This window comes from Anomaloglossus baeobatrachus, chromosome 1, assembly GCF_048569485.1.
Source record: "Anomaloglossus baeobatrachus isolate aAnoBae1 chromosome 1, aAnoBae1.hap1, whole genome shotgun sequence".
In the NCBI taxonomy this organism is placed as follows: domain Eukaryota; kingdom Metazoa; phylum Chordata; class Amphibia; order Anura; family Aromobatidae; genus Anomaloglossus; species Anomaloglossus baeobatrachus.
The window spans coordinates 811,184,760-811,473,117 of NC_134353.1; the positions used below are offsets into that span (position 1 = coordinate 811,184,760).

Sequence of the window (288,358 nt, forward strand, 5' to 3'; positions counted from 1 at the left end):
GCTATAGAAGGTCACAGCGTTTGTACACGCAAACTGCTCCCTGACCATCTATTATTCTTGCTTGGTGTATTTGGGTCCTATGTATCTCCTCTGCTTGTTCTCATCCTATCAGCTGTTTTTCATCAGCACTTCCCTTCGTATCTTTATATACCCTTATTTCCCCCTACTCTTAGTGCTGGTGATAGGTCTAATACCATTAACAAGTCTTCAGTGCAAGCAGTCAGCTTGTATACATCTGGAGAAACTTTGTTGCTGTTGCAGTTCATCTCCCTAAGTCATCTGGAGATAATTTCTTGACTTTTTCAGTTTGTTATCCCTGTGATTTCCTTAGAGTTTGATGGGGTTGACTAAGTGTTCATACCATCCACTCCATACCTAGTGTCTACATCAGCATCAACCAGGGTCAGGTATTCAGGTATCTAGGGTGGTGAGAGAAGCCAGGGCCCAGTGGTAGGCTTGGTCAGGGGTCATCATATCCTCCTTCCTAAAACAGGTATTACAAATTTTAAGAGATAACAAATTGTATGTCAAACTGGAGAAATGTGTTTTCACTGTCAGAGAGGTACAGTTTTTGGGATACCTGTTGTTGTTTTCGGGGTTTCGGATGGATCCAGAAAAGGTCCATGTGGTACTTGACTGGGATAATCCAGGAAACCTGATAGCATTGCAGTGCTTTCAAGGGCTTACCAACTTCTACCAGAAATTTATTAAGAATTATTAGTTAGCTGTGAAACCTCTCAGTGACATCACAAAAATAGGGATCAGATTTCTTTAAATGGTCGGACTCCGAAAATGAGATGGTTATCCATAGCACCTTTACTCATCCAGCCTGATGTTTCACAGCCTTTTATTGTGAATTGATGCATTGGAGGTGGGGTTTGAGGCAGTGTTCTCACAAGGTACATCTCCTGGTAAATGGCATCCATGTGCTTTCTTTTCCAAAAAAAATATTGATTAAGTTGGCTTTTGGCGATTAAGATGGCCTTCGATGAATGGCATCATTGGTTGTAGGCGGCCGTCTATCCCATTACCGTAATCACAGACCATAAAAACCTGTCATACCTCAAGTCTGCCAAACATCTCAATCCTATGCAGGCTAGATGGTGTTTATTTGTTACTAGGTTTAATTTTACTGCCAATTATCATTTAGGAGTTAAAAACATCAAGGCAGATGCTTTGTCCCAGAGCTCCCCTGGTGTTATTGATCATGCAAACCCTGTCCCCATTTTGCAGGAGGAGGTGGTCATCTCGGTGTTGTGCCCAGACCTGGAGGGGGAGGTGTTGGAGGCTCAGGGGGATGCCCCGACATCTTGCCTTACAGGGAGGTTGTTTGGGCCACCTAATTTGAACAGTAAAAAAATTGGAGAACATTACAATACTGTACTTGCAGGTCGTAATAAAACATTCTTGGACCTCCTTTCTCGTTGCTTTTGGTGGCCAGAGTTGCATCAGGATGTGGCTGACTATATGTCTGCTTGCAGTATTTGCTCACGTTCCAAGGTTACGCATACTCGGCCGTCTAGTTCTCTGCTGCCATTGGTTATCCCTAGTAGACCGTGGATGCATTTATCCATGGATTTCATTACTGCATGACTGCAGTTAAAATTGTGGTCTTAGTGGTTGTGGATAGGTTCAGTAAGATGGTACATTTCATCCCTTTACAGGCACTTCTGAATGCCAAGACTAGCTCAGATGTTCCTCAATGAGATTGTGAAGCTTCAAGGGGTTCCTTCTGATGTGGTCTCAGATTAGGGAACCCAGTTTGCGTCAAAGTTTTGGAAAACGTTTTGTGCTTGATTTGTACTACAGTTGTCTTTTTCTTCTGCCTTCCATGCTCAGTCGAATGGTCAGACCAAGCGCACAAATCAAAATTTGCAAACTTACTTCAGGTGTTTTGTCTCTGAGATCCAGGAGGATTGGACATCTTACTTACTGTTGACTAAATTTGCTATAAACAATCATCATCAGGAGTTTACTGGCAAGACATGTTTCTTTGGTGCATGCTGTTTTCATCCGCAATTAGGTACCTTTAGTGGTAGAGGAGCTTTGAGAGTTTATGCGAAGGAACATTTTGCCTTATCGCTCTCTTCTGTAAGGCAAGGTGTTCAGAGTAATTGGAAGCTGATGCGAAACAGATACAAATGTATAGCTGACAAAAAAAAAATGCTTACCAGGTCCAGACCTATATGTTAATGACTGTGTGGTTGTTTACCAGGAAAAGTTGAAGGTTCCTTCCTGGAACCAGTTTTATTGGTCCCTATAAGGTAATCACTGTCATTAACCCAGTAGTGTTTCGTCTGAAGTTACCTCAGGCTCTGAGGATCCACAAGTGTTAGGGGCACTTTGCACACTATGACATCGCAAGCCAATGCTGCGATGCCGTGCGCGATAGTCCCCGCCCCCGTCGCAGCAGCGATATCATGGTGATAGCTGCCGTAGCGAACATTATCGCTACGGCAGCTTCACATGCACTCACCTGCCCTGCGACATCGCTCTGGACGGCGAACCGCCTCCTTATTAAGGGGGCGGGTCATGCTGCATCATAGCGACGTCACACGGCAGGCGGCCAATAGAAGCGGAGGGGCGGAGATGAGCGGGATGTAAACATCCCGCCCACCTCCTTCCTTCCGCATAGCCGGCCGGGACGCAGGTAGGAGATGTTCCTTGCTCCTGCAGCTTCACACACAGCGATGTGTGCTGCCGCAGGAACGATGAACAACATCGTAACATCGGTCTTTCCCAAATCATGGAAATGACCGACGCTACACCGATGATACGATTACGACGCTTTTGCGCTCGTTAATCGTATCATAAAGGATTTACACACTACGATGTCGACAGCGACGCCGGATGTGCGTCACTTTCAATTTGACCCCCACCGACATCGCACTTGCGATGTCATAGTGTGCCCCTTACACAGGTCTCTGTTCAAGAAGTATGTCGTACCTTGGAGCCGTCTCTCTTGCCACCGGCCCCAATAGTAGTTGATGGCAATTTAGAGTTTCAAATAGCTAAGATTGTTGTTTATCATTTTCAACATTGTTCCCATCAATACTAGGTGCACTGCAGGGGTTATGGACCGGAGGAGAGGATGTGGGTTCCAGCATCGGATGTGAATGCTATGAGTTTGGTTCCATCAATTCTTGTTGCCCATCCAGATAAGCTTGAACTTGAGTGTCCAGAGGCCACTCGTACCTGTCTGTCACTGGTGTGTCACGGGTGACAGACAGTTCTGTGGTTTCTGGCTATAGGTCACAGCGTTTGGCTGCGCAAACTGCTCCCTGACCTTCTATTATTCCTGCTTGGTGTATTTGGTATCCTATTTATCGCTGATGCTTGGTTTTCATCACTTTACCTTTAGGACCCTGTGGAGTTTCTCACCCTTTCAGCTGATTTACATCAGCACTTCCCTTGGTGTCTTTAAATACCCTAATTTCCCCCTCTTTGTGCTGGTGACAGGTCTAATACTCTTAATAAGTCTTCAGTGCAAGCAGTAGGCTTATGTACATCTGGAGAAACTTTGCTGTTGTTGCAGTTCCCCTCCATGAGTCATCTGGAGATAAGACATTTGTTCACTTTCCTTCGGTTTGTTATCCCGGTGTCTTCTTTAGAGCTCAGTGGGGTTGGCTACGTGTTCATCCCATCTGCTCCCTACCTAGGGCCTACTTCAGGATCAGCCAGGGTCAGGTGTCTGGCTCATCACATAGGTGCGGATCCTATTAAGGGTGGTGAGAGAAGCCAGGGGCCAGTGGCAGGCTTGGTCAGGGATCACCATCTCCCTCTTCCCTAGACACAGGGTTTCTATTCCCTTTCGCCATTGGTACTTCCTCTTACCTAGTGTGACATGTAATGGCTGTGTCTCACAGTACAGGGATGTGGTCTGATCATACTACAAGAAACAGTATACAAACAGTACATCATGGGATAAAAGCTCGTTCTTTCTATGGTAAAACATTGCTTAAAGACAGGCAGGGGAATGCGTTACCTCACAAAAAGTGAGCTGTGATCCCATGTTGTCTTGTCTGGATACTCTGTTTTGCGTCCTCCCCTGCCCAGGAGATGTGGTATGATCAGACCATGTCCCTGTATGGTCAGACACGGCCATTACACAGTACATAGCAGGGACACATTTATAAGATTTTCTCAGCACAGGAACATTTTTTTTTTATCATATCCAATTGTGGAAATTATTATTATTCGAAGATGTACTGATTAAAATTAACTTTGTTCGTGGGAAAACCCCTTTAAGTAATTTTCACACATCTGTCACAAGCCTCATAGACATAATCAAGGCTGTTGAAGATTCTCACCTTCCATATGGACAACATGGTCCATACTCAGACTGAGAATGAATGTCGATTATTTGAAACTGGCCTAATAGAGTAAGACCTTTACTACTGTTCCACTACAGTTGAAATATATATATATATATATATATATATATATATATATATATATATATATATATATATATATATATATATATATATATACTGTATATATGAGAATAGTAATTTTTTGTGTTCATATTATAATTCTGGAATTTTTGCTAAACTGCTGTTTTGAATTAGGGCATATATTTTGTTAGGTGTGCAATATGTAAAGATATGTGGCATTATTTATGTATCAGGACATATGGGGAGACAGCAGGGCCTGTCATTGCCATTACCTCAGGGGCATACAAGAATAAAGGGCTGACACAAAACTGTCATTTATACAGCAGGGACCCAGGAAATGCCCTTCAACCAGGCACTGTGATACTCTGATAGAAAGTACATTTCTCTTTCTATTTATCTCTGTCAGCGTTATACTGTATTATATTGTATCAGAACCAGAGATAAACAATCTCCCATTGGAGTGTTTAAAAAGTTATATAGACTTGTCCAAAAGTTGTGTTCTCAAGGAATCAATCACTTGAAAGAAAGACTTTTATTACTGAGCACTGAAGCAACACTGCTTGGAAAAGTCACATCTTTACAAGACACAGAGTTTTATGCTATGTGCTTGTTCCTGATAGCCTCAAGGCCATGATACACAGCTTAATATGTCTTTATGGCAAGAGATCTATTCGGATCACCAAATACCAATGACTTCTGTGCTTGGATGTCGCATGTAGAGATGTTCTATGCTTGTTAAATGGTTCTCCACTTTTAAAAACAAGTAATTATAATAGGCCCATGGTGGTATAGAAAATGAAAAAAGCAATGCCCAACTCCTGGACTGGCACTGCTCATTTGTACTACTACTCAGTACTGTTTTCCCAAATAGCCTCCACTGGTTGTCTGCAGAAATCATGAAACACCTTCGTCACATGTGAATCCCAGGAAATTGGCAAAAGACATAGTAAGGCTAATCTCACATGTTCAGTAATCAAAATGATTTCAGCTTGATCCATTTTTTTTATATATTGAAGATCAATGAGTTTCTGAGGTGAGTTCACTGAGTTCAGTGAGTTCACATCTGGAGTTCCGTGGGAACCCGAGATGTGACCTGACGTGAACTCATTGAACTCAATGCCGGATTAATGGAATAGGCTATGTGTGCATGCTGATTATTTGGTTGCAGACAATTCTGCACCAAATCTGCATCTCCTTGCAGAAAAAACAATGCTATATTGGTGCATTTTGGTGCATTTTTCTGCCAAGAGATGCAGCTTTGGTGCAGAAATTTCTGCAACCAAATACTTAACGTGTGCACATAACCTAATCTGTTAATCCGGAATTGAGTTCAGTGAGTTCACCTCAGGTGAATTCACCTAAGGCTGGGGTACCATGGGATAGTCAGCTGTGACCTCAGGTGAACTCACTGATGTTACCGCTCTCACAGCTGCAGCTACATCAGTGTGTCCCGCCGGCTACTATGATAGGTCAGGCTTTCTAATGTGACCATGCACTGCGACCCCAAAATGTAGAAGAGCCGGAGTCGTCATGGGATGTCGTGGTGTGGATTATGTCGGACCTGCAGGAGTGTTTTGGGGGTTAATAAATTGGAAAAATAACCCTGGGCCTTCCAAACCTGAGAATACCAGTTCCAGGTTGTCTGCTTTATCTTGGCTGTGTATCAAAATTGAGGGGGTGCAGTCTGACTGCAACCAATCACAGATGCTGTCCCAGAGGATGGATGAGGGAAGGGTGAATATTCATAAGGCTTAATAAGTGGACCCGGAAGCAGTATGACAGCTTCAAGAAAACTCAGTAAGTATAATTGTCTTGCTTTAATCCTCATTTTTTTTATTTTTGTAAATCCAGGTGGCTGAACCCAGAGAGTAATTTGGGCTTCCCTGAGACATCCGTGTTCGGGGTCCATGCACGGACACTAGCTGTTCAATATGGACCCCGAACTTGTTTGGGTTTGCCCAACACTAGTTAGTACAAATCTGCTCCTGGTTTTGTGTCTGTCAAAATGCTCAGAAAACAAGTTCAAGCAGGTAAAGCATTGGACAATAGCAGGATCAATGCATGAGAAGTAAGGGGGTAGAAATTTCCAGCACCGCACAGGCTTGCAGAATGCTGACAAAAATTAACCGCACACTGAACAAGATGGGATGGCAAGTTACAAAGCATGACAATTTCTGAACATAGTAGACTGACATGTACACTAAGGGGATAAGGCCATAAAGCCCATGACTTTCAGCAACGTTTGTGTGAAAGAACAGGTACGCTTTAACCCCATAACGCATAATTACATACATGTACAGTATGTGACTTCTGGGTGACAATGCAGAAAAAAGAGAGAAGACATGTTCACTCTGCGCTGCTGCTGAAGACTTTCCAAAGAAAGATCCAGGACGCACCAGTGGAGATAAGTGGTTTTTATTTAATGTATTTCAAAGCCATTACAAGCTTCTTCTTCTTCAAGAAAAGAACCACAGTGCCAAGCTCTCTCCGCACCAGGTGATGACAGCCATATTATGAGACTAATGCACCATCTTGTAGTGTGCACAATGACACCGAGTGGCACAAGTCTTTCTTCCACTGCCTTTGACCAGCCATCCTAAGATACGACAGAACAATTGCGCCGATAGATCACTTTCTGAACAATAATGTTCCTTGATTGCTTTTAGATATCAAGGTTAGAATTCTTCTTTAAAAAAACGGTACCGGTCCGGAATCTGGTCCTCGTATAAGTCTATGGGGATTAGAAATCTGAGATGAAAAATGTTGGTAGAAGGGATGGGGGATAGGAGCGGGTGGTGTACTTACCGAAGATCTGTCATGGCAGCAAACTGCTTCCTGGTCACACATTTACTTCCGGAGCAGCTTAATTGAATATGTACTGCTTCCCTCGCGCACCAGTGCCTCTGATTGGTGGCAGTCAGTCGTGCCCCCACACTGAGTAGCAGCGTGTCAGCTGACTGCTTCCATTTATAGGTTCTATGCATGTCTATATTGTAAGCCGGGGTCACACTGGTGTATGGCATCCGATACGAGAGCATCAGATGTGATATGCTAATAACTCTCAGCTGAGGCTCTACTGCAAGCGTAAACCAAGTGTCTTTTCACTGTGACCTGATCCTGTGATTGGATGACAGCTGCGGAGGAGAGGGAGGAATAAATCCCCCATCCCCTCCATTGGCAGTCTGTGCATATATCATAATGCACTTGGATAACATCCAAGTGCAGTCTGATGATTCTCCCGCTCCCATAGACTTGTATGGGTGTGAGTGATCACATCCAATCACAGCATGCTGAGATTTTATTCCTCAGTCCGATTAGGGGTGAGGAAAACTCATAGATGTGAGCTGCAACAAGGGCCGTATTTACCACTAGGCACCCGTGGTCCACTGCCTGGGGCGGCGGGGTGCGGGGAGCAGCACCTTCTGTCAGCAAAAAAATGTTAAATTTTTTTTTAAAACATCCTCTCCCCCTCTGTTAGACAGTCGATTAAATACGCTCTGTTTTCAAGGGGGGGCACACCTCCATTTACTTGTGTCCGCGTCAATTAAGATGCGAATGCAAACAAACTATGGCCGCCGGGCACAGGTAGCTGATTGACCCCGGAACTGCCGGCGCCGGCACTTCCAGGGTCACAGGCACGCGTCAATCAGCTCCTTCCTCTGTGCTGCTTCCAATGCTGTGTGGACAGCACATGCAGAGCTCACAGCAGGACGCCGTGGAGGACAATGTGATGGAAGCCGGTGTCAGAAGAGGACACTCACATGAGCCAGGAAGATGGCGGCAGGCACTGGAGCAAGTAAGTGCTCGCAGAGCTGAAGATTCATAAGGAGCGTGCGTGGGGGTGTCTCTAATGCAGACCGGAGATCTGAGCATGCAGTGGGGGAGGGAGGCTGATACTGGGGGAGGCTTGGGGGAGAGGCTGATACTGGGGGAGGCTGGGGAGAGAGAGGCTGATACTGGGGGAGGCTTGGAGGCAGAGAGGCTACTGGGGGAGGCTTGGGGGGAAGAGAGGCTGATACTGGGGGAGGCTTGGGGGGGAGAGATGCTGATACTGGGGGAGGCTTGGGGGCAGAGAGGCTGATACTGGGGGAGGCTTGGGGGGAGAGAGGCTGATACTGGGGGAGGCATGAGGGGAGAGAGGCTGATACTTGGGGATGCTTGGGGGAGAGAGGCTGATAGTGGGGTAGGCTGGGGAGAGAGAGGCTGATACTGGGGGAGGCTTGGGAGGAGAGAGGCTGATACTGGGGGAGGCTGGGGAGAGAGAGGCTGATACTGGGGGAGGCTGGGGAGAGAGAGGCTGATACTGGGGGGAGGCTGGGGAGAGAGAGGCTGATACTGGGTGGGCTTGGGGAAAGAGAGGCTGATACCGGGGGAGGCTTGGAGAGAGAGAGGCTGATACTGGGGGAGGCTTGGGGGGAGAGAGGCTGATACTGGGGGAGGCTTGGGGAGAGAGAGGCTGATACTGGGGGAGGCTTGGGGGGGAGAGAGGCTGATACTGGGGGAGGCTTGGGGGAGAGAGGCTGATACTGGGGGAGGCTTGGGGAAAGAGAGGCTGATACTGGGGGAGGCATGGGGGGAGAGAGGCTGATACTGGGGAAGGCTTAGGAGAGAGAGGCTGATACTGGCGGAGGCTGAGGAGAGAGAGGCTGATACTGGGGGAGGCTTGGGGAGAGAGAGGCTGATACTGGGGGAGGCTTGGGGAGAGAGAGGCTGATACTGGCGGAGGCTTGGGGAGAGAGAGGCTGATACTGGCGGAGGCTTGGAGAGAGAGAGGCTGATACTGGGGGAGGCTTGGGGGAAGAGAGGCTGATACTGGGGGAGGCTTGGGGAGAGAGAGGCTGATACTGACGGAGGCTTGGGGGAGAGAGGCTGATACTGGGGGAGGCTTGGGGGGAGAGAGGCTGATACTGGGGGAGGCTGAGGGAAGAGAGGCTGATACTGGGGAGGCTGAGGAGAGAGTGGCTGATACTGTGGCAAGCTGGGGGGAAAGAGGCTAATACTGGAGTCTGGGGGAGAGAGAGGCTGATACTGGGGAATTGGGAGGAGAGAGGCTGAGACTGGAGGCTTTGGGAGATTGAGACTGGAGGCTGGGGGAGAGAGGCTTATGCTGGGGGAGGCTGATGCTGGGGGAGACTGGGAGGAGAGAGGCTGATGCTGGGGAGGCTGGGGAGAGAGAGGCTGATACTGGGGGAGGCTGGGGAGAGAGAGGCTGATACTGGGGGAGGCTGGGGAGAGAGAGGTTTATACTGGGGGAGTCTTGGGGAGAGAGAGGCTGATACTGGGGGAGGTTTGAGGGGAGAGAGGCTGATACTGGGGGAGACTTTGGGGAGAGAGGCTGATACTGGGGGAGGCTGGGGGGAGAGAGGCTGATACTGGGGGAGGCTGAGGAGAGAGGCTGATACTGTGGCAGGCTGGGGGGATAGAGGCTGATACTGGAGTCTGGGGGTGAGAGAGGCTGATACTGGGGAATTGGGAGGAGAGAGGCTGAGACTGGAGGCTTTGGGAGATTGAGACTGGAGGCTGGGGGAGAGGCTGAAACTAGGGGAGGCTGGGGGAGAGAGGCTGATGCTGGGGGAGACTGGGAGGAGAGAGGCTGATGCTGGGGGAGGCTTATGCTGGGGGAGGCTGATGCTGGGGGAGGTTTGGAGGAGAGAGGCTGATGCTGGGGGAGGCTGGGAGGAGAGAGGCTGATGCTGAGGGAGGCTTGGAGACAGAGAGGCTGATACTGGGGGAGGCTTTGGGGGAGAGAGGCTAATACTAGGGGAGGCTTGGGGAGAGAAAGGCTGATACTGGGGGAGGCTTGGGGGGAGAGAGGCTGATACTAGGGGAGGCTGAGGAGAGAGAGGCTGATACTGGGGGAGACTTGGGGGAGAGAAGCTGATACTGGGGGAGGCTTGGGGAGAGAGAGGCTGATACTGGGGGAGGCTTGGGGGGAGAGGAGGCTGATATTGGGGGAAGCTGGGGGGAGAGAGGTTGATACTGGGGGAGGCTGGGGAGAGAAAGGCTGATACTGGGGGAGGCTGATGCTGATACTGGGGAACTGGGGGGAAAGAGGGGCTGAGACTAGAGGCTTGGGGAGATTAAGACTAGAGGTTGGGGGAGAGGCTGAGACTGGGGGAGGCTGGGGGAAGAGAGGCTGATGCTGGGGGAGGCTGATGCTGGGGGAGGCTGGGAGAAGAGAGGCTGATGCTGGAGGAGGCTGATGCTGGGGAGGCTGGGAGGAGAGAGGCTGATGCTGGAGGAGGCTGATGCTGGGGGAGGCTGGGAGAAGAGAGGCTGATGCTGGAGGAGGCTGATGCTGGGGAGGCTGGGAGGAGAGAGGCTGATGCTGGAGGAGGCTGATGCTGGGGAGGCTGGGAGGAGATAGGCTGATGCTGGGGGAGACTGGGAGGGGAAAGGCTGATGTTGGGGGAGGCTGGGAGGAGAGAGGCTGATGCTGGGGGAAGCTGATGCTGGAGGAGGCTGGGAGGAGAGAGGCTGATGCTGGGGGAAGCTGATGCTGGGGGAGGTTGGGAGGAGAGAGGCTGATGCTGGGGGAGGCTGGGAGGAGAGAGGCTGATGCTGGGGGAGGCTGATGCTAGGGAAGGCTGGGACGAGAGAGGCTGATGATGAAGGGAAGGGAAAGAGAGGCTGATCCTGAGGGAGGCTGGGGAAAGAGAGGCTGATACTGGGGGAGGCTGGTGAGAGAGAAGCTGATACTGGGAGAGGCTGGGGAGAGAGAGGCAGATACTGGGGGAGGCTGGGGAGAGAGAGGCTGATACTGGGGAAGGCTGGGGGAAAAGAGGCTGATACTGGAGTCTGGGGGAGAGGCTGATACTGGTGGGAGAGAGGCTGATGCTAGGGGAAGCTGGGGGGAGAGAGGCTGATGCTGGGGGAGGCTGGAGGGAGAGGCTGATGCTCGGGGAGGCTGGGGGAGAGAGGCTGATGCTGGGGGAGGCTGGGGGAGAGAAGCTGATGCTGGGGGAGGCTGGGGGGAGAGAGCCTGATGTTGGGGTAGGCTGGGGGGAGAGAGGCTGATGCTGGGGGAGGCTGGGGGGAGAGATGCTACTGCTGGGGGAGTGGGAGAGAGGGGCCAATGCTAGAGACAGGGTACAAGGGTTGAGGGATAGTGCAATAACAAAATCGACGAGGGGGAGTGTAAGGACTCAGAATGAGAGGGTGGCAGCATTTGGAGCTCATTATGGAGAAGGGGCAGCATGTGTGGGCTCTGTATGGAGTGGAGCAATTTAGGGGAGTCAATTTCAAGAGTGGGGTAGTGTGTGTGTGGGGAGGTGTCTCAGCATAAGCGCTAGTGTGGTGGTCTTAGCATGATGAGTGGGGCAGCATGGAGGTGTCATTATGGAAAAGAGGAAGGCAGCATTAGAAGCTCATGGAGAGGGGCAGCATACATGGGACACTGTGAGGAGGGGGCAGCATGCATGGGGCATTGTGAGGAAGGGGCAGTATGCATGGGACATTGTGAGGAGGGGGCAGCATGCATGGGACATTGTGAGAAGGGGGAAGCATGCATGGGACCTTGGGAGGAAGGGGCAGCATACATGGGACATTGTGAGGAGGGAGCAGCATGCATGGGACATTGTGAGGAGGGAGCAGCATACATGGGACATTGTGAGAAGGGAGCAGCATGCATGGGACATTGTGAGGAGGCAGCAGCATGCAGGGGACATTGTGAGGACGGGGTAGCATGCATGGGACATTGTGAGGAATGAGCAGCATGCATGGGACATTGTGAGGAGGGATCAGCATGCATGGGACATTGTGATGAGGGAGCAGCATGCATGGGACATTGTGAGGATGGGGTAGCATGCATGGGACATTGTGAGGATGGGGTAGCATGCATGGGACATTGTGAGGAGAGAGCAGCATGCATGGGACATTGTGAGCAGGGAGCAGCATGCATTGGACATTGTGAGGATGGAGCAGCATGCATGGGACATTATGAGGAGGGGGCAGCATGCATGGGACATTGTGAGGAGGCAGCAGCATGCATGGGACATTGTGAGGACGGGGTAGCATGCATGGGACATTGTGAGGAGGGGGCAGAATGCATGGGACATTGTGAGGAGGGAGCAGCATGCATGGGACATTGTGAGGAGGCAGCAGCATGCATGGGACATTGTGATGAGGGAGCAGCATGCATGGGACATTGTGAGGATGGGGTAGCATGCATGGGACATTGTGAGGACGGGGTAGCATGCATGGGACATTGTGAGGAGGGAGCAGCATGCATGGGACATTGTGATGAGGGAGCAGCATGCATGGGACATTGTGAGGATGGGGTAGCATGCATGGGACATTGTGAGGACGGGGTAGCATGCATGGGACATTGTGAGGAGAGAGCAGCATGCATGGGACATTGTGAGCAGGGAGCAGCATGCATGGGACATAGTGAGGATGGAGCAGCATGCATGGGACATTGTGAGGACGGGGTAGCATGCATGGGACATTGTGAGCAGGGAGCAGCATGCATGGGACATTGTGAGGATGGAGCAGCATGCATGGGACATTGTGAGGAGGGGGCAGCATGCATGGGACATTGTGAGGAGGGGGCAGCATGCATGGGACATTGTGAGGAGGGGGCAGCATGCATGGGACATTGTGAGGAGGGAGCAGCATGCATGGGACATTGTGAGGAGGGAGCAGCATGATGTGAGGACAATGTGCAGATCATATTTCATAATCAAGGAAGGTGTGATGAGTATAATTTATAAGGGAGGGCAGTGTGGTGTTTTAGTTTATTAGGGGCAGTGTGACAGTCACAGTATATAAGTGGGGACGGTGTGGTGGGAATATTTTATACTCATGCTATGTTTTGATGTGCCTGTGGTGATTCCCATTGGGGGGGGTTAGTGCCCTTCATTTCTCATTGATACTTTTTCAAGTGTTTTACAGAGTAGATCTGCCTTAAATAGATGTCATGTGCGAAAACTCAGTTTTACGTTGTCACTAAGGGGCGCGACCACTTAAAGTGCCTAGGGCAGCATGAAGGCAAAATACAGCCCTGGCTGCAGCATTGTCTTACATGGGGCAGAGTGCAATGCGAGAGCTTCTCAATGCACTCGTCTTATATATAGCATGTTAGAATGCCGTATATAAGAGACCACTGGTGATGGCCGCAGTTTATAGGAGACAAATCCGGTGACAGGTTCCCTTTAAAGGGAACCTGTGACCACGTTTTTCCCTTATGAGCTGTGGCCACCACCACTCAGCCCTTTTATATAGTGTGTCGCCCAGTACTTGGTCCCGGGCCTTATATGTATGGGGATGCTGTGTCACGGTTGTGTAATGGCTGATGCCTGGTTCCGTGCCCCTGGGGACGCTTTTCAAAAGGGGATATATACAGGGGAGATGAAAGAGTTCATATTGTAACGCCACTTGCGGGTTGCGGTTATGGTGATGGAACCACCGCTGCACAGTAGGTTACCGCTGGGGCTGATGTTGATTGTTGCCTGGATGGTAGGCCCTCCAAAAGCAGGGCCGGGCCCCAGGGAGTGAATGGTGGGATCTGGCGCAGAAAAAAGGGAGACCACACGTTGGGGTATGCAGTGCAACTTCTGTTTTACTCACAGTGATGTTGAACTGTGGCTCTGAGGACGGCTGGTGCAGACCTCTAGTCCCTTTAGTCCCAGTGCCTGTTTGGTGACCTGGTAGTCTCTTTCCCCGTCACATCTCACTGGTTGGTGGGACCCCGTAGCTTGGAGCGTTTGTGGGTCCCTTACTGTCTGTCGGCAGTCTCTCGTCCGTAAGGTGGGCAGTGCGAACCCAGCAGGGTCGGTGTTCTGTTCCGGTCCCTGGCTTAATCTTTACTGCTAGTGCCCCCGGATTCTTTGCGTCAGTGAGGTCCGTGAAGGTCCCCTTACTATGCAGGTATTTGTCAGGTTGCCTGAAGCTGTCGCCTGACCAAGGGCCCTGTGCCCCGTCGGTGCTCTGGTTTCAGGGGTACCTGGCTGTACCCTCCCTGGCAACCACTCGCCTACGCCACCTAGGTCACTGCTACATGACCCCATCTGAAGACACATCTGTCCCCTTCAACTATCACTACCAAACTCCTCTGTCGCTCTGTCTCTGTCCCCTCCCACCGGGTTGTCAGCTAGTGGACTGGATTGGCTCCACCTCTGGGTGGCCATCCATTGGGTCCCGGACTAGTTAGTCATCCCTAATTGGGAGTGGGCACTGGGGATGTTATGTGTTTTGGTGGTACCGGCAATGGTCTTCCAGGTCCCTGGGGGTAGGCCCTACATCTTTGTCAGGATGAAGTAACTAGTAGTGCCCTGATGAGTTCAGGAGCGCTATAATAGCATTCTAGAATACTGTATATAAGAGCCCAGGTTGCTGCATAAGACCTTTATAATACTCACCTAGTGGGCGGTCCAGTCCGATGGTTGTTGCTGCTATCAGTCCAGCACCTCCTCCATCTTGTTGGATCACCGTCCTCCTTCCCAACCTCATGTGTGTGACACGTCCTGTGTTACTGACAGAGAGTTCTCCATTGAGCTCCTGTGCATTTTGATCTGACTGGCTAAGGGCAGAGCAAAGTACTGTAATGCGCATGTGCGGGAGGTCTTTGCCGTTTTCTCGAGCCTGGGCACTACAGTACTCTGCTCTGCCCTCAGCTAGGCAGATCAAAGTGTGCATGTGCAGGAGCACAATGGAGGACTCTGTGTGAATAACACAGGATGCGCCATGCACACGGGGGCTGGGCAGCAGGACGGAGATCCCCCAAGATGGAGGAGGCATTAGATTGAGAGCAGCAACAGCCATCAGACCGGACCACCCCTAGGTGAGTATTATAAAGGTGATTTTTATGTTCTACAGAGTGGCCTGGGCTCTTTAATACAGTATTCTGGAATGCTGTATATAAGGGCTTACTGGTGGTGCTATAGCTTATGGGGGAAAAACCTGGTGACAGGTTCTCTTTAAGGAAAAGTGTAAGAAAAAGTTTATTAAATGTTCAAAAATAAAAAGAACACTTTGTATCTGCTTCCAAAATGCTTTTGTCATAAAATCTATCACATATACCTAAGATTGTGACATTAATGATTTCAGCACAGTCGGTAGTCCGTGGTCCAGAATACGAAGACACTTTTAGGCTATGTGTGCACGTTGCATTTTAAACTGCACTGTGTCATTGAGAAACTGCATGCTTTTGCTTCCCCCGCAAAGTCTATGAGAAATCAAACTTTCCATGCGCATGTTGCTTTTTTACGCAGCGGGGTTTTTTTTTTCAAATATTTGTCAAAATGATTGCCTAAAAAAAGCAGCATGTTCATTCTTTTTGCATTTTGGTCACATTTTGTCACCCATTGAAATGAATGAGCTGTGTCAAAACGCAACCAAAATGTTAAATGTGCATTTGCAATGCATTTTAGTTTTGCGTTTTAAATGCATTTTTGTCAACAAAAATGCAGGTCATCAATTTTTTTCCATTCTCTCTCTCTTTCTCTCACTCTCTGTCTCTCTCCGCTTCATACTCACTAATCACCGTCTTGGTTCAGCTGTCACACTGTCCTACGGCCTCTCCTGCTTCTGAAAGTACGGGTCGCTCATTAGGCTCATTTCAAATTCACTTCACTCGCTCATTAAGCTCATTTCATATTCACTGCTTCCCCCGCCCACCGGCGCCAATGATTGCTTACAGTCAGACATGCCCCCATGCTGAGTAACAGCTGTCTGCCTGCATCCAATCACAGCTGCCGGTGGGCGGGTCTATATTGTACAGTAAAATAAATAAATAATGAAAAAAACGCCATGAGGTCCCCCTCAATTTTGATACCCAGCTAAGATAAAGCCTCACAGCTGGGGGCTGGTATTTTCATTGGGAGCTCCCCAGCCTAAAAATATCATCCAGCAGCCACCCGGAATTGCTGCATTCATTAGATGCGACAGTCCCAGGACTTTACCCAGCTCATCTCGATTGCCCAGGTGCAGTGGCATTTGGGGTAATAAGGAGTTAATGGCAGCCCATAGCTGCCACTAAGTCCTAGCTTAGTGATGGCAGGCATCTATGAGACTACCCTCATCACTAATCTGTAACTGACAGTAAATCAACACGAACGCCGAAAAATCATTTATTTGAAATAAAAGACAAAAAAACACCCTCTTCCACCACTTTATTAACCCCCCAAACACCCCTCCAGGTCCAACGTAATCTACACGAGATCCCACAACACTTCCCGCACTGCTACATCTGACACTCACAGCGAGCGACACAGAACAAGACTGGCCGCTGTGAGCTCCACGCAGCAACTAAAGTGAGTTACGCTATCAGCGGTGACGTCACTTAGCTTGGCCGCTGCCACAGCTAGAGTCCTCCACCTATGACGGCAAATCACGCAAGTGACTGAAGTGAGCAGCACGACTAGAGGTGCCGTCACTCAGGTAATTTCCGGTCACAGCTGGAGTCCTTCACCTGTGACCGCAAATCAGGCCGCAAAACAGATGTAAATCCACATGTGAGAATAAACTCGGGTGAACCTCTGATGTCACAACTACGGTCCCCGCACTACTGCCTGAGTTAATTCTCATCGTGCAGCTCTGTCTCTTTCTGCTGTCAGTGGGCAGTCATGCTCTATGGTGCTGGCTGTGACAGGACAGGGATGTGGCAGAGCTGAATCGCTGTGGGATCTCGTGTGGATTACTTCTGACCTGCAGGGTTTGTTAAGATTAATAAAATGGTGAAAGAGGGTGTTTTCTGTATTTTATTCCAAATAAAGGATTTTTGGGGTGTATGTTTTTATTTGCATTCACTTACAGATTAGTGATGGGGCGAGGTCTCATAGACGACTGCTATCACTAATCTAGGACTTAGTGGATGCTGTGGGCTGCCATTAACTCCTTATTACCCCGATTGCCACTGCACCAGGGCAACCGGAAAAGCCAGGCCAAGCGCCAGAATTGGATGCGCCACTTCTGGGATAGCTGGAGGCTGCTATTGTTAGGCTGGAAAGGGCCAAATAACGACGGGACTTCCAACCCTAAAAATATTTGCTTCCAGTTGTCTGCTGCATCTCGTCTGGTTTTAGAAAAATGGGGGGACCTCACGTCATTTTTTTTTTTACATACACCAAATAATTAAAAAAAAACAGTATGGGATCCCCTCTATTTTTTATAAAAAGCCAAGGTAAAGCAGACAGCTGAGGGTTGCAGCTGCAGCTGTTTTTGTGCTGGATATGAAAAATGGGGGGGACCTCACGTTTTTTTGACAAAATTTTTTTTAAAAAACAGCTGGCCATTCTGGCTATCCCTCTATCAAGCTATTCTGTTATTTCCTTCTATCTATTCTACATGATCTTTCTAATTATCTTTGTATTTTTTCTATCCATTCTAGCTATCCCTCTATCAAGTTATTCTGTTATTTCTTTCTATCTATGCTATATGATCTTTCTATCCATCTATTCTTTCTATTTGTTCTATCTATTCTAGCTATCTATCAATTATCCTATGCTATCATATTTTATTTCTCCTTTAAAAAAACATACTGACAAAAACGAATCAAAAACGCATAGAAAATGTGTGCGTTTTCACGCGTTTCTTTTTGTCAAACGCAGTGTTTACAGTTGTCAAGTCTGCCAGAGGGTGCATTATTTTGTCAAATCAAGAACACAGCGTGTGGTGATTACTATTCGCACCATCTTCTGCGCCTCTTGTGTTTAGTAGGCTCTATGTCATCACTTTGTTACTAATCTAAGAGGCGCGCTGAGGATGTCTCAGGTAGAAAGGCTCCTCTAGTCCGGCGACCATGGACTAGGGCTATTGACGTTGTCTCTGGTGATTCCTATCGCTCAATTCTACTTAAGACTACTTTCACACATCAGTCTTTTCAAATCCATCAGGTCAGTCATTGCGATGGACCGATGGATCCATTGTTTTGTAGCTGTCAACGGACTTAACGGATTTGTTATTTCAAAGGATTCTGTTCACAGGAATCCTGTGAAATAACTGTTCCGTCGCGTTCGTTACATCCGTTGTGCATTCGTTTTACGACCGATCCGTCATGATCTGTTTGTTTTTCGGACAGCCCAATGGGAGTGCCAGACATTTTGGTGGCCTATTACTGTGTTTTCATAGGCCATCTGTGACAGTTTGTAGAGAAAGGGGCAGAATAAATGTTGTAATAGCTAAAATTGGGTGTGGATTATTCCTATCAAGGCTATCTGGAGCCTTGCAATGTGATTGTGTACATACTGGGCATGCTCAGTAGCAAATGACGGAAAACGGCGGAATCCTGTACCAGTTCCTCTCTCTCTATCCCCACCCCCCCAGGTTTTAAACTGAAATCATTGCACCAACGGAATCCGTTCTTTGTGAAGAATTCCATGCATTTCTTGTCACACGTTGTACAACGCATGAGTCCCATGCGTCAAGCAATGCATGTGACTGATGCAAAACAATGGAAATGTGAACATAGCCTGACTGTGTCAGTTCCTTCCGCCCGACGGTCAGACATTCCAAGGCCATCAGTCGAAATCCGTCGTTAATACAAGTCTATGGGGAAAAACCTGAATCCTGCAAAATATTTTGCAGGATACCGTATTTTGTCAAGTCACCGGATTGTGACTGATGGAAAAAGACTGAAGTGTGAAAGCAGCCTAATGTGACAGATGAATTACACATTTAGGGCACTCAGAACAGTAAGGGAAAAACAACAAAAAATGCACAACAGAATAGGTATTACCACTTGTCTGGGTCCTTTATCCAGCAATAAGCTCTGCTCATGGTGCGAGCACAGGACGCAGCTATTAGGAGATGTACGGTAGCAGGAAGTGAAGCATTTCCCAGTGATCCTCCTGGACTCTGCCTGCTGCCTCCAGCACTCAGGTATTAGCAGACACAGGGCCTGGCCCCGCAGCGAACCCACTTATTGTATTGGCACCCTACCATGCGAGGGCACAGCAAGCCTCAGGGCATTCTGGGAATTGTAGTTATCCCTAGTAGGCTAACATGATAATGTAAACATTGTAGCACTATAAAACATATAGTGCATGTACTATAGAATATAGCATAAATGACATATGTATTACAGTGCTGCAGATGTACTGTATATAGTGTGTAATACAGGGCATGTACTGTATATAGTGTGTATTACAGGACATGTACTATATACAGTATAATGTGTAATACAGGACATGTACTATATACAGTATAATGTGTAATACAGGACATGTACTGTATATAATGTGTAATACAGGATATGTACTGTATATGTGTAATACAAGACATGTACTGTATATAGTGTGTAATACAGGGCATGTACTGTATATAGTGTGTAATACAGGGCATGTACTGTATATAATGTGTAATACAGGGCATGTACTGTATATAGTGTGTAATACAGGGCATGTACTGTATATAATGTGTAATACAGGGCATGCACTGTATATAGTGTGTAATACAGGACATGTACTGTATATAGTGTGTAATACAGGGCATGTACCGTATATAGTGTGTAATACAGGGCATGTACCGTATATAGTGTGTAATACAGGGCATGTACTGTATATAGTGTGTAATACAGGGCATGTACTGTATATAGTGTGTAATACAGGGCATGTACTGTATATAGTGTGTAATACAGGACATGTACTGTATATAGTGTGTAATACAGGGCATGTACTGTATATAATGTGTAATACAGGGCATGCACTGTATATAGTGTGTAATACAGGGCATGTACCGTATATAGTGTGTAATACAGGACATGTAATGTATATAATGTGTAATACAGGACATGTACTGTATATAGTGTGTAATACAGGACATGCACTGTATATAATGTGTAATACAGGGCGTGCACTGTATATAATGTGTAATACAGGGCGTGCACTGTATATAATGTGTAATACAGGGCGTGCACTGTATATAATGTGTAATACAGGGCGTGCACTGTATATAATGTGTAATACAGGGCGTGCACTGTATATAATGTGTAATACAGGGCGTGCACTGTATATAATGTGTAATACAGGGCGTGCACTGTATATAATGTGTAATGCAGGGCGTGCACTGTATATAATGTGTAATGCAGGGCGTGCACTGTATATAATGTGTAATGCAGGGCGTGCACTGTATATAGTGTGTAATGCAGGGCGTGCACTGTATATAGTGTGTAATGCAGGGCGTGCACTGTATATAGTGTGTAATGCAGGGCGTGCACTGTATATAATGTGTAATGCAGGGCGTGCACTGTATATAATGTGTAATGCAGGGCGTGCACTGTATATAATGTGTAATGCAGGGCGTGCACTGTATATAATGTGTAATGCAGGGCGTGCACTGTATATAATGTGTAATGCAGGGCGTGCACTGTATATAATGTGTAATACAGGGCGTGCACTGTATATAATGTGTAATACAGGGCGTGCACTGTATATAATGTGTAATACAGGGCGTGCACTGTATATAATGTGTAATACAGGGCGTGCACTGTATATAATGTGTAATACAGGGCGTGCACTGTATATAATGTGTAATACAGGGCGTGCACTGTATATAATGTGTAATACAGGGCGTGCACTGTATATAATGTGTAATACAGGGCGTGCACTGTATATAATGTGTAATGCAGGACATGTACTATATACAGTATAATGTGTAATACAGGGCATGCACTGTATATAATGTGTAATACAGGGCGTGCACTGTATATAATGTGTAATACAGGACGTGCACTGTATATAATATGTAATACAGGACGTGCACTGTATATAATGTGTAATACAGGACGTGCACTGTATATAATGTGTAATACAGGGCGTGCACTGTATATAATGTGTAATACATGACGTGCACTGTATATAATGTGTAATACAGGGCGTGCACTGTATATAATGTGTAATACAGGGCGTGCACTGTATATAATGTGTAATACAGGGCGTGCACTGTATATAATGTGTAATACAGGGCGTGCACTGTATATAATGTGTAATACAGGGCGTGCACTGTATATAATGTGTAATACAGGGCGTGCACTGTATATAATGTGTAATACAGGGCGTGCACTGTATATAATGTGTAATACAGGGCGTGCACTGTATATAATGTGTAGTACAGGGCGTGCACTGTATTTAATGTGTCGTAGAGGGCGTGCACTGTATATAGTGTGTCGTACAGGGCGTGCACTGTATATAGTGTGTCGTACAGGGCGTGCACTGTATATAGTGTGTCGTACAGGGCGTGCACTGTATATAGTGTGTCGTACAGGGCGTGCACTGTATATAGTGTGTCGTACAGGGCGTGCACTGTATATAGTGTGTCGTACAAGGTGTGCACTGTATATAGTGTGTCGTACAGGGCGTGCACTGTATATAGTGTGTCGCACAGGGCGTGTGTTACGAACCGGCGCCACCATAGCCGCAAGCAGCCTGCTGCGGTTCCTGTTCCGCCCAGGCGCCGGCTGCCGTTTTTGGCCGTGCCTCGGGTCGTCCAGTTGGCTGTTCCTTCCACCACGTCTAAGTGTGGAGAGGCGGCTAGTGCACATGCGTGCGCTGATTTACCCCAGCCAGAGTTTAAGCCTGGTATTTTGCCTAGTGAGCATGCTCAGCCTGATTGTGTTATGTCTGAGACTAAGTGCTCAGTTCAGGCTACTGAGCATGCTCCCACAATTAACCCTAATAGCCTCTTTGCACAGGTACTTGGACTTCGTGCTGTGTCTAAGTTCTGGGATGTGCCTACTGAGCATGCTCAAACTGATAGTCTGCTTTCTAAGCCTGTGGCTCAGGCTACTGAGCATGCTCAGGCACTTAGTGCATCAGAGGCTAGGTCCGGTAAGGACCTCACTGAGCATGTCCGTGAGGTGGCAGGCCCTGATAGGTCAGAGGGTGTCAGGTGTCCTGATGACGTGGCAACTCCGGACTGGCTCGCAGAGGCCCGCCCCTATGATCTGGCACCTCAGTATTGGTCGTCAGACGATGACTGGTGAAGTGTTTGGGGCGTGGCTGCCATGAGGTCATCAATGACGTGGCGGTTCCGGATAGGTCGCATGTGACGTCACTGATGACATGGCACTCTGCTATTGGACCTTGGTGGTTCCACCCTGGGTTTGGGGCGGACCCAGGTTATAAAAGGGGCTGGAGACAACATGGAGGTGCGCAGTCTTCACATTTGCTCAGTCAGAGCACACCTCCATGTTAGAGCCTCATTGCGGCATAAGCCTATGTTGGGAAGCGGTAGGTAGGGTTAGGCGAACGGTGCCTGTCACGCCAAGATTCGTGGCTCGGCACATCAGGGTCAGGCGCCGTGCTTCCCTCCTGCCGTTCCAGTCTTGCTATAGCAGCCCAGTGGCATTAACTGGGTTGCGGCTGCTGTGCTTCCTGTCCGATTGTGCCCCCTACGCACACGGACAACGCACCTGCTGCGCCACCTGTCTGATTGTGCCCCCTACGCACACGGACAACGCATCTGCTGTGCCACCTGTCCGGTTGTGCCCCCTACGCGCACGGACAGTGTACCCCAGGACCCCTGTGGAGTTAACAGGGTGTTCCTTATCCTCCTCGGCTTCCGGGTCAACGCTACTGGTGTACCCATCTGGCCTGACGTGTCCTACACACACGTGGCCAGTCGAGAGGTGGCCAGAAACGCTAATCGGAGGACCGCTCGGCCTGACGTGTCCTACACACGTGGCCGACAGGGCGCTTTCGTGGCGGTCTTCCGGTCAACGCTACCTGGTTACCACCCGGCCTGACGTGTTTCCTGCACACGTGGTTGGTGTAGCGCTAGGTGCACCAAAACGCTAATCGGGTTGTCGTCCGGTCTGACGTGTCCCAACACACGTGACCGTTTCCCAGAGTTCCTGGGTTATCTCAGAGCCATCCAGCTCTATAGTCTCCGCCTAACCCTCAGGTGCCAGCAGCTCCTTTGTCATCTGGAGCACGGTGGGCCCCGACTGGCGATTAGGATATATACCCCCTGGTCCTAATCTGCCGGTCCCCCCGTAACAGCGTGCACTGTATATAGTGTGTCGTACAGGGCGTGCACTGTATATAGTGTGTCGTACAGGGCGTGCACTGTATATAGTGTGTAATTCGTCACAGATTGTGGAAAAACTGATGCGACAGATCCATTGTACTACCGGATCCGGGGAAAAACCGGATTAATCGCCTTAGTTTTTTTCATCCATTTTTCGACAGATCTGTTTTTTAAAAACGCCCAATGGGAGGCTCCAAACGTTATTGGCTACGGAAAACATATGTACAGTGTTTATACAGTACAGTTTTTCATACAGTTTTAATAAATAAGAAAAATGACTTTCGGTCCCCCTCAATTTTGATACCAGCCAAGATAAAGCCTCACAGCTGCTGGCTGGTATTCTCAGGCTGGGGAGACCCACATCATTGGGAACCCCCCTAGCCTAAAAATATCAGCCAGCAGCTGGTCGAGATTGCCGCATCCTTTAGATGCAACAGTCCCGGGACTTTACCCAGCTCATCCCGATGCCCTGGTGTGGTGGCAAACGGGGTAATATATGGGGTTGATACCAGATGTGTAATGTCACCTGGGGTTAGTGATGTCACGGCGTTTATCAGGTACTCGACATCACTAACCCAGTCAGTAACAAAAAAAATAGTCGACAAACAAATTTTTATTTGAAAAAACACTCCCCAACACATTCCCTCTTTAACCAATTTATTGGAAAGAAAAAAACAAATCCGGGTTCGGTGTAATCCAATAACAAGGTCCCACGACGATCCATACTCGCGGCCACAAGTGACTGGGACAGTATGTTGCTGCCGTTCCATAGGAAATGAATGGAGCTGAAACATATTTGTACCAGATTCGGCCCTGCGGCAAAATACCGCTGATGTGAGCGCGGCCTAAAAAAATGTTTCAAAAAAAGTTTTTTAACAAGTAGTTAAACTATAAAAAAAATCTCAAAATAAAGAACAAAATAAAAATATTCCAATAAATATTTATATTTATGTAAAAAAAATAAACTAAACAAAAAACTGCATATGTTTGATGTTTGGTATCGCCACATCCATAACCAATCGATCTATAAAACTGTCACACTAGTTAACCCCTTCAGTGAACACGGTAAAAAAAATAATAAAGTAAAACACTTATCAAAAAGTCACAGATAAATAAAAATGGTACTGCTGAAAACGTCATCTTGTCCTGCAAAAAACAAGCCGCCATCCGGCTCCGTCAGACAAAAACTAAAACTGCTATAGCTCTCAAAAAACAGCAATGCAAAAACTATTTTCCATAAAATTGGTTTTATGCTGTTTTTATGGTATAAAAGCAGCAAAACATAAACACAAAACTATATAAATGTAGTATCGCTGTAATCTTGGTGACCCAAACAATAAAGCTGTCTTATCACTTTTATCAATGTGAAGAAGACTGAAAAGACAAAAGGTGCTAATAGGGTACTAATGTTACAAACATTTGTAGAAAAAATCAGATGTGCATGATACAGTTGTGAAAATAGTCACAACTGCTATTGAAACCGGGTAGCTTACGGTTGCAGCAGGCACCACGAGGAATTAGCATCAAAAATTGAAATAGAAGTGGACTCTCGTGCTGTCGTAAGAAGATGGTCAGCAATAATGGTTAAACGTGATCTCCAATTCATCCCGCAAAACACAAGCCCTCACATGGCTCTGTCGGCAGTAAAATAAAAAAAAACTATAGCCTTCTAGATCTGGTAATGCAAAAAACCTTTAATTTCTAAAAAAAAACGTTCTTAGCGTGATAGTAGCCAAACCTAAAAAACTATATAAATCTAGTGTTGCTGTTATCGTACTGACCTGAAGAATAAATCACTTATACTGCAAGATGAATGGCATAAAAAATAAATAAAGCCAGTTCTTCACCTGATCTTGATTTGTTCATTCTACTTCTAAAAGATCGCAGTATGGTGCAGCTCATATTTATCTGGCACTCTACACTGAGCGCTTACACCAGGGATTACTTTTAAATCTCTGAATAACGTGATTCAGTCAAAATTCCTGGAAAATTCACTGTAATGAGATAGAGAGAGTCACTTTGAACTCCCTTCTGGCCTGTGGTGTGGCAGTGTCCATCTTTTTACGCCTGTTTTCAGACGTGCACAAAAGTGCGGTCATCAACACTTTTGTTCACCATTGAAAAATTGGACACTACTGAACAGAGGCTGAAACACAATCTGGAGTAACTCTGTTGCCTCAATAGCGAATTGATCAGTCAGGGGGTTTCAATTGAATCATGTATTTGTGAGATATCAATGGAAACCGTGATGTACAGTGCCTACAAGTAGTATTCAACCCCCTGCAGATTTAGCAGGTTTGATAAGATGCAAATAAGTTAGAGCCTGCAAACTTCAAACAAGAGCAGGATTTATTAACAGATGCATAAATCTTACAAACCGACAAGTTATGTTGCTCAGTTAAATTTTAATACATTTTCAACATAAAAGTGTGGGTCAATTATTATTCAACCCCTAGGTTTAATATTTTGTGGAATAACCCTTGTTTGCAATTACAGCTAATAATCGTCTTTTATAAGACCTGATCAGGCCGGCACAGGTCTCTGGAGTTATCTTGGCCCACTCCTCCATGCAGATCTTCTCCAAGTTATCTAGGTTCTTTGGGTGTCTCATGTGGACTTTAATCTTGAGCTCCTTCCACAAGTTTTCAATTGGGTTAAGGTCAGGAGACTGACTAGGCCACTGCAACACCTTGATTTTTTCCCTCTTGAACCAGGCCTTGGTTTTCTTGGCTGTGTGCTTTGGGTCGTTGTCTTGTTGGAAGATGAAATGACGACCCATCTTAAGATCCTTGATGGAGGAGCGGATGTTCTTGGCCAAAATCTCCAGGTAGGCCGTGCTATCCATCTTCCCATGGATGCGGACCAGATGGCCAGGCCCCTTGGCTGAGAAACAGCCCCACAGCATGATGCTGCCACCACCATGCTTGACTGTAGGGATGGTATTCTTAGGGTCGTATGCAGTGCCATCTAGTCTCCAAACGTCACGTGTGTGGTTGGCACCAAAGATCTCGATCTTGGTCTCATCAGACCAGAGAACCTTGAACCAGTCTGTCTCAGAGTCCTCCAAGTGATCATGAGCAAACTGTAGACGAGCCTTGACATGACGCTTTGAAAGTAAAGGTACCTTACGGGCTCATCTGGAACGGAGACCATTGCGGTGGAGTACGTTACTTATGGTATTGACTGAAACCAATGTCCCCACTGCCATGAGATCTTCCAGGAGCTCCTTCCTTGTTGTCCTTGGGTTAGCCTTGACTTTTCGGACAAGCCTGGCCTCGGCACAGGTGGAAACTTTCAAAGGCTGTCCAGGCCGTGGAAGGCTAACAGTAGTTCCGTAAGCCTTCCACTTCCGGATGATGCTCCCAACAGTGGAGACAGGTAAGCCCAACTCCTTGGAAAGGGTTTTGTACCCCTTGCCAGCCTTGTGACCCTCCACGATCTTGTCTCTGATGGCCTTGGAATGCTCCTTTGTCTTTCCCATGTTGACCAAGTATGAGTGCTGTTCACAAGTTTGGGGAGGGTCTTAAATAGTCAGAAAATGCTGGAAAAAGAGATAATTAATCCAAACATGTGAAGCTCATTGTTCTTTGTGCCTGAAATACTTCTTAATACTTTAGGGGAACCAAACAGAATTCTGATGGTTTGAGGGGTTGAATAATAAATAACCCTCTGAATAAACTTTTCACAATTTAAAAAAAAAAAAAAATAAGAAATAGCATTCTTTTTTGCTGCAGTGCATTTCACTCTGGCTGATCTACAGTCCAAATGTCACAATGCCAAGTTAATTCCGAATGTGTAAACCTGCTAAATCTGCAGGGGGTTGAATACTACTTGTAAGCACTGTAAGTGCTCAGCATAGAGCATAGGATAATTGTGATCTCGTACAAAATTTTCTGTTTCCAAATTGCCACCGAATAGCATTCAATCCAGCTAACAAAAACACAAGTCCCCACTCATGTCTGTATTCTGTTAATGGAAATAGGAGGCTTCCACGTTACTGGTAACACAAAGGCTTTAGAAAAATGTTATAGTCCCACCCCTCAGAAAAGAAATTCAGTAACTTCTGTGCTCCTAAATCCTAATGCCTCCCTCCCTTCTAAGCCCCACAAAGTGCCTAAACCACAGTTAGCACCCACATTTTTGGCATTGTTGTACTGAAGAGAGCCCTCTTTATTTACGGGGTGTATGTCTCCAGAAACACGAGCTGCGCACAATGTACAGGCACTATAATGTACTAGGCACAACAAGGTCTTATTTGCAATTTTTAATTCTGCAACATTCACTGCGCTTGACACCATGGGTGTTTTCCATAGACTAAATCATCAATACAACCGTAGATGAACTCCTTGAGGGGTGTAATTTCCAAAATGTAGTCACTTAAGGGGGTTTCTGTTGTTCTGGCACTTAGTGGCTTTGCAAATAGAATTTACAAACTATTCTAGGAAAATCGGTGCTCCAAAAATCAAATGATGCTCCTTCCCTCCCGAGCTCAGCAGAGCAGCCAAACAGTACTGAACAATTATGTGTGGAGAATTGCCATGTTCAGGAGAACTTGTGCAACACATTATGGGGCTTTTTACCTATTCCCCTTGTGAAAATTGGAAATCTGGGATTAAAACAACATTTTAGTGGTAAAAATGTAATTATTTTTTCTTCACTGCTCAGTTCTATAACATTGTGTAACACCTGTAGTGTGAATATGCTCACTACACCCCGGGGTGAATTCATTGAGGGGTGCAGTTTGTTTAATGGGGTCACTTGTGGGGAATTTCCGGTGTTCTGGCATTATGATATGGCACCCGCTAACCATTCCATCTAAATCTGCACTGCAATATGGCACTCCTTCCCTTCTTCACTTTGCACTGTGCATCAAAAGTCGTTTTTGACCACATATGGAGTAATGGTGTACTCAGAAGAAATTGCACTCCATTTTCTCCTGTTACCCCAGTGAATTTAAAAAAATAGAGTTAACGTAACTTTTTTTTAGGTTAAAATTTAATTTTTTCTTGGTCACCGCTCATTGTTATAAAATTGTGTGAAGCACCTGGAGGTTCAAGGTGCTCATTAAAGACCTAGATACATTCCTTGAGGGGTCTAAGTTTCCAAAATGGGGTCACTTGTGGACTCCACTGTTTGGGCACATCAGGGGCTTTCCAAATGCGACATGGCATCAGCTAATGATTCCAGCCAATTTTGCAGTCAAATGGCACTTCTTCCCTTCTCAGCCCTGCCATGCACCTAAACAGTTGATTTCCAGCACAAATTGAAGCATCAGTGTAATCAGGAGAAATTGCTCAATAAAATGTATGGTGCATTTTCTTCTGTTTCCCTTGTGAAAAAAAGCTATGTGGTTGAAGTAACAATTTTCTGTTAATAATGTATTTTTTATTTTCATGGCTCAATGTTATAAAATTCTGTGAACACCTTTTTCCAGGTCTTCACCAAACAGCTAGAAACATTCTTTGATGGGTTTAGTTTACAAAATGGGGTCACTTGTGGGGTAGCCCCACTACTTAGGCACATCAGGGGTTCTCCAAACGTGATATGGTGTCCGCTAATCATTGCAGCTATTTTAGCATTCAAAAGGTCAAATGGCGCTCTTTCCTTTCCGAGCCCTGCCGTTTCTCCAAACGGTAGATTTCTAGCACATGTGAGGTATCGGCATACTCAGGAGAAATTGCACAATAAATTGTATGGTGCACTTTCCCATGATACTGTTGTGAAAATGCAAAATTTGGGGCTAAAGTAACATTTTTGTGGGAAAAAAGTAAAATTTAATTTTTTTTCATCCACTTTACTTTCATTCCTGTGATGCACCTGAATAAACCTTAATAAACACCTTAATAAACTTCTTGGATGTGGTTTTCAGCAGTGTGAGGGATGCAGTTTTTAAAATGTTGTCACCTTTAGGTATTTTCTGTCACCTAGGCCCCTCAAAGTCAGTTCACATATGATGTGGTCCCTAAAATAAATGGCTTTGCAAATTTTGTTGTAAAAATTGCTGCTATGCTTTGAACCCTCCTAACTTCCTAACAAAAAAAATATGTTTCAAAATTTGGGCTGATGTAAAGTTGACATGTGGGAAATGTTACATATTAATTAATTTGTGTGACATAACTCTCTGGTTTAAGGACATAAAAATTCAAAGTTTGAAAAATGCAAAATTTTCGCTAAATTTCCAATATTTTAACAAATTAACGCAAAAAATATCATCTTAAATTTACCACTGTCACAAAAAACAGTCTCAGAATCAACAGGATCCGTTGAAGCGTTCCAAAATTATAACTTCATAAAATGACACTAGTCAGAAATGCAAAAAATGTCCTGGTGAACATAGGCTAAGGTAAAGGGGTTAAGAATATAAATCTGAAAATTGTGGCATACATTTTTATTCAGCCCCCATGAGTCAATACTTTGTAGAACCACCTTTTGCTGCGATTACTCCTGCAAGTCTTTTGAGGTAAGTCTCTACCAGCTTTGCACATCTAGAGGCTGACATTTTTGCAGAATATCTCTATCTCAGTGAGATTGAATGGAGAGCAATTTTTAAAGGCCCCGTCACACTAAGCAACATCGCTAGCAACATCGCTGCTAACGAACAACTTTTGTGACGTTGCTAGCGATGTTGCTTAGTGTGACATCCAGCAACAACCTGGCCCCTGCTGTGAGGTCGTTGGTTGTTGCTGAATGTCCTGGGCCATTTTTTAGTTGTTGCTGTCCTGCTGTGAAGCACAGATCGCTGTGTGTGACAGCGAGACAGCAACAACTAAATGTGCAGGCAGCAGGAGCCGGCTTCTGCAGAGGCTGGTAACCAATGTAAACATCGGGTAACCAAGAAGCCCTGTCCTTGGTTACCCGATATTTACCTTTGATACCAGCCTCCGCCGCTCTCACTGCCTGTGCTGCCGGCTCCTGCTCTGTGCACATGTAGCTGCAGCACACATCGGGTTAATTAACCCGATGTGTGCTGTAACTAGGAGAGCAAGGAGCCAGCGCTAAGCATTGTGCGCTGCTCCCTGCTCTGTACACATTTAGCTGCAGCACACATCGGGTAATTAACCCGATGTGTGCTGTAACTAGGAGAGCAGGGAGCCAGCGCTCAGTGTGCGCTGCTGCCTGCTCTCTGCACGGTTGGTTACCCGATATTTACCTTAGTTACCAAGCGCAGCATCTTCCACGCAGCGCTGGGGGCTTGTCACTGGTTGCTGGTGAGCTCACCAGCAACTTGTGTAGCGACGCTCCAGCGATCCCTGCCAGGTCAGGTTGCTGGTGGGATCGCTGGAGCGTTGCAGTGTGACATCTCACCAGCAACCTCCTAGCAACTTACCAGCGATCCCTATCGTTGTTGGGATCGCTGGTAAGTTGCTTAGTGTGACGGTACCTTAAGTCTTGCCAGAGATACTTGAAGATACATGTGAATATACGTTGATCAATACCATTCCATTGTTCCATTGTGTTTTCCAAAAATACTCTCTGCAGGCCTGCCCTACCACCATATGTTTGAATTATTTATTTACCCCTTCTGAACCAGGCTTTGGTTTTGTTTTCTAATTTTTACAATTTCCTTTTTCCTTCCTTTCTTCCAAGAGCCATAACTTTATATTTTTCTGTTGTTGGAGCTGTGTAAGGGCTGTGATTGTTTGCACTATACAGTTATGGCCAAAAGTGTTGGCATCCTTGAATTTCTTCCAGAAAATGCAGTATTTCTCCCTAAAATTATTGCAATTACATATGTTTTGTTATACACATATTTATTTCCTTTGTGTGTAAAAACAAAATGGAGAAAAAAGGCATGATTTCACACAAAACTCCATAAATGAGCCACACTATTGTTGGCACATTTCCAAAATTGTGGGTAAACAACTTTGTTTCAAGCGTGTGATGCTGATTCAAAAGAAAAGTGGAGAACATGACTCAATCTTTGCATTGTGTATCTGTGTGTACCACACTAAGCATGGACAACAGAAAGAGGAGAAGAGAACTGTCTGAGGACTTGAGAACCAAAATTGTTGAAATATATCTACAATTCTAAGGTTATGAGTTTATCTCAAAAGATCTTGATGTTCTTTTGTACATAATGCACAACTTAACCAAGAAGTTTACAACCCATGGCACTGTAGCTAATCTCCTTGGACGTGAACAGCAGAGAAAAATTGATGAAAAAGAGGATAAGGAGCCCAAATCAAGTTACAAAAAAATTCATCAGCATTCATGGGTGCATCAGTGTCAGCGCAAACTATCCGTCCACATTTGAATGAAATGAAAAACTATAGCAGGAGACCCAAGAGGACCCCACTGTTGACACAGGCATAAAAAAGCTAGCAAATAACTGCAGCTTGCAAAAATGTACGTAAGCCAAAATCCTTCCGGGAAAGTGTTTTGTGGACAGCTGAGACAAATATAGAGTTTTTTGGTAAAGCACATTTATTCTTTTGTTTACTGAAAATAGAATGAGGCCTACAAAGAAAAGAACACAGTACCTACAGTAAAATATGGTGGAGGTTGAAAGATATTCTTGGGTGGTTGTTCTGCCTCGGCCCTTAACTGTGTGCAAGGCATCATGAAATCTGAAGTTCACCAAAGGATTCTGTGTCACAATGCAGTGTCCAGTGTCTGAAAGCTGGGTTTGCGTCCTAGGTCATGTTTCATCCAGTAGGATCATGACCCCAAACAGAAGCAAGCCCCCAGAAATGGATAGAAACAAGGTCTAAATCCAATTCCAGTTGAGGAATGTAAGAAGCTTGTTGATGATTTTAGGAAGTGATTGATTGCAGTTATTTATTTCTAAGTGAGTGCAACCAAATATTTAGTTGAGGGTGCCAACAATCTTGTCCGGCCCATTTTTGGAATTTTGTGTGAAATTATGTCCAATTTGCCTTTTGTTATCTATATTTTTGTGTGTTGTTCCATTGCACACAAAGGAAATAAACGTGTATATCAAAACGTGTAATTGCAATAATTTTTCTAGGAGAAAAACTTCATTTTCTGGAACAATTTCAACTGCAGTATCTAGTGAAATTCAGGTACCACTATGAGTCCCAGCCATCAGCTGTTCTTTATACGTTATCCAGAGACTGCAGTAGGCCTTTAGCAGGCTACCAATTGGCATCACACAATCAAATCTAGGATGGGGTTGCGGCCAAGCAACCAGATAACGTAAATGCCACGTCTGTGATAGAGGCATCTAAATTGTGATTGGAGATAACTCTTGATAGCTGCTTTTAGAGGCATATGACGGCATAGCTGGCATCTGCCCTTTATTGAGTGGAAGTACACTCCATACAAGCACACACTGACTGTGATATACGAGGTTGCCCAAAAGAGATGATTACTACTGTTCAGGACATTAGAGCTTCCCCTTTTTATTCTCTACTTACCTGATAAGGGGGCCCCATCTCTGTATATCCATGATTAGTGCCCTTCCCAAAGGCAATCATAGAAATTTATTTCCTGGTAGGGTTTTGGGCAGCATGCTCTGCCCATTTTAGGAGATGTAAAAACACTTCTGTTCTGAACACCACCAGGAAGATGCAACAACTTCGCCATGTTTGTATATACGGTAGATTTGGGATCAAGGGGTAAAATTTCATCTTATGAGAGTGTCAAAGTGGCATAGGCAGATGCAGACTTATAGCCATGCAATGTTTCTTGGGAAATAACGTATTCAAATTACACCTTCACAGAGAAGGAAAAATGGTCAAGTCAATATTGAACCTTCGAGGAACCGTGCCACATACTTAAGATATAAAGCCAAACCAGTATATTCTCCAAAAGGAAAAGACCTTAAAAAGAACCTGTCAGTACAATTTTATACAGTAAAGAAAAGGCTGTAATGCTGATTAAACAGAGAAACCCACTCTTCAGTCTTTCACAGGTCACTGCTAAAATTTCAGACAGGAGGCAAGTCATTCACAGACAGGAGGCAGGCAGAGGGGATAGGGAATCACAGACAGGGAGGAGAAGACTCCGGGGTACTTTGCACACTGCGACATTGCTAGCATCGGCTAGCGATGCCGAGCGCGATAGTACCCGCCCCCATCGCACATGCGATATCTTGTGATAGCTGCCGTAGCGAACATTATCGCTACGGCAGCATCACACGCACTTACCTGCCCTGCGACATCGCTCTGGCCAGCAACCCACCTCCTTCCTAAGGGTGCGGGTCGTGCGACATCACACAGCAGGCGGCCAATAGAAGCGGAGGGGCGGAGATGAGCGGGACGTAAACATACCGCCCACCTCCTTCCTTCCGCATTGGCGGTGGAGGCAGGTAAGGAGATGTTCCTCGCTCTAGCGGCTTCACACACAGTGATGTGTGCTGCCGCAGGAACGAGGAACAACATCTTCTCTCCTATTGGTGCGACATTATGAAAATGTCCGACGCTACACAGATCACCGATTTACGACGCTTTTGCAATCGTTTATCGGCGCATCTAGGCTTTACACGTTGCGACGTTGTTACCGGCACCAGATGTGCGTCACTTTCGATTTGACCCCGACGATATCACAGTAGCGATGTCGCAACGTGCAAAGTACCCCTCAGTGTACAGTCCAGCCTCGGTGCACCAAATGTAATCAGCTAAAAACGTCAAATGTTGATTGAAAAAAAACAACAAAGCAAATATCTTCACCAAAGGTATTAATTTAATCATTATAGCGCCATGCCTGCACAATATATTACAAATTCATGCTGACAGGTTCTCTTTAAGTTGCAGACAACTGTTTCACGATTTTTACCTTTCATTACTGCAGTGTAGGAGACTGGTTGACATCTTGCACACAATTTTTGTGGATGTGTGTCTCCAAGATCAAGAACCCACATCTTTAATGAGAAATGGAGGAGCAATTTACTGGAGCTCTATGTACAACAGTAGGAAGTTTTTATCACACATAGTTACTTATATTGATTGGTATGTATGCCAGATTTACTGATAAGCGTGCTATTAGTCAAAAATAATTTATAATAATCGCTCATCAGGCTGGGACAATTCTTCTTGGTCAACTTGATTTGTGATGTCCCAACTGGCAACGTTATGTGGCTTTTCTCACATTGTGTAGGGGTAATCTGTCCTGCAAACCCAAGGGATAAATTGTGCTGTTTCTGTGTTTCATTGCCTTTCAGAAATGCAAAATCCCAGGAAAGAAATGGTTTCTCAGCTGCACAACTTCTGTGCTCTGGGCGATACTACTAAGCTGTTTGCTCTTCTAAGTCATTCATCCTCCATCATTAATGAAACCGCTGAAAATGGATGGAGTGCTCTTATGTACGCAGCCAGGAATGGCCACTTTGATGTAGTGAAGATGCTTTTGGAGAAAGGGTAATTACACATATCTTTCTTTTATATTTGCTTCATGCCGGCTTCTTAATACAATTATAGAAGAAAATCAGTCTATTCTACTTTTCAACTTGCAGCTCCACAGCCCTAATTTACACTGAATAGTTTACATTAGAAGATCTCAGCATCGGTGCTCCAGGACACCAAGTGTGACATATTTCAATTATATCAGAGTATGAATTTCTCAGCTAAAATGACTAAGCCTTACTTATCTGTGTCCTTTACACAAATGTAGGCAATTTAGAGTCTCGGGACGTAGTTAAAACTGTTATCTGCTTCTCTGTAATAGAAGAGACAGTAAAGCGAATATTGAAAAGTAGGAGAAGATTCTAGAGGAAATGCTCTGTAGACTGATGCTATAGGAAAGTACCATATGTAAAACTGTGAAGGCTCAACTATTGCAAAGACTGCAGGAAAAAAAGGATGCTGGGTATTCTGTTACATTGCTTTAAAAAATGATTCACACCTTGTGAACTTTCCACATTTTGTCACGTTACATACATACACTTACATGTATTTTTGGGGGATTTTATGTGATATACCAGTACTAGCTAGGTAGCAAGTATTTGAGAAGTGTAAAAGAAATGATACATTATTTAAAAAATAAAAATCTGAAAATTGTGATGTGCATTTATATTCAGCTCCCCATAGTCTCATTCACCTAAATAAAATCCTGAGTGACCAATTGCCTCCAGAAGTCGCCTAATTAGTAAATTGAGTACACCTGTATGTAATTCATTTTCTATATAACTACAGCTGTTCTGTGAAGACCTCAGAGGTTTAGTAGAGATCAAACAGCATGAAGAAAACCAAGGAACGCACCAGATAGGTCACACCTACCAAGACACGGCCGTCCACCTACACTGAGATCCCAAGCAAGGTGAGCACTAATTACAGTTGTGCTCAAAAATGTACATACCCTGGCAGAATTTTTGTTTTCTTGGCCTTTTTTCAGAAGATATGAATAGTAACACACAAACTTTTTTCCACTTATGGTTAGTGGTTGGGTGAAGATATTTATTCTCAAACTACTGTATTTTCTCTTTTTAAATCATAATGACAACCAAACACATCCATATGACCCTAATCAAAAGTTCACATACCCTGGTGATTTTGGCCTGATAACTTGCACAGACGTTGACACAAATGGGTTTGAATGGCTAATAAAGGTGACATCCTCACCTGTGACCTGTTTGCTTGTAAGCAGTGTGTGTACATAAAAGCTGAGTGAGTTTCTGGGATCCAGACAGACTCTTGCATCTTTCATCTAGCCACTGACGTTTGTGGATTGTGAGTCACGGGGAAAGCAAAAGAATTGTCAACGGATCTACGGGAAAAGATAGTTGAACTGTATATAACAGGAAAGATATACAAAAAGATATACAAGGAATTGATAATGCCAGTAAGCAGTATTCAAACTGTGATTAACAAATGGAAAATCAGAGGCTCTGTAAAAACCAAACCACAATCAAGTAAACCAACAAAAATTACGGCCACAACTGCCAGGAAAATTGTTCCAGGTGAAAAGAAAAACCCACAAATAACATCAGCTGAAGTACAGGACTCACTGAAAACTAGCGGTGTGGCTGTTTCAAGATGCACAATAAGGAGGCACTTGAAGAAAAATGGGCTGCATAGTCGAGACGCCTGAAGAAAGCCATTACTGCGCAAATGCCACAAAGTATCTCGCCTACAATACGCCAAACAACGTAGAGACAAGCCTCCAAACTTCTCGAACAAGGTAATGTGAAGTGATGAGACCAAAATCAAACTTTTTGGCCACAACCATAAACATTACATTTGACGAGGTGTCAACAAGGCCTATGATGAAAGGAACACCATTCCTACTGTAAATCACAGAGGTGGATCGCTGATGATGTGGACATATGTGACCTATAAAGGCAAAGGAAACGTGGTCAAAGTTGAAGGAAAGATGAATGTAGTACATTATCAGCAAATACTGAAGGCAAATTTGCACTCATCAGCCCAGAGGCTGCGCATGGGACGTTCTTATACATTCCAATATGACAACGATCCAAAACACAAGGCCAAGTCGACCTGTTATTGGCTTCAGCAGAACAAAGTGAAGGTGGTTCTGGAGTAGCCATCTCAGTCTCCTGACCTCAATATCATTGAGCCACTCTGGGGTGAATTCAAGTGCAAGAAAGCCCAGGAATTTAAAGGAACTGGAGGCTTTTTGCCAAGAAGAATGGGCAGCTTTAGCATCTGAGAAAATAAAGAGCCTCATCCACAACTACCACAAAAAACTTCAAGCTGTCATTCATGTTAGAGGGAGCAATACACGGTATTAAGAACTGGGGTATATGAACTTTTGATCAGGGTCATTTGGATGTTTTTGGTTGCTAATTTTGCGCTTTGTTTTTTTTTGTTTCGCATTCCTTCTTCAGAGAGCGGTAACTTTTTATGTTTCAGTCAATCATGTCATGTGATGTCTCATTTTTTGGCGGAACGAGCTGTACCTTTAAATGAAACTATGAGTTTTACCATATAGTGTACTGGAAAACTGATACAAATGTAGCAACAATTCCAAGGTAGCAACTCTCTTGATGCAAAGAAAATTTAAAAATTAACTTTTAATAAATCCACTAAAAGTGGTTAAATAACCCCAGACAAACAACACTAAAAAGTAGGTTTGGCCCCTCCTGTCAATTCAGGGGATATGTATAAACCAAAACTAAAGTTGAATTTCAACCGCAATAATACATTGGACTTATCTCACCAAAATCATAGGTGCCATTTACCATTAAAGTCCACTGGTAATAATAAATCGGATTTGTCTCACCAAACGTGTACAGGTGCCACTCTTCATTAAAGGTAATGGGGTCCAATTCATTCACTAATGGAGCCCTTTAAGAAAGGAATATACCTCCCGACGCGTTTCGTTCAGAAAATACTCTTCAGGGGAGTCATAAATACGGCAAATCCATCTCAGGTCTCATTCAATATGGACCTGTTACCTATATAACATGCCGGAATAAACATGTAAAATAACAATGAATATCAGCATGTCAGCAGACCCGGCTTAAATTCATATCCAGAAAGGCACTCACCAGTCAGCCTAGACTCATCAAGGAGACATAGATACGGCGGACCCAATCCTAGTCCCTTAACACATGGACCAGACGCCTAAATGACACGCTGAAAAAGATGCACAGTATAACAATAGACATCAGCAAGTCAGCGGTCATCATAGATCTCACACATATAAAGGTTGATGGGGAACTTACCACGTGGCAGGAGCGGCCGTGCCTCTCGTTCTCTCAAGGAGCCGCCGCATAATGCTAGATTTTAAACGTTCCCCCTCACCTGGACATGTGACGCTGTTTCCGCCCACTCAATCACATGACAACGGCCGGATGCGCCGCGTCATACTGTTTACACGGTTACTAAGGCAACAAGTGCCGTCCTCTCTCTGCCAGGTCATGTGAACATCACGTCACACAAGCCGAGCAGAGAGAAACATTATCTCAAACCGGAAACAGTGTTCCATTTGGTTTATTAGCGCAAACAGCATAAAGGTAGTCACTCTCTCAATATACAGATGTGACAACCATATTAGACAGGAGGAGATTTCCATGAATAACAGCTAAAAGGAGCATGATGTAACATATTAGATTGTTTGTAGTATGGAATATGCACACCGCTTTAAAAGACGGTTCAACCAACGATTACTACAGACAATTTTGAGGTGACTGCATACTGCATTACAGATTATAGCCATGTCACCAAATTCTCTAGGACATACTACTGGGGAACATATTAGAAGTATGTCACCCATATATATGGCAGTGTCATTCTTAGCTCAAAAATTAATATTTACACTCAAAAAGCCCAATCAAGCAAAGGAACCTTCAGAAGAAGTTGTGTTGTTTGTCTGTGGTTATTTAACCACTTTTAGTGGATTTATTAAAAGTTAATTTTTAAATTTTCTTTGCATCAAGAGAGTTGCTACCTTGGAATTGTTGCTACATTTGTATTGATTTTTGAAATTTACCCAGTGGCTATCTGCGTACTGGAAAACTGCAAAAAAAATCCAAATGCAGAAAAATTGCAAAAAAAAAAGTGAGTGCACTATTGTTTTTGAGATATTTTGTTCACTGTGTTCACTATATGGTAAAACTGATTTGTGGGTGTGATGCCTGAAGTTGATGCGAGTTTGTAGACACCAAACATGAATAGGTTTACTTTTATCTAAGGGGTTAAAAAAAATCAGAAGTTTGTCCAGAAAAAATAGCGTACGTTTTGCGCCATTTCCGTGACCCATAGCATTCTCATTTTTCGAGATCTATGGCTCAGTGATAGCTTATTTTTTGCATCACGGACTGACGTTTTTAATGGTACCATTTCTGCGCAGATGCATCATTTGGATCGCCTGTTATTGCATTTTGCGCAAAATTTGCAGAGACCAAAAAACATAATTTTGGCGTTTAGAATTTTTTTGACGCTACCCTGTTTACCAATCAGATTAATTGATTTTATATTTTGATAGATCGGGCGTTTCTGAACGCGGCGATACCAAATGTGTGTAATATTTTTAATTTTTTTTAAGCCTTAAGTTTCAATGGGGCGAAAAAGGGGTGATTTGAACTTTTTATGTTTTTAGGTTTTTTTTTTAATTTTTAAAAACTTTTTTTAAACTTTTTTTTATTTTACTAGTACCCCTAGGGGGCTATAAGGATCAGCAGTCTGATCGCTCATTCTTTTCTCCCGATCAGAGCAGCACGGCTCAGATCGGGAGAAATTATCATGTCTTGTACCCTGCAGTACTCGGCTGCTAGTTACAGGACCTGAGTCATGTGAGCTACAGAGCTACAGGAGTCATCCCATGATCCTGTGCTACCATGACAACCATCGGATGCATGTGATCACGTCACGTGACTTCCGGTGGTGGCCAGTGAGTATGCGATTACCACGTTCGCCGTTAAAATGGCGCTGTCACATGTTGAAAGCACCATTTAAGGGGTTAACCGGTACGTGTAGATAGCAATTCCACTCGTACCTGTAAGGCGTACATGTCAGCTGTACATATCAGCTGACATGTGCGCGGATCCCCGTCTGCAGCCCACAGCAGCAGGTGGGGATTAACACTATGACCGCAAGGACGTCAGATTACTGCCCGCTGTCATTAAGGAGTTAAAAAGAGAAAACATAGTAGTTTGACAATAAATGGCTTCACCCAACCACTAACCATGAGTAGAAAAAAAGTTTGTATTATCATTCATATTCTGTGAAAAAAGGACAAGAAAGCATAAACTCTGCCGGGGAATGTAAGTTTTTGAGCACAACTGTAGATAAGAAGCCAAAAGGCTCATGGTTACTATGGAGAAGCTGCAGAGATCCACAGCTCATGTGAGGGAATCTGCCCACAGGACAACTGCTGTTGGTCGTATACTGCATAAATCTGGCCTTTGTGGAAGAAACACATTTTTTAAAGCAAACCATAAGAAGTCTTGTTTGCAGTTTGCAAAAAGCCATGTAGGGGACAAAGCTAGTAATGCGTAAGAAGGTGCTCTGGTCAGATGAGATTAAAGTAGAACTTTTTTTGGCTAAATGCAAAATACTATGTGCGGCGGATAACTAACACCCTGAAAACATCATCCCCACGGTAAAACATGGTGGGGGCAGCATCATGCTGTGGAGATGCTTTTCTTCCGCAAGGACAGGGAAGCTGGTCAGAGTTCATGGGAGATGGATGGAGCTAAATACAGCAATACTAGAGGAAGACTTGATAGATGTTGCAAAAGACTTTGGGTTAGGCTCACCTTCCAGCACGATAACGACCCTCTACATACTGACAGAACTACATTGGATTGGTTTGTATCAAAGCATATTAACGTGTGTGAATGGTCCAGTCAGAGTCAAGACTTAAATTCCTTGCGAATCTGTGGCAAAACATGAAAATTGCTGTTCACAGACGTCTCCACCTAATGTAACTGAGCTAAAAGAAAGGTAAAAAAAATCCAGCCTCTAGGTGTGCACAGCTGGTAGAGACATAGCCCAAATGACTTGTAGCAATAATTGCAGAGAAAGGTGGTCCGACAAAGTATGGATTCCGGAGCGCTGAATACAAGTTCAAGTCACAATTTTCAGATTTCTATTTCAAAAATATTTAGAAAACCTTGTACCATTTCCTTTAAACATCACAAATACTTGCTACTTAGTGTTAGTACCGGTATGTTATACTAATAAAATAAATTTAAGTTTGTGGGTGCAATGTGAAGAAATGTGGATAAGTTCACTGGTTATGAATACGTTTTGAAGACACTTTTTAATCAACTTTTTATTACAAAAAGATATTTAGTCTTGCACAATAATGTTGCAGCTGCCCATACCAATAAAGGTCCCAATACATTGTATAGCAGGCCAGTGCAATCCACCAAATGCACTGCAAATGGAGATTTGTGATGTCGCATGTTTGCATGTCGCATATGATTTTGCCCCACCAGAACTCAAAAATGATGTCTCTTATGTTCCTGCTACTATCTTTTCTCCAATTTTCGGCTAGAATCAGTACATGGGCATCTCCATTCCTTCGATAGGGAGCCCCCCCCAATTTTCTAATAATTACAGCTTATTCCTTGTGCTTCCTTAGTAGCCTAGAGACAGTTACAGAAGAGGCCTGCTGCCTTCCCTAGTTGTTACATGAAGGCATGCCTTATCACCAGTGTACCCCCTACTGACAGTAAATTATATATGGTTAGTATACATATTTAAAGGGGTATTCCCATCTCCTAGATCCTATCCCAATATACAATAGGTGTAATAATAAAAATAGTAGCAAATACCTCCAATTAGAAATGTACAGTTCTTCTATCTATGTCCCTTACCTTGTGTGCCGGGCATTCTTAGGTATCCAAGGTTATAGCCATGCTTATAGGGACAGATAGTTGCTAATGGTTGTAACCATGGATTTCTAAGCTACTGCCATGCCTGCACATGAGGTAAGTGACAGCTTATCAGGAGAACTATACAACATTTCTAATTGGAGGTATTTGCTAATATTATTATTACACCTACTACATATTGGGACAGGATCTTGGAGATGGGAATACCCTTTTAACCGTGTTATTACCTCATGTAGCTCCAAATTTCTAAAATCGTCATATAGAATTACCATGTATGTGTTTTATCTACCACAATAATTTCATAGGCGTGTAAGCCTGGAGCATGCTATTTTATTCACAGAACAGGACATACATTTTAATACATTTAAAGGGCTCTTCATATCGAAAGTGATGACAATGCAGGGGTCTAAAACACCCTTTTATTTTTGTAGGCTCTTTTACTAGTACTGTAGGTAAGAGGTCCCACTGGTGGTCCTGCTTTCTATGGTCTAATATATTCCTTGTATGGGGCACATATACTGCCTGTCTCCAGCTCTGCCAAAGATTCAATCAGGGAAAGTCAAAACCTTAAAACCTATTACTCTTCTAAATAAAATATATCATATACCCTCAGGTTAGACCAGTGGCATAACCTGATGACGTTCATGGGCCCCAATGCAAGAGCTCCAATGGGGCCCTCAAGTATTGTAATTTTTTAATATTTTTGGCCTTCTCATATAGGCAAAAGGGACTTTTGAGGCCTCCTACGCTCTGAGGCCCAGTTGTGATTGCAGCCCCTGAACCTATTGCAGTTACACCCCTGTAGGTGACTAATATAAGATTTCTGGAGGCTTGACCACTGGGATCACAAGAATAGAGGTCCTACAGCCCCCTGTGTGGATGGCGATATAGTGAGCTTGTACATGTCACACCGGTAGTACAATCAATGTCCATATAATTATATCTTTCCTTTTGAATAGATAATACATTTTGTTTAATTGACAGCGTACAACTGATGATACCCCTATGATTATGATGAGAATAAAGGTCCCAAAGTTACCTGTGTAAATGAAGCAGTAGTGAGCATGTGCGACCACTGCATTATTCACCGCCTATGGGAGCTGTGGTCACACATGCTCACTACTACTACATTTGGAGTTTGGGATCCTCAATCTCAGTTTCAATGAGACAGAATGATTAAGGCTTTTTTTTAGGTTTTACTAATTTTTCAATTTCCAGAGAAATGGCTCTCTGAGACTTTAAAACTCTGATGAGACTGTATAGTAATGTATAACCGATTGCATATGAAAAACAGGGACAGATGCTCTTCATTGCTAGCATATGTGTTGTTAGCTAAGGTTTGCTCTCTTACGTATTATTGTAAGAATCCATAAAACCTGTATCTATATCTTATAATTTTTTTTATTTTTAGGTGTGACAAGACATTAGTGAACAAATCCCGACAGACTGCTTTAGATATAGCCAAGTTTTGGGGTCACAAACATATTGTTAACTTGCTCTCAAATGCAAAAGGTGGAACGAAGCCTCATTTCTTGTCGGACGCTAAAGAGGAGCATGAGAATTATTTCAGCAGTACATTTCTGGACAGAAGGAGTGATAAACGGACAGACACTAAGTGGTTAAAATCCAAGCATACACATGCCAGTTCGGTGTACATAATTTTCTCCAACCTATGTCCTCTCGTATCGCTAATTGGTACAAAAGATAGTGCACAAGAGCCAGAAATCAAGCTCTGCAGACTTCAGCATGATGATGTGAAGGAATTCTTGTCAAGGCCCGATGAGGTCTCATTAATATTTCTTGGAGTGGAAACCCAATTAAATAATCCATTTTCAGCTCAACAGGAAGACGGACTGGTGGCCTGGTTTGCCCTCAATGTGGAAAATTTATCAACAGATCAGTTTGAGGGAAAATTTGAAGGCTGCTATCTTCTTCAGCCCCCAATGCCGGCCTTGCTGCGGCTAGTCAGCACAGAAGCAGGTACAAAGGAGTTAATACCGTAGCTGTTCATTTTACAGTGTTTCCTCATACTAACAACCACTATGGGCAATGATATTTCATTATTATAGTATCACTGGAACCGCATAGGGTTGATTATCAGAAATTCTAGCTTTAAAAATGAAAAAAACAACATGTTTATATAAATAAATTAGTAAATACCATTAATTAGCAATTTAAACTTGTTTTGTCTAGACAGGTAATCACTGTAAAATATCAAAACGGCCACTGTCTTGTTACACTGATAGAAACCTGTCCTAGAAATTAATTTGACAGGTGCTTGTAAAAAAAAGTTTTAAAAAATAAACCTAAAAGTTCAAACCACTCACCTTTCGCCCCATTGAAAATTAAAGGGTTACAAAAATATACACACATTTGGTATCACTGCATTCAGAAATGCCCAATCTATCAAAATATAAAATCAATTAAACTAATCGGTAAATGGCTTAGCAGCAAAACAATTCCAAACGCCAAAATTAAGTTTTTTGTTTGCCACAAATTTTGCGCTAAATGCAATAACCACCAATCAAAACATAGCATCTGTGCAAAAGTGATGCCATTAAAAACGTCAGCCTGAGACGCAAAAAATAAGCAGTCACTGAGCCATAGATCCCGAAAATTGAGAACGCTACTGGTCATAGAATATGGCGTAAAACGTGCGCCACTCTTTTCGGACAAACTTCTGATTTTTTTTTAACCCCTTAGATAAAAGTAAACCTATTCATGTTTGATGTCTTCGAACTCGCACTGACCTGAGGCATCACACCCACACATCAATTTTACCATATAGTGAACACTGTGAATAAAATATCTCAAAAACAATAGTGCTATCACACTTTTTTTGCAATTTTTCCACATTTGGATTTTTTTTGCCATTGTCCAGTACACCATATGGTAAAACTCATGGTTTCATTTAAAGGTACAGCTTGTTCCGCAAAAAACGAGCCCTTATATGACCATATTGACTGAAAAAATAAAAAAGTTAAGTCTCTCGGAAGAAGAATGACGAAAAAAAAAAAGGAAAGCGCAAAATCAGCCTGTTGTGAAGGGGTTAATCTCGTAGTTTCCAGTGCAGCAATTTTGATATAATGAAATTATTACCTCCATAGACTAAAACAAGTGTGATTTGCTATTTTAACCCCTTGACGACCCATGACGCCGTGGGCAGGCGGCGGCGATTCGCGCACATATCAGCTGTTTTCAACAGCTGACGTGTGCCTGCTAGCCGCAGGTGGAATCGCTTCCACCCGCGGCCATTAACCCCTTACATTTCGCTGCCAAAATCTGGCAGCGATATGTATATGGGTGCCGCCATGGCAGTTACTTACCCCGCCCCCACCGGAAGTCACGTGACATAATCACGTGACTTTCGGTGGTTGCCATCGTAGCACAGGGTCTTGTGATGACGCCTGCTGCTACGAAGTTTCACTTTCGTTTTCACCCGGCTCGGAGTAGGGTGAAACAGGAAGTGACTATATCTGCTGTTTACAGCTGTATAGCTGTGATCAGCAGATAGATAAGAGCGATCGGATTGCTGATCGATATAGCCCCCTAGGGGGACTAGGAAAATAAAAAAAAAGTAAAAAAAAAGTTTTAAAAAATAAATAAATAAACCTAAAAGTTCAAATCACCCCGCTTTCACCCCATTGAAAATTAAAGGGTTAAAAAAAAAATATACACATATTTGGTATCGCCGCGTTCAGAAATGCACGATCTATCAAAATATAAAATCAATTAATCTGATCAGTAAATGGCGTAGCGGCATAAAAAATCCAAACACCAAAATTACGTTTTCTGGTCGCCGCAAATTTTGCGCAAAATGCAATAACAGGCGATCAAAACGTAGCATCTGCGCAAAAATGGTACCGTCAAAAACGTCAGCTCGAGACGCAAAAAATAAGCCGTCACTGAGTCTCAGATCCTGAAAAATTAGAACTCTACGGGTTTTGGAAAATGGCGCAAAACCTGCGCCACTTTTTTTGGACAAGCTTGTGAATTTTTTTTAACCTTTTAGATACAATTAGACCTATACATGTTTCGTGTCTACAAACTCGCACCGACCTCAGGCATCACATAGACACATCGGTTTTACCATATAGTGAACACAGTGAATAAGATATCCCAAAAACTATTGTACGATCACACTTTTTGCAATTTTTCCGCACTTGGAATTTTTTTGCCGTTTTCCAGTACACTATATGGTAAAACTTATGGTTTCATTTAAAAGTACAACTCGTCCCGCAAAAAAAAAGCCCTTATATGGCAAGATTGACGGAAAAATAAAAAAATTGCGGCTCTCGGAAGAAGGGGAGCAAAAACGCAAAAACGGAAAGTGCCAGGGGGCTGAAGGGGTTAAGGTATTTTTTTTTATCAATATTATCCTTTGTATTCAAATTTATACACCTAGAAAAAAAGAAAATTTAGCAGCCTGTAGTTATCTGGCCCAGGGCGGAAAGCATCATCATTAATCTAGAAACCATATAACAAAGTTCACTGCACACGCCACAATTGATGCAAAACATTTAAGAGGTTTATTTATACACCTAATATATCATATAGCTTCGTGAAGGCTTTGAGAAGAACGTACAGTGGTACTATGGCAACAACATATTGATGATTTAACCTACCAAGGTCTTTATACCAATGTCGCTGAAGTGAAGATGAAAAGGAATTGCAGTATGATAACAGCAACATTGATGCAAAAAAGAGATTTTTATATATATATATATATATATATATATATATATATATATATATATATATATATACCGTATTTTTCGCTTTATAAGACGCACTTTTCTTCCCCCAAATTTTGGGGGAAAGTAGGGGGTGCGTCTTATAATCCGAATATACAGGGGGGGGGTTTATATATATATATACACAGAGTCCAGTGGAGGTGCAGGCAGCTCTGGAGCGGTGCTGGGGACTGCTTGGGGCTGGGAGCTGTAGCCGGGCTTTCAGTGCAGCGGCTGGACAGCTTTATGATACAATTAACATGCAGAGTAACCCCATATCTGCAGGTTAATAGCATTTTATGACATGACACACTCCCTTTGAGTAATAGCCAAATATACATTGTTATGGGTAAATAATAACTTATTATTAATTATTATTAATAAAGTAGGGGGTTGGTGTATGTTATTCTAATAGATGTGTTTTTTGCTCCAATTTGGTTCATAAGTGACACGAGCTCCAGAATGCAGCTTTTTTTTAAACACAGTGTGGCACATGAAATAATGGGAGTGCAGTGATGATTGCTCAAATGGAAGTGCATCATCACAGTGGAGGTGGAGTGACGCAACAAAGAGAAGCTGCGAAATCAGTACATGCAGGTCTCAGAAATATGGCAATTACCCTCCTTGGTCTGGAGACTTGTTCAATCACTTGCTTTTTTCGTTGCTAAACAGAGTGTTTATCCTGGTGAATTTGATGGGTAATAGGAAGTCGGGTTTGTCACATCTGATGGTTGATTTGTGGCTTGAAAAAAAAAAGTGCCCGACCATTTGTACCTAAAAACAGATGCTTGAGTATATCTTCAATGTTTCCCTCACCAGATAATCCCTAATATTATGTGGTCTTTCAAGCACATAGTTGCATATTTCTTAAAATCTGTGATACAGGGATAAGCACTCCCAATTAGTGGCTAGTGTTTGAGTATAACATAATATATACTTGGCATGATTAGGTGTGTTAGTGTCAAGGTTAGTATTTGAGCTTTGTCCATGAGTTGTGTTGGGTATCCCTTTCTAGGAATTTAGTGGTTATCTCATTCAATCTTAAAAGATTTTGTGGTTTCATCTAAGGGCCGCTTTACACGCTGCGACATCGCTAGCAATTGTTAGCGATGTCAAGCGAGATAGCACCTGCCCCCGTCGTACGGCCGATATGTGGTGATCGCTGCCGTAGTGAATATTATCGCTACGGCAGCGTCACATGCACATACCTGCTCTGCGACGTCGCTGTGACCGCCGAACAATCCCTCCCTGAAGGGGGAGGTGCGTTCGGCATCATAGCGACGTCACCGTGACGTCTCTAAGCGGCCGGCCAATAGAAGCGGAGGGGCGGAGATGAGCGGGACGTAACATCCTGCCCACTTCCTTCCTTCCTCATTGCCGGCGGACGCAGGTAAGGTGAGTTTCCTCATTCCTGCGGTGTCACACACAGCAATGTGTGCTACCGCAGGAACGACGAACAACATCGTACCTGCAGCTGCAACGATAATTAGGAATGGACCCCAATTAGCGATTTTTGAACGTTTTTGCAACGATTCAAAATTGCTCATAGGTGACACACGCAACGACATCGCTAACGCGGCCGGATGTGCGTCACAAATTCCGTGACCCCAACGAAATCGCTTTAGCGATGTCGTAGCGTGTAAAGCGGCCCTTAGACTATCTTGAAATATGTTGGAATTTGAAACATGTTATGGTGTCCTTAGTGAATTTATGGTGACATCTTTAGTAGTGTAGAAGACTGTTCTTACATGTAGGTTTAGAATAGAGGGTAGTACTGAGGTGTCAATCTATTCTTAACAAACAATATGTCAAGGAAGGCTCTAACATTCACTAAGGATAGACTGTCGCTTAGGTCTAGTGTTTTATAAAGAGCAATCAAAACATTCAAGTGAGCCTTACCGATATCGCTAGTGAGCGTAACCGCCCCCATCGGTTGTGCGACATGCTCAAATCGCTGCCCGTGGCGCACAACATCGCTCAGACCTGTCACACTACTTACCTGCCTAGCGGCGTCGCTGTGACCGGCGATACGCCTCCTTTCTAAGAGGGCGGTTTGTTCGGCATCACAGCAACGTCTCTAAGCTTCCACCCAATAGAAGCGGAGTGGCGGAGATGAGCGGGACGTAACATCCCGCCCACTTCCTTCCGTCTGCATTACCGGCGGCCGCAGGTAAGGTGAGGTTCCTCGTTCCTGCGGTGTCACACATAGCGATGTGTGCTGCCGCAGGAACGAAGAGCTGCATCATACAAGCAGCAGCAACAATAATTGAGAATAGGGGGACATGTCACCGACTAGCGATTTTGCACGTTTTTGCGACGATGCAAAATAGCTCATAGGTCTCACACGCAACGACATCGCTAAAGCGGCCGGATGTGCGTTACAAATTTTGTGACCCCAACAAGATCGCTTGAGCGATGTCGTAGCGTGTAAAGCGGCCTTTAGATTCATTCTATATAAAGAAAACATTATCAACATATTTGTACGGACAGAAGGCATGTTATTTGTAATTTATATATATTTAAAGGTTCACAAAATGGCTTGTATAGCTTTTTGCATAAGGGAATTCTTCATTAGACCCCATGGCAGTCTCAAAAGTCTCAATATAGTAGCCTCTCTAAAGACAGCGAAATTCTCATGCAGAATCATATGTAGTACTTGGAGAAACAAATTGATTGAAACTATGTATTAATTTATGATATTAAGAAATGTCTCTATTTGAGTCGTTTATCATGTTGTATTGATGTATATAAGCTGTTCATTAGAGTACTAGAATACTGTCAGGAGTGACTGCTGCTAGGGGCCGTATAATATTCAGGAAATGACTGGCTTCCAGAAAAATGGACTTGTTAGCTTTGATGAGTGGTGTTAGGTTTTTTCAAAGAATATGGACAAAGTTGAAAGAATGGAATCTGTGGAGGCCACAGTAGAATGTCCAGGAGGTTTATCATAGTATCATAGTTTTTAAGGTTGAAGGGAGACTCTAAGTCCATCTAGTTCAACCTGTAGCCTAACATGTTGATCCAGAGGAAGGCAAAAAAAACCCAATGTGGCAAACAAGTTCCAATGGGGAAAAAATTTCCTTCCTGACTCCACATCCGGCAATCAGACTAGTTCCCTGGATCAATACCCTGTCATAAAATCTAATATACATAACTGGTAATATTACATTTTTCAAGAAAGGCATCCAGGCTCTGCTTAAATGTTAGTAGTGAATCACTCATTACAACATCATGCGGCAGAGAGTTCCATAGTCTCACTGCTCGCACAGTAAAGAATCCTCGTCTGTGATTATGATTAAACCTTCTTTCCTCAAGACATAGCGGATGCCCCCGTGTTCCAGTCGCAGGCCTAGGTGTAAAAAGATCTTTGGAAAGGTCTCTGTACTGTCCCCTCATATATTTATACATTGTGATTAGATCCCCCATAAGCCTTCGTTTTTCCAGACTAAATAACCCCAAGTTTAATAACCTGTCTTGGTATTGCAGCCCACCCATTCCTCTAATAATCTTGGTCGCTCTTCTCTGCACCCTTTCCAGTTCAGTTATGTCCTTCTTATATATCGGTGACCAGAATTGTACACAGTATTCTAAGTGCGGTCGCACTAGTGACTTGTACAGAGGTAGAACTATATTTTTTTCATGAACACTTATACCTCTTTTAATACAGCCCATTATTTTATTAGCCCTGGCAGCAGTTGCCTGACACTGTCCACTAAAGTGAAGTTTAACATCCACCCATACACCCAAGTCTTTTTCTGTGTCTGTTTTACCCAGTGTTCTACAATTAAGTACATAATCATAAATGTTATTTCCTTTACCCAAGTGCATGACCTTACATTTAGCTACATTAAACTTCAATTGCCACTTCTCAGCCCAATCCTCCAATTTACATAAATCTCCCTGTAATATAAAATTATCCTCCTCTGTATTGATTACCCTGCAGAGTTTAGTATCATCTGCAAATATTGAAATTCTACTCCGCATGCCCCCAACAAGGTCATTTATAAATATGTTGAAAAGAAGCGGGCCCAATACTGACCCCTGTGGTACCCCACTATGAACTGAGACCCAGTCCGAGTACGTACCATTAATAACCACCCTTTGTTTCCTATCACTGAGCCAGTTTTTAACCCAGTTACACATATTTTCCCCTATCCCCATTATTCTCATTTTATGTACCAACCTTTTGTGTGGCACCATATCAAAAGCTTTTGAAAAGTCCATATACACAACATCCACTGCATTTCCCTGGTCCAGGCTTGAACTTACCTCTTCATAGAAGCTGATCAAATTAGTTTGACAGGATCGATCCCTCATAAACCCATGTTGATACTCTGTCATAAGGTTATTTTTCTTGAGATACTCCAGTATAGCATCTCTCAAGAAACCCTCAAGGATTTTACCAACCGTAGAGGTTAAACTTACCGGCCTATAATTTCCCGGCTCAGTTTTTGTCCCCTTTTTGAATATTGGCACCACATTTGCTATGCGCCAGTCCTGCGGTACCGACCCTGTTATTAAGGAATCTGAGAAGATTAAAAATAATGGTCTATCTATCACAGAACTCAATTCCTGTAGTACTCTGGGGTTTATGATTTATGGAACTTAGCTAGGATGTTAAATATGCATGTGACAGGGTGTGGATTTGTTAGAAATGTCCTAGAATAGTAGAGTGGGAAGAGATCTCAAGGGCCATCGGGTCCAACCCCCTGCAAATGCGGGTATTCCTAAATCATCCCAGCTATATGTTTATCTAGCTTCCGCTTCAAGACTTCCATTGATGGAGAGCTCACTACCTCCCGTGATCGCCTGTTCCACTCAGTGACTGCCCTCACTGTCAGAAAGTTTTTTCTCATGCTTAATCTGAATCTCCTTCCTTTTAGTTTCATCCCATTGCTTCTTGTTCTTCATTGTGTTAGTGTGGCTGTGTTTCAATCCGTGGTACCCTTGTTATGGACAAGATTATGAATTATTATGAGTATATAAGAGTTACATGGAGATATCCATAAAGAACAGGATTTAAGATGGTGTTTGAACTGTACCACACATATCTCTTGGCATAAGACTCAGACAGACAGTCTGGGCTATTCTTGTGACAAGTGAATCATGCTGACATTGCTTAATATAAATGAGGAACCAAGCACATTACAGTAAATTGTATATCACAGAATAAGCTGTTCTACTTTATCCAATAGGAGACGTGTTACGTATTCTTGGCACCTAACCAATAAGCCCGGTTATATATTTGTACAACTTCCGGAATAAATCAGTCTTACTTTCTATTCATATCTGAGTACGTCTCTAGTGTGAGTGAGAGAGTGGTATGCATGCTACCACGAGTGACTCATAATTTGGACTGCAGACAGTTTAAGAGGGATGCATGACTGAATGGCATCAACCTAAATTAAGGCTTTATTATTTGGCACCCAACGTACCTTAGGCCGGAGCTCTGGATGATCGACGGCCGTGCTGGCCCCTTAATTCGAAATGCAACTACTGGGAGATGGAGATGCGCACTCCAGCTGCAGGTGAGAAAATTTGTCTAATCTCACCTTGCAAACCTCCTGTGTGTACTTGTATTTCGAAGGGGGGGTTGGGCTGTCCCAGTCTAGACACCTAATGACCGCCATCTCGCATGAGATAAGCCGTCCTAAGAGATCCCACACCAAGGTGGTCAGGTTCACCTTAAGCTGTCTGTATAAATATAATTCTAAATCACATGAAATGTAATGTGGTTTGAGGGTTTTTTTGTCTGCTCTAGGAGAAAGCAGAAGTTCTATGTTATTTTTCTCTGACTTAACTGCAGAGGAATATGAGGAAGTTGTCATATACGCTGGATATATATATATATATATATATATATATATATATATATATATATAGTTATATCTGCAGGTGAGATCAGCCACCTGGATGGTATATATAGTGTCCTTATTTTTATGTCATTGTGTTGACCTGTGTCTACCTGTTGAAATGTCTGTCTATTTGCAGCAGGTGGAGTACTTGCTGGTTACGAGAAACGGGAAGTTCTGTGTGCTTTGTTCGTACGGCTGCCAAAAGGAGGAAGTGTCATGATAATGTAGTGAGAGCTGTCTTTGAGTGAAGAAAAAAAAAACTCTGAAGCTGTACTTTGAAGTTAACTGTATGTATACTGTTATGTATACTGTGAGATACACTGGTGTGTGACGTGTCCGGTCGATAGTTGATGTTTGATAAGGCCTTGGACCTGATCTTCGGGAATAGAAGATTTGGAAGGGTTTTCTATGTACAGGTGCAGTGTGTAAAGTGGGGGACGGACCCTGACTGTTACCTGGTACAGTTTTCCTGCTAAGCAGTGAGTTGAACGTGGTATGCGTACTCATTGGTCTTGTTTTAGTGGATGTCAGTGTATTCTTACCTAGGATTGAATACATTGGGGAAAACCCTTGATTTTAGGCTTAATCATTGAGTATTGATGTTCTGGACGGATTTGTTCAAAGAAGGTGTATATAGTGTGAACAGAGGTTACTAGTACTTGAAGTAAGATACAGTGAGGGTGAATCTAGTTTCTATCACCCACGTGGCACTTCTTCCTGTTTGTCAGCTTGTTTGTGTTGTGGTTTTGTGGACTGAGGTAGAAAATTTGTGTATTCTGTGGATGTGTATAGTCTCTGGTCCGAGAGAGAAGGTGTATAACGGCGCAGACCAGACATCCAGGTTGACGTGTTAGTTTAGGTTGTTTACCCTTTTGAATATGGGGTCTAATCAGTCCACACCTGTCAAGTTAACGGCAGAAGAATTAGTAAGCGAGCAAAAAGGTAAAAAGTATGTTAAAGAAATATGAAGTCGCTCCTTCAGTGATCACTGCCAAGAGAGGGAGATTAGAGGAGCAAGAATAGAAAGATGTCTTGTTAAATAAGCGAGGGATTTTGAAAGATTAAGATCTCCTTATGGATGCTGAGGCATGGTATAGAACGTCAAAAGATGTTAGAAAATGGCACCTCAGGAAGTGGCCAAGCCCATTAGGAAACAATGCCCCCCCTCCTCATAAGTCGTCCCCAGAGGGTTGGACTTGTGTAGTTTGTCCCCCTGCCCACCAAACGCCCTCCCTAGCCTCTCCAGACATCATTTCAGGTCAGGCCACACCTAGTTCCCTTTTCTTTAGTAAGTGCCTCAGTTACTGAGTTTCCAGCCATCTTAAGTCCCAAGGCCACTGGCCTATTTGTTGCTGGAGTAACAGAAGCCACCAAGGGGGGGCAGGAGGATGACAATGATTTAATAATGATCCACCCCACCACCAAAACCCAAAACTGTCTCTAGTAGAGATAAACCACAGGTGCTGTCCTTATTTGAGGACGTCAGCCCACACATGGCATCGCACCATTATTCCGATAGTCCCAGATAAGAATGCCCTAAATATGTGACATGGAAGCCTCAGGAGGCTGCAGTCCTTGTGAAGGAACACTGAGATATATACACCTATGAGTGATGTGTCATCAATAATTGATGTTTGATAAGGCCCGAGAGCCTGGTCCTCGACGGAAAGAGGATTTGAAAGGGGGATTTTAAAGGTACTGGTGCAGAGTTAAAAAAAAAAAAGTGGGTGAAAGAGCCCTGACTGTTACCTGGTACTGTTTTCCTGCTAAGCAGTGAGTTGAACGTTGTATGCGTACTCACTGGTCTTGTTTTAGTGGATGTCAATGTATTCTTACCTAGAATTGAATACATTGGGGAAGACCCCTAAACTTTGGCCTTAATCAGAATTGTTGAGTATTGGGTAGACCATCCTCATGGAGGTGTATGTATATTGTGAATTCTCTCCCTGATCCTGATTTGCATCCCAGGCCTTTCTATAGGAAGATGTGCCAAATCCAGAAAACCCACTCTGCCACATATGCTGATTTGTATGGGCTCACCCAGATTAAAGCTGGGGATTCTTTCTGGCCAGTAATGGAGCCAGGTTTGCAGGTTTACAGTGAGGGTGCGTGTTCCTTATCACCCAAGTGACACTGGAAGATGTTTTATGTATAATGTACGCAGTTTTTGGTGTGAAACACCGTAGGAGAGTTGAAATTGGAAGAAAAAAAAAAAATAATAAGAGAAGTGTTATTTCATCTTCAGTGAAAATGAATTGTAAGTGACACACGTATGTCGAAAAGGGAAATGGAGAATTCTCCCAAGGGGGGAGATTAGATGAGAATTGATGAGTAATTCTGAATCTAGCAACTACACTATGTGTATTGTACCTGCCTGTGAAAATGGCTTGTCCAAGCCCATTATTAGAAATATAAGCTGATATATAGGGTGGACTTGTGTGCTGTCTGTGGAGCACTGTGTCCACGAAAGCCCACCCCATTATTTCCTGTTCTGAATGTAGATTTCTTTCTGTCACTCTGTGTTTTGCCCAGCCATGGGAGGGGTATGGTATGGGGATAGTTATCAGGGTCTGACAGAAGATAGGGATACGCTGGAGGCTCGGCCCTGACCACCATTAGGTCTACCGTCGAGATGAGGGCAAGCACAGGGTCCTTAGTTACAGGGTCAGCCCAGGGGTCCCTATATAATCCATATTCCCAGTGACAGATTGAATACCTCCTGAATGTAGATGTCACAACCCATGTCACTCCCTCCCAGGCCTCTTCAGACGCCATTTTTGGCCAACACCTACTTCCTCTTTTAGCGGCTGTTTCTCATCGGTAATCATCTTTAGTGGACGTTTTAACTCAGACACTACATAGTTTATCTTTTGACGCCATTTTAGTCCAGCCGACACCCAGTTCCCCATTTTTGTTTCAGCAGCCAAAGCCACTGCTCTGTTTATTGCTGACATAGCAGGGACTGCAGAGGGGGGAGACAGGGACCTGAGACACACTCCATTTTTGGTCATATATGCAGTTGTGCCCCATTGTGTTCCCACTAATGAACCTTAGCAGAGGTTTTTGCTGATGGTCCTGTGGAAACCTTTTCCCTTCACTTTTGCATGTTTGTTTTTGCTGTATCTAGTATACAATTTAGTAGACCATATAGACTGCTCACTATTAGTCCTGGTGGACAGTGAATATTTTTCTGCCTATGGCAGTTGCTGCTTAGCCTGGTTTTGAGATATTCTCACTTGTATGTTATCCTGCCTGGTATCTTGCACAAGAGTTCCCTGATAGAGAGGGTGGAGGTTCATGTGGTCCCAAGGGGACATTGATCATCAGGAGTTGGCATATATTAGGGTTTTCGTTGGCAGCACCCAGTAATCCTTTGTGTCTTAGTTTGCAGGGTCTGACAGGAGAGAGGGATACGCTGGAGGCCCGACCCTGACCACCATCAGGTCTACCGTCGGGATGAGGCAGAGTGCAGGGCCCCCAGTTACAGGGTCAGCACAGGAGAGGTAGAGTAGATACGCTCCACTGCTTTTTCCTAGTTGTGTATATGTAGTCAGGGGGTGCTGCTTGGTAGTTTCCAAACCCTCTTGTGCTCTTTTCTCTTTCCCCGGGATTTTAGGGGATCTTAGTTTTTAGAATTTCAGTGTTCTCCTGACCCCAAAGTTACACCCATTGCTTTTTCTTACAAACCTGGGTATAGTCCTTTGTATCAGGCCTCCGAGAGCCCACATGCAAACTACAGCTGGTAAGGACCAAGACACCCTCCTTCAAGTGGCAAGATGTCTGGAGATGAATCTAGCAGTTTACAAGATCACCCCACATACAGATGTGCTACAGTCACAGTCACCTGAGCTACAGTCAAAGTCACCTGAAGAGTATCATCTCCAGCCCAGAAGTCATTCTACCTGTTTGCCATGGAGGAAGACAGCAGCCCTTTGAACACTACTCAGCCAGATTGAACACCTACCTAAAGCACCAGTTGAGGATCAGTGCCCGTATGACATCACTGCTCCCTGACAAAATCACCATCGTCGTTAATCCTGCTATACTTCTCCCTCTTCCAAGGGGGGAGTGTCCCACCTCTGACACCTTGGTGGAAGAGGTAGTCGACTCTGGCATAGCTGAGGAAACTCTGGATTCGATACAGTGACGGATACACCTTTGGACTCAGATTTAACCCCTTTGCGGATGGATCAAGATGTGCATCAAGAAGACGGTTCCACATGGATATGGCAGGCCTTAGACACAGAACTGACTCTACACACCCCATACCAGCCACAGAACAGAGGGAAGGTTGGGAGGATGGGGCAGTGTAGAAAGCAAGGGCATGAGAGTCTTCCCCTTTAATTGTTCAGTGTCAGACACACCCCAGCAGGGACCACTAGGTTGAGACCCTATGAAATCCTGTTTAGAAGTACCCCCAGATACTTCAACTAAGCTTGTTGTTTGTTTAACTAAACATTTGCCTAATATACGTTTTGAGTTTTCTCCTCCAGATCCAACCAGATCTAGATTTTTCTCTTTCCTTTTTCTCTCTTTTCTTTTCCTCTCTCTTTTCCTCTCTTTCTCTCTCTTCCTCTCTTCTCAATCTTTCTCTCTCTCCCTCTCTTCTCAATCCGTCTCTCTCTTCCTCTCTTCTCAATCTTTCTCTCTCTTCCTCTCTCTTCTCTCACTCTTTTTCTTTCGGACGAAGATCCATGCATTCCACAACAAAGAGATGTCGGACCTGAGACCAGGAGATGGCTGTCTTCCCTCTTCTACCCGATACTTTGTGCCAGGACGATGATATCTAAGCCTGTGGACCAGAAGACGACTGTACATCCCACCTTTGATGTCCCACCATTACCGCCTGAGGACTGAGGAGCATGAGACTCTGAGTGAAACCAACCCTGATAAATATTAGCCAATTAGAGGACTACTGCCACGTTCCCCCTTCCTGAATAACGTGTGCCAGCGGAACATAGCCATGAGGACAGTCTAGAGAATACGGTCAGGATCTGGCTTCCTATGCATAGTCTGTTGGGTGGGAAGATTCATCCACAAGGGATGGGGTATCTCATATGTGAGTGAGGTAACCATCGGCATTAGGACAGATCAATAGACCTGGGAAAGTAAGGAAAGACTTTTTGGCTATCTCCAAAGGGGGGACTGTCATGGACAAGATTATGAATTATTATGAGTATATAAGAGTTACATGGAGATATCCATAAAGAACAGGATTTAAGATGGTGTTTGAACTGTACCACACATATCTCTTGGCATAAGACTCAGACAGACAGTCTGGGCTATTCTTGTGACAAGTGAATCATGCTGACATTGCTTAATATAAATGAGGAACCAAGCACATTACAGTAAATTGTATATCACAGAATAAGCTGTTCTACTTTATCCAATAGGAGACGTGTTACGTATTCTTGGCACGTAGCCAATAAGCCCGGTTATATATTTGTACAACTTCCGGAATAAATCAGTCTTACTTTCTATTCATATCTGAGTACGTCTCTAGTGTGAGTAAAAGAGAGTGGTATGCATGCTACCACGAGTGACTCATAATTTGGACTGCAGACAGTATAAGAGGGATGCATGACTGAATGGCATCAACCTAAATTAAGGCTTTATCACCCTTGTGTACTTGTGTTTCCTGAATGTAATTAATTCTATTCCTAATGAGAGGGTACGGTCTTGTGGGGTCCTACCTTCTATGTGTCAGCGTCAGCCATTTGTTGGTAGACCTCATCCAGGTAGTATAATGTTGTAGTCGTTCCACTTTTGTCTTCAATTTAACTATAACTTCCATGCTGATCTAAAGGGAATGGATGACAGCTTTCATCATGTCTCAGGTTGTGATGTGTTGGGTAATTACTTAGTGCCAAAAAGAAGTTTCTCTACCAACAGCATCTATCAGTCAGGTCTATGACGATCTCCATGCCATGGTAATTATTGGTTGTTGCTATGATTACAGAGGCCCACATTCATAATAGACAGTTCCGAAACAAGAAGCACTCCGATTTAAGTTATAAAACAGGATAATTATTCATTCACCCTTATGCAGTGTTTCAACTCAATAACCAAAACCAAAAAAATTGAACGCAAATTTCTGGTGGGTGAAATAGAATAAAATCCTGCCATTTTTTGTTTTCTTTTATGGTACCCACCATTTGGTAACAATGAAAATGTTAATTTTTATTCTACAACTCAGTATAAGTATGGTAATACCAAATTTAATTTAGTTTTTGTCGTTTAACTACTTTTAGAGGACAAGTGACTTCAAAATTGGGGGTGTTGTCTCCATTTTGTGAGATCCTTAACCCTTTTATGTTTCTGTCAATGGAGTGGGTAAGACATAGACTAAATATTGGTTTCATGTTGGGGTACATACTTCTGAATATTTTTTTCCTTTTTTTTTAGAGCACAAAGTGATCTATTACTGGCAATTTTATCATTTTATGTTTGTCATGCATCGTGAGTTATCTATGTATTATTTAACAAACTATGAAAGGGATTATTCTTTTATATCTTGTAATTATGAGAGGTTTTTTTATCATCTTAAACCGTTTTAGATGTTTGTTTAGTCAGATTAGGAGGCCTTTAATCTGTGATCATCCCATCATTGGTACAATACACTGAAATACGTATGTATTGCATTTTGTTTTCCTGTCTATTCAGATCCCCAATATACCCTAGAAAGGTGCTCCGTGGAGCCCTATTTTCAATAGGGCAGAGGTGTGCATGCTCGACCTCCACTCCATTAATTGTCTATCAGTCTGCCAGTGCTGTACTCAACTTTTTCCAGCAGTCCCAATGAAATTGAACTGAGTGAAGTCCAACCATGTTGTCCTACGCTCCATTAAGAACGGGCTCTGTAGAGTCAAGTTCTCAGTTCCAGAGCACTATTCTCGTGATCGCTGTTGTACTATGTTTTTTGATCGTCTGCTTTCTCTGTGTAGGGATTTTGGCACAAGCTCGATCTGCCCTTGCTTGGCACAATCGATACAAATTCTGTCCAACCTGTGGTGGTAAGACAATAATTGAGGAAGGCGGATATAAGCGGACATGTGTCACAAAAGGATGCCCCAGTCTAAAAGGAATCCACAATACGTCATACCCAAGAGTCGGTGAGTACTTACAGTAAGAGCAGTAGGTATAGGAGTGCTTGGAAATGTGCTGTATATGTTCTTGGATTAGTTCCAGAAAGTCTCTTGACTAGAGAAAATGGTGTCTTTTGATCGATTTGACATGCTTTGAAAATAGTCATTCATTGATGGAATAGACCCAGATGTCAGATCTGCTATATGCAGCTGTCTTGGCGAAATCATCACTGTAAAGTTTGCTATTTAACACCAAGAAGCTTGCTGAGCTTTAGTCGTGCAATGAAAGCAGCTGCTTAATATTTGTCAGACATCTGATCCTCATATTGAAAAAAAGATGTCTGTCTATTACTTCATATGTTTTTCTTGAAAAAAAAAGTTGTAATAAAGAAGATGTAATGGTAATAAACAAGATATGATAAACATCTGATAGAAATCTGAGCTCAGTTCAACCATACCTTGACCATGGTAAATGTTGTCTTAAAAGTTTCATCCATGGCTATCTCTTGGTTCTGGCCTCCACATAATGTGTGTAAGTCACTAATGAAAACTGTAGTCTACCTCATATTCAAGAGAATTGGTAGAGGTCACATACTTGGGACCCCCACAGACCACCTGTCGTCAACTCCAGAAGCTGCCTTATGGATACAAAGGTCAGAAGCACAGCTCTGTTCAATGTGTAGTGGCCTTTAGTGCAGGAAACTGTAGATTATATCCTCTTCAAGACCTTAGCTTTAGCCTCTTCTCAATGTGTAGTGGGCACTGGCGTTAATTGCAGACTAGCTGCTATTCCAGAGGATTGGTGAGGGTCTGATACCAGGAAGCCTACAGAGCTGAACAGCACATCTGTATTCAATGTGTGATAGATGTTGCCAAGAACTGCAGATCATTTCCGATTTTCAGCAGCTTTATATTCTCTTAAATTCAAGTGGATCTTCAGTTCTCTTCACAGGCTGCTACACATGGAACACAGCTGTGCTGTGCAGATCCATTCTTTACATCCTGGTTGCCACCGGATCTGATGACAGCTGATTGACAGGAATCCTAGGGATTGGATCCCTATCAATTTCATGTTGTTAACCTATCCTAGAGCTATCTCATCTTTATCCTATAACTGGACTGGTAGTATTTAACACCTATCAAACACTTTGGTAGTCTTTTACTTGTTAAACTTTTCATAGTTGACCAATTTTTGTTACAGCGAAGCCAACACAGACCATTTTCGGATTGAGGTTCTTTAAGGAAAAGATACCGTGTATCCACCCTCCACCTAGACAGAAAACATGCATGGCCACTTTCATGGTTTCATTCTCTACTGATCCACACAAACCACATACAAACCAAACCAATACAAATATAAACCACAGCTTCTACAGAGCCTATTTCATAAAACATCTTCAAGTCGATATGGAGGTCATCTTCAAAATGGGGGTCTGCAGCAGCTGTATAATACACATCTTCATATCAGAACATTATAGCGCTGCGTTATATGACTGTTTTATACTGTGCTCATGTAAGGACGAGAAAAGTGAACAGCAAAGAAAAATAGCAAATCTGAGGTTATTGCAGTAAGTGAATGGAACATAAAATATTTATCTACTTTTGTACTTCCAGATCCTGTGGTTATAATGCTTATCGTTCATCCTGATGGAAACCACTGTCTTCTGGGGAGACAGAAGAGATTTCCTCCTGCCATGTTCTCTTGTTTAGCAGGATTCATTGAACCAGGTAAATATATCGTGTACATGTGAACGTTATATGTATATTAATTACATATACTCATGGAAACAGTTTTGATAGCATCAGTTTACGCCCACACACACAAACACTGATATCTAGGGAGACGAGCAAATTTATCCATGAGCCCCACTAGGGAGAGGAACAGATGTCATTGCAATCCCTGCAACTTCAGAAAATATGTCTATTCTTTATCGCTTTTTGCATCCTATATTTAACTGCACCCGTATCAACAGACTTAAAACGTCTGCGTATGACTCTGCCGGGATGTTTCTGAATATCCTTCCAGAGTCTGCAGCTGCAGGAGATGGAGCCAATCTCAGTGAAAGCCATTCTTTACACAGAGGGATGGATTCTCATTGTCTCAGTTCTACATATCATTGTATAGTGCTTAAAGGGAACCTGGCACCATATTTTTCCTCTATAAGCTGCAGAAACCACCAGTAAACTCTTATATACAGTATACTGTATATATGTGTGCCCATGCCACTCTGTCGTTTGGTAGAATGGAAGCCTTTGGGCGCAGGATCCAATAGCCAGCCAGTCGGATCCGCCGAAAAACGGATCCGTCTCATCAGTTTTTCCACAATCCATCGAGCCAACGGAGTGTGACTGACGACAAAAAACTGATGTGCCAAAGGGGCCTTCTACCTGTCAGTGATGCAGTGACAGAAACCTCTTAGACCATGTTCCTGGCATAGAAACATACAGTAAAAAAGGCAACCAACAGTTCAGAAGTTAGAAAGATGTACAAATATGCTTTATTATGGACCAGCAATGAGGACGGGTAGTAAACACATATTAAAAACAAGGCGCACATTCGATGATATAAAAGTCAAATCATGCTATGTATATGTAAAAGGGAGCGACTTATAAATACTAACAAGTGATATTCTCCACACTAAAGTACCAAAAGGTATCGAGCTAATTAAAAGTGCAACACTGCGTGTATCAGTATAATTACTTAATTACTGGTAAGTAAAATTCAAATATCAAGGCGCAATACCTGAAGAACGTACATAAGTAGAGCTGCCAAGGAATTCCCCCCCCTTTTCAGCATGGTCTAACAGGGTCAACCGTAGTCTGCTGACCCAGAGGACATCATTACAAACTCCGGTTACAATGGCAATGATAAGGCCCTTGCGATGATGTCACAGGGGTTCCGATCAGACAGGAGAGGGAGCTTCCTCTCTTTCCTGGCCTCCTAAATGTTGCGATCGATATTGATCACTGCATTTAGGGAGTTAAACAATCTGCTTTCCCTGCTTTTTCATGCTTGGTGATGGTCTGTTTGTACATTTAGGTATCTGGTATGTAGACCAAGGTAATAGGATAGGTGATGGAGAAAAGAGGGTTCCATAGGGAGAGCCACCGTTGAATGGGGGCACCCATTTACAACAAGGTGGTTCTTCTTTGGAAAGGCAGGATATCAAAGATAGGGAAAAGTATAGGGTAAGCATTGATCTATTGTCTTCCTTTTGGATAATAACGGTATTGATTTCTAGTCTGTATTTGTGTATTATGTATTTTGTCTGATTTTTCATGGGTGATTTTATGATTAATAATAAAGAATTATTTTTGGGGTAATTATAGTTTTGGAATTTTTGAGTTAAACAGCCTGCGGCAGGACAGACATCACTCTTGGCTGTCAAAGCCAATTTCTGGCTGTCAGGTAAGCTTAAACTCCCGGCATCGATTGCACTGGCACAGCTCTTGTGCCACACACATTCACCATGACGCACCCATATGTCATCGGTCAGGAACCCCTTCCCAACTATGATGTATACGTCATAGATTGTGAAGGAGTTAAACCTGCAGGCATGGATAAATTATCAAAATCATAGCTGGTCATGAGCAGGAGAAAATGGCCAAGTCGTGCTCTAGTTAAGCCATATAGAACATTTCTAACAAATACTGTAACCAGGCAGATGTTTTTATGACAGCACATCTAAGAGGTGCATGAATTATGTTAATTTAGTGGGTGCAATCTACCGGTGTCCATGATTCACAATGTTGGACTGACACAGCTGTTAGGTTAATACTGACGTCTATGGGAGATGAGAAATATTTCTGAGCATTTGCACTGGGGCCTCACAAAATAGATCCAGTGGGACCCACATCCGACATTCAGGACATATCCTATCGATATTCTATAAATGGCCCAGAGGAGAACACTACAGTGCTGAGTCATTTGCCATCTTTAGGAAAGGCTGGCTGCAATCATTCTCACATTTTCCTGTATATTTCTCTGAAGGACCTCAGTACTGGCAGGTATTTTTTAGAACTTGCTGCTCTGCCTCCATCTGGAAGTAGCTGATTACAGAGAACAATAGTCACAATATAATAACCTTCAGGCTTTTTGTCCCTTTCATTACTTTGCTCCAGGCTGCTACTACTTACCTTGTCATTCTCTCTCTTTCTTCCACAGGGGAAACGATAGAAGACGCTGTCCGCAGAGAAGTGAAAGAGGAGAGTGGCATTAAAGTTGGCCATGTTCAGTACGTGTCATGCCAGCCCTGGCCAATGCCCTCCTCCCTTATGATCGGCTGCTTAGGTGTTGCAATATCTACAGAAATTACAGTTGACAAGATCGAAATAGAAGATGCTCGTTGGTTCACTAGAGAACAGGTAAAGTTCAATTTCATTTCCTTCTTGTATTGATTCTTTTTTGATTACTCTGGTTTTATAAGACATATCGCAGCATTTCTGAGGTACACGGGCAATGTTTAGATTCCATGACTTCACTGAAATGATAAAATGTATGAATGTAAAGGAACGCAGATTCCATCAGGAGCATTCATTCATATACAAGCTCCTGAGACTTGATGGACTGTGTAAAACAATCCTTTTTATTTTTTTTGTGAGCTGAAATATTAGAGCTGGGCTGCAAAGCCGCAGATGTTGTAGTGGTTAGATGAAAGCTTTGCTTTAGGCAATGTTTTGTTCATATGGGGACTTATTCCATGCGTGCTAATGTGTAGCTTTGTATTCTGTGGTCTGCTTCCCAATTTAGGTACTCCCTTGATGATTACATGAATTATTAAATAAGCAGTTCACTTAAAAACAAAGTATTGGCTTATGGGTGTCAATATATTCCATGTTTCTCTCTTGTAACGTGCACCAGTAATGCTCTCTGTCAATATGTAATTAATGTGGAAACCTAATTTGAGGTCCATTTACACTTAAAGGTAATCGTGAGCTCCTAGGAATGCTCATCTTACAATAATGGTGCAAAACGCTTGTTCATCTAGTGAAACAATCTTTTCTCGGTCACTTCATTGGGGGACACAGAACCATGGTATAGTCTGCTGCCATGTGGAGGCTGACACTAGTTTTACATGGACTAAAAATTCGGCTCCTCCCCAGCAGGCTATACCTTACCTGCTAGCCATCAGCCTCCTTTGTTTTTCTTAGTGTTGGAGGAAACGTGGATATCAGACCTGTAGTGATACTAGATTTTAACTTTGTTTCACTTTTTCAGTAGGCTTACTTATCTGCAGTCACTGATCTCTGGGTTAGAGAAGTTGTCTCTTCAGGCTTCAGAATAGAGTTCTCCTCCATTCCAACAGATCATGTTTCAGAACTTGTGCCCCATTTTGCGCATTATAAGATCCAGTTTCAATCTAGCCATATATTCTGTGCTGCAGGGAGGCTTTGGCACTTCTACTGTCCTATAAGGTAGCTTTCGTTATAGCCATCAGGAGAATGTCAGAACTGGAAGCCCTTTCTTGCCGTACTTCCTACCTTGTTCTTTATCAGGATAAGGTAGTGTTGAGGCCGGTTCTGACTTTCCTTCCGAAGGTTGTGTTGGCCTTTCATCTTAATGAAGACATTGTTTTACCTTCCTTTTGTCCTACGCCGTCTCACCCAGTGGAGAATATACTGCACATTCAGGATGTAGTCAGGGACATGCAACACTACTTGTCAGCTATCTCCCCGTTTATACAATCTGTTTCTTTATTTGTCTTGCCAAACTGGCCTCAGAGGTGTCAAGCTGCCTCAAAGAGGACTATTGCTTCCTGGATCTGGCCAGCTGTTATTCAGACTTATAGATGAAAGACTAGGGCTCCCCCGTTTTGCGTCAGGGCGCACTCTACACAGTTGGTGGGAGTTTCCTGGGCGATCCGTCACTGGGCTCCAGTCCTGCAGCTCTGTGAAGTGGCTACCTGGGCATCAGTTTATACATTTTCAAAATGTAACAGGGTTCAAACCTTTGCTTCAGCAGATGCAAACTTGGGCAGGTTTTACAGTCAGCTATGGTACAGGCCTCCCCTTTAACCTTTTTAGTAAGTTCTGTGATGCTATCAGCATATAGCTTATTCTTTTTCCAAACCTAGGGACAGTTTTGGTACTTTCCATGGTTCTGTGTTCCACAATGAAGTGACCAAGAAATGTAGATTTTTGGTACTAACCGTAAAATCTGTTTCTCATTAGTCTTCATTGGGGGACACAGCTCACCCCCTGTTTTGGTTGCCGATTGGGTTTGTATCTACTTTGTTTTCTCTTGATAACCTGTTATGATTCTTTATGCTTTTCGCCGCTTACTTGTTTCTGACAAAACTGAGACCGGTGGCTAGTAGGTAAGATATATTCTGCAAGGGAGGAGCCAATTTTTTATTCTATCTACTACTAGTGTCGGCCTCCAGGTGGCAGCAGACAATCCCAAGGTTCTGTGTCCCCCTATGAAGACTAAAGGGAAACAGATTTTACAGTGAGTAATGTACATTTTCTAAGCACAAAAGATCATTATTCTCAGCAGCACATCATCCTGTGTAAACCGGACTCGCACTGCAGAGGACAATGACAGCCTATGTGCACTAAGCAATCTATTACATATTCTTCAATAAACGTAAACAGCTGGGTCAGCCTGTGTCAATAGGCTGTTAAATGATTGTCAACCAGCAAGCATGCTATTGATATTCTTTCCTTTGGCACTGCCCATTGTGTAGGGTAAATGCACCTTACGGGAGTTCACAAGAAAATAAATTTCATATTGTAAAACTTCAGGAAACCTAATTAACCTCTTCACGACACATAACGTACTGGGTACGTCATGGATTGTGTGAGGTTAATCCCCACTGCAGCCCGCGGCGATCAGCGCACATAGCAGATTTCAACAGCTGAGATGTGTGCCTGCCAGGCGCAAGTGGAATCGCGTTCCACTCTCGCCTATTAACCCCTTACATCTCCCTGTTAAATTATTTACAGCAAGATGTATCAGCGCACTACCAAAAGGATAACTTACCCACTCCCATTGGAAGTCAAGTAACAGGATCACATGACTTCCGGTGGTTGCCATGGTAGCACAGGGTCTTGTGATGACTCCTGTAGCTATCATGAGTCACTTTCTCTCACTGCTGGCAGACTGCCATATGTGAGAAGAAAGCAGCTTTTCTCCAGATCTCAGCTGTTTAGCTGTGATCTGGAGAAATAGAAGAGCGATCAGACTGCTGATCATTATAGTCCCCTAGGAGACCTAGTAAAATAAGAAAAAAGTAAAAAAAAAGTTTTAAAAAATTATAAAAAAAACCGTAAAAATTTAAATCACCCTCCACTCAACCCGTTGAAAATTTAAAGGGTTAAAAAAATAAGAAATATACACATTTAATATCGCCACTTTCAGAAATGCCTGATCTATCAAAATATAAAATCAATTAATCTGATCGGTAAACAGCGTAGCGGCAAAAAAAATTCCAAACGCCAAAATTACTTTTTTTGGTCTCTGCAAATTTTGCGCAAAATGCAATAACATGTGATCAAAACACAGCATCTGCAAAAAAAATGGTACCATTAAAAACCTATTCAAGTTTGGTGTCTACGAACCCGCACCGATCTGAGGCATCACACCAACACATCAGTTTTATCATATAGTGACATGGTGAATAAAATATCTCAAAAACTATTTTTTCAGTTTTTCCGCACTTGAAATTTTTTTTCTGTTTTCCAGTACAACTTATGGTTTCATTTAAACGTACAACTCATCCTGCAAAAAAACAAGCCCTTATATGGCAAAAATTGACAAAAAAATAAAAAAGTTATAGCTCTCGGAAGAAGGGGAGCAAAAGAAAAATGGAAAATCACCCGGGGGTGAAGGGGTTAACCCCTTCACGACATATGATGTACATTTAAATCATTTGTCACGTCTTTAACCTCGCCGAGCCCGCATCTTTCCCAGCAGATAGTGGCTGAATTATTCAACCATCAGCTGCCCCGAAGAGCCGCAGTTGAACTCTACTCACAACTGTTAACCTGTTAGATGCCACTGTCAATCTCTGAGAGTGGCATTCAGTTCACTCCGGCATAGAGGTGCCTCATTCCGAGTACCCATCAGCACTCTCCTGACGTGGTCGTGCGGTGTCGATGGGTTGCCTTAACAACTAAGGCGGGCTTTGCACACTACGACATCGCAGGTGCGATGTCGGTGGGGTCAAATTGAAAGTGACGCAAATCCGGCATCGCATGCGACATCGTAGTGTGTAAAGCCTAGATGATACGATTAACGAGCGCAAAATCGTCGTAATCGTATCATCGGTGCAGCGTCGGCGTAATCCATAATTACGCTGACGCGACGGTCCAATGTTGTTCCTCGCTCCTGCGGCAGCACACATCGCTGTGTGTGAAGTCGCAGGAGCGAGGAACATCTCCTACCGGCGTCACCGCGGCTTCCGTAGGATATGCGGAAGGAAGGAGGTGTTCGGGATGTTTACATCCTGCTCATCTCCGCCCCTCCGCCGCTATTGGCCGCCTGCTGTGTGACGCCGCTGTGACGCTGCACGGCCTGTCCCCTTAGGAAGGAGGCGGATCGCCGGCCAGAGCGACGGTCGCAGGGCAGGTGAGTGCATGTGAAGCTGGCGTAGCGATAATTTTTGCTACGCCAGCTATCACAAGATATCGTACCTGCGACGGGGACGGGGACTATCGCGTGCGACATCGCAGCATCGGCTTGCGATGTCGCAACGTGCAAAGCCCGCCTAAGGGTCTGCTGAAGACTCCTCTGTTTGTCATGACGGTTCTCCTAAGAAAGCCAGTATTTAGCTGGTGCTCATAGGGGACTGTGATTTTCGTCATACATTGATTTTTGCCACAAACGGGAATGCCACAGCATCTTTATTTGCAGAGTTCAGTCAATCAGATGATTGAAGTCCCTAAGGGGACTAAGGAGTACATTAAAAAGTGAGAAAAAAATAAGTATTAAAAAATAAAAGTTTGTATCAACCCTCTTTTTCCCTATTACAAATAAAGAAATAAAAAAAATATATAAAAATATACATTTGGTATCACTACTGTCACAGGGTCCTTCTCTGATATCACACAATAAACAGAGCGATAAGGGTGCTTTACACGCTGCGATATCGCTAGCAATGTCAAGCGCGATAGCACTCGCCCCCATCGCTCGTGTGACATTTGGTGATCGCTGCCGTAGCGAACTTTATCGCTACGGCAGCGTCACACGCACATACCTGTGCAGCGACGTCGCTGTGACCGCCGAACAATCCCTCCTTCAAGGGGGAGGTGTGTTCGGCGTCACCGCGACATCACTAAGCGGCCGGCCAATAGAAGCGGAGGGGCGGAGATGAGCGGGACGTAACATTCCGCCCACCTCCTTCCTCATTGCCCGTGGATGCAGGTAAGGAGATGTTCGTCGTTCCTGCGGTGTCACACATAGCGATGTGTGATGCCGCAGAAACGACGAATAACATCGTACCGGTGGCAGCAGCGATATTAAGTAAATGAACGACGTGTCAACGATCACCGTTTTGGAACGATTTTGCGATCGTTGATCGTCGTTCATTAGTGTTACACGCTGTGATGTCACTACCGGCGCTGGATGTGCGTCACTAACAACGTGACCCCAACGATATATCGGTAGTGATGTTGCAGCGTGTAAAGTACCCCATACATGATTGAACAATCCAAAGAACATTTATTCCAAGCAAGTCAGAAGGTCCATCAATTAATCCACCTCACAGAGGGTAAAGTAGTCCAGTAATGGGATAAATGTCCCAGGGATCAGTCACAATCCTCCAGCAGTCCTTTTCAGGAAAATCAGGGTTTCTCAATGGCTCTCTGGGGTGCTGCAGCTTCTCCCACAGATGATGAATCTTCCTGCTTGTCTCTTGTCCTTCCCAGCCTGACTGTATAATCTCCCACATAAGCAGAGAGTTTGGGTGGATCCCAGTCCACCTCCCCCAGACTTAGGGAAAAAAAACCTGCAAACAGAACAATGTACACACAAGAAATGCACAGAACGGACAGAGCACCACGCCTAAAATACAAAGCTACTCAAAATTATACACAACCCCCATATTCCACCATCACAACTACCTTCAAAAAATGTCTGATCCATGAAAAAATAAAGTAAATTAATAAGATTGGTAAACAGCGTAATGAAGAAAAAATCAAACACCAGAATTTTGTTTTGTGGAAGCAGCATTACTGCAATAAAATGCAATAACAGGCGATCAAAACTATCTATCTAGCCCAAAATAAAATGAAGCCCTCACACGGCCCCATATCCCAAAAATTAAAACGTTAAAGGTCTCGGAAAATGGCAGCACAAGAAATATACGGTATATGTTTTGGTATCTGCATAATTGTACTGACCCGGAGAAGCATGCTGCTAAGTCAGTTTTACAGTATACTGAACATAGTGACTAAAAATACTTTGAAAAACAATTATGATGCTGCACTTTTTTGCAATTAAAAAATTTAGCATAGACAAACAGGGGAAGAAACCATATTGTATTTTCATCCTAGTGGATAAAGTCACAGTCCCCAATCGGATATCTAGAATATACTCCAAGATAAACTATAGAATTCGTGTAAAAACACGTGTAGGAGACTCATTCAAGTTTATAAAATATTAAATTTTATTCAACATCAAAAACAATAAAAATTCATTTTCCATAAGATGTGATTATAATATGAGGTAAGGTGGATTCAAAACCCACCTATCCACCAATAAACCACCCACAATGGCCCATAAACATCTCAAAAATATTATATATCAAGCCAGTGCAAAAAGCCATAAGGAACACCATGTAGTTTGCACAATCGCATTATAAACAGCAATGTTTGGACTTACCCATGGTGTCACAGCAGAGAGCCTAACAGTGGTGGTTCAGAGGTGGGCAGGTGAGTCTCCTTCAACCCGGACGCGCGTGTCGCCAAAGCTTCATCAGCGGGGTGCAGGCTGTTAGGCTCTCTGCTGTGACACCTGATTCTCCTGAATGATCCGTAAACTATTAACCTCATCACACTAAAGTGCAGCAAGCACAGGCAATCACAGTGGAAAAGACCCAGCACTCAGTGAGCACTTCTGCCCCATTGTACTGCAATTGTGTCATATCTTAAATGAGTTGACTTTCTTTTGTTAGTGCAGCTTTCCTCACACCACTTCTGTCCATAAAATGTCCACTGGTGGTGGATGACCATGCGATCAGACCTGTCCATCAGCCTCCTCCAATAGAAAATCAGCTTTCCCATGTGAGGTGTTTTAAATTAGAAGAGGCTGATAAACCAGTCTGGTCACTGCTCCTCCACCAATGGACATTTTATGGACAGAAGTGCTGGTCAGTCTGTACAACTAAAAAGAGAAAGGGGCCAAAGTATAAGGGGTACTTTGCACGTTGCGACATCGCTAGCATCTGCTAGCGATGCCGAGCGCGATAGTACCCGCCCCCGTCGCACATGCGATATCTTGTGATAGCTGCCGTAGCGAACATTATCGCTACGGCAGCTTCACACACATTTACCTGCCCTGCGACGTCGCTCTGGCCGGCGACCCGCCTCCTTCCTAAGGGGGCGGGTCGTGCGGTGTCACAGCGACGTCACACGGCAGGCAGCCAATAGAAGCGGAGGGGCGGAGATGAGCGGGACCTAAACATCCCGCCCACCTTCTTCCTTCCGCATAGCCGGTGGAGGCAGGTAAGGAGATGTTCCTCGCTCCTGCGGCTTCACACACAGCGATGTGTGCTGTCGCAGGAACAAGGAACAACATCGTATCTCCTATTGGTGCGACATTATGAAAATGACCAACGCTACACAGATCACCGATTTTCGACGCTTTTGCGATCGTTTATCGGCGCATCTAGGCTCGTTTATCGGCGCTGGATGTGCGTCACTTTCGATTTCACCCCGACGATATCGCAGTAGCGATGTTGCAGCGTGCAAAGTACCCCTAAGTTCTCTGAAATTATTCTCTGCAGTGCTTAGGACAATTCTTGTTTCTTAAGCCTGCTTTATACCTTACGATCCAGCATACAATATCGTATGCGATCGTAACCGCCCCCATCGTATGTGAGGCACGTTCAGTTTGTTGAATGTGCCGCACAAACGATTAACCCCCGTCACATGTACTTACCCGTCCATATGACCGCGCTGTGGGCGCGAACGTCCACTTCCTCACGGGGCAGCCGGACAATAGAAGCGGAGGGGCGGAGCTGAGCGGGACGTAAACATCCCGCCCACCTCCTTCCTTCCGCATTGCTGGCCGGAAGATGCAGGTAAGATCTGTTCATCGTTCCCGTGGTGTCACACACTGCGATGTGTGCTACCCCGGGTACGATGAGCAATCTGACGTTCAATTCTAGAGAAATAAACGATGTGCGTGCGATGAACGTTTTACCGTTCAATCGCACGTACCTGTCACACACTGCAATGTACCTTACGATGCCGGATGTGCGTCACATACGACGTGACCCCGCCGACACGTTGTAAGATACATTGCAGCGTTTAAAGCGGGCTTTTTAAACACTCCTTAAAAATAAATTAATTGCATAGTGTTCCTTTGCTGGGACCCTTAGTGGTCATCTGTAATCTGTGTGAGCACCTCTTAGCAAGTTTTTGGTTTCTTAATCGAACACCACATGTGGAACTAAATATTACGCAGTGTCTAATCAAAGCAATGGGATTTCTGTGTAATTCATGAGTGGTCCTCCAAAGTGAGAGATACTCTATCTTACCACTCTCTATTCTGGCCAAAAGATGAGTATCCTGAAAAGAGAACCCCCTTTATCAACTCAGAATTCCTTAAAGGGGATCTTCCATACAGAAAAAAACTTTAAGGCATGGATGTTCTTAAAATTAAAATCAGAGGCATACTTATCTACCAGCAGCCCTGTGAATCCAGTGTAGGCTGCTCTGAAGGTGTACACCAGCTTCAGAAGTGATGCCGGCTCCGTTCAGAAATCGCAGGAGCGCTGCTTACTGTGATTGGCTACAGCGGGCAGGTGACTAAAAGAGCACGTCATGAAATGTTTCTCTGATGACATGATCTACTCGCCTGCCTGCTGCAGCCAATAACAAACTTCAGCAGTCATGTGACTTCCGAATGGAGCAGGCATTGCTTCTGGAGCTCGGGTAAACCTACGAAGTGGCCTCTACTGGATCCACGAGGCTTAGGTGAGTGTGCTACCATTTTTAATTTTAAGATCATTCAAGCCTTACATTTTTTTTCTTTAATAAGTTGTATGGAAGAGAGCAGCTTTCTAAACTGCACAACCCCCATGTATCGCCATTGTTCAGGTATTTTCCAGGCTTGTCAGGGATCTTTTGGAAATAAACTTTTAACAATTATGACTGTTCTCAAATACTAGTGCAGTAAAGTGCTCTGTTATATATAAAAATACATGAAAAATTGTAAAACTTTTCTTTTATTTTTCATGTAGGTTATAGAAGCTTTAATCAAAGGAAACCAGCAATTTCTAGTAGTGCCGCCAAGGAACGCCATCGCTCACCAGTTAATAAAGCACTGGATTGGAATGAACGCTAACCTGTAGCATTCTGGAAAAAGGGAGATTCTTATTTGATAGAAATTACAATATAATTATAATGCATGTCAATTTATAAAGCTGAAAAGAAGAAGTTTCTAATTTTATCAAAATGAGGTGTGTGAGAATAGGAACAATAGGACAACAGTAGCCTGCTCACCCTTCCTGTGGTGTTTGTAGTTCGCTCGGGACATCGTTTCGTCCAGATGCCAACATCAAAGTTTCAAGCACATGATCCTTCTCTTGGAGTGTGTGATAAAATCTTGTTTTATTTCACATAATTAAAATACAGGGCAGTAAGAGTTGAGATAAAATATCAATGTGCTTTACACTCAGGCATAATTGGTGATGATATATAAGAATAAGATCCTTGAAGTGGGAAATCATAAGATGTGCTTTCTCAAAATCTCATACGCAAGACTAACATATTGCTGTCTTAAGCTACTCTATACCCTAGTTTGACCCTTCTCATTTAGCTTCATTGGTACTTGACATATACAGGACTTTTCCTATCAACTTTCCTTGATCCAAACTTGCTTTTCCAAACACCAGAAGCAAAATAGTAACAATTTAGTGACATGACAAGAATCTGCATATGCTAAATAGTTGCAAGTCAAATTTATGTATGAGATAGCCAAGATGATTGTCTATAAAATAAAAGTAGTCTCACTTTCAAAGCTGTAGGAAATTATGAGCCTGAAAGTTAAAAGTTGAAAACATTGTTACCCTTTTATTCATCAGTGTATATGTCCTTCATCCTGAGCCCGATCCTGACATATACATCTCCCGTCCTGGTATAAATTTCCCACATTTTTGGCCCATCCTCCTATCTATATCCCTCATCCTGGTATATATTTCCTCAATCCTTGGCCTATCCTGATATATATATATATATATATATATATATATATATATATATATATATATATATATATATATATATATATATATATATATATATATATATATATATATATATGTCCCCCATCCTGATCGCCATCTTGGTATATATGTCCCCCATCCTGGTATATCTGTCCTCCATCATGGGCCCATCCTGGTATATATTCCTCCCATTATGAGGCTTTTTTAACACATTAAAAAAAAATAAAGGATTCTACTCACCTTCTCTCGTTCCCCTGATGCACCGCGTCCTTCTGATGCCATCAGCTGACTTTGCTGTGTAAGCGATGGGCAGCGCATGACGTCAATGCCATTCGCTCCAGCCATAAGCGCGCCAAAGTCAACTACTGGCCAAGTAGATGTTAATCCAAAATTGATATTCACTTCTCACCACACCCATAATCCCGCCCAGCTCTCGGTGTTTGCTTCAGTGATAGTAAAAATCTTCAGTGATTTACCTCAGTTCCAATAGGTGGGCGGAATTATGGGACTGAGTATTCATTTTGGATTAACATCTACTCGTCTAGCCGGCGCACGACACTGAAGCTTACTGCTAGAAAATCCACCGACAGCTTCCTGCAGCGGCGACCCTGCTCTTGACTTCTCTGACCCTGCTTCAGCGCTGCCCACACCCCTCCCTGCCAGCGAACCAGGTAGTATATTCAAACTATAAAATGCATCCACATTTTCCTAACAAATGTTTTTGGGGAAACAGTGTGTATCATAGTCTGAAAAATATGGTACATTAAATTATGGTAACTATAATTTCCACAAACTTCGCATACATTAATAGTAAATATAAGAAACTTTATAATATATCGTATCAGAATAACCTGCCACATTTGAGCCACCTCCTCCCTGCCTCCTGAACTCCTCATCCGTTCTGAAAAAAAGCTCAGCTTCATCTTGTGCACAGTGAGGTGTCAGGTTACATCTCTTATACTCTATTAAGAAAGGTGAGGAATGAGGGATAGAGTGATAAAACATATAGAAGGAGACACAAAAGATTGTGCTGAACCTTGCCAAGTCTTGTACCTCACTTCAGTACTGGATGCACTTGTACACTGCTCAGTACGGCTGTGTACTGTAATTTCCTCCATGCTGCTGCTACTTCTATCATTGTACTAACTAAAAAATGAAGAACAGAAAGTCCTCTTTGTGTTCTTTGCTGTCTATAAAAGACGAAATATTAGCTAGTCTCCTCCTTCCAGCTTAGTCAATTGTGAAGTAAATAGAAAAGAGAGAAAGCGCATATGAGAAGCACCCGTGGAATGAATCTTAAGTTTGAATATAGAACTGCTCACCTGAGGAGGTTGTGTGCCCCCGCACAACCCCAGTATTATGTGTATAAATCCTCCAGGTGAGGGAACTTCCTCCACTTATGTTACCGCTGGTGTGGTTGCTGAGTCCGGGCTTCGTATCGCTCTTAGCTCCTTGATTCCACTGGCATCATGGATCTTGAAGCACCTCTGCGATCTTCCGTCCTCCGGCTAAGGTGTTCTGATTAGACCTGGCAGGTCCTTTACTCTAAGCAGCTCTTCCAAATTTCCCTTTGAGGGAGTAGGCCTATAACAGGATAGGTGCTTCGGACTGATAGAGCGCTATTAAAGTAGCTGCCAGTTTTATAAAAAGATTTACTTTAATATGAGCTCCTGTTATTACACAACGCGTTTCAGCAAATCTACTGTTGCTTTCATCTACTTTAATATGAGCTCCTGTTATTACACAACGCGTTTCAGCAAATCTACTGTTGCTTTCATCTACTTTAATATGAGCTCCTGTTATTACAGAACGCGTTTCAGCAAATCCACTGTTGCTTTCATCAGGTACCTGATGAAAGCAACATTGGATTTGCTGAAGCGCATTGTGTATAACAGGAGCTCATATTAAAGTAAATCTTTTTATAAAACTGGCAGCCACTTTAATAGCTCTCTATCAGATCGAAGCACCTATCCTGTTATAATTGTGAAGTAAAGGGAATCTTTCAGCTGATACACGCTTCCCAAACCATGGGCAGCACTTATTAGCCACTAGCTATATAAACGCAGCCAGGTATGCTTCACTCTGAAATGCTGCAGCGTTTCAGAGAAAATATTTTTAATAGCCTCCAGGGACCAAGTCAAATTGTTCACTAGTTTTACACACGAGTTTCTGGTGGCTTCTTTCCCCAGGCTGACAGTGACTAACAAATCACCCATGCGGCTTGGTCCCTGACGGCTGTTAAAAAGCTTTGGCGTTTCAGATTCAAACAGACAGTGGCTCATACAGCCAGTGGCCGCCAGTTTAGGCACCATGTATCAGCTGATAGGTTACCTTTAAGGGACAAAACCCGCAGAGGAGAATACTGATAAAAATAAAAGATATAAGGATAGGACTGAATGGAAAACGGTCAAACGGAGCGCTAGGAATGATGGAATCTTCAATATTTTAAAAGAACAAATTTTTATTGTCCTCTACAGCCACAGCGCGTTTCAATAGACAAGCTATCATCATTCCACCTAATGAAGATAGCTTGTTTATTGAAATGCGTTGTGGCTGTAGAGGACAATATAGGTTTGTTCTTTTAAAATACCGAAGATTCCATCATTCCTAGTGCTCCGTTTGACCGTTTTCCATTCAGTCCTATCCATCATCTCCGTGAGGGATTAACGGCAAGAGCAGCTCCGGAATCCTTTTCCTTATCCTTATCTAAAGACTGGTTGGTGCCAGGTCACTTGCGATCTGCCATGACCTGCGGTGACGCAATTCCATGTGATTGGTCACATGACCTTCCCTTCATCATGCCCATAGAGTGATTTACGCGGAGGTCATCGGCGCCCATCTCCAGCCAGCTTACCTGTGGATTATCCATCTTATACCAGTGTTGTGCAGGGGTGCGCAACCCCCTCAGGTGAGCACCCATGGCATATTAAGTTTACCCCTCACCATTAAATCCTTCACAGCGCTTCCTTCTTTCTTTCTATGTTTAATAAAAGATATAAGACATAGAATCAACAGAAATAATCTTATTCCATGTAGAAAGAAAGAAAATCCGCATCCTCCTAATAAAATGTAAAACCTTTATTTAATCCATTTAAAATCCATGTTGGACAGAATAAAATTCAAACATTTTTCAGGCAAACACACTTGTTCACTGAATCTACTTCCACATGGTAAGACAAACATTTAAAACCACATCGGACTGCCCACATTGGAAAATAATTAATGATAAATCCGTTCCACATAATTGTTTGCAAAGAAAATCACTGCGTTGAAAATCTCATTTAGGTAACAGAATATACCGTATTTTTTGGACTATAAGACGCACCGGACCATAAGACGCACTCTGATTTTAGAAGAGGAAAATAAAATTTTAAGCAAAAAATGTGGTCATGACACACTGTTATGGGGCGAGGATCTGCTGCTGACACTGTTATGGGGGTAATGTCCCCAAATTCTCTACTAAGGTACCCCATCCTGGTAATGATCCTCCTGCCTTGTATATACAGTATATGTCCCTCATCCTGGTATAGCCCAAATCCTGCTATATACTGTCATCCTGGCATATGGCCTTATCCTGCTATATACTGGCATATAGCCACATCCTGCTTTATACCATCATCCTGGCATATGGCCCCATCCTGCTATATAATCCATCCTGGCATATGGCCTCCTCCTGCTCATATGCCCCCATTCTGCTCATATACCCCCATCCTGCTCATATACTCCCATCCTGCTCATATACTCCCATCCTGCTCATATACCCCCATCCTGCTCATATACCCCCATCCTGCTCATATACCCCCATCCTGCTCTATGCCCTCATCCTGCTATACACCCTCATCCTGCTATATACCCCCATCCTACTATATACCCACATCCTGGTATACTGCCCGCATCCTGTGGAACATAAAAAAAATAAACGTTCATACTCGCCTTACTTCACTCCCTGCAGCATCGCTCCTCCTCCCGTCTGTGTCAGCAGCAGCGCCGCTTACCTGTGTGGAGCCGGCCATGATCCCTGCAGTATCGCGATGTCCTCCGGTCTGTGCCGGCGGCGGCTGCATGTGGACACGTGCGCACAGCGATGACGTCATTGCTGTGCACACCGCTAGTCTCCACACAGCCACCGCCGGCACAGACAGGAGGACATCGCGGTGCTGCAGGTATCATGGACGGTGAGTGTACTGATTCACTGCACCCCGCACTGCTGATGATGCGTGGGGGGCAGTGAATACAGCCCCACATGATCACTCCAGGCTGTAGTTGCCAGGGGTGATCATGCGGGCAGGCTGTTTAATATGCGTGCATTCCCCGCCCATCACCCCACCTACCTGTCAGCGCCGGCTTCAGCGCTGAGAGATGATGGGCGGGAGGATGGGCGTGCATATTAAATAAGCGGGTCCACGTGGTCACGGCAGGCTGCTACAGCCAGCTCGTGGCGCTGATGACCCGCTCCACCGCAGCACCCTTATTCCCCGCAGCCCTACATTCAGACTATAAGACGCACCCCCCACTTTCCCCAATATCTGGGGGGGAAAAATGCGTCTTATAGTCCGAAAAATACGGTACTTAGAGAAACCATGAAACTATAAGGAAAACAGTAACCAATATAAATCAAATATTTGTATGACCTAAAACAAAAATAGAAACAAAGAAAAAAAATATGGATGTATATGAAAAACTCAGGGATTAGAATCAATAATATATTTTACAAAAAAAAATTGAGATTCTTTAAAGAATATATTTTCATATACTATATTATTGAGTTAGATTAATCCTTCTACCACTTCAGTGGCATTTTAGGAATCCCTGAGTTTTTCATATATATCCCTACATTTTTTTTTTATTTTTTTTTTATTCTTTGTTTCTATTTTTGTTTTAGGTCATACAAATATTTGATTTATATTGGTTATTGTTTTCCTTATAATCTCATGGTCAGTATATTCTGTTACCTAAACGAGATTTTCAACTCAGTGATTTTCTTTGCAAACAATCATCTGTAACAGATTTATCATTTAATTGTTTTCCAATGTGGGCAATCCAATGTTTTTTTTTAAAGGTTTGTCTTACCATGTGGAAGTAGATTAAGTTGTACAAGGACGTTCGCCTCAAAAATGTTTGAGTTTTAGTCTGTCAAACATGGATTTTCAATGGATTAAATATAGGATTTGCATTTTATTAAGAGGATCTGGATTTTCTTTCTTTCTACATGAAGTTTTCTTGTTGGTCCACGGCTGTGCAACCGGACTCCGACATTATAGTACCCGGGTGGAAATATTAGAACAATATGGTGAGCATAAACTTTCTTTAGTGTTATTCCATATGTACATACACAACTTATTCTGAAAAGTTACTTGAAGTTACCCTTAAACCTCAATGTCTTAAACTGGGTAATGCTGGGTTCACACTAAGCGACAGCGTCAACGACGTCGCTGTTATGTCACCATTTTCTGTGACGTAACAGCGACCTTGTAAGTCGCTGTTATGATCGCTGCTTAGCTGTCAAACACAGCAGCCGAAGCAGCGATCATAACGACACGCGTCACTGTGCTGCAACATGAGCAGGGAGCCGCGCACACTGAGCGCTGGCTCCCTGCTCTCCTAGCTACAGTACACATCGGGTTAATTACCCGATGTGTACTGCAGCTACATGTGCAGAGAGCAGGGAGCCGCGCACACTGCTTAGCGCTGGCTCCCTGCACTCCTAGCTACAGTACACATTGGGTTAATTACCCGATGTGTACTGCAGCCACATGTGCAGAGAGCAGGGAGCAGGCACTGGCAGCATGAGAGCGGCGGAGGCTGGTAACGAAGGTAAATATCAGGTAACCACCTTGGTTACCCGATGTTTACCTTGGTTACAGCTTACCGCAGGCTGTCAGACGCCGGCTCCTGCTCCCTTCACATTCAGGATTGTTGCTCTCTCGCTGTCACACACAGCGATGTGTGCTTATTAGCGGGAGAGCAACATTAAAAAAACGAACCAGGGCTGTGTGTAACGAGCAGCGATCTCACAGCAAGGGCCAGATCGCTGCTCAGTGTCACACACAGCGAGATCGCTAATGAGGTCACAAAAAACGTGACTCAGTAGCGATCTTGCTGTGTGTGAAGCACCCCTAATGCTGTTTTGTGTAGATGTGTCTAGATAATTTACAGGTCCTGGACAAGTCTGTACACCATTGAAAAGCTGCAAATCCCCAGAATGATATCTGTGCCTCCACCAAACAAGAAGGGAATAAATGAAAGATAAGTCTTGTAAGGTATTTCCATTGAAACCAGAAGTTTACAACTCCTGGTTAAATTCCTACCAACTATTGTGAGAAGGTTGTGGAAGGATATCCAAAACGTTTGACACAAGTCATACAGTTGAAGGGTAATGGTGCCAAATAATAATAATGAAATGTATGTTAACTTTTGACTTTGCAGAAAGTAATAAAAATGCTTTAAATCATTTTCTCTCGCTCATTATTCTGGCATTTGGCAAATATAAATATTTTTTTCTTCCTAATTGACCTAAAACAGGAAAGGTTTATTCTGATTTCATGTCAGATAGTGAGAAAAACATGCAGATGTGTCTTTTTAGATACTGTATGTAAACATCTGGTTTCAACTGTACAGATGGGCATAAGCTCTAAAATATCTTAAAATGAAATGTAATCTTTGCACTTTTCTGACAACTTTTTGTCCAAAATGTATTAAATGAAAAAAAATTGTAGCATTGTGAAATATTACTGCTAATAGAACTTTGTGACTTGTGTTTGCCACCATCTGTGAAAATGTTTTGTTTTTTTGCTGACAAAAAAGGAGAAGCCAAATGACTACTAATGGTTCACCAAAACCCCTCTGTTTAATCTCCTTGACCATCATTGCCAATTTTATTGATCCAGAAAAGTCTAAAAGCATGACACTATTTTCTACACATAGTTCTATGACAATCATGCTATAAGTAGTTGCCTTCATGTATCGTATGACTTTATATAAAACTCAATGGGAGAAAATATTAGCTCAGAATTAATAATCTCACTATTTTTGTTGCATATTTTCTAATCAAGCATTGTCTTTTATACAAACACCTTCAAGTCATATGCCATTTTTCTTGTGTGCATATGTGTATAAATATAAATAATTATATATACAGTGTGCCTATGGCAGAGTCTGGGGATTACAAAATGCTACCAACATTCAGAATTGTGCATAGCAAAAAAAGACATATAAATATTTTGGTTTGACTTATGGCTAGCATTGGGGGAATGGACTAAGTAAGGAATTGCCTAGGGCTTGCATTCTACAAAGAGCCCCAAGCAAGACCCTACACAGCTGCACGTTCAGTGGACTGGTCAGACTAGAGTCACCTGCCTTTACAAACCAGAAGCAGTATTAATAATTCCAGCCATGCATTGTTAGTGCAGTTTCCGAGAATAAAGGGAACCAAACAGCAGGATTTTTATATCTAAAGTAAAGCCAGTGCTATACTGGTGCTAGGATGCTGAATGTAAAGGTACCGTCAAACTAAACAACTTACCAGCGATCCCAACAACGATACAACCTGATAGGGATCGCTGGTAAGTTGCTAGGAGGTCGCTGGTGAGAGGTCACACAGTCAGACGCTCCAGCGATCCCACCAGCAACCTGACCTGGCAGGGATCGCTGGAGCATCGCTACACGGGTTGCTGGTGAGCTGTCACCAGCAACCAGTGACCAGCCCCCAGCCAGCAGCGACGCACTGAAGCGATGCTGCGCTTGGTAACTAAGGTAAATATCGGGTAACCAACCCGATATTTACCTTGGTTACCAGCGCACGCAGCTACACGTGCAGAGAGCAGGGAGCAGCGCACACCGCTTAGCGCTGGCTCCCTGCTCTCCTAGTTACAGCACACATCGGGTTAATTACCCGATGTGTGCTGCAGCTACACGTGCAGAGAGCAGGGAGCAGCGCACACTGCTTAGCGCTGGCTCCCTGCTCTCCTAGCTACAGTACACATTGGGTTAATTACCCGATGTGTACTCTGCTACACGTGCAAGGAGCAGGAGCCGGCACTGACAGTGAGAGCGGTGGAGGCTGGTAACAAAGGTAAATATCGGGTAACCAAGGACAGGGCTTCTTGGTTACCCGATGTTTACCGTGGTTACCAGTGTCCGCAGAAGCCGGCTCCTGCTGCCTGCACATTTAGTTGTTGCTGTCTCGCTGTCACACACAGCGATCTGTGCTGCACAGCGGGACAGCAACAACTAAAAAATGGTCCAGGCCATTCAGCAACAACCAACGACCTCACAGCAGGGGCCAGGTTGTTGCTGGATGTCACACACCGCAACATCACTAGCAACATCGCTGCTACGTCACAAAAGTTGTCCATCAGCAGCGATGTTGCTAGCGATGTTGCTTAGTGTGACGGGGCCTTAAGTATACCTGTTGTTCTGAGATTTCATGTTTTATTTCAGAAATATGTGCAAGTAAAGTTCCAGCAATGCACTGCTATTAGATTGACAGGTGCAGCAGGAAGGGAATATGTGGGTTGGGCCTAACTATCTATTCCCGTCCTTGTCTGCCTGAGTTGGAATTAACGTTCATGACGGCGACGGGGAGGAAGGCCAGACAGGCAGACACGTGCGGGAATAAATAGCAAGACCCCACCCACATATTCCCTTCCTGTTGCACCTGTTTCTTCACGGAGAAAAAACAGTTATTTCTATATAACCAAATACTATATGTCATGTATGTCTTTTAGATATGAAGATTAGGTAGAGCAGGACAACTTTATCTTGCTAAAATGTCCCCAAAATCTAAACGGCTGAAATTTGACCATAGTGACTGGCGCCTATTGTTAGATTGAAGGAAAGTGCCATGCACTCTCAAAAGCCGATCGATGAAATGGCATCTGCGCTTTCATAGTGCCACTTCCGCTTTATTCTAGCAATTGGAACCAGCAGTTACTGGTGGCATATTCTAGCAATATCCTGCCAATTTTAGACACGCTACTCAATCCTCTGCGTGTGCAAATAGCAGCAAGATTGGCCAACAGCCTAATGTGTAAAGGGAGCCTCCTGAATCTTCCCTGACAGATGATGTTTGCGAAATAAGGTTCTGGAGGTTTGAATTTTAATGTCCAACCCTTTTATGCTTCTGGTGATAACCCACTGCCAGAGTTGTCTGGGAGCTTCTTTCTCCTCTCTCCCTTTTTAAAACACAACAATGCTCGGCTGAGAATGAGGGGAGTCTGGAGAGATTGCCGAGATCCCAAAATACCATATTAATCAACTATTGAAGTTTTCAAAATTAAAAAAATATGTTCTTTGCATTGTATATTGTCTTTCATGTTAAGTGTTCCTATTTCAGATGCTTTCATGGCACATACTGCATTGTTCTCTGTGATTGTTACTATTACACCTAATTTATGAATTGTAAAGCTTGAAAATTGTAATAAATCTTATTTTGCTCAGTCTTTTTGTCGGTTTTTAAAGTGTAAATGAGACAGATTTTGCTGCATTTATTCAGGAGAGACTATCTGAGAGTAAACTAGAACCCTGAGACATTAAAGGTTTGGGTTATTGGACAGGGGCCGAATCAGAATACTCTAGTAGGGTAAATGCACTTGGTTCCTGAAAACTGGAATTACTATACACTTTCATTTTCCTTATGTTTTCAATTCTGTAAATTGCTAAAATCCTCCACAAACTTTGAAGTCTTTCTACCCCTTTCAGAGTCTTTAGCTTTATAAAAGCAGTAAATTAAAGGAGATGTATAGAACTAAATATCTAAAAATGGGCTATGTGATCCTGTACATAGTCCACTTACATGATACTACTGTATGCATATGGCTACAAGTTGGCTTTAGTCACACAAAATCAAGTTTTATAAAACTCTGCGACCCAAATATTTGTCCCATTGTTCTGTAACTAGCAGTGGAGCAACTATTATACATCTCAAGAGTAGATATGACGGGGGAACTAGGTGCCATGGTGTGCCACAGAACTGCTCCACATTGTCAGGGATATTTTGACCCAAGGACACCTGTATAGTTTGGAAGAAAGAAAGGAAAGATCGCACAGCACTTTGTCACAAATGTTGCCATCCTTGTTCTGACATCAGGAGACGTGTTGTCTACTGCTTAGGCTACTTTCACACATCCAGCTGTAGCAGTGCGGCACAACCTGGCGCTCTGCTGAAAAAACGAAACCGTTTTTTTTTTTTGCCGCCGGTTTCGTTTTTTCCAGCATTGACTTACATTGGCGCCGCATTGTGCCGCATGGGTTTGCGTTCCATCCGGTTTTTGCCGCATGCGGCAGATTTAGCCGATGCGGCGGCCGGATGAAACATTCCCTAACACGTTTTTTGCTCCGGCAAAAAAAAACGCATCGCACCGCATCCGGCCGCTGCGGCGCATTTTTCAATGCATGCCTATGGACGCCGGATGCGGCGCGATGCGGCAAAAAACGCATCCAGCCGCCGCATACGGTTTCTTCCACTGCGCATGCTCAGTAGTGTGCCGCAACCGGAAAAAAATGGACGGGCTGCATGTAAAAACTTATGCAAAGGATGCGGTGTTTTCGCCGCATCCGTTGCATAGGTTTCACAGCCGGATTGAGCCGCAGTGCTCAAACCGGATGTGTGAAAGTAGCCTTACCATCATCTTTCAGAATCCAGTAGATATGTAACAATAATTTATATTACTTGTTCATGTGTGAATACTATATTTTTTATTTTTTTTTTTACTATCAGCAGATTTAGCTGTATAGTTCAGTCGCTTTGTGAAATAGTGTATGTTTTGTGTACTTTTCAAAACATTTATTTAAATCTTTTTATCTATTGAAATGTAAATGTGAAACCAGACTAAAACTACGTTACATTTTTGTTGCGTTTTTTGCTGCATTTTTATATGCAAATTAAAAGCTGCTTTTTAGAGTACAACAACAGCTATGAGATTTCAGAAATCTCATGTACACACGTGTTATTTTGCCTGACTAATTTGGAAAACTGCAGGGTTTTTTTTTTTTTTTTTTTAAAAACTGCAGCATGTCAATTCTTTTATTGTTTTTACACCCATAGAAAGCAATAAGTGCAAAAACACCACACAAAAAACACTATCAGTTTTTGCAATGTTTTTGGTGAAAAAGACACAAGTAAAGCAGAATGTAAGACCCATTTATTTTTGTGATTTTTGTCACGGTCTTTCCTCTGTTGCAGAGTTTTGTGACAGGTTCTGGGTCAGAATCTTACTTTATCTTGTGTGACTCTGCTGATAGATTCACTTTCCTTTGGGGATGAGAGGGGTAATGTCAGTTAACCTTCCAGCAGCTCCTGACTCCTGGTCAGCTGTTTCCGGTTGGTACCACACCCAGGTTCTATGTATACCCTCTACTTCCACCAGAGGGTGCTTGTTATTTTCATTCATTTGGGATCTTGTCAAGGAGAAGAAAGGAGCTAGATTAGGCTGGTTTCACATCAGTGTTTTTCCGCAGAAAAATGCAAAACGCATGTTGTGGATCCGTTGTCAGCTCAATGCAATGTCAATGGACTTGCGGCAACATGCGTTTGCATGCGGCTATGTCAGGATCCGGTGAGTTGCAGTTTTTTACATTGAAGCAAAAACGCAACATGTTGCATTTTTTGCCTCCGTTCAAAAACTGCATCTCACCGGATCCTGTTCATTGCGGCAGTAGCTGCAATGTATTTCAATGGGCGCCAGATCCGGTTTTCACAGTTGGGGCTGTATGCGGCTGGAAGGATCTGTTTTGCAGTACAAAACATAACCTGAAACACACATATATATATATATATATATATATATATAGATATATCCCTCTATCTATCTATATCTCTCTCTCTCTTCCGTGTGCCTTGTGGTTTTTTTGCCGACCACAAAAAAAGGAAGCAGCAAGAAAGAGAAATAGATGAGTAGATATAGAGATGGATGGATAGATAAAGAGACAGAGAGATAGAGGGATGAATGACTGAATGAATGAATAGAGGGATAGACAGATGAGAAATACATATATAATGTCCCACCCCCCTGCATATTCTAAGCTGGCACCCTTTTGTGACTTTCATTTGGCACAAAAGAGTGCTTAGCCTTGGATTTAGCCAAAAAATAAATCTTTGAAAAAAAAAACCCGTGGGACCCCATATCTCTTCTTGGCAGCTAGGGTAAAACAAACGGCTGCAGCCTGCAAACCACAGCTGGCAGCTTCACCTTGGCTGGTAATCCAAAACAGAGGGCACCCTATGCTGTTATTTAAAATTAATTAAATTAATTTAAAAAAAAAAAATGTGGGGTCCCCCCAAATTGGATAACCAGCCAAGGTAAAGCGGACAGCTGTGGTCTGTTATTCTCAGACTAGGGAGGTCCACTGTTATTGGACACTCCCCAGCCTAAAAATAGCAGGCCACAGCCGCCCCAGAAGTGGCGCATCCATTGGATGTGCCAATCCTGGCGCTTCGCCCCAACTCATTCCGAATTGCCCTGGTGCGGTGGCAATCAAGGTAATAAGGAGTTAATGGCAGCAGCCCATAGCTGCCACTAAGTCCTAGGTTAATCAAGGCAGGCGTCTATGAGACACATTCCATGATTAACCTGTAAGTGAAAATAAATAAACACATACACCCGAAAAAATCCTTTATTTGGAATAAAAGACAAAAAAACACCCTCTTTCACCACTTTAATAAAAGCCCCAAACACCCCTCCAGGTCCGCCGTAATCCACACTAGGTCCCGCGACGCTCTCAGCTCTGCTACATGAATCTGACAGGAGCGGACATAGAACACCGCCGCTCCTGTGAGCTCCACGCAACTGAAGGGAGTCACGCTGTCAGCAGTGACGTCACTGAGGTAATGCCGTTGTGTGTGGTGTGATGGGGACGGTAGTGCTTGTGTGTGTGCGGTGATGTGGGCGGTAGTGTTGGGATGTGTGCGGTGATGATGTGGGCGGTAATGTCGGGATGTGTGCGGTGAAGATGAGGGCAGTAGTGTCGGGGTGTGTGCGGTGATGATGAGGGCGGTAATGTCGGGATGTGTGCGGTGATGATGAGGGCGGTAGTGTCGGGGTGTGTGCGGTGATGATGTGGGCTGTAGAGTCGGGATGTGTGCGGTGATGATAAGGGCTGTAGTGACGGGATGTGTGCGGTGATGATAAGGGCTGTAGTGTCAGGATGTGTGCGGTGAAGATGAGGGCTGTAGTGTCGGGATGTGTGCGGTGATGATGATGATATATATATATACACCAACACACTAAATTGTGTACATATATCTTTTTATATTAGTATATACAACTATAACAGGACAGAACAGTCAAACAATGTATATATCCCTTTGTGGGGGGTGATAAAAAAAAAAACAAACGATCCGTCAAAATTAAGCAAAAAACAGCACACAAACGCATGCAAATGCAAGTGATCCGGTAGACGGATCCTGTAAAAAAATGATCCGTTCACTTGCGGTGGCATGCGTTGTACTCTAAAAAAAAAAAACGGATCCAGCAACATGCGTTTTGCGATTTTCTGCCGCCCGGCAGAAAAACGCTGATGTGAAACCAGCCTTAACCATCTCCCTGTGACTTGCTTTGTGGGCTGCAGCATTGGTGCTTGCTTCAACATTTCTAGGTGTGCTGATTGTATGGTATAGATATTACCCAGTAGTCAGTTGTCCTCCCCCCACCTTTTATGTTGTTTTTCCCTTGAGCAGTTTTAGTGGCCCCTTTGTGTGTGGTTGCCGTGTGTTCGAGTTGTTGTTACCCCCTTTTTTTATCTTAAATTGTCAGCGGGGTTGTAGACTTCTGTTCTTGTCCCTTCCCCCAGGTGGTGGGTTATGGAGGGGGTCTTACCATCAGGGACAAGAACAGGAGATAGTGCCTAGGTTAGGGGCCCAGACCTTCCTACTTTCAAGGGTACCTCCGGGTGTTAGGGTGATCACAGGGGCCCCAGCCTTAGGGGCAGCATAGATTTCCCTGTGTTTCCCTTGTCACCTGTAACAGATTTTCATTAACATAAACCATAATGTCTTGTTTTTTTCACATGACCATGGATGTTATACCTGACTCTACAGTATTACATAAGTGATAATTAAATTAGTGATAGATGATAAAGTAAACCGTAAGGCCCTGTCACATACAGAGATAAATCTGCGGCAGATCTGTGGTTGCAGTGAAATTGTGGACAATCAGTACCAGGTTTGTGGCTGTGTACAAATGGAACAATATGTCCATGATTTCACTGCAACCACAGATCTGCCACAGATTTATCTCTGTGTGTGACGGGGCCTATACTAAAACCTTTTGTAAACGTAAAAAATGCCCTAGTAACTGAATGCCCTGCCAAGGGTGAATAAACAATGTCCTTCCACCTAACTGCCCTCCCATTGTGAAAGTAAACAATGTCCTACCCAATCAAATCTCCCCCGCTGTCTTTCATGGACTCATGTAATGATCAGGTAAGGTAGGATATCCATCAACTGCAATAGAAAAGGACTATAAAAACATTATGTAATACTATTAAAATATCAACAGGGAACAAATAAAAATAAATACACTAAGCTTACACAGTTTGAACACTACAGCTCTTAGTCATAGCCCTATTCTCTATAAAACACCAATATCACAAGAACATCAAGAGCTTGCTTATATACTATAAAACACCAAAAGTACTTTTGGTGTTTTATAGCCCTATTCTCTTCAACATATTTCCCTTAAATATTTTTAGGCGTGTATGACATGGAACATGGACCGTCCATGTAACAATACCTTACTATAACTACACCATCAATAGGGCAGAATAGAAGTAATACACAAAGTATTGGTTATCACTCAGAGGATGTTTTAGGTGTGGCGGTCTATGGTGTGAGTTATGTGAAAATATATCCAAGACCAACAGGGCAGGACTGGGACCAAAAAGCAGCCCGGCCGACAAACCTCACCATCCCACCTGCTTATAACACTAGTCACCCCTGATTAGTGAAATTTGCTTTTACGTTCTCATGCCCTTCACCACTCTCTTAAAGGAATTATTTATAGAGCCACATGTGAATGGTGCGGCAGTGCATATGATCAACCGTAGCTCTATTTACGTGCTGCTGTTCAAAGCTATATTTCTCATGAATGTGGGGGTCCCAGCAGTCAGATCCACAGTGAACGGAAAGTCTTCTGCATCCAGAAGATAAGTGATCATTTCTAAACTTGGGTTAATCAATTTAAATAACATTTAAATATTGAAAATCCCAAAGTATAATACCACCTCTATGACAACAGGACAGGAGAACTGGTACTCTGCAGAGTATACAGAAAAATACAGATACAGAGAGTTACACCCAGTATTCAGGACAGGAGTAGTAGTACTATGCAGTGTATATACAGTATACAGAAACTTAGAATTACACCCAACCAGAAGTATAAAAATAGCTGGTGCTAAGCTTTTTGGACACATACCCATAGGTCCAATGGATTTACAAAAAGAAAATTAGTACACCAATTAAATGTAAAAAAAGGGGACTTTTTATCAGTGTGACGCCCCTGGACTATCAGGTTGTCACAGAGTTCTGCATGGTTCTAGGTCCCTATCTAAATAGTGCTGCGTCCAACAGCAAATCAAACCCTAGATACACCCTGCACCACACCCACAAACACCAGTGGACGGCTTGAGTGGAATTGAGTCGCCCACTTGGGGGGGTCAGAAGGGGGAAGTGAGGAGTGTAGTCAGTCAGTGAGTAGAGGAAGAGTTGGGAAGTAGCCCTCGACCTGTCCACCGCCATTAACTTGAGAACTGCAGCAGCTATAGGCATAGAAGTGGTGTCTATGTCTAGGTATAGTGAAGTAGCCATGCTACTACGCAATGAAACCACCTATTGCGCCACCTGGTGGAAAACAATGGAGTTAGCATTTTCATCTCAAAAACGGAACGAGATAGAGAAAAAAAGTGAATTACAAAGTTGTAGGGCTTCATCAATTCAATACGAATCGACACCTTGCATACAGAAATGTTATGATTTGAACGTGTAAATCTCACAAGGCTGCGGACGTGAAGTGATACCTCATGGAGACCTTCCTACAAGTCATTGGGTATGGTGGCTGCGTGGAGTGGCCTCCACGCTCACCTGACCTGACCCCATTGGACTTCTTTCTGTGAGGTCACATCAAAGAGCAGGTGTATGCGACCCCTCCACCACCATTGCAGGACCTACGATGACGGATCACGGATGCTTGTGCAAAGGTGTCACCTACCATACTGCACAACATGCAGCAAGATTCAGTATGCTGTCCAGAGTCCAGATGTGCATTGTAGCTGATGGTGGCCACTTTGAGCATCAAAGTTAAATGAGCGCCATATGCATGACCAGCAGTCAATGTTTTGGGGGGGGGTCATGGGTTTCATGTCATAGCATTTCTGTATGCAAGGTGTCAATTCATATTGAATTGATGATGGCCTACAAGTTTTTAATTCACTTTTTTTCTCTATCTCGTTCCGTTTTCGAGATAAAAATGCTATCTCCGTTGTTTTTCACCAGGTGGCACAATAGGTGGTTTCATTGCGTAGCGCATGGCTACTTCACTATACCTAAACACCACTTCTATGCCTATATCTGCCGCTGTTCTCAAGTTAATGGCAGTGGACAGGATATGGGTGGACACACTGTATATGCGTGTGTGATAGGGCAACTGCTATATATATATTATATAGATGATACCTTGACTGCTGTATATAAATTATGTAGATGATCCTGGGATTGCTGGGTATGTATACAGCTTCAACTCTACCCATAAGTGTTCGATTGGGATGAGGTTCGAGGAATGTGGGCACCAATTTACCATCTCTACTTCATTGTCATTGAAAGTATTTTTCACCAATCTCGAAGGGGTGTTGTCCTGCTGGAACACTATGTTGTCCTTTTCATCTTAAGTAATTCATCTTGTAGGATACTAACAATAGCTCAGCATTGAGACCACCATTGATCCTGGTCAATTATCCAATTCCTTTGGCTTTGAAACAACCTCATATTAGGCTTCCTCTACTGAACTTGATAATTACTTCAACTTCCTGATCTGTTTGACCCTTTTTCCCTGGTTTCTTCCAGACTCATTTGTACCCCTCAGAGCATAGTCTATTGACTTTGGTCTCATTGCTTCATATCACCTGTTTCCAATCTTCTACTGTCCCTTTTTGTACTTCTTTGCAAACTCAAGCTGACTCTTTTTATAATGATATTGAAGTGGAGGCTTCTTCATCTTTTTTCAGGCCACAATTCCAGATTTTTGTTGTGTGTCGCACTGTGTGCTTGCATGGACATCTGTGATCTCGCTATTAGGAAGCATACAAGCCACCTCCACTGCCGTGTTTGTAGCCCCAGAACTCATAAGGGTGCTTTACATGCTGCGACATTGCTAACGATATATCGACGGGGTCACGGTGTTTGTGACGCACATCCGGCGTCATTAGCGACATTGCAGCGTGTGACAGCTAGGAGCGACAATCAACGATCGCAAAAACGTCAAAAATCGTTGATCGTTGACATGTCACTCCTTTTCATAATATCGGTGGTGCATGCTGCTGGTTGTTCGTCGTTCCTGCGGCGTCACACATCGCTGTGTGGGACACCGCAGGAACGACGAACATCTCCTTACCTGCGTCCACCGGCAACGAGGAAGGAAGGAGGTAGGCAGGATGTTCGTCCCACTTATCTCTGCCCCTCCGCTTCTATTGGACGGCTGCCGTGTGAGGTCGCTGTGACACCGCACGAACCGCCCCCTTAGAAAGGAGGCGGTTCGCCAGTCACAGCAACATCGCAAGGCAGGTAAGTCCGTGTGACGGGGCCTAGCGATGTTGTGCGCCACGGGCAGCGATTTGCCCGTGTTGCACTACAGACGGGGGCGGGTACGCTCGCTAGCAATCTCGCTAGCCGAGATCGCAGCGTGTAAAGTGCCCTATAGACCTTGTGATGAGCCGACTTATTAAGTCCAATATTTTGCCTGGATGGCCTCCTCTTGGCTTTTGAATGAAAGGATGGACTTCGTTTCATATTCTTCCAAATGTCATGGGCCTCACATGATGCACTTTGGCAATTTTCTTGGCCGAGAGATGTCTATCGATGAGCTGGATGATGCAGTTTCTCTTTTCTTGGGAAATCTTCCTTATGGCTTGCTCCTCGATTCGAACCAGTGACCTCTCACTTACCCTTTTGTTAGCCACGTTATATATACTGTATGTATGTACATTATGTAGTTGATACTGTGGCTACTGTGTATACTTTATGTAGGTGGTACGATGACTGCTGTATGTATATTATATAGTTATATAGTTGATACTGCCAGCAGCCACACTATCACCTACATACTGCACATACAGCAGTCGCAGTATCACCTACATAATCTATATATTGCAGTCTATATACATCACCTGTATAATGTATATGGACTTCTGCATATAGATTATGTAGGTGATACTGCGACTGCTGTATGTGCATTATGTAGGTGATAGTGCGGCTGCTGTATGTAGATTACGTAGGCGATACTGGGACTGCAGGCTATATCCCCTACATAATATATATACAGAAGTTGCAGTGTCACAAACCAAGCTGCGGCGTCTTCTCGGATGCCTCCTGGGATGATTTTCCCCTATGCTCGGCCTCGTTCGGTTCGCTTCCTTGAGTCTCAGGTACTGACCCGAACATCTAGGTGTTTTCAGCCTAAGTCCTTGGTTGTGCCTTCTGAGCATGCTCAGCCAGTGGTTCAGGCTTCTGAGCATGCTCAGGCACTTAGTGCATCAGGTGTCCAGATGACGTGGCGCAATCCTCTTGGCCATGGTAACATCACAGATGACGTGGCACAATCTCATTGGCCGTGGTGACATCACAGATGACGTGGCGCGATCCCATTGGCCTAGTGACATCACAGATGATGTGGAACAATCCCATTGGCCACAGTGACGTCATCAGTGACGTGTGGTCACATGGAAGACCGCTCATTGGTTATGGTTTGGGTCCTGGTTATCTAAGCCTTGGGCACCCACATGGCCGCGCTCAGTCGTCTTCATATGTGGTGCAGCGAGCACTTACCACGTTAGTACAGGGCCAGGTGTCGAAATCCTCTGGGACTGATAAATTATTAGGAGGCAGGTGTAGGGCGAGGAGTCGCGGTCACATCAGACCGGTTTAGGGTTAGTTGCTAGTTAGACAGAGCTTCTGGGCTACGCTAGTACTGAGTTCACTGGTGGTTAACTGGTGGAACTCCACAGTAGTCCTTGATAGGAGCTAGTGACCTTATTGACTCCTCTACACACTCTTTGAGTCTCCTCCATTTTGGGATACGGTTAGTGTCCACTAAATACACCCTATTCGTACTGTGTAAGCCACATATATATTTGCTTCTGTGAAGTAACAGAAGTGATAAGTCGTAACCTGACTCTGTGATATAACAGTGCTTGGTAGAGTTTATATTAGAGCATCCGTGTGATCTGTAACACGAGATCTCAGGCCTTGGCGCCCTGTACAGTAACAGAGTTGCTATTACTATAGCTATACCCCATACCTCTCTGTGTTGTAATAGAGTTCATGGTCTTTCCTTTACTTTCCTCCCTGTGGGTTCTTTAACTCAGGGGACTCTGATATTTGGTAGTATTTGCCTAGTTGCAGTTCAGGCACCTATCTACCAGCAGCAGCCATAACATCACTGCACGGTGGACCCTGACTTCTGACAGACTAATAGATAGAGAAATACGCCTATCAGCTAGCCATACCGTAACATGCAGTATCACCTACAGAATGTACTGTATATACCGCAGTCTATATATACTATACAGGTGACAGTGCAGTTGCTGTATGTACATTATGTAGTTTGTACTATGGATACTGTACATTATGTAGGTGATACAGTATCACATATGTTATGTATGTATAGCAGTTGCGTTATAAGCTATATAATGTATATAGACTGGTCAGGGAACTGGGTGAGTACCAAGATGGAAACTTTTTTTAGGTGTATATACAGTAGTAGTAGCAGTATCACCTGTATAATGTACATACAGGAGTCTATAATACAGGTGATAGTACGACTGATATTTAAAAAGTTTCCATCTTGGGACTCGCCCAGATCCCTGAGATGGGGGAACTATGAAGAGCCGCAATGGGTCCAGAATAGGGAGTCTGGTGTCAGGTGTCTGGCTCCGGGCATTGGGTGTGCATAGCAGCAGTGTCCCCGGGATTGGTGAGCAGAGAGCAAACTCCACCCCAAAAAAACACTTTCTGACGCTGGCATTGACCAGCACAAAGAGCCCCGTGGGCTGTTAGTGCAAGCACGCCAATGCGCGCATGCACATTGCCTCTTTGCACTAGTTTTAAAGGCCCAGCAGGCCACTTTGCAAATCAGAATTGCCGGCTGAGCGGGCATTTGTCCCCTGTGCCATTTGCCAGTCTGGGCCTGAAAACCACAGATTTTACATCTTTAGTTACTCATGTAATCACACCCATTAAAATATTTATCAATTACAATACCACACATGGTTTATCTTGCTGCATGTAAATCTTGCAAACCTCAATCTGTTGGTTCTATTGCACATAAAAAAAAGTTTGTACCTCAGAACGTGTTAATGAGGCCAAAGGCGATCCAGATTTATATAAAAATAAACAATCTCTGTCATGGCTGTCACAACATTTTTTGAAAATTCATCATGGTGATATGATTTGTTTAGAGATATTTGGTGTAGAAAAAGTTAATCCCCCTCCTAGAAGAATAGACTGGCCTAGTCTATTGTGAGCTTGTGAGGCATATGGGATTTTGTATGTGGGACTCTGGCACCATTGGGTCTGAATTATAAAACTGATTTACTTTACTATTATTGAGATTATACTACCAGTCTGATTGCAGTTATAGGGCATTAGATAATATTTTTATTATTTATTGTAAAGCTATGTGCCCACGGGAGCTTGTTTGTGCGGATTTTGCCGCGGAAAACCTGCAGATTTTTCTGGATTTTCCAGATAAATCCGCAGGTTTTAGCATGTACAGTCACTCCCCATGTTATCCTATGGGACATGGGGAGTGCTGTGTCCACGCTGCGGAAAGTGCGGCTGCCGAACATGCTGCGGATGTCCGCATCCGCAGGTATAATTGCATGTCAATCATTCATGCGGAATTACCTGCGGATGTCCCGGCCCTCCGCTATGGAGATAGAGGCCGCAGGTAAGCTGCACGAATGTCCGCATGTTTCCCGCAGCCATTCCGCTGTAATCTCGCAGCTAAAAATAGCTGCGGACGCCGGCGGAGAGCTGCGGGAAACATGCGCTCGTACCTGCGGATACATCCGGAGGTACGAGCGACCGTGGGCACATAGCCTTAATATTGCATCATTTTAACCTTTTTTTAATATTACGCCTTATTGATTGTTTGGGTACAGTATGCGATTGTTACATGGCGGTCCATGCTTACGTGTCAACATGCCTATACGTATTTAAGGGAAATATGTTGAAGAGAAATACTGCTATGGTTAAGAGCGCTTGTGCTCAAAACGCGTAGGCCTAGTTTGTTTATTTTTAATTTTGTACCTTTTGATATTTCAATAGTTATTAGTAAATAATGTATTTATAGTCATTTTCCATTGCATTGTGTACGATTATTTTTACCCAGAAGCTGGCCCCTGGTCTCTTTCTTGCACCACGCCCTATTTAGATTGAACGATACCTGGACAGGGTAAGATGATGTGATATTTTTGCTTTGCCTATGAATTCATGTAACCTTAATTCACAGCATTCATGTATACTTCATACATGAATCCAGATTTTTTTGTTCAGAATAGCCATTATTTTTTCATACATAAAAAAAACGTTTTCCCCTTAACAATTTTGATCTAGTTGTTTTTTCTTCCAAAAATATTATATAGTTTTACATATGTCTTGCATTGGTGACCTAACACCTTGTATTGTATGGTGACATGGTGACTCAGTGGTTAGCACTGCAGTCTTGCAGCACTGGGGTGCTGGGTTCAAATCCTACCAAGGACAACACCTGCAAGAAGTTTGTATGTTCTCCTCGTGTTTGCGTGGGTTTCCTCCCACACTCGAAAGACATACTAATAGGGAATATAGATTGTGAGCCCCAATGGGGACAGTGTTACCAATGTATGTAAAGCTCTGTGGATTTAAAGGGAACCTGTCACCACTTTTTTGGCGTATAAGCTGCGGCCACCACCACCAGGCTCTTATATACAGCATTCTAACATGCTGTATATAAGAGCCCAGGCCACTGTGAGAACAAAAAAACACTTTATAATACTTACCTAACGGTTGTCTGGTGGGCCATATGGGCGTCTCCGTTCTCCGGTGCCGGCACCGCCTCTTTCTGCCATCTTCGTCCTCCTTCTGAAGCCTGTGTGCATGACGCGTCTACGTCATACACACTCACCGATCCTGCGCAGGCGCACTACAATACTTTGATCTGCCCTGCTCAGGACCTGAATGACGGCGAGTATGGATGACTTCGGACGCGTCATGCACCGCGGCTAGAGAAGATGGCCGAAAGAGGCGGCGCCGGCCCCGGAGAACGGAGATGTCCATACGGCCCACCGCACGACCGTTAGGTAAGTATTATAAAGTGTTTTTTATGTTCTCACAGCAGCCTGGGCTCTTATATACAGCATGTTAGAATGCTGTATATAAAAGCCCGGTGGTGGTGGCCCCAGCTTATATGCCAAAAAAGTGGTGACAGGTTCCTTTTAATAGCGCTATATAAGTCAATAAATATTATTATATTGTTCATGCTTGTAAGGTGGATGCAAAGCTGACTTTGGGATCCTAAAAAAACACGTAGTAAGAAAAGCAGCAAAAAAGTCAGGAGAACTTGCGTTTTGGCTGCAGCTTTTTACTGCCAAGAGATCTGGTTTTGGCTGCAGCAAAAAAGCAAAGAGTGAACATAGTCTAATACTGTGTCAAATGGAAACTAGATCTGTATTCGCACAGCTTGTAGTACCCAGTTGCTGACAACAGATGGCACAGGTTTCCCAGACAGAACCCTGCACATCCTTCAGTTACTGCTTGTTTGTTCTCATCTTACAGATGTCATGCTGCAAAACATCCTATAATGATTTTTGTGCAATAAAGTTAATTAATTGGGCACTAAACCTTGGCAAAATCATACCCTAGACTGTGCAAACTCCAGATAAAAAAAGACATGCTTATCTATTATAGTTACTCTTTCTAATTGCCTGTAAATGCTTCACTGTGTTAGAATTGTACATCATTGTCCCAATTAAAAATAAAGATTTAGTACATTTCAGCCAAGCACTTGTTTCATTTTCACACTGCATTGGTAACGTGTAAAATGCTTAGCAAATGCAAATAACTGTGATAAGTCCAATTAGTGAATAATGTAAATGGTGATAAAAGCTGGCACGCCAGTGTATAAATATATAATAATGTTCCAAGTTTCATTTACTCGCATTGAGACAGTGCCTTAATAGCTCAGGAACCAGACTGATTCTCTCGAAGCCATTGTATATTTGAGCTTGCGGCTGTAATGCATTAAAACAGATAACTCAATAGCATCTTACGAGTAATTAGTGCTGCTTCCACATTTACAAATTAATTCTGCTGCCAATTGAAGCTGGCACTTACTAAAGCAGCTAAAACAACGGCTGACATGGTGAATAGAGGTAAATATAGGACGTTGTTTACTCAGTCCATTAGTAGCATTTTTGTAGCATTTTTTTTTTTATTCTAAATTAGTCACGTTTCAGTTGGAAAAAAAAAAGTCACCTAAAATATATTTTTTTGCAGCTACTGAGCTGCATTCACTCACAAAATGGATATCTGCAAAGTACTAAAAAAAAAAGTTGCAAAAAAAGTCACAATTTTATTTATGATGCTTTCTTATATCACACCATTAAATTCACCAGTATTTTGCTATTTGCAAGGAGTTTGTATCATACAAATTGTATGTTATCCCCATGTTTGCGTGGGTGTCACACGGTGTTCAGCTCTAAAACTCACCAGGTGTCATGGCACCTTCTGACCCTATTCACACTGCAGAGTGTAACACGCCACCTGGTGCTTTTTAGTTCCTCACTAAGAGTCGGGTTTCGACCTGATATGTGCTTACTAATGATTGGTCTTGTAGAAGTTAATATCTACTGGTCTGTGAATTGCTCATAGGGTTATGAGTTTCTGGAGACCTATCGTGGCTGCTTCCGCACTTTAAAACATGGTGGAATCTTCTCCTCAATGCCGATAATAGCTTTTGCGATTCCGGGCTATATGCATGATTATCCAGCTTCTGGTGAACTGCTGTATGCTATTCTGGTGTGTTGTGGAAATACTCTTATTGTTTGATTATTTCCTTCCTTTTCTTTATTTACTCCTGAGCACACTTTGTCTATACCTTTGTAAGTGATTGCTGTGAGTTTTTGTTTGGCTTTTTCCCAGTCTATCTTTGTGTGGGATTTACCACTCTAATCCCGGCCGTCTCCTGGTTTGAAGCTGAGGGGGTATTAGACCTAGGGCTGATCAGGAGTCAGGGCTACACTGGTGGTTCAGACCTCTTCACCTTCAGAAGTACCTCTGGGATAAGGGACAGTTAGGGCCCTCATGCTTGAGGGTCAGTTTAGGAGACCCTGTTCCCAGTTACTGCGTTAACCTCATGACATTATCAGCCCATTCAAATTTGTCCATGGACCCCTTGGCCTCCCTTGCAAGGCAGATGCAAGCGTTGACACGCCAGATGTCAAAATTAAAAGGGGCGGTTCAGTCTTCTTTGGCGTAGTCCAGGTTGGTTGCTGGATCCCCTGAATCAAAACTGACTATTCTGAAGCAGTTTACTAAGGATCGCAGCCGGTTGGTTTCCTTCTGAGTGGTGTGTAAGTTGTATTTTCATCTGCATCCTCATTCTTCTGGAAGTGATGCACAGCATATGAGTATTGTGGTCTCATTTGTTAGTGATAACCCACAATCTTGGGCATTTTGTTTGCCTCCTGATTCCCTGGTGTTTGGGTCTGTGAACATTTTTTGTCCTGTACTCAGTCTCATCTATGACAATCCTGACAGGGTGATGTTGGCCGAGTCTAAGATCTGTTTGCTTCGACAGGGGAGTCAATGGGATGAAGATTACTGTGCTGAATTCTGGTGTTGGTCAGTGGACACATAGTGGAATGACCTTGGTCTTCAGTTTTTTCAGAGTGTTTCCGAGAGGGTAAAAGAGGCCTTGGTGATGCATTAGACTCCTCCTTCTCTTGAATGTTTCATGGCTCTTGTAATCCGAATAGATGGCTGGTTCTGTCAGAAGTTTCAGTATACTAAATCCATCTGGGAGGAGGCAGCAGCATCCGCTTCACCCCGAAGACCTTGTCTGAGCCCATGCAGCTCGATGGGATGTATCAGGTGAGGAGAGAGGTCCTCATTATTAAAAAGGAAAGTTATGTTTTTTTTGCAGCAAAAAGGAAATTTTATTAGTGCTTGCCCCTTGGTGCCTAAGAGTGGTCGGTTATCAGAAAACTGTTACGCTCAGGGGGATTGGGGATTCCAACCTGGGTATACGTATGAACTCCACCATGGTATCATAATTAGAGATGAGCGAACCGGTCCCGGTTCGGCTCGAGGTCGGTTCGCCGAACGGAGGTCCCGTTCGAGTTCGGTTCGTCGAACGTTCGACGAACCGAACTCGTACCGCATAGGAAACAATGGCAGGCATTCACAAACACATAAAAACACCTAGAAAACACCCTCAAAGGTGTCCATAAGGTGACAAACAACTCACAACACAACACAAACACATGGGAAAGTGACAAGGACATATACTCATGCGAAAACAGAAGAGCTGGACAAGGAAAAAGAGGAGGACACACAGATATATGAGTATATGCAAGGAAACATCGATGCCATTATTGTGCAACTTGAGCCCTGCTCATTTTAGGCTTCCAATCTGGATAAATTGCCTGAGCTCGCCACGTACGCCTTGGGGATCTTGTCGTGTCCTGCAGCCAGCGTTCTCTCGGAACCTGTCTTCAGTGCTGCTGGGGGTCTGCTGGCAGATAAGCACACATGTCTGTCCACTGACAATGTGGACATGGCTCTCAGAGGACTTTTCTTCCCCTGGGTCAGCCAGGGGAGGCGAAAGGCACGCGTATTTTTGAGAGTGCTTCATGCAAAGCATCTTTTTCTTTTTCAAAAGGGAGGTCAACTGATGCCAGTCAAGTGGGGGGGTGTGTGGCCCAATTAGTGGCAACGAGAGAGACTGTGGTTGGAGTCCCCTCGCTGTGTTTCTAAAAGAACCAAGATGAACAAGTCATGGCTCTCAGAGGACTTTTCTTCCCCTGGGTCATCCAGGGGACGGGAAAGGCACGCGTATTTTTGAGAGTGCTTCATGCCAAGCATCTTTTTCTTTTTCAAAAGGGGGGGTCAACTGATGCCAGTCAAGTGGGGGGTGTGTGGCCCAATTAGTGGCAACGAGGGAGACTGTGGTTGGAGTCCCCTCGCTGTGTTTCTAAAAGAACCAAGATGAACAAGTCATGGCTCTCAGAGGACTTTTCTTCCCCTGGGTCATCCAGGGGATGGGAAAGGCACGCGTATTTTTGAGAGTGCTTCATGCCAAGCACCTTTTTCTTTTTCAAAAGGGGGGGTCAACTGATGCCAGTCAAGTGGGGTGTGTGTGGCCCAATTAGTGGCAACGAGGGAGACTGTGGTTGGAGTCCCCTCGCTGTGTTTCTAAAAGAACCAAGATGAACAAGTCATGGCTCTCAGAGGACTTTTCTTCCCCTGGGTCAGCCAGGGAACGGGAAAGGCACGCGTATTTTTGAGAGTGCTTCATGCAAAGCATCTTTTTCTTTTTCAAAAGGGGGGGTCAACTGATGCCAGTCAAGTGGGGTGTGTGTGGCCCAATTAGTGGCAACGAGAGAGACTGTGGTTGGAGTCCCCTCGCTGTGTTTCTAAAAGAACCAAGATGAACAAGTCATGGCTCTCAGAGGACTTTCCTTCCCCTGGGTCATCCAGGGGACGGGAAAGGCACGCGTATTTTTGAGAGTGCTTCATGCCAAGCATCTTTTTCTTTTTCAAAAGGGGGGGTCAACTGATGCCAGTCAAGTGGGGGGTGTGTGGCCCAATTAGTGGCAACGAGGGAGACTGTGGTTGGAGTCCCCTCGCTGTGTTTCTAAAAGAACCAAGATGAACAAGTCATGGCTCTCAGAGGACTTTTCTTCCCCTGGGTCATCCAGGGGACGGGAAAGGCACGCGTATTTTTGAGAGTGCTTCATGCCAAGCATCTTTTTCTTTTTCAAAAGGGGGGGTCAACTGATGCCAGTCAAGTGGGGTGTGTGTGGCCCAATTAGTGGCAACGAGGGAGACTGTGGTTGGAGTCCCCTCGCTGTGTTTCTAAAAGAACCAAGATGAACAAGTCATGGCTCTCAGAGGACTTTTCTAACCCTGGGTCAGCCAGGGGACGGGAAAGGCACGCGTATTTTTGAGAGTGCTTCATGCAAAGCATCTTTTCTTTTTCAAAAGAGGGGGTCAACTGATGCCAGTCAAGTGGGGTGTGTGTGGCCCAATTAGTGGCAATGAGGGAGACTGTGGTTGGAGTCCCCTCGCTATGTTTTACATGATTTTCGAAGGGCATGACATGCCTAAGAGGTTGAGTTTCATCATCTGCAACTTGTTGGCAACAGAAAGGCTGCCTTTACACCCTTTTGAGACCGAGGATTTTCGAGACCTTATGCCCATTGCAGTGCCCCAAGAGCCGATGGCCAGTCGTCACTCCTTCTCCAAGAAAGGCGTGCCCGCGCTACCACAGTAGGTCGCACACAACCTCACCAATTCCTTGAGAAACTCTGTGTGTGACAGGGTGCATTTCAACACAGATACTTGGACCAGTAAGCATGGACAGGGGAGTTACATGTTGCTGACTGGGCACTGGGTAACTATGGTGAGAGATGGAGAAGGGTTTGCTGTACAAGTCTTGCCGTCCCCACGACTTGTGTGTCAATCCTTCCTCTGTATGTACAAGTTCCTCCACTGCTTCTGCCTCCTCAACCTCGTGTGGGTCCTCCACCTCGGCCCAAACCCTGTGTGGTCAGGCCACCCTTCCTTGTAACTGCGCCCAAGGAATCCCACACACCTCCTTACTATGCTGGCAGCAGAGCTCAAGGCCATCAGGCGGTCAAATGTTTACTTTGAAATGTAGGGGAAATGTGAGACACCGCTGAGGAATTGTGGACGGTTAGCTCTGGAGAGTGAGACCGAGTTTCATCAATGGTTGTCTACAGTCAACCAGCAGTCAGGGAAGGTCGGGTGCGACAATGATGCAAACCAGTCTGCGACCCTTCTTCAGGGCAATGTGACACATGTGCCTTGTATGGCTCACGTGTTGAACCTGGTTGTCCAGCAATTTTTAAAATACCATCCCGGCCTACATGGCCTTGTGCAGCGGGCACGCTGCTGTGTGCTCACTTTCATCCTTCGCACCCAGCAGCTCAACAACTGTCATCGCTCCGGAAGTCTTAGGATCTGGCGGTTAAACGCCGGAAATGCGATGTTCCGACACGCAGGAATTGGAATCTGCACATGTTGCAGCGTGTGTGGCAGCACCGCAGAGCCCTGCTGAAATACGGTATGACGTATACCCTGGGCTAACTTGATCCAGAGGTGGTGCAGATCACGCTGCTGGAGTGGTGTCAGATCAAGGACCTATGCACCCTTCTACACAGTTTCCAAATGTCGACGAAGATGTTTAGCACTGGCAATGCCATTCTCAGCGCGACAATTCTGGTCATCTACATGATGGAGCACACTGTAAGCATTATTCGGAGTCAGGTATTGGTCCAAGAGGAAGGTGAGGAAGTACAGGAAGAGTCATATGCAGAAGGGATAATAAGATCTACAAGTTCCATACGGTAAGCGGCACCTAGGCAGCAGTTATGGTGGGGGATAGGGATTAACAAGGGCGCATAGTATCAGCAAAAATTGTTGAGGAAGGTGCAGGAGCCATGAAGAAATGGAGGACGAACTTGCGATGGGCATGGAAGACTCAGCAGATGAGTGAGAGCTTGCTCACATTTCGGTTGTGCGAGGTTGGGGGGAGAGGGCAGAGGAAGGAGGCACGATTCTCACCTCTCTGCCACCAACACACCAAGGACTTGGTCATCCTGGATGCACAAGACACATGAGCGTCTTCTTGCTGCACTACCTACAACATGACCCTCGGATTGTAGGAATTCGAAGTAATGCAAACTACTGGGTTGCCACACTGTTAGATCCCCGGTTCAAGACAAAATTTGGCGAAATAATTCCTGCCATATAAAGGGACGCACGTGTACAGGAGTATCTTCAGAAGGTGTTACGCAATCTTCGATCTGCTTTTCCACTAAACACCAGTGCTGCACACAGTGAATCTCAACGGTTTGTCATGGATAGGAGGAAATGGTCTTTTACTTGTCCACATCTGAGGGACCGAGGGCTGGCTGTTGTGCTGAGATGCCATTGAGTACGGTGTCCCTGCAGAGTTGCACTTTTGGTCATATACAAAATGAGTTGAAAAAGGACAGATGCGGGTGAAAAGGGGAACAGGTGTGTTGGAAAGGGGAAAAAAGTTTTGGTCCGTGGGTTTGGTGGTTAAGCAAAAGTAACATTTGATGAAGAAACACCATCTGTTACGGTGGGACTGGCAGATTTGGATAAGGTGGTATATACTATGTTACCGCTATATAACGAAAATTAATAAGAAAAGAAAGAGAAAGGTATATATCCCCATCAGCAGTCAGTGTCCACCGTGCTTCCAGATGGAAAAGGAGAGGTTGGCAACTGGAAGGTTCGGTGGAGGATACAGAGCTGTGTGGCTATGAAACTAATAGTAGCCTGAACCAAGTTAGACGCCACTCGGATCTTGAGACTGGGAGCCCTGTTAGCGTAACAGGGTCCACACGCCAACCCAGCCCAGGAACTCCCTGTTAACATCACAGGGGCCATTCAGGACGCTGACTGTGTGCATTGGGGCCACACCTGTGAACAGCAGGCGCATCAGCAGCAGCAGGCCTGTTAATGCCACTGAAGAAACCTGTATTGACCTCCATATATAAAAATTATGCTCACTTATGAACAGACAATATTCTAAGATTATGAAAAATTTATTTATATAATACAAGGGGATACAAAAAAGTGCAACACAAAGTGCGATGTGCTTAAAAACAAGTGCTGACAGTCAGGGCAGCATGTCAAAATAAGACAGACCACAATAATCAGGAAACCTTGCAAGGCATGAATATGAACAAGTAGTATATATAGTCAAATTTCATATAATATAATCATGATAATACATATCCAGTTGTATTGACAAAATAAGCAGCCTAGACATACACATACAGTGGTCACAAAGGACCTGACAAAAGGCAGGAGTATATAGAAAATTTAAGTACATACATAGTGAGACAAAATGATGAACGACATGATTAAACTCCACACCTGACCTGAATAGACATGCTTGTCTAGGAGCTACCAATAAATAAAGGTACATACAATGAAAGATACGGTAGCCCTCTACCAGAAACATTCATTTATATAGCCAGCAAGAACATCCATAGTGTAACAGGGGTTAAACCAGGGAGGTATAATAGCCCACCAGGAAAAAACGTAGTCGCCTGCCTGACACGCCGCCCTGCACCTCAGACGCGTTTCGCCACCAGCTTCATCGGTGAGGTGCAGAAGTGACAGTCAGGGCTGCTTATATTGTGAGGGAACATTACTCACCATCCTATCGCGGCGCGCCCTGAAGATCCGATGCCCATCCTCAAGTGTGTCCGGCGTTCAGGAAGCGGGCCTGCGCATGCGCGCATCCCCGCACCCATGTGATCACCGGACACAGAGGGGAGGAGCAATCAGAGCTCCATGCGCGCACAGAATGGCGCCAAATCCACCATATTTGAATGGGGCAAGCAGAAGGGCAGTAGCATATCCGGGATATCAATATCAACCATACATTAAACATCATTTATATGTAGCCGATCCCGATATGCAGACATTATATAGTCCGTTGTTATCCATATGATGTTACGATCATTAGTCCATGAGCCTCCTCTTGTCCCGACATTTCCAATATAGAACGATACACGCAGCCATGACTGAAACAAACAATGAATTAAAAAATATGTTTAAGAAACATTAAAACGACACATGATGAGCAGTCATGAAAAGCCCCCTAAAAACAAATCCAATGCAGACCATGAGCTAAATACCTAATCACACCAAAAATGGTTTAAAGCTAATCATATCATTAAGGCCTTTGGGTTTTATTGTGTCTAAGGTTATGATCCATTTAGCTTCCTTCCTATAGATGGCATTTTTAAAGTCACCCCCTCGCGCACCAAGATAAATTTTATCAATCCCTCTAAATCTAAGTAGGCGCCAATTACAGTTGTGCCGCTCTTTGAAATGTTTGGGGATATTTTTCAGTAACATGATCTCTTCGGGTTTTGTTATTTTAGCCGCATTTCTCACATCCCGGATATGCTCCAGGATGCGGACCCGGAGCTCCCGGGTCGTCAGGCCCACATAGATGAGGCCGCAGGGACAAGTTGCCCAATATATAACGCCAGAGGAACGGCAATTGATATAATGTAAGATCTTATATGTATTTGCATGGGACGAGTCCCAAAATTCCTCTGCTCGATCCATTTGTGGGCAAGCCCCACAATCCCCACAAGAACGTGAGCCCCATCTAGGGCCTCTACTTATCCCAAAAACATTTCCACTTTTCGGGGTATAATGACTTTTGACAATCTGATCTTTTAACGTCTTGGACCTCTTTGGTGTCACCGCAGGTCTGGGGGTAAGTATGTGAGACAAGTCACTATCAGAAAGCAGCACAGACCAATATTTCCCAATGATAGCAGTCATCTCCCTCCACTGTGCGTGGTAGGGCGTGATGAAACGAACTGTATCATCATTTCTTTTCGGGCGGATGTTCAGCAGGGCATCACGTGGGGTATTCCTAGCTCGAATATATCCATCATGTATGATTTTCTCCTTATAGTGCCTCACTCTAAAGCGTCTTTTTAGATCTGCAGATTGTTGCTCAAAGGATTTATCATCAGAACAAACCCGTCGGGCCCGCAAAAATTGCCCAGTTGGTGTAGCGCTAATCACCTTAGTCGGATGTGATGATCTGGCACTTAGAAGTGAATTCACTGCCGTGGTTTTTCGAAAAATATCGGTGCATAGTGTTCCATCCGTCCCCTTTGAAACTCGTACGTCCAGATATTCAATTTTTTCATCGCTGTAAGCATAAGTAAGTTTAATGTTATTTGTGTTGACATTAAGTCCCTGCATGAATTCATCCAGCTGATCGACGTCCCCCTGCCATATCAAAAAAATATCATCGATGAAGCGCAGCCACAAATTGACTTGTAGGACAGGAGCTGGTCTTAACCGTTCTGCGTTACCAACTGTGGTGGCGGCCTGCATCAACGCCCTATCCCTGCCTACCTCTGGCCTAAAGCCGCAATGGGTTCAACACATGGAGGTGTGCTCTTTCGGAGCATAATAGAAGACTGCGCACCTCCTTGTTGTCTCCAGCCCCTTTTATAACCTGGGTCCGCCACAAACCAGGGTGGACCACAATGCGCCTCCTGGAGACAAAAGCAGAGTGATACGTCATGAGTGGCATAACTAGCGTCCTATTTGGAACCGCAACTTCAATGATGACCTCATGGCTGTCATGACCCAAACACCTCACCAGTCATCGTCTGACCATCAATAATGAGGTGACAAGTCATAGGGGCGGGCCTCTGCAAGCCATTTGGGAGTGGCCTGGCCACATCTTCAGGACACCTGATGCCCTGTGGTCTAAATGGGCCCCCCACATCAGGGGCAGGGCCAAAGAGTTCATTACCGGACCTAGTTTCTGATGCAGTAAGTGCCTGACCATAGTCAGTTGCATGAAATACAGTCTCTGAAAAAAGACTATCAGCTTTAGCATGGTGTCTATGCACAACACAGGACTTAGACCCGGCACGGAGTGCAAGTACCTGTGCAAAGAGGCTTTTCGCACTAAGTGTGGGAGCATGCGCTGTAGCCCGAAATGAAGATTTAGCCTCAGGAATGGCACAGTCAGGCTGAGCATACTCACTAGGCAAAACACTGGAGTTAGGCTGCGGCTGGGGTAAATCGGCACACGCATGCGCACTAGCTGCCTCTCCACACTTAGACGTGGAGGAGAAAGCAGCCAGCTGGACAACCCGAGGCACAGGCCTAAATGGCAGCTGATGCCTGGGCGCAACTGAAACCGCAGCAGGCTTCTTGCGTTTAAGACGTCACCGTTTTGTAACAACAAATAACATCAAAAAGAACAGGTGTACTTCTTCCCATGGATAATCTGATATGATCCCTTTTTTCATGGACACGACCATCGCTAACAAATGTAGATGAGGCCAAATCAGCAGCTGCTTCAATGGATCTGAATTGCTCCATAAAGTGGCCTCTCCTCCACCCCAATTTCAAGATCCCAAATACTCCATTCCTCTGTGGTGTCAATCCAATCGCACTTGCTTCCTAACAGCTCTCAAGTATCCACCAGCACTGCTGAGTATGGGGTGACAGAGATGGTTCAGTTTGCATAGCTGTTCAGTCGCACTATAGCCTGGGAATCAGAGGTCTGCTCCAAAGCTGCAATGAGTACAGACAAGGAAGTTATTATTATTTTTATGATTATTGATTTATAGAGCACCATTGATTCCATGGTGCTGTACATGAGAAGGGGGTTACATACAGAATACATATACAAGTAACTATAGACAGACTGGTACAGAGGGAAGAGGGCCCTGCCCTTGCGGGATTACATTCTAAAGGATTTTTGGGAGGAGACAGTAGGAGTTGTTTAGGTTGAGCGTCAAGTACGTATGGTGGTGGTGTCATTTAAGGTTATAGTCATTTCTGAACAGATGAGTTTTCAGATTCAGTTTGAAGCTTGCGTGTGTAGCATATAATCTAACGTGTTGAGGTAGCGAGTTCCATGAGACAGGGGAAATGATCTGCGCAGATAGCCTGAAGCTTTGTGACTGGGATCCAGGCCCCAATGAAGAAGGTGCTGTGCCTAATCTACACCCTCATTTCCAAAAAATAAATCCTCCTGGTGGAGACAATGGGGAACATTATGAGGAGCACAGATACCTGATTGGAAGGACAACTTTACTATTCGGTCAGGGCAGGAAGAGGTTGTCTCGGAGGACTCAGGACGAGGGGAATGAAAACACACAGGGTATTGATGAGGTTGGAGACAACACTTACTGTCAAACCAAACTCAGCCAGTCGATGAGGTCAGCAGAGGAGGTGGAGGAGGATGCTACTGACGACGAGGTTACGTTGTGTCTTCCTGGCCAGAGACAAAGTACTGGAAGCACGTCAACAACTGAATCCTGGACCACAACTTTGACTCTGAGCAGATGTCGTGTTGGCTATGCAGGTCGCATGGGCTGTAAGCCTTTCCTAGCCTGTGAATTTTTAGACATCGCAAAGGATCACCAAAGTCATGTAATCTGTAAGATTTGTCAACAATCTGTAAGTAGAAGGCAAAAACTCACACTTTTGAGTACTTCCTCCATGAAGTATCACATGGATATGAATTGACAGCGTGAAGGTGTATTGCTCAGCTTTAGCAACTGTCAACGCAATATGCTTATTTGCCGTTCATTGCATGCATTGTTGCAGACTACACACAAGGGGCTGCTGTTTTTTTGGATCTGCCTTTGGTCACTATAGCAATATAAAATTGCTCTTCGGGTGTGGACTTGGAGATGCTGTCTATGAATAGAAGGAAAAGCTAAAGGTGTGTGTTACAGCAAGGAGCCACCGCGGAAACACTTCGTTCAATTGTGAGGGGAGTTGTGTTGTACTTTGATGATGAGCACTGTAACGTCAGTGAGCAGCATCCTGTGCCACAGACCAACATTCTTACGGTGCTGTCTATACTGTTTACCGTGAGAGGAGCGTAAAGTCTGTATTTCTGGCAACTGGACATCACAGTACCCGGGTACGGTAGGCTGTGCCCAGACAATAATGCGGGCACGCAACACTTTGTTTTATTAGCAAAACACATATCTGTTCTGGGTAGGCCGACTATATAGACAATAAGACTTGCTGCCTCTGCACTGTCAAATTGTCACGTACAGTTTAAATCATAGAGGGACAGCAACACATGTTTGCATTGACTGTTGCTTTTCAAGATTTCCATGACTGTGTTGCAGAGCTGTGTGGTTTGCATTCACACTGTTATCATCTGCATTATCTGTGAGGCTTTAGCTAACAAGGGTATTCAAGGGGGGTCATGTGTTTTGTCTATGTTTAGGTAGATAACTTGTAAGCTCTTGTGATGCGCCACTGGTAAGTCGTGTTCGCACACACACACACACACACACGCACAAACACAAAATTACTGCTACACAGAGGGATTAGCAGGTAGTAGGCAACAGAATAGATTGTTCAATTATTTAAATTGTATGCATGGTTCTTATTGTTTGTTTTGGTAAAGTTAAACAATCATTTATCAACCCAACTGCCTAGAGTCCTTTTCCTTTTGCCTGGTTTTGCTGCATACTGGGGAGCCCACCCTGTACACGACTTAAAATGAAGCATAAGTCGCAATGTGAATTTCACTGTGCTACAATGCGGCCTAGCGTGCCTGTGCAACCACCGCCTGCCCCATCAAGTGCATCTGCGTGCTGTTCATCCTCTGTGACTGTGGGGACAGCAGTCACACATGGTTTTTCACACTGAACTTCCACTCCTTAACCCGCAACAGGGAGTGTGATTGGCAGGTCATCACTTGTGTTGGAAGTGGAAACAGAACGTATTGTTGAGCTGTCAGACATCGAGAGAACCATCATTGGATGCAGGCTACATTATATCCACGCCTGCACCTTCGTCACAGATTGCCTGGACTACCTGCAGTTAATAATTGCATTCCAGAAATGGAAAGGAGTGTAGAATGCACATGTGTTGTACCTTGCTTGGCAGCAAAGGAACACTAACTTAGTATTCCAGACAATTTTAGGAAGGCACTAATGGAATACAACAGCCAGTTCTATGATGCCACTAAATGGCAGTATTTTTTGCTATCATTATAGCTTATTAAAAACAGAGCAGGAGGGTGTCATGCAGAGGTGCTAGAAATAGCTTGGCACCAGTGGGGCACTAATGGAATACAACAGCCAGTTCTATGATGCCACTAAATGGCAGTATTTTTTGCTATCATTATAGCTTATTAAAAACAGAGCAGGAGGGTGTCATGCAGAGGTGCTAGAAATAGCTTGGCACCAGTGGGGCACTAATGGAATACAACAGCCAGTTCTATGATGCCACTAAATGGCAGTATTTTTTGCTATCATTATAGCTTATTAAAAACAGAGCAGGAGGGTGTCATGCAGAGGTGCTAGAAATAGCTTGGCACCAGTGGGGCACTAATGGAATACAACAGCCAGTTCTATGATGCCACTAAATGGCAGTATTTTTTGCTATCATTATAGCTTATTAAAAACAGAGCAGGAGGGTGTCATGCAGAGGTGCTAGAAATAGCTTGGCACCAGTGGGGCACTAATGGAATACAACAGCCAGTTCTATGATGCCACTAAATGGCAGTATCTTTTGCTATCATTATAGCTTATTAAAAACAGAGCAGGAGGGTGTCATGCAGAGGTGCTAGAAATAGCTTGGCACCAGTGGGGCACTAATGGAGTACAACAGCCACTTCTTGTATGCCACTAGGTACACTGAGTGTTTGCCAGTATAATGGCTTAGTTATAATGAGTTGGAGTGTGCAATGCAGGCAGAAGTGCTGCAAATATCTTTGCACTAGTGGGACTAGACAAAAGTCCAATAGCCACGTTTAGAATGCCACTAGGTACACTGAGTGTTTGCTAGTATAATGGCTTAGTAACAATGAGTTTGAGTGTGCAATGCAGGCAGAGGTGCTGCAAATATCTTTGCACTAGTGGGACTATAGCAAAGTCCAATAGCCACGTTTAGGATGCCACTAGGTACACTGAGTGTTTGCTAGTATAATGGCTTAGTTATAATGAGTTGGAGTGTGCAATGCAGGCAGAGGTGCTGCAAATATCTTTGCACTAGTGGGACTATAGCAAAGTCCAATAGCCACGTTTAGGATGCCACTAGGTACACTGAGTGTTTGCTAGTATAATGGCTTAGTTATAATGAGTTGGAGTGTGCAATGCAGGCAGAGGTGCTGCAAATATCTTTGCACTAGTGAGACTAGACAAAAGTCCAATAGCCACGTTTAGAATGCCACTAGGTGCACTGAGTGTTTGCTAGTATAATGGCTTAGTAACAATGAGTTTGAGTGTGCAATGCAGGCAGACGTGCTGCAAATATCTTTGCACTAGTGGGACTAGACAAAAGTCCAATAGCCACGTTTAGGATGCCACTAGGTACACTGAGTGTTTGCTAGTATAATGGCTTAGTAACAATGAGTTGGAGTGTGCAATGCAGGCAGAGGTGCTGCAAATATCTTTGCACTAGTGGGACTAGACAAATGTCCAATAGCCACGTTTAGAATGCCACTAGGTACACTGAGTGTTTGCTAGTATAATGGCTTAGTAACAATGAGTTGGAGTGTGCAATGCAGGCAGAGGTGCTGCAAATATCTTTGCACTAGTGGGACTATAGCAAAGTCCAATAGCCACGTTTAGGATGCCACTAGGTACACTGAGTGTTTGCTACTATAATGGCTTAGTTATAATGAGTTGGAGTGTGCAATGCAGGCAGAGGTGCTGCAAATATCTTTGCACTAGTGGGACTATAGCAAAGTCCAATAGCCACGTTTAGGATGCCACTAGGTACACTGAGTGTTTGCTAGTATAATGGCTTAGTTATAATGAGTTGGAGTGTGCAGAGGACAGGAGGGTACAGTGCCAGGATTGTGGGGCTCTGGGTAGAGGAATGGAAGCCTGCCTTTCTATTCCCTCCTAATGGGGAAATGCAGCGATGAAATCCCTGACCTTAGCTACACAGACGCTGTCTCTGTTTTCAGGACCTGTCACCTATGGCTCTGACCCTGCCGGTATGAGCCCTTAAAAGGACTGATAGAAAGTGCTCTCCCTAAGCTGTCCAGCGCTGTGGATGGAGCGCATACAGCAGTATCGGCGATAGGATTTAGGACGGAGCTGCGCCAGTGATGTCTGACACCAAGGACGCAGAAGGCAGATAATGGCGTGCTGGAGGAAAATGTCCGGTTTTATAATGCAGGGACATGTGACATGGACATCCTATCACACATGCCGTTGCGTCTCTGGCTAAAAGTCCACTTAGCTGTGTGTGTGTCTGGGATTGGCTGACATAATGGCCCTCCCCACTACACGCGCGCGCTTAGGGAAGGAAGACAAGGAAAAAAGGAAAAAAAAAAAAACGGCGATCGCCATTATACATACAGCAGTGATCTGAAGGCGCTGTTCACACACGTGACTTAAACTATTACAGCGGAAAGCCAGCTAGGAATTAGCTGGTTTTTTGCTGCTAGAACCGTTCTCGAACGTTTCTAGAACTATCGAGCTTTTGCAAAAAGCTCGAGTTCTAGTTCGATCTAGAACTGGCCCCAAAATCACTCGAGCCTATAACTGGAGAACCTCGAACCTCGAACCGCGCTCAACTCTAATCATAATGTCTTTTACCTGCCAGGGTAAAAATAGAGGGGCAATAGGTCCCTATAAAATTGATTCTTGATATTGGTCCCGGGTCTAATATTATCGGTGAACAGCTTGCTCGCTCCTCTGCGTTAAGGGTTAACGAGTTATCCAGTCCTACACGGGTTTTTGCTATCGACTTGTTACCTCTCGCCCAAGGGTTTCTTCAGGGAATGTGTACAAGGATTGAAACTCCGCATTGGGGTACTGCATTTCCTAGTGCATAACATGCCATGTTCCCAAAGATTTACGTGCACAAATTGTGTCAGGAGTCCCTTGGTTCATACTACATAATACGGTAGTTGACTGGAAGACCCTGGACATTGTTCAGTGGAGCCCTTACTGTAAAAAACACTGTCTGTGGACCGGTGTCTCAACCGTAATCTCTAGGATCCCTGAGCCGTTGTCAGAATTTTGTGATGTATTCTCTGAGAAGGGTTGTCAGGAGTTGCCGCCGCACAGACCTTACGACAAGCTCTCAAATAATACATAACTGAGAGTCTTGCCAATGATCACATTAGGCTGTTTTCTTTTTCAGTAGCGGCAGGGTATTACTTTGTAAAAAAAGAAAGGTGATGGTGGACTATGTCCGTGTCTGGATTTCTGTGAACTTAACCAGATTACGGTTCACGACTCATGCCCTATGCCTCTTATTCTGGACCTATTGAACCAGATTTCTGGGATAAATTGGTTCTCCAAACTTTGAAAATCTGGAAATGCCATTTGGGTTAATCAAAGTGCCTGCGGTATTTCAACATTTTGTAAATAATGTGTTTGCTCACCTGTTGCGAAAATTTGTTATCATATACCTGGATAATATTTTCATTTATTCTCTAAATCTCAGGTCATATATGGAACATGCTGAACAGGTGTTGCAGATACTCAGGACTAACAAGCTGTTTGCTAAGCTTGAGAAATGTGTAATCACTATTCAGTAACTGCTGTTACTGGGTTACATTATTTCCGTCTCTGGGTTTAAGATGGATCCTACCAAGCTGCAGGCTATTCTAATATGGGACAGTGCTGAAAATCTTAAGGTGCTGGAAAGGTTGTTGGGTTTTGCCGACTATTACAGGAAGTTTATTAAAAGAAAGTCTGCTATAGATAGACCTCTGACTGACATGATGAAGAGAGGTATAGACATTTCTGAATGGCCTGATAGTGCTTTACACCTGTTTGACTTTCTGAAAAAATTCTTTGCATCAGCACCAGTTCTTATACAGCCCGATGTGTCACTTCCCTTTACTGTGGAGGTTGATGCTTTTGAGGTAGAGGCGGGGGCTGTTTTGTCTCAGGGTTGGACAGTTGGTAAACTTTGCCCATATGCATTCTTTTTAAAAAAGTTATTGCTGACTGAACGGAATTATGACATTGCTAATAGGGAATTATTCGGCATCAAACTGATATTTTTAGAATAGCGACACTTTTTTTTAGGAGGCCATTCATCCTGTCACTGTCATTGCATATCCCAAAAATCTACTGTATCTCAAGTCAGCAAAGTGCCTTTCTTCAAGATAACCTCTGTGGTCTTTGTTTTTTAACAGCTTTAAATTTTTTTGTTACCTATCATCATGGTTCCAAAAACACTAAAGCAGATGCTTTGTCCAGGAGTTTTCTGGGTAGGTAACTCTATGAGGAACTGGTGCCTATCCTGGAGAAGGGAATAGTGGTGTCAGCACTCAGTACACAGGTGAAGTCTGAGATTGCTGAGGCCTAGGATGAGGCACTGTCTGGGGCTAACTAGTCTTTTTTGTGCACCTGAACCTTCGCCTTAAGGTTTTGGGGAGCATCATGACTCTGTCCTGGCTGGTCCTCCTGGGGTGAAGGGCATGCTGGATCTCCTGTTGCCTCTTTTTTGGTGGCTCAAAATCCAGAGGGATGTGGTCTCTTACTGTATGTGTCTGCTTGTACCACCTGTGCACAGTCCAAGACATCACACACTCGTCCATCTGGGTGTCTGCTGACAATAAGTGTACCTAGCAAACCTTGAATGGATATTTCCATGGATTTCATCACAGATCCCCCTCCTTCTGCTGGTAATATGGTTGTTTTTGTTGTGGTTGACAGGTTTTCCAAAATGTTAAATTTTATTGCCTTGCCATCTTTAACGAATGCTAAAGGCTACTTTACACACTGCGATATCGGTCCCGATATCGCTAGTGTGCGTACCCGCCCCCATCTGTTGCGCGACACGGGCATATCGCTGCCCGTGCCGCACAACATCGCCCAGAGCCGTCACACATACTTACCTGTCCGGCGACGTCGCTGTGACCGGCGAACCGCCTCTTTTCTAAGGGGGCGGTCCGTGCGGCGTCACAGCGACGTCACTGAACCGCCGCCCAATCGCAGCGGAGGGGCGGAGATGAGCGGGACGTAACATCCCGCCCACCTCCTTCCTTCCGCATAGCGGCCGGGAGGCAGGTAGGGAGACGTTCCTCGCTCCTGCGGCGTCACACGCAGCGATGTGTGATGCCGCAGGAACGAGGAACAACCTCGTTACTGCTGAAGTAACGATAATTGGGAATGGACCCCCGTGTCGCCGATTAGCGATTTTTCACTGTTTTGCAACGATGCAAAATCGCTAATCGATGTCACACGCAACGGCATCGCTAATGCGGCCGGATGTGCGTCACGAATTCCGTGACCCCAACGACTCCGCATTAGCGATGTCGTAGCGTGTAAAGCCCGCTTTAGCCATAAGCAGGTGTTCAAACGTAAGATTGTCAGACTCCATGGAGTCCCGTCTGACATTGTCACTGATAGGGTACTCAATTCAATGCTTTTTTTCTATGCTATTTCTGTAGGGCATTCTGCTCTCACCTAGGGATTAAAATATCTCACTCATTGGCATTCCATCCACAGTCTAATGGGCAAACAGAGCGTATAAATAAGAACCTGGAGCAGTAGTTGCACTGTTTTGTCTCAGATAACCAGGAGAAGTGGTCCTCATTCCTTTCTCTAGCTGAGTTTGCAATTAATAAATACTGTCATGATTCCTCTGGTGTTTCTCCCTTCTTTTGTGTTTATAATCAACATCCTCAATTTTGTACGTTCCTCAAAGGTATATCTCTGTGGTAAATGAAGAGGATCAGTTGGGCTCAGCATTATCATCTACGTGGAAAAAAATTCAGCAACATTTGCTTAGCATGGGTTCTAGGTATAAGCGTCTGATTGACTCCTGTGTGTGAGTGATTTAGTGTAGTTATCCAGTAAGAATATCAAGCTTAAGATACCTTCACTTAAGTTAAGACCTCATTTAATGGGCCTTTCAGCATTACTTTGCCAGCATAAACCCTTTGGCCTTCCATTTGGCCGTACCTGCAGTATATAAAATCCACAATGTGCTCCATAAGTCACTATTGAAGAGGTTTGTGGATTCAGGAACCTACTTTCCCACCCCTCCATCTCTGGTTTTGGTGGACGTTTTTTTGGAATCCGAAGTGTGTAGAATTGTTGATTTCCAGGTAGTTAGTCGTTCTCTACAATATCTGATGCTCTGGTGGGATTATGATTCTGAGGAGAGGACTTGGGTGCCAGCTTCGAATCTCCATGTAGAATGCCTATTTGGGACTTTCCATCCCCATCATCCGGAGAGAACTGGTCCAGAGGGTCCAGAGGCACCTTGTAGAGGGAGGGGTACTGTCACATGGTGTTCAGCTCTAAAACTCACCAGGTGTCATGGCACCTTCTAGCTTTTGAGTTTAGAGCCGGACGTCGACCTGTTGTGTGCTTACTAATGATCGGTCTTGCAGGAGTTAATGTCTGCTGGCCTGTGAATTGCTGCTAGGGTCTTGGGTTTCTGGAGAGCTATCACAGCCACCTCCGCCCTTTAAAATATGGTGGAATCTTCTCCTCCATGCCAATAATAGCTTTTACGATTACGGTCTATGTGCATGGTTATCCAGCTTCTGGTGAACTGCTCTATGCTATTTTGGTGTGTTGTGGAAATACTCTTGTTGTTTGATTATGTGCTTCCTTTTCTCCTGAGTATTTTTGTGTATACCTCTGTGAGTAATTGCGGTGCATTTGTGCTTCGGTTTCCCCAGTCTGTCTTTCTGTGTGGGATTTACCACTCCAGTGCCAAAATCTCCTGGTTTGGGGGTGAGTTGGTATTAGACCTAGAGCTGATCAGGAGTCAGGGCTATGCTGGCGGTCCAGACCTCTTTACCTTCAGAAGTACCTCTGGGATAAGGGACAGTTAGCTCCCTCTAGCCTGAGGGTCAGTTTAGGAGCCACTGTTCCCATTTACTATGTTACACTCATGACAGTGGGTTTCCTTTGACTACTTCAGTTTTCCTTCGCCACCCCAAAGACATATTGACAGGGAATGTAGATTGTGAGAGCCAGTTGGTGTAAGAAGGTTGACTGATTGCTGTTGTGTTCCTTCCTCTGAACATACCAATAACTTATGTAGCATGTATTATGACTTACGTCATTGTGAATGTAATGTGCCATGTTAACTATGATATGTAGTAATGTTTTCATATTATGTTGTGCCCTATCCTGGAGGTTGAGTTCTGCCCAGCAACAAACTATGGTCAGGGTCAGACAGTTAAAGTTGGGACTAGCTCACAGTAGGAGGGAGAGATAGTTCCCTTCTAAAAGTCAGATAGGGCCTAGCAATTAACAAAGGCAGACATATGGTCTGATAAGTCATCAAGGCCGCATGCATTGGGTGATCCATGGAGGGAGACCAAGACCAAGACATTGTGATCTAACGAAGCTCATCAATATACCAAATAGAGGACTTTTGTCAGATTTGGAGACTGACCATTCAAATCAGGGTGACTCAGAAGGGTGTATACAGCAAAAATACACATAAAATATAACCTTTAATGAGTCTCTTTAAAAAGAGGATTCATATTACCTCTATAAAAACTATCTTAAGTTAGAATAGCTGGTGGTGGAGTGGGTAGGTTTTCTATTCTTCCCTATTAGTCTAGTTTGTTGTCTCGTGTTGGCCTCCGGGTTCCCTCTTGGTCGTAGCCTTTTTTACTTTTTGGAACTGTGGTGTCCTCCGGTAATACGTTTTTAATAGTTCTCTAATCGGATTGGTGATTTTAGTATCTGTCCTCAAGGGTCCACCCCCAACCCCCCCACCCCCCCTCCCTTCCCTTGTCTACTCCCTGAGAATAGTATTTCTAATAGGATCTAGCTTTTGATTGATAAATCCCTGGGTTTTATTAACCTAGCATATATCATGTGGTAGCAAATTTATCCCGCTTTCTATCTATATTTACTGCATAAAAATCGGGCGGTTTATAGCTTATGGATGGCATTGTCCATTTTTGGACCTCACGCATGCGCAAGTGAATTGCTTGCCGGGCGCTGTTGCTATTCTGTAAATAGGGCGGGCATTATGGACGCATCTGCGTTCCACCGAGGCGTCTCGGCTCTGATCATATTATGGAGGCGGGCGCTGTGAACGCACGTGCGTTCTGCATAGACGTTCTGGTAAGGGAGCGTCACTGATGCGCCAGGAGAGTGATCGTCACTTCCTGAGGGACCTTGCGTTCCACTACTGCGTTCCACAGATTAATATGGAAACGGGGAGCGCATGTGCGGATGTGACGTCACACGCTGGCAAAGGAGCGGTGACTATTTAAACATGGTGACTGTGAAACAGCGGTGTGCAGCCTGGATGATGTGTGCTGTCACCGTCTGGTAAGTCACCTGCTCTTTATTATACCTTTATTGGGGAAGCCTTTTGTAGAGGGGTTCATCTATGTTTACTCCCCCGTTTATTCCCTATGATTTTTGCTTTATTCATAGTAAACCCATGAAAGGTTTCACAGCAGGAACCTATATCTCCTCATTCAAGCTCCCCTGATGATTATGGGACATATGAAACGCGTCGGGAGAAGGAGAATTTGGGAAGGACAGTGACCTTTAATCTAGAGGGATCCCAGGTCCAGTTTGAAAGGAACTGTGGAGATGCCTATAATGATGGGAAATTGTCCGTGGGATGATTGTGGAAACTGAATGCACCAGAATTGGTGAGATTGTTCCATCTTTTCTACATGTATATTGTTCCGGTGAATTCTGGTATCTAGGAGCATTGCTATGTTTATTCTGAACCACTGATGCGTATTGGTCAGATATATATGTTACTTGGCCAACTGGTTAGGTATTAGTCAGCATTGGTCCCCTATTCTAGGACTACTGCGCATTTGTCTGGACAGCACATTAGTGGGATTATTACTAGCAATCCTACCTTCATTAAATATTTAAAACATCAATTTTAATTTGATACGTTTAAAAATACAAAATAATTCCACACCGTGAGTAAATACACACAACCAACATAAACAAAAAAATTAGACACAATGAGGCCACAGTTGGGGACCTCCTTAAATGCGGAGTTATTGTGGAATTATCGGTACTATATATCCAGATTAGGGCAAAAGAAATCTAAATACACCCTACATCAATCTGTCCGCTACCTGTCAATGGAGATATAACTTACGTTACACGCACCCTAAAGTTAAAAAGGTGCCCCCATTCCACGGCGGCTAGGATCTAAATACACCCTACAACAGTCTGTCCGTTACCTATCAATGGAGATATAACTTTCGTATTGGGGTTCATCAGGAGTTTAAAGGCACAATAGCCGTTCTGATGGTCTGACCGACCTGGTCTGCCACAAGCACCGTCTTTGAGGGACTCTTGCTGCCACATGTGCAGCTGAACATCGGAACGGCGATTGTGCCTTTAAACTCCTGATGAACCCCAATACACACTAATGGGGGGAAACGCGTCGAGTTTTCTTTTTGGACTCATTGCGGACTATATTTATGTGGAAAAGCTGCCGTGAGAACTTTTGAGATAAGTGATCGTCTTGAATAATTATTTTTATCTGAACTGCCTTCATCTGAACTAGTGAGGGAGTTTAGGGGCAGCTTCTAAGGGCTAGCCGCCGCGGAATGGGGGCACCTATTTAACTTTAGGGTGCGTGTAACGAAAGTTATATCTCCATTGATAGGTAGCGGACAGACTGTTGTAGGGTGTATTTAGATCCTTTTAACCCTGATCTTTATAGACAGTACTGAGAATGATAAGTGACCATTTTGAATAATTATTTATATACCTAAACTGCCTATATCTGTACGAGTAAGGGAGTTTAGGGGCAGCTTCCAAGGGCTAGCCGCCGTGGAATGGGGGCACCTTTTTAACTTTAGGGTGCGTGTAACGTAAGTTATATCTCCATTGACAGGTAGCGGACAGATTGATGTAGGGTGTATTTAGATTTCTTTTGCCCTAATCTGGATATATAGTACCGAGAATTTCACAATAACTCCGCATTTAAGGAGGTCCCCAACTGTGGCCTCATTGTGTCTAATTTTTTTGTTTATGTTGGTTGTGTGTATTTACTCACGGTGTGGAATTATTTTGTATTTTTAAACGTATCTAATTAAAATTGATGTTTTAAATATTTAATGAAGGTAGGATTGCTAGTAAAAATTTGATATACTGCCTCCAATAACAATTCTTTCTAGTTTGACATTAGTGGGATTAGTCAATTCTGTCCCCTGGTGTGTTGTCAGTGAATGAGTGTGTACCTAATCTTTGGCCTGGTGGTCAGTTGTTGTTTATATATATTCTGTGGCAGAGTGCTTTGATCCCTGTGATAATAGTGGACAATTGAGCACGGCATTTTATGCGACAGTATTTTTATAGAGGTAATATGAATCCTCTTTTTAAAGAGACTCATTAAAGGTTATATTTTATGTGTATTTTTGCTGTATACAGTCTTGTTGATTTATTAACACCATACCAGTGGCTATATTAATTGACTCAGAAGGGTCCAGACCAAATGGATATATAGCCGACGGACCTCAAATAACTTCAAGCTTCCAAAAAGTTAACTGGCCGAGACTAATTAGATTATGAGAAAAAAGGGGCTGTCCTGGATGTGAGTTCATAAGGCATCTGAGAGCTTGAAGCTTTACTTTGGCCATTTTCGTGAACCCCTTAACTCCTGCTTTACGAGGAGAATCAAACATTAAACCTCAGAGAAGACAGGTTGGTTTTCATGGCATTTGTTGTGGTACTAGGCTGCAGTGTGCTGGAAGTAGCTAAACCTGTGAGAACAGGAAAACCTCAAATGTGTTTGAAGATGTACAGTATACTTGGAGATACTCTGTGTTGCTGAAATGTGTGAGAAGTGATGTGCCCGCTGGCGGGTGAATTTAGTTGTTTTGGAAGAACTGTTCAGTAAATTTTTGTTGCTTAAAAGGAAGTGGTGGACTCTTTGTTGATACGGGTTAACATCAGTGCCTGCCAGCCAGAGCCACCAACGATATGCAGCGTACATGAGCATACCATCCCTACAACACTAACGCACACACCAAGCCAGGACCTCTCCTACATGTAGCAAATTAGGGCATCAGGGAGCAGTTCCTTGCCTACAACTACCACCCTGCACCACTACACATGAGGACCGTGATGAGCCTACACACCTCCAACCAAGGACAATTTGCCTCTAGGCAGCCTGGCACTCATGAGCCAAAACTGCTGTGCCTTTGCAATGACCACAGAGTTGCCAGAATTGTGACCAGTGCTGATTACTGAGTAGCCACCCTGCTAGATCCACACTACAAGGACAACATACCATTGTTACATTCATCACTGGAGTGGGATTGGAAAATCCATGAATACTAGCAAATGCTGGTAGATGCACTACTAACATCATTCAATGGTTCAATTGAAGAACAAAGCAGAGGAGGTGGCAGTGATCAATGCAGATGGTGCACCGATGCCACCTAAAAAGAGAGGGTTATCATGGCAGCATTTTAACAACATGGTGGAAGAGTATGTGTGCACACATCTCCACTTACTAAGTTATAAGTCTTCCACACTTAGTTCAAGTTCTTTCACTTCAGCTTCCACCGAGTCCCCTCTTAATCATGGCCCCAGTACTAACAACAAACAAAATGGAAATGGAATCTTATTCCATTACATTTTGCTGTATTATTCAGCTGTGGCTGCCTGCTTTGAGCAATATTTTTTTCCAAACTAAACGCTTTGGGGCCCCAAATCAAGAAATCACCTAAAAGTAAAGTGGCTGGCACTGGCATTAGAAAGGCTAGCTGGCGGGCCGACAGCTCAATCCCAAATCGAACTATGAGCTTTTTAACTGCAGGATCTGTAGTGTATGTTACTGGAGTTGAAATTTTCACTCTGTAGGGGGAAGTGTAAAAACAGGCTCTCTTGGGGATTTTTTATTTTTTTTAAATTGTTGCTCTGGGGGTGAAACTTTGCCAAACTTGGCTGTGTGTGTCAACCCTGAGAACAGGCTATGTAGGGGCTTTTTTGAAAATTGTTGCTTTCTGGGGGAAGTCTAACAAACGTGAACTACGGGGTTGAGCTGGGAAAACAGGCTCTGGCCTTTTTAAGAATTGTTGCTTTGTGGGGGAACTCATAATCTTGGCTGTGTGGGTAACTTCTGAAAACATCCCCTATAGGGGCCTTTATGAGAATTGTTGCTCTGTCTGGCAACTCTGACAATCTTGACTGTGTGGTTGAACTTGGCAAGCAGGCTCTGTATGGGGCCTTTTTGAAAATTGTTGACCTGTGGAGGAATTCTAATAATTTTAACTACATGGGTGAACTGCAAATACAGGCTCTGTGGGGGCTTTTTTGAGAATTGTTGCTCTGTCTGGCAACTCTGACAATCTTTACTGTGTGGTTGAACTTGGCAAACAGGCTCTGTATGGGGCCTTTTTGAAAATTGTTGACCTGTGGAGGAATTCTAATAATTTTAACTACATGGGTGAACTGCAAATACAGTCTCTGTGGGGGCTTTTTTGAGAATTGTTGCTCTGTGGGGGAAATGTGACAATCTTGACTGCATGGGTAAACTAGATATACAGGCTCTGTAGGGGCCTTTTTGAGAATTGTTGCGCTATGTTGGAAGCCTGACAATCTTGGCTACATAGGTAAACAGGAAATACAGGCTATATAGGGGCCTTTCTGAGAATTGTTGCTTTGTGGGGGAACTCTAACAATTTTGACTGTGTAGGTGAACTTGGCAAACAGTCCCTTTAGGAGCCTTTTTGAGAATTGTTGCCCTGTGAAGGAACTCTAACAATATTGACTGTGTATTTGAACTGGGAAAGTGGGGAAAGCAGGCTCTGTAGGGACCTTTTTGAGAATTGTTGCTCTGTGGGGAAACTAACAATCTTGAATGTGTGGATGACCTGGGGACACAGGTTCTGTATGGGCCTTTATGAGAATTGTTGCTCTGTGGGGGAACTCATAATCATGGCTGTGTTGGTGAACTCGAAAAACAGGCTTTGTAAGGGCTTTTTGAAAATTGTTGCTCTGTGGGGTATCTCTGAAATTAGTCTCTGTGGGGGCTCTCTTAAAATTTTTAGTTTATTTATTTACTTCCTATATAACAAAGATTGCTATGGTGACAGAACCCATTTAAGTAATTTCCCTCTCCACATTTATTTGCAGGGCAATTGTCCTGCTTCCTTTTGTAGCCCTCTAGCTCATATTACAACCATTTTACAGCAAACAACTTCTAGTCTCCATTGGCTGATACGTTTGGCGTACAGGGTCAAGTTGGTGTCAAGTTCGGGTCTCGAACCAAACTTTTTCTTTACATCCAGCCAAAGCATCCAGGTCTGCTCATCACTACTCATGAAGCACAGCTTGTTTGAAACAACAATGACAGCTATTGAGAAAAGGGCTTGGGATTCTTTTAAAGAAGTTGGGAAGAAATTTATAGGTAACAACAAAGATCCAAAATTTAAGTCCATTGTGGCGAACATGCTGAAATGTTTCAAAGCCTTGGGGTGTCTGATGAATTTGAAGTGAACTTTTTTACATTCCCATTTGGACTTCTTGCTGCAAAACTTTAGTGCTGTTAGCGAATAGCAATGAGAAAGATTTAGGCTATGTGCGCACTGGGAAATGGAATTTTCTTCAGAAAATTCCGCATGCTCTCAAAGATTACCGCACCCGCGGTAAAAAGCCGCGGGAAACCGCACCCGAAAACCGCATGCGGTTTGCCGCGGTTTTACCGCGGTATTATTCGCGGTATTGCCGAGGTTTTGCCGCGTGCGGGTTGGGATGTGCTTTATTGCATTCAATGCAATAAAGCACATTGAAGAAAAAAAAAAAAAAAAAGTCATTTAATTCTGAGATAGTAGATAGACAGAAGAATAGATAGAGGGATATATAGATAGACAGACAGAGGGATAGATAGATAGATGACAGATCGCTGCATTTCCCACGGTCGGCAGTGAGTTCACATTACCGGCCGTGGGAAATGACCGGTAATTACCTCTGCTGTCTGCTGCTTTCATTCAGCGCTGTGTCTGTGACAGTCGCGGCTGGATGTAAGCAGCGCAGGACCTGTGGATTACGCCGGAGCGGTGGATTACGCCGGAGCTTTGGTGCGGGAGGGGTTAATAAAATGGTGAACGAGGTTTGTTTGTTTTATTTAAAATAAAGGATTTTTCGGTGTCTGTGTTTTTTTCACTTTACTTACGGGTTGATCATGTCAGCTGTCACATAGACGCTGCCATGATCAAGCCTGGAGTTAATGGCGGTGGTCCCCCACCATCATTAACCCCTTGTATTTCCTTGCCGCCACTGCTACACGCCGGCAAGAAGAGCCGAGGACATGCCGGTGCTGCGGCATAATGCATGCGACAGTGCCAGGGCAGCTGCGGCTGATATTCTCGGCTGCCGGAGGGGGAGTGAGGCGGGGGACATTAACCCTGCCCCTCTCCCTCCCCAGCCTGAGAATACCGGGCCGCCGTTGTGTGCTTACCTCGGCTGGACGGTAAATATGCAGCGGAGCCCACGTTCTTTGTTTTCTATATTTCCGTTTTCTTTCTATGTGTGTTCTATGTGTCTGTGTCTGTGTTCTATGTCTGTGATGTCTGTGTGTGTCTGTGATGTGTGTGTGTTTACTCTCTGCTTTGCTTCCTCTTCCTGTAATGACATCACTTCCCTGCAAACCGCAGACAAGCGATGTACATTACCGGAGGTAAACCGCGAAATACCGCAGGGAATAACGCAGGAAAACGCAGTGAACCGCACAGAATTTGCTTCCTGCGTTATTCCCTGCGGGATTTCATGATTAACATTGGAGTCAATGGAGTGAAATCCCGCAGCGATGTGCGGAAAAGAAGTGACATGCACTTGTTTTTGCTGCGGGAATCCCGCAGCAAAACATGCAGCTGTCAAATTCCGCCCAGTGCGCACAGGATTTTTTTTCTCCATAGGATTTGCTGGTGATTCACTGCAGAGATGTTATGAACATTTTCTGCAGCGAAACATGCAGCAAATCCGCGGAAAATCCGCGGCAAAATCCGGTATGTGCGCACATAGCCTTAATCAGGATATCAAGGATATGGAACGTGAACATGATGGGGGTGACTGCTGAATCTTTCACAAGGAAGATCCACAGGCCTATAAAAGAAAAGGCATCAATAGAAGCTTTGAAGTGAAATGGAAAAGGTGCAATAATTCATTTCCAATAAAGTTTCAGAATGATTGTTCAATAAATATTTATCTAATATATAAAGCTGAGTGTGTGTGTGTGTGTGTGTGTGTGTGTGTGTGTGTGTGTGTGTGTGTGTGTGTGTGTGTGTATCTGAAGGAATACACACTGTCGCATTTACAATCATGAAATTTTGCACACCTTATGTGACTCAGGGAACATGATAGACTATGTTTTGAGGAGAAAATTTAACCTCGTGCTTTACAGTTATTCGCCAAAAAAAGCGGCTTACATTAAAGTGAATGGAGCTGGGAGCTACAGGTCATTAATATGAGCTGTGATTGGTTGCTATAGGTAACGAAGGACATACTTAGTATAAGAAGCTTATGTGTGAGGTGATATGATATCTGTAGAGACAGACACATACACAGAGAGACATACACACAGAGACACATACACACAGAGACAGACAGACACACAGACAAATAGCGACAGACACACACAGAGAGAGGCAGACAGTCAGAGAGGGAGAGTGAGAAAGTGGGAGAGGGTGAGAATGAGAGAGACAGTGACAGTTACTATCCCGGGCAACACCGAGTACTACAGCTAGTATATAATAATGTATACATTTTTGGCTGCAATAAAGATTTTTCTTGTTCTTCTCTCTTGTATGCAATTTCAAATGCAATTTGTGCAAAATCAATATGTGATGGTTAAAAATAGAAGTGTTTTTTTGTTTTGTTTTTTGTTTTTTTAAATAAAGGCATGAGAAAACATAAGAATCAGTCTTTAGATTTAGAACAATTTTCATAAACCCAAATATTGCATACCTGTGTAATTATACAGGTGTATTTTTACATACCTATATTTATGACAATACATTAGTCACTACATTCATCTGCTATATTTGAAGCAATTCAATAATGATTGTGGTTCATGTTTGTGTACCTTTTAAAGAGCTCGAAAAGATCTGGAATACATGAAAATATTCCTTTGTGATAGGTTAATATCAACTCGTATGCTACATATGTCTAGTAATTTTCCTTTAACTATCTACCAGTGAAACATGATATGGCTAGACTTAGGAGACCATGGTTCTCCTACTCTGGATTAAAGGTGTTAATCAGATTGTGAGCTTACATGACAGAAATAGCCGTAGATGGGAACAGTGTAAAGCTGGGCACCAGACGTGTAACAGGCTCCACTTTTGGTTACAGAACACTTTTTATGTAACAAAAGAACTGGAAATATTCTTCAACTAGAATCCAGTTTACAGGTGAGTTGTCGAGTTTCTTCTAATAGTATTTTTTCAAGTCTTAAATGCCTCATTAATATCAACACTTCTTTATTTCATTTTACATTTTAACATTAACATTTTACTTTTTTTAGTATTTCCCAACTCGGTTTCTGTGGAAATCTAGGATTCACTGGCAGAAGTCAACATTGGATGTAATGAAAAGAATGTTGGTTTTTTGGTCTATTTAAAGAGTCATCAAAGAGGGTAGACGAAAAATTTTACATGTGAGTCATCTAATGCATTCTTTACCCACACATTGCTTTTGACCATGGTAAATGAAGTCTAATGGTATGATACAGCAATATATGAGATTTTGACCATGCCTAGAGGTTACATGGATACAAGATACAAAATATTATTGAGATATTTCCTCATGATAAAAATGTTGTGAACTCACTAAGTTAATGGTAAAAATGTATTCCAATAAGCATCATACATACTGTATATACCAATCCTCATACGCTGTAAAAAAATATAGGCCCCACTAAGTTAATGATGTTAAGCCATAAATTATAGACTTTTCTTCTAAAATCAGTCTCCAATTATTATATTTCCATTCTTTATATTACTTATGCATATAGAAATGTAACCATGGTGTAAAACTGAAGTAATGAGCACTCTACTATAGCTGGCCACAAATTGCAATAACAATGCTAAGCATCCATATTTTCAGCATACTAAAAACCCATGATCAGAATGTCCCATGCTCCTCACAGACTGCCCACAACCTCTCCATAAACTCATATATTTATGAAAATAAAATCAATGAAAATGTGAAAATATATCCACTAAATGTTAGAGTTTCTCAGGATGGGAAACATTATTTAAATTATTATTAACATGTCTGTGGACTTATGCCAACCGTTATTCTCCGATTTCAAACAGTGCGGTGACATATTTTCAACCAATAGTTCTATACATAATGACTAGTAAATGAACAGGTTATGTTAGCCGGTAAGTGATTACTGAAACCACTTTTGTAGATTGCTGAATGCCATTGAATTATTTTTCTGGATTAGAAAAGGATCAGTTTGTTATTACTACTGAAACAGAGCCACGTACAGTACATCTATTATTTGTGACTGATATTGCAAGTATGTCCATAAACAAAGTGGTTTTGCAGCACCACGCCTAATTATTTCCTTAGGATATATTGTTTTAAAGTGTTCTGTGTTTTCTCAACCTACAATAGTCTTTTCTGAAGTGGCTTAAAAACAATTTCAACTTATAATGCCACAGACAGTCTCCTTGGTTGAATGCATTAGAATGGGCGCAGGTCGAGCCAATTTTCTGCCGACACTTCTCTGAGATATACTGTATGTACTGTACTGTTATCTTCCTGTTCTGCATGTACTATTAGCAAGTGTTCTTAAGGCCCCTTTACACACTGAGACTTTCTAGCGATCCCACCAGCGATCCCGACCTGGCCGGGATCACTGGAAAGTCTATAAACAGTCGCTGGTGAGCTGTCAAACAGGCAGATCTGGCCAAGGATGCAGCAGCGATAATGACCTGCAGAACGACCTCGCTGGTCGTTGGGGACGTTTCACACAGCAGCTATTTGACGACTCATACCAATGTTAGGGGCATGGTGTTTGGCGCTGAAGCCACCTAGGTGTCCTTTTTACACGCCCCCCTCAGCTCCGATTGGTGATCACTAGTGCGTTCTTATTGGCGACCCTGAGCTTGGAAACATTGGCAAAAGTTGCGCTTGTATATTCTTTGTTCCTGAGCCTCTGTTGCTTAGCGGATCTTTGTAGAGTTCTCTGTGCGGCGACTCCACACTGGTTTATCTATACAGCATCAATACAGCTTCAATGAAATGATGCTTACCATATAGGCTTTATAGTATTGCAGACTGGAGAATTCTCTAATGATCCGCAAACCAGCACGCTCAGGAACAAGGTAGCTTTGAAACAAAGGACGGAAGCGCTAAAGTTGCCTTTTATTCAGTGAAAGCCGCCCAATCAGAACGCAACAGCAACCACCAATCGGAGGTAAGGGGCCGGGAAAGGGAACGCTATAGCACGCCTACGGGCTGGGTTCTAAGTTGCTAACGATGTTGTTGTAACGGTGTCAAACACACCAATGCATGCTACGCAGCGGGAAACAAAGGAGCAAAAAATGTTCCTGAACAATTTGTAGCGATCAGCGACCTCACAGCGGAGGCCAGGTCGCAGATGCGTGTCACACACTGCAATGTCGCTGGGGAGGTCACTATTATGTCACAAAACAGATGACGTTACAGCGATATTGCTAGCGATGTTGCAGTGTGTAAAGGGGCCTTTATTATCAGCAGTAATCCGTAATGTCATCTCAATTTTATTTTTACTGTATACTGGGTTTACTACACAGAAGTCTGATGAAGTGTCCGTCTTCTGCATAGAAAGGGATTGGCCTAGTTTCAGAAGCTCTTTCTTTCATATGTAAGGGTTAAGAGTTTGCTGTTTCTGTATTATTTATTTTTTGCTTTATTATTCACTTAAAGGTGTATTCCCATCTCCAAGATCCTATCCCAATATGCAGTAGGTGTAATAATAAGAATATAAGCAATTACCCCCAATTAGAAATGTAGTATAGTTCTTCTAATATAGCCATGTCTCTTACCTCATGTGCAGGGCATTGCAGCTTAGGTATCCATGGTTATGATCACTACCAAGTAACTGTCCTTATATGCATAGCCGTATAATTGGATACCTAAGCTATTGCTATGTCTGCACATGAGGTAAGTGACATGGCTATATCAGGAGAACTGTGCTACATTTCTAATTTGAGGTATTTGCTAATATTATTATTATTATTATTATTATTACACCTAGTACATATTGGGATAGGATCTTGGAGATGGGAATACTCCTTTAAGCTTTTTTTGAGTCAACATTTTGTGACCTAATAAGGACCAATTGCTAGTTTTTGTACAATACTTTAAAATTCACTTTTAACAGTTTCATATATTGTAACTTGAGGGCACACTAAGTATAGCTTATAATGATAGATTTTATTATTAGCCATTTTCTTCTGTAAGCACAGTATATTTTAGACATTTTCCAAATAATTTGTAAACTAAAGCATTATCTCTTCATGGTCTACATCAGTGGTCTTCAGCCTGTGGTTTCTGGAGAATGACGATAACAGGTTGGAGACCTTTGGCATGCTGTAGATAGTTCTAAAGTTTTGACTTTAGATGAAAGTCATCCAAACCCACTGATTTCAATGGGACCAGACAAAGTATGTAATATATATGGAGGCCTCCGAACTCTCCCCCTGACAGATGATGTCATGGAAGTATTGGTAGTTGTTCAATCTTTTTATTTTTAGAGGAAAAGCCCCTGCCAGATGTGTCTAGTAGTGAATTTTTCTTCTTTTGTTTAAAACACATGAAGAGTCCGCCAAGGCAATGGCTCGTGTATAGGGCAGTGGGGATTAGATAATTGTCAGTGGAATGATGTTTAGCATTGTATATATCATATATTTAAAAGACTGACCTATAAGCTCTGCAGAAGTTATAAATGGATGCTTATACGAGATATTGGAAAATATTCACAAGTTCCATCAGAGGGAAAAAATGACATTAAGTGATGCAATAACAAATAGATAAAGCAATTGCATATGTCTTGTACATTGGCTGTAAAATATTTCTTATTCACTGCAGATTAGACATGGGCCAACTGATTAGTGGGACTTTTTATTAGCCAGGCTGGCCTAACGTCATCATTGAGATGTTCTGCCAGCCCTGGATAATCAACAGCCGCACTGGGGATCGCAGAACGTGAGCGCTATACAAGCCCCCTATCTAAAAGATGGGAGTCATGCAAATTGATGTGCCTATCTCTCCTGCAAAGCAATCCACAGGCTGCATGCTGTTTCTTTTACAGTCTGTAAGATGGTATTCATGGATAATTAAATAAAGTCCAGTCTCCCATATAGAATATCTTACTTACATGTTGTCACATTATGAACATAAAAAAAATCCGTTTTTTTTGTCATTCAGTAAGAAGTTTCAAAACAGTAACAGAGAAGCAATGAGCAGAAAACGGAGAAAACCCAAAAATCGAAACAGCTCAGACAGCGATGAATGTAAGTAGTGCCATAGCAATACAAAGCATTACATCTACTGGTCACCTAACTGGTTTCCAGTTGGTTAAGAACAGTTTACACATATTAATTTGTACTGTATTTCTTAGCCAATCTTTAAAAAAAATACTATACTGAATCTTAAGTAGTTAAGCTTTTGTCAGATGCGTCACATTTAAGTAGCATTGCAAATTGAATTGATCATTGACTTGCCAAACAAGTATATTGTTCATTTATATCCCTCACAATTCCGTATGATGTTTTAATTTTTTCATCCTATGGTCGATCTAATGCAATGATTGACATTTTATCAAATAACCTCAAACAGGGAAGATTGTTAATGAAGTTATAGATCTGTGGGAAATCCTGACTGATAACCATAAGGCCATGTTCACACAGTCAGTATTTGGTGAGTTTTTACCTCAGTATTTGTAGCCAAAACCAGGAGTTGGTAAAAAAAATACAGAAGTGGTGCCATGTACCTATTATACTTTTTCTCAGATTGTCCCACTCCTGGTTTTGGCTACAAATACTGAGGTAAAAAACTCATCAAGTACTCATCGTGTGTACATGGCTTAACAGTTTTATTCCTATTTCCTACTCCCCTCTAAAAAACAATGTGTTATTCAGCACAGTATATATACCCCCAAAATGGTACCATCAAAAATATAACTTGTCTCACAATAAGCAATTTCTACAATAATGCAAAAATTTAACATCTCTGGAACACAGCAATAAAAAAATTAAAAAACCATTGTTTTGTCTTCACGAATCACGATCAAAACAGAAGTTCTTAAATGGGATTTCCACTTTTATAAAATTAGCCTCTAAGTGATCAGATACTACTAAAAATATACAGATAGTCCTCACGAACCCTGGGTCCAGCCCCAGCTCCATGTTGCTGTTCTGGGTTCTGGGTTTTGGCTGCAGTGGTGATATCACATCTACAGATCATATCACCACTGCAGTCAATCACTTAGCCCAAGAGCTTATGCCATGTACATTTACAGAGCTATTAAGCTCAGTAATTGCCTGCAGCAGTGCTCTGTTTATGTGACATCAGCACTTTATTATTATTATTATTATTATTTATTATTATTATAGCGCCATTTATTCCATGGCGCTTTACAAGTGAAAGAGGGTATACGTACAACAATCATTAACATTACAAAACAGACTGGTATAGTAGGAGACAGGACCCTGCCCGCGAGGACTCACAGTCTACAGGGAATGGGTGATGGTACAATAGGTGAGGACAGAGCTGGTTGCGCAGTGGTCTACTGGACTGAGGGCTATTGTAGGTTGTAGGCTTGTTGGAAGAGGTGGGTCTTGAGGTTCCTCTTGAAGCTTTCCATGGTAGGGGAGAGTCTGATGTGCTGAGGTAGAGCATTCCATAGTATGGGGGATGCACGGGAGAAATCTTGTACGCAATTGTGGGAAGAGGAGATAAGAGAGGAGCAGAGAAGGAGATCTTGTGAGGATCTGAGGTTGCGTGCAGGTAGGTACTGGGAGACTAGGTCACAGATGTAGGGAGGAGACAGGTTGTGCATGGCTTTGTATGTCATGGTTAATGTTTTGAATTTATATGAATCAGCTCACCGTGTAAGGCTCAATCCCGATTCCGTCCTGGAGCACGGACAGGCACTGCCACAGCCCAATGAAATGCAGAAAAAAGAGGATGTCCAGCTCTTCAGGCAAAGAATCACGTCTTTATTTCATCATGCAGACACAGAGAATAACATGACCAGCACTACGCGTTTCAGGTGAAAACACTCACCCTTAATCATGATGAGGTGAGTGTTTTCACCTGAAACGCGTAGTGCTGGTCATGTTATTCTCTGTGTCTGCATGATGAAATAAAGACGTGATTCTTTGCCTGAAGAGCTGGACATCCTCTTTTTTCTTAATGTTTTGAACTGGAGTCGTTGGGTGATGGGAAGCCAGTGAAGGGATTGGTAGAGTGGGGAGGCTGGGGAATAGTGAGGGGAGAGGTGGATTAAGTGGGCCGCAGAGTTTAGGATAAATTGGAGGGGTGCAAGAGTGCTGGAAGGGAGGCCAGAGAGCAGGAGGTTGCAGTAGTCGAGGCGGGAGATGATGAGGGCATGCACTAATGTTTTTGCTGATTCTTGGTTAAGGAAAGCACGGATCCGGGAGATATTTTTGAGTTGTAATCGGCATGACTTGAAGAGGGCTTGGATGTGTGGCTTGAAGGATAGAGCAGAGTCGAGGGTTACTCCAAGGCAACGAGCTTGTGACACTGGGGAGAGTGAGCAACCATCAAGTTTGATGGAAAGGCTTGTTGGAGGAGATGAGTGAGGAGGAGGAAAGACAATGAACTCTGTTTTGTCCATGTTAAGTTTTAGGAATCGCGCAGAGAAGAAGGATGAAATAGCAGACAGACATTGTGGGATTTTGGTTAGTAGAGAGGTAATGTCAGGTCCAGAGAGGTAGATCTGTGTGTCATCGGCATAGAGGTGATACTGGAAGCCGTGGGACTCTATGAGCTGTCCCAGGCTGAAGGTGTAGATGGAGAACAGCAAGGGTCCAAGAACTGAGCCTTGGGGGACACCGACAGATAGGGAGCGAGATGAGGAAGTGGTGTGAGAATGGGAGACGCTGAAAGTTTCGTCGGTTAGGTATGAAGAAATCCAAGATAGGGACAAGTCTGTGATGCCCAGAGTTGAGAGAATCTGTAGTAGGAGGGAATGGTCTACTGTGTCGTAGGCAGAGGACAGGTCCAGTAGGAGGAGGATAGAGTAGTGTCGCTTGGCTTTGGCGGTTAGAGCACTTCAGTCAAAACATAGATAGACTGGAGCTGGGAGCTAGCACTGGACCTGAGGTGGGTGAGTACCATCCATATTTACCTATATTTACTAGTATCTGATAATTTGTAGAACAATTTTAATAGACAACTCCTTTATTGCCTTAATGACTTATGACATACTGTGTCTGTCAAAAGCCGTTTCCCTGCCTCGTGCGAGTCCGCATCTTTGTCAGCAGATGAAGGCTGCATTAATCAGCCATCACCTGCCTCTAACATTTGAGGGTGGATCGGAGATTCGCCCTTGGCTAATAACATGTTGAAGGCCGCTGTCAGTCTCTGACGGAGGCATTTAACGCACCCCAGCAAAGAGGTGCACTGTCCCGACATGACAGTCAGGAGTCTGCTGAAGCCCCCCGTGCCTGTCATTACAATACTCCTGTGAAAACCTGCCAGTGGCTGGTGTTCATAGCAGAGTGTGATTTTTGCTACACACAGCAGTGCTAATGCACTGCTGTGTATAGCACATGTATTCAAATGATTGCACGTTCCAGTATACTAAGGGGAACATTGTACAGTGAAAAATATAAAATTTAAAACAAATATGAGGAAATAAATAATTAAGACATCTTCTCCCCACAACCTTTACCACATAAAAAAATCAACATATTTGGTAGTGCTGCACTTGTAAAAGCCTGATCTTTCCAACTATACAATACATTTATTGATCAGTAAACATCATAAAGAGTAGAAAAGTCAAAACGCCAGAATTGCATTTCTTGGGCCCCCACAACAACAGAAAAAATTGTAATAGCAAGCGATGAAAATATTGTATATACCCCGAAATGATATCAATAAAATCATGAGCTCATGGAGCAAAAAACCCTCACACAGTTCCACATCCAGAAAACTGAAAGGGTTACTACTCTCAGAAAGTTGCAACAGAAGCAAAAATATTTAGTCTTTTGCAAATTTCGAATCTTTCTTCACCACTTAAGTAAAAAAAAAACTATGCATGTTTGGTATCTGTGTAATCATACTCACCTGGATAATCATACTGCCAGGTCAATTTTATGGTAAAATGAAGGCTGTGAATTAAAAAAAAAAAAACGTTGCAGATTTGTACTTTTTTGCCACTTCGACACACTTTTCCTTTTTTGTCCCGCTTTTTATGGCATCATACAATAAAATGGATGGTGTCATTGCAAAGTACAACTCATCCAGCAAAAAAAAGCCCTCATCGACAGAAAAATAAAAAAAAGTTATGACTCTTAGCAGAAAGGGTAGAAAAAACAAAAGCGCAAAAATGAAAAATTGCCTGGTTCTTAAAGAGTTAAACACAACAAAACTTGGAAAATTGAAAACAACACCTTGGTTATTTTGTACTAATGCATTGTATCAGGTTTTACCACTCATAGTTCCAATGTTCTAACATTTTTCGTCTCTGTTTTTAGATCAGCGCTTGCCATTTGTTTGCCGTTGCCGTAGAAAATCCTTTAATCAGAAAACAGATAAAGAATGTAAAGACAGTCAAAAGGTCGAAGAGAATGATCGTTCCCAAGAATATACCTTCCCTTATGAAGCACAGACACAACCTCAGCACTGTGATAGAAAAGAATATGACCTTCACCACGGACCAGCAGACGGTAAAACAAGTTCATCAATATATGACAAAATGGATAATTATGTAAAAGTAACATGGCAAGATACAAAGTCCCAATGTGAGAAAGACGAACTTCACCACAATACCAACCAAGAAGAGGACAATGGAGAATTTACAGTCACATCTAATGGATTTCATTTGAATCTAGAAATAAATAAGGCAATAGATAAAAACTGCAGAACTCGTGTTATAATAATCAATGGAAAAAGCGTCAAGAAGAGCAGAAGTTACCACGACAGAGGACACCAGCAAAGTCAACATGATGTCAACCACAATTGGGATTTTATGGAAGATTCTGGAAAGATGTCAGATATGGCAGCCCTGGAAAATAAGAGTTGTGAAAAGCCTTTAATAAAATTAGAAATAATAGGAGAAGGTATAGAAGTAAAATATAACGTCAAAGCTACACAAAATGTAATAGTTCACATAGACTCTGAGGAACAGAAAAATAATGATGAAATTGAAAGTGGTTTTGCTCTAACTAATGATTACCGCTCAACTGAAGGGTCATGCAGTTCTTACCCTGTGTCTGATTTTAGTCTTAATGATGAGAAAGAATTCTGTTCTAATTACAGATATCCTGAGTGGTGTGTAGATGTCCCTCCACCTCCTGCAGAGTTTGCAGATGTAAATGAAACATTTGTAAGTCCAGAAGATGAAGACTGGAGTGTTATTGGAGAGGAAATTACAGAAACATATTCTACATCTGCATCACCATCATCATGGTCTGAGTTGGAAACTGAGCCAGAACAACCAAAGGATGACTTGAGCCTTGAAGAAAGAAATGAAAACCACCACATTCAGTACTTTAAATCATGGAAGCAGAAACCAGTTAAGCAAAATAAAACCAACTTAAACCAAGACCCCTTTATGCCAAATAAAGAACAAAAGCTGAATCCAGCTAAGAACTGTCACTCAACGAAGAGTGATTGTCCCCTTCATGCCAAAGTAATAAGACGTAAAACATTTCCACAAATGTATTATGATCCATATGTGGCTTGTAGTAATACAAGGCAATCTTTTTTTGAATTGGAACAGCACTTGTTATCATCAAATCCTACAGCTCAAAGAACTCATCCTCATGTTTCTTCTGTCGACCTCAAAAAACAACTAGTGTCATTAACATTTCTAAACAGAAGAAAACTCAGTAAAGAGAAAGATCATAACATCATTCCACTTAGTAGTCCAAAGGTAATTTCATGCTTTGGCCAAGAAGATGAGGCAAGTACTCATTCAAATGTTTCTGATCCATGCGAAAATGGTGAGCGTGTTTTAGATTTTGTGAATAGCCAGTTGGATGAAGATGACGACATGATGAAGCATGCTGACGAACATATCGATTTTAGTGAAAGTGGTTTTGATGAAGAGATGTTAGACAGTGATAATTATATGGAAGTACAAGATATTTCAGTGTTACAAAACAATCAATTTTTAATACAGGTTACTCCGCCTTCTCGAAGCTCATCAACAGAACATATTTTAGGAAATAACAGCAACAGTCGAGTGCCAGCTGAATGTCTCCAATTATTTGAATTAAGTCAGCCGAACTCTACAGAACCAGAAAATACAAACAAAAAAAGAAGCTCAGTTGTGACTGTTGTAACTGGAGACCTGGACCAAAGAGTGCTAATTCAAGGTGACACTGAGGCACCAAGCACTGGAGTACAACGAGAACCTAACAAAGAGTTTACATCTTCCTTTCTACAGAGAGACTCAGTATTAACGCCTGTTTCCGATGTTGATGAACCTGATTCAGACAACAAAATACACAGTTCATTTGAAGAACAAAGCACACTGGTAGACATTGAAGTATTTTCACAATCAGCAGAGACATTCAAGCCTTTTTTCTCAATGGAGCAACAAACTAACATATCTGATGAGTCAGGTAGAAATGAAGAAAATAGAACCTCAGATTCAGAGCAGGCGGAAAGTAGCAACACATCTACAAGAAATAGTTCTGATAGTGCCATCCCAGGCACTTCTTTTGAGTCGATAACCTTTCAGATTCCAAACCAACCAAAGTCTGATTCTGAAGACAATTATTCAAAACATATTGAACAAGATGAAGAATATTTGGAGAAAGTTGAAAGTCCAATTATGAAAAGGAATGAAAAAGGTAACTCATTTCATTCATGATGGTCCATATCTTTATCTTTCTTTAGACTGACCAATATTTATATGCACTTGAAAAACACTATTTCATGTCAGACTATAATATTGAGAAATGCATCAGCTAATTCAATAAGTAAGTGCATGCTATTATGCTGAGACCTCGATATGCCCTGGGCATAACATACAATCATCCTCTAACTGTAACAATTTTTATATACCCTACATACAGCATAATTAGAAAATTATATAAGGCTATATTCACATTACCTTTTATATTGAGTCTCAAAATGATTATTGATTTATAATGGGATCTAGCGTGTATGTCACCAAAAGACCGTTAGTATATTCTTATGCAGCAAATGGTATAAACAATACATAGTTTTCAATTAGTCAAGGTTTACATTTTTAAAACATAAAAAATCCTAACTAGAGCTGAGCGAATAAGTTTGAGTGGAATTGAATTGTACTCTACTTTTACAAAAATATGTATTCAGCAAAATGTAGATTTTTTTGTAATTGGCTTTTGCATGGATTCAATGGCTGCTGGCCAACATTTTTCTGAGCCATAACAGGCCTTCAAAACATTTAAAAAAAAACCCCTCAGAAACCTTATATTCACCTCTTTGGCTCCTCCATTCTCAGGTTAGTTCTGGGAGGGGTTGCTGCACACGTTGTGATGTTATGGGCAGCGACCTTGCGGAGTGCATGCACAGAACCCTCCGGGGCCTAACATTTCTGGAATTCTCAGCCTTGACTGAGGCCATGTGATTTTAGCACTGCTAACGCCGATCTGAACATGCAACAAGGACTGGACGGGTGGCAGTGAAGTGCTGAGAGGCTGGAGATGTGAGTGGTGAGGTGAACATAATGATTAGTAGTATTTATTTACATATTATGGTTATTATGAAGCTACCCCAGAGCATAATAAGAGACATTAAATTTGTGGAGAATAAGTTCTCCTTCAATTGAATTTTTCAGGGATAAACACTTTAACAAGCGAATTTGCATTGTGCCAGATTTGCTCATCTCTAATCCTAATCCCTTTTAATAATGTACTATTAAGTGTCCAAGAGCTGAATATTGAGGGGAATCTAAGGACCAAAGCATTTACCAATATTATTTATCAAGATAAAGTAGCTTGCCAATTGCAATTTATAAAAAATGATGAAAACTGATATAGTTTTGTCATTAGGCACAAAAGAAGAAAAAATCTCATGATGCATCTGATAGATGAAAACCTGGCCACAAAAGCATAAAGCCACAAATGGGCAAATTTCTATAGTTTGAAGGGGTTAATTATACTCACAAATATCCAATATGCAAACAGCTTATTGGGAACTAAAAGTCCATTTGGTTTCCTTGTTCAAAAAAGTCTACAGCCTGACTGCAGGCTTGCCAAGAATATCGGCTCATCCATGTCTGAATATCAGTTTTCGACTTACTGAGTGCTGAGTTGGCAGCAGAACATGATATGAAATAAGACAGTGATGACTTGCTCCATAGATTTCTTAGTTTGTAATGTAAAGGAACGTAATACACTAACTTCCTTTATTTGTAACTAGATGCCACACAAGAAGGTTTCAACAAAAAGTTTAAATTGCCTAAAGACTTGGTATTAATGGAATCGAGGAGCTGTGAAATTGCTCAGGAGGAATTGTCTGATCGCTGGGCGAAGAAAAGGAAACAGTTCAAGGAAGCAAGAAACTGCAACTCAGCTGGAGGCAGCTCAATCACCAGCAACTTCACTGAGGAGTCAGGTAAGATATTTGTTACTCCCATTGTATTAACAAAAATTTGTAATAATTTTATTGATGTACGAATATTATGTTTGTCGTTACTGAGTCAGACTGCATTTAAATGGTACTGGACAAACCCAAAGCAAATGTTAAAATAAAAATAATAAGAAAAGGAGCAGTTGTAGTAGTTTAGGCCATTTAGAAGTTGCTTAAAGTCACTTAAAGAGACTCTGTCAGGACATTTTGCTATGTAATCTGAGCCAGCATACTGTAAGGCGGGTTTTGCACGTTGCGACATCGCAAGCCGATGCTGCGATGTCGCACGCGATAGTCCCCGCCCCCGTCGCAGACACAATATCTTGTGATAGCTGGTGTAGCGAAAAGTATCGCTATGCCAGCTTCACATGCACTCAGTCGCTCTGGCCGGCGACCCGCCTCCTTCCTAAGGGGGCGGGTCGTGCGGCGTCATAGCGACGTCACACGGCAGGCGGCCAATAGCGGCGGACGGGCGGAGATGAGCAAGATGTAAACATCCCGCCCACCTCCTTCCTTCCGTATAGCCGCCAGCGGCAGGTAAGGTGATGCCGCAGGAACGAGGAACTGCATCGTACCTGTCGCGGCACCGGCATTATGGAAATGTCGGTGAATGCACCGATGATACGATAACGACGCTTTTGCGCTTGTTCATCGTATCATCTAGCATTTACACACTACGATGTCGAAAGTGACGCCGGATGTGCGACACTTTCGATTTGACCCCACCGATGTCGCAACGTGCAAAGCCGCCCTAAGAGTTAACATGAAGTTTATAGCTAGCTGTCTCTTATCTCAAAGTCTGTTTTTGTTTATTTGCAATATTAGTTTAAGCCTCTTATCTTTATCATTAGTGGGTCTCAGTAGTGAGTAAGCTGTAGTCCGACTCTGCCTCCTTCTGTGATTAACAGCTTCTTTCTATGAAAATGTGCACTGAAAGCCTGATGTGGCCAGAAGCAGCTCCCAGAGCTCTGCTACATGTTAAAAATAATATATTTTACTGTGTCAGAACAGCTGCAGCGACTAATGTAAGTGATACACAGTTTCCCCGAACATAAAACACGTCTTATATTTTTTTTTTACCCTGAAAAATGCGCTGGGGCTTATTTTCGGGGTAGGGCTTATTCTCGGGCAAACACGGTTGAGGGAAAGTTTATCCCCAAAAAATGCAGATTCCCTTCTCTCAGGAGAATCATACTTACCAGACAACTGCGTTGCTCCATGGTCCTCCTGTGATCTTCAGAAGGTGCTCCCAGCAGGTATGCTCTATGCGATCCTACCCTTCTTCTGGCTAACACTCACATACATCAGACTGCACACACACACAATCATACACACATATAAGATCGCACATACAATCACACACATACACTCACCACATCCGGCGATACCGATTGCTTCCAGCCGGCAGAGGAACCTAAGACACAGTACAGTGGAGTGCGAGGATCTGTGGTGAAATGCATTGATGTGTGTATGTGTCCAATCTGATGTGTGTATGTGTGCAATTAGATGTGTGTATTTGTGCAATCTGATGTGTGTGTGCGATCTGATGGGTGAGTGTGTGTGATCTGATGTGTGAGTGTGTGTGATCTGATGTGATTCCCTTTAACTTTAGATTGACTTATACTCCCTATGTTTTCTTAAAGAGGTTGTCCACTACTTTTAAATTGATGGCCTGTCCTTAGGATAGGTCATCCATTTGGCATCCAACGTACAGCACCCCTGCCACCAGCTGTTGCCGGTGCCAGCGGCAACAGCAGGCAGATGGAAATGCTGAGTTCTAGAGATGTCTCATCTCTCCCGTCAAGACTGGGTATTGTACATCCACTCCCTATCGGTTTGAATACGAGGGGGATGATGCTATACGCGGCAGCGGCGACTATCAGTTGATGTGGCAGGTCTGGAACTGAGCATCTCCGGCCGGCTGCTACCGCCAACGGCACCAGATACAACTGATCACCATCAATGTAAAAGTAGAGGACAACGCCTTAAGGAACTGATGCCATTTTAAACTGTAGTTTTTTAGAATGCTTTCATTAATACCCAAAGCAACAGAGCCTCCTTTTTTTACATTGCAGTTGATTCATTTATTTCACGCCTCTTGCACATTGCTAATACTTTGTAATCAGCTACTAATGCAAAATTAGTTTGTTTAATCCAATTTTGAAGCTGTGGTTTACAGTTTATTGTTGATAGTGATTTAGCCAGCATGTGCGAATCAAGATTAAGTTACTTTACGTCAGTCCGGCAGATGACAATAGACTATATCCCGTAACAGGAAAAGATTCACTTACCTAAACTCAATTGTCCACACATCACATGCACAGCCCTTCTGTATTATACGGATTTTCACAATCTGCTGGATAAATGCAATACTGCTGTAAACCACACCAAGAGTGCAATGTCCACGTGCAAGAATACAGAGCACGTTTTTATTTCTAAAGCGCCAACATATTCCACAACACTTTACAATTGAGAGAGAACATGTACAGACAATATGAGACATTACAGAATTACACCATTCAATAGATACAGGAGTGAGGACCCTGCTAATAAGCTACAATCTATGAGGAAATAGGGAAGGCACAAAAGGTAAAAGGTAAAAAGTGCCATATGGTCCAGCCATCAATATAAGAAATAGGGATTTTAATAGCTCTGCATGAATCGGTGACCAGCTAGCATGTGTACAAGTCCAGGTACAGAGGGCTATAAAAGGGAATCTGTCACCAGGTTTTCGCTCTCCCATGTGAGAGCAGTATAATGTAAAGACAGAGACCCTGATTCCAGTGATGTGTCACTTACTGAGCTGTTTGCTGTCATTTTGATGAATCCATGTTTTCTCTGCTGCAGATCTAGCAGTTATACAGAGCTCATAAATATGCTGGAATCCTGGTCTGCACTTTCCTCTGGTTGAATTTATATTTTGTCCATTCATAATTGTAGCAGCCAGAACTTTCCAAATTTTATGTAAGCTTCTCTATATGTGGTCTTGACTGTTAAAATTTTTAAGGCCATGTTCACACGTTGCATAAATACTGTGCTTATTGTTTTCTGCATGTGTCCGCACCAAACTACGCAATAATAGTATTCTCTGGTTATTGCATCCTTGCTGCATTCTCTAGGTCTTTTCCCTTTATTTGATACATTTTTGGTGCGTATGTGAAACCACATTTTTAATGTGTTTTTGTATACTACAAAAAAACTTTGATTCTGCCCTTTAAAAAGTAACTCTAGTTTTTTACATGCATGTTTTTTAGGTTCCACATAAAACTGCTAGAGAAAAAAGAACCAGGACCGCAGAGTTCAGCGGCGTCTTTAGATGCACAGTGGGCGCAGGTTTCATGAAATCAAAACCGATTTGCTTGAACAATTAAACACAGCAGACTTTTTATAAAAAAAAAGCTGCAGAAAATAACACTACATGTGAACATGGCCTAAATGTCCAAGCAAAGTGGATGTCATTTCATAAAATCTCCTGCCCACTGTTCATCTAATGACACAGCTGATGTTTGCCGTTTTGGTGCATTTTTTCACTATAGGCTTCTATAGAGAAGAACAAAGAGACGGAGACTGAACAAAAAGCATGTAAAAAAAAAAAATTCATGGGAAATGTTTCACTGCTATATAAATACCACAAGGGATCAGACTATAAAACACTGTTAAAGGGAACTTGTCACCAGATTTTTCCCTATTAAAATAAAAGAATCCCCTTCTGCAGCTCCTGGGCTGCATTCTATGAAGGTGCACTTTGGCCCTGACTCCCCTTCCAGACCCTAGAAATAACTGTATAAAACATGACCCACACATATGCTAATTACCTGTGTGGCTCAGATGGGTGTGCTTTTTTTCTGCTCCTGTCCCCCCTCCTGCCGCTGTTCGCCATCCTCCTTTCTTGATTGACGTGATGACGCCTCCGTCATCATCCTCGTTGCATTTTCAAATCTCGCGCCTGTGCAGTTATGGCGGCTCGCACAGGCACAGTTTGCTCTGCCATATCGCGGGCAGAGCAGAAAACATAGCTGCCCTCGCGCGCGCCGGTGAGCTAAATGCGCAGGCGCAAGATTATGGTTGGCGCTGTGCATGACCTCACCAGCGTCATCCTCGTACCCGACCATAATCTTGCCCATCTGAGTCACATAGGTAATTAGCATACGTGGGGGTCATGTTTTATAAAGTGTTTTTTAGGGTCTGGAAGGGGAGTCAGGGCACAAGGTGCACCTTCATAGAATGCAGCACGGGAGCTGCAAAAGGTGACACTTTTAGTTTAATAGTGAAAAATCTGGTGACAGGTTCCCTTTAAGCACATATGAAAAAAAAAACAAGTTTAAATCCTCCCTTTTGCCCATTAAAAATAAAACAAGAAAAAAATACACATATTTAGTATTGCTGCGTCCAAAAATGTATGATCTATCAAAATAAAGTAAATGAATATTACTTACCTGATCAGTAAATAGCATAATGATAAAAAATGAAAACGCTAGACTTCAATTTTTACAAATTAAAAAAAAAGCATTTTACCACTTAAATAAAAAAAAACATACACTGGAGATCAAAATTAGAGAAAAAGTTTCAGAAATAATGTAATCTACATTGATCAAAATTTGAAGGTTTTTTGTGAGGGATATACCATGCCACTAGAGGAGTGTTTTACAAAATATCCAAAGTTTATTAACATTAAACCTTTATTTTGCCCAAACCATGATGATCATAAGAATATAACTAAATTTTCTGATGGTAACAGTCACCGATCAGTAGGACGTGTACAAGCCTTTGCTTTGAATGAATTCAGCACATCTGCGGCCACAGGACATCACTAGTCTCTCACACTGCTCTGGTGTGATTTTGGTCCACTCTTCTTCCAGTCTCTTCTACAGTTCTTTGACTGTTGGGGGTTTCTTGGCCATAACTTTGTTAGCAAGGATTTTCCAAAGGTTTTTTATTGGGTTTAGATCAGGACTCTTGGCTGGCCATTTCATTGTTTCAATGTTTTTTGTTTCAAGGAACTGCTTTACCCATTTTGCTGTGTGGCAGGGGGAATTGTCCTGCATGAAAATTATTGGCTGATTGAGTGATGAATGCAAATAAAGAATCACGTGTTGAAGAAGGTTCACTTGCATTTACTCTGCCACGTAGCTGTATGCAAGGTCCAACTCCTGCTGCAGAAAACATTCCCAAACCATGACAATTCCTCCACCATCTTTCACTGACTTCTTAACACACTTTGGGTTCAGTCTTTCCCCAGTTTGTCGATGAACATAATGTTTCCCATAAGACCCAAATGAATTAAATTTGCTTTCATCACTAAAATGAACTGTGAGACACTTCTCCTCTGTCCACACAACTTGCTCCTCACTAAAGGTGAGTCTAGTCTTTTAATTCTTTCTGCTTATGAGAAGTTTGGTCACTGCAAAGTGGGCATTCAGTCCAAATGCCCTTAAACGTTGTGACACTGTATGAGGAGACAGATCCTTACCCTGTTCAGTGCTGAACTGGCGAGCAATTGCAGCTGCAATGTTGAAACGATTACCCATGGATATTCTCTGCATTATCCTGTCCTCTATTGTGTTTGTCTTTCGAGAATGACCAGCTTTCATGGGGGACTTGAAAGAGTTTGTGATGTTGTAAAGATGCAATATTCTCAAAATCACAGACTTTTAATGACCAACTTCTCTTTATATGGCTGATAGGGTCACCCTTTTGGCCTTCATCTGGACAACCTGCTGCCGGAGGGTTTCAGTCACTTTGGAACAGCACACCATTTTGAAAATCAGTGCAAACTGGAAAGTTAGGCTGCCAGTTAGGGTTTGTTAGATAAGGAAATTAGCACGAAGTGCCAGATTAACACCAATAACTTGCAGGTATCTGAAAGTGTTCTCTAATCTAATCTGTTTTGATCAGTGTTCTTTTTCATTTATCTCATTTAAATTTTTAGTATGTGCTTTACAATTATTTTAATTTATGAAATAATCTTAAAATACTGCTAGTTTACTCCTGTATGATATAATCACATAAGACTACACAATGACCTTAACATTTAGGAAATTGTATGATGTTCTCTAATTTTGGTCTCCAGTGTACATGTGATCTATGTACTCGTACTGATTTGGAAAATCATATTTCCAGGTCAGTTTTAGTATATAATGAATATGGTAAAGAAAAAAAAAAACAACATTGTCGAATTGCACTTTTTTGTGCAATTTTAACACACTTGGATTTTATCCCCATTTTCTACTATACTATATGGTAAAATAATGACGTGATTCAACAATACAACTCGTCCCGCAAAAAAACAAGCTCTCATATGGCTCTTGGAAGAGGGGTAGGAAAAATGGAAAACAACAAAATGGAAAATATGCCCTGGGGGTGAAGGGGTTAAGTATAGAAACGTCTATAGTTTTGCAAGCTGTGGCTCAGTTTTAGCAGCTGCTTGCAATGATACAGGTTGTGTTTTCAATTTTGGGAGAGACCCAGATCACAGGAAACAAAAGTAAATTGTTTAATTAATGTAAGTGTCTACAGAGCAGAGATGCTGGCCCACCATCGAGGAGGAGGAGCTACTGAATGATGAAGACGATGGGGTGAAAGAGAGCAACTTGCACGGCTGGATGTCTTTCAAATTGAAAGGGAATTATTCATGATGTGTCTTTCATCTGCTGTACTAAGTATCCTCGAACAACCCTTCAGGGCACTTTACACGCTGCGATATCGCTATCGATATCGCTAGCGAGTGTACCCGCCTCTGTCGGTTGTGCGTCACGGGCAAACTGCTGCCCGTGGTGCACAACATCGCTTACACCCGTCACATGGACTTACCTTCCCTGTGACGTCGATGTGGCCGGCGAACTGCCTCTTTTCTAAGGGGGCGGTTTGTGCGGCGTCACAGCGACGTCACATGGCAGCCGTCCAATAGCAGCGGAGGGGCGGAGATGAGCGGGCGGAATATACCGCCCACCCTCTTCCTTCCTCATTGCCGGTGGACGCAGGTAAGGAGATGTTCGTCGTTCCTGCGGTGTCACACACAGCGATGTGTGCTGCCGCAGGATTGACGAACAACCAGCGGCATGCACCACCAACGATATTATGAAATGGAGCGACGTGTCAACGATCAACGATTTTTGACGTTTTTGCGATCGTTGATCGTCGCTCCTAGCTGTCACATGCTGCGATGTCGCTAACTACGCCGGATGTGCATCACAAACACCGTGACCCCGACGATATATCGTTAGTGATGTCGCAGCGTGTAAAGCACCCTTTATTGCCATCAAAGCTGACAAATACAGGCAGATACATATCAATCATGCAATACCATCAGGGGGAATCTGATTGGCTGCAAATTTACTGTACACAGGGAAAAATAACCCCAAACAATCCGTCAATGTGATTAAGAACTTAAGAACTATTTTCAGCGTAAAAAAAAATAAGGAGACCTGAAAGTGATGTCCCTGATCTCAACATCATCCGGACTGTGTGGGATTACATGAAGAGGCAGAAGGATTTGCACAACCCTGCATCCACAGAAGATCTGTGGTTACTTCTACAAGATGTTTGGATCAACTTCCTTACCAAGTAAAGGGGGCTTTACATGCAGTGATATCGCTAGCGATATCGCCGGTGAAAGCACCCGCCCCCGTCGTTTGTGCGTCACGGGCAAATCGCTGCCCGTGGCACACAAAATCAATAGGAGCCGTCACACGGACTTACCTGCCTACCGACGTCGCTGTTGCTGGCGAACCGCCTCCTTTCTAAGGGGGCGGTTCGTGCGGCATCACAGCGGCGTCACTAAGCGGCCGCCCAATAGAAGCGGAGGGGTGGAGATGAGCGTCCGTAACATCCCGCCCAACTCCTTCCTTCCTCATTGCTGGTGGCCACAGGTAAGCTGCAGTTCGTCGTTCCCGAGGTGTCACACATAGCGATGTGTGCTGCCTTGGGAACGACAAACAACCTGTGTCTTCAACAATCAACGATTTTTTGAAAACGAACGACGTGTCAACGATGGACGATTTGGTATTTTCCATCATTAACGGCCGTTCGTTGGTGTCACACGCAACGACGTCACTAACGATGCCGGATGTGTGTCACGGAATCCGTGACCCCGGCGATATATCGTTAGATACGTCATTGCGTGTAACGGGGCCTTTACTTCAAAAACTGTTCAAGTGTATTTAGAAGAATTGATGCGTTGATATTGTTTTGAAGGCAAAAGGTGGTCACATCTATAATTGATTTGATTTACATTTCTCCTTTGTACATTTATTTTCAATTTTATTAATTGATAAAAAAAAAAAACATCAATACTTCTGGTTCTAAATGTAATCTTACTTTGCAGCAATTCTTTCCAAACCTGCCTAAAAGTTTTGCACATTACTGTATGTATATTTATATTAATATATTTGTAGTACACAGTTCCTGTCCACTTCTTCCACATGTACAGAGGCAGTATAGTCAGTAGTGATGAGTGAATATACTTGAATATACCATACTCGCACAAATAGTAAGTATTTTTAGTATAGGTTACTTGTCGAGTATTTTGGTATGCAACATTGTGAGTTTCAAGTCTCCTCCCCGCATGTTTGACGCCTGATTTTCAGCCACTAAATATGTGGGGATTTGTCTTCCAATCACAGTACTGCCGTTACCATCTTTGCTACTGGCATTACTGGGATTTGACTTCAGGTCATTAATGCAGGAAAATTATACTTAAAAAGTTTCCCTGTCACACTACTTCCCGATCCACTCATTAACCCTTATGAGTATGAACTGCTTCCCCCACCCACCCTCGGTTCCGATGTCTTTGATTGGTTGCAGTCCTGTTTGTCCCAGTCACCCTCTTTGCCAGCGTCTGTGATTGGTTGCCTTCACACTAGCTGTCTGGGTCCTGCAAGTGAAGGGTAAAAATGAATAAATTGAAAAAATGAAGTAGGGTCTCCCATATTTTGATACACAGTGCAGATAAAGCAGACACCTACAGGCTGCAGGCGCAGCTGTGCACGTTATCTTGGCTGTGTATCAAAATACGAGGGATCCCGTGCAGCTTTTTAAAAAATTCTTTCAATAAAAACATTTAAAAACCTGCGTGCGGTCTCTCCAATTTTAATACCCAGCAAAGATAAAGCAGACGGCTTGGGGCTGGTAGCCGGCTCTACTACATACAGAATATGTCTACCAGCCCCAGACTGTCTGCCTTATCTTGGCTGGGTATCAAAATTTGGATAACGGCCACTGTTTTCAATTATTTATTTAAATAATTTTTTAAAAAAGCTGCATTGGGGCCCTCGTATTTTGATAAACAGCCAAGATAACACACATAACAGTGAGCTACAGCCTGTAGCTGTCTGCTTTATCTTTGCTGGGGGTCAAAATACAGGGAACAATTTTTTTCAATTTTTTTCCAATTTCCCAATCAAGCAATGGGATCCACTTTCACTGGGAGCAGCAGGTTCAACTTTCACTGAGGGTAGCGGGTAGCCCAGAGTGTGATCTCTGGTGACCTGACTGTTGGACTGCTCTTGCGCTGTTCCCCTCAATCCAACAATCCGACAATCAGGTCACCGGAGATCACTCTAGGCGTCCCTCGCTGCCTCAGTGAGAGTTGAATTCACTGCTCTCAGTGAAAGTGGAACCCGCTGCTGAATTGCAGTGCAGCCGTGCCCCGCAGATAGTTCAGCAATCTGGCAGTGGGTTCCGCTTTCACTGAGAGCAACGGGTTCAACTTTGACTGAGGACAGTGGTCGAGTCCCCAGTTTGACCAGTGTGACCTGATTGCGCCGACAATCGGGCAGTCAGGTCACCGGAGGTCTAATGGACGCGTCAATTGCTGGACAGCTGCAGGCTACTATTTTTATGCTGGGGAGGACCCAATAACCATGAGCCCCCAGCCTAAGAACACCAGCCCCCAGCTGTATGCTTTATCTTGGCTGGGTATCAAAATTGGGGAGGACCACAGGCCGTTTTCTAAAATTATTTATTTAAATTATTTTTAAAAAAGCTGCATAAGATCCCTCGTATTTTGATACACAGTCAAAATAACGCACATAGCTGGATCTGCAGCCTGTAGCTGTCTGCTTTATCTGTGCTGAGTATGATATATGGAGGACCTTGCACCATTTTTTCCAATTATTTGTTTATTTTTACACTTCGCTTTCTGCCTGACTAGACAGCTAGTGTGAGGTCAACCAATCACAGATGCTGGCACAGAGGGTGGGCAGGGAAGCAGGATTGCAACCAATCACAGGCACTGTTACAGAATGTGGGCAGGGGAAGCAGAGTATATTCATGAACTTTAATTATCGGACCAGGAAACAGTGTGACAGCCAAGCTGGAAACTGTAAGTATAATTCTCCTGCTTTCATCCCCATAATACGCTGACAAAATTATTCCCAGAAACCAAATGTGAGTTAGAAATGCATCCAGGCATCGTCCCCATGCTGTTCCTATTCAGTTTCAGCACTTTACCATCCATTGCAGCATTTTTACAGCCCTCCCAGACCTACTTCCAAGGTGCTGTAGAAATTTATTTGAGTTTCCCATTGAATTAGTTTCATTACTTGGTTTGAATACACGAAGAATAGAAATTGTTGGGCTCAAATAATCTGAATGTGAATATTTTAGCTTTCGCCCATCTCTAATAGTCAGTTATCAAAAGTTTATTTTATGAGCCATATTCATTTTTTTTGTCCACTATTTCAATGAATAAGAACAGGGCTGGGTAAAGTGCAGCCCGCTGGCTACATCCGGCCCTCTGGTTGTGGGTCTGCCAAAGGGCTGAAAACAGGACCGCGGAGTGCACCATACCCTCCCCTACCGCCTGTCCTCTGCCTGATGACACTGCTGCTTGCATCCTCAGGATGCAGACAGCCGTGAACACATTGGTAGAGTAGGGGCCGCTGGTTCTATCTTCCACCAATCAGCATGAGGCACAACAGAAGCATTGATAGTACATACAACATTGTCGGTTATAAATGACTTAATGACAAAATGTGCAAATTGGTAGAGGAAGTATGAAATAGATGGACCTAGGTCTTTTTTCAGCCTATGTAACTATGTAACATCGTGCATGAGGCTGAAGCAGAATGCCAGGTGAAAACAGGAGCGAGGAGAGTATGTTGTTTATGAGATGGAATGTTTGTATGTATGTAGAAGGCTTTGTGGGGGCTCATAATGTATATAGGAGACTATGTGGGGGCTCAGAAATGTGTATAAAAGGCTATTAGGGGGCTCAGAAATGTATATAGCAGGCTATGGGGGAACCCTTAAAATATATAAGAGGCTATGCTGTATATAGGAGGCTATAAGTGATAGAATTAATAATAATATAAAATAATAAGTATATGTTAATGTTGAGCAGAATTAATTTCAGCCTATTGGTTCGGAACCCAACACCAGTCACAGTGTCTCTTCTGACCTCTCGGGAAAATTAATTGCCCACCCCTGATCAAGAACATATGTATGACTGTCATCATACGAGAGAAACAGAACAATTTTTTTCTTAGGTGTCATCCCAGTCGCATCCTAGTGGTTCCGTATTTTTCACTGATGCAGGTACACTGTCTGACCTGATTATTTACAAACGGATTATACTGAATTACAAAGTATGTCTTCAGCGTATCAACCGCCTTACATGAATTTCCATAGGCTCTAATGGCCAAGTTTGATCTGTAATATGGATGTGAATATGACATGCTGTGTGTCTCACGGAAACTGAGACATGGATTCATTTTTAAAACTAATGTGTGTGCGGATCAATGAAACTCTACATGTGAGTGTACTTTCCGAGAAAAAAGCAGACAGGTCTAGGACATGTCTGACGGATGTGTAAATGCGGCCTTAAAATGGAAGCAGTAGACTAATCCATGGTTTGCTGATCTCCTTTAATTAACCAGTGACCCATAGAACTTAGAAGCATCCCACGGATTATACCTTCTACTTGGACTCTGACAACCTATAAAAGTCCTTGAAAGGCACAATCATTGTTTGCATATGAGAGCAATATCACATTCAGAAGATTTAATTTTTAAATAAAATATTTAATGTTTTAGCCATGACAAACATTACACGGGACAGAATTCTGATATAGAACCGTACATGAGACTGACATGATTGTAGAAGGCAGAGGCATTACTGGCCAGCCATTCGTCAACATTGAGTCCTTTGGGTAAAGCCACGAGCATTAAGATATCCGCATCTAGTATTCGTGCCCCCGTAAATCGTGGCTCCAGGTAGAGCTTCTCGCTTTCTGCTGCCGCCTTCTTTTTGATCTTATTGTGCTTCCCCAATAGTTTTCCGACTGCTTGAAATACCATTTTGCCGGTAGGTTTCAGTGTAGACAGAGCAGCAGCTGCTTCCCACCTTCAGGTTTTGAGACCCTTGTTCTTCTCGCAGTTCCTTGTGAGTCCAGGTGCCCAGAGCTCCTGCTGAGGAGGTAGTCCTCCTATGTCCAGTCCCAGCTAGTAACACACTGCCTCAGTCAACAACTTCCCAAGCTTTTTGGAAACACAGTGGCAGACAAAAGAGGGAGAACCTGCCTAACCAGAGGCTGTCACAGCCCAGTCTACACACGCTCTCCTCCCCCTTCCCATGCACATAGCCCATGTGGTAGTATTTTTTGCAATAATTAAAAAAAAAGCAAATTAAATTAGAGAAAGGATAATAATCCTAAAAATAGAGCAAAAACTTTTTTTTTCTTTTCACTGAACTGCCAACTTGGAAAATGTGATCCTTGAAAAGCAAAAAAGAAAGAAGTCTATTAGTAGTAGATGCGAAGTTATAAACCAAACACCTAAAACTTTCATGAATTATCTTAAAGAGAACCTGTCAGATTCCCTGACCGTCCCTTTCTGCTATTATAGCGGTATGAGTACAAAATTCCTTTTACTAATAAGGGTATGTGCGCACGTTGCGTACTAGCCCAGCACCGTAAAAGGTGCGCTTCAGAGCGCAGCTGAAAAGCTGCGTTCTGAAGCGCATGGTGCCGGCGAGAACGTGCGCTCTGCCTGCAGCTCCTGCCATAGACAGAGCAGGAGCTGCCGGCAAAGCGCAGGAAAGAAGTGACATGTCACTTCTTTTTGCGCAGCGCTTCGGCAGTAGCCGAAGCGCTGCGCTCTGAGACGCCACGTGCGCACGGCCCCTGCACAATCTCCATAGACTGTGCAGGGGACGCAGGACGCATGCAGTTACGCTGCGCTGCAAAGCGCAGCGTAACTGCATGAATTTACGCAACGTGCGCACATAGCCTAAGGTGTTTAATGTCACTGATTAGCACTGCAGTCACTTAAGAATTTATTTTTATGTTGCAAATGCAAAGTGAGGCAGAACTAGTCCAGCAGGCCGTTTCTTTTCCCCCGGACTAGTCCTGCATAAGATCTTCTAATCACAAATCTAAATTATTGGTCCTACCTTAAAAGGGATTGATGTAGGCTGTCAGTCACGCACAGTGTAGCATAATTAGAAGATCGGAGGCAGGACTAGTCCAGGTATATTGACACCCCACTGGACTAGACCTGCCTCCTTTGCTTATGTGACATTGTAGATTAAAACTACATTCTTAAAAAATTGCAATGCTGATCATTAGAATAAATAAATATGCAAACATACAACTACAGCAGTCATTGAGGTCGGTCTGGAGTCCTGACAGTTACAAGAAATGATGAATTACTCAAAAGAGTTGTCTCTTTAAGACCAGTAAAACCAATGTGGGTGTAATTTATCTAACATGACCGATGCACTGTTATCACTGGGGGCAACTGGTGCAGGGGTAAAATGGTGTTGTATACTTTCAGTAAATGGCCACCCAATGCAATGAGTAGATGAGCACTACCTCTCAGAACATCTGGAACTCTTACATAATTGGAATTTTTGCTGGCTTTAAGAGGCTAGACCCCCTTCACAATGGCCGTATGCCCTATCTATTAGGTCAGATTGAGAAGCTGTTGTTGTTGTTGTGGCCACTTTAACAGTACAGTGGAACCTCGGTTTACGAGTAACTTGGTGTGCGAGTATTTCGCTTTATGAGCAAAGCTTGCTGTAAATTTGCAACTCAGTTTGCAAGCAAGCTTTGCTGTATGAGTAAATACTCACCGCACAGACTTCCGGTTCCGTACTTTCACCGCGCTCTGACCCGCTCTTGCAGTCTGCACAAACACGCATGCACACATATTATGCTCACCTTACCTTCCGTTCCATCGCCGGCCTCCCGGTTCTTGTAGTTCGCCGGTACAGGATGTGTATCGGGTAACTTCCACTGTCAGCCGCTTCTCAAAGGCATTGCGCTGACCAATCAGAGGCAAGCAGCTCCTGCATTTGACGTCAGCGCTCTGGCAGCGGAAGCTCCGGCATCGGTCGTGATGGTTACCCGATACACATCCTGTACTGGCGAACTACAAGAACCAGGAGGCCGGCGATGGAACAGAAGGTAAGGTGAGCATAATATGTGTGTGTTTGTGCGTGTTTGTGCGTGTTTGTGTGTGTGTGTGTGTGTGTGTGTGTGTGGAATGGCACAATAGGGGACCAGGATGGGACATTGAACAAGTTGTGGAACGAACTGTCTGAGCCTGCATTATTTCCTATGGGAAATTTTTCTTTGCTAGACGAGTAACTTGGTTTACAAGCACACTCCCAGAATGGATTGTTCTCCTAAACCAAGGTTTCACTGTATTATGATGATGGGTATGGATACGCAAAAGAGAGTTTACAGACATCACATCACAGGATCACAGCTGATTCTTTTTGAGGTACAAAATTTCCCTGTCTGTTTAAAAAAAAAAAAAATGTTTTACCTCAAAGAAAGAAGAATCTGCGATCCCATGTTGTAATGTCTGTATACTTTTTAACTTCCTTAAAAGGAGATGTGGTATAACCAGACCATGTCCCTGTACTGTCAGACATGTCCATTAGGGGTGCTTCACACACAGCGAGATCGCTGCTAAGATCGCTGCTGAGTCACGGTTTGTGTGACGCAGCAGTGACCTCATTAGCGATCTCGCTGTGTGTGACACTGAGCAGCGATCTGGCCCCTGCTGTGAGATCGCTGCTCATTACACACAGCCCTGGTTCGTTTTTTTATTGTTGCTCTCCTGCTGTGATGCACAGATCGCTGTGTGTGACAGCGAGAGAGCGACGGAATGAAGCGAGCAGAGAGCAGGAGCCGGCATCTGGCAGCTGCGGTAAGCTGTAACCAGGGTAAACATCGGGTAACCAAGGTGGTTACCCGATATTTACCTTCGTTACCAGCCTCCGCCGCTCTCACGCTGCCAGTGCCGGCTCCCTGCTCTCTGCACATGTAGCTGCAGTACACATCGGGTTAATTAACCCGATGTGTACTGTAGCTAGGAGTGCAGGGAGCCAGCGCTAAGCAGTGTGTGAGGCTCCCTGCTCTCTGCACATGTAGCTGCAGTACACATCGGGTAATTAACCCGATGTGTACTGTAGCTAGGAGTGCAGGGAGAACAGCGCTAAGCAGTGTGCGAGGCTCCCTGCTCTCTGCACATGTAGCTGCAGTACACATCGGGTAATTAACCCGATGTGTACTGTAGCTAGGAGAGCAGGGAGCCAGCGCTAAGCAGTGTGCGCGGCTCCCTGCTCTCTGCACATGTAGCGACGTTATGATCGCTGCTGCGTCACTGTGTTTGACAGCTAAGCAGCGATCATAACAGCGACTTACAAGGTCGCTGTTACGTCACAGAAAATGGTCGTCGTTGTCGCTGTCGCTATGTGTGAACCCAGCCTTACACAGTACATAGCAGCATAGCAGGGACAAGTGTATAAGATTATCTCAGGACAGGAACTTTTTTTTCAACACATCCAAATGTGGAAATTGTTATTATTCCAAGATCTATTGATTAAAATGAACTTTGTTTGTGGGAAAACCCCTTTAAGATTCTCTGTATACTACAGGTTATAGTCGAACGTCTTGTATTATTTCTAGTCACTTAAGACGTTCAGACACATTTTCTTGATAATTTGTTGGCTTATCATATTGGCAGCTAATCCTATTTTCACTAATGAGAAAGTCAGTCCTTTATTAATCATGGCGTGAAGCTTTCCATGAGGATCTGTAGCACCCCTGATCCACTCAGGGCACTACTAGGTACTGCATCCTCACCAGGACGCAGGGCCTACCCTTAGGGGCCTGGAACACCAGTGCCAGGAACACCTAGACACACCAAAATCCCAGTTTCCACTCCACACCAGGGGTAATTGGCTACACAAGAGAATGGCCACTTAGAGGGCGGAGCCAGACTAGGGGACTAGACAGCCTGGTGGGAGAGGACAGCAGTTAGTCAGTAGTAGTGAGTGAAAGTGGAGAGACGTGCCTAGAGCTGGGTCGTGTAATGGTGACTCGGGGGCACAGAAGAGTGGTCACCAAGGCAGGTACACCTGAGTACCACTGGGACCAGAGCACGGACGGGGCACAGGGCCTTAGGTCAAGTGTCAGTTTCATACGGTCTGGCAAATACCTGCATAGTGAGGGGACATCCACGGACCTCACTGACCCACAGATCACTGCCCGCTGTACGGACAAGGAGACTGCCACAAAAAGGGACAGTCGGGCCCCAAACAAACCGCTCCAAGCTACGGGGACCCAACCACACTGCGGGTGCCGGGGACAGAGCAACCAAGTCATCAAACTGGCACTGAAACTACAGTGACCTGAACCAGCCGTCCGAGGGTCAACAGTGAGTAGAGACTGTTAACTACAACCCACGGTGTGGCCACCCATATTAACAGCGAAAGTCTCCATCATGCATCTCCCCGGGCTCAACCCTGCCTGGGAAACCAACTCAGCAGCGGTGGTTCCCCCATATTAACCGCAACCCGCAGGTGGCGTCACACCAATGACTTTAATCTCCCTTGTAAATACTTCCCATTAAAAAGAACCCGGGGCACAGGACCGGGCAACAGACACCAAAGTGACATTCCCCAGTTATACACTGCCAGGGACCGAGTACCCCATTCCCTGGGCGACACAGATCCCTTCCCCAAATTGGTAATCTGGACAGCTGATCTATCAGACAATAAGATTCACCAGCTAGCTATTAACTGGTTAATGACAACCTATTCCAGGAAAATATTGTACCAAAATCAATCAATCTAAGTGGACTGTGATTACCTGATCAATTAGAAAATAAAATTTTATTTATCAGTCTGCAATAAAATATACAAGGACGACTAGTAATCTCAATACATATATTTATGTACATATACAGTGGAACCTTGGATTACGAGCATAATTGGTTCCGGGAGTGTGCTCTTATACCAAGTTGCTCTTATATCAAAGCGAATTTTCCCATAGGAAATAATTGAAATACCAACAATTCGTTCCACAACCCAAAGATATTTACTGTATTTATATAAACTTATTACAGTAATTCAAAATAATATACTGTATTCATATAAAATTATTACAGTACACTAATACAAAATACTGTACAGTACAGTAAAAAAACATAAAAACAAATTAAACTGCACTTTAGCTTACAATAAAATTGTTGATGTGTGAGAGGTACAGTATAAACAATGTGCTGTACTGGTTAGCAGAAAGAAAGTACATTACTGTATCCACAAATGCAAATTGATAGACATGCTATATAGTATATACTGTGCTGTACAATGGTATACTGTATACAATATACAGTACATATGTACAGAAAGTTACCTCCAGAGCGGGTCAGAGCGCGGGTGAAAGGACAGAACCGGAAGTGTGCACGGTGACTATTTGCTCTTATTGCAAAGCATTGCTCTTAAACCAAGTTACAAATTTGTAAAAAGCTTTGCTTGTCTTGCAAAACGCTCCCAAACCAAGTTACTCTTCAACCAAGGTTCCACTGAGATATATATATATATATATATATATAATTAGTGTAACTAATAAAGATTATATTTTAGTAATATTACTCCGATTGAAATAGACAGTGAACTTGTAGTGCATAGTTTTGATATTATTGTCCCCAATGTCCTAGGTTTAGTTATTGGACCTGCTACTCAGGTTTTTAATATAGATTAATGTTGAGAATTAGCATTTTTGCTGGTTAAAACTGTGGAGGAAATTTTTTTAATCGTTGGGAGAACCATGGCTACCCTGCTTATAATGAACATCGCCCACACAAGTTAATGGCAAATTGTGAAGCTTCTAAATAAAACCTGTCTTTGTTGCCTATGGCAACCATTCACAATGCAGCATTTATTTTGTATACTGTTCACTAAAGAACCTGTTAACCTAAAAAATAAAGCTAAAACAATATTTACCTGCAGCCATAGTGGTAATCTGTACATTCAGTAATCTAATTGGAAGAGTGACTGTGGGGAAAAAAAATATGAAAGGTAAAAACACTCCCTTTTTCTTCTATTAAAAATTAAGAACGTAATTTAAAAAAAAAAAAATATTAATCTGATTAGTAAATAGCATAGAAAAAAAATAAAACGCTAGAATTCCATTATTCGCTCACCACAACAACAGAAAATAATGTAATAACAGTTGTTCAAAACATCCTATCTACCCCAAAATGATATAAATAACGTTATTCACTTGGGTCACAAAAAAACCAAGCCCTCATACAGCTCCATATCCTAAAAATTCAAAAAGGTATGGCTCTCGAAAAATGGTGACACAAGCAAACACTGTTTTTTTTATAAATTTCTTAATTTTATATTCCCCATATAAATATAACAAAACTATATACAGTACATTAGGTATCTGCGTAATTGTACTGACCTGGCAATCATATTGCAATGTCATTTTTACCATAAATTAAACATTGTAAATAAAACAAACCTAGCTTATACTTTGGCTTTTTCGCTGCATTTAAAATTTGTTCCTGCTTTCCAGTACATCAGATGATAAAATGGATGGTGCCATTCAAAAGTACAAGTCATCCAGCAAAATAAAAGCCCTTACATGACTATGTTAATGGAAAAATAAAAAAAAATGTATGGCTCTTGGAATAAGGGCAGGAAAAAACGAAGGTGCAAAAATGGAAAATCGGTTGGAAGGGGTTAACTGCATTTGAATAGAAAGTAGTTATACAACATGACATATGCCCAGCTTAAGGCTTTGTTTACATGACATTTTTGCATATGCTCAGTGGCTCTGTCGGGGCTGATGTCCAAACTGCAGCAAAACGGGATTTGGGTATAGGCGCTGATGTGGCAATTGACTAAAACAATGCAGAGTCACAGAGTGCTCTGTAGCTAGGAATAAATTGGTAATAGAGTTCTCCTCCAATGACAATGTAGTAGTGGGATAAAATTATTCAATATCCCAAATTTCAACAAAAATAATGTATATAAAATGAATAAAATACAATGCAATGCATTTTGGCTGTGAACCAGCCTTCTGCATTCATATGTGCTGTGTTTGACATCGTGCATGCTGCAATTGGCAGCGTATCTTGGACGCGCTCACCTATTAAAGTCTATGTGTGCGTGTAAAACATAGGACTGCACTTGGATGTCATTTAATTGAAGTTAGATACAGTGAGGAAAACAAATATTTGATACACTGCCGATTTTACAAGTTTTCCCCTCCTACAAAGAATGGAGAGGACTGTAATAGGTACACTTCAACTGTGAAGGAATTCCCCAAAAATCCAGAAAATCACAATTTATGATATTTAAATAAATAATTTTCCTTTTATTGCATAAAATAAGTATTTGATACACTAGAAAACTAGAACTTAATATTTGGTATAGAAGCCTTTGTTTGCAGTTACAGAGTTCAGACTTTTTCCATAGTTCTTGACCAAATTTTCTTTCAGGTTTCGGGGCTGTCGCTGTGCAATATTGAGTTTCAGCTTCCTCCTAAGAATTTCTATCAGGTTGAGCTCTGGAGACTAGCTAGGCCACTCTAGGACATTGAAATTCTTCTTATGGAGCTACTTCTTAGTAGCCCTGGCTGTGTGTTTTTGGTCATTGTCATGCTGGAAGACCCAGTTATGACCCATCTTCAATGCTCTTACTGAGGAAAGGAGGTTGTCTCGTGATACATAACCCCATTCATCCTCCCTGTAATAAGGTGCAGTTATTCTGTCCCCTTTGCAGAAAAGCACCGCCAAAGTATGATGTCCCCCCCCCCCAATGCTTTACAGTTGCACAGTTTGTTTGTACTTATCCTTCTTTTTCCTCCAAACATGGCGAGTGAAGTTGATACCAAAAAGTTCTATTTTGGTCTCATCTGACCACATGCCTCCTCTGGATCATCCAGATGGTCATTGTTGAACTTCAAATGAGCCTGGAGATGTTCTGACATGAGCAGGAGGACCTTGCATTCCCTGCAGGATTTTCAGCCATGACGGTGTAGTGTGTTACTAACTGTAATCTTTGAGACTGTGGTCCTAGCTTTCTTGAGATTATTGATCAGATCCTCCTGTGTAGCTCTGGGCTGATTCCTTTTTTGGAATCATCCTTATTCCTTACCTCACAAGGCAAGATTTTGTATGGAGCCCCAGATTGACAGCCCTCTTGTGTTTCTTCCATTTTCTAATAAATGTGCCAGTTGTTGCCTTCTCACCAAGCTGCTTGCCTTTTGTCCTATAGTCCATCCAAGGTGGTCAGGTCTACAATGTTGTCCTTTGTGTCCTTAGACAGCTCTTTGGTCTTGGCCATGGTGGAGAGGTTGGAGTGTGATTGATTGAATGTGTGGACAGGTGTCTTTTATAAAGATAACGAGTTAAAACAGGTGCAATTAATAAAAGTAATGAGTGCAGAGTAGGAGGGCTTCTGAAAGAAAATAACAGGTATATGAGAGCCAGCATTCTTGCTGGTTGGTAGGTGATCAATACTTATTTCATGCAATAAAATGCAAATTAGTTATTTAAAAGTCATACAAAGTGATTGTCATGATCCAGGCCGGCTTTTCCCTGCTGCTGGTTACACCTAGCTCTTGCCTGATCATGTCATGGGTTAACTTCCCTTGCCTCATTCTGGATCCCAGGACGCTATATATTGCCTCTCAACATATGGCTCAGTGCCAGTGATATTTCTGCCTTGCAGCTTGTAGACTGGCACTGGTGAGTGTTCTGCCTCCCTGCTATTGTGTCCTGACTATGACCCTCCCCCGTTTGTCTGCCTGTCCCAGCCCCTGATTTCGCTCTCCTGTCTGTTTCCCCCTGCATACCTGATCTCCCGGCTTCTGACTCGGTTCTGCTTCGGACTCGGTTCTGCTTCTGACTTTGATATTGATCCTCCCTTTGCAGTGACTCGACTTTCCTGGCTAGACCCTGACTATTTGACTACTCTTTTGCCCCCTGGTGATTCGTCTCTTAACATTGCTGAAGTTACTCTGCTATACTTCAGCTGACTTTCCGTTACGGTGTTTCTTTGTCTCTCCTTCACTACTCTGCTGCCACCTAGTGGGGATTACGCTGTACTGCATCTTACAGCGTGACAGTGATATTTTGGATTTTTTGGTGGGGTTCTCTCTGTCACAGTTGAGGTGTACCTACAATAAAAATTACAGACCTCTCCATTCTTTCAAAATCGGCAGTGTATCAAATACTTATTTTCCCCAATGGAAATGCCGAGACAGACAATGGTGTATATGGAGAAATTATGTTCTTCGTCTTCTCCGCACCCATGATCTAATTCTCTCATGTGATGGAATCGGAGCACAGTGAACACTCAGCTTAAACTCTGATCAGAGATTGAGCCAAGTGTCATTAAAATAATCAGACCGATTCACTTGCATAAAGGAGTTTACGGCCATGTGAGGAAGCCCTAAAGGCCGCTTTACACGCTGCGATATCGGTACCGATATCGCTAGCATGGGTACCCGCCCCCATCTGTTGTGCAACACGGGCAAATCACTGCCCGTGCCGCACTACATCGGCCAGACCCGTCACACTACTTACCTGCCCGGCGACGTCTCTGTGACCGGCGAACCGCCTCCTTTCTAAGGGGGTGGTTCGTTCATCGTCACAGCGACGTCACAGCTGCGTCACTGAACCGCCGCCCAATAGAAGCTGAGGGGCGGAGATGAGCGGGATGTAACGTCCCACCCACCTCCTTCCTTCCGCATAGCGGCCGGGAGGCAGGTAAGGAGAGGTTCCTCGTTCCTGCGGTGTCACAGGAACGAGGAATAACCTCATTACTGCTGCAGTAACGATTTTTGACAATGGACCGCAAAATCGCTCATAGGTGTCACATGCAACGGCATCGCTAATGCGGCCGGATATGTGTCACAAATTCCGTGATCCCAACGAGTTCGCATTAGTGATGTCGTAGCGTGTAAAGCCCCCTTTAGTCTCCATTTACCCTGTAGCTACACCACAGTAAATTATTTGGCTGAACTAACAGCAGATTTGACCAAAAATAAATGTAAGCAACTTTCTTATTTATGTCAAGGAAACCATGTGCGGGAACAACCACATTGAGAGAAACATGTAGAGCACTGAGTCTCCTCCAGATCAAGAGGCATTTCTTGTAGCTGATCATTGCCGTAACTGAAGAATCAAATCCTGATATAAAATCTTGAAGGCATCCAAGTCCATTGATTAATTTGGGTGTGATTGCTTCAATGCACTGTTTTATTATAACTTCTCTTTTGCACACATCAGTGGGGTATAAATAGTCGGGGCCATCGTCTGGCATGGCGTAACTAATTGCTGGAAATTACAGATTCACAGGGGTATATGTGACTCTTATTATTACTAATGCATTGTGCTTCACACAACTTTGCAGCTTATGTAACCATCTGTTTTCTAGCATTGTGTTGCTAACTAGATCTCTTCATGATTCATCATGCGTACTGTTCAAATGAGTACAACCAGATAAAAATACATGTACTTGTGCTTTATAAGTACCACTCCTCTGCATGTGGCCTTGGCATCACGCTGTCATTATGTTCAATGGAGAATTATACCTTGCAGAATGGCCGTGAAGGTAAATGCATGTGTGTTTATCCTAGACCCTTTAATCGACCGATATGTTTAACGGGAGGACATGTAGTTCTGCTAATCATTAAGATTAAGATACTGGTGTTTAAGAAATTGTCGTGTATTGTGGGTTTCCCTGGAAGCAATGACACTCGATGCTGATAATTACAGCAATGATGATTCTAATGTATTACTTGGTTGATATATTTTCCTCTATGTGTAATAATGACTTTAGCTTGCCGATTGTCCATCTGTGTTTTACCAGTCAGATGTATACAGTGTACGCATATTGTATGAGAAGATGTTCTGATTATTATCAAATAGTTGTGGCTTAAATGGGGTATTTCCAAAATCACAAAATCACAACGTGGTCTTATACTACACAAATATTTATTAATTTGTGCCAATATAACCAATTTTTCAACCTGCCTTATTTTGCATATGGTATTTGGAAAAAGAAGCAGAGAGTTTTTAAAGTGCAAAAGCGATATAAAAGTTTATTAAGACACAAGGTGAACATGTTAAAATACCAAGGTCAGGCCCCCCCATATGGATCAATAGAGATTCATGATTTGACATGTTTTATCAAGGTTTACAGAGTAAATGAGATGTCAATGTATAAAAAACTCCATATTGGAGTGTGTCCATACTGGACACAACATCATAGAATCTTATATACAGTTTCTATGGCATACAAAGGTGTTAGAGTAAGGGCCGTTTCACATTTGCGTTGTTTTGACAGAAACGGGTTCCGTCACACATACAGTACAGTTAATTTATTTACAGTGGAAGTGCGACATCATGTGGACACAAGCGGGTACTACATGAAACACTCAACTCGAATGGTGTCGCGCTTCAACTGTAAATAAATGAACTGTACTGCATATGTGATGGATTCCGTTTCCGTCAAAACAACGCAAGTGTGAAACTAGCCTAACATATCTACCATGAAAGATAGTGAAGTTAAATAGGAGGCTGGTCACTGGAAGAACCTCAGGAAGATCGCCCAATGTATGTTTCAATATATTGATGTAAATTCCTCATCATGGGTGAGGCATCTTCAAGAAAACTATACTGTCTTTGAGTTTGTGCTATATGTGGGGATTCGGTAGAATCTATAGTTACACTACCTACTGTATGGTGTTACGGAACCTTTTGTTTACACTTATTTTGCACATGTCACCCTCCTAGATTGTGATGACCCTCCAGGGTCCAGGCTATATTTGCCTTTCAGTTGCCATTGGAACTGACCTGTAGTTTCAGGGGCCCTGCGCGATACTGCGCAATGCGGTCTCTCTCTCAGCGGCTTCCTGACAATATTGGTGTTCTGTGTCTAGAGTGGAGCTTCTACTGTGATTGATGTCAAGAAAAAGGTTGGAGCCTCCTTTATTGCAGTGCAGAGCTCATACCAGGAAGCAGCGATGTTCCTGTCTGCTGGTAACTAAGATGAGTGATGTACTACAAGATGGGCTGTGTATAAAGGGGGACAGAAAGGAGAGATATACTGCACGCAATGTCAGGATTAACCAGCTCCAGGAGCAGGTGGTCATGTGACCGCAAGTAAGTCATTTGCAAACTTCCAGCTACATTCCAACTAGACTTATCCAGCCTCGCTCAACTCACTTGTATTGAGTGAAACTGCACACATCTAAATCGGCTCATGACCACATGTATGCAAATTGCATACTTGCAGTCAAGTTCTCCGCACTGGTACCAGAAAATCATAACAGAGGTTGACATAAACTGACCCTAGTATGGACAACCCCTTTGAGACTATGTTCACAAGTTGGAAAAAAAATTCCCCTGCGGATTTGGTGACAAATCTGGAGACACAATCTGCATGTGTTACTTGTGAATTTCATTGGGGATATGGCTGTGATTTCACCCTACTCCATTTACTAGGCATTGCATAGGGTGAAAGCTGCAAGTTAATGAGCATGTTGCAAATTTGAAATATGCACCATACTTTACTTTTCTTGCAGATTTTTTTTCCTCAAAATGGGACTTGGAATTTGAAACTCTAATTTACTTGTTACCAATTTGCGGTATGGAATCTATACTGCAAATCCACAATAAATCCACAATGTGTGATCTTGGTTATGGCACTTAATCCCCGTTCACTGTATCTAGAACCATCTTGGGGCAGGAACTTAGTGGGTGAGCTATTTGAGGTAAAAGGGGCAGAGCTAAGTTTGAAAATCGGCAGTTAGCAGAGTCAGTCAGTCAGTCAGGAGGAGAGAGGAGACCAACGAGGAGTGAGGACCCTTGGGGTCCTGCTCAGCTCTGAGGAGACTGAAGAGAGAATCCTATAGACTTAGGGGAAGATAGTCAGACCCCCTATAGTTGTATTAGACAAGCAACAGCTTAAGTTGAAGGGATTGGTCGTAAATAGGGTCCCGGTCCCTAGGCTAGGACGATACTTCAGGACTACCTAGTAACACCGGAGGCCAGGGTGGTTGTACGCCCCTTTGGGCCACAAGCAGCACACGAATCCACTGGTAGGGGGTCACAGAGGACCAGGGAGCCAGGCAGGCAGAAATCACTTCAAAGGTTCCTGGAGGGAGCCATGCAGGCAACATTCCCACTAGTGGTCCGCGTTCCCTTGCTCAGGGTACTGTGCGTGGAGGCGCAGGACAGGAGGGTGAAAGTCAGCGCAGAGAGACGGCCAGGAAAGGCAAACAAAAGGGAGAACCGGTACTGGCCTCGAACTTACTCGGGATCGGCAGTTGCCCATCACCAGGGATCCCAGCATACCATGGTGGAATAAATTGGCTATCAACCTGAAGAACTGGTTCAGTGAGTAAAAGACTGTTATTGCAAAGCCCTGATGTCGTCTCCATTTCTTCTGCATCACAGTCTGCCCTGACAGACTCTTTCAAATCCTAACAGTCGCCCTGGGGTCCAGGTTCACCTGTGGGGAGCAAGAACACCTCAGCTGCGACCTCATTACCAGCCCCGGGGAACCCACAATGCAGCAGCGGCCCACATAGCTGCAAAAAACACAGGTGGTGTCACGAACTTTATTCCACTGTAAATAATCATCATTCCCCTTTATTAAAAAGAAACCGCCAAGGTCACAAAGCCGGCCCCCCGCCACCGCTGATGTCCCCAGACTAGTCCGGTCCGGTTCCGAGTACCCCCGGCCTAGCATACAATAAAAGATCTTTAGAAATACTTTTACTAAAGATCTCTTTATCTATGCTGCTAGATACAGGTACGGTTAGGCAGGAATTAGCAATATGCAATATGTACACAGTACTCCTCGTGGTTCTGGGTGCATATTGGACCTGACAGGTTCCCATTAAACTTTTACCAATTACCACTGGACACCGTCATCTGACTTTTTCTAGAGACTTCACAATACTACATTGTGGCTGCATGTGCTTCAGCTACCTATACCATAGGGTCTTCTTTGTAGCTGCACATGAGTTTGCCATACCATAAGGTGGTTAAAAGCAATGGAAGCCGCCCTAAAGATACCTTTCGTGCTCCCAATTCCCAAGGAGATATGAACATATTTCTTTAAAAACAATCTTTTACTCCTATCTATCCAGTAGCAAAAATGTGACAACTTGTGCAAGAAGCCTCTGAGGAGGGAGATTGTTGGCGTGATGCCGTAGCATACTGGTGCTTTCCTCACTTTTCCCTCAGCCATATGCAATGCTTTCCCCGCCTACTGGCAGTCTTTGGGTCTGTGATTGGTTGCAGTCAGACATGCCCCCAGACTTTGTGATAGCATCTGCCTGCAACCAATCACAGGCACTGCCTGCATCTATCGTGGTATAAAAATAAATAAAATATTTGGTGTAGGGTGACCCCATATTATAATACCCAGCACAGATAAAGCATATGGCTATAGGCTGCAGCGTGTGACAGCCCAGTGTGACAGCCATGTCGGAGCCTCCGTAAGTACAGCATGCTTGCTCCTATCCACCATCCCTTCTACCACCATTTTTAATCACCAGATTCTGGTCCCCATAGACTTATATGGGGACTGGAATCTGGCCCGGAACCAGATTTAAAAAAAACAGATAACAGGGATCTGCCGGTCCCGGTTATCTGCAAGTCCACTCATCACTATTGTCATTCAATATACACTGTGTGCAGAATTATTAGGCAAATGAGTATTTTGATCACATGATAATTTTTATACATGTTGTCCTACGCCAAGCTGTATAGGCTTGAGAGCCAACTACCAATTTTAGTAAATCAGGTGATGTGCATCTATGTAATGAGGACGAGTGTGGTGTAATGACATCAACACCCAATATAAGGTGTGCATAATTATTAGGCAACTTCCTTTCCTTTGGCAAAATGGGTCAGAAGAGAGATTTGACAGGCTCTGAAAAGTCCAAAATTGTGATATGTCTTGCAGAGGGATGCAGCAGTCTTGAAATTGCCAAACTTTTGAAGCATGATCACCGAACAATCAAACGCTTCATGGCACATAACCAACAGGGTTGCAAGAAGCGTGTTGGGAAAAAAAGGCGAAAAATAACTGCCCATGAATTGAGGAAAATCAAGCGTGAGGCTGCGAAGATGCCATTTGCCACCAGTTTGGCCATATTTTAGAGCTGTAACGTTACTGGAGTATCAAAAAGCACAAGGCACTCAGGGACATGGCCAAGGTAACGAAGGCTGAAAAACGACCACCTTTGAACAAGAAACATCTTCAGACTGATTTTTCAAAGGTTTTATGGACTGATGAAATGAAAGTGACTCTTGATGGGCCACATAGATGGGCTACCGGCTGGATCAGTAAAGGGCAGAGAGCGCCACTCCGACTTGCGCCAGCAAGGTGGATGTGGGGTACTGGTATGGGCTGGTATCACCAAAGATGAACTTGTGGGGCCTTTTCGGGTTGAGAATGGAGTGAAGCTCAACTCCCAGACCTACTGCCAGTTTCTGGAAAACATCTTCTTCAAGCAGTGGTACAGGAAGAAGTCGGTATCGTTCAAGAAAAACATGATTTTCATTTAGAACAATGCTCCATCAAATGCATCCAATTACTCCACAGCATGTCTGGCCAGTAAAGGTCTAAGAGATGAAAAAATAATGACATGGCCCCCTTGTTCACATGATCTGAACCCCATAGAGAACCTGTGGTCCCTCATAAAATGTAAGTTCTACAGGGAGGGAAAACAGTACACCTCTCGGAACAGTGGTGGCTGCTGCACGCAATGTTGATCGTAAACAGATCACGCAACTGACAAAATCTATGGATGGTAGGCTGTTGAGTGTCATCATAAGGTAAGGTGGCTATATTGGTCACCAATATTTTTTGGGGGTTTTGTTTTTTGAATGTCAGAAATGTTTATTTCTAAATTTTGTGCAGTTATATTGGTTTACCTGGTGAAAATAAACAAATGAGATGGGAATATATTTGATTTTTATTAAGTTGCCTAATAATTCTGCACAGTAATGTTTACCTGCACAGACAGATATCCTCCTAAGATAGGAAAATCTAAAAAATCCCCACTCCAACTTCTAAAAATATTAAGCTTTGATATTTACGAGTCTTTTGGGTTGATTGAGAACATATTTGTTGATCAATAATAAAAAAAATCCTCTAAAATACAACTTGCCTAATAATTCTGCACACAGTGTATATACTGCATACATTTGGTAATATTAAAAGGAAATGGTAGTGGATATACCATATTTTATATTCTAAGTATTTTAGAGTTACGGTGTTTACTTTCAATAGAACCATGATAACTATGTTATGTGTTAAAAATATATGCTAGTGCCATACATCAAATTACATCTGACTATATTCTGACATATATATTGGACATATTTGATGTGTTTCTTTATGTCTATATAGATCGTAAAAATATACAGTATCCTGTTTTGATTATTTTCTCAACTAGTTTTTGCTGGTACAGATAGGATTCACTTGGGGTTGGGTATACTGTACGTTCTCTGGATTTTGGAGCCAACTCTGGGGGAGGTGGGTTTAGCTAAAAGAGTTTTTTTTTTTAACCAAATGAATAAAAACCGTATATGTTTGGGACCTATTGAAATATACTGCTAAAGGTTTCACTATGTCTCCCATTGTCAATAATAGAAAATAAAAGGAATTCAAAAAACTTGTTCACCTAGGTTTTTTGTATGTCTTAAAAAAAGTGAAATATGATATAAACCAGACAAACGTAGTTCAAAGAACATTTATTTATTTTTTTTTAATTATATTGAATATTTGAGACTTTGGGCATGCTGCTATTTATGTCTAAATACAGTTCTCCCCAATTCCTGCATATACTGTACGTCCATTGGAATGCACTGGACAAATGTGAACATAGCCTTAAAGTGACATTTTATTGAAGAAGATTTTTTTTTTTTCTATCATGTCTTTTAGGATATTCAGAAGAAACTCGTTCGGTGGATTTTGCCTCACGGTCTGAAAATAAAGATAAGGGATTATATACAGAGAGTTTTCACTCAGCCTCATGGATATTTCAAGGTGATGACTGCAGCCCAGACAATAGTCCCGGATGTCTCAGCAAAAGACCTAGATCAGTAGCAGGTAATTATATATAATACATTGGTTAGGCTATTCCTGGTTCAATAGGGCTAGATGGCATAATTTGTGGAGCGAAACAGAACAACTCAATCAACTGTAATGTGTCCACGCCTGGGTACTGCTCATCCAACTCTATGGTCAACTGAATAGGTGTGGTTCTGCAATAGCTCATAGCGGCCACTATACAGTTGATGTTGATGTGCTGTTTCACTCCACAACTGATCATATCTGGCTATCGGTGGCATCGGAAACAGACTAATCAGCAGGGATACCAGTTGTCGCACCATCAACAACCTGATATTGATGATGACCTATCGTAAGAATAGGACATCAATATAAAAATATTGGACAACATTTTATAAAATCTATCCCTTTATATAAATATTGCAGAAAATCTGGCTATACCTCGAAAATCTAAGTCATTAAAGGGGTTGTCGGGTCTAAATCTACAAATCTGCAGTTACTCAAGAATGTGACAAGTGAAGTCCCGACAAAAATCCGATTAGATGGGTGCGGACTCACTCAATGCAAATATATTGAGTAAGGTTGCACCCAACCAGTCAGATTCTGGCCGGGAGTGTGTATATCACATACTCACGCCCATGAGACGGCCATTCCCAGATCTGACACTGGCGAATCCTCACGGTGCACAGTTTGTGCAATGTGAGGATTCACAAGTCTGCAATCCAGTGGCGTAATTAGCATTTGATGGGCCCTGGTGGACCTGCCCCCCCCTCCCACCCCACATACACCGACACTTGGGGGTACTGGATAATGACACTTGACTCTTACCCTCAGCACCCAGGTTTCCCATGATCTGAAATCCCTCTATCAGCACCCAGCTTTCCTATGTTCTGATATCCATCTTGTCCTCGGCACCCAGCTTTCCCATGCTCTGCTATACATCTTTCCCTCAGCACCCAGCTTTCCCATATCAGAGCATGGGAAAGCTGGGTTCTGAGGGAAAGAGCCTTTTTCCCTCAGCACAAAAAGTTCCCATCCCATGGTTGTACCTTTGCCCCCCCTCATATATAGTTCACCAAATACAATATTGGCCCCCACATAGCCTTCCATATAGTATAAAGAGTCCCACATAACCCTTCATATATTAGAATACACTTCCATAGTCCTCCATGTATTATAATGCATTTCCCATAGTTCTCCATATATTATAATGCAACCCCATAGTGCTCCATATATTGTACTGCACCACATAGTCCTCCATATATTATAATGCACCCCCATAGTCATCCATGTATTAAAATGCATTTCCCATAGTCCTCTATCTATTATACTGCACTCCATACTCCTCCATGTATAATGCACCCCTATAGTCCATGTATAAGGTGTCCTTCATGTTGTATAATGCATCCCCAAAGACCTCCATGTATAATGCAGCCCCATAGACTTCCATGTATAATGCAGCCCCATAGACTTCCATGTACAATGCAGCCCCATAGACTTCCATGTATAATACACCCCTATAGTCCATGTATAAGGTGTTCTTCATGTTGTATTATGCAGCTCCCCAGGACTCCATGTATAATGCAGCCCCTCAGGCCTCTATGTATAATGCAGAACCCCAGGCCTCCATGTATAATGCAGCCCTCCAGGCCTCCATGTATAATGCAGCCCTCCAGGCCTCCATGTATAATGCAGCCCCTCAGGCCTCCATTTATAATGCAGCCCCCAGGGCTCCATATATAATGCAGCCCCCCCGGACTACTGGCCACCGTGTACACACTAATTTAAAAAAAAAAAAAAAACAAGTACTCACCTCTCCTCGTTTCACCACTGCTCTCTCCTCACCTCTCTCCTCATTCCCCCGCTGCTCCAGTCAGTGTCCTCCTGTTCTGCACTCTGCATGCCTCAGCACAGCAGTCGCATAGAAGTGACGTCACCGTGCAAGTACAGGTGGAGAATGATGAAGCATCGAGCGGCGCGTTCCGCTCGATGCTTCATCATTGCTGTGTGTGATGACTGGCAAGGGGTGCCCGGTGCCACCGCTGCTGACACCGGGCCCCTCTGACACATGGGCCACATAGCGGCCATGTAGTCTGTGACAGAACACCACAGCTCCTCTATCACAGAGACGAGCTGGCTGCTGATCTGCAGGGAGGTCCCCTAACCCGCCGGGCCCGGTTGCAATGGCGACCTCTGCAACCACGGTCGTTATGCCACTGCTGCAATCACATACTGTTACTGCAGACATGTGGATTTATACTGGACAGCCCCTTTAAGATCTGACCAATGGTACTCCTGGTTGGCAGATCTCAATGACTGGAAACCTGACCACTTGGAGAACCTCTACTAATTCTAAGAATAGGGCTGCATGGTCCATATATGTTCAGTGAACCCAGATTAACCTGATATAAAATTATATGAGATAAGGAAACATCTGGATATATTTATAGATTTTAACCTATTCCTGAGTCTGACCCAATCCTGTCCTGCAGATGGCTCATTACAATTGGTAAAAGCCCAGAGGTAGAGAAGTTGAGAGGTTTGTGATGTTGCTGTTTGTAGCTCAGAAAAGACCACCTGCTCTAGCAAATCTCATCAGATATGAAGTAGTTGGTTATTCAGGTTGAGAGGCCACCTTTTCTCAAGTATCACCCGAACAGTAATTCACATACACTCCATAAGATAATTCTCTTATCATCCTTAAAGATAAGCAGCTATCTTGATGACTTCCGTTGTCCTAATTTCCTGACATCGTCATCCTTTGAGCATAACCAGCTGCTATTATTGTAATCCATTATTTTAATTAATTCCATTTTCCATTCCTTGACAGTTGACCTGTATACGTAGGGAAAGCAGACTTAGAATTCAAATTGGCTTCTTTTCCCAGTTGTGGCAGCAGATGAATAAACTCTGAATATGTATTCCCTTTTGAACAGTTCGTGAGCGTACTGTGAGAATTGCAAAAGGTACAGGCGACTACCCATGGGGATTTCGGATCCAATTTTCAAAGCCTATTCTGGTTACTGAAGTTGATACAAGTAAGCGCATTATTTATTGTCAAAAAAATAGCTTAGTTTATGACCAAGATGTATGTGTGTGATATAATTAGAGACATGGCAGAATCTAGCTGTTATATTATAATTCTCAATGTCTGGGCAAAACAGAGATCTTACAAGAGCTGTACAGAAATCTCTCCCTGAAAACCACAGCCGACCCGGATATTTTATAGTATGCCAATTCAGTGATGGCTTTTAGTCAAGTAATTAAAGAGGACCTGTCCCCAGGGCAAAATGGCCAGTGTTAGCACTTATTTTATTCCTGCTGCTCCCCTGTGCATTGCATTATTTTTATTTTTTTTTTTTTTTTTTAAATCTGCCATATGGTTCTAGAGATGTGTTTTTTTTTATTTAGTTCTAATTTTTATAAATGTTACCAAAGGTTGTTTCGCATAAGGTAATAATGCAGACCTCCTGATGAAGAATGTGAAACGCTCATCATTCTACCTCTTAGAATCAGATGTTCATTTTTCAGAATCACATTATGATCATACTGTTGTTTGTGGCTAATAATTATGTTGTGTCTCACATCATAACCTTATATTAATTTATTATTTTGAGAATAGCTATCAGTCTATTCCTTATACTTGATACCACCATATATCATAGAGGTGTTTGCACGAGAGGGATTACACCTATCACTATAGGTTGTGTCCTTATTATTTTTCCCTCTGTTTTGTTTTTTTTTGTTATGTTGTTGTGAATTTTATTTTCTTTCATTTTGGATTTATTCTTGTGATTAATAAAGTAGTCTATTTCTTTTTTAGTAATCATGTAAGATATATTTATTGATTAGGTTGTAGTTATACAATAATGTTGAGCAGCCTAAAAAGATGCCCCCAAAGAATCCTGTGAGCCACAGCTTCTTCTTAAAGACCATAAAACATCGCACTAAATAAAAAAGCCCAAATCTCTGGAACCATATGGCAGATTTATGAAACAAAAATCTCAGGGGAGTAAAAACTGCCCACTATTAACTGGTCGTCTTTAAGGTGTATTTTAAGACTAAAACCGTGCCTTGTATCTGACTACATCTAAACATTGCAGCTGTCTCTGATTGGTCAGTTTTGCAGAGCAAACACAAAAATGAGGTCACATGATCAACCGATCAGCTCCTTTTTTTCATAAAGCCGGACAAAGGACAGACCCTTTTCATGGATACAGATCATAAGCCATATTTTAGGCAAAAAAAGAGAACTGCAGTGAGATGAGCTTTTTTGAAGGGGGGCTTCTGCAGAGAGCTGCTCACTTACATTTCTGTGCAAAATAATAGCAGTGTGTTTAAAACAACTGAGAAAAATTTCAATCCTCATAATAGTATTTATGTCCATAGACACAAAGGCAATGGGAGCAAGGCACATTAAATGCAAAATGGAAATATGAACAAAATAATCCTTTATTTCTGATAACTGCTGTACATTCGTGTGGCATGGAGTCACGACACCTGTGAACAGATATTCCAGCCCAAGCTGACTGGACTACATTCCACAGTTCTTTTACAATCTTAGGTTTTGCATCAAAAACAGCAACTTTTGTCACTCCACAAATTCTCGATGAAATTGAGGTCTTTGGATTGGGCTGGCCACTTCATAACATCAATCTTGTTGGTCACAAATGAGGATGTTGCCCACTTGCTGGTGGAAAATGCAACATGATCTCTTCCAGTATTTTGACATATTCTAACTATTCCACGTTACTCGGCATGCTATAAAAGGGCCCAAATCCAGAGTATGAGAAACCTCTCCAAACCATTATGCTTGCACCTCTATGTTTTACAGTCTTCACAGTGTACAGTGTCTTGATTCAGTGTTTCTTTGTCATCCCACAAATTTTCTGGAGCTTCTAGGCCCAATAAGAACAATTTTGCTGTCATCTGTCCATCAAATGTTGCGCCACTTCTCTTTAGGCCAGTCAATGAGTTCATTGGCAAACTGTAACCTTTTCAGCACGTCTTTTTTTCAGCAATGGTACTTTACGAGGGTTTCTTGCAAATGGTTTGGCTTCATGTAGGCATCTGCTGATGGTTGCAGTGCTCACAGGTAACTCAAGATCTTCTTTGATCTTCCTGGAGCTGATCATTAGATGCTTCTTAGCCATTCTTGTTATGCTATGATCAATGTGGATGGTATTTTTTTCCTACCACATGTTTCGGGAGTTTTTTGTCATTTTAAAGCACTGGAAATCTTTTTAGCTTAGCAGCCAGTTATTTCCTACACTTCTTTATAGGTTTTCCCCTCCCCAATTAATTTCTTGATCAAAGTTCTTTTTCCTTTGGTACAATTTCTTGAATGACCCATTTTACTCTTAGAACATGGGTTAAAACCAGCCGGTACAACATTTGCTGCCCTCCTTCTTTAAATGAGCGCCACACCTGTTTTTTTGCAGGATGAAAGACCTCACTAACTGAACTTTGCACTGCTATTAAATTGAACACCCCCCCTTTCATAAGTCAGTTACACCCAATCATCAGTATACATGTTATGACTGTTGATTATGTTGGTTGCCCATTACTCGTCTATACCTTGTTGTGAATTTTTTCCATGTTTTATCATATTTTCTTCCAAAAGCAGTAATTAACCATATTAGGTATAGTAGACTGCTATTATTTTGCAACCATAAGCAACTCTAGGTTTCCTGTACTCACTTTGGCGCCCCGTCGTATATACAGCTACGGTAGTTTGAGTGGTCTTCATCTGACCGCTTATATGCAATTTGCATTCTTACAGTCATAAGGCACTATCTTCTCTTCCTGATTCTCCAATGTTCAGTGAAAATTAACATCCCCCACTTCATTGAGATTTGTGATTTGATGATTTAGAGAATTGTAGCATCAAACTCCCAAGGAATGGCAAAATATATTAGATTTCTATTTCATTTGCTGGTTTTTAATGATGAGTCCTGGTATGATACAGCACATATATGGATTTACTGTGTGAAATACTTTTCACAAATGCTTTACTGCATAACTGGACACAGACACATATTTCTTTTTGACGGGCTCGTTATGTTTATTTGTGGAGTTGTAAGATTTTTCTTTTTTACCTCCTATTTTCTCATTCCAATCTTGTAAATTAAACAGATGGTGCAGCAGAAGAAGCTGGACTTCAGGTTGGAGATATAGTAATGGCTGTAAATGGAACTGATGTCACTAGTATTCCTCACTCTGAAGCTGCAAGTTTAGCAAGGCAAGGTAAGCGTGAGAACCAATATAGAGAGATTTAGGGATCTCATTTGATTGTTTCCACTAAATATGCTGTATTTGGTTTAAAAGGTTTCCCACGTCGTCTGTATCTATGAGTAGACTTATTGATTGCTGGGGGGAGCTCCTGCTTGTTGGAATGTTTAAGCTACCAACATCATCGCTACACTGGCCGCAACGGTGCTCTCCCAATGTTGATACATGAACCAGTATCGGAGGAGCACCGTTGAGCTGAAAATGACACAGATCAGGAGCCAACGGTGATCTCCACCGATCCCAGCCAGCTTCAGGGAAAAACGAAGGCGAGAGGGAGGCACTTCCGAATGAAATGATCTGAAAAAAGGAATACATTTACCTATAGTTGCTATCTCAAGGGATCGGGTTGTTATCGAGGCACAAAACCTTAGATAGCATCTCAATGATGGGGATTCATAATTTCCAAACGGTCTGCTGCTTTTGTGTCCAGTTGGACAATTAAGTGTATTTTAATTTATCCATAACATTGTGCAGCGGCAGTGCCCACGGTAGAATATATACCAATGTGTATTTTACAATATTGTATTTCAATCTGGGCCAGCTTCGGTGCAGTTTACTCTATAATCAGTTAACACTAAAATATATAATTCTAATTAACAGGAGAAAGGATGGGAATCCTAAAAACTAGTGAATTAAAAGATGCTTATGTACAAACACTTCCCAACAGATGAGAATAACACTTTAATGATTTCTTCCTAAACAATGGAAGATTCAGCGTCATCCTCATTTTGGCTTCTTGCAAACTTTTCAAAAATATTTATCTTGTGGTATCTAACGACAGCAGTCTTGGTGGTTTTCTTCTCATTCAATTCGCTTTAAAGGACCATTCAATTGTTTTGTTTTGTTTTCAGCTCTGGAGTAACTTTTTAAAATTTAGTCCCTTATCCCCCCTGTCTTATACTCACCCAGGGTGAGTCACCCTCCGGCATTTTCATCTTCTTTCAGTGTTGCTCCAGTCTCAGAGCCCAATCTTGTTCCCATAACATCTGTCTGGCCGGAAGTCAGAAGTTAAGTCACAAGTGTGTAACAGGGGCAGGGGGTTCCTTGGGGGGTGCTGTCATGGCCACTTTGTGCATCAGGCGGACCCCCAGCCCGGCCGTCACTATTAAAGCATGGGTTTCGTTTGTGGGGCAGAGTGTGGATGGCAGGGGCACTTCTTCAGGCTCAGTAAAATGCTGCAGACATTCAGCTGGTAAACGAAAAGGCACTATATTGAACATCTTGCTGTACAGTTTCGGCACACAAACCCTTCAGGTTCAAATTACAGTTCTTGCCAGGGGACTACTTTCCTTTTCTCTTCTGCGGGCGTTACCCGTCTACTTCTGTCTCTTCAGCTATACACGTACTCCACTACTATGGGCTTTACCCACACACTTCTGTTTCTCTCTGTCTATGCTCGTACGGGTCTTACCCGAGTATTTCTGTCTGCGTGATCGAGGCACTTTCTCTTCCTTTGGCTATCTGCCACATGTCGCTCCCACACTCTGCCCCGTTGCTTCTCTCTGTCTCTACACACACTGTACTCACTACTCTCACTCTGCTACAGAGCCCTCTATCCCTCCCCCTAGGCTGTCCTGCCCCTCCTTCTCCTGTCACTGTTCCCAAAGGGACCACTGTTCCACCCTGACACCTAGTGGGGACACCGGTTACTACTACAAACACAAATAACATCACTTCAGCATCACTTGCCACCCCAGCGTGGGGCATCTTCAGGGGGGGAAACTGCTTCTTCATCACCAGGGGTCCGTCCACCCCTTACATTCCTCCCCTCTTTAACCTCAGCCTCCCGGCAAGGTTCGGACCTGCAAGACAACATCTGACAAAAACACATACACACGGTTGTCAAGCAATCTTCTCACTTTATCGCATAAAACTTTAAAACCAAGCCATAGAACACAAAACCTTGAAAACACATCGAAAGGCACCCGAGTTCAGTGCCTGGAGTCCCTCCAAGGGAGCTCCCGGTCTTAGTAGCATCTTTGCCCGGAGGCCCTCTGCAGGCGCTCCCGGTCTTAGCTGACCTTCTGCCCGGAGGCTATTCCCAGCGCTCCCGGTCTTACGTTGGCAGAAAAAAATAAACACCAAGCTTCCTTTTTAACAGTCACGGAAGGAGTCCCTGCACAGTCCAGCATTAAGCTCCTCCCGGGTTCAGTACTTTGAAACATTACTGTAACTGAAAACTTTCACCGGCTTTCAACAGTACCGGTTCTCAAGAACATCCAGGACTTTCACCTCTGGTTACTGTGATCTCACGCGGGGTAGTAGGCGCGCAACCATTCAGCCCGCTGGGCCCTCACATAATCGGAGAGGGATTGGCCAGGTAAGCGGCGCAGCCTTTGGAACGGCTCATAACTTGGCTGCGACTCTGATTCTCCTGCCTCCAGTTTTGGCCCCTCAGCCCCCGGCGGGGGTGATGGGGTAGCTGGACGGGACGGCTGTGGGCTGCCGACAACAACCACCGGATGCGACACCATGCTCTGGCGAATCGCCAAGATCGCCGGTGCTTCCTTCGCCCTGATCCCCTTCTGCCGGTCCGGCTACCGGCCCAACAGCCGCTTCTGGCGGTGTCGCCGGGGCGCTATTCGGCCGACAAGCTCCAGCGGTCACCGGTCTCTGTTGAGTGTGACTCCTGTATTGGCAATCCTCCCACTCTATCTCCTGCTGCCACTGCGCGGCCTCCTGGACAGTGGGCATACGGGTCACTCCCACTGCGAATAGGCCCCGGCAACCTACTTCTCTCCGGAATTTTACCTTCTCACCCGGATACAAGGTATGGAGGCGCTGTGGTAACCCCTCAGTGTCCAAATTGACGCGATTATAAAAGAAATGTTCCCCGGTCTCATCATCTTCTATAAACCTGTATCCCTCGGCCTGGTTAAACTTGACCACTGTGCCGATACTACACTGCCGGTCAAATTCTTCACTGCGGGACCCGGCCATCATTTCCCTCGCCACTGTCTCGGCCAGGAGTCTTTCCTGCACCGGATCTACTTCGCGCGGTGGGGACTGTCGCCGGGTTAGGGGCGCCGGCTTCACTGGTTCCCAGATAAACCCCCACTCATCTTCCTCAAACTCTGGGATGTTTTGCCAGCCCGGGGCCTGGACTCCTGAGGGGGGCGGAGGCCCTACCTTGACCGACGCGGCCGCCTCCGGACTCTGGAGGGATGTTCCCAGTGTCCCGCTTTCCAGCGTCAGTTGGGACGTGTAGGTGGCCCGGACTTCTGTGGTCGTCTCCCCGGTAACGGTATCCCACGAGGTAACCCACGTGACCTTTGCAGGCCTCTCCGGTACTCCGGTCACGGCCGGTAACTTGATGGTAGGTGCCTCTTCCACTAAACTTCCCCTCGGGCGTCCTCTCCCCCGACCTGCTGTCACCAGCACGCCCGCTTCAGCTTGTTTGTTTGTGCTTCCATTTAACTTAGCGCAGGCCGCTGAGTCGGCGTCTCCTGTTGCTCCAACTGTAATGGCGCCAGGGAAGGTGGAGGCGGTCCTTCTTTTCCCGCTCTTGCATGCACTCCACCCCTGGCCTCACCCACCAAGTCGACCCAGCGTAGGCGACGCCTCTTCTTTCCTGCAACGCCGCCCACGTCTCTAGTCCTCCGCAGCATCTTGGGGCAAGTACCTCCCCTCTTTGGGCGGCACACTCCGCACTTCTTCTTCTTCACCGGCCAACTCAGTGTTTTGCGTTTGGCGCCAACTTTCCGCGCCTCCACCGAGTCTATGAGGACGGCGGCCATCTTACCGCCATCTTGTGACCGGTCCAACGCCTTAGGCACCACTTGGTCTTCCTCACATTTTTGGGTCAGGGTTCCTTGCAGACAGGCTTCACCCTGCTCGCAGCGCCACTTTGTAACGGGGGCAGGGGGTGCCTTGGGGGGTGCTGTCATGGCCACTTTGTGCATCAGGTGGACCCCCGGCCCGGCCGTCACTATTAAAGCATGGGTTTCGTTTGTGGGGCAGAGTGTGGATGGCAGGGGCACTTCTTCAGGCTCAGTAAAACGCTGCAGACATTCAGCTGGTAAACAAAAAAAGCACTTTATTGAACATCTTGCTGTACAGTTTCGGCACACAAACCCTTCAGGTTCAAATTACAGTTCTTGCCGGGGGACTACTTTCCTTTTCTCTTCTGCGGGCGTTACCCGTCTACTTCTGTCTCTTCAGCTATACACGTACTCCACTACTATGGGCTTTACCCACACACTTCTGTTTCTCTCTGTCTATGCTCGTACGGGTCTTACCCGAGTATTTCTGTCTGCGTGATCGAGGCACTTTCTCTTCCTTTGGCTATCTGCCACGTGTCGCTCCCACACTCTGCCCCGTTGCTTCTCTCTGTCTCTACACACACTGTACTCACTACTCTCACTCTGCTACAGAGCCCTCTATCCATCCCCCTAGGCTGTCCTGCCCCTCCTTCTCCTGTCACTGTTCCCAAAGGGACCACTGTTCACACAAATAACATCACATCAGCATCACTTGCCACCCCAGCGTGGGGCATCTTCAGGGGGGGAAACTGCTTCTTCATCACCAGGGATCCGTCCACCCCTTACAAGTGCTCAATACAAATCTATGAGAGACAAAATAAGGCAAGAGTGACACTCTCATAGAGTTGTATTGAGTTGTGACCTCCAGCTCCATGAAGCACTGGAGTAGCACTGCTCTGCTCCTCTTCTCAGTGACATCACAGCTGTTCATACTCTCAGACTCATTTTATACAATGTAAGACTATGGATCCTCATTCTTATGCTCCATAGACTTACATACTTACATTGTAAAAGCGACTTCTAGGTCACACAGAGAGCATGGTGACATCACTGAGAAGTGGAGCAGGACACTGCTGTATCCACAAATCCCAAAGAAGATGACAATAGATGAGTATTAAAACACACTGACACTACAGAATATGCACTGATTTATTAAAAATCTCCTAATGGAAGTGCTTCCTTAAATTAAATTTTAGGAGTCAAGCCTTGATGACTTGGTAGGCCATCTTAGCTTTGTCAATAAGGACTCAACCCATGGGAACTCTGAAAGAGTTATGCTTGGTAACAAGAGGCTACAATGCATCCATAATGCATATATGGGGGTGAGTGTGCATCTTATTGCAGCTCAGACATATTTACGGTACTTGTTTAAGTAAGGAAAATGTAGAATTAGAAAAAGAACTACAATATCTCTTAAAAATGAAAGCTATGTTTTTTCTTCAGTTTCATGTAAGATTCTATAACTGATCAACAAGACTTTAAAAAAAGTTTATAAACTAGCAAAACACCCAACTTTAAAAGGTAGGAAAGAGGGATACATAGTGTGCTGTGGCATTATCCTAAGGTCACTCAGCCTTTTATATGTGCCCACACATTAGTGTTCCCACTGTAGCTTTACCACATATTGCATTACACTTTTAATGGCCTCCACAGTGCCTATCACACATAGCAACAGCTGTAGAAAAAGACATGGACTGGACAACAAAAAAAGCTTTAGTTGATCTAGTGCCATTAGTTTATAAAATAGAAGATGAGGTTCATAGTTTAATATTCTGATTAGACTGCATGAACCCCACTGTCTTGTTGTCGTGAACCTCTCAGTGGGTCCTTAACTTTAAATAGCCTTCAAGGGGTGATGTCATTCACCAACCACCACCTCACAGTCACAAAGCCAACCATCACATGTACTATGATACCCACAGAATGATGCCACCACAGTGCCTCCCAAAAATATTATGATGCCCTCTTTGTAGCCCTGCCACACTGCATGATGCTCCCACAGTGTCCAATGGACACACTGTGATGTCCACTGTGCCAAGTACACAGAGTATGATGCCCACAGTCCCCCCCATACTTTATGATGTCCACATTGTCCTTCCTACACAGTATGAAACACTCAGTGATCCGAGACACACTATGATGCCCCTTCAGTGCCCAGCAGATACACTTGGATGTCCCCAGAGCCAATCACACACACAGTATGAAGCCCCCACAGTGCCCATTAGACACACTTTGATGTACCCAGTGCCAACCTTGCCAGTATAATCCCTACTTTTACCCCATACTATACGATATCCTCATGGTATGATACAGTGTCCTTGCTTGTCCTTCAGTATCTACCCAGATGCAATGGTGGATCAGGGATCTGATGATTCCCTGCTCTACTTATAGTCTTCAAGGACACAGATAAAGATAAAGTTGGGAAATACTGCTGATCTACCAAGACAGTGGGACAGCTCTCAAACTTCATTAATCTCCTGCTCTATCCAGGATGGTTTGAAGTTATGAGATTAGATAGATAGATAGATAGATAGATAATATAGATAGATATAGATAGATAGATAGATAGATAGATGCAAATGTTTGGCCATCCTTGGCAAAATTGCTGTTATTGTAGACAATTATGTAAGTTAAAGAGTAAATGATCTCTAAAAAGCATAAAGTTACTTTTTTGTTAATTTAAAATGTAAAATATGAAAATATATATTTTCTTTTTGCCTAAATTAGAAAGGAAATGTGTCATCTTTAACTTTATGTCTTTTAGAGATCATTTCATCTTCAACTTTGACCAGGGGTGCCCAAATGTTTGCATGCCACTGTAGATAGATATCCTTTCTCAGTTTCAGATCCAAAACATTTTTGTATGCAATAAATAAGCAGCTTTTCACCATGATTACATATAATGGCTGCTTGATTTAGCATTTTATGTTTGGGGGATTTTGCATTATATGTTTGAGGACTTGTGGTCTGTCGACCTGTATTATTGCACTTTGTTTTGGTTTAGTGTCTACCGGTATTTGTTTCATGATTTTTTAGATAGATAGTGTTTATGTGTATCATTGTAATAATATAGTTTTTTTTCTAAATCAGGATAATTATACTACCTAACAAAATATGTATTTTTATATATGAATATACCGTAATTCTCAAAAGTGTTGTCACCCTTGAAATTGTTCCAGAAAATGAAGTATTTCTCCCAGACAATTATTGCAATTACACATATTTTGTTATACACATATTTATTTCTGTGTATATTGGAACACAAAAAAAATGAAAAAAGGAAAATTGGACATAATTTCACACAAACCCCAAAAATGGTCAAGACAAAATTGTCAGCAAGTTTACAGACTTGTGGGTAAACAACTTTGTTTCAAGCATTTGATGCTCGTTCAAACCCACCTCTGGCAATAACATGTGTGGGCAATATGAAAATCACACCTGAAACCAGATTAAAAGGGGAAGTTTACTCAATCTTTGCATTGTGTGTATGTTTGTGCCACACTAAGCATGGAGAACATGAAAAGGAGAGGAGAACTGTCTGAGGACTTGAAAACCACACTTTTTGAAAAATATTAACATTCTCAAGGTTACAAGTCCATCTCCAGAGATCTTGGTGTTCCTTTGTCCATTGTGTGTAACATAATCAACAAGTTTACAATACATGGTACTGTAGCTAATCTCCCTGGACGTGGAAGGCAGAGAAAAGTTGATGAAAGGTTGCAACATAGAATAGTCCTGATGGTGCATAAGAAGCTCCAATCAAGTTCCAAAGAAATTTAAGCTGTCCTATAGACTCAGGGTGCATCAATGTCAGTACAAAAGATCCGTCCGCATTTGAATTAAATTAAAAAGCTAAACTGCACTTTGTCAAAATGTACGTGAGTAAGCCAAAATCCTGCTGGGAAAGTGTCTTGTGGACATATAATACCAAGATAGAGCTTTTTGGTAAAGCACACCATTCTAATATTTACTGAAAGCACAATGAGCCCTACAAAGAAAAGAACTCAGAAAAGAACATGGTACAGTCAAATATGGTGGAGGTTCAAAGATGTTTTGGGGTTCTTTTGCTGCCTCTGGCACTGGGTGCCTTGTCTAAGTCTGTGGAATCAACATGAAATCTGAAGATTACCATAGAATTTTGGGTTGCAATGTAATGCCCAGTGTCAGAAGACTGGGTTTACTTTCTTTGTCATGGGTCTGCCAGCAGGACAATGACCCCAAACAAGCTTCAAGAAAACCCCAGAAATGGATGGAAACAAAGCGCTGGAAAGTTCTGAAGTGGCCAGCAATGAGTCCGGATCGAAGGGCCGCTTTACACGCTACGACATCGCTAAAGCAATGTCGTTGGGGTCACAGAATTTGTGACGCACATCCGGCCGCGTAAGCGATGACGTTGCATGTGACACCTATGAGCGATTTTGAATCGTTACAAAAACATTCAAAATCGCTAATCGGTGACATGGGGGTCCATTCCCAATTTTCATTGCAGCTGCAGGTACGATGTTGTTCGTCGTTCCTGCGGCAGCACACATCGCTATGTGTGGCACCGCAGGAATGAGGAACCTCACCTTACCTGCGTCCGCCGGCAATGAGGAAGGAAGGAGGTGGGCGGGATGTTGCGTCCCGCTCATCTCCACCCCTCCGCTTCTATTGGCCGGCCGCTTAGTGACGTCGCAATGACGCCGAACGCACCTCCCCCTTGAGGGAGGGATTGTTCGGCAGTCACAGCGACGTCGCTGAACAGGTATGTGCGTGTGACGCTGCCGTAGCAATAATATTCGCTACGGCAGCGATCACCCCATATCGGCCGTACGACGGGGCGGGTGCCATCGCGCTCAACATCGCCAGCAAATGCTAGCGATGTCGCAGCGTGTAAAGCGGCCCTAACTCCCATTGATCACCTGTGGAGAGATCTTATAATTGCTGTAGAGAGATATGAGAGACCTGGGTCAGTTTCCAAAAGAAAAGTGGTCCAAAATTTCAGATGAGGGGTGTAAGAAGCTTGTTAATGATTATAGGAAGCGATTGATTGCAGTAATTTATTCCAAAGAGGGTGCAAACAAATATTAAGTGGAGGGTAACAACAACTTTGTCCAGCCCAATTTTGAAGTTTTGTGTGAAATTATGTCCAATATATATAATAATGTTCCAAAACACACAAGTAAAAAACATGTGCATAACAAAACATGTGTCATTGCAATAATTTCTGGGAGAAATATTTCATGTTCTGGAATAATTTCAAGGGTGCAAACAGTTCCAAGTGAGACTATATGCTCAAAATGCTTAGAAAATAATTACCATATTTTTTGTTTTATAAGACTCACAGGATTCTAAGACTCACCCCAAATTTAGCAAAAAAAAGATAAAAAACAAATATGGGGTCCGTCATATAATCCGGTGGTGTCTTACCGAAGGGGGGGTGGCAGCGGTGGTAAAGTGGAGTCACAGGAGGCAAGGGCGGTGTTGGAATAGCGCGATGCTGTGGGTGTGCAGCGGGTGTCCCAGATACTCGCGGCAGTTGCTGTGAGACAGGAGGAACATCCAGAAACTGCAAGCGGTGCGGGCTTGAAAGACATGGTGCCTTGAGTTGGTGCATGCTCAGATTGAGCTATCGGCTCAATGATAATCCAAGATCTCATCTGCGCACGCGCCACTTCCGGGCCCCATTTTTGTTAAATCCGCTGCCTGGAGATCAGTGGGCCGGAGGCAGCGCATGTATAGATGAAATCTTGACCCGAGAGCTTCATCTGTGCACTCACCAACTCCGAGTGCCATTATTTGAAGCCTCTGAGGTCTCTGCCTCACTGCCCACATCAAGCATCAGCACAGCCCGCAGCACAGGGACCCGCCCACAGCATAGAGCACCACCCACAACACAGCGCACCACCCACAGCATCGCCCCATGCCTCCTGTGACCCCCTCCCCACCACCCGGTAAGCTACATTTGGATTATAAGATGCACCCCTCATTTTCTTCCAAAATTTTTGGGAGGAAAAGTGCATCTTATAACCCGAACAATATGGTATTTACATTGTTTAATTCCCATTTTGTATAATGCCAACATATTTTGCAGCATTGTTTCAGCAGCTGCACACAGAATATTAAAAGGGTTTGTCCAGGACTTTAACATTGATGACCTATCTATAGGATAAGTGATCAATGTTTAACTGGTGGGGGTGCAGCTACCGCTGAGCAGCTGTTCCCGGTGCCGCCAACGACTGGAACTACTCAGTTATGGAACTGCACAGAACAGCTCCAACAACTATATAGCGGCCACAGCTGGGTACCACATACAGTATATCACAAAAGTGAGTACACCCCTCACATTTTTGTAATTTTTTTATATCTTTTCATGGGGAAACACTGAGGCTATGACTTTTGATACAATGTAAAGTCAGTGTCCAGCTTGTATAACAGTGTAAAATTTGATGTGCCCTCTAAATACTCACTTTCAGAGAATTATTTGCCATGAGGCACCCTGTTGAACTTCCAGTGACCAGTTTGAGAGAGTGTATGAACGATAACACCAAATTTACCACATCTGCTCCCCACTTACACCTGAGACCTTGTAACACTAATGAGTCACATGACACTGGGGAGTGAAAATGGCTAATTGGGCACAAATTGGCCATTTTCCCTTATGGGTGTACTCAGTTTTGTCACTCCTGGTTTAGACATGAATGCCTGTGTGTTATTTAGAGGGCACACCACATTACACTGTTATACAAGAAGTAGACTGAATACATTACATTGTATCAAAGTGTCAGATCTTCAGTGTTGTCCCATGAAAAGATATAATGAAATATTTACAAAAATGTGAGAGGTGTACTCACTTTTGTCATATACTTTATCCACCAACTATTCAAATCAATTGGGGGCTGATGTGCAATGTCCAGCCACAGCCACTATTCCGTTGACAGAGCTGTGCAACCCGAAACTGAGTAGTTCAGGCTGGCAGCAGCACCGGGGGTACAGTGTGTCGCACCCCCAGTGATCAGATATTGATGACCTACCCTAAGGATAGGTCATCAATGTTAATGTCCCAGATAAACCCTTTACACATATAGCATTTCTCAGGTTAGCAGTAATGTTAATTGTGTATTCATTTTTCCATCAGAAAAAAACTGCAGCTACAGGACTGTGCTCGCTGTGCTTACAAAACGAGTTTCTCCTATGTATGGCCCAAAAATAGGAAATATTCATCAATTCTTTACTTTCGACATTAATCATGGTAAGATTGGAGACGAATTTGGCTTTTATTCTTACCCTACAAAATCCCTTCCTCCAAAGCACTAGCTGGCTTGCACCCTATAATTATTCCTCAATCTAGCTAGAGTATCTGTGTATGCAGAGTTCTGTATATGCAGTATACAATCACGCATGGGTATGCAGAAAAAAATTCCACTAGATGCATACAGCAAAAATACCTTTCAAGTATTTTTGCCTGAGAACCAAAAGCTGCAATGGAGTCTATTTGATGTTTTCTTTGTTTTTAGTCCTGCTCATAATATAAAACTCTTGGGATGTGTAGTCTCTCCTATTGTTAAAATATTTTAGGGCTGCCAATCAGCGGCATAACTAGAGTGCGTTGGGCCCTGATGCAAAATTTGGAGCTGCCCCCTCCCACTGCATGTTGGACAGTTGCATGGGCCCTTACACCATTAGATCCTAAAAGACATGCCCCTTCCAGGTATATAAGTCCCCCACCCTGGTCTCCTAACAGGTATATACAGTTAGGTCCAGAAATAATTGGACAGTGACCGAATCTTTGTGAAGCAACTGAGATGCCATTAAAGTGTAGACTTTCAGGTTTATTTAAAGGCATTGATCAAAAATATACTCTGAAACGTTTAGGAATCGCAACTGTTTTTCAACTAAACCTCCTCATTTCAAGAGCTTAAAAATAATTGGACAAATTAACTTTACCATAAAAAAATTGTTCATTTTTAATACTTTGTCGAGAATCTGTTGCAGGCAATGACTAGCTGAAGTCTGGAAGTCATAGATGTCACTAAACGCTTGGTTTCCTCTTCTGTGATGCTTTGCCAGGTTTTACTGCAGCTGACTTCAGTTGTTGCTTGTTTGCGGGTCTTTCTGCCTTAACTGTTGTCTTAAGCACGTGAAATGCATGCTCGATCGTGTTGAGATCTGGCGAATGACTTGGCCATTGCAGAATATTCTACTTCTTTGTCTTAAACGCCTGCATTTTTTTTGCAGTGTTTTGGGTCATTGTCCATCTGTACGGTGAAGCACCATCCAATCAATTAATCTTGCTGCATTTGGTTGAATCTGAGCAGAAAGTATCACCCTGTATACTTCAGAATTCATCCAGCTGCTTCTGTCTTCAGTCTCACCATCAATGAACCCTAGTGGCACAGTGCCATTGGAAAACATGCATGCCCGGCCATTACACTGCCTCCATCATGTTTTACAGAGGATGTGGTGTGCTTTGGATCTTGAGCCGTTCCAAGCCTTCGCCATACTTTCTTCCTCCCATCAATCTGGTACAGGTTGATCTTAGTTTCATCTGACTAAAGAATGCTTTTTCCATAACTGGTTGCCTTCTTTAGATGTTTTGGGGCAAAATCTAATCTGTCCTTTCTATTTTAAGATTTTAAGGCTGATTACTGGTTTGAACCTTGTGGTGAACCCTTTGTATTTGCTCTGATAAAGTGTTCTCTTTATGTTAGATTTTAGTACTGAAACACCTACTTCCTGAAGAGTGTTCTTTACTTGGGTGGATGTTGTGAAAGGGTTTTTCTTCACTATGGAAAAAATTCTGTAGTGATCTACCACTGTTGTCTTCCTTGGATGCCCATACCTTTTGTGAGTTCCTGAGCGCACCAGTGTGCTCTTTATTTTTTTTTGGATTTTGTCTTTTTTTCAGCCTACTGATGGCCTGTTTCACTGTAAGAGGTTTCAAATACAAATGCCACACCTAGAATCAGCTCCACACCTTTAACCTGCTTAACCAATGAAGGATTAATGAAAGAATAGCCCATGCAGCCCATTGAAGAGTTTTTGAGATATTTGTAGAATTATTTTTGGTTCTTTGAAAAAGAGAGAGCTACATATTAAAGAGCTGGAATTTCTAAAGCGTAACTCCAATTAGGATGTGAATACCTTCAAATTAAAGCTGACAGTCTGAGCTTTGAGACCATATTGATTATATAACATTATATTGAGTATGTTTTGGCAAATGGCTAAAATGCCAAAAATCCCACAAGAATATTCTACTCACCTTCCTCCATTTTTAAGACTCTCATTGTCCCCTTCTGCAGATAATGCAGAGAAGACACATCACTGCCATATGACGCCAATGCCAGTCATGCCAATGTCTGCTGCCGGCCTCTGATTGTCCAGCAGTGTGTTGTGGTGCAGTGACCCGATGTGTCTCTGAACCACATTATACTTCAGCTGAATGTGCTTCTGTACCGCCCGGGGCTTGGCCGGCTGCCGAGCCGCTCGGATCCGTGCTCGACGCTGGGTGGCTCGAGCTCCTCACGGACCCGGGGGTCACGTCGCTCTGAAAGGGAGTTGCTGGCGCTACGTGAGGGGTAGTGTTCAGTGGAGAGGTCCACGGCCGGGGCCGCGGTTGTTTGGGGATTAAGTTTGTGACGCCACCCACGGGTTGTGGTGAATGGATGGACACCACCGCGGCCGTTGACTAGGATCCCGGGGACGGTGTTGCACAGCTTGGTGTTGGCCCCCCTCCGTGGGTAGGGGGATGATAGTGTCAATTGTTTTTGCCATTTGAGTTTTGAACTGCAAAGCTGAGTTTTTGCCCAAATTTCTGGCACAAAAAGGCACCTTTTTGAACAGCATAGTGTGCACAAGAAACCCAAATTCCCATAGACTTTGCTTGAAAAGCAGAACACATCCATTTTGGCATTAAACGCTGCAGTTGAAAAAGCAGGTAAAAAGCAACGTGGACACATAGCCTAAATGCCTAATAAATGAGTCCAGAATTAGAAGCCCCTTAGTCTCTTAAAGGGAACCTGTCACCAGTTTTTTGTCCTATAAGCTACGGCCACCACCAGTGGGCTCTTATATACAGCATTCTAACATGCTGTATATAAGAGCACAGGGCGCTGTGTAGAACATAGAAAACACTTTATAATACTCACCTAAACCGGTGGCTGTGCGGTGGATGTGGCTCAAATGGCCGTCTTTGTCCTCCGGTGTTGGCTCCTCTTCTTTCAGCCATCTTCTTCCTCCTTCTGAAGCCTGTGTGCATGACGCATCTACGTCATACACACTCCCCGGTCACGCGCATGCGCACTACAATACTTTGATCTGCCCTGTTCAGGGCAGATCAAAGTGTACCTGCGCAGGACCTGAATGCCGGCGCGTGTGTATGACCGTGGCTTCAGAAGATGAAGGAGGAAGATGGCCGAAAGAGGAGGCGACGGCACCGGAGGACGAAGACGCCCATTTGAGCCACATCCACCGCAGCGACCAGTTTAGGTGAGTATTATAAAGTCATTTTTATGTTCTACACAGCGGCCTGGGCTCTTATACACAGCATGTTAGATTGCTGTATATAAGAGCCCACTGGTGGTGGCCACTGCTTATAGGGCAAAAAACTGGTGACAGGTTCCCTTTAACCATATCCATCTTATCAGTTAGAACATGTAACAACTTGCCTTAGAATCCTTTAGATTGTAAACTCTTGGGAAGAATCACATCTTTCTTATATTACTGCTTTGTAGCTGACGCTGTTATATCAAATATTGTTTACAATTCTGTGATTTCCTGTATTGTTGAATTGTCTGCCACTACGGAATATGTTGGTGCTACACATATAATAATTTTAGTCGTGATAATAGGTAAATATGCTAATTTACGTATATAGAGTTAGTCACTTCCAAATTAGAAATGAGGTATTTTCATTTTTTAAAATCACAAATACCATTTTTACCAAATGTTGCCATTGACTCTACCGCCTGCTGAACACTCGATACAGGATGACTTCAGCATATCCAATAATCCAGATTTATTCAGTAATCCAGACTGCATAAAAACCGTCACATTTTGGTTTATATCAAGCCCTTTTAAACTGTTATACTGCTGGCGTTTCTATTTTTGGACTGTGGCTTAATAGTCTATTCCATAAAACCTAATGAAGTTTTAAAATTACCATCAGTAGTGTGACTTTTTATTGCTTTCCATAGAAGATAGTTACCGTAGGTAGAGTCCTGTGTGTGGGCAAAACTATTATGTCCGTTCCATTTACCTCTTCTTTGGAATTACCATCAGTTTACACGCTGTTTATTTGTTACTGGGCACAACAAACATCTTTATGCTAATTTTCCCTAAAATTACATTATACGGGCATATGGAGGTCACACTAGGGAGCTACCTGTGTAATTAATTGACATACTGGGTTTTCCAGAGACAGTGATGCTCTTTTTTAGGCTCATTAAAAATGCTGAATGAAGAAGTCTACTCAATTCAGTAAAGGAAATCTGTCACCAGGTTTTTGCTCCCCCATCTGAGAACAGCATCATTTAGATACAGAGACCCCAATTCCCGCAATGTGTCACTTAATTAATTTGCTTGCTGTAGTTTTGATAAAATCACAGTTTTATCAGATAGAGATTATCAATAGTAAACTATGCAAATAGCTTGTAGAGAAGCAAGTGGGAACATTTCTTCTTGCAGAGAATGCCAAGAATACTTATAAGTCATGCATTGCTCCTTTAAATATGCAAATAGCCTCTTCAGAAGGAATAGAAGTTTATCTCTGGTGCCACCTATTGGATGTAGTAATCCTAAAAGTCAATCTCTACCCTTTAACAAGTCTTGCCAAACTAGAAACTTAATTTGCTGAAGTGTGTTTAGGGGTGTTGCCCCTCCTCAGTGTAAAGCAGGAGATCTGACTGGGCTAGGTGAGAAGGCTGGTGGTCTAAATGGCAAGGTTTTTTCTTGCGGGGACTGTCTAAATCATGTGGCAAGACTCATTAAAGGGTTGATATTGACTTTTAGGATTGCTACATCCAATAGGTGGCACCAGTGATAAGGGCCTAGTCCTTCAGAAGAGGCTATTTGCATATTTAAATTCCCCTTATACCAGCTTGAACTCTCCGCAAGAAGAAATGTTGCCCCTTAGAGCCATCACTGGCCTCTCACCTAGTCAGATCTCCTGCTTTGCACTGAGGAGGAGCAACACCCCAAAACACGGTGTGTGCAAATTGAATTTCTGGTTTATTATTCTTATTGCAAGGCTCATTAAAGGGTCGATGTTGACTATTAGTATTGCTATATCCAATAGGTGGCGCCAGGGATCAAGTTCTCTGCCTTCTGAAGAGGCTATTTGTATATTTAAATTGCATGAGAGGAGTAGTAATCCCGTTGCCATGTAGTCCTCCATATTCATGAGCTCTGTATAACTACTCATTGGTAACTTTCTGTGTCAAATAAAGCAAGAAAACACCAATAGGTGTTTCTAGAGGACACAACTCACATACAATAGGATAACTTAGCACCAGTGAGGATAGATTACTAAAACTTAGCTTTTATTAGAGCTATTTAAAATTCATTTTGAACAAACACTTATAAAATACACTTAGGATCACCCTGCAGGTAACCAAGGTGCATGTTACCATGCTGCAATGAACAACCCTTGGAAAACACCGATAGGGGGAAAACAATTATGTGTAATGCTGGTATCAATTACTGTCATACATACCGCATTATGAGGATTTTTTGCACAGAAGTTCCGTTAGCTTAAAGCTAAATTTAGGAAACTATCTCCTCATAAGCAGTAAGGTATATACTATCCCCTAATACAGGGATCGCTTACACATACTAAGATATAAAATTAAGAACGATCTCACCCATTTGGAGGATCTTCAAACGTTTGGTACGGCAGTCCGTCTTTAGGAAGGGTCACAAAGGGGCCTGTGGTCCAGGCTGGGTATGTCTTGCCCTAAACCCCCTTGTCTCCCGTCCTTACAAGGACGGTCCACATCTGAACCTATATCCTTGAAAATGGTAGTCCCACATGCCTCCCGCCTCCCGACGCGTTTCGTCACTTTCTGTGACTCCTCAGGGGTCCAAGCATGAAAGATCATGTAGTGGGTCAAAGAAAGGTGTGTGACCTGCAAAGTCCAAACACCAAATGCTGCCAACCGTCCACCCCCTCATTAGTCATCTATAAATGTATAGTTAGGGGCCCGCACAGCCAATCCCAGCAACTCCTAAACAGGTGCAACCCATGAGTAATGTAATAACTCACCATCTGGTTAATAGTTATCGCCATGACAGCGGCTTTCCACGTGTCCCGGGCATTGGCATGTATTCCAAAAACCATTACGCCCCGGCGTGTACCGCACTTCCGGATGGCGATCACGAGAGGGAGGCTTGATCCGCCTCACGTGGTGCACTAAGCACCACGTGGTCGGACACGTGATCCATTACGTCACCATGTCCTTCGATGCGGACCTCCGATGTCAGGCACGCCCATAGAGAGGCCAGTTCCGTGTCACGTGGTGCATTCCGCACCACGTGATCGGACATGTGATCCAGCACGTCACCATGTCCCCCAGAGCGGACCTCCGGTATCAGGCACGCCCACAGAGAGGCCAGCTCTGCATCACGTGGTGCATTCCGCACCACGTGATCGGACATGTGACCCAGCACGTCACAATGTCCCTCAATGTGGTCCTCTGACACCGGGCACGCCCATAGGGCATACAATTAGAAATAACGCACAAAGTATCTAATCTCTCTGAATAGTTCATTGGGTTCTAATGTCGTAGTTATACTAAAATATATAGATGTAATTATGTAATTTCGTAGCAGGGAAAACCTCCACGTCTGGAGGAGATGTCACATAATGCTCACATCACCAAGTGATCTGTCCTATCATCATATTAACAAAAAAGGGGGGGGGGGGGATGCAGGCCACAGGACTTCCCCCTGACCCTCACACAGAGGGGCCAAAAAAATTATATATAAAATATACATGGATCGTAATGTATTGCATTGTGCAAAAAAGATGCCATGTGTCAGCCAACAGTGGAAGGGGACACATCAGCTAAAAAATTCTCTGGAGAGGTTGACTTCTCTAAAAAAGAATTGACTCTTCAAAACGACATCGAGAGATTTCAACATAATGTGAAAGAAAGGAAACATAAACAGTTTATCCGCGATCTACAAGACTTTAGGGAAAACAGAGCGTACGTTTTCCTGAACAACAAAACCCTACAAACTGAGACCCCCATAGACCCCTCCTCCTCTGACACAGAGGCTTCTGAAAGTGAGACCAGGGGGGGAAGAGGGGGACAAGGACGAAAGGGAAAGGGCTCCTATACCAATAGGGGCAGAGGGAACCAGTTTATACAGGGGCCTCATTTTTTAGATCGCGAGTACTCACTGAGGAGCCGAACGGAGGGGAGGGGCCAGTTCCCGAAATAGGCATGCAGGTCCTTAACCTGTCCTCACGACCCCTCAGTGAGTTGGAAGAGTCAATTCTTAAAAAAGGTCTCTCTTTTGTCCCCACTTCGGACTTTGATCTATTTGAAAGTGTTAAAGACCTCAACCTCTTTGCGCGGAAGCTGAAATGGAGGAAGCATTTTTGTAGGCAGGATAATAAAACCTGTGAGGAGTTGGGAATCCCCCCCGACATGTTGCCCGATGTAAGATTGCTCGATTCATTGACCGAGATAAACCCGAATGATAGGGGTGAAGGCCCCTTTACCAGCCTTAGGGGCAAAAGCACAAAGATGCCGCCCCCGCAGGGCGACATCTCTGCTGTGGATGTCTTTGTTAACCTGGTAACGGAGGACCTGAGAAAATTGAGGCAACAGAATCTATTTACGGCTTTCAATTGTACCAGGGAGGAGATGCTGGCTCTGCGTGGTTTGGAGCAGGACCACCACATTGTCATTAAGCCCTCAGATAAAGGTGGCAATGTGGTGGTCCTTGACTCTGAGAAATATCGTAGTATGTGCATGAACCTTCTCGGAGACAGAGAAGCATATGATATTCTGAAGGAAAATCCTACTAAGCCTTTTCTATCTGAATTAAAAAACTTGTTGGATGAGGCTTTAGCCTTCAAGTCTATTGATAAGAAAGAACATGAATTCCTGCTGCCCCAAAACCCGGTAGTCGCTACCTTTTATGGATTACCAAAAGTACATAAAGGGTTGGATCCATTAAAGGGTAGGCCTATCGTGTCAGGAATTAACAGTATTTGCCAAAATCTGGGACAATACCTAGATATTATTCTGCGTCCATTCGTCGTATCCCTACAGTCGTATACGAGGGACTCTATGGACTTCCTCAGGAAGATCGAGGGGATATGTATAGACGGTGACTGCATTTTGGCGAGCATAGACGTGGAGGCCTTGTATTCCTCTATACCACACGACAAGGGCTTACAGGCGGTGGAATATTTTCTGTCCACTAGAGGTTGCCAGTTTGCTCAACACAATGCCTTCATATTGAAAGCACTTAACTTCTGCCTTACCAGAAATTACTTCGTCTTTGATGGCCGTTTCTACCACCAGCGCAGGGGCACCGCGATGGGGAGCCCTTGTGCCCCCTCGTATGCCAACTTGCTCCTGGGCTGGTGGGAGGAGACGATGGTGTTCACCGGCGAGGACGAAGTAAGTGACATAAACAGAATTGAATTCTGGACACGGTATATCGATGACGTGTTTTTGGTCTGGCGTGGCACGGAGAGTGCTCTTGGGGACTTTGTGGGGAGTTTGAATGGTAACCCTATTGGACTACACTTCACCTATGAGGTTAATCACACCAGCCTGCCCTTTTTGGACGTCCTGGTCACTAAAATGGAGGGGGGGCACCCTCAGAACGAGCACATATAGAAAACCGACATCTACGAATTCCATTCTAAGATGGGAAAGCAATCACCCTGCTCCCCTCAAGAGGGGAATACCAAAAGGGCAATACCTTAGAATGCGTAGAAACTGCTCGGATGAGGGTGCCTTTAAACACCAGGCTAATGACCTCAAAAGGAGGTTCCTGGCAAGAGGCTACCCTGACAAGGTCTTAAAAAAGGCATATAATGATACTAAAAAAATGAACAGAGCAGATCTCCTGGTTCCAGCCCCAGAAAAGATTGATGAGGGTTTAACTAGATTCATTACGACCTTCTCTAATGGATCAAACCAAGTAAGGAACATCCTGGACAGACATTGGTCCATCCTTCGGATGGACAAAGATCTCGAGGATAAGATTGGCGCATATCCACATGTCACGTATAAAAAAGGAAGGTCTATCCAGGATAGACTCGTCCATAGCCATTTTCAAACACCCCAGCAGGAAACATGGCTAAAATCGAATGTAAAAGGGTGTTACAGATGTGGAGGATGTGTAGCCTGTCCATTTATTAAACCCTCAAAGAAATTTGAATCTAATGTCACCCATGAACAATTCGACATACGTCACCTTATCAACTGTCGTTCCCGAGGTATTATATATAAAGCCACCTGTGAATGCGGAGTAGAATATGTCGGGAAAACAATCAGAGAGTTCAGACGACGAATTGGGGACCATTTGGGTGACATAGAACACAAGAGAGAGACCCCTCTGGCGCGCCATGTGAATAACACACATGGAGGAAGGAAAACTGTGATCTCCTTCATTGGCATTGACAAAGTCGAACCACCAATCAGGGGTGGTAACTGGGATCGCCTGATCCTACAGCGCGAAACGAGGTGGATCTTCAAGTTGGATACGGTGTCACCCAGGGGCCTAAATGAACAACTACAATATGGCTGCTATATTTAACCTGACTCCCCATATCCTGAATACGATGTATACCTCTCTATGAAACTTCTCTTGCTACTATCCATAAACCTGTGCCAGTATCTAGCCTGCCTAAATATTACTGGACATAATCGGGGCATGCTTTTGGCCCCCCATATTATATATGTGTGGCAGAAGATAACAATCTATTCTGCCACGCTGTCTTTCTGTTAAAATACACCAACTCCTACTACACTCATGGGTTATGTGCAATCCTCCCCCCCCCCCCCCCCTTATTTTGGGGAATGAGTGATAAGAAATAACCACTAAGTTATCCCCCAAAAAATTGTTGCTACTCATATATATTGCTTCATAGTAAGTCTAAGCGACATTCTAACGTCCAGACATTATATAGTGTTGTATGTGAAATATAGCAGGGATTATTTTAGGCTGCATGTCCTTTATTATCTTGAGTCTCTGGAACACATGAATGTGTGCTTGAACCTGGAGCAGTCCCCCTACTGAGAGGTAATGTTTATTGGTCACATGTGCAGTATAGTTGCCTATTGGATGTGTCCCCTTCCACTGTTGGCTGACACATGGCATCTTTTTTGCACAATGCAATACATTACGATCCATGTATATTTTATATATAATTTTTTTGGCCCCTCTGTGTGAGGGTCAGGGGGAAGTCCTGTGGCCTGCATCCCCCCCCCCCCCCCCTTTTTTGTTAATATGATGATAGGACAGATCACTTGGTGATGTGAGCATTATGTGACATCTCCTCCAGACGTGGAGGTTTTCCCTGCTACGAAATTACATAATTACATCTATATATTTTAGTATAACTACGACATTAGAACCCAATGAACTATTCAGAGAGATTAGATACTTTGTGCGTTATTTCTAATTGTATGCCCTATGGGCGTGCCCGGTGTCAGAGGACCACATTGAGGGACATTGTGACGTGCTGGGTCACATGTCCGATCACGTGGTGCGGAATGCACCACGTGATGCAGAGCTGGCCTCTCTGTGGGCGTGCCTGATACCGGAGGTCCGCTCTGGGGGACATGGTGACGTGCTGGATCACATGTCCGATCACGTGGTGCGGAATGCACCACGTGACACGGAACTGGCCTCTCTATGGGCGTGCCTGACATCGGAGGTCCGCATCGAAGGACATGGTGACGTAATGGATCACGTGTCCGACCACGTGGTGCTTAGTGCACCACGTGAGGCGGATCAAGCCTCCCTCTCGTGATCGCCATCCGGAAGTGCGGTACACGCCGGGGCGTAATGGTTTTTGGAATACATGCCAATGCCCGGGACACGTGGAAAGCCGCTGTCATGGCGATAACTATTAACCAGATGGTGAGTTATTACATTACTCATGGGTTGCACCTGTTTAGGAGTTGCTGGGATTGGCTGTGCGGGCCCCTAACTATACATTTATAGATGACTAATGAGGGGGTGGACGGTTGGCAGCATTTGGTGTTTGGACTTTGCAGGTCACACACCTTTCTTTGACCCACTACATGATCTTTCATGCTTGGACCCCTGAGGAGTCACAGAAAGTGACGAAACGCGTCGGGAGGCGGGAGGCATGTGGGACTACCATTTTCAAGGATATAGGTTCAGATGTGGACCGTCCTTGTAAGGACGGGAGACAAGGGGGTTTAGGGCAAGACATACCCAGCCTGGACCACAGGCCCCTTTGTGACCCTTCCTAAAGACGGACTGCCGTACCAAACGTTTGAAGATCCTCCAAATGGGTGAGATCGTTCTTAATTTTATATCTTAGTATGTGTAAGCGATCCCTGTATTAGGGGATAGTATATACCTTACTGCTTATGAGGAGATAGTTTCCTAAATTTAGCTTTAAGCTAACGGAACTTCTGTGCAAAAAATCCTCATAATGCGGTATGTATGACAGTAATTGATACCAGCATTACACATAATTGTTTTCCCCCTATCGGTGTTTTCCAAGGGTTGTTCATTGCAGCATGGTAACATGCACCTTGGTTACCTGCAGGGTGATCCTAAGTGTATTTTATAAGTGTTTGTTCAAAATGAATTTTAAATAGCTCTAATAAAAGCTAAGTTTTAGTAATCTATCCTCACTGGTGCTAAGTTAACTTTCTGTGTCCAAAACATTTTTATTAAAATTTTAAATATGAAGGGGATAATACAGGAAAAAAGGAAGGTTAGGGGAAACTCAGGAACAATAACGGAAAGGGAATTTATGGAGTAGAAGTGGTCTTAAAATTGTATCAATATAATGATCCATATTAAAATAATATACACATTTAAAAAACACATTTGAACAAATATAAAAACTTATAATTAAATAACACATGAACAAATTATAGCAACATAGAATGCTGTTCTGAGGGCTCAACAATTCCAAGACTATCCTGATTGGTAATTTTCTGCCTATGCATAGTTTGAACAGAAAGCTGCCAATCAGTGATGGGGGCGGGGTTATACTGAGCTCAGCATTCAGAAGACTGGTAGTTTTTCAGCATAGAAAATAGTTAGGCCCGTTTCACACATCCGGCATTATGACGTATTGCCGGTCACATGCTCCGGTCACATCATTTAGTTGACTTTGTGCCACAGTTATGATAGAATCACAGCTTTCTCTGTTGCAGTTTTAGCAGAGCTGAGATGTTGAGCTGTGTATAACTCTGCCTGCACCATTGACTGACAGCTTTCTGTGTACAATGTGTCATGACAGAAAGCTGCTAATCACTGGTGGGGATGTGGTTGGACTACCAGTGATATTTCCAGTTGTCCTGTACTGTTTATTCCCTGCTGATAAAACACTGATTGTATCGAAACGGCAAAATGCAGCCCAGTAAGTGACATCAAAGGTATCAGGGTCTCTTTCACTACATTAATGGTGCTCACAGATTACATAGGAAAAACCTGGTGACCGATTCCTTTTAAATTGACCCAATAGAATAATTTATTTTTACTTATCCTATCTATGCAGCTTCATTAAATCACCTTCATTCAGCTCCATAGTCCCATTTCTCATATTTTGACAATAACACATATCGCTTTGTTCCATTTTTTCCAGCAGAAATGTTTTTTTGTTGTTGTTGTTTTTTTGTCGTGTTTTTCCCGTCATCACTTTGCAGACTAAAAGCTTTGGATAATAATATTAACACACCTACCAATTTGCAGCCTTTTCTGCTGTAATTCCATATTCAGGCGACTTCTGTATGATACAGTAAATGTGTAACAGATTTTATTAATTTCTAAAGAGTTTTGTAAAAATCCAGAACAAAACAGATGGAATCAATGTTCCTATTTCACTGCAACCATTTTATTCTTCTGTCAAATCAAAGATGAAATGTGCCAATCATTGCACAAAATATCTAGTATTTTCCCATTTCTTTTGTACAGCCGCAGCTGAGTTTGACAAATGAAGTCACAATAACAAGAAATCAGATATTTAACCCAATCCCTCCCAGCAAAGAGATTTTACAGGCGATAAGGAAAAAGAAGGGTTACTTGAAAAATTCAATATTTAGCTTATTTGGGGCATTACCTATTGACTGCTGGACTGTAATATTCAGGAACCATACTTAGGGACGTGCAGATTTACATAAATGTGGTCCATGTGCGGAGCAGACTGCACACAAACCCCATTGTTTTATATATATCTAATATATAAAGCTGAGTCTGTGTGTGTGTGTGTGTGTGTATGTATGTGTGTATGTCCGCGCTTTACAGTTACTCTCCAAAAAACCTGCCTCCATCAAATTCAATAGAGCTGCGAACTATTAGGTTATTAATAGAAGCTGTGAGTGGTTTCTATAGGAACAAAATAAACTGTTAGTATAAGAAGCTTATGTGTGAGGTAATAAGATGTCGGTAGGGAGACGGATAGAGACAGAAAGAGACAGACAGAGATAGACAGACAGGGAAAGAGACAGAGAAAGAGAGAGAGACAATCAAAGACACAGACAGAGGCAGACAGACACAGACAGACAGGGAAAGAGACAGGCTAACAGGGAAAGAGACAGACAGAGAGACAGACAGATACATACAAGCAAAGAAACAGACAGACAGGGAAAGAGACAGGCTAACAGGGAAAGAGACAGACAGAGAGACAGACAGATACATACAAGCAAAGAAACAGACAGACAGGGAAAGAGACAGGCTAACAGGGAAAGAGACAGACAGAGAGACAGACAGATACATACAAGCAAAGAAACAGATGGGGAACGAGACAGACGGGGAACGAGACAGACGGGGAACGACACAGATGGGGAACGAGACAGACGGGGAACGAGACAGACGGGGCACGAGACAGACGGGGAACGAGACAGACGGGGAACGAGACAGACGGGGAACGAGACAGACGGGGAACGAGACAGACGGGGAACGAGACAGACGGGGAACGAGACAGACGGGGAACGAGACAGACGGGGAACGAGACAGACGGGGAACGAGACAGACGGGGAACGAGACAGACGGGGAACGAGACAGACGGGGAACGAGACAGACCTGGAAAGAGACAGACCGGGAAAGAGACTGAGAGATAGAGAGAAACAGACAGACACAGACAAAGAGATAAAGAGAGACAGAAACAAAGATAGAGAGAGACAGACACATACATACATATATATGTGCTAGTCCACATGAGCTTTTTTTCACACGGACCTCAAGTCAGTGTCTAGAGAATTGAGGGGTGCGTCAGTCTAATAGAATTGTTCTTTAAAGGGGGCTTGTTTAGTTTGAACAGTCACAGCTAATTACAGACACAATATATATTATATTACTATATTTCACATAATCTTAGCTTAATCATATTAAAATGTAGAAAGCGAAAAACACACTATGATCTTTTGAAAAAATAGGACTCATTCATCTGAGCAGTGAGGATTTTCATTCTTTTTGCCCACCATATAAATTCTAATGATGAAATATCCACAATGTATGTGGATATGTGAGATATTACAGTATATGATAAAAGTAAGTACACCCCTCACATTTTTATAAATATTTTATTATATCTTTTCATGGGACAACACTGAAGATATGACAGTTTGATACAAGGTAAAGTAGTCAGTGTACAGCTTGTATAACAATGTAAATTTGGTGCCCTCTAAATAACTCAACACACAGCCATTAATGTCTAAACCGCTGGCAACAAAACTGAGTACACCCCTAACGGAAAATGGCCAAATTGTGCCCAATTAGTAATTTTCCCTCCCCGGTGTCATGAGACTCATTAGTGTTACAAGGTCTCAGGTGCGAATATGGAGCAAGTGTGGTAAATGTAGTGTTGTCGCTCACACACTCTCTTATACTGGCAACTGGAAGTTCAACATGGCATCTCATGGTAAAAAATTCTCTGAGGATCTCAAAAAAAAAGAATTGTTGCTCTACATAAAGATGGCCAAGGCTATTAGAAGATTGCCAACACCCTGAAACTCAGCTGCAGCACAGAGGCCAATACCATACAGTGGTTTAACAAGACAGGTTCCACTCAGAACAGACCTTGCCATGGTTGACCAAAGAATTTAAGTGCATGTTCTTGTAACAGGGTGACCTACGGTCAGTATTCCCCTGAAGACATCATTGGCCGCATTGCAAATATGTATTGTATGTGTAGAGTAATATGTATAAGTTTTCCTGTGGCATATGTCGCAGTTGTACCAGCTACCGCTAGAGATGGCACTGGACTCTCTGACAGCTAGGAGGGAGTCGCAGATAGAAGGTACAGTAGCAGGACTGAAAGGGTTAGTGAGAAAGGCCCGGCCAACAGTGAAGGGAATAAAGTGGGTAGGATTTCCTGGTTGTACTTAGAGATAGGAATGGAGTAAAGCAATCTAGCTGAGTGGAGTGGTGTGGAGAGAACAGGCAAAAGATTGGGCAGTAGGAACACAAATCCTGGTGACCAGAAACAGATTGTAGTAGTGCAGTGTCCTGGAAGTGGTGAGAATGAATGAGAATAGCGCCCCTGTGACAAGTAGGCTAACAAGAAGAGTGCGGTTATTTTAAGGGCCCTAGTCTTCGGACAGCCACTGTCACTGCAGGATTGGTATCCATGAATGCAACCAGATGTAGAATGGCCTCTCAGGGAATAGTGAAGTGCATAAACCTGAAGTTTAAAACCTCTCATGCTCCATGGTAGCCATGAGACTCTGTGTACAGAAGAGACATAGTATATTGTGCAAAAATGCCTGTAAAGAATATGTGCCTTTCTGCAAGAGAAGAACAATGGTGTGTGGAGCTTGTTACCAGTAAAGTTGAAGTGTTTTGTAACTGGCCTGAGTGCGTCTTTAATTCCTATGGAAGAAAATCTGCAGTATCTGCACTGGACCAGCCGCAGTGGCCTGACAGCCCAGAAGTACCATGGCCCTCAGGTAACCACACCAACTGCACCACACACTCCATCCCCAGTTTATGTAGCATGTCAGGCGGGTGCTGAACTACATCCTTCGTCCCCGGCTACCACCCAGCCTCACATTACATTCTCAGTGTCATAGCCAGAGCTTGTTATTTCAAAACTGATGTATGAGTGCTGCCACTCAAAGGTTAAAAGGGTGCTGGGTCAGCCTGTCAGTGCTTAGACCATATGCTGCACACTGCATCAAATTGGTCTGCATGGCTGACGTCCCAGAAGGAAGCTTCTTCTAGAGATGATGCACAAGAAAGCCTGCAAACAGTTTCCTGAAGACAAGTAGACTAAGTCATAGTTTACTGGAACCATGTCATGTGGTCTGATGAGACCAAGATAAACTTATTTGGTTCAGATGATGTCAAGCATGTGTGGAGGCAACCAGGTGAGGAGTACAAAGATAAGTGTCTCTTACCTTCAGTCAAGCAGGGTGGTGAGAATGTCATAGTTTGGTGATGCATGAGTGCTGCCAGCTGTAGGGAGCTACTGTTCATTGAGGGAACCATGAATGCCAATATGTACTGTGACATACTGAAGGGAAGCATGATCCCCTCCCTTTGGAAACTGGACCACAGTACAGTATTCTAACATGATAACGACCCCAAACACTTCCAAGATGACAACTGCCGTGGTAGAGAAACTCTACTGAGCATCTTTGGGGCAAACTCAAACGGAAGGTGGAGGAGCACACGGTCTCTATAATCCACCAGCTCCGTGATGTCATCATCAGAGTAGAGGTAGAGGATTTCAGTGGCTCCTGTGAAGTTCTAGTTATCTCCATAAAAAAGGGGGTTAAGGCAGTGCATAAAAATAGTGGTGGCCCCACAAAATATTGACAGTTTTGGAACACGTTGGCTATTTTCAGTTAGGGGTATACTCCCTTTTTTCCAGCAGTTTAGACATTAATTGCTGTGTGTTGAGTTATTTGGAGAGAATACCAAAATTACACTGTTATACATGCAGTACACTGGCTACTTTACATTATATGAAAGTGTCATATCTTCCGTGTTGTCCCATGAACAGAAAAAAATATTTACAAGTGAGGGGTGTACTCACTTTTTTTTATATACTGTAAGTCTATGAAGTTATTCTACCATCGTGCCTCTGGGCGATCTGCTATGGTTCTGTAAGCCTATTGTAGCGCATATACATTAGATTAAATATCTTAATATGACTTGGGGGTTCTAACAGATCGGACAACGCCTTCTCAATCCCTATGTTTCCCTGTTTAAAATAATAACACTCATACCTCCGGTGCCGGAGCCATTCCAGTGTTCTCGATACTATTTCTCCTGGGATCATGTAACTATGTGAAGTTACCCAGCCAGTCAGCAGCCCCTTCACCCTCCCCACCTTTGGACAAATTTCTCACATCTGGAGGAAGCGAGCGCTGGAGCTCTCTTTTTCTCCATATGTATATGATATGTACGAAGGTGTGGAGGGTAAAGAGGCTGCTGATTGGCTGCTGGGATCGCATGACATCACACAGTTACATGATCCTTGTAGGCACAGTGCCAACACCACTGGAATGGCGACAGAACCGGAGGTGTGTGTTATTCTTTTAAAACAGGGAAACATAGGCATTGAGAAAGGGTTGTCCAAGGGTTGTCCCTGAAAACATGTCCTGTTGGTAATCGGACTGGCATGCCTGTGACCACCAGATGAAAATAGTTTGAGGGAAAAATGAACTTCAGGTCAGTTTCCTGCTGGAACTTTGTGCCCGTTATTACACCTGATTTCTTGGTAGGCCCTCCCTGGTACTTGAGGTTTGAATGAATATAATTGATGAGCACAAAATAATTTATCATTTTATCAATTTTAAATTCTTCTTCAGGTCCTGATGTTTTGACCCTGGTTGTTGGATCAGACATCAGCCGGTTTCCTAATACTCCTAGACCAACATGCCGGGGTTATTTACATAAGAGAACTCATTCAGGATTATTGAAAGGATGGAGGAAGAGGTGGTTCGTTCTCAAACACGATGGAAGTCTTCACTACTACAAGCATAAAAAGGTAAATAAATATGGCATACAGTGTTGTAGCTGTTCTATTTTCCCACGACGCATGTGCCATGATGCTGAAAACTATCATTTGACATTTAATTTGACATTTTCAATGGCTTGAACAGTGTTACCGAGTTCTCCAGGCATATAATATTGATAATGAGAGTTTCCGAAAAAATGCTTGTGTTCCCCATTATACTTGGTAGACGACTCGAGCCTGTCAGAGCGTCAAAATGCTTGTTACGATTACAGGTAGTGCTCGCTCATCACTAACAGTTAAAGTGCACCAATCACCAGGATTTTCCTATATAACCTAAAGCCAGTGCTATACTGGCACTATCAGGCTGATTCTATACATACTTTTAGTTGTCAGCTAGGATGTATAGGCAAGTAAAGTTTGTGAATTGTACAGGTTTTTGATTGGCAGCAGGTGACGAGCAGCTAATAGCTGGGGTGGAATTTGATAGTGATTTCTGCCCCCCTGCCTGTTGTTCCTCCACCTATCTTTTATTTATGCTTATTCCATTATAGAAGCGTGTTACTAATGTTTGTGGTTAAATCAAAGTGGCTAGAAGGATCTTGCTGACGAAATACTCATATCACCGTAAGGGGTGGGGCCTCACCCAATAGAAAAATAATGTTGCTTCCTGGTATCAGCTATGTTGGCTGAGGCCCCACCCCTTCTAGTCACATGGGTATGACATCAGCAAGGTCTTTCTAGCCACAACCATTAGTAAAACGCTTCTGTAATAGAATTAGCATAAATAAAAGACAGGGGGCAGAAACAACAGGCAGGGGGCAGGAATCACTATCAAACCCCATCCCAGCTATCAACTGCTCGGAACCTGCTACCAATCAAAAAGCTGTACATTTTACAAACTTTACTTGCCTGTGTTTCAAAAACTATACATCCGAGCTGACAACTAAAGGTATGTATATAATCAGCCTGATAGCGCCAGTATAGCGCTGGCTTTAGGTTATATAAGAGAATCCTGGTGATTGGTACGCTTCAACACTGCTACATCTGTATGTTGCCGCTTGCAATATGTAAATGATTATCCACATTCAAGGATGAATTTGAAGCCAATTCAAAGCCAGAATTTAATTTAAATAAATTAATAAGAACCCTTCCTGAGCATTTTTAAAAAAAATATGTGCAATAGTAACACTATTACATTGAAAGGGATTTGTTTTTTAGGATTTTTTTCTCATTTCCCACGTGTATCCACATGGTGGCGTTTCCTGATGTGTATTCCCACATTGGATATTTCCGCAGTCCTGTATTTTCATGTGTGATAGTAATAATGACATTTACCGGGAAGGTGGAGAACAGTTAATTATCATTTCCCAGCTAGTGTAATATGAATATTTTAGAACATTGTCCTTGTTAGGATATTTTTTTTACTCAATTGAACAAATATCAAGTTAACTAAATGAATTCAGAGCAATATTCCTGGCCCTCATATTAGCTAAAGGGTCTTTATTTACAAAGAGATTAGAATAAAATGCTATAACATTTCCATGATACTGTGGTATTGTCGATGTGAGCAGGCAGTCATGTGACCACATAAATGTATACTTGCGGTCACATGCTGCACACTGTTACAACTCAGCAGTCACATGTAGTGACTTTGGACTTTTTTCTGAAGCCTAAACAACTCCTTTAATTAATTTAAAGGTGCATGACAGTGACTATGGTGCATCTCCTCATCTTTGCTCCTCACCAGAAATACTTCTACAGCCGGGGCCTGGAGTAACATTTCTGCCGCCATCATTGATGAATTGACGTTCATGCCTCACTACACCCTCCTCCCACCTCGGCAAAAAAGCCAAATGTCACAAAAGTTTTGTATTTTACACCAGTTTTCTGATAAAAACACTTGGATGAAACAGGACCATAGTGACCAAAAAACATCATACTGGACACTGCACTACAGACAATAGAAAGATTGCTACATGAACAAATACCAAGGGGTGACAAGAAGCGTCTTGGCATATAAGATAAAGAATACACGGATTTATCTACTGCAAGGCTCATAAATAAGGATGTCCAATGGATGAAGGATCATGCAGATTATTTTTACCCGTTTCTGAGTTGAACAGACAAGAAAAACTACAAAGTGTAAAATGACCAGTCTCTCCCTCCATGCATGTATAGGGAAAGACCTGTCACTGAAGGGCAGAGGGTAGGGAATAGCCACCTACCTGTCCAACTAGTCTCCCGTGTGGCTCAGCCTCCATTGCCTACTATGGTTTTTCTCTGAAACACCACAGCGTGGATCACGCAGCATGGATCAGCTGTCAGGTTCCCTTTAAATGGTTAAACTACAGTAATAGGAGCAAGCTCCAGTCCCTGCAGTACAGGCAGATGCTGGCTGTGTAACACAGCTGGTGTTTGTCATGTATGAAGCTGGCTTCGTGTATGAAGCTGAAAAATTGTGTTATTATATGGCAATGCTATAGAATCTGCAGCTTCTACTGAGCATGTGCAAAATTTCAGCAGCAGGACAGGAGGAGTACAGTGTCAATCAAGTTCGGTGGGTGGATTTTGTAGCTTGATTATACTTGTACCCATAAAATCTGGCAGTGTATAACTAAACTCATAAAATACTGAGTGTCCAGAAAGGATTATGGAATCATCGTGGTATGGATTTGCAAAGTAAGTACACCATTTTCACCAGGCCAGGTAATCTATTCTGGCTGTTTATATGAGCTACACAAAAACACCTCTTTAATGGAGAGATGTAAGGGGTACTTCTCACATAGCGAGATCGCTGCTGAGTCACAGGTTTTGTGATGTACCAGTGACCTCATCAGTGATCTCGCTGTGTGTGACACTAAGCAGCGACCTGGCCCCTGCTGTGAAATCGCTGATCGTTACACACTGTTCTGGTTCAATTTTTGCTCATTGGTCTCCCGCTGTGCAGCACACATCAGCGTGTTTGACGGCAGGAGACCAATGAGCACCGACTCTGTGGTAAGCAGCGTACTCTGGTAACCAGGGTAAATATCGGGTAACTAAGCAAAGCGCTTTGCTTAGTAACCCGATGTGTACCCTGGCTACGTGTGCAGGTAGCCAGCGCTAAGCGCTGTACGCCGGTAACCAGGGTAAATATCGGGTAACCAAGCAAAGCACTTTTGTTAATTACCCGATATTTACCCTGGTTACCAAGAGCAGCATCGTTACATTAGTGGCTATTGGCTGGTCGCTGGTGAGATATGACTGATTGACAGCTCACTAGCGACCATGTAGCGACACACCAGCGATCCTGACCAGGTCGTATCGTGGTCAGAATCGCTGGTACGTCGTTTAGTGAGACGGTACCCTAAAGGCCCCGTCACACTAAGCAACATCGCTAGCAACATCGCTGCTAAAGAACAACTTTTGTGACGTAGCAGCGATGTTGCTAGTGATGTTGCTGTGTGTGACATCCAGCAACAACCTGGCCCCTGCTGTGAGGTCGTTGGTTGTTGCTGAATGTCCTGGGCCATTTTTTAGTTGTTGCTGTCCCGCTGTGAAGCACAGATCGCTGTGTGTGACAGCGAGACAGCAACAACTAAATGTGCAGGCAGCAGAAGCCGGCTTCTGCGGACACTGGTAACCACGGTAAACATCGGGTAACCAAGAAGCCCTGTCCTTGGTTACCCGATATTTACCTTCGTTACCAGCCTCCTCCGCTCTCACTGTCAGTGCCGGCTCCTGCTCCTTGCACGTGTAGCAGAGTACACATCGGGTAATTAACCCCATGTGTACTGTAGCTAGGAGAGCAATGATCCAGCGCTAAGCATTGTGCGCTGCTCCCTGCTCTCTGCACATTTAGCTGCAGTGCACATCGGGTAATTAACCCGATGTGTGCTGTAACTAGGAGAGCAGGGAGCCAGCACTAAGCATTGTGCGCTGCTCCCTGCTCTGTGCACATTTAGCTGCAGTACACATCGGGTAATTAACCCCATGTGTACTGTAACTAGGTGAGCAGGGAGCCAGCGCTAAGCGGTGTGCGCTGCTCCCTGCTCTGTGCACATGTAGCTGCAGCACACATCGGGTAATTAACCCGATGTGTGCTGTAACTAGGAGAGCAGGGAGCCAGCGCTAAGCGGTGTGCGCTGCTCCCTGCACGTGTAGCTGCGTGCGCTGGTATCCAAGGTAAATATCGGGTTGCTTACCCGATATTTACCTTAGTTACCAAGCGCAGCATCTTCCACGCGGCGCTGCTGGCTGGGGGCTGGGACACTGGTTGCTGGTGAGCTCACCAGAACTCGTGTAGCCACGCTCCAGCGATCCCTGCCAGGTCAGGTTGCTGGTGGGATCGCTGGAGCGTCGCAGTGTGACATCTCACCAGCAACCTCCTAGCAACTTACCAGCGATCCCTATCAGGTTGGATCGTTGTTGGGATCGCTGGTAAGTTGTTTAGTGTGACTGGGCCTTAAGACCCCTGGTAATGAAATTGTCACACAGCACCATATACTTTAGGGCTGGTTCACACTAAGCGACAGCGACAACGAGGTCGCTGTTACGTCACCATTTTCTGTGACGTAACAGCGACCTTGTAAGTCGCTGTTATGATCGCTGCTTAGCTGTCAAACACAGCAGCCGAAGCAGCGATCATAACCGCGAGAACAGGGAGCCGCGCACACTGCTTAGCGCTGGCTCCTTGCTCTCCTAGCTACAGTACACATTGGGTTAATTAACCCGATGTGTACTGCAGCTACATGTGCAGAGAGCAGGGAGCCGCGCACACTGCTTAGCGCTGGCTCCTTGCTCTCCTAGCTACAGTACACATCGGGTTAATTAACCCGATGTGTACTGCAGCTACATGTGCAGAGAGCAGGGAGCCGTGCACAGTGCTTAGCGCTGGCTCCTTGCTCTCCTAGCTACAGTACACATCGGGTTAATTAACCCGATGTGTACTGCAGCTACATGTGCAGAGAGCAGGGAGCCGCGCACACTGTTTAGCGCTGGCTCCTTGCTCTCCTAGCTACAGTACACATCGGGTTAATTAACCCGATGTGTACTGCAGCTACATGTGCAGAGAGCCGGAGCCGGCAGCACAGGCAGCGTGAGAGCTGCGGAGGCTGGTAACTAAGGTAAATATCGGGTAACCACCTTGGTTACCCGATGTTTACCCTGGTTACAGCTTACCGCAGCTGCCAGATGCCGGCTCCTGCTCCCTGCTCGCTTCATTTCGTCGCTCTCTCGCTGTCACACACAGCGATCTGTGTGTCACAGCGGGAGAGCGCCTTTGAAGAAAACGAACCAGGGCTGTGTGTAATGAGCAGCGATCTCACAGCAGGGGCCAGATCGCTGCTCAGTGTCACACACAGCGAGATCGCTAATGAGGTCACTGTTGCGTCACCAAAACTGTGCCGTAGCAGCGATTTCGGTAGCGATCTCGCTATGTGTGAAGCACCCCTTAAGCTGGGTTCACACTAAACGACAGCGACAACGACGTCGCTGTTACGTCACCATTTTCGGTGACGTAACAGCGACCTTGTAAGTCGCTGTTATGATCGCTGCTTAGCTGTCAAACACAGCAGAAGCAGCGATCATAACGTCGCTGTGTTACATGTTCAGAGAGCAGGGAGCCGCGCTTAGCGCTGGCTCCTTGCTCTCCTAGGTACAGTACACATCGGGTTAATTAACCCGATGTGTGCTGCAGCTACATGTCACAGTGCAGAGAGCAGGGAGCCGCGCGCACTGCTTAGCGCTGGCTCCTTGCTCTCTTTGCTACAGTATACATCGGGTTAATTACCCGATGCATACTGCAGCCACATGTCACAGTGCAGGAGCCGGCGCTGGCAGCAAGAGCGGAGGCTGGTAACCAGCGTAAACATCGGGTAACCAGGGAAAGGACTTCCCTTGGTTACCCGATGTTTACGCTGGTTACAGCTTACCGCAGCTGCCAGTGCCGGCTCCTGCTCGCTTCATTTCGTCGCTCTCTCGCTGTCACACACAGCGATGTGTGTGTCACAGCGGGAGAGTGACGACGAAAAAATGAAGCTGGACATTCAGCAACGACCGGCGACCTCACAGCAGGGGCCAGGTCGTTGCTGGATGTCACACACAGCGACGGCGACGGGACGTCGCTGCAACGTCACAGAAAATGGTGACGTAGCAGCGACGTCGTTGTCGTTGTCGCTGTGTGTGACACCAGCTTTACTCTTTTAGTTATACAAGATAGGTTTCCCATTGTTCACTACAATTAGTCCATTAGCATATAATTGTATACTCTGTACATAAAATGCTTTGTTTTGCTTCTGCTTTCATCTTCCTGGGTGTAAGCCTAAGTACTTTATGTAAACAGCTTAGAAATGCAATAGGCTTATGTGTAAACCCCTGCTACTGGACATGCCGAATGCCTGCATTAACCAACTATCGATACTGGGATAAAAAAATATTCTTGGACATGAACATAAATATAAATTGTTCAGATCATTCCCGTTTCATGTACGCAGCTCTACACCTCTATAATGCACTTCAGTTTACAAATGACTAAAGTCTACACATCTTTGTTAAAATGCCAGGTTTTTGTCATTTGAAAAAATCATAAGAAGAAAAATCATTCCATCTTTAATATCATCCAAAATCTGTACAAATTAATTGAGAAGCAGACAAATGATTTTGTTGGGGAAAAAAAATAGCAAAACTAAAATAATGTGGCTGCATTGGAGCACCCCCTTATAATTGAGGATGTGGTTCTGTTCAGAATTAACCAATCCCATGGAAACTCATACTAAATATTAGTCAGCACACAGCTGCCATCATTTACTGTGATTCTGATTCCCCCCGTACAAAGTTTAGCTGTTCTAGTAGGATTTTCCTGACATTTTCTTTGTGGCATTTCACAATAAATGTCATGATCCATAAAAAGTTTACAACACAGCAAAGGGATCTCATTGTTGAAAGTTATCAGTCAGGAGAAGGGTAAAAAATGTATGTAATGAAGGCCATACCTCCTATTGGACTATTCAGTGGATTGGTTGATAAGTACTTTTTTCTTTTATCCTTTTTTCATTGTAAAATATTTATACCATGGAACACTCTGAAGACACTTATCAAGAAGTGGCTTAAACGTGACACTATTTAGTATTGGATGTCCCTCAAAAATTGCTGAAAAGAGGAGAAAAAAAAAATTGTCTGGGAAGTTACTAAAAGGCCTACAGGAACATTAATGGAGCTGCAGAATTATTTGCCAAGTACTGCTTCTGTACTGAATGTTACAACAAACTCCTGTATTCTTCATATGTCTGGCATGTGGGGTAATGTGGCAAGATGGAAGCCTTTTCTTTCAAAGATAAATATCCAACCCTGGCTTTATCAAGTCTGCCAAAAGAAAATGAAAAACATGTTGAATTTGGTTTCAAATTTTGGCTATAATTCCAGAAGGTATGTTTGGCTCAAAGCTGACTTTGCACATCACGAAATGAACACCATACCCACTGTGAAGCATCATGGAGGCAGCATTATACTTATTGGCTGTTTTCATCAGCTGGAACTGAATTTTAAGCAAAGTGAAGGGAATCATGAACAAATCCAAATATCAGTTAGTTTTAGAACAAAAAAATCAGGCCATTGCTAACAAACAGAAGATGAAAAAGAATTTCCCCATTCAGCATGACAGCATCCCTAAACATACCTCCAAATCAACAAAAAATGGCTATGCCAAAAGAGAATCAAAAATCTGGAATGGCCCAGATGTGATATCAATTGATTATCTGGGGGTTGACCTGAAGAGGGTGCTGTACGTAGATACCCTTGCAATCTGACACAGTTGGAACACTACTGCAAGGAATAGTTGTGGCATGTTGATAGACTCTTACCCAAAAAAACTAATGGCTGTCGTACTTCAACCAAGTATTAATTTAAGGGTGCACATATTTATGCAACCACATTTTTTAGTTCTTTATTTTTCTTTGTTTATTTGGCAAACCTTGAGTTATACTGTGTTTTGTTATTAATGAGGGAACCGCAACCTTGTTGTGAGAACTTGCGTAAAACTTGTGACAGTCACAGTCAGTCTTGTCAGATAGAAGTATGAGAGGCATTGGGTATTGCTTGGAACAGTTGCAAATATATTATGGACTTCCTAAAAGAACATTAATAATTGTCCAGCTTTGAACAAACTTGGATGATGTTCTACATCTTGTCAGATGTACATTAACTGTTAAATGGGAAGAACTCTTCCATTAGGGCAGAACAGTGAAAACCCTTAGGCGGGCTTTACACACTGCTACATCGCTAGCATCGGCTAGCGATGTCGTGTGCGATAGCACCCGCCCCCATCCGTGGCACGATATGTGGTGATCGCTGCCGTGGCGAACATTATCACGACGGCAGCGTCACACGCACATACCTGTGCAGCGACGTCGCTGTGACCGGCGAACCGCCTCCTTTCTCAGGGGGCGGTTCGTTCATCGTCACAGCGACGTCACAGCAGCGTCACTGAACCGACGCCCAATAGAAAAGGAGGGGAGGAGATGAGCGGCCGGAACATGCCACCCACCTCCTTCCTTCCTCCTTTTCCGGTGGACGCAGGTAAGGAGATGTTTGTCGTTCCAGCGGCGTCACACAGCAGCAGCGATAATTGTGAATAGGAGGGCATGTTACCAGTGAGCGATTCTGAACGTTTTTGCGACGATTCAAAATCGCTCATAGGTGTCACACGCAACGACATCGCTAAAGCGGCTGGATGTGCGTCACAAGTTCCGTGACGCCGAGATCGCTTTAGCGATATCGTAGCGTGTAAAGCCACCTTTACTCAAGGTTGTGGAAACATCTGTAAGGCAATATTTGATATCAGATGTATCCAAGCTGCCCATGGAGAGTATCCAAGCTGTCTGTTTAAAAGGGAAGTGATTGATGCTCTCAAGAGAGCATCCAGAGAGCATTCATCTACCAGAGCAACACTGATGAAGATATCTTTGTCCATTGGACCGATCTTACGCAAAGCAGCATGCTCAATTGCCATTACAGTCTTGTAGCGGGAGGGCCAGTGAAGTTTGTGGTAGTGGTAGGAGAAAGGTGACTTTTTTACTGGAAGGGTCCTAATTAAATTGAGCATATTTGCCCACAAGACGTAGTGGCCATATCTATGCTTCTAATATCTGAGGAGAGTTAAGGCCCCGTCACACTAAGCAACATCGCTAGCAACATCGCTGGTAACGAACAACTTTTGTGACGTTGCTAGCGATGTTGCTGTGTGTGACATCCAGCAACAACCTGGCCCCTGCTGTGAGGTCGTTGGTTGTTGCTGAATGTCCTGGGCCATTTTTTAGTTGTTGCTGTCCTGCTGTGAAGCACAGATCGCTGTGTGTGACAGCGAGACAGCAACAACTAATGTGCAGTGAGCAGGGAGCCAGCTTCTGCTGAGGCTGGTAACTAATGTAAACATCGGGTAACCAAGAAGCCCTGTCCTTGGTTACCCGATATTTACCTTTGTTACCAGACTCCGCCGCTCTCACTGTCAGTGCCGGCTCCTGCTCTGTGCACATGTAGCTGCAGCACACATCAGGTAATTAACCCGATGTGTGCTGTAACTAGGAGAGCAAGGAGCCAGCACTAAGCAGTGTGCGCTGCTCCCTGCTCTGTGCACATTTAGCTGCAGCACACATCAGGCAATTAACCCGATGTGTGCTGTAACTAGGAGACTGGGGGCTGGTCACTGGTTGCTGGTGAGCTCACCAGCAACTCGTGTAGCCACGCTCCAGCGATCCCTGCCAGGTCAGGTTGCTGGTGGGATCGCTGGAGCGTCGCAGTGTGACAGCTCACCAGCAACCTCCTAGCAACTTACCAGCGATCCCTATCGTTGTTGGGATCGCTGGTAAGTTGCTTAGTGTGACTGGACCTTTAGCACTGCATGCAGGGCCAATCAAGAATTCACTGGTTCTAGCCTCCCCTTAAAGCAGAGAGTGCCTGTGGTTAGGCATCATGGTGCCATAAGACCCTTGAACTTTGCATTGAGTTAAAAAATAATAATAGGATTTAGAGCACGCTATCTATCTGACATGTAATGAATGGTTCCTACTGGGAATCGTGCAGTTTGACTTCTTTTATTCGAAACCTGGTTTGCTGTGATTGTTCATTTTTATTATCTACGAATAAAAGAAGTCTAACTGTACAATTCTTAAAAGGAACCATTCATTACATGTCAGAGAGGCCGCATGCTCTAAATCCTATTTTTCTTTAATTCATCCAGATTTACAGCCACCGAGCAGTAAGTTCACTAGGAAGAGCAGCAGCAGTCGCCACATCCAAAGGGCACACAAGATTTAGGAGAGCTCCCATCATTTCTCCCACTAATGTCACATCATTTCTTACATTAGTGATTTAACTATAATTGTACCTATAATATTTCCTGTGTTTTTTTAATTTTGCCTGTACCGTTAACTTTGTATTGACTCATCTCTATGTCTTATGCCAATCCATACTCACCAACATTTAATCAACAGAATCAGGAGAGTTAAAGAGGACTTTTCACAAAATTTCTTATGTTGAACACATTGTAATAATGACTTCAAAGCAGAATTAAGGGTGTTTTTTTTTTGCTTTTCCAGTACGGATATATTAGCAATAAAAGTATTTGGCACCTAATGAGTTAAATTTTGTTAAGTCAAAGTCAGTGTTATCAGATAGTTTTCCCTGGGGGTGTGTACGTGTCCCTGTATTACACTGACCAATCATAAACAGGCAGCAACACACTGGAGAAAGAAGAACACGCCCCCTCCCAATAGCTTAGAGGAGGTTTCTGAGTGTGTGAGATGTAGGCTAGGCTTACATAGCTACATGTGTTATGGGACACGGAAATCGTAGTGACAAATTACAACAGTGGATGTAATGATTTTCTATGGTGTGGCATTGCAACATGTGATATACTGCAACAGAGTTCAAGTGTGTTGAATTGGTCACAAGTCGTTGGCAACACACTTCTCGTAGACTTCATGTCACGGTCATCTCTCTCTCTTTAGAGACTAGTGACAGGTTCAGAACTAGAGTCACTCATTACTATCTGAGGTTCTATATTTAAACATAGTTTCATTTCTTTTGGTACCTAAGTTGTTAATGTCAGTTTAGTTGCCAGCAGCTCCTAACAGAGCATATCAGCTGCAACTGCCTTGTAGTGATGCCCCTCTTGGTTTAAGTATTGGTGTTTCCCAGCAATCCCTGCTGAAGGTACAAATCCATTTGTTCTCTGGCCGCCTTGGTGGAAGGTCCTGTTGAGGAGTATTCCTGAAGTCTGACTTTATCCTTTTTTGTTGCTGGTTTCCCCTGTTTTTCTTACCTTCCCTTGTGTCATATTAGTGCAGCGGTGGGGCTAGCATCCTTCACCTGCAGCACTCTAGCCAGGGCAACTACAGGGTTTCTCAGGGTCACAGGTTCCTGCTGGGCGACAGTTGAGGAGACTGTATAGGAACTGGCTAGGAGAGTAGGGACAGCTGCAGGTGAGTGCAGGAGGTGTCCTTTCTACCCCCTCTCACTAGAGCTGGGCCCACCATTATTAGTGTATCCCTGGTGTTCCCCCTTACTTGTTGTATTTTTTTGTTGTATTTTTGTTATGCGTCACGTTTACTGTAGATCTGAGCACACGTGCTATGCTTGTCATACTCGGAAGGCATGACACTTCAAAGCCAATTGCAAACAAAATTACAATTGTCTGTATAGCAAAATTAGAGCTCTGAAATAGTAGTTGGCGGCAAGTCACAGAAAAGTTGCACAAATGTTTTTGTCATGTGACATTTCTGAGAGCTTATATTGCATGTGTGGACAGAGGTAATTAATTTGCATTAGGACTGCAGTGAAATACTTCACCAGTCTAAAACAAACTGTGGTTTGGGCCTGACAAGATTAAAATCCGTTATTAAAATGAATGCCACTTCAAACTCAAGTCTGTTACCACTGATGGTGTTCCCAGCACAATGCAGATTGATTGAAACATGACCAATGATTGGTGAATAGTAACTATTCGTGCTCGGATAATGCTTACCGAATAATGAATACTATTCTGGTATTCGTAACAGCAAGAATAACGCTCAGGTTCCCCATTGACTTGCATTAGATTCATTATTCGTGACACGTACCGGAATAGTACTTTAGGATTCATTATGAATAGTCTGAACATGAATAGTTACTATTCACTCATCATTAGTCACTACCTCAATGGAGGAACAGAGAAAAAAATGTTAAAACACCACATGAAGTTTGTCATCTTACTACAAAATAACAGAAAATAAATTCTTTTTCCAATGCAGGATGAAGGGAAATGCCGTCCACTTGAGGTAACAAAACTAGAAGGCTCTGAAATTGGCGTTGATACTACCCTGGGGAAACCATTTGTGCTTAGATGTGTCCCACAATCTGGAAATCGAATATTCTACTTTTGTGCCACATCCAACCAAGAGATGAAAAGGTAGGTATTTATAGTAGTATTTAGTGAGCTGTTCATCAACTTTTACATGACATTTTCTAACAATAAAAAGAATCTCAAACTTTGTTCACGGGGTGTATATCTAAATATTATTTACAAGACTGGCTAAGAAGTATAAAAATACAAACTCAACCAATCAAAAATTGTATAGAATCCACATTTAAAATTGTATTATATATCATGTTATGGCACTGCACAGTAGATGCATCTAATGGATGGTCTCATCATTTTCTAATGTTCTAGGTGGCTGGAGGCAATGGATAAAGCAATTCACCCCCTTAACCAGGTAAGAAATGTTGTGCTCCAGAGAAATCCTCCAAAACAACATGAAGTAAGCATACCATAAATGTATGATCAGACGGGGAAAGCAAGCTGCCGATCAGGATGAGAGGAGCTACACTTTCCTTTGAATCAAGTTTGATTTCCAGCAGAGGTTCCCAACCTTTCCCAGGGGTGTAACCGTCAGTGCTTGGATTCATTACAGAAATAGACTACCAAAACCACAAATGCCTTATTGATACACTATTCTGTTTTTGATTTTTTTTTTGTTGGTTTACAAGACTTAAATCAGGGGATATAAGACTTAAAGGAAAGGGGAGTGTGGGTGCAGAGGCATAGGTCGTCTCCAGGAACCTAAAATTCAGCAATTCACCCAGCAGCCAAGTATCTCACCCAATATATCTCATTTAGCTCCGTTCACAAAGAGATTTATCATCTTGATTTGTTACTGCCTATTTCTAAATCATATTCATAGAGATAATAGCGAGGACTAAAACTTAACTTTTAATTTAATAGATAAAATCAGTATTTAGTTCACAAATAGTGTAAATAGTGCAGTAAAAATATTAGAAGGATCTCACCCAGATCTTTTCCACGGGTAAGGAGACACACCGATCCATGGTTGGTTAACGGCTGGAAGCACCAGGGTAAAGCGTTGGGAGATGGTATAAAAACCCCTGTCATGCCCCTGTAAAAGTACTTCCGCCCTGACAAGGGCAGCACCCAAGTAAGTTGTCTGCCCCACAACCATACAAAACCAAACAAAAAACTTCCTCCCGACGCGTTTCCCTCTGAATAGCCAGAGTTTATCAAGGGAGACAAGAAGGAAAAAAATGATCAACCTGCAATGGCAGGGATCACGGAGCTGATTCACCAGCAATGGCAGGGATCAGAGAAATAACCTATGTGTCCATGTAAACGGTTAAAGCAGTTCCTTAAAACAGAAAACATTGAAACAATGAAAGGGCCAGCCCAGAGTCCTGATCTAAAGCCAATAGATAACCTTTGGAAAATCCTTGGTGACAAAGTTATGGCCAAGAAACGCACAACAGTCAAAGAGCTGTGGAAGAGACTGGAAGAAGACTGGACCAAAATCACACCAGAGCAGTGTGTGGGACTAGTGATGTCCTGTGGCTGCAGATGTGTTGAAGTCATTCAAAGCAAAGTCCTGTACACTTCCTACTGATCGGTGACTGTTGTTACCTTCAGAAAATGTACTTATAATCTTTCTCTGTGCTACAGTCATTGTTGTTCTCTAATTATGATTATCCTGTTTTGAGAAAAATAAATGTTTTAGGTTGATAAACTTTGGATCTTTTGTAAAACACTGTTCTAGTGGCATGGTGTACCCCTTACAAAAAAACTTCAAATGTTGATCAATGTAGATTACATTATTTCTGAAATAAGCAAGTGATCATACATTGTGCTCTAATTTTGATCTCCAGTGTATATAACCACCTTTTACTTTTTCTGGTTACACCTGCTTTGATTTCAGCACCTATTTTTACATGCTGTGTGGGTAGTCCCTGCACTCTCTGATTTCTACTAAACAATACTACCATACCATGAACAAATATGTGTTCCTCCTTGCACACTACAAACCTCATTGTTGTTAAGTAAGAAAACTGTGGAGGGACGGTCTAAAACTTGATATTTCAGTTAAGGTTTCTCCATACACAAATAAGAAGAGACCTGTCAATCAAGCTGTGCAAGGCCAAAAGAACACAGAGGCAGGACAAATGACTTGTTCTTGTTGCTATATATAGTGCACATTAAAATAAGAAGCTTTGTAATATATCTTTTTATAGAAATCCATTTCTTTTCCTTCTGAGCTGATCATTCATGTTCAAATTTCTCAATTACCAGATGAAATTTGTCTGCAGTGAATATGGATTTTCCCATTACTGAGATAGGTGACAATTGATTCTCAAAGTTGTATGGAGAACTGTTGGTTCAGGAGAACTTGCAGCACAATGTGTGTCTGCTTCTAGCTCCTCCTTCCTCCATAAAATTATAAAATCGCCAACAACTTCTCCGTATGGGCACACTTAAGGGGGCTTTACACGCTGCGACATCGCTAGAAAGGAGGCGGTTTGCCGGTCACAGCGTCGTCGCCGGGCAGGTAAGTATGTGTGACGGGTCTGGGCGATGTTGTGCGGCACGGGCAGCGATTTGACCGTGTCGCGCAACAGATGGGGGCGGGTACCCACACTAGCGATATCGGGACCGATATCGCAGTGTGTAAAGTAGCCTTAAGTTATGATATCGAGAGGCAAGTGCTAAGGTATTAGTATTTTATTATGTACATCTTACTTTTTTATGGTCCGGGATCTGTAAAGATCCCAAAGCATAAATAGGGACAATAAGTTCTCCATTAGGGACAGTAACTTTGCTGTGAACCAAACTTCCTAGGAAAATCTGCGAGTTTTGCCTGGTCCACTCATCTATAGTCATCTCCTATAACAGTAATGAGAAAATCTGTCTTCACTGAATACAGATTTCACAGATTTTTTCCTTGAATTAAGAGTCAAAGATCAATCCAGGAGCAAAAAGCAGCAAATTTCATGTGTACTATTAATTTATAAAATAAAATTTAACACGACGCTTACACTTAAACTGTTTTATTTTAACAGGCCACAGCATTTCAGAATAAAATGTGTTTGTAATGAGGGAATTCATCTCTGTTTCATGCTGACTGGGATTCAGGTTGATAACCTACAGTATCTGTAGGATGTCTGGGGATCCAATGTCCGGCACCCCACCGGTCCATTGACTGGAGGAGGTGTGGTGCTCCCGCTAAGAACAGCGCCATGTATATTGCAGTGGCTTTGCCTCGTATTGTCGTCCTCTAAAATGCAGACCCTCTCAAGTTCATGGGACTGATTTGTAATACCATGTAATACATGAGGTATACAGTAAAATGACACAGACTTTGCCAAACTATCATGGCCTCCTCTATCGGCTGTTTGTTTGGTTGGTTGTGCCATATTGTGCCAACAATGATGTGACAGATTTATCCTAAGGCCCCTGTGAAATATGTATTAAGAGGAATGTTATGGACTTGATAAGTCACTAGTTATGCTCAAGGATGTCAGCTTTTCACAGAGGTAGATTCTGTTTGAGTTTTTGTTTATATATAAAAAAAAAACCACACAAAACCATTTAGCTTTACCAAATCAGTAGCGATAGCACGAGAATGTAATCAATGCTTCCTTTTTATCACTTTCACAGAACCACGTGTGGGTTGATGTCACCATTCACAATATTTCACTTCCTCCTCTCGCAATCAAGAACCCGGAGTGCTTAGGTCTCCTCCATCAAATGGATAGAAACAAGGACAGTTGGATAGAGCATTACTGTATCCTGAAGGATGGCTGCTTGTATTTCTACTCCAGTATTCGCTCAAAAAGCGCACTTGGTAATTGCTTATCTTTTAATTAATGTTGTAGTAAGAAATGACATGTTGAGGGGTTGGCTGTACGGCCCAAGATGTTCTAGCTTTATGCAATAATGTGCATAAGATGTACAGCAGGGGTAGGAAGATGTCACTGGTATACAGGCTACTTTTTATAAGTTGGAGCCAGGTGATAGAGCGTTTTATTTTGCATAGAAAGCTGTTTTCCTTTCCTTATTAGTATCTTCAAAATCCTAGAGAGCATGTCAGTTAATGGCTCTGTGTGCCAGCCTCTGATGCCTAGTCCCGACACAAAAGCTCCCTGCTTACCCCTACCAATCTTCTGGTTCTTTCACTTCTGCCACCAGCCACTTGCTAGGAGGATGCCAAGATTAATCAGCAACACATCCAGCCTGTGTAACATAGGAATATCACATTACCCTCATGCAGTGGACTGGAATTAGCTTAAACTTAAAGGGATTCTGTCAGCAGGGTTTTGTTACCTCATCTGAGAACAGCATGATGTAGGCAAGGAGATCCTGAATCCAACCATGTATCACTTATGTTACTGGCTGCAGCCATTCTGACACAATCAGAGTTAACATTTAACAATGTAGCAGGGCTGAGAAAGGTATCCCACCCACACTAGGTTTTGTATGTACAAAGTCTTTAGACAGTGAGCTGCCAGTCAGAGGGGGTGGGGGCAGGGTAGTATGGTAGGACTAGTGTAGTCCTGGCTATAATAATCACAATGATAAAACCATCACTATAAGTAAACAACACCACAATAGGGCAATAAATGACACATCGTTGAACTCTGTGTGTCAGCGTCTATCTCCTGCTGTCTTCAGATTCTATAGCAAAATCCAGCTGACAAATCCCTTTAAAGGGGTTATCCACTACATGACAACCCTCTTTTACTAAATTCAGGAAGGTGAAAATTTTCTTTTTACCTCTTGGACTTGTTTTGTTTGTCTGTATACCGGTTGGCTTGGCTCTGGGTTGCCAACTGTCCAGAAATTCCAGGGTAGGCTGTAAAAATAGGGCACTTTTTTGCCCTCTTAGTAAAAAATATAAAAAAAAATGTGCAAGTAAAGTTCTAGTAATCCACTGGTATTTGATTGACAGGTGCAACAGGAAGGGAACATGTGGGTCAGGTTTTGCTATCTATTCTCACCCCTGTCTGGCCTTACTATATAGCGAAAGAGAGTGCAATAGGGTTTTTAAAGGTGAGGTGCATATGAAGAGACAATCACCTGGCTGGGCTGGGATAGGCACAACTCCTCTGTAAACCTAAAAGATAATGGCGGCTGCCGCTGTCCCACGTGGAAATTCTGGGATATTGACAATAAAAGAACAGGTATAATACCGCGCTGCCACCAATGTTGATAATTAATGTTGAGTTTATTTCAGGTCGACGTGTTTCTGGGATCAACGTCCCCTTCCTCAGGACCTCAGGAAATTTTGTATTTCTTTGGTCCAGAGGAAGGGGACGTTGATCCCAGAAACGCGTCGACCTGAAATAAATAAATTCAACATTAATTATCAACATTGGTGGCAGCGCGGTATTATACCCGTTCTTTTATTCTCAATACCCTGTCTGGCCTTGGTAGATGTTAGACTGTATGGGCTGCATTTCGAACACACCCCTATTACATGACAGAACATGGCAGGACATCTCATAGGCAGTACAGCCAGTCGGTGGCCATGAATTGGCTGCAGCACTCACATGATGCCCCAGTTGAATATTGATCCCACCAGACGCCACACTGAGTATGTAAGAATGGTGCTGGGCCAAGAGCTGAATATTTTTATTTTTTATTTTTTCATCTGTCTGGGCCCATCAAAGGGTTGTCAAATAATGGACAACTCATTTAAGATAGAGACTATTTTTTACAGGAAATTGTTGTTGGTCATTGTAATTTACTGGCTGACCATCATAATTAGCTATTTCTGGTACCGTTTTTATGCTACAATCACTTGTGGAAACTACTATGAAAGGAATAGCAGCCAAATGTGGAATACTCTGCAGATATGGGTTATTGAGCAAAAAAAAAAAAAATCTTGTGAACACATATCTTTACATTGTACACCGTGTGTATTAGGGTAAGGGTTAACATCAATAAAGAGCTTCAAAACACACAGAGATGCTTATTCGACAAAAGTCTATGAATAGTGAGTTGATACACCGGCACTTTTGGGGTGGTGCTCAAGTAGGGTCCAAAATCGTCTCAAGTAGATGTAGAAACTTGCCACTCAAGATGAATGTGAATAGTGGTCTTTTATTGAGAAGAACTTGTAGGACCAGCACATTGCCACATAGACAGTGGTGGACATAGCGTGATACCTGATTACACCAGTTGCTATACCTTCTGAGGCCCCCCTGCACGCACACTGATGACGGTATTTGACCGAAACGTCTGTGCTTGTGCTGGTCCAACGCATAGATTGCCACCAGGCCAATGTATGGTATATAGTTATTAGCAATTAATATATTGTTATTAGGCTTAATACAATATCTCACAGGCAGTGGCACAGGATTTCTCTATGCCGTCCATTCCATAGGCATCATTTAATTCATGTCATTGCTTCCCTCCTTCTTATTTAAAGGTGGCATCTACCTACAAGGATATACAGTCAGTGAGCAGTCAGTGAACTCCCGTTGTTGCATTATAGAGCTAAGGCCTCCTTCTGAAGAATTTAAAACATTCTATCTCAGCGCAGGAAGCGCAGCGGAGAATAAACGGTAAGTGGCGCACAACATTGGCAGCCATTTAAGCGGATCTGTCCCCAAATTATACTGTCTTGATTATGGGTATTGTGGTTTGGACACATGGCCAATTTACCATTCTAAAACAACAAAAAATATATTGTGCTGATCACAGAATACAGTGGATTTATCAGCCTACATTGGACTTCACCCTGGCTTGTCACCTTTCAATGTTGATTTATGGACAGCAATGTATCAATGTGTACACAGCAGCCTGATCAATGCCGAGAGGAGAGGCGAGGAGTGTGCTCCCCGTATGAACACACAAAGTACATAACTCGAGTTCTCTGTATTCATTAATACCTGCACAGTTTTTGATACAAATTCAAGGAAATTTGACATGGCTTTTCATACAGATATGTTTTGCAATGGATGAAATCCACTGTGAAAATCCAAAGCAACTACTGACAGCCTAAAGATTTAAAGACCTTGTCCTTTTTCAGAAAATGTGAGTCCTTGGGTGCAGTTTGTTATACTCACTCTCCCCATGTCCAGCACTGATGTCACGTCAATAGTACTGCAGCCAATCCATGGGCTTAAGGCCCTGTCACACAGAGATAAATCTGCGGCAGATCTGTAGTGGCAGTGAAATTGTGGACAATCAGTGCCAGGTTTGTGGCTGTGTACAAATGGAACAATATGTCCATGATTTCACTGGAACCACAGATCTGCCAAAGATTTATCTCTATGTGTGACGGGGCCTTTAGTCTCTCAGAGATGCAGCCAATATCAGATACTGAGAGCAGGATAAAAAGTATCCCAGGACCTGGAATTTCTTAAAGGGAACAACCCCGGGCAATTTCTGTGCTGATTTTTGTTATTCATTGCATGAATGTGATTTGGCAATATACACTGTAAGGCCTCTGCCACACTCATGTGCCTGCGGTATGTGTGTGCCTTTTTTTCCACATACCGGAGACACGGGCCCACGTGGTCCTATGTATTGTTATTGTTTTGGACACACATAAGTATTCAGGAACGGAACGTGTGTCCGTTCCATACTTACGTGTGTCTGTTTTTTAAAAACGCTGACATGTCCGTGTTGCTCCTGCAGCACGGGTGTCACACGGCCCGCACCCGTACCACACGGATGTAGTGTGGATGCGGGCCCATGTGACACGCGCCGGAGAAACACACGTGTCAGTGTAAAAATAATAAAAACACATACTCACCTCCACCATACCTGCAGTCTCTGCCGCGGCTGTCCCCTGCATCCGTCCCCCAGTGAATTTGAACAACGCTTCTTCTTCACTGGGGGCCGGAAGCAGCGTCAGCGGGGCGTGGCTTTGGCCGGATGCTGTCATTCAGCACCACAGACAGCGCTGGATGATGCAGGTAAGGTGGGCCTTTCCGTTCTCCGTGTGTTATTACGTATAACACACGGAGAACACGTACGTGCCATAAACACGGCACACGGGGACAAAACCACCCCTTTAACACGTATGTGACAAAAACGTTACGTTTTGTCACGTAAGTGTGGCAGACAAAAAATATCTCATTTTTTTTAGATTTTCCTTAGCAGTAATGCAGGTCCATGTTCACACATTCATGGTTTCCATACTTTAGCATTATCAGAGCGCAAACTGTCTTTTTTTGTAAGTGTGGCAGAGGCCTAAAACACTGTGAATTGTCCATCCGAAAGATCCCAACAGAAAATCCACAGTGTGAACATAGGATTAGCCAAAAGTCCTAATATTTTTACAGTATAGCTTAATGGTAGAGTGATTCTGACTCCAAAATACGTCTGTCGTAACACTTTCTCATATCAGCTAAAAATAAGTAATACATCCATTTAGCTGGAATACATAATGGAATCACACATTGTGGGCATTCCAATAAAAGCACCACCCATCGTTGAACATCATTAGTAGAGGAATCTTTCTTAGGACCTAACTGAATATGGGCCTATTAGTGGTAGATACCGGAAGCAAGAATTTATTTGAAGCTACATTTCAACAGTGGATTTGTCGCTTTGTGCCAGAAAAAATAAATGTAATTGCTATCAAGAAATATACAGCGACTGAAATTAGAAATGAGAAACAGCGTAGAATTTTGTACCTCACATTGGTAATCTGCAGGTAGATCTTCACTGCCAATCAGGGATGTACATAGTATAGAAGAAGTCCCATGCAGCCGTATTGGGGTTCATGGAAATGGCAAAAAGGTTTGAGACTGACACAAGTTTTGTTTTTTTGCTGCTTCTGTGTTTTTAGATCTTTTAGTCAGTTGTTCCTATGGTTACCTAGGTACAATTATAAGGATTTCAAAAGTTTTTAAACTTTTATTGACAAATACAGCAAGCTTACACAAAGACTCGATATTTACAATGTTGACCCTTATTTGTTAAGATCTCGGAAATTTACCCTGGCATGCTGGTTATCGGATTCTGGGCCAAATCCTGACTTAAGGCAACCTGTTTTTGCCTAATAAGTGCTTGGAGTTAATCACAATTTCTGTGTTTTTGTTGGTTCACCCACTATTTGAGGATTGACCACAGGTTCTCAATGGGCTTGAGATCTGGGATCTGGTTAGCTTTTGACTGTTGGGAGAAGTTTATTTTGGAGGGTGTTTAGATGCCATTCTTTATTCATGGCAGTTAGGCAAAATTGTGAGTCCTCTCCATGGATGAAAAGACTCAGGATGCTTTACTGTTGGCATGACAGAGGACTCATGTAGCGCTCACCTTTTCTTCTCCTGACAATCATTCTTCCATATGTCACAAACAAGTCTGAAGGGGGCTTTACCAGAGAGACAGCTGGGGCAAAGGTATTTTCTCTGATGAAGCCCCCTTTAGACTAGTACATCTGTAAAATAATTGCAATAATTATACAAGAATGTGTTGCTATCAGTCAAGATTTGGACTAGAAGCTGATATTCTGTGTAAGAGTGGTGGACAAAGGTTTGTCATGTTCCTGCATCTGAAGACAACAATTGGGTTATGTAACGTCTTGTAGTGTAATGTGAATAATGTCTTGTGCCTTTTGTAAAAATTATGTGTATTGTAATGTAATCTGATATATCGTGATGTAATATGCTCCTTTGTAATGTAAGTGTAGTAGGATAAGGTATAATGTAGGATATGACAGTGTTAAGAATAGTATTGTATAAGATGTAGCAGTGTTGATAATGTGATATGTAATGTTGATGGAGTAATGTATACTTATATTAGAATATCTTGTAAGGAAGCTCATCTCAGCAACAGACTGCAGGGACAGAAACAGTTAAGTGTTGGAACTAGCCCACCAGGCTGACAGGGAAAGGATAGTTCATTCTAGAAAGAGTCAGTGGAGGCCTAGTTAGCGATTGCAACAGATATAGAGAAGGTCACATACAGTGAGTGGTTTGTGGCAATGGAAAAAAGGAGCCAAAAGGCAAGATATCGTGAAGCTTGAGATTAGCAGGAGACACGGCATGTGAACAGCGTTGTAACTAGAGACCCCAGACGATAGGAGCTGCAGAATGGAATCTTTACTTCCAGGCCCCTTAACCGTCAAGATCCAGATTGATTTCTACTGGTGCAGGACTTTAGTGGCCAGGCACTTTAATGATCAAGGTACCACCTTAACCTCTACTGGTATGTGATGTTGCCACCAATGTAGTGGTGTTCTGCTATACATCCGGGTGTGCAAAGCTTTACTCCAGTCGTTATGGGACCCTAGAGAAGACTGGATATTGGATTGCAAGACAGGAATGTGACTGTGATGTGTTACACTGTCACGGTGTGTGCTGTAGCGCTAGACTTGGTTGCACTGGTATGTTTAGATCAGACCCAACCCAAAAGGAAGTTGGAAGGTGTATAGTTGTGAATGACAATGAACCATCCAGTAAAGAGTTGTGGTTTAAAGTGAACAGTTGGTCTCCTTGTGTGAGTGAGTCATCATCTGGTCCTGACCAGCCGACACCAGTGGCAGTATGCGGCTGTATGCGGCTGTATGCTGAAGTCCACACACCCATTCAGGACTAGGTATTTCACATAATGTCTGGAGTCAATCCCTCATCCTCTACTACTGCTCCAAGCTATTCTGCACCTCCATAACAAGGCAAACTGTAGAAGTATTGAAGAAAAATAATGGTCAACATTGTAAATATTGAGTCTTTGTTTAAATTTGATATATTTTTCAATAAAAGTTTAAAAACATATCATAAGCTTATGATTGTACTACAATAACCATAGAAAGATCTGAATTAAAAAAAATAAACTATAAAAACACAGAAGCTGCTAACTTTGTGAAAAGTCTAAAATCTTTTGGCGGTGACTGTAGCCACAGCTCAGGTTCTCCCGTTAGGCTCTCTACGGCAGCATGCCTGCCCAAGGTGCCTCCAATAGACGGGTAACAACCGTGAAAACACACTGCTTCGTCTACAAGGCATGTCAAGAACAGGAGGAAACGTGTGCCAGACCCTCGACTGACGTGGAGTAAAAAAAGTCTGGCTTTAGTGCCTCCTTTATACCTATGTATTGTCTTGAAATTGTCTTGTATTGTGTGAAAATGTATGTACAGAAAAGACAACAAACAAGGTATTTCAGCTTCTATACAGCCTGTAGTTTAATACATAAACTGTCACATTTCTTCTTTTCTTCTTCTATAACAATAATGTAAATTATTCTCTTACCAGCTGGATTACAGCTCTGAAGATATCGATAAACAAGTGGCTACCTTTGCATCAAGCAATTCAGGATTTCATGAGCCGGCCACTAGAAGAGACCAGAATGTAAAGGAGCTTGGTTATTATTTCTTATGGCAGAGCTGGAATAATGGATGAAATTATGCAGGAAATGTCGTTCTTTTGCTACATGACACAAGATGAGTTCAGCCCCATCTCAGGGTCGGACGTGGAGCGTATGCCCTAAGCAGGGTCATACCCAACACAAGACAAGAACTATGGGATAAATCTCTACAAGAAACAAAACAATCATTATTTTTTATTCTTTTGTAAATGGCATGTTGGTGAATATTAAAGGTAGTTTTTTTCTGTTATTTTAGTCTAAATCAAATTATGCAGAAACAATTCATTTAAATGGATTCTGAATACTTTTTTTTATAAAATAAGGACAAATTGGTCATGAAATAAAATATTATAATATAAATGTTATAGTGATTTATGTGATTTTTTTTTTTTCGTGATCTCTGGAGGAAAAATTGTATTCACAGATCTAATTATTTCTACAACTGAAAGAATCTGATGCTCCGAGGCCTGGCATCTACATGAATGGTAATGTATAATTAACTAAACATTGTATATACACACACCGTGATATATATACCGTAGTTGCAGACATTTATACGCATACATATCAGGGGCAGATTAAAACTAGCCAGGGCCCCACGCAGTTTAGAAGGTGAGGGCCCCCAGCATGATGTATGATGTGATATGTCACATGATCCCCTTTTGATAGGTCACATTATTAAAACACTGGTGCACATCAATAGATTCACAACTATATAGACAGCGGCGCACGTAGCGCTCTGGCCAGTTATTTCCCCTTGTATACAGCACTATACATAACATAGCAATAAACATAATAGAATAGGGGTGGGACAGTTGAGAAGGGCTGAACCAATAGGCTGAAATTAATTATGTTCAATATTAATATACATTATTATTATTATTATAATTAAGGTTTTATATTATTATTAATTGTATCACTTAATATTGAGCAGAATTCAGCATGCTGACATCTCCCTATATATCGTATGAGCCCACACACAGCCCCCTATATAAAGGATGAGCCCCCATATAGCCCCACCTATTTACAGTATGAGCCCAACACAACCCCCCTATATACAGCATGAGCCCCCACATAGCTCCCCACAACAGTACGAGTCCTCACATAGAGCATACAGTATAAGTAGCTACAAAGCCCCTATATACAGTATGAGTTCTCACATAGCCTAATTCCCTATATACAGTATGCAACCTCACAAAGCCCCCATATACAGAATGAAACATCACATATTACCAAATATACAGTATGAGCCCTTACATAGCCCCTATATACATTATGAACACCAACATTGCTCCCTATGTACATTATGAGCCCTCACGTAGCCCTCTTCCTATATAGTATGAGCCCTCACATAGCCCCTATATAGAACATGAGCCACTACTTAAAACTCTATATACAGAATTAGCCCCCACATAGCCTCCTATATACAGCTTGAGCCCTTACATGGCTCCTATATACAGTATGGGTCCTCACATAGACTTCTATATACAGCGTGAGCCCCCACATAGCCTCCTATTTACAGCATGAGCCCCCACATAGCCTCCTATATACAGCATGAGCCTTCACAAGTCCCTCTATGTACAGCATGAGCCCTTGTATTAAAACATAAGGCACCACATAGCCCCTATATACAGTATGAACATTCACATAGCTGTCTATATACCACATGAGCCCCCACATAGCCTCTATATATAGTATAAGACCCTACATAGCCCTCTATATACAGCTTGAGTGCTCACATCTCTCTATACAGCATCAGCACCCACATAACGTCCTATATATTGACATACATCCCAAACACATATTAAGAAAAAAAAAAAAACATTCTGATCTTGCTCCTGTTTCCCCGGCACTCTACTCTAGTTCCCAGGGTGCTGCTTCTTTTTGATGTTGGTGTGTACATACTGGTGCCAGCTGATGACGACATTATATCGGTGACAGGACCTATACAGACTGGAAAACAAATTCACTGATGATTTTCATGATTGAAAAGATATGAGGTTTAGATAGAAAGCAATTTGGGTTAAGTAAGGGCCCTCTCTTTACCTGCGGCCCTCTGACAGAAATACTTTTTACGAGGCTGTCTATTATCTGTCGAACTTCTTGCATGTACAGTTTTCCTTTCATTAGCAAATGGCAGACAATAAATTAAACCTCTCACATCGAGGAACAGTATTCACCTGCAGATATAATGATGGTCTGTGGCTAAATAGCATTTAAACCCTGTATAACCGTCTTATAGAGCAGCAGCTACAGGGAAAAAAAATGAAGCTATATTTTATATAGAGCCGCTTGCTTCAGCTATCATGGCGGTGCTGGGAATTGTCACAGTCACCACTCATTATACACTGGGCGTGTTGCAATCACTCTCCAGCACTTTAACAGCTACTCTTCAGGGTGTGTGTGTGTGTGTGTGTGTGTGTGTGTGTGTGTGTGTGTGTGTGTGTGTGTGTGTGTGTGTGTGTGTGTGTGTGTGTGGGTGGGTGGGTGAGTGTGTGTGGGTGTGTGTAAAGGAGGCTGTCAATCAAGTGATTACAGCCATGCACACTTTGTAGTAAGCCTCAGTCCCTTCACTTCGCCCATAACTGGAAGCGAGCTGCCACAGGGAGAATATAACTTCATTTTGTAGCTGCTTGTCCAGCAGGTCCGCTACACAGGGTTTAATCATTATTTACCAGAAGATAACCCCTATATCTGCAGGGATATAGTGTTTCTCAAAGTTACAGGTTCCCTTAAATTACATAAGATATAGGCTGTCTAAAGGTACCGTCACACTAAGCAACATCGCTAGCAACATCGCTGCTGAGGCACAACTTGCTAGCGATGTTGCTGTGTGTGACATCCAGCAACAACCTGGCCCCTGCTGTGAGGTCGTTGGTTGTTGCTGAATGTCCTGGACCATTTTTTAGTTGTTGCTCTCCCGCTGTGAAGCACAGATCGCTGTGTGTGACAGTGACAGAGCAACAACTAAATGTGCAGTGAGCAGGGAGCCGGCTTCTGCGGACGCTGGTAACCAGGGCAAACATCAGGTAACCAAGAAGCCCTTTCCTTGGTTACCCGATATTTACCTTCGTTACCAGAGTCCGCCGCTCTCAGCTGTCAGTGCCGGCTCCCTGCTCTCTGCACACGTAGCTGGTGTACACATCGGCTAATTAACCCGATGTGTACTGTGGCTAGGAGTGCAGGGAGCAGGGAGCCGGCACTGGCAGTGTGAGATTGGCGGACGCTGGTAACGAAGGTAAATATCGGGTAACCAAGGGAAGGGCATCTTGGTTACCTGATGTTTATCGTGGTTACCAGCGTCCGCAGAAGCCAGCTCCCTGCTGCCTGCACACGTAGCAGAGTACACATCGGGTAATTAACCCAATGTGTACTGTGGCTAGGTGTGCAGGGAGCCAGCGCTAAGCGGTGTGCGCTGGTAACCAAGGTAAATATCGGGTTGGTTACCCGATATTTACCTTAGTTACCAAGCGCAGCATGCTTCCACGTGTAGCGACACTCCAGCGATCCCTGCCAGGTCAGGTTGCTGGTGGGATCGCTGGAGCGTCGCTTAGTGTGACATCTCACAAGCGACCTCCTAGCAACTTACCAGCGATCCCTATCAGGTTGTATCATTGTTGGGATCGCTGGTAAGTTGTTTAGTGTGACTGGGCCTTAAGGGATGAGGGCACAAGCGGGTACTTTTAACTCTACATGTGTGTTGGTGGAAGGCTCTCAGGTCTTTGCAATACAATTGCATCATAAAAAGGTTCTAGTCTATCGTGCACATCATACTGATATATCCAGTTTTACAAAAAGACAAATCATGACTGTGTTTAAAATTGAGAAAAGAAATCTCTTCAAAGCAATGTCTCATCAAAGACAAACCCTTTAATCAGAAAATCTAGCTCCAGCCCTGGAAAGCATCTAAGGAGAGAATATAATAGGAAACCGCTCAAAGCAGCATTAAATGGTTGGCTGTTTTTGCTCTGTTCTGGCTCATAGTAGGGGGTCATCCCTCTATGATGTGTATATAAGAGGATATAAAGCCAGGGCTTGTAATGAATGTACAACTCCCTTGATATTAAATATAATCTTGCAGCAAATGCTGAAACTGTGATCAGAGGTATATTTAGGTTTACCACCATTCATTTTAGCGTTCCTCCTCAAGCAGTTTGAGTAGTCATCATGTGACTAGTTATTAATATGCGATTTACACACTTAAGGCACCGTCACACACAGAGATAAATCTTTGGCAGATCTGTGGTTGTAGTGAAATCATAAACATATTGTTCCATTTGTACACAGCCACAAACCTGGCACTGATTGTCCACAATTTCATTGCAACCATAGATCTGCCGCAGATTTATCTCTGTGTGTGACAGGGCCTTTATTGTCATGTGCCGATGGGCTACTCTTCCTAATTTTATCAGTGTTCAGTGAAAAACTGAGAAGCAGGAAGAAAAACTAGTTGTCTCATGACCGTAAGTATGAAAATCACACATGAGAGAAGAGGCCATGTGATGACTACTGAAACAAGCAAGCAGAGCTGAATCCTGACAGTGATTATATTACATGCCATTAAGATTGGGCATGCTACAGTGCTTAATTTTATAATTAAAGGGCTTGTCCAAGTTTGAGATGAACGTCTGCAGTCACTCTGGATGATTACAGGATTCTTAATTCTCATAGTGCATGCACTGCATACTTTTCGGATTCTCCATTGTCAGTGGCAAAAATGGACAGTCATGTGAGCACAAGTTTGCAATTTGTATGCCTTTAGCCACATTTTGACTACAAGTCCAGCTTTGCTCAATTTATTTTTATTGAGAGGGGCAGGATGTCTAGTCAACACGTGATTGCATGTATGCAAGCTGCATATTTGCAGTTTTGTGACTTCCCACTCTCACAGCTGGCACCAAAAAATCCTCACCCCAGAGAATCCTCACAGCGTGTAGTATGCACACACTGTGAAAATTCAGAGGTCTGCCATCACATAGTAACTGCAGATTCATTACAAACTTGGACAACCCCTTTACTGCTCCTAACATAAATAAAAACAAAGTATTCTTTAACTTGTCAGAAGGCACAACATTATTAACATAGCCATGTATAATGTAATCTTAGAAGTTATGGATTGTTACATATGTACAGGATTAGAACTAATAATAAAACAAGAATACATCAACAGAACCACCAGCAGTATAAAAATACATCACTAGAACCCCCGTCATAACAAAAACACAGCATTACAACCCTCATCAGTACAGAAATACATCACCAGAACCTCTATCAATACAGAAATTTATCATCAAAACCACCATCTGTACAAAAATTCATAATCAGAACCCCCAGCATTACAGAAACACCCTCATTAGTACAGGAATACATCACAGGCACCACCATAAGTTCAGGAATACATCACCAAAACCACCATCAGTACATGGCACATCAATTGTAATGACAGGTCAGACCCATATACAATTGTATCACATTAAACTACAACTTCCAGTAAGTCCTTAATAATGGTAAGGAGATACTGTGAGTTGTTGCTATCAGTCACCATCCGACTGCGGACAATACAGGAACCACAGGACTGAAGAGAATTAATCAGTATCACAAATAATAAACATTTACATTCAGGTACCTTATAGATGACGTTGTCTCTGATCAAAGTCATTCTCTTTTCTTCATGTTGTCCAGATATCTTGATTACTTTTCACATCCACAGCTCATCTCTGCAGACTTCCATCTTCATTCTTGTCTTGCCTACTGCAGCACATACCGGTATGATACCCTTAAAAATAGCAGTGTCGATATAATGCTCATGAATAAAAATATCTGCCCTATATTGTGCCCCTAAATAATTGCTCTTCATTGTGTTCCCTGCACAAAATATGATACACAGATTGTCCCTCTTATGGCATATGCACTCCATACTGCCCTCTCCTTTCCATAATGGGCCCCCTCTTCACACTGTCCTCTCACACTGTGTCCCCCCTATACTGCCCAGTCTCTATACTGTGCCCCCTTATCACATTTCCCCTCCTTGATACACTGTCACGCCATGCTACCCCCTCTCCATGCCCCCCCTCCACACTTCACATTCTCTATTCTGTGCCCCCTGACATTTTTCTCATCCCATACTGTCTCCTCACTAGGTCCGCACTCATTCCCTCTCGTCCCCCATACTGTGTCCTCAAATTTACCCTCTTGCTCCCCATAGTCCTCAAATTTCTCTGCCCCTTGCTCTCCAAACTGTGTCCTCAAATGTATTCCTCCCTCCCTGTTTGCTCTCCATACTGTGTCCGTATACACTCCCCATACAGTGTCCATAGACATTCCCACCACCCTCTCTCCTCATCCTGTGTAATCAAATTTTTTCCCCACTTCCCCTGATTACAATAAATCTTCGGTGTCTTCAGCTCCACTGGAACACTTGCCACCACAAGCGTCTGATGCCTATGCGATGCCAAGGAGTAACGTCAGCAGTGTGAACAACTGATCTAATGATGCTGCTCATGCTCATCCTAATCTACCCTGGCAGATGATGTAGTAGATAAGTAGGGAGGCCTGCAAGCATTAAGTGCCACCATACACATTAGATAAAGTAGGTGTTTGCCAAACGATTATTCCTGCTTGTTCTGTTCGGATATACGGTTGGTAGCTGCCCGTTGTGCAAAAGCTTCACTGAGCAGGGAACACATCTTATCCTGATAATACACCAATTCACCTGTCCTCAAAAATAAATACAAATTTCAATAAAAATCAATAATTTTAATAATGAAAACTTAATTTACGGAATTCCAAGAATTTTTGGTTGGATAAGTTAGAACAGTTTTGCCCTTTGTGGTCTACAAAGGAATCTAATCCCTTGCAGAGTGATACTAGGGAACATCAACTAAGCTTCATGTTCAATAAAATTAAATTTAATCAAAAATTACTAAGAAGGTGAGAGACGTGAGACGTATTGAAAATTTGACGCATAGAACAAGATAAATTTTGTTTTGTGAAAAATGTAGCATTTTTGCCAAAACATGGCAGTCTTACCTTTTTTCAATAAATAATTTTGGCTAGATATCTTGCATTGAGGTTGGCCGTACGCAACATTTTTTGCAAGAAGCAGTCCAGTCCAGGTGGTATGTTATAGATTGTCGAACTTGGATATGACGGAGTTCAGTTACAACAAAAGCGGACAACTGTGGGTATGTTTCTTGGGCATACAAACAGCTACTTAACACCACAATGGAGGAACAGTACTGAGAGTTGTAGATGAGAATGGTAATAAAGCTGTTGAGAACAACAAGGCACTGCTTGCAAGTGCGGATTGGTTACCAGAAGCACGATCATGAAGAGAAGGAAGATAGCGTACGCCTTACTCACCTTGATGGTCAGTTTGATTTCCACATATGAGCAGGTGATGTAGACAGTAGTTCCTAGGCGGTTTGTGCCAGGATATACATGACTTATGGTTCAACAGCACAACCTGCAAACTGCAATAGATTAGTCCTCTGGCAACAACATTTTTTCCTACATCTGAGAAGCCATCACAAAGGAATCACCATAACCACTTCCACAGCTTTCAGGCACTGTGAACCTCATACATCAAGAGTCGCAACATCACATACTCTCAAGCTTAGTGCAAAACAAGCAGTTCTTCCGTCAAAATATCTTTTGGCTAGACTTTGACTCTGCTCATTTATGCCGACTCCACCTCACTTCCCTTCTGATGACATCACCTCCTCAGCACACCGATTGCGCTCTCAATAATCAGCAGCATTATCCATGACTCAGCTCAAGATTGCCTCTATTTGAAAAATAGCCAGAGCTTCTTGTGCAGAGTGCTACTACCACTTCCATTGCCCCTACCACTGTAGCTCATAGAACCACCAACACAGCTTAGCTTTAGAATCAAGTCCTTCACGTCCTCGTGCCCCACGTAATCTGAGTACAAAGGCTGACTCTTCACTTCTTCCAATCAATTAACTGGAAGAAGTTGTTCTGGTGTAGTATATTGCTTAGTCCTCAGAGTTCTGTGGATTAGAGAACTATGGAGGAGAACAGACACAAGTACCTCTGTAGAATGGAAACTCTGCAATGTACAACAGTAAGTGTAATGGCAGCGGAGGAGGTAGACTAAGTGGAACAAAGCTGATCGTGTCGCTGTTAGTCCTCCTTCAGATGTTCGTGTTTCCGGTACATGTGACGTCTGTTTTCATACGTACCGGAGACATGGACACACATAGACCCATTAAAATCAATGTGTTTTCCCACGGACGTGTGTCTCTGTGGAGCACACACATGACCGTGTGCTTCACATGGCGACAAATCCATTTTTCTCCGGCAGCACTGATGTCCCACTGCCCGCACACTGATGTTATCTGTGTGACATCAGTGTGAAAACAAGGGTCTTTGAAATAAAATTATTTTTTATACACACCTGTCTCCAGGGTTGCTGTCTTCAGCGCTGCTGTCATTTGCTTCTGGGCGCTCATTATACTCATACGCATCTTCACTACACCGTGGATCCGGAAGCAGCAGCAGCACTAGAGACAGCAACGCCGGGTACAGGTGAGTATAGAAGTACATGCTGTCCATGTGCTATGCGGAAGTCACACAGATAACACACTGACAGGACACGCTGAACATTCACACGGACACACGCACGCACATATGCACCTACACCATGGACCGAGCAACACGTGTGCTTTGCATGGATGTGTGAAAAAGGCCTTAGGGGCTACATCATCCTGCTGTGATTGAGATATGCTAATGGTTCCTATATTTATTTATTTTTTGTGCTATATTTTTTTTTGCTCATGATACGTTGTCCATTGATAGTGCCACATATTGTTTAACATAAATTTTTGACACAAGTTTAAAATGTATTAGTTTTTTTTTTACCACACGTAACCAGAAATGTTAGACAGGGTTCACATGCTGGCCAAAAAAGCTAACACAACAACAGCCTTCCCATAAAAACAGTCTGGTGTATGTGTCTCTCCAATTTGATAATGATGTGAAAAATTAGGTCTGCACAATTAAATGTCTCAATGTGTGAAGAAGCGCTCATCTCCTGCAGGAGCGCACATACATTAGCGCTTTATAGATCCACAGGGTCAGGATGTGAAGAAGTGCTCATGTCCTGCAGGAGCGCACATACTCTACTATTTTATAGATCGGCAGGGTCAGGGTTTGAAAAAGTGCTTATCACCTGAGGGAGCGCATATACATTGGTGTAGGGGCTTAATATAAAGTTCTGAGTTTGTACATCGTTTAGAGCTTCTACACAGCGGTTTGAGCAATTGGTGGAGATCTCAGGACCAGGAACCTACTGATGTATTGTACATTTAAGTGGTTCAAAAATATCAAAACTTTACACTTTTAAGATTTTAACCATTATTGTGCTATTGCCATATTTTAGTCGTCATAAAGCTGGACATTTAAGCTTCTGTTTATGAGGCGGTGTAGAAAATATTGCCTCGTCCCTGGTGCGGATCTGAAGGACACTGAGAGCGCAGTGCAGCACATTATAGCGGTGTTTTAAGAGGAATCTCGGTACACTGTGACCTACTTTTTTAGCTCTTTCCTGATAAAATGAATACCCACCGTTTAAAACACTTGGCCTGAATATCATTCACATTTGAGAAATGACATGGCATTTTACCAAGGCAGCAGTGGTCTTATTCTAATTTCTGTGTTCTCATTCCTCAGCAGTCCTCGACACCATACATAATGTTATTAATTAAGGAGCGTCTTGCTTCAAGGTCCCACTTGAAAGAGAAGTTTCCAGAAATAACACAAGCTCTACAGAGCACACTTTTTTATGGATTTAATCAACCAATATTTCATAGCTAAAAATTACTGGCTTCACATTATGCGTCATGGAGGATTATGCCATTGAATGGAAATGAACTTTTAGTAGATTGTAATGAATTAATATAATTTTATATATCCACCTTGCGGCTCTATTAGTAAAAAAAAAAACCATAATCCATTAGCGTAAAGGCCGCTTTACACGCAACGACATCGCTAACGAGATATCGTTGGGGTCACGGAATTTGTGACGCACATCCAACCTCGTTAGTGACGTTGTTGCGTGTGACACGTGCTAGCGACCGTTAACGATCAAAAATACTCACCAAATCATTGATCTTTGACACGTCGTTCATTTCCATAATATCGTTGCTCGTTCAGGATGCAGATTGTTCGTCGTTCCTGAGGCAGCACACATCGATACGTGTGACACCCCAGGAACGACGAACAACAACGTACCTGCGTCCTCCGTTAATGAGGTGGGAGTGACGATCCAGCGCCTCCCCTCTGCTGCTATTGGTGTCCTGCATGGTGACGTCGCTGTGACACCGAATGAACCGCCCCCTTAAAGAATAGGTTGTTCGACGGCCACAGCAAAGTCATTTGGAAGGTAAGTAGTGTGACGCGTCATAGCGATATTGTGCACCACGGGCAGTGATTTGCCCGTGACGCACAAACGACGGGGGCAGGTGCTTTCACAAGCGACATCGTTAGCGATGTAGCTACGTGTAAAGCAGCCCTTAATGTTGTAGATACTATAAACTGCTGCATAGTTTACAACATCTGGAAATGTTGCATAGGACCAGCTTTTGATACTAAAATAAAGCAAACACTTTGGTTTTGGACCCAGTCTGGCTAAATGCCTTACAAAAATAGGTGACAGTGCTACCCTCATAATAACTGACATTTAATTGGTGCTTTCTGCTCAATTATGTCCTAATATTTTTTAAGTAAGTAATGAGCTGGACATTATGGGCCCAATACATAAAGTGTTTACACAAGAATTCTGGAGTAAAATGCTTTGAAAAGTTGGACATCTCAAAAGGTTGGTTAAAAATATTACAACTTTTGTTGTTTTCACACCACTTTTGTGGTGGGACAAGGAATAGCAAGACCTGCCTGACAAGATAAGATGCAACTAATTTATTAAGTGGTGTGTGCGAGCTTCATGCAGTATGTATCAGACAGGGATCCATTATTTCAGCCAAGTATTTTTGACACTGCGGCGTTTCAGAGAAAAACATACATTGACCCTTGTCTGGTACCATGGGGTCAATGTGACCCCTTGGAGATTGGTACAACTAATGATTTTTTTTCATGGTACCAGACAAGGGTTAAAAGGGTGCTTCACCCATATTTTATTGTCTAGTTCGATATTATATTGAGAAACAATGTTTCTCTCAAATACCTTGTGTTGGCAATAGTGACTGTGAGAGGCGCTATTGCAGACCGCTGTTCCCCGCACCAGTGACGTCACGTCAAGTGCCGCACACGTCATATCCCTGAGGCTGGCTTCAGTCTTCCTTACTCACTGAGCTGTGGGCGGTGTTTCACCGCTGTCACAGCACAGCACGTCTCCTGCTTGCAGCGTTCTGCTGTGAGGGAGGAAGGACGAGGGATCAGGGAGCAGATGGGCCGTGACGAGCAGTGAAACACCGCTCACAGCTCAGTGAGTCAGGAAGACTGCAGCCGGCCGCAGGGATTTGACGTGTGCGGCACTTGACATGATGTCACCGGAGCGGGGAACAGCGGTCTGCAATAGCGCCTCTCACAGGCACTATTGCCAACATAAAGAATTTGAGAGAAACATTGTTTCTCAATATATCGAACTAGACAATTCAAAATATGGGTGAAGCACACCTTTAAACATTGCAGGGAACTGGACAGCATGGGAGACTAGTCGGACTGGTCACCTGTGGCTTTTCCTTGTGTCTCTCCTAGAGGGACAGATCTCTCCTTATAAAGCACAACAAAAAAAGAAAGTTGCACTCTGAAATGCTGAAGCATACAAACCATGAATGTAAGACTATAGACATGCATTACTGCTAAAGGAAATTAAGAAAAAATGAGATATTTAGCATACAAAAATTGCCATTTCTTTATCTGGTCAGTAGCTATGTCAAGGCAATCTCATATTACTGGGAATCTATATTAAACTGAACCCTCTCTCTGGGTTTAAAAACCTCCATGAGTATGGGCAAGGAGGAACCTGCTATAGAGAATAAAATCACCTGTGGCTAATGGGGGAGGGGTGCACTTGGAAAGCTCGTTCAGCTTCCTGTAGTCTTTGTGGAACCGCACACAATCTCCAGGGCTGAACTGTTTCACCCTTGCTGACCGATTGAACACACTTGACTGGGCCTCTTTCACTTCGAGGAAGTGCTAACAATGGGCATCACTTCAGCAATTCTCTCTTGCATTTGGGCCACAAGCTTGATTACGCTCTAGTAAGGTGTTGTCTTTACTTCCCAAGTCTCATTCGCTATATCCAGGAGACTACAGGGGTGTCAGCCATACAACAGCTCAAACGGGGAAAACCCCGTAAAAGGCATGTGGGACTTCTCTGAAGAACAACAACAGGTACATGTAGCAGACAGTTCACCTATAAACAGCCTCTTTTAATTCTCAAGAATTGATTCCCATCTGAAACATATATTACCTACAATAATGATACAGGAATCTAGATTGCTTTCAAAAAGTGAAAAATTCTTTTTATTCATAAGCAAAGTGCATAGTCATTTTAATTAATTACATTTAACAACAGGACAACAGTTTAGTGAACAATGGGGGAAGGATAGTTTAGCCGCACTAAGATTCATAAGGTGGCAATCTCTGAGCAGACCGTGACCAACGGTAGTATATTTATTCATTAGTAGAGTTGAGCGCGGTTCGCGGTTCTCCAGTTCGCGGCTCGAGTGATTTTGGGGGCTGTTCTAGGTCGAACTAGAACTCGAGCTTTTTGCTAAAGCTCGATAGTTCTAGATACATTCGAGAACGGTTCTAGCAGCAAAAAGACCAGCTAATTCCTAGCTGGCTTTCCGCTGTAATAGTGTAAGTCACTCTGTGACTCACACTATTATGAAATTTCAGTGTATAGTGTGCGGGAACAGCGCATTCAGATCACTGCTGTATGGATAATGGCGATCGCCATTTTTTTTTTTTTTCCTTGTCTTCCTTCCCTAAGAGCGCGCGTGTAGTGGGGCGGGCCAGCATGTCAGCCAATCCCAGACACACACACAGCTAAGTGGACTTTTAGCCAGAGAAGCAACGGCATGTGTGATAGGATGTCCATGTCCCATGTCCCTGCATTATAAAAACGGACATTTTCCTCCAGCACGCCATTATCTGCCTTCTGCGTCCTTGGTGTCAGTCACCGCTGGCGCAGCTCCTATCTCCGATACTGCTGTGTACGCTCTATACACAGCGCTGTACAGAATAGGGATAGAAGTTTCTATCAGTCCTTGTAAGGGCTAATACCGGCAGGGTCAGAGCCATAGGTGACAGTCAGGTCCGTGAAAACAGATTTTAACAGCTACACAAGATGACAGTGTCTGTGTAGCTAAGGTCAGGGATTTCCTCGCTGCATTTCCCCATTAGGAGGGATAGAAAGGCAGGTTTCCTTTCCTCTACCCAGAGACCCACAACCCTGCCACTGTACCCTCCTGCCCTTTGCACACTCAAACTCATTGTTACTAAGCCATTATACTAGCAAACACTGAGTGAACTTAGTGGCATCCTAAACGTGGCTGTTGGACTTCTGTATTGTCCCACTAGTGCAAAGATATTTGCAGCACGTCTGCCTGCATTGCACACTCAAACTCATTGTTACTAAGCCATTATACTAGCAAACACTGAGTGAACTTAGTGGCATCCTAAACGTGGCTGTTGGACTTCCATTAGTGTCCCACTGGTGCCAAGCTATTTCTAGCACCTGTGCAGGACACCCTCCTGCTCTGTTTTTAATAAGCTATAATGATAGCAAAAAATGCTGCCATTTAGTGGCATACAAGAACTGGCTGTTGTATTTCATTATTGTCCCACTGGTGCCAAGCTATTTCTAGCACCTGTGCAGGACACCCTCCTGCTCTGTTTTTAATAAGCTATAATGATAGCAAAAAATGCTGCCATTTAGTGGCATACAAGAACTGGCTGTTGTATTTCATTATTGTCCCACTGGTGCCAAGCTATTTCTAGCACCTGTGCAGGATACCCTCCTGCTCTGTTTTTAATAAGCTATAATGATAGCAAAAAATGCTGCCATTTAGTGGCATACAAGAAGTCACTGTTGGACTTCCATTAGTGTGCAGGGCTTCCTCGGGGGGCCAAGGGCCTGGGGCAAAAGCTAACCCGCAATTGGAGTGATCCATGTCACCTGTATACTGTTAAACCCTGCCAGCCCTTGGAAAGGAAAGGGAAAAATCCCCCCTACATTGGTATGTGGCACGCGAATGGATTGTGAGCACTGTGTATATCTGGCACTTGGATTTAATTATGATAATACAGTGGGTGCTCTCATTTGTCTGTGTGTCATGACCTTGGTGCTGGTGGGTTTTTACTTGCATACGTACGGGGTTGTTTTCCTCCTGCCCGTGGTTCACTACAGCCACGGTGGTGTACTCTTTGTAGTTGCTTAAAACGCTGTTGCTACATGTACATGCTGCTGTCTGCATAAAAATTGACATAGTGCTTGCCAGAAACCTTGCTCTGTGGTGATTGCTGCCCTACTACTTGCACTTTGTCTTTCCCCCCTTTTTTTGACCCTTTTTAATGTGTGAATTAATAATTATATCTAATAAAATTTATAAATTTTGGAATATGACTCCATTTTTCTTGAATTTCTACCATGCTAAAGCTGATAGTCTTTTTTCAGAGACTGTATTTCATGCTACTGAGCATGCTCAGGCACTTACTGCATCAGAGACTAGGTCCGGTAATGAACTCTTTGGCCCTGCCCCTGATGTGGGGGGCCCATATAGACCACAGGGCATCAGGTGTCCTGACGATGTGGCCAGGCCACTCCCAAATGGCTTGCAGAGGCCCGCCCCTATGACTTGTCACCTCATTATTGATGGTCAGACGATGACTGGTGAGGTGTTTGTGTCGTGGCAGCCATGAGGTCATTATTGAAGTTGCGGTTCCAAATAGGACGCTAGTTATGCCACTCATGACGTGTCACTCTACTTTTGTCTCCAGGAGGTGCATTGTGGTCCACCCTGGTTTGGGGCGGACCCAGGTTATAAAACGGGCTGGAGCCAACAAGGAGGTGCGCAGTCTTCTATTATGCTCCGAAAGAGCACACCTCCATGTGTTGAACCCATTGCGGCTTTAGGCCAGAGGTAGGCAGGGATAGGGCGTCGATGCAGGCCGCCACCACAGTTGGTAACGCAGAACGGTTAAGACCAGCTCCTCTACTACAAGTCCTGCTTGTGCAGCCCAGTGGCATTAACAGGCCTGCTTCTGCTGATGCGCCTGCTGTCCACAGGTGTGGCCCCAATGCACACGGTCAGCGTACTGAATGGCCCCTGTGATGTTAACAGGGAGTTCCTGGGCTGGGTGGGCGTGTGGACCCTGTGACGCTAACAGGGCTCCGAGTCTCCAGATCCGAGTGGCGTCTAACTCGGTTCAGGCAACTATTAGTTTCATAGCCACACAGCTCTGTATCCTCCACCTAACCTTCCAGTTGCCAACCTCTCCTTTTCCATCTGGGAGCACGGTGGACATTGACTGCTGATGGGGATATATACCTTTCTCTTTCTTTTCTTATTAATTTTCGTTATATAGCGGTAACATAGTATATACCACCTTATCCAAATCTGCCAGTCCCACCGTAACAGATGGTGTTTCTTCATCAAATGTTACTTTTGCTTAACCACCAAACCCGCGGACAAAAACTTTTTTTCCCCTTTCCAACACAACTGTTCCCCTTTCCACCAGCATCTGTCCTTTTTCAACTCATTTGGTATATGACCAAAAGTGCAACTCTGCAGGGACACCGTACTCAATGCCATCTCAGCACAGCAGCCAGCCCTCGGTCCCTCAGATATGGACAAGTAAAAGACCATTTCCTCCTATCCATGACAAAGCGTTGAGATTCACTCTGTGCAGCACTGGTGTTTACTGGAAAAGCAGATCTAAGAATCCGTACCACCTTCTGCAGATACTCCTGTATACGTGCGTCCCTTTCTATGGCAGGAATTATTTCGCCAAATTTTGTCTTGTACCAGGGATCTAACAGTGTGGCAACCCAGTAGTTAGCATTACTTCGAATTCGTACAATCCGAGGGTCATGTTGTAGGTAGTGCAGCAAGAAGGCGCTCATGTGTCTTGTGCATCCAGGAGGACCAAGTCCTTGGTGTGTTGGTGGCAGAGAGGTTGGAATCATGCCTCCTTCCTTTGCCCACGCCCCCCAACCTCGCACAACCGAAATGTGAGCAAGCTCTCACTCATCTGCTGAGTCTTCCATGCCCATCGCCAGTTCGTCCTCCATTCATTTCTTCATGGGCTCCTGCACCTTCCTCAACAATTTTTGCTGATACTATGCGCCCTTGTTAATCCCTCTCCCCCACCATGACTGCCGCCTAGGTGCCGCTCACCGTCTGGACCTTGTAGATCTTATTATCCCTTCTGCATATAACTCCTCCTGTACTTCCTCCCCTTCCTCTTGGACCAACACCTGACTCCGAATAATGCTTACAGTGTGCTCCATCTTGTAGATGACCAGAATTGTCACGCTGAGAATGGCATCGCCAGTGCTAAACATCTTCGTCGACATTTGTAAACTGTGTAGAAGGGTGCATAGGTCCTTGATCTGACACCACTCCAGCAGCGTGATCTGCACCACCTCTGGATCAAGTTAGCCCAGGGTATACGTCAGACCGTATTTCAGCAGGGCTCTGCGGTGCTGCCACAGACGCTGCAACATGTGCAGATTCCAATTCCTGCGTGTCGGAACATCGCATTTCCGGCGTTTAACCGCCAGACCCTAAGACTTCAGGAGCGATGAAAGTTGTTGAGCTGCTCGGTGCGAAGGATGAAAGTGAGCACATAGCAGCGTGCCCGCTGCACAAGGCCATGTAGGCCGGGATGGTATTTTAAAAATTGCTGGACAACCAGGTTCAACACGTGAGCCATACAAGGCACGTGTGTCACATTGCCCTGAAGAAGGGTCGCAGACTGGTTTGCATCATTGTCGCACCTGACCTTCCCTGGCTGCTGGTTGAGTGGAGACAACCATTGTTGAAACTCGGTCTCACTCTCCAGAGCTTACCGTCCACAACTCCTCAGCGGTGTGACTCACATTTCCCAGACATTTCTAAGTAAAGAGTCGACCGCATCATGCTGTTGAGCTGTGCTTACATCATAGTAAGGAGGTGTGTGGGATTCCTTGGGCACAGTTACAAGGAAGGGTGGCCTGACCACACAGGGTTTGGGCCGAGGTGGAGGACCCACACGAGGTTGAGGAGGCAGAAGCAGTGGAGGAACTTGTACATACAGAGGAAGGATTGACACACAAGTCGTAGGGACGGCAAGACTTGTACAGCAAACCCTTCTCCATCTCTCACCATAGTTACCCAGTGCCCAGTCAGCAACATGTAACTCCCCTGTCCATGCTTACTGGTCCAAGTATCTGTGGTGAAATGCACCCTGTCACACACAGAGTTTCTCAAGGAATCGGTGAGGTTGTGTGCGACCTGCTGTGGTAGCGCGGGCACGCCTTTCTTGGAGAAGGAGTGACGACTGGTCATCGGCTCTTGGGGCACTGCAATGGGCATAAGGTCTCGAAAATCCTCGGTCTCAAAAGGGTGTAAAGGCAGCCTTTCTGTTGCCAACAAGTTGCAGATGATGAAACTCAACCTCTTAGGCATGTCATGCCCTTCGCAAATCATGTAAAACACAGCGAGGGGACTCCAACCACAGTCTCCCTCGTTGCCACTAATTGGGACACACACACCCCACTTGACTGGCATCAGTTGACCCCCCTTTTGAAAAAGAAAAAGATGCTTTGCATGAAGCACTCTCAAAAATATGCGTGCCTTTCCCGTCCCCTGGATGACCCAGGGGAAGAAAAGTCCTCTGAGAGCCATGACTTGTTCATCTTGGTTCTTTTACAAACACAGCGAGGGGACTCCAACCACAGTCTCCCTCGTTGCCACTAATTGGGCCACACACACCCCACTTGACTGGCATCAGTTGACCCCCTTTTTGAAAAAGAAAAAGATGCTTTGCATGAAGCACTCTCAAAAATACGCGTGCCTTTCACCTCCCCTGGATGACCCAGGGGAAGAAAAGTCCTCTAAGAGCCATGACTTGTTCATCTTGGTTCTTTTACAAACACAGCGAGGGGACTCCAACCACAGTCTCCCTCATTGCCACTAATTGGGCCACACACACCCCACTTGACTGGCATCAGTTGACCCCCCTTTTGGAAAAAATGCTTTGCATGAAGCACTCTCAAAAATACGCGTGCCTTTCACCTCCCCTGGATGACCCAGGGGAAGAAAAGTCCTCTGAGAGCCATGACTTGTTCATCTTGGCTCTTTTACAAACACAGCGAGGGGACTCCAACCACAGTCTCCCTCGTTTCCACTAATTGGGCCACACACACCCCACTTGACTGGCATCAGTTGACCCCCCTTTTGAAAAAGAAAAAGATGTTTTGCATGAAGCACTCTCAAAAATACGAGTGCCTTTTGTCTCCCATGGCTGACCCAGGGGAAGAAAAGTCCTCTGAGAGCCATGTCCACATTGTCAGTGGACAGACACGTGTGCTTATCTGCCAGCAGACCCCCAGCAGCACTGAAGACAGGTTCCGAGAGAACGCTGGCTGCAGGACACGACAAGATCCCCAAGGCGTACGTGGCAAGCTCAGGCAATTTATCCAGTTTGGAAGTCTAAAATGAGCTGGGCTCAAGTTGCACAGTAATGGCATCGACGTTTCCTTGCATATACTCATATATCTGTGTGTCCTCCTCTTTTTCCTTGTCCAGCTCTTTTGTTTTCGCATGAGTATATGTCCTTGTCACTTTCCCATGTGTTTGTGTTGTGTTGTGAGTTGTTTGTCACCTTTTGGACACCTTTGAGGGTGTTTTCTAGGTGTTTTTATGTGTTTGTGATTGCCTGCCATTGTTTCCTATGCAGTTCGAGTTCGGTTCGTCGAACGTTCGACGAACCGAACTCGAACGAGACCTCCATTCGGCGAACCGAACTCGAGCCGAACCGGGACCAGTTCGCTCATCTCTATTCATTAGATATCGGCCCTGACTAAATTACAAAAAATTGCAAGGAAGATGATGTCTCAAAGAATGTGCACACATGCCTGTATATCTCCATGCACAGACGCTCAGCAACCTACTTCAGTCCAGTTAGTGGGACTGAGTGTATTAGACAGTAAGTATGATGACCATAATAACCATAGGTTACATGAGAGCTGCAAATGGATACCATTCAATACATGTGCATATAGTATTCAGGTTATTATTACCAGAATGCTACCATATCTACATCAAGGCCACACATAGATGCCTCTCAGATGTTTGTAGTATGCTATGTAAACAAGTTGTGACTTTCAATACACTTGCAATACTAGTATTTGGTCCATACCTGAAGTCATATCTCTTTGTAGTTTGAAAGTCACCACGTGGTCGGAGACCGTCACCTGTGAATCTGCCTCTACACGCGTTTCACCGCTCTGGTTTCATCAGGAGGGTTGTGTAACATGCGGTGATTTCACCTTTTAAAGATCCCCTGATCTACATGTAGTAGACAGTTGCAGTCTCGGTCGTTCTTTTCCACAACCTTCTTTAACATGGCCTTCAATGTTTTATTAAATCATTACACAAGCCTGTCCATCAGCAGATGATATACAGAGTTCCTGACATTTGTGATCTGCAGGGCTTTACATAATTTCCTCATGACATGCAACATGAATAGGGTTCCTTGGTCCATCAGGATTTCTTTCAGCAGTCCAGTTCAGGAAAATATCTGGACCAGTTCTTTAGCTATACTATTAGCAGTGCTAGTTCTCAACAGTACTGCCTCCAGGTACCATGTAGCACAATCCAGGACCACTAGGATATACTGATGCACTCTGGTGGACTTGCTCTGGCGTCCTACTAAATCCATCGCTGTTTGAACTAATGGGATCTCAATGAGGGGTAAAGGCACTAAGGGACTATGTAAGTGAGCAACCGGGACGTTAGCTGGCAGATGGGAAACTACATACAATAATTAAAAATATAGGTGCCTAGTGTCGGCCCCACGCTCTTGAGCAACCCCGTTTTAGACAGATACATTATCAAATGCCCCTTTAAGAGTTAGGTCTCTGAGTAGGGCAGTTCCAAAGTTTGCCACGGACACCCCCAGCTCAGTAATTTTAGTCTCTGGAAGGTTGGCCTCATCTTCATCGCCCACCAGCACACAAAGGGGAAACTCATCAGACTCAGGCTGCGACAGGGTTTCTTTAGTGGTGCCTTGGTTATTGTCAGAGCAACCTGGCAATTCCCTTTTCCCCCACAAGTTCCAAAACAAGGCAAAGTCCCACCCTAATATAACAGGATGTAACAAATCAACCCGAAAAGGACTGAGTGTCATAGTTTGTCTTTATGTCCACACAGGCCACAGGATATTATTTTGCATCCCTGTGGATACAGTGGACATCCACCATCTTTCCAGGAATCAGCTGGTGAGGAAGAGTGTCCCTTACTAGGATCAACAAACTCTGAGTCCAACAGATCAGTCATTGGCACTCAGGTCATTGACACAGGACATGCCTGCGGCCCTTTGCCAGGTTGACAGTCAACACTGGAGGCAGGGTATGAATAATACGAGCAAGACGACCCATGTTGCAATCCATTGACTGGGTGGTCATGGGGCAATGTGCAGCTATGTGACCTGGGCATGACACCTCCATCAAATCACATTATTAGCTTGGGCCTTTGGCAACAACTCAGATGCCCTCTGGGCCTTGGGACGTTCCCCATATATGACTTAGTTTTCTTCTATTGGACGTCATCTTCCCTTTGGGAACCCCAGTATAGAGGAGCTACAGCCTCTTGTTTCCCCAAGGACCTCTCAATCTGAGTTAGGGGTACTTTGCACACTATGACATCGCAAGCCGATGGTAGCGATGCCGAGCGCGATAGTCCCCGCTCTCGTCGCAGCTGCGATATCTTGTGATAGCTGGCGTAGCGAAAATTATCGCTACGGCAGCTTCACATGCACTTACCTGCCCTGCGACGTCGCTCTGGCCGGCGAACCGCCTCCTTCCTAAGGGGGCGGGTCGTGAGGAGTCACAGCGACGTCACACGGCAGGCGGCCAATAGAAGCAGGGGGGCGGAGATGAGCGGGACGTAAACATCCCGCCCACCTCCTTCCTTCCTCATTGCAGCCGGGACGCAGGTAAGGCGATGTTCCTCGCTCCTGCGGCTTCACACACAGCGATGTGTGCTGCCGCAGGAACGAGGAACAACATCGTAACATCGGTCCTTCCGAAATTATGGAACTGACCGACGCTACACCGATCATACGATTTCGACGCTTTTGCGCTCTTTAATAGTAGTAAAAAGGATTCACATACTCCGATGTCGACAGTGACGCCGGATGTGTGGCACTTTTGATTTGACCCCACCGACATCGCACCTGCAATGTCGTAGTGTGCAAAGTACCCCTTACTCCTAGGTGCGCCAGGATCTCTGTTACCAACTTAATGTACTCTTTTGCATCCTGCAGAGCCAGGTCATAATATGTCTTCTGCAGTTCCCTCATTAAATATGGCACCAGCACCTCTGCCCACGGCTCTGGAAGTAATTTCTCTCTTTCTGCCACTATTTCAAAAATTGTCAAGAAAGCCTAAACATCACCCCGAAACAGCTGTCTGCGGATGGATACCTGGCCTTGGTATTTCCCTAGTCTTATCTTTAAACTCGTCAAAGAGTTGGATATTGACTAAAAGGGCCACTTAATATGGTGGTTATGGTGGTCTCCTAAAAAGAGCCACTCCTTGGCTAGGTCCTTCCTGGAGGGATATCTGGTTAGTTCTGTGTCTAGACTCCTAACAGAGGCTCCATGGACCTTTTTTGATTTGTAAAGATCACCTGGTGTCATCTTTTACAAGGCTCTATGTACCGTCTTCCACACGTGTGAATAATCACCTTGACTTGGGGGTTGTGCGTTTCCCTGTGGCAGAGAGTCTCAGCCAGGACTGACATCTGCTGCTGCTGTCATTCTTGTTGCTGCTGTGTCTGTTGCAGCTGGAACTGTTGCATCAAGAGTATATTTGTTTCCTGCTGAGCTTGCTGCTTCTAGAGATTGGCTTGTACAAGCTGCTTGATTAGCTCCTTCATTTTGTCTGTTTTTAGTCCTGCAGCCTCTTTTATCCACAACATGCGGTTTTCCTGCGTCAGTCACACGTGCCCATTGGGATTCGTGCCCTTGCTTATGCACCCTTGCTTCTGCACCAACTGTAAAGATACGGCTCATTCGAGTGAATTTTGAGGTAGACACAGGGAATGGTTTCAGTAAAACATCTGCGCTGGTTTATTTAGACTTCATAAACGATTCAAAATGGCAAACCCCAAAACAGCCTTTTCTTGCACAAAATGAAAATCTAAATTCATTCCCTAGCAAAACACACTGAACATTTGCCCCAGGGTGGGGATACATGAGCAGCTAGTCCCACTCTTCTCTCTGACTGCTTGTAAACTAGGAACTTGTCAGCCCTAATAACCCTCTCAGTACTATACGTACTGGAGCTAGCTTCCAGACTTGTGTGGCGCCCCTAAGGCTTCAGTCACCACAGAGTATTGCACCCAAACTTGGGTGTAATACTAAACCCGGTTCCTGAGGAGGTCAGTCTCGATTTCACTACATTACACACTCAAATACACTAGGTTGCCCTGTTCCCACTAGGAACTGGGCTAGGGTCGGGTAATAAAGGGGTCGCCAACAGAGTGGAATTTACAGGATGCCCTCATACAAGGGCCTCAGTCCCACTAGCTTAGGACCTGGGAGAGAGGATGTACAGCCAGTAGGGGGAGTCAGGAGTCACACAACAGTTAAACTCAGGTAGTCAGTCTAGAGGAGTTCTCCAGCAGGAGAGGAAGGGAGCAGTCGCATCTACAGGTGCTCCGGTGGGAAGGAGGAAGAGTTCACGCGGTTGCCATGAGGAGAGTGAATCTGCTCCCCTCAGAACCGACACCACGCAGGGCGGCAAGACCCTAGGCAAGGTCATACTTCACGTTGGTTTTCCAGAATCAGCCTGGACGGGGAAAGTTTCAAGCTTCCCTGACCACACAGCGCCCGACAGCACAGTGCCAGAGAGAATCCAGGGTCTCGCATCAAGCCGGACCCCATATCAGAACCATGGCACCTGCATATAGGGACAAGAGTACATCTAGTGAAACCCAGGGTCCCCTCATAGTTCAAGCCAGGGGATCCACAGACAGGCGTTACAAGGAGGAAACCCACCGAACACTCAAACCGGACTAATTTCTAATGGGTTCGGGTTCGACGGAGCCCATCATAGCAAATGACTGGTATCACCCGGGTGAGTGGCACCGCACTAAAAGGTAGTAAACAACCTGGAATTGCAGCCATAGACTCTGACTCTTTATTACCGGTACTGCCGCTCCGCCCCGTCATTACTACTCCCCTCTTCATCCTCCCTGGGGCCTGCTCCACCTGTGGTGAGCGATACCATCCATAGCTGCTACCACCATCTGCCCCTGAGGACAGCAACAGCAGCGACGGCCCATTCCCTGGCTGCATACCACAGGTGGCGTCACGACATTTACCTCACTACTTCCCCCCACATCTCTCCCCTGCCAACTTCTGGAGCCGGACTAGGCAGTCAATGGCCCAGCGATGAGTAGGTTAATGCACCTGCCCCGTGGGGCACTACACTTGCATCACAGAGAATAACCAGCTCTGTGACACATATCTTCCCTCCATAAGGTGTCCGGCTACCAACTTACAACAGATATACCCATGTGTTGAATTTTCCCTGAACACTTGCTGGTCAAGGGTGGAATCAGATGTTTATACACTACATTTTCACTGTGAAAGCGCTCAATAACCTGCCTAGTGGCAATAGGAGCTGTTGCCTCATCAATCAATCATCAGTCAGTTGTATGATTGTCCTGACAATGGTTGCAGTGTTGGGACAACTTTAGGTTCTCCCTGTAAAATTGATTGCAACTGGAGTACTTGTCTTGATCGGTACTGTCAGTCTCTAAGGCCTAAGACACACGGCAAGAAAAACGGTGCGAGTGGAGTGCGATAAAACATCGCATTCCACTCGAACCAATATTAGCCTGTGTGTCCGCGCACATGAGCGATTATTTTCTCAGCCCTAATCGGACCGAGAAAACAATCGCAGAATGCTGAGACTCTTTCTCTCGCACCCATTCAAGTGTATGGGGCGAGAGAAAAATCACACTGCACTCGCGATACACCAGTGAGAATCGCATTAGCCAGCAATGGAGGAAAGAGGAAAAGAAATCCCTCCCGCCCCTCTGCAGTATCGGCCCGCCTCTCCGCAGAGTTGACCCCCGCAGCTGAGGTCCGCTTGCACAGTCGGACCTCAGTCACAGGGACAATCGCATGACACTCGGCTCTGCTGTACTGCCAGCGTGAGCAGAGTGTCATGTAAGGATCGCACTAATGCCCCATGTGGTCTCGGCCTAAAGGGTACTTTACACACAATGATATCGCTAACGATATAGCGTCGGGGTCACGGTGTTCGTGACGCACATCCGGCGCCGTTAGCGATATCGCTGTGTGTGACTAAAAGGAGCGACGATCAACGATCGCAAAAACGTCAAAAATTGTTGATCGTTGACACGTCGCTCCTTTTCATAATATCGTTGGTGGTGCATGCCGCTGGTTGTTCGTCATTCCTGCGGCATCACACATCGCTATGGGTGACACCGCAGGAACGACGAACATCTCCTTACCTGCGTCCACCGGCAATGAGGAAGGAAGGAGGTGGGCGGCATGTTCCGGCTGCTCATCTCCTCCCCTCCTCTGCTATTGGGCGGCCGCTTAGTGACGCCACTGTGATGCCGAACGACCTGCCCCCTTAAAGGAGAGACTGTTCGGTGTCTCCAGGGACATCGCTAAGCAGGTATGTGCATGTGACGCTGCCATAGTGATATTGTCCGCTACGGCAGCGATCACCCCCATGACAAAACAGCGACGTGGGAGGGTGCTATCGCGCACGACATCGCTAGCGATGTCGCAGCATGTAAAGCACCCTTAACACCGATAGACACTCTGGAAGTGCTACAGATAGCCATAGCTCATGTGGGAAAATCTGTCAACAGGACAGCCATATACTTTACAAATCTGTCCTTTATGGCAGAGTGGCTTATAGAAAGCCATTATTAAAGCAAGCCATAAGAAGTCCCATTTGTAGTTTGCAAAAAGCCATGCAGGTGACAACGCTGGCACATGGAAGAAGGTGCTCTAGTCAGATGAAACCAAAGCAGAACGTCTTGGGATAAATGTAAAACAACTAACACTGTACATCGCCCTGAAAACACAATCCCCACTGTCAAACATGGTTGGGGCAACATTATCCTGTGGAAATGCTTTTCTTTTTCTTTAGCAGGGACAGAGAAGCTGGGCAGAGTTGATAGGAAGATGGATGAAGTTATAAACCAGCGGCCTAGCTAATTAACCGATTGAGGCCAGGATTATAGGTCCTGTCCCACCCAAAGTCCCTAAAAGAAGACAACAGCCCACCGATAGGGATAAGGCCACCGCCAGGGCCCATAGATCCCACGGGCCAGCGTCTGTGGGCACGGCTCCTTAGGCCACATCCAGCCGGGAGCGGACTCCTGAGTTCCAGACCAGGCAGTCCACCATACACAAAGCAAGTGCAGAGGGAAAAGACAGCGACCACCAGCCCGGGTGGGGGACCTGAATGCAACCAGCTGTGGCGGCCAGCCACCAGAACCTTGGTTTACCAAAAGACTCGTGTGATTCATTTACTGTGAGTAACCAACCATCCCCCCGCACGTCCGGGCGCGCCGGCCCTTGTCATCGCTATACCCTGCACAGAGACACTGGGTCCCAGGGCAACCATCCCTACCCACAGAGGGGTTAACATCCAGCTGCCACTACATCTCCCCCGGATGCCCCACAACAGCAGCAATGGTGTCCCACCTCACCACACACCGTGGGTGGCGTCACGAACTTAATACGGTCTAGCTCGTACATCTACGTCCCCCTTTTTATTTGGTGTGTCCGCGAGACCCCCGGGTCCAGAGACCCTCAAGCCACCCACAGAAGGTCCGGATCCGAGCAGCGGCGGCTGCTGGCACGAGGGCGGCACACAATCTTTGAATAAAACCTGTTAAAGACTACAAAAGACTGGAGACTGGGGCATAGATTCACCCTCCAGCAGGACAATGACCTTAAACATACAACCAGAGCTACAATGGAATGGTTTAGATATGGAATCCCAAACCTGTGGCTCGGGAGCCACATGTGGGTCACAGGGATATTTTGTGTGGCTGTCTGCCTACTTGATGGTTTCCACGAAGTTAAGAAAACAGCAATGAAGAGAACTCTCCAGATAGTGATTTTTGTAGCAGATCTGGACGCATGTATAAAAGTAGGGATGAGAGGGTAAATATTGGTGATAGGATATTATTGCCATTTAAGTTTGTGGCGTAATGTGAAAAAATGTGGAAAAGTTCACAGGGTATAAACACTTTTTTTTTGTATTATTGAAGTGAAAGCATTTATAGGAACCATAGCAACTCAGAAATTAAGTTACAGATTATGTCAATTTACAGAGAGGCAAATCAAAAAAATCAAAAATGTCTGGAGCCTCTGCTAGAAGTCTCGACACAAAAACCAGCCAGATGCACCTAGGATTTCACTGTATTGAGCGCCCTCGTTGGCTACCGGCAGTGTTTTCTCTGGCTGGTCTCGCCGAGATCAGTGATTGTTTAATTTACAGAGAGGGGCTCGTCTAGGCCCCTTAATTCTAGTGAGGGTAATCTAAATACTTTAGCATACAGGACATTTTGGCTAACTGTAGCTTTTAAGCTTGTGGGAACAGTTTGGGGAAGGCCCTTTTATGTTCCCCATGGCTATGACCCAGTGCACAAAGCCAGGTCCATAAAGGCATGGTAGTGTGAGTTTGGTGGAGATAAAGTTGACTGATCGCTCAGAGCCCTAATCTAAACCTATTAAAGTCTTGGGTAAAACTAGAATGGCGATTGAGAACCAGGCCATCATGTCCAATATCTGTGTCTCACCTAACAAATTTCTTTTGGTTGAATTGGCAAAAATTCCTACAATCTGAAAAACCTGGCAGCAAACCTTTCCAGAAATATAAATTCTGTTATGGCTGCAAAGTGGAGACCAACTCAATATCATTGCTTGTGGATTTAGTATGGGAAGACATTAGGCTCCTGTAGGTGTAATGTGTCTCAATGTTGTGCATATTAAGTGTTAAGAAACATCATGGTGATTGTAATATACGGTAAATAACAGACGCGCCCTTCACACGGAAGGATTTCTTTCCATACAGTGTACCTGCCATCAATACAAGGCAAACTTTCAATGGAGAACAGGAGTATTATAAACATTTAGAGAAGCTTGGGTTTTACACTACTATGTTACATAACTGCCTTGTCTCTGGCTATTTCTTGGCAGATGCAATATTCTTGTCTAGTGGATAAAATGAGAAAATCTTGACATTTGTGCTATGGATTAGAATATAACAATATAGAAGCAGTTCACAAGGGAAACTGAAAAAATGAATGGCTACTTATAATATACACCGCACACTTCTGCTACAGCTTGTCTAAAATTTAAAGGAGTATTATTAACATGACATTTATATTATCGCTGTATACATCATAAGTGTGACGGGCAGCAGCGAAAGTGAGGTGAGGACTCAACAATCTTCTCGGCAACAAAGTATTTAGCCATTCTAGATACAGCCAAGTCAGAGTTCAGCCATTTTATTTGGTAGGGCAGGGTTTGCTGGATCACCATGTTCTCCTATGGATTTTCCACTTGTACACCGTATGCAGAATTATAAGGTAAGTTATATTTTTGAGGATTTTTTTTTATTATTGATGAACAACTATGTTCTCAATCAACCCTAAAGACTCAAATATCAAAGCTTAATATTTTTGGAAGTTGGAGTGTTTTTTTTTTAGATTTGGCTATCTTAGGAGGATATCTGTTTGTGCAGGTAACTATTCCTGTGCATAATTATTAGGCAACTTAATAAAAACCAAATATATTCCCATCTCACTTGTTTATTTTCACCAGGTAAACCAATATAACTGCACAAAATTTAGAAATAAACATTTCTGACATGCAAAAAGAAAACCCCCAAAACATTAGTGACCAATATAGCCACCTTTCTTTATGATGACAACAGCCTACCATCCATAGAATCTGTTAGTTGCTTGATCTGTTTAAGATCAACATTGCGTGCAGCAGCCACCACAGCCTCCCAGACACTGTTCCGACAGGTGTACTGTTTTCCCTCCCTGTAGATCTCACATTTTATGAGGGACCACAGGGTCTCTATGAGGTTCAGATCAGGTGAACAAGGGGGCCATGTCATTTTTTCATCTTTTAGACCTTTACTGGCCAGCCATGCTGTGGAGTAGTTGGATGCATGCGATGGAGCATTGTCCTGCATGAAAGTCATGTTTTTCTTGAACAATACCAACTTCTTCCTGTACCACTGCTTGAAGAAGTTGTCTTCCAGAAACTGGGAGTTGAGCTTCACTCCATCCTCAACCCAAAAAGGTCCCACAAGTTCATCTTTGATGATACCAGCCCATACCGGTACCCCACCTCCATCTTGCTGGCGTCTTAGTCGGAGTGGAGCCCTCTGCCCTTTACTGATCCATCCATCTGGCCCATCAAGAGTCACTCTCATTTCATCAGTCCATAAAACCTTTGAAAAATCAGTCCTAAGATATTTCTTGACGTTTTATCTTATGTTTCTAGTTCAAATGTGGTCATTTTTCAGCATTTTTCAGCCTTCCTTACCTTGGCCATGAGTATGGCATACCTTGTGCTTTTTGATACTCCAGTAACGTAGCAGCTCTGAAATATGGCCAAACTGGTGGCAAATGGCATCTTGGCAGCTTCACACTTGATTTTCCTCAATTCATGGGCAGTTATTTTGCGCCTTTTTTGCCCAACACGCTTCTTGCAACCCTGTTGACTATTTGCCATGAAACCCTTGATTGTTCGGTGATCACGCTTCAAAAGTTTGGCAATTTCAATACTGCTGCATCCCTCTGCAAGACATCTCACAATTTTGGACTTTTCAGAGCCCGTCAAATCTCTTTTATGACCTATTTTGCCAAAGTAAAGGAAGTTGCCTAATAAGTATGCACCCCTTATATAGGGTGTTGATGTCATTACACCACACCCCTCCTCATTACAGAGATGCACATCACCTGATTTACTTAATTGGTAGTTGGCTCTCGAGCCTTTACAGCTTGGAGTAGGACAACATGTATAAAAAGTGTCATGTGATAATACTCATTTGCCTTATAATTCTGCACACAGTGTATGGTTGTTTTCCTAACAGCTTCACAAAATCCATAATGTTCCTTTACTTGCTTTGCTTGGTCCCTTAAAAAACCATGTAAATTCTCCATGAGCAGATTATTTACAGCCATGTATCACTCTGAGTTTAGACTATTTAGCAATAAATAAGAGAAATAGATATTCAGGTAGTTTGTGTCCATTGTCCCAGATTAAAAACAGGGCAATTTTGATTGTACAAGGTCATATAGAGAGGTAAGAGAAGCTCAGATTTGGATACTGCCCGCTTTTTCTGCTGGAACACTCAGTGTACACCACACTTACAGATCTGATAAAAAAAAAACCTTCTGCACACAGACTGCTGATCCATCACTGGTATTTTTTTGTTTTGCAACCTTTTTTCAACCTGGTTGTATCATGTGTTTGTGTGATTTTCCTCCGGGTTCTCCAGTTTCCTTGCACATCACATAAACATGCAGATAGTGAATTTAGATTGTGAGCCCCAATGGGGACAGTGTTTCTGATGTATGTAGAGCACTGCAAACTTAATGGTGCTATAAAAGTGCATAAATATTTTTATATTATATTTAGTTATGTCTGTATCCTGTGCACATCCTGAATTTTTTACATATATGGATTGTTTGTAAGATTGCACCCAGTTCACACACCACAACATGGGGATTTTTTTACTCGCTTTTGCTGGAATGCGAAGTAGAATAGGAGAACACACAGTTCAATAACACACACACACACACACACACACACACACACACACACACACACACACACACCTACACCTCCTGGCAGTCTCTCTCAGTCTGGCTCCTGCCAGTCTATCAACACAAGCCAACTTTCCTCAGCTTTGTTCCTTCCAGAGGTTCCTTCCTCTTGAAGATTAGCAACCTCTTTCCTCTCAGAGGCTGCTTCTCCTGCAGTTCTGCTCCACACACTGCCTCCTCAGAGTCTGACATGTGCCAAACAACAGACTCCATTAAAAAAAACCAAAAACATGTGGCCTGTCAGACACATGTCAAACACACCCATGGGCGGGGTATGTTATGGGTGGGTCTGGCCACCTATCTTTAGCTACCTGTGAATCTGCCCTGAGAATACCGTAGCAGAAACATGTACACTACAACACTACAAGTACCAGAATGGAATTCCAGGTTCACACCACTTATGTGCTACATACCAGCTATTAGCAATGTAGCCGGTCACCATCTTACAGCATCAATACATTTTTGAATTTCATCTTCTTACTTGAGCTGTGAAAACGGATTTATGCAATTGGTGACTTAATTTCCGCAAAGTCGGGCTGTGTACTGCGCTCCATCCTTATACAAGGAAGATTTCGGAGTGAGCAGTTGAATGCTTTTAGAAAACCATTAACATGGTGCATGTGGTTCACGAATTTTGCAGAAAGTAAAAAATTAAAGGTCTCAGAGTTTGTGTACAAATTTCTGGTGTAGTTTGTAAAACTCTAAACAGTGCCCAAAATGTAGGACGAAAGAAAAGAAAGAAAACCAATACAAAATAGAAAGATGAATTAAGTGTAAACAAAAAAACAATTAAATAAAATAGGCAAAACACAAACAAAAAGGCAAAAAATAAGGCCTTTAGTGCTTTGGAGGACTGTAGAGCTACTTTACTATATCCATGAGAATTCTGCCTCCAATCCTGTCAAATTTTAGATATCTTCCTAAGTGCATTTCTATTCCCACTTTTGCACAAATGGTTTACATTGCTTTGCTCTATTCTCCGCTCTAATGCTATGAAAGTGTAAGGCCCTGTTCACACGTTCAGTATTTGGTCAGTATTTTTCATCAGTATTTGTAGCCAAAACCAGGAGTGGGACAATCAGAGGAAAAGTATAATAGAAACATGGACAACACTGCTGTATTTATCACCCGCTCCTGGTTTTGGTTACAAGTACTGATGTAAAATACTAACCAAATATTGAAGGGGCATTATTCCTACCCTTGAAATATGCGATGAAGAAAATCTGCATTTTTTGGGAAACAATCATCAGTTTCATTGATATAAAAACCATCACTAGCGAATGTCAATTACTGGTGGATCAATGATTGTTAGATCAAAGCCTTTGCCTCATGAACAAAGCAAAATCTGACTACATGTAAGGCCTCTTTCACATGTCAGTGAAAAATACACGTTTTTCACGGCCGTGTTGAAGGTGCGTATGGCCCTCCATGTGCTGTGATTTTGGCACACGTGTGTTCTCCGTGATAGCACACTGAGAACAGGAACTTTTTACTCGCCTGCCTCCGGGTCCTGTGCTTTCAATATGCAATGAGGATAATGAGCAGGCCCTGAAGCAAGAGACAGCAGCGCCAAAAACAGCAGCACTGGAGACAGGTGAGTATAGAAAATCAATTTATTTCACAGGCACGTGTTTTCTCAGGTACGTGTCACATGGATCTCACCATTATGCGGTCCATATGACATCAGTGGTGTTGGAGAAAAATGAACTTGTCTCCGTGTGGAACACACGGACAAGCGGTCCGTAAGAAATCACTGATGTGTGCGCAGACCCGTTGATTTTAATGAGTCTGCGTATGTCCGTGATTCTGGTACGTATAAAAATGGCATCATACGTATCAGAATCACTGACATGTGAAGGGGGCCTAACAGAGCAATCAGCGATTATGACCACGATAAACACAACAGGACTGAAAAAGATAATAGTAATGACACACAAAACTAACATCGTCAAAGTATTGAATGACTACAAGAGACACATTCAACTTTACGGAATAGAAAAACTTTAATTTTTTTATTACTTTCTTTTACATTTGGCTTTTGCTTAATTGTTATCAGCCTTAATGAACACAAATCAATGTAAATCATTCACCAATACAATGAAATCTGATGCATTACGCTTTAAATCATACATGAGCTTAATGATGTGCGATCTCACAAGTAACCAAACCCAAATATGTATGACAATGCCTCCAGCTTTCCTGAAATAGCCAGAGTCAATGAATAATATATTGCACCAACACTTGGATCACTTACAAGTTCCTCTGCAGAACTACAAATATACCAGTATGTCAGCACTTATCAGGTCGAGTGGCAAAAGGAGAAATCTGTACGCTGGGACTGCAATGCGAAACAATCTCATACCGTAGCGTGCTCCATCACTGTCGTCCTTACTATTAGGAAATTCAGCAGCGACCTCTTGTAGATTTAAAGAAAAAATAATTGCCATGAGCACTTAACCTGAGACACCAGGAAAAAACTATAACCTTCACACAATGCCGAGAACCTAAGAAACCTTAAAGAGAGCGTATGCCGAATGTAACTTTATTAAATAAGTGTAAGTCTAAACCACTACAGTAAAGCATTCATCTGCTATTAAAGTTTCCTCCCTCTGCTGACTCTGTCCCAGTCTACACAGCAAAGCTTAAGTGAATTTGCAAAACACAGAAAATATTGATTTAAAAATAATATCTTTCTCTGTCTATATATATATCTTAACTAGAGTTGAGCGGATCGGCTATAATCCGGGTCCGACGGATCTGGATCGGGTTGACGACGAAGTCCGGAACCGTGCGGATCTGGATTTTTCAGATCCGGGTCCGCTCAACACTTATCTTAACCCCAATTTTGTTATTTTCTGATGATGCATTTAAAGGGAACCTGTCACTAGGTTTTTGCTATCCCATCTGAGATGTAGGGGCAGAGACCCTGATTCCAGTGATGGGCCACTTACGGAGCTGTTTGCTGTTATTTTGATAGAATTACTGTTTTCTCTGATGCAGATCTAGCAGTTCTCTGAATGCTCAGCTGTGTATGTACCCCCGCTTCTCACACCGATTGATAGGTTTTAGCCCATGTACAGTATAATCAGAAAGCTGCCAATCAGGGGTGTATATACAGCGCTCATGAATATGCTCAAATACCTGGCAGCAGGTTTACTAGTCCCCCTAGTGATAAAAATGCAAAACCTGCTTTTTTGTTTAGCTGCCAAGAGAGCAGGTTTTGGTTGCAGAAAAAACGCAAATGTGTGAACATAGCTTTAAGTAGAATGTAAGTAACACATTGCTAGAATCAGGGTCTCTTCCCCTACATCATGCCACTATGAAATTAGGTGCCAAAAATCTGATTCCCTGTAAAGGCTTTTTTGCAGATTACACTGTATTCTAATACCACAAATCAACCTGGAGCCTTTAACAATGCAACCATACCTGGAAAGGTTATCTTCTTGTAAAACAGCCGTGTTTAAAATAAAAAGTAATATGACCTAAACAGAAGCATTAGATCTTGGGTCGCCTGCTACATTTCTACTGTTATACAGGTCAGGGCACTGGGATAGCTTTTCAGTCTTATAATTTAGACTAGGTGGTACATTATTCCTTTATAAACCAGCTCAACTGCTGAAGAACCTCTTAAAGGGAACCTGTCACCAGATTTGGGGCCTATAAGCTGCAGCCACCACCAGTGGGCTCTTATATACAGCATTCTAACATGCTGTATATAGAAGCCCAGGCCGCTGTGTAGAACGTAAAAATCACTTTATAATACTCACCTAAATGCTAGGTGCGGTGCAGACAGGTCAGATGGGTGGCTCCGTTCTCCGGGTGCGGCGCCTCTTCTTTCGGCCATCTTTGTCCTCCTTCTTCTGATGCCAGGGTGAATGATGCGTTCTACGTCATGCACACGCGCCAGAATTGAGGTCCTGCACCGGACCTCAGTTACAGTATTCTAGAGTGCTGTATATAAGAGTCCAGCGGTGGTTGCCGCAGCTTATAGTCACCAAATCTGGTGACAGGTTCCCTTTAAGTGTAAGATTCCGGTCGTCAATTCATTGATATAAAACAGTCATTATTTAAATAAAAAAAAAAAAAATTCTATATATATGTACGGTATATCCTGAAGCATCTGAGGTTTGTATTATGATTTTCTTTAACAACTGTGGCAAAGAACTTTATTTTACTGCTGTAGAACCTCTTTTTTTTTTTTTTTTTTTTAAAAGAAGAGTGACGACTACACATTAGTTTTTTTTAAAGGAATCTCCTGTAGTCTTAGTATGGCTGGTGATCTAAGAAGACAAGTTTAACCTATTATCTACCAATGTCCTCTTTTTGGACACCTAATCTTTTGCTTCTAAGTTTCTGATTCATTAGGACCCAAATTATTAAAAATCTGTCATTTAATTAAAAAAAAAAGAAAATTCCGAACTTGGCAAGTAATGGGTTAAGGTAATACTACACCTATAGTTTTTAGAAGAAAATGTGTCATTAGGATCTGGAAAATCAATGATTGTATCAGCTCAGAATGAATGACTAGCCTAACTAAAGTGCTACTAAAAGCCCACCATATCCAAAACACGGCAGGTCACTCAACACAAGAAGTCCTTCCGGTATACTGTAGTTGTCAGGACTTTGTCCAGTAACAGTCTACTCAGGTGAATTAGTCTACTCAGCTTGTGAATGTGGCGGGTCACTGTTATAAATAGTATAAAGTTGATGAAGTTGTCCATTGTATCTTGTTATCACAAGGACATGATTTTGTGGTATTACTAATATATAACTGTTACAGGGTCTGATCTGCTCTTGTTCCATCTTCCTCACAGAATATACAGCTTTCCTGTCCATGAATTGGCTGCCGGCGGAGGAGCACGTGACCAGATCTATCCATCATCATCCTCCAGTTACACAACTAACATGGAAAACCATGTGCAGTCTGTGAGGAAACGGCACTAACAAGAGCGAGAGCGAGATCCGTAGTATATATATATATATATATAAAGTTCCACAAAATCACGTCCTACCACAGATTTCTTAAAATATAAAGTGGCCAAACCATGACTTTATTGTGCCAATATCTATGTCTACATACTGCCCATGATGCAGATGCAATGTGTGGCTCTCTCTCTATAATATATATATATATATATTATATACATATATATATATATATATACACACACACATATACACACATATATATATATATATATATATATATATATATATATATATATATATATATATATATATATATATATATATATATATGTGTGTATGTATATGTATATATATATATATGTATATAATATATATATATATATATATATATATATATATATATATATATATATATATATATATATATTATATACATACATACATACATATATATATATATACACACACACATACACATATGTATATATATATATATCTATATCTATCAGACACACACATAATAATACACACACAGCTAACAAATAAATGTAATAAAATGTAATAAAAGCATTCTCAACCATGAATGACCTTGCAGCGTGTCTAAGGAATTTATCAGAATACTTGGCAGACAGACATTTTTACATATCAATGACTGAAGTAATTCCTTCAAGCCTCTAAAGTGACAATTAAATGCAGATCTTGAAAAAAATGATATTACCAGCCAATATATAAAAATAGTCTGCTAAAAAATTACTTAAAATCAACCTGACACGCTGTACAGGCACAGCCCAAACTGCTTGCATGTTAGGGTTTGTTGAAAAAGATTGTGTACTTGATGTTTTATTCATGGAAATCACTGCAGCACGTATACAGAAGAGTCCGGTGGGCAGTCCTACTAGTGATTGACATCCATTTCTGCACACACAATCATCCATCCAGGGAACACTGCCAATCACTGTATAGGACCCGCTCAATGGACACTAATCAATACGAGCACCTGGGATTTCAATGAGTTTTACTGAACCTTTTCCCACAAAAATGGACAGCAATCTAAACAGCTTCTCCTGCCCTAAAATATCCTGCCGGCTGATTCCACAAACCATGTACAAAATAAATCTATAGTCAATAAAACATCTCTCCTTTATAAAGGTAATGAGTCCAAAATCGCTGCTCTAAAAGTCAAAAAGTGTCCTTTTATGACAAGCTACTGCCTTCTGCACTTGCCTTTTAATGTTTTGAGGGTAGGTAACAGCACCACGCCATGGGAACCTCTGGTATCTCCTTTTCCAAGAAGGGTATTACATTTAGGCTGAACATAGATGACAGAGGAGGAGAAAGGAAGGGCACACATCCCATTTTTCCTCTGATAAAAATAAAAGAAATGTAGAAAGAATGAAGGTAGATCAATGTGCAGTACTGAATCTGGAGATGAGTGATTGGCCACCGTTGTCTGATGGAGATGGTGAACACGCTCAAAGGAGGAAGGAGAAACATTGGGCGGTATTACCAATGTCAATGTGAATGTCAGTCTAAGAAAATAATTTTGAATAGATTTAGCAAAACTACCATATTTTTTGTTTTATAAGATGCACCGGATTATAAGACGCACACCAAATTGAAAGTTAAAAAAAAAAAAAAAATAAAAAAAAAAATGGGGTAAGTCTTATACTCCGGTGTTTTCTTACCGGAGGGGGCAGCGGTGGTGGTGGAGCAGGGTCATAAGAGGTAGAGGCTGTGCTGGCAGGGGCGGCGGGTCAGTGCTCACAGCGGAAGCTGTGTTGGTTGTGTGGTGGAGCAGGCAAGTGTCCCAGATGCTCTGTCGGCGTTCCAGGCTTCAAAGAAATGGCGCCCGGAGCGGCACGTGTGCAAATAGAGCTCTCATGCAAGAGCTCCATCTGCGCACGTGCTGACTCCGGGCGCCGTCATTTGAAGCCCGGACCACGGACAGACCATCTGGGACACTCGCCGCACAGCCACCACAGTCCGCACAGCCAGCCGGCCGCCCGCACAGAGTGGCAGCCAGCAGGCTGGCCGCCTACCCGCACAGAGAAGCAGCTGCCCGTATGCACCGACAGGCATGGCCGCCCGCACAGAAGGCAGGCATCCGCCCCGCCCGCCCAGAGAGCCGCACAGACAGCCCCACGCCAATTCTCCACCTCCTGGTAAGCTATATTCGGATTTTAAGACGCACCCCTCATTTTCCTCCCAAATTTTTGGGAGGAAAAGTGCGTCTTGTAATCCAAAAAATACGGTACTTGTTTTCAATTGATCAGTCAGATTCTAATTAGAGCTGGTGCAAAATGATTAGCACGTCCCATTCCATGGGGCCATGAAAGTGGTCAACGGTGCCTGGAAAGAGACACGGAATACTACCTATGACCTCTACTTTTGTTTAATTGGCCTGGTTCAATGTCCCGTTCGTCACATTGCAAAAATGACATTGTTCCAGGCCAACTAATCAGAACAAGAGCCGCAAGACATCAGCAGGTAAGGGATCGTTCTCCCTCTCCCATTCCCTTGGCCACAGATCACTCTCGTGGCTGAAAGAATGGATTTGCAAATACATTTGTACCAACTCTATTTCTAATAAATACTTTTCATGGGGTAAACCCTCTAAGAACTGTAAAGCTCTCCATCGTCATCTGAAATTCCGTCAGTTGCTTTGCAGCAAACACATCCACCGTCTAAATTGCAGTCGCAAGGTACAAACTTTTCATTAGCTGAAGTATCTAGTCTGTGGCTAAAGAGGAAGTTGGAGAATTGTGAATACACGTGGGAAATCTACAGCTGCCCTATTAGGGGGACAAAATGCAAAAAAAGGTATTAAAAAAACAAAAAAAATATAATAAACCGGCATTGTGCATCATCATAAACTAGTGCATGTAAAGTAAACTCTCAAACTAAGGAGATTTTGTATTAATTTCCATTGTCAAATATATGTGACTTCATTCTACCAAATAAATTATGGTGCTAAAAAAAATGACTTGTCTATGGTCACATCTAAAACATGGACGTATATCTACACAAGGGCTGAAGAGTGAGAACCAGTTGTGAAGAAGTAGTGGCCGCGTACCCACTTATGTGAAGACCACATATATATATTTATTTACTATGTTCTCATTAATGGACCCAATATGAGACTAGATGTTCTGGGTTTGTTCAGCGAGTGGGCATAGACAATATGGTGCATCGTATGACATTACACACCACGTTGTTTATCTTGCACCAACTCTATCCATCTGTACAGATATTTCCGTCATAGCAGCCAGCATACTTCACATTTCAGTAATATTCCCAAGCATTGTCAAGTTTATAATTAAAATATATATATATTGCTTAATCCTACAAAGTAAACGCAAGAGGAAAGTAGATTCAAAATTGATGAAAAACATGGAATTTTCGGCTTCTTAGGAAAGCAATCCACAGACGTTAGATTTCATTTTTTTGAAGAATGAGTGGTAAGAAAGGGCATGATTGCTGTCTATATAATCACCCAAATATTAAAACTACTACAGTATATATTAATCTTAAGACATTCAGCAAGTAAACAACAAAACAAGTACTCAAGGGTGTTTTCAGCATCTAAATCATAACTTATTCACGCACATGTATCTTAAGTTCAGTCATTGATTAATCTAAACCTTATTAACCACAACATATTTTAGTGAAAAATCAGCAAAAACCTTCTTTTTCTTGATTCATTTTAAAACTTTGCAAAAAGTTCTTTAATCAAAAATGATCCAGCTAGCTAATCCTATTCCACTGTAATGCCACTCAAAGTCTTGCTCCTTGAAGAAAGAAATGGCTTGAAAACCGATGCACCTTCAACTGGCAAACCAAGGGCTTGAGTAAGATGCTTGATGTCGTATGGTAGGACTTGACAACCTATCTGCAGATGCTACCTATACAACACATCCACTAAATTGTGTAGCACAGATGTTCCTTAAGGTGGTTTTCAGATGTGCTACAGGAAAGGTGCAAATTAAATCAGGATTTCTCCTCTTCAAGTATTATTTCTTGCAAAAACTCGATCGCCCCTCAGAGTAAGATGCTGGAGTTGGTACTGCAACACTTCTGTGTCTGCGGACTCCTTGATGTTCATCTTATCTAGGTTGAGGTAGTCCAGGGACTTTGAATGTATCCTCTTGCCCTTAAGAAGACAAAGTGGTAAAGGACCATGGACAGCCTTGTAAGACTCATATGGAATAACTTTATTGCACTTATCCCCTGAGCTTGGCATTCGCCTTCGTCTCCTTCCATTTATAGCAGGAATTTCATATGGCTGATAGTGACGCCCTTTAGCTTTGTATATTCGTGAGGAGCGGGAAAGTCCAGAATCATGCTGCTTGGAGCGGTAAGATGGTATGGCCTCAGCGGAACTCTCCTCAGTTGCAGCACACTTGTGTGCTAGCTTCAGAAGCTCTTCTCCGGTGGTAAACCCAACTAAATAATTGGAATCCATGTGAAGTATCTGATACCCTGACACGGTCCTACGAATTGGGGAGCATGGTGTACTAGAACAGCGGGGCTTCTCAGGTTCTACTTTTAATGGAGAATTCCGTTCTATAGAGCTAGAAAGAGGTATAGAAGAAATACTAGTCCTCTTATCACCTTTAATATCTACTTCCATTTTGGTGGTTCCAGTGGATCCTAAAAATACAGAAGAATACACAGGTTATACAATCTTATTACATTCACCAAATCTTTGATTTATCTATATTTCCCACCAAAGAAGTGATATAGCACATTGCTGGGATGGCCCTCAATGATGCTTCAGCTCTCGATTGTCCATGTAGGATCAAGGAAAAGCCCAAGCATAGACAACAGGAGACAAAGTAGTGCAAGGCTTTCAGGGTGCTCCTGACACTTCGCTTTAGTGTTCAGAGAGCGTCACAAAGTTGAACCTCCCAAATCAGACATACGCTGATGGACATGCAGTGGCAGTTCAGCTTCATCTCCTGGACGCCCATGAAGTGTCCTGAAGAGGCCAAGCATACACAAGAGAAAAAGTAGTATGAGGCTTTTAAAGCCCTCCGCCTACTTTGTTCTAGTGATCAAAATGGGTCACAAGAGTTGCCCTGCCTCCCCCCATTAGTTATCAGTAGTGTGTCTTAGCAGTATGTTACCAAAGACCCCCTTAGCCATACGCCACCCCCTTTAAAATTGACTGCACATTCCATTAACAAATAATGCTATAATTCACCTCTGCAGATGAGTCTTCTGCATTCACTGCAACAACTTATTGTGGCCATAAATTGCACAGGTCGGAGGTAGGACCCTCCAAACTGCAGCCTTCAACCACGTGCTCTCAAGTACTGGTGGGCATGATTTATTAACAATTTTATCAAAAATTAACACATTTTTTTCTTTATAAAAAGGTGTACGACTTTATAAAAATTGACAATGATACAACTGTTATAATAATTGCTACTTTGTGTCTTCAGGCTTCGTTTGAATCCTCAAGGCAATACAGCAGAGCGATGCATCTACAGAAATAAAAATCTTTCCCCTAAAAATAGGTGCATTGGCCGTTTTCAGAAGAGACAATGTCACGGTAGATAAACTCCTAGAATAGGTGTGCAGATAAACAATGTGGAGGTGGGAGCCGTGGGCGGTTTCTATGGCTGCAACATGCTAACTCTGTGCGATCAGAACATGAACATGCAAACAGCGTCCGGCCACCGCGCCTCTCAGGAAGATTACATAAATGACGGCAATGAAGGAACAATTATGAAAGGAGATCTGTCACCTGAAAAAAGGGAAATGTAACTATTTGTACAGTTATATAGAGGTCTTCGTCCCCATAACAATCATACTGCAGTAAAGTGGCTGTGAAAATGCCTCCTATGCAACTAAAAGATTTAAAGGGATATTCCCATCTCCAAGTTCCTATCGCATTATGTAGTAATTGTAATATTAATAATATTAGCAAATACCTTTAATTAGAAATGTAGTATAGTTCTCCTGATATAGCCATGTCCCTTACCTCATGTGCAGGGCATTGCTGCTCAGGTATCCATGGTTACAACCACAAACAACTAACTAATGAACTGTCACTATATGAGTGGATGTAACCATCGATATCTAGGCTACAATGCCCTGCACATGAGGTAAGAGACATGGCTAACAGTATTAAAATTACACCTACTACATAATGGAATAGGAACTTGATTAACGGGAACCTGTCAGGTGCAATATGCACCCATAACCACGAGCAGTTCTGGGTGCATATGGCTAATCCCTGCATAACTGTTCCTGAATACACTAGCATAGATAAAGGGATCTTTAGAAAAAGTATTTCTAAAGATCTTTTATCATATGCTAATAATGCCAACGACTAGTCCCCTGGGCATTAGTTCCCTTGGTTAGTCGGCTCCATTAGCATGTTAGTATGCCCCTGTGGGCATGCTATCATGCTAATGAATGCGCAGCATCAGAGAATGATCTCATTCACCTCTCCGCCGCCATCGCGTCCAACGCTGGATCAGTGCGCATGACCCCGGAGTTTGGGTCATGCGAACTAGCACTATGAAGCTTGGTGTAAGCGTCCTGGTTTCAAACTGAAGTAGTGCGCATGACCGAACCTCCGAGGTCATGCGCACTGGGCCGAAATCCAGCATTGGACGCGATGGCGGCGGAGAGTAGAGTGAGATCATCCTTTGACGCTGCACATGCATTAGCATGTTAGCACACCCACAGGGCCTACTAACATGCTAATGGAACCAACTAGCCAGGGGAACTAATGCCCAGGGGACTATAAAAAAAAATAAAATTTATATATATATTTATTTACTAGAAGGTGGCCCGATTCTACGCATCGGGTATTCTAGAATTTACGTATTGTGTAGTTCATGTATGATTTTTGTTATATATATATATATATATATATATATATATATATATATATATATATATATATATATATGTTGTTGTGTGTAGTTACCAAGTGTTTGTGTAGGGAGCTGTACATGTTCTGGGTGTTGTCTGGGTGTGGCGGGGGGTGAGAGCGGTGTTGTATGTGTGTTGCGTTGTTTGTGGAGCGCTGTGTGTCTGTAGCGTTGTGTGTGTGTGTGTGTGTTGCGCGGTTTGTGTGGGTGTGGTATGTTTTGGGGGGAGGTATGTTTTGTGCAATGTCTGTGTTGTGCGGTATGTGCGCATATTTATGTATGCCGCGGTGTTTGTGTGTTGGGTGTTGTGTGTGTGCGGCGTTGTCTGTGTGTGTGGGTGTCTGTGTATGGCGGTGTTTGTGGTTCCCAGTGTGTGTGGTGTGTTGTGTGTGTGTGTTGGGGGGAGGTGTGCACCTCCCATCGTGCTCCATCCCCCATGCTGTGCACCCCCCATCGTGCCCCATCCCCCATGCTGCGCACCCCCCATCGTGCTCTATCCCCCATGCTGCCCACCCCCCATCGTGCTCCATCCCCTATGCTGCGCATTGCCCATCGTGCTCCATCCCCGATGCTGCGCACCCCCCATCGTGCTCCATCCCCCATGCTGCGAACTCCCTATCGTGCTCCATCCCCCATGCTGCGCACTCCCCATCGTGCTCCATCCTCCATGCTGCGCACCCCCCATCGTGCTCCATCCCCCATCGTGCTCTATCCCCCATGCTGTGCACCTCCCATCGTGCTCCATCCCCCATGCTGCGCACCCCCCATCGTGCCCCATCCCCCATGCTGCGCACCCCCCATCGTGCTCCATCCCCCATGCTGCCCACCCCCCATCGTGCTCCATCCCCTATGCTGCGCATTCCCCATCGTACTCCATCCCCGATGCTGCGCACCCCCCGTTGTGCTCCATCCCCCATGCTGCGCACTCCCTATCGTGCTCCATCCCCCATGCTGCGCACTCCCCATCGTGCTCCATCCTCCATGCTGCGCACCCCCCATCGTGCTACATCCCCCCCATGCTGCGCACTCCCCATCGTGCTCCATCCTCCATGCTGTGCACCCCCCATCGTGCTACATCCCCCATGCTGCGCACCCCATCGTGCTCCATCCCCCATGCTATAATAGTTCTCCTATTATACTCAGAGAGGAGTATAATAGGAGGACTATAATAGGAGGAGTAGTCCTGGGGGGAAGAGGAGTATAATGACGGCTCCCTGCACATGTGTATTGGGAGCCGGTGTACACTGGTAACTATGATACACATCGGGTAACTAAGGGACCTTAGTTACCCAATGTGTATAATGGTTACCAGCGTTCACCGGCTCCGTCAAGATCCAAGCATCGCAAGGTTATGTCTGGCGCTGCTGGGATCCTGACGGAGCCGGTGTACACTGGTAACTATGATACACATCGGGTAACTAAGGGACCTTAGTTACCCGATGTGTATAATGGTTACCAGCGTTCACCGGCTCCGTCACGATCCCAGCAGCGCAAGGTTGTCTGGCGATGCGTGCGGAGGCCCGGGGCGAGTGGCCAATCCGTGGGGGGGCGGAGCCGAGGCGAGGCGAGCGGCCAATCCGTGCGGGGGGCAGGGCCATGGCGAGCCCAGCAGCCAATCAGCTTTGTGTCACCGTAAGGACACAATTTTGGAGCAAGACAGACAGACAGACAGACAGAATAAGGCAATTATATATATAGATACAAAGGGTGGTCCAAAAGTAGGTGGACAGTATGTGTAATAGGGTTATGAAAGGGGAGATTTATCAAACATGGAGTAAAGTGAAACTGACTCAGTTACCCTTAGCAACCAATCAGATTCCAATTTTCATTCTTCAAAGACTCTTTGGAAAATGAAAGGTGGAATCTGATTGGTTGCTAAGGGCAACTGAGTTAGTTTAATAGATCAAGTCTTCACAGATCAATCTCGCCCCAATCTGCCCCTATAATTGCCTTATTCTGTCTGTCTGTCTGTCTTGCTCCAAAATTGTGTCCTTACGGTGACACAAAGCTGATTGGCCGCTGGGCTCGCCATGGCCCCGCCCCCCCGCACGGATTGGCCGCTCGCCCAGGCTGCGCCCCCACACGGATTGGCCGGCCGCTCACCCAGGCTCCGCCCCCCCCACAGATTGGCCTCTCGCCCCGGCACCCCGCAGGCATTGGCAACTCGGCCACGCCCCGCCCCCCTCACGCAATGCACGCTAGCTCTGGCCCTGCCCCCCCACGCATTCCCCGAACCGACACGGTCACGGAGCCACGATTCCAAGGTGAGTACTGTACCCCCGGGAGCCCACATCAGCGTACGCCGCCAAGCCAGCCGACACATACCCTCGCATTGCTGGGGCTGGCCAACGTATGCTGGTGTGGGCTCCCGTGCAAGCGGGGGACGAGATACGCTGGTAACCATGGTAGCATAGTTACCAGCGCATCAAGGTCCTGCAGCGGCGGAAAATACACACACGCACACACACACATCAGATAACACTCACTCTCACACACACCTCACATCACATCCACACACTCACAACATCCTTGGATATCGCTTGCTTCTCGGCGGCGATACTGTGCTGTGAGCTTCCAGGACCTGCCGGAGGATCACATGGCCAGAAGCATGTGGTATCTCCGGATGTTGTGAGTGTGAGCGCGTATGTGCAATATCGTCAATGTGTGTGTGCGTGAGTGTATGCGATCGGGTGTGTGTGAGTGTATGCGATCGGGTGTGTGTGTGTGTGTGTATGCGATCGGATCTGTGAGTGTCGGCAGAGGAGCACGGCGTGCTGGAGGAGGCTGGGAGGAGAGAGGCTGATCCTGGGGAAGGCTGGGATGGGGAGGCTGAGAGAAGAGAGGCTGATGCTGGGGGAGGCTGAGGCTGGGGTAGGCTGGGAGGAGAGAGGCTGATGCTGGGAGGAGAGAGGCTGATGCTGGGGGAGGTTGAGGCTGGGGTAGGCTGGGAGGAGAGAGGCTGATGCTGGGAGGAGAGAGGCTGATGCTGGGGGAGGCTGAGGCTGGGGTAGGCTGGGAGGAGAGAGGCTGATGCTGGGAGGAGAGAGGCTGATGCTGGGAGGAGAGAGGCTGATGCTGGGAGGAGAGAGGCTGATGCTGGGAGGAGAGAGGCTGATGCTGGGGGAGGCTGAGGCTGGGGTAGGCTGGGAGGAGAGAGGCTGATGCTGGGAGAAGAGGCTGATGCTGGGAGGAGAGAGGCTGATGCTGGGGGAGGCTGAGGCTGGGGTAGGCTGGGAGGAGAGAGGCTGATGCTGGGGACAGAAAAGGCTGATGCTGGGAGGAGAGAGGCTGATGCTGGGAGGAGAGAGAGGCTGATGCTGGGAGGAGAGAGGCTGATGCTGGGAGGAGAGAGGCTGATGCTGGGAGGAGAGAGGCTGATGCTGGGAGGAGAGAGGCTGATGCTAGGGACAGAAAAGGCTGATGCTGGGAGGAGAGAGGCTGATGCTGGGGACAGAAAAGGCTGATGCTGGGAGGAGAGAGGCTGATGCTGGGGACAGAAAAGGCTGATGCTGGGAGGAGAGAGGCTGATGCTGGGATGAGAGAGGCTGATGCTGAGGACAGAGAGGCTGATGCTGAGGACAGAGAGGCTGATGCTGGGGACAGAGAGGCTGATGCTGGGAGGAGAGAGGCTGATGCTGCGGGTAGAGAGGCTGATGCTGGGAGGAGAGAGGCTGATGCTGCGGGCAGAGAGGCTGATGCTGCGGGTAGAGAGGCTGATGCTGGTGCAGCAAGGGGGATGGAGCACGATCGGGGGTGCGTTTGGGAGTGCGCAGCATGGCGGATGGACCACGTTTGGGAGTGCGCAGCATGGCGGATGGACCACGTTTGGGAGTGCGCAGCATGGCGGAGGGAGCACGTTTGGGAGTGCGCAGCATGGCGGAGGGAGCACGTTTGGGAGTGCGCAGCATGGCGGAGGGAGCACGTTTGGGAGTGCGCAGCATGGCGGAGGGAGCACGTTTGGGAGTGCGCAGCATGGCGGAGGGAGCACGTTTGGGAGTGCGCAGCATGGCGGAGGGAGCACGTTTGGGAGTGCGGAGTCTGGCGGATGGAGCACGTTTGGGGTGCGCAGCATGGCGGATGGACCACGTTTGGGAGTGCGCAGCATGGCGGATGGAGCACGTTTGGGAGTGCGCAGCATGGCGGATGGAGCACGATGGGGAGTGCGCTGCATGGGGGATGGAGCACGATGGGGAGTGCGGAGTATGGCGGACGGAGCACATTTGGGAGTGCGCAGCATGGCGGATGGAGCACGTTTGGGAGTGCGCAGCATGGCGGGCGGAGCACGTTTGGGAGTGCGCAGCATGGGAGATGGAGCACGATGGGGGGTGCGCAGCATGGGAGATGGAGCACGATGGGGGGTGCGCTGCATGGGGGATGGAGCACGATGGGGAGTGCGCTGCATGGGGGATTGAGCACGAAGGGAAGTGCACACCTCCCCCCAACACACACACACGCGCGCACTGCACAACACACCACACACACACACACACTGGGAACCACAAACAACTGCCCTACACAGACACCCACACACACAGACAACGCTGCACACACACAACACCCAACACACAAACACCGTGGCACAAACAAATATACGCACATTCTGCACAACACACACATTGACCAAAACATACCTCCCCCCAAAACACACCACACACACATACCGCGCAACACACACACACACACGCTACAGACACACAGCGCTCCACAAACAACGCAACACACATACAACACCGCTCTCACCCCCCGTCACACCCAGACAACACCCAGTCAATTCTTGGTGTGTTTGTTCCTGTGTTTTTCAGCCCTTTCACCCACTGACTTCATTAGGAAAACCGCATGGCAAAAATAATGCACCAAACACAAACCTCTTTTTTGGTGCATTTTTCTGACAGAAGATGCAGGTTTGTTGCAGAAATTTTCTGCACCAAATACTCTGTAAGGCTTTGTGTGCATGCTGAGTCCTCTGGCTCCTTGCAAACTGTTCTAGGGTTCCTTGTTGAAGAGATCTTGAAATTTCGAATATGACACTCGTCCCCCGCACAGACTACTACAAGTACTATTAGGCTTAAAGGCCCCGTCACACACAACGAGATCGCTAACGAGATCGTTGCTGAGTCACAGTTTCTGTAACGTAGCAACGATCTCGCCAGCGATCTCGTTATGTGTGACATCTACCAGCGATCAGGCCCCTGCTGTGAGATCTCTAGTCGTTGCAGAAAGGTCCGGACCATTTTCTTCAAAGGTGATGTCCTGCTGGGCAGGACGCATCGCTGTGTTTGACACTGTGTGACAGGGTCCCAATGACAGCAGAGATCGTTATACAGGTCGCTACTGGGACCTGTATCGTTATTGTGTCGTCGGTAAGGCCTGACTGTGTGACATCTCACCTGCAACTTACCACCTTATCAGGACGTATCGTTGTCGGGATCGCTGGTAATTCGTTGTGTGTGACTAGGCCTTAACCCACAGAGCGAGAAAATCGGTGCGAGTGGAGTGCGATAAAACATCGCATTCCACTCGGACCAATTTTAGCCTGTGTGTCAGCGCATATGAGTGATTATTTTCTCAGCCCTAATCGGACTGAGAAAACAATCGCAGCATGCTGCTAGTGTAATGCAAGACTCTTTTCTCTTGCACCCATTCAAGTGAATGGAGCGAGAGAAAAAAAAAAAAAAAAAATCGCACTGCACTCGCGGGACATTGATGTACCGCGCGTGCAGAGCGAGAATCGCAATAGCCGGCAACGAAGGAGAGAGGGAGAGAAATCCCTCCCTCCCCTCCTCCGTGCCGCCCCGCCCCTCCGCAGCGCCGGCCCGCCCCCCGCAGCTGAGGTCCGCTTGCACAGTCAGACCTCAGTCACAGGGATACTAGCATGACACTCGGCTCCTGATGTGCTGACAGAGCGAGCCGAGTATCATGCGAGCATCGCACTAGTGCCCCGCGTGGCCCCGGCCTTATACTCAAACTTGAAAAATGGTCCTCCGTATCAGTACCGTGTCATTCCTGTCACAGATCGATATGTCTAGCAGGCCTTACAGTTTGCTCTTCTTTCTGCCACTTACTCAGAGTTTGGCCTGTATTGGCCTCTCATGGATTGTAAATGATGACCTTCTAAATTTAGTCTGTGCTGTCCCAGATCTTTTCATAATGTTCTTCTCTACACAAAAACTAAAAATTACAGCTCACCATCATCAAGCAAAGCAATAGCTGGATTCATCATAATGTACTTTCTTCTCAACAAACCTGGACAAAAGACTGAAGGTCTGAAGTGAAGGTGTTAAACCGCACTGCCGTGGAGGAATAACAAGAATGAAGAAAGCCTGGATTATGATTTATTGGTCTACGCGTTTTGGAGAACAGATTAATCCTTCATCAGGACCATCACATTGAATGTAAAGTACCGTATATGTAGTGGTTACAGCCACTCTTCCGCCCCAACGCACGTTTTACAGAACTTCCTCAGCTTAAAAATTGTACAAAAGGATGAGGCTAAATGAAATGGAGGTGGAGTATGCAAAGTGGAAGAAACAGCATAGTACTGCTTTTAAACGCCCATACAGAAGAGCTGATCTTGAACCATTAATGATCAATCGACTATATACAACTTGTTCAGTGCTCGGCTACTGGACTCTTTACACGGGTCAAATAAAATGGATGGGAACAGAACAATCACTTCTACAATCATTTTGTCACCATACAGCAGCGTGTTGGCAGCACATTCACCAGTTACACCGTGCATTGTGCTGCGATAATAATGATTTTTACACGGATATACATGATTTGCTCATCCAACAACTAATGGGCCGATTTATTATTTATTGATGCCAGAATTACGACATAAAACACGTTAATACATGGTAATACTTTTACTCAAGTCGAAAGTTGCACAACATTATTGCAAGTTTACACTCCAATATGGGTGTAACATGGGTTGGCTACGCCCGCCCATCAAATTCATGAAGTTATTCCAGAAATGTATCCTAGTCCCTGACTATCTAATTGCTAGCAGAGGTGCATGGCAGATTATACTCATATATGTGCCTAAGGCCTCATATGCGCATGCTGCAGTTTTTGATGCTTTTTGGTGCATTTTGTGGTGACCTTTTAGTCACCATGAACTGCATGCTTTCCCTTCCCCCGCAAAGTCTATGAAATTTCAGATTTGCTGTGCGCACATTGGGTTTTTTGGGGCTGCATTTTGTGGTGACCACAAAAAGGCAGCATGTTGCTTTTTCCCTGCATTTTTCACCCATTGGTGATAAAAAAAAAATGCATGGTCAAAAAATGCATCAAAAATGCATGCGTTTATGATGCTTTTTTTTTGCCACAGTGTGTATTTTTTGACGACAGGGTGCATCTTTGTGGTCACCATAAAAATGCAGTGTGTGGAAAGCCTAATTCATTCATTCATTAATACTCCAGCCCATTCATCAGCACTAGCGTGCGCAATGACCGACTTAATGGATTGGCTTCGATATGGATTGCTCATTCATCAAGTGACTGCTGGCATGTTTCCATAGGGCTGATTGCCACATGTGGCATGTTTACACTGGGTCGATTTTCACATGTGGCATGTTTCCACAGGGCCGATTTCCACATGTGGCATGTTTCCACAGGGCCGATTTCCACATGTGGCATGTTTCCACAGGGCCGATTTCCACATGTGGCATGTTTCCACAGGGCCGATTTCCACATGTGGCATGTTTCCACAGGGCCGATGTCCACATGTGGCATGTTCCCACAGGGTCGATTTTCACATGTGGCATGTTTCCACAGGGCCGATTTCCACATGTGGCATGTTTCCACAGGGTCGATTTCCATATGTGGCATGTTTCCACAGGGCCGATTTCCACATGTGGCATGTTTCCACAGGGCCGATTTCCACATGTGGCATGTTTCCACAGGGCCGATATCCATATGTGGCATGTTTGCACAGGGCTGATTGCCACATGTGGCATGTTTACACTGGGTCGATTTCCACATGTGGCATGTTTCCACAGGGCCAATTTCCACATGTGGCATATTTCCACAGGGCCAATTTCCACATGTGGCATATTTCCACAGGGCCAATTTCCACATGTGGCATATTTCCACAGGGCCAATTTCCACACGTGGCATGTTTCCACAGGGCTGATTTCCACATGTGGCATATTTCCACAGGGCCGATTTCCACATGTGGCATATTTCCACAGGGTGATTTCCACATGTGGCATATTTCCACAGGGTGATTTCCACATCTGGCAGGTTTCCACAGGGATGATTTCCACACGTGGCAGGTTTCCACAGGGCTGATTTCCACACGTGGCATGTTTCCACATGATTCTGATTCTTACAGATGCTCATTCACCAGTTATAATAGTAATAATTATCAGCTCACCTATACGTGAAAACACCGGTCTCATTCCAATTACGGATGAGATTAATCAATGCTGATTTTTTTTTTATGCCGTCATTCGGTCTCCGGTCATCTGAACAGGCCTATTTAATAGCATTAGTCCGAGAGTAGTACTTTTTTTCACCGACAGTACTTGGACTGAAAATATGGTGGTGTGAGGATAGCTGCAATGTAAGTGCACAGGTATTGTCAGGCGTGGGGGGGAGGGTCATAACACCACCTACACCGCTCATCTCTGATGAGGAAGTGAATGGTTCCGGAATACCACTAACATTCCCTCCTATACCATTATTCGTTAATATTTCTATTTATTCTACTGCATAGAAAATGTAGACACTGCTCTGCTCCCGGATGGCACTGTGGACGATACACCAGAGTCACAATGCTTTCCTCCATTTCTGTCTCCTTGGGAAGAATCTAGATTTCAGATCCTTCTTACTGATGAGATTTTATCTATTCAGTGTTATTTTTAATCCAAGAAGTGTGAATAGTATAAATGATTAGAATGCGGTTTTATTTTTATTTCCACATAGGCCCGGTCTGATCACACCATACTGAAACCTGCTACCTCCGAGGAATAGCAAGGCAGAAATGTGAGGAAGACGTTTCTCACTTGAAATGACACCACCGTGCTACATGGTCTGGGCCATTGGCAGATTATACGGTGTCTGTATTTTAACTTCTTAGGAGCATTTTTACTTGCTGCTGCTCCGTCTGCCATAAAGCCATGTCTACACAGTCAGGATCGGCAGAAGCGAATTGCAGAGGATTCGGGATTGTAAATTCATCATCATGAATGGTCCTAATCCATGGCCTTTCTCAGCATTTGTAGTCAAAAGATAAGGTGGGCTTCTAGGAAGAATTCGGTGTATTAAAGAGGTTTTCCCTAAAATTGACCGGTTCTCTTCAGACTTGCTATATTTGGATTACAAGTTCCTAAAATGCACCAAAGGCAGTTTATTTTTCCTAGTCTCAGTCAACCCTTTACATATATCCATATACAAATCTTTCAACCCACTGGAATCAGCCATCAGCTAAACATGTGCAAAACGGCCCGACTATAGGTGGAACATGTCTAGTGATTAGTCATTTAGAGTCTCATTGATTTCAATGGAGGTAAAGCTCGGAAAAAAAATAAATTAAAAAAATCATAAGAGTGAATGGTGAGGGTCCCAGCTCCCATAGATGACATCTTCTCATAAGTAGAAAGTGAACTGGCCCTTTAAATATATAAATCTGCAGTTTCCCATTAGGTTTGTCACCAGGTAACATTGTAACCGGCACAAGGGGGAAGTAATTGAGTGACACAATGACAATATAATGACTATAAATAGTGTAGTACTTGTACCTGACGGTGCAAACTGGATCCACAATACCTTCCAAAGGTCACACTAACATCACGTCAAGTGCAAATCTCATCATATTACATAAACGTATACACACACACACACACACTTATATATACACACACACACACACATATATACATACACATACCCTACAGTCCCCACGCCCACTCCTTCTAAATACTCAACCCTCTTCCTTCAATACCAGCTTCTCCACCATTACAGGAGATCATCTTTCCTCTCTACTCTCCAGATCACATCTTACCACCTGTGCACTTGACACACTCCTGTCCCCCCTCATCCCCAACCTCACCACAGGCTTCATCCCAACCCTAACCCATCTCTTCAACCCATCACTAAAAAGTGTCTTCCTCTCATGCTGTAAACATGCCTCAATGACACTCATCCTCAAAAAGTCCTCTTCTGACCTACTCCCCCATATCATTTCTCCTCTATGCCTCAAAACTACGGGAACAACATGTCCATCTTGAACTTTCCTCCCACCTCTCCCCCTGCTCCCTTACACCGGTTACAATCTGGCTTCTGACTGTATCACTCAACTGAAACTACCTTAACTAAAGTCACCAATGACCTACTAACCGCCAAAGACAAGAGACACTACCCTGTCCAACTCCTCCTGGACGTGTCCCCTGCCTTAACCCTTTCACGACCGGCCGATTTTTCGCTTTCCGTTTTTTTTTTTCGCCATTCTTTTTCTGAGAGACGTAACTTTTTTATTTTTCAGTCAATATGGTCATGTGAGGGCTCATTTTTTGCGGAACGAGCTGTACTTTTAAATGAAACCATCAGTTTTACCATATTGTGTACTAGAAAATGGCAAAAAATTCCAAATGCTGAAAAATTGCAAAAAAAGTGCGATAGCACTATGGTTTTTGAGATATTTTATTCACTGTGTTCACTATATGGTAAAACTGATGTGTGGGTGTGATGCCTCAGGTCAGTGCAAGTTCGTAGACACCAAACATGTATAGGTTTACTTTTATATAAGGGGTTAAAAAAAAATCGGAAGTTTGTCCGAAAAAAGTGGTGCACGTTTTACGCCATATTCCGTGACCCGTAGCGTTCTCATTTTTCGGGATCTTAGGCTCAATGACGGCTTATTTTTTGCGTCTCGAGCTGACGTTTTTAACGGTACCATTTTTGCGCAGATGCTACGTTTTGATCGCCTCTTATTGCATTTTGCGCAAAAGTTGTGGCTACAAAAAAACGTCGTTTTGGCGTTTGGAATTTTTTTGCCGCTACGCCGTTTACTGATCAGATTAATTGATTTTATATTTTGATAGATCGGGCGTTTCTGAACACGGCGATACCAAATGTGTGTATATTTTTTATTTTTTTAACCCTTTAATTTTCAATGGGGCGAATGGGGGGTGATTTGAACTTTTAGGTTTTTTTGTTTTTTTTTTAATTTTTTAAAACTTATTTTTTTACTTTTTTTTTTATTTTACTAGTCCCCCTAGGGGGCTATTACGATCAGCATTCCGATCGCTGTGCAGTATCTGCTGATCACAGCTGGAAGGCTGTAAACAGCAGATACGCTGTCTTTCTCTTTTGCTGTGCCCCGGGCACAGCGAAAGTGAAACCAATTCATGTGTAGTACAGGAGTCATCACATGACCCTGTACTACCATGACAACTATCGGGAGTCACGTGATCGCGTCACGTGACTTCCGGTTTCGGCGGTAAGTAAAACTTTACCGCGATTGCGCTTATAATGGCGCTGTCATGTATTGACAGCGCCATATAAGGGGTTAATCGGCACGAGCAGATAACGATTCTGCTCGTGCCTAGCAGGCACACATCTCAGCTGTGAAAATCAGCTGAGATGTGTGCCGATCGCGGCATGCTGCCGCCGGAGGACCGCGGGCAGTAAGATTATGTCATTTAGGACGTAATTTTACGGCCCGCGGTCGTTAAGGGGTTAAACACAGTGGACCATTCCCTCCTACTACAGATTTTCTCATCTCTGGGCATCACAGACATGGCCCTATCTTGGTCCTCTTCTTCATACCTAACCGACCGGACATTCAGCGTCTCCCACTCACACACCACCTCCTCATCTCGCCCCCTGTTGGTCTCCTCCAAGGTTCAGTTCTTGGACGCCTCCTCTGTTCCATCTACACCTTCGGCTGAGACAGCTCATAGTGTCCCATGGCTTTCAGTATCATCTCTATGCTCCCGATACGCAGATCTACCTCTCTGGACCCGATATCAGCTCCTTACTAACCTGAATCCCACAATGTCTGTCTGCTACTTCATCATTTTTCTTTTCTCGATTTCTAAAACCTAACATGGACAAAGCAGAATTCATCATCTTTCCCCCATCTCACTCAAACCTCCCAACAGACCTATCTATCAGAGTCCATGGCTACTCACTTTCCCCAGTTCAGCAAGCTCGCTTCCTCAGGTTAACCCTTGATTCTGCTCTCTCCTTTAAACCACACATCCAAGTCCTTTCTACCTCCTGCCGACTCAAATATTTCCTGGATCCGTGAATTCCTTAACCAATATTCAGCAAAAACACTACTGCATGCCTTCGTCAGCTCCCGCCTTGACTACTGCAACATCCTGCTCTGTGGCCTCCCTTCTAACACTCTTGTATCCCTTCAATCTATCTTAAACTCTGCTGCCCAACTAATCCACTTTTCCCCCGCTATTCCCTGGCCTCTCCACTCTGGGCAATTGAAAGCCAGTGAAGCGATTGGCAAAGACTCCAATTCAAAACCCTGTCCATAACATACAAAGTCATCCACAACCTGTCTCCTCTGAACATCTAAAGGGAGAAAAAGAGTAGGCATAAAGCACTCAACTCACCAAATGGATTCAAAAAGTAACACAAATATTTATTAAGTACATGAAAATGCAAAAACACCATTAAAAACACTTAAAAGACACTCAGACACCTGTCCCATGGACCCAACAATAAAGTGCTAATGCAAGGGGCATATACATGCATGCATAATACAAGATGTTAGACACAAGTATAAGTAGTGGAGCCTAAGATGTCCTGGGCAGGTTTCCTAAAGAAGGCAAATGCCCTAAAACATGCAAAGAGCCACCAAAGAGAGGGTCCAGAAGGGAAAACTTACAAAATAGAGGCAAAATTAAGCCATAGTAAGGTGCCAGACAGATGAGCACCGACCCTACGCGTGTTGCTCTATAGCAAGAGCTTCATCAGGGGAAGGTCCTCTGAACATCTGTGACCTATCTCCCAGGACCTACCAGCATGCAACCTCAGATCCTCACAAGATCTCCTCCTCCATTCCTCTTCTCACAATTCCATACGAGATTTCTCCCGTGCCTCCCCCATACTCTGGAACGCTCTACCACAACATAGACTCTCGACTACCGTATAAATCTTCAGAAGGAACCTGAAGACCCACCTCTTCCGACAAGCCTACAACCTACACTAACCATCAGTCAACTATACCGCTGGACGACCAGCTCTGTCCTCACCCATCCACTGTAGACTGTTATCCATCGTGAACAGGGTCCTCTCTCCTCCTATACCTGTCTGTGCCTTGTATTATTCTTGATTATTGTACTTTTTATGATGTATACCCCTTCTCACATGTTGAGCGGCATGGAATAAATGGCGCTATAATAATAAATCACAAGATATATATATCTCTAATATGTCCATATATATATATATATATATATATATATATATATATATATATATATACACACATATATATACACATATATATACACATATATATATATACATATATATATATATATACATATATATATATATATATATATATATATATATATATATATATATAGATAGAGAGAGATACACACAATCACAAATATATATGTATATATATATATATATATATATATATATATATATATATATATATTATATATATATATATTACGCCTATCCATACTCACACACACACATTAGACATTACATTGTGTGAGGGTCTATTCTCCAGGCTGTATCTTTGTATATCTCCCTATGTGCATGCTGTGATGTCTCCTGCAGCCCACACTGCCTGTCCCCTTCTGTACCCTCCATGCTGGGCACGGTGCAGCCTCCCTTTCTGCAGCATCATGCCGTGCTGTGGCCCTCACCGTGACCCTCCACCCTGCTCTGTACCAGGCTCAGCCACCGTCAGGACCACATCCCAAGGGCATCATCCTCCAGCTGCACCATCTGTGCCCCCGAGCCGCCGCTTCCAGGAGGCAGAGCTGCATTGTGGCTCCGTGTATACACAGTATATGTGCAGCCTCCCCCACACAATGAGCCCACCCATCACCCACACTCCGTGCCCACCACAGAACATGGCAGAGCTGTGGGGCCCCCCTCCCGGTGCTTTACCTGCACACCCGGCGCCGCCACTTCCTGCAGCCGCTGCACAGGAGCCGGGCGAGGCTGTGAGTCCGTGTGATCCGGGAGGGAAGAGGAGGAGTGTGCCCAGAGGAGGCCGCCCACAGCTTCACCCTCATCCCCCGCCTCGGACCGTTTCCAGGGTGAAGAGCTCCCAGTGGCAAGGGAATGGGCACCCAGGGGTGCAGGCTGGGAGGAAGGATGTTATCAGCACAGTGCCATAGGACCAATCACACATACATTGTATGCCAGGAGCATAGAGGAAGCCTGGGCAGAGTACAGGGGGATGTGATGGCCATGGTTATGGTGGGCAAGGCATGAAACCGTCTCTTGTCCTGGGCACATACACTGATATGTTTAGAGAGAACATTATGGGGCTTGCATGCCAGTGCCCATAGTAGGGGAGGGAGGGGGGGGGGGGGCACAAGGCACCAAACAACGCATCACCCCATCATGGGCAAATTAGCATTACGAAAAGGAGTTCCTTGGTCTTTAAAAGACAAGTATTAGCACATACTGTACTTAGTATAAACAGTCATACGGTCAAATATGGTGGAGGGCACAGATGTTTGGGGTGCCTTTTCTGCCCCTGACACTGGGTAGCTTGTCTATGTGCAAGGTATCATGAAATCTAGGATTTAGTACTGCCCAGTGTCAGAAAGATGGGTTGCGTTCTAGGTCAATGGGTCTTCTAGCATAACAATGACCCCAAGCATACTTCAAGAAGCCCCCAAAAATGGATGGAAACAAAGCTCTGGAGAGTAACCCGTGGAGAGAGTTTAAAATTGCTATTGGGAGAAGGCGCCGTCAGATATGAGAGATGTGGGGCCGTGTGGGAAAAAGTAATCCAAAATTCCAGTTGAGGTTACAGTCACACGACCGTTACATTTTTGTGGTCAACAAAAATCAGTCCTGTTTATTCACGGATGCATCCGTGTGACAACCGCATCCGTCCCGGTCCATTCCGTATACGGTCCGTGTGACTTCCGTTTTTTTCTTGCGGACCACAAAAAAATGGAAGGAGAGTTCCAGACAGGGTATCTGTCCAGATGCTGGTCCCCATATAAGGTCTATGGGGAACAGAATCTGGCACAAAGGGGTAGGAGCAAGCGCTACACACTCATCAGTCACTGGCACGGCTGTCACTGCTCCCATGCCAGCTCTTTGTTCTTCCCGAGGCGGCTGCTCATTAGGCTCATACATATTCACTCCTCCCCCCTTCTGTGATTGGTTACAGCAAGACGTGCCTCCATGCTGAGTAACAGCTGTCTGACTGCAACCAATCAGAGCTGCTGGCTGGTATTCTCAGGCTGGGGAGACACACATCATTGGTAGCCCCCCCCCAGCCTAAAAATATCAACCAGCAGCCAGCCGGAATTGCCACATCCATTAGATGGAACAGTCCTGGGACTTTACCTGGCTCATCCCAAATACCCAGGTGCGGTGGCAAACGGGGTAATATATGGGGTTGATACCAGCTGTGTAATGTCACCTGGCATCAAGCCCAGAGGTTATTGATGTCACGGCATCTATCAGAAAACCCAACACCACTAACCCAGTCAGTAATAAAAAAAAAAATTGACTAACAAATTTTTGTTTGAAAAAACACTCCCCAACAAATTCCCTCTTTCGCCAATTTATTGGAAAGAATAAACAAATCTGGGTCCGGCGTGATGTTCCCCATTGGCTGGGAGAGCAGGACACTGACCTGAGTTAACATCATTAGGTTAGCCCAGGTCACTACAACGCATGATGACCGCTGACTTCATGAGGATAGCTACGATAGGTACATTACATGGGTGATGAACGCCGCTGCACTCCTGACGTCAGCGCTCGTCACTGAGTTCAATGACCACCGTTTTCACAAGCGAAGTATTGCGAGCGGCCCGTGACGTTACCGCTAGTCACAGTCTCGGACTGCCCGCGAGAGGTGATGTGAGAATGCGGCAGGCATAGAAGTCAGTGACAAGCGCTGACATCAGGAGTACAGGAATACATCACTGCAGGTAATACACTTTATTAACCTCCTGACGGCAGCGCTTGTCATCCCAGTGGCTGCTGACACTGCAGTGCGGGCAGAAGCTGACACACCGCAATGCAAGCAGCCGCGAGAGCAGGACACAGACTATAGGGGCACCAGACGGAAATCACACGGAAGTGCATCCGTGCAGCTTCCGGGGATTTTGCGGACCCCTTGACTTGTATTGAGTCACGGTCCGTTATCACGAAATAGAACAGGGCATGTTCCATAATAACGGAACGGACATACTGTGACGGGGTCATTCTCCCTTATCACATAATAAACAGAGCGAGAGATAGATGAACAATCCAAAGCAAATGTATTCCATGCAATACAGAATGACCATCAAATAATCCAATATATGGAGGGTAAAATAGTCCAATAATAGGATAAATGTCCCGGGGATGAGTCACAATCCTCCAGCAGTCCAGGCAAATGGGGGATTCTCAACGGCTCTCTGGGGTGCTGCCTTCTCCCTCCCAGAGGATCAATCCTTCTGTGTTTTCCTTCCCAGTCTGACTGACCAATTCTTCAGGTAAGCAGAGAGTTTAGGTGGATCCCAGGCCCCACTCCCCCAGCCCTAGGGACAGGAACACTACAGGGGGTGATTATCTACAGACAATACAATGTACACACAAGCAATACAGAGAATGGACAGTGAACCACACCTAAAATACAAACCTACACAACCCCCCATATTACACCATAATAACCTCTCCCTCCTTCTTAATACGTGAGTATGCCATGAGGTCTACACAGACCTCTGGCCACCTCACTTAAGTCCATGTTGCCCAGCTGTGGATAGTCCCTTGTACAGCGGTAGGGTTGGAAGGAAACACTTCCTTTTGTGTCCTCTTTCACTCAAATTGTGTTTCCTGCACCCACAAATCGGCATTGTAGATGTCTCACATCATTTAATAGGAGAATACCTGCAAGCAGGCTGCTCATCACCCCAACCACACATTGCTTGACCCCAAAGCCAAAGTCCAGATCTACAGTCGCCTTTGGGATATTCCTCCAGCCATTTCAATAACAATCCCTAGTTCATGATGTATCACCTCTGGCCGAACCACCCGGGGATCAGCTATTGTGACAAATGCCTCAGAATCACAAAATCCAATGATTCTCTGTCCATCCAGCACAACCTCCTGTAAGTGCTTACTTTGATGGTAAAAGGAACCTGGGGCTGTGGCTCGCACCCCATAAACACCTAGTGGCCGACCAGGAGTGTCTGAGTCATTAGAGAAGTCAACTTGAAGGGGTGAAAACTCTTCCCCCTTGTATTTGGCTGTAGAGAATGAACATGCTGATTTGGTGCGTGGGCGTCCTTCCGAGTCCTTGCGGGACAACTGGATTGCAAATGCACAAGTTGCCCACTCCCATAAAATCTCTTCTCTGTGATTCCCCCAGGGCATGGTCGGAACTGTTGGGGCCCAGAATTATGAGACGTGGATGTCATCGGCTTGCAGCTGGGTGGAGGGGAAGATATAACTGGAGAGGGCCGGGGTGCAGGAGCAAGCTGTGGCTTATTGTCCAGAAGCCCCCTCCATTGCGGTCGGATAGTAAGGGCCTCATCAGCCAGGGCTGCTGCTCTATCCAAGGTGTGCGGCATGCGCTCTCTGACTCATTCCCGTATTTGTTAGGGACACTTGGAAAGAAATTGTTCTATAAAAAATACCTGTATAACGTCTTCCACAGCAAAGGAGTCTTCCGCTTCCAGCCATCTCCGACATGACTGGGACATTTTATGGGCATTCATCCTAAACGATCAACAAAACAAAAAGAGAAATGCATATATTATATAGTCATTACACAGAGGGATCTATTGCAAGTGTTTTTTTCTGTTAATGTTGATGATTATGGCTTACAGCCAATCAAAACTCAGAAGTCATTATCTCAGAAAATTAGAATAATTACCACAAAACACCAGCAAAGGCTTCCTAAGCGCTTAAAATCGTCCATTAGTCTGGTTCAGTAGGCTACACAATCATGGGGAAGGAGGGTAAGCCACAAAAGGTCATTGTTAAAGAAGCTGGCTGTTCACAGAGTGCTGTATCCAAGCATATTAATGGAAAGTTGAGTGGAAGGAAAAAGTGTGGTTGAAAAACGTGCACAAGCAACCAGGATAACCGCAGTCTTGATAAGATTGTTAAGGAAAGGCCATTCAAAAATTTGGGGGAGATTCACAAGGAGTGGACTGCTGCTGGAGTCAGTGCTTCAAGAGCCACCACACACAGACATATCCAGGGCATGGGCTACAATTGTCGCATTCCTTGTGTCAAGCCACTCATGACCCATAGACAATGCCAGAAGCGTCTTACCGGGGCCAAGGAGAAAAAGATCTGGACTATTATTCAGTGGTATAAGGTGTTGTTTTCAGATGAAAGCAAATTTTGCATTTCATTTGGAAATCAAGGTCCCAGAGTCTGGAAGAAGAGTGGAGAGGCCACAATCCAAGCTGCTTGAGGTCTAGTGTGAAGTTTCCACAATCAGTGATGGTTTGGGAGCCATGTCATCTGCTGGTGTAGGTCCACTGTGTTTTATCAAGACCAAAGTCAGCACGGCTGTCTACCAGGAAATTCATGCTTCCCTCTGCCGACGAGCTTTTTGGAGATGGAAACTTCATTTTCCAGCAGGACTTGGCACCTGTCCACACTGCCAAAAGTACCAATACCTGGTTTAATAACAGTATCACTGTGCTTGATTGACCAGCAAACTCGGTTGACCTAAACCCCATAAACTGTGGGGTATTGTCAGGAGGAAGATGAGACACACCAGACCCAACAATGCAGACAAGCTAAAGGCTGCTATCAAACCTGGGCTTCCATAGCACCTCAGCAGTGCCACAGGCTGATCGCCTCCATGCCACGCCACATTGATGCAGTAATTCATGCAAAAAGAGCCCCGACCAAGTATTGAGGCATTTACTGTACAGACTTTTCAGTAGGCGCCAACATTTCTGAGATTACAATCAAATTTTCAGTTGCTCTTATATAATATTCTAATATTCTGAGATAATGACTTTTGGGTTTTCATTGGCTGCAAGCCATAATCATAAACATTAACAGAAATAAACACTTGATCCCGCTGTGTGTAATGACTATATAATATACGTGTATCCCTTTTTACATTGAATAACTGAAATAAATAAACTTTTTTGAGGATATTCTAATTTATTGAGATGCACTTGTAATTTCACACAAAACCCCTTTCCGAGCCACAGCATGTCAAGTTTCTAAACTGATTGTGGACACAGATCCGGATCGTGTGCAGATACCCTTACATAGTCCCCTCTATTAGTAATGCCCCCTGTACATTCTTAGAGTAACATAGCCCCTTGTATTAGTAATGCCCCCTATGCATTATGAATTACATAGCCCCCTGTATTAGTAATGTCCCCTGTACATTCTCAGAGTAACATAGCCCCCTGTATTAGTAAAGCCCCCTATGCATTATGAATTACATAGCCCCCTGTATTAGTAATGCCCCCTGTCATTCTCAGAGTAACATAGCCCCCCTGTATTAGTAATGCCCCCTATGCATGAGTTACATAGCCCCCTGTATTAGTAATGCCCCCCTGTCATTCTCAGAGTAACATAGCCCCCTGTATTAGTAATGCCCCCTATGCATGAGTTACATAGCCCCCTGTATTAGCAATGCCCCCTATGCATTATGAGTTACATAGCCCCCTGTATTAGCAATGCCCCCTATGCATTATGAGTTACATAGCCCCCTGTATTAGCAATGCCCCCTATGCATTATGAATTACATAGCCCCCTGTATTA

At 43.8% G+C, this 288,358-nt stretch overlaps 3 protein-coding genes across 3 annotated transcripts; 2 read left to right on the plus strand and 1 right to left on the minus strand.

Moving 5' to 3' along the window:
* The first annotated feature begins 19,146 nt into the window (after positions 1–19,146).
* Positions 19,147–76,052, plus strand: NUDT12 (nudix hydrolase 12). The gene is made up of 7 exons (XM_075325032.1): positions 19,147–19,214; positions 34,483–34,678; positions 42,974–43,542; positions 59,095–59,262; positions 60,850–60,963; positions 63,401–63,600; positions 72,642–76,052. Exons 2-7 carry the CDS (start codon positions 34,485–34,487, stop codon positions 72,750–72,752), a joined length of 1,356 nt encoding a protein of 451 aa, XP_075181147.1. The 5' UTR covers positions 19,147–19,214; positions 34,483–34,484; the 3' UTR covers positions 72,753–76,052.
* A 54,921-nt stretch (positions 76,053–130,973) lies between these two features.
* LOC142254546 (uncharacterized) lies at positions 130,974–226,833 on the plus strand. The gene is made up of 12 exons (XM_075325687.1): positions 130,974–131,076; positions 134,294–136,618; positions 138,177–138,371; positions 167,607–167,774; positions 170,672–170,773; positions 173,871–173,981; positions 202,759–202,937; positions 215,171–215,328; positions 215,590–215,632; positions 218,857–219,043; positions 221,630–221,765; positions 226,407–226,833. The coding sequence occupies exons 1-12, from the start codon at positions 130,974–130,976 to the stop codon at positions 226,504–226,506; spliced, it is 3,807 nt and encodes a 1,268-aa protein (XP_075181802.1). The 3' UTR covers positions 226,507–226,833.
* Positions 226,834–263,454: 36,621 nt separating this feature from the next.
* MACIR (macrophage immunometabolism regulator) lies at positions 263,455–282,631 on the minus strand. Its single transcript, XM_075341902.1, has 2 exons — positions 282,545–282,631; positions 263,455–266,207 (listed from the first exon to the last, which is right to left on the minus strand). The coding sequence occupies exon 2, from the start codon at positions 266,185–266,187 to the stop codon at positions 265,561–265,563; it is 627 nt and encodes a 208-aa protein (XP_075198017.1). The 5' UTR covers positions 266,188–266,207; positions 282,545–282,631; the 3' UTR covers positions 263,455–265,560.
* Positions 282,632–288,358: the final 5,727 nt, after the last annotated feature.

What these genes read in the sequence shown, in the direction of transcription:
- NUDT12 (XM_075325032.1), top strand. Translation starts at nt 34,485, where the DNA reads ATGCAAAATCCCAGGAAAGAAATGGTTTCTCAGCTGCACAACTTCTGT. An exon ending in AGCAGGATTCATTGAACCAG is followed by an intron (nt 60,964 to 63,400) that starts GTAAATATATCG and finishes TTTCTTCCACAG; the next exon opens with GGGAAACGATAGAAGACGCT. An exon ending in GTTGGTTCACTAGAGAACAG is followed by an intron (nt 63,601 to 72,641) that starts GTAAAGTTCAAT and finishes TTTTTCATGTAG; the next exon opens with GTTATAGAAGCTTTAATCAA.
- LOC142254546 (XM_075325687.1), top strand. Translation starts at nt 130,974, where the DNA reads ATGTTGCTGTTCTGGGTTCTGGGTTTTGGCTGCAGTGGTGATATCACA. An exon ending in TGCAAGTTTAGCAAGGCAAG is followed by an intron (nt 173,982 to 202,758) that starts GTAAGCGTGAGA and finishes ATTCTTCTTCAG; the next exon opens with GTCCTGATGTTTTGACCCTG. An exon ending in TCGCTCAAAAAGCGCACTTG is followed by an intron (nt 219,044 to 221,629) that starts GTAATTGCTTAT and finishes TCTTATTTAAAG; the next exon opens with GTGGCATCTACCTACAAGGA.
- MACIR (XM_075341902.1), bottom strand. Translation starts at nt 266,187, where the DNA reads ATGGAAGTAGATATTAAAGGTGATAAGAGGACTAGTATTTCTTCTATA.